At 39.4% G+C, this 229,860-nt stretch overlaps 2 protein-coding genes, 1 long non-coding RNA gene and 1 pseudogene across 6 annotated transcripts; 3 read left to right on the top strand and 1 right to left on the bottom strand.

The window, feature by feature from the left end:
- Positions 1–10,211: 10,211 nt before the first annotated feature.
- On the top strand, positions 10,212–12,367 carry LOC137596178 (uncharacterized; annotated as a pseudogene).
- A 20,808-nt stretch (positions 12,368–33,175) lies between these two features.
- cadm1b (cell adhesion molecule 1b) lies at positions 33,176–195,835 on the top strand. 3 transcript variants are annotated; one of them, XM_068318288.1, is made up of 12 exons: positions 33,176–33,301; positions 140,501–140,521; positions 149,150–149,296; positions 161,303–161,455; positions 162,229–162,366; positions 167,103–167,261; positions 168,591–168,687; positions 168,974–169,146; positions 180,432–180,482; positions 190,722–190,850; positions 190,936–191,077; positions 191,848–195,835. In XM_068318288.1, the coding sequence occupies exons 1-11, from the start codon at positions 33,226–33,228 to the stop codon at positions 191,052–191,054; spliced, it is 1,263 nt and encodes a 420-aa protein (XP_068174389.1). In that variant the 5' UTR covers positions 33,176–33,225; the 3' UTR covers positions 191,055–191,077; positions 191,848–195,835. The 3 variants fall into 3 exon arrangements, with proteins under 3 accessions (XP_068174389.1, XP_068174390.1, XP_068174391.1); XM_068318289.1 differs by lacking the exon at positions 180,432–180,482 and having other exon boundaries at positions 190,936–195,835; XM_068318290.1 differs by lacking the exons at positions 180,432–180,482; positions 190,722–190,850; positions 190,936–191,077; positions 191,848–195,835 and adding an exon at positions 174,912–175,260.
- Positions 195,836–206,812: 10,977 nt separating this feature from the next.
- Positions 206,813–228,830, bottom strand: arhgap32a (Rho GTPase activating protein 32a). 2 transcript variants are annotated; one of them, XM_068317115.1, is made up of 22 exons: positions 228,427–228,830; positions 222,137–222,250; positions 221,180–221,285; positions 220,212–220,294; positions 219,902–219,986; positions 217,144–217,230; positions 216,916–217,053; positions 216,645–216,737; positions 215,619–215,741; positions 215,443–215,520; positions 214,649–214,730; positions 214,376–214,525; positions 213,840–213,942; positions 213,204–213,348; positions 212,816–212,898; positions 212,465–212,572; positions 212,148–212,293; positions 211,852–212,065; positions 211,265–211,413; positions 211,026–211,100; positions 210,247–210,921; positions 206,813–210,076 (listed from the first exon to the last, which is right to left on the bottom strand). In XM_068317115.1, the coding sequence occupies exons 2-22, from the start codon at positions 222,223–222,225 to the stop codon at positions 207,852–207,854; spliced, it is 5,037 nt and encodes a 1,678-aa protein (XP_068173216.1). In that variant the 5' UTR covers positions 222,226–222,250; positions 228,427–228,830; the 3' UTR covers positions 206,813–207,851. The 2 variants fall into 2 exon arrangements, with proteins under 2 accessions (XP_068173216.1, XP_068173217.1); XM_068317116.1 differs by having other exon boundaries at positions 211,265–211,410.
- LOC137596510 (uncharacterized) lies at positions 209,934–216,608 on the top strand. The gene is made up of 3 exons (XR_011035547.1): positions 209,934–210,131; positions 210,641–210,808; positions 215,613–216,608. It is a non-coding gene; the product is annotated as an uncharacterized lncRNA (long non-coding RNA).
- Positions 228,831–229,860: the final 1,030 nt, after the last annotated feature.

Below are 229,860 nucleotides of genomic sequence, written 5' to 3'. Positions count from 1 at the left end.
ATATATGTGTGTGTGTGTGTGTGTATATATATATATATATATATATATATATATATATATATATATATATATATGTATATATACATGTGTAAAGAATTAGTAATGCTAAAACTCGTCTCTAGAAACAGAATCACATCTGACAGAAAGCAATAGGAAAACTAGGCAGCCAGAGACTACAACATCCCGCGACAATCCTGAATTCAAAATCTTACCCTGACCTACCTTCGTAGGCCATGGTCATTTAATAACAGACCCATAATCCACCATGTAACTGGTGCATCATATTTTACTTTCAGGATAGGAAATATCTCAGGCCATAGATCAAAGCTAGTGCTTTGATCTTTGGTCTTACTCACGCTGGCCTTCTCCCTCGTCTTTCTATCTTATCCAGTTCCTGAGTGTCAAAAAGTTGAAATTTGACTTTGACCTAGTTTTCTGAAGGTCAAGGTCATCATCTCATTTTCATCCCCTTTGCTGCCCAAATAATGTGCTTTTTGTTTCATCTTTCTATCTGCAACAGTCATGAAGATTGTTGGTGGACGTACGGACGGACTGACGGATGGACGAACACACAAAAACTGACAATTACAATACATCACCGCTTCGCGGCATGTAATATAATGGCTCTGTCGAGTTAAGGCTATTAAAAATGATAAAAATTATATTCTACCAGTCGTCTTTTATAGATCAACCAAAGAGAATGACAACCACAAATTTTCGTTTCGTGTCAAGCACTGTTGGAATTCATTTCAATGTCACTGTACAATGGAAAGTCATTAAAACATCACACCTCCCACATTTCCTGAAAACATTGGATGTGACCTTTAAATAATTAGTTAGATTTAATCATAAATGCTGAGGAGACGATTACAATTGTCATCTTCAAGAAGATAAAGGGAATAAATGATAAATGCTGTTCAGTACGGAAATTACCTTAAGGTAATCAGCACTCAGGTCTGTCGGATTTTTTTCAACGTAAATTAATTGTTTTAATTATTATTTCATGTATTGCTTATACAATACATGAACAAATTGCTCAATTCAGGTCACAGATCTGATTCAACAATATCAAGCAAAATGAGTTTAAATTTCACTGAAAGTTGTCCGAAATTGTATTTGAAATAAAGGCTGAAAATATCAAAACAAAGCCACTGTCATCTCCACAGCAAATCAAGTGAGTGGCTCTTCTCAGCAACACCAATGTCCAGAAAGAGCCATAACCAACTCTCTTCTTAATGAATGGTACCTTGGAGAACGGATTCAAGGGAAGAGAAATTGTTTACTTGTGCAGTATGGGGAAACTGTAACATTTGGCACTTCGAAGGGGGGTTTGCCTTTGATTTGCTCTTTTGGCCAAGAGTGAGCCAAAATCTCATGAACTCAATATCTGGACTGTCAGTACAGTATTGTGGTCAAGCCTTGCATATTAGCTGCAAGTAAATGCACGGTAGTTTCAAAGAAAGGTGTGTGGTTTAAAAACACGTCTTTCCTCCATTTCTCTTTTTCACCGCTTATCTAATAAGAAAAACCTCTGGAAAGTGGGAGACAAAGGGGGCAAAGAGATAAGCTGGGTGCGTTTAGGGTACAGCTGACGGTGGTTGGAGGGAAGACGATCTGGACTGACGTTTGGGCTTTGGCATCACAGATAGGAAAAGTATGACTCAGCTGATGACTCATGCATTTAAATGCCCCTATGTACTCTAATATTCAGTACATGCTGAGGTTGAAAAGCTGATGTAGCTTGTTGTTATTTTTATCTTGTTAGTGTGGCAACACTAGCATTTTAATCCCCAAGATCACTCCACATGATATCTTTTAAAGGATGAAAATGAAGATAAATGTTGAAATCCCTCTCAGGCAATTATGTATTGTTATTACATCTCACAGGTACCAGCAGCCAGATTCCCTGGTCTTGATTAATAACAGTCTTTGGTGGAGACATCAGTTTTAATTAGAAAACTGACAAAAACATTGCATCCAAAGGGAAAAAAAACTGGCTAGCAGTTTAACAGCTGTGTTTTAACAGGAGACTTGGTTCTGTTAATCTCATCTTTTGTGTGTCACTACTTGTTGAAATTACGTTGTGCTCATGTATCCCCTATGAGGAACTGACTGTAACTATGCTGTCCATTTGTGGTAGTACTCATGTTATACATACTTCAGATACTTGAATATCTTGGGTTTTGTTTATTGTCCAGACAGACAGAAATGAATAATCATTAAAAAGTGATCCACATCTCTGCTTTACTCTGTATCCTAGGTGTCTCTCTCTCTCTCTCTCTCTCTCTCTCTCTCTCTCTCTCTCTCTCTCTCTCTCTCTCTCTCTCTCTCTCTCTCTCTGATTGTAGAAGAGATGATTGTGGAGAACAGATTTTTTTTCTTAATTTTGTCCGTTTTCTTTAGTTTGACAAATGTTAAAAAGTCAGATCTTTCTTTGTTCAGAAAACGCACAGTACTATTGAAAATCCTCTTTACACTAATAATCTCTCATAGATTTTGTGTCAACGTGATTATTTTGCAATTTGACTTTTATGAATAAAGGTGATGTTAAAAATCAAAAATCTTAAGTTAAGTGTAGTTAAGTGTAGAGAGATTATCTAAGTGTAGGTAGATTATCTAAGGCATTAACCATGTGTGTAACCGTCTCTCTCTCTCTCTCTCTCTCTCTCTCCCTCTCTCTCTCTCTCTCTCTCTCTCCCCTCCCCCCCTATCTCTCTTTCCCTCTCTCTCTCCTGTATTTTTCATCCATCAGACTCATGATCACACATACATACTCTCTGGAGCACATGCCTACATGCACATAGGTACAAACAAATTACGCCCACTGCTCAGTATATTCTTTCTAATCATTATTAATTTGAACTGGATCTTTTTATTATTTGATGTGTCTATAGAAGCCATACTGTATATTTCCTAAAGAAGATGCATGAAACTCCTTCTGCTGCAGGAGGTTTTAAAATAGCTTCTTGTGCCTCCTCCACTACTGTAACAGAAAGTGACATACAGAGCTGCTTTGGGCAATAGTTTCTGGGTCATGGGAGAAAAGCAGGGGTCAACTGTTCAGAAAGGGCCATGCATACCACATGTTTAATGGAGAAATGTGTGATGAATGACATTCTTGCTGTCTAAATCACATAATCAATTTCAAGTCAGGTGCCAGAAAATAAAAGACTATGCTAGGGGTGACTCCAATTCAGTATCCCGCTGTACAGATGAAGGATTTGGTGAAAAGCTTGGAGAAAGCATGGAGCTTCTGCCAGTAAATGATCACCTTTAGTGAAGGGATCTTGGGTTTCCTATGTTCTCAGGACTAAAGGCTCCGTATCAGTTTGCTTCAGAGCGAGATGTTGTCAGACAGTACATCCATTGTCCTGAGAGTCTGTCCTGCAAGGGACACAGGCATCCTTTGTGAACTAGAGATATTAATCTGCGTAGGCAGTGATCTGGAGGAGTCTGACTAAGCTCACATACAACCACACACATCAGTGCACACAGAGGCACACAGACACACAGACCCAGCCATATGCATATTCATTATGTAACAGCAGAAAGAGAGGATGTAATGTCCAATCCCATACAGCCCCCCCCCCTCCCACTATCAATTCACTCTTTTAAGATGATTTACACTATTTTAAATAGTGAGCATGCTGCCACTGCTGTAGATGTAAGCTGTTACTGCCAGATGTTGTTGCATCTTCTCTAAGCACAAAGAAGGCTTAGTGCTACTGTTCTGTGTTCGACTTTACCAGGCCACTGATGACATTTCACCCCTGCCTCAGTGTAACCCAGAATATAAGAGGAACTTTCCCTGACAACATTGAAACAGATCTTTCTGAGTCATGCAAAGAATTTAATAAGTTCAGATGGAAAAAAGCAGATTCCTAAACAACAAACTCTTTAAACGTGTCAGCGCTTGAGTCAAACTGCAAAATTCAACACATGTGGGGATTTGCAATAATGTTTTTACCATTAATGCAAAACATCACAAAGAGCTGTGGCATAGAACGTCTGAATCTAAAAGCATGTTTCGCTGACTGCCTGAGCCAACAATAGCGTTTGCTTCATAAAACATATCATTTTAAGTGTAGTCCTCTGAATAATTTTATTGTCTACTCTATTATACTGTAGTTTTAAATCAAATGAAGGGATGCAAAGCTCTGAAGTGAAACCACACAAACCATGAGCTGTCTTGGATATGTGCTGCCACCATGAGGTAGAAAGGCATAATATCAAGTAAATGTCGCCCCTGCTGAGCCAAAATATCGTTACGCAACACTTTACATGTAATGTGGTCTTTCTGACAGGTGGGGGAAGCATTTCTCCATATTCCAGCCTCAGCTAATATACTTCATGCGTTTATAATTCATGATGGTTTGGACATGTCCAGAGGAGAGATAGTGACTATATTGGTAGAAGGAGGCTGAGTTTTGAACTGCCAGGCAGGAGGCCTAGAGGAAGACCAAAGAGGAGGTTTATGGATGTAGTGAAAGAGGAAATGAAGGTAGTTGGTGTGAGAGAAGAGGACGCAGAAGACAAGGTTAGATGGAGGCAACCGATTCGCTCTGGCGACCCCTGAAGGGAAAAGCTGAAAGAAAAGAAGAAGAAGACAGGGAACAAATTTAATTAAGAATTAATGAGAATTAATTCTGGTCTTTTTTTCTACCGTAAAAGTGATGTATTATAGAAGATTACTTATAATAGATTTCCTTCATGTGACAGTTGTGCTTGGTTTCACCCTGACTTTTGGATCTCGGTCCAAAACAAGTTGAGCACACAGGACAGTGCAACAAGTTGAGTAATTTTTGTTGCATTTAGTTGTAATGATGTTTTTTCCTGTGCAATTTTTGCAATTTTGTTTGAGGTATGTTCTCCTTGGTTATATTTAATCATCTCAAGGTTCACACATTTGCATCTATTTTTCTGCATTTTTTTCCGGGAAATCTTCCCACTATTTTTCACTCGTCACTTGACTTTTCTCAGTGCCAACATTTCTTTGCAGTAACTTAAAATGGCAGTAGTGGCACATGAGACTCTTTGTGTTTCCTGATCTGCTAAACTGAATTAAATAAATGTAGCGATCTCAGTCTTTAAATGGTTTTAAACAGCTGTTATTTTAATCTTTTTTTTCTTTTAACATCAGTCTAAATGGGAGAAAATATCAAAACAAACTTACTAGATGCCAGGATAAATTTGAAAACATCAATAAATGCACATCATTCTATTTTTAAGACTTTAACAGCAAAGTGTTATGGTCTCCAAACAATACTTACTGTCATTGACATCAAAATCCACAGACATCACAACTCATCAACACCCTGTAATAAAAAGAGAAGGACAAATTGTCCCTCTTTATTCAACCAAGCCTCAGCCAAAAATCAGATATACAACCCTCTAACCATTACTAGGAGGCCATGCTCTGCCCAAAAACATGTGGACTCACATTTTTATTTTTAAGAATTGAATTGAACTCACAGAAACCAATCTGCTAAAGGATTTTTTTTTATTCACTGACAAAGACATTAAACTATTGATAGGTACCATTTACACTTAATGTTCAAGAAACAAGAACAATCCTGAATCTAACCCTTTTTGTTGATCCTCCCCAGACTTAAAAGGATCTATCCTGGCCCAAGTTTCATGGAAATCTGTTTGGCAGTCTTTACAAAATCCCACTGACAAACCAAAAAATAAACAAACACACAAACAAAGGGTGAAAACACACTGTAACATCCTTGGCGGAGGTAATAAGAGTAACAGGCTGATTTTAAGACTTTCACTGCGTACTCATCAAACACGCTGTAAACCGAGCTTAGCCTGTACCAACCTCTGTAAAGTGCAGCGACAATTTGCATCAGATCCTCCGTTTTCAAGCGGCCTGTCACTTTGGATTTTGATCAAGATAGATGACAAGCCTCCAGCATACTCAAACCCCATTTAAAACCTTGGGTTATGTAGAACACTGCTCTCAGTCCAGCTGACTTCAAGATGTTTAGTGCAATACTGGAACACCAAAGAGAGATGTAAAATAGGGATGGTTAATTTTTTCCAAGTAAACCAAGATATAAACAAAATTAATTTTCCAACTGAGTGTATCTGGGTAGCTTGAGTTGTACTAATAACTGGTTGTTTGTACTATTCGCATCCTGCATATAAGTTAATAGCTGTGTGTCATTTCCTCCTTTTTCTCTTTTTAGAAATTCTTAGTTCATTAAATAATTTTATTTCAACAGTTTTACATCTGGTTTTTATGTTACAACTCTCTTGAACGAGCTGGATTTAGTTTCCCTTTGGAGTCTCATCTCTTGTGCGTGGAGCCTCATGGCTGATAATCCAGCAGGGCCGCTATCCTGCAAACCAACCAGGAAGTTAAGTCAGACACGGTTCATTGGCTGAAGCCACCACAACACCTTCAAGAGTGTTCTCAATGTGTTCTCACATTGATGCTGAAGAAAGGGAGGGTATAAAATGAAGGGAGTCAAAAGCACCCTGCAACTGAGGTTCCCTTGTGTTCAACATTGAAGGCAAAGCCGTGGCTCCACCAAATCTTAATCTCTTAAAACAAATTGGAAAAATCAAATCTATTAATCAAATTAAGAAAACAATCTCTTCATTTTCATTTCATTTTAGAGTTTCAGGACATGTATGAACTCATTTCTATTAGCTTAGTTTAGCATCAAGAAAGGATAAGATGGATGGTAGCTGCTTTAGATCCATCAAACTTGAAGCTGTATTTTGTTTAAGGTTGTATATACCAAGAAAGGGTACATTTGTGTACAACAGACCTGTTGCAACACCTTGAACAAATCATTTTTTTTACGGATCACCTGATCTCCATATTTTGTTTTTCAATAGCAAAAGGTATTTTATTTTATTTGTGGGATGGGAAGGTTGATGTCTTTTATATTTCAGAAGAGTGCTGGTAGTTGCATTGCTTTAACCTGGTCTACAACAAGCTTAAGGTAGGACGGTAGCTTGGGCTTTACTCCCATTTTGAGCAATACAGACTTCAAACAGAATAAAAAGGACTTTGAAGGTAGGGAATTCTGACTTTTTTCCTTCTTTTTACTTGTATTTATTGTGAGAAAAAGATAAGAACAAAGACATTTTGCCTATTGTTCATTTCCTTTGACCCCTCTCCTAATCCAGGGCCTTTCATTAATTTCTTTGCTTTGCTTTCATTTTAAAAGTAAGAGAACGCAAATGTTGCATTACTCTGATTCATACATTCCACATCCTAACAAGGGAACAGACCATAGCACTCTCATTGGCGTGCCTCTGAAATGCAGGTTCAATTCTTGTCTTTCACCTTAGTCTTCTTTGCTCTCCCTTATTTCCTTCAGAGTTAGCCAGTACACAATACACACAATAATTATAGTATAAAAAGTGAAGTCTTGTGAAGAAGAATTTTTGTCTGAATCTTCATTTGAAGTTCTTGTATCACATATTTGTTGGGGTTATTGGTGTCACGGGACCCAGATGCAGCACACTAGGGGAGAAGTCTACATTCATATTCTTTTCAGCAAAATCCCACAACAGGTTGCCAGAAGATCAGGCAAGGAACAAGGAAACATTACATGGAAGTCCAAGAAACCTGAAGAGTAGGGTAAGTCGACTATCTGGCAGCAGACTGAGGTCTGAACAGAGCTAAGTAGATGGAGTCCAACTGGTGATGGGAGGCAGGTGGCTGCAGCAGCAAAGGTAACAGGAATGAATGGATTGACTGGAAGTTAAATCAGGGAAAAGTGGAACTGGGACCATGACAATTGGCATCAGGATATAGCTAAACTCTTTCTGACCATAAATTATGCAAAAACATAAAAATATAATTTGATTAAGATGGACAATGCCTGTTTGCATATATCTCAAGCAGTCTGTATTTACTTCAATGAGTTGATTCCCTTTAATTTATAAAACGGCTAATGACATCCTGAATAGAAAGGCACAATGCAAGGAGAAAATAAGGTAGCATTATTATCCATTTCTATTCCAAGTGTAACCAGATTCGGAAAGTAATCATAGTGGTGAGAAAACGTTCTGATTCTACTCACAGTTCTAACACACAGTAATTCCGCATCTGACAGTTTTGTTTTTTTTAACTATTCAACAACTTGAAAATATACTGTAGTTAAACATAGAGAGCAAAACAGTAATACAAGTATACCTCGGCTTACATTGTTATTTGGTTCCAGGAGACGTGACATAAATCAATTGACGTAATTTTTTAAAAAAAAGAGACGAATTAACTTGCCAAAGAAAACCATTTCCAGTTCTGCAATGTACTTTATTTATGAAGACATTTTCAATAATGCCAAGGGCTAATATGATATTATATACTTTTATTCTTAATTATTGCACAGTAACATGGTATTATGTGCTTTTAACAGTTTACTAGTGATTTTAATATTTGTGGTGGACAGATGTAAAGTGGAGTAAAATGATGTCAACTTGATTTTTATTTTTCCGTGCAATTTTTTTTAAAAATCAACGTATAATCAAAAACGACGTAACTTGAAACAAAGTAAGCCAAGGTATACCTGTAATGTAAACAGCAAGCAATTATGGATTGGAGTCTTAATGGTGACATTACAGTGAATGTAAAAGCTCCAATCAGTCATTTTATTTCAAATCCTGCATTGTATCAACTGAGATGGAAAAAAACTGAAGCTGAAGCGAACCCTCAATCCAGTCCCTCTTTACTTTTTCAAGATGTGTCATCTACTCATGATGTTTCAATCATGTCACAAGACACATTTCAATACAGTGAGTGTACGAGATCATTCAAACTACAATCATGTCTTCATACTGAGCAGTGAAGTCAAAGTCAAAGTCAAAGTCGGGGGCGGCAGTGGCTCAGTGGTAAAGCGGGCGGTAGAGCGGGTCGTCCTATGATTTAAGATCGGCGTTTCGATTCCCGCTCCCGCCCCCGCAAAAATACCCGGAGGTGAGCTGACATTGGGAGGTGTCGGCTCATCTCCGGAGCACTGCCGAGGCACCCTTGAGCAAGGTGCCGTCCCCTTTACAAATTGCTCATTTGAGGCGCACCAAGAAGGAGCTGCCTGCCACTCTACCTCCCCTGCATGCCTACAGGCCCCTTTGTGTGTGTGTGTGATACAGGGGCCTGTACTCACAAATATATATGTATGCATGCGTTTGTAATCAGTAGCTAGAGTGTGCGTTCTTAATTTCCCTTCAGGGATCAAACCAGTATATAAAATAAAATTTAAAAAAAATTTTTTAAAAGCTGTCAATACCGTCAGCTGCTGGTAATAATGAAATGAAGAAGTGTTAACATTCAACCTGAAAACCTGTAAGTACATGAAGGGAGTAGAATTCTGTTATGGTACATAAATGTTTGACAGAAGAAAATTGTTAATGTTTTTAAAGGAATAGCCGCATACTGTACCTCCATCAACATTTGTAGAGGCTCTAATTAGCTTACTACTCGGACATATTCCACAGAATTAGACATCTTAAATTGCATTTGAAATAAGACAGGAGAATCCTCTCAGGTCATCATGTTACCTCTCTGTTTTAGAATGTGTTGGAAATAAATAGTTATCATCTACATTGCTTTTTTATGACAAGATGACAACAACAAAGAAATCATTGGTGAAGACAATCACTGCACTTATTTGCCTCCCCACGTTCCACACGTTGCTCTTTTCTATCTACCTTCATACCAATTTCACAGTCCTTGTGTTGTGGCTTTGCTCATCTTTGACAGAGAAGAAACAAGAATGCAAATGCTGTGTGATAATTAATTACACTGTCTGATGGCTCGGCTGTCGACCTGGCCCATTAACTTTTAATTCAGGGAGTGGATTCTACACACAATTTACACAATTAAAAATGTTGGGACATATACTTCTCATTTAATTCTGCTGACATTTCTAAAAACGGATTTTCCTCATTAAGACATTAAATTTCCTTTTTTAGAAAAACAGAAAAACTAAATGACCCTTGCAATAGTTGGTCAATAATCTACAGAGCTCCTCAATTTATGATGCTGTGGGTTGAATTTGACGCATTGCCATTAATTCAACGTTCGCCTCTGTGTCTGCGCTCAGGCAGCGTTTCTATACATGTCTCTTCAGACTAGTTCAGTTCATCACAAGAGGAAAAGACACGACTGTTGCAATTGGTGCTTCTGCACCATTACAATTTAGTTATGGTTAATACACAACACAGACATAAAATTCACATAGAGAAAAATGGCCTCAGTGAGGGAACTAAATTTAGCGTGCATTTAGCGTGTCATTTTAAGAACGACATCATTATTGTCACATCATCATTCCAAAAGTTGAACTGCTTTAAACTAGTTCTACAGTCAGCTATTTTAGTTCAGTAAACATGTATCAGAATGATTACGTGTTTTTTTTAATCAAGCTAAAAATGATGACCTGCATTATACATTTATATGTATGACAGCTAAGGTATAGCCTTGTTAGTATGACCGTTTATGATGTTATTAAAACCATGGGAGCTAATAGTCACCTGTTTTTAAATGAAAACAAATTATTATTATAATTATTTGTATGTGTGCTTGTAGTTGGGTGGGGTACACCCCAGACGAGATGCCATTGTAGGGCCGCACACACAGACAGACAAACATTCATGCTCATATCTTAGTAGGTTCTCAGTCATCCAGGTCATGGTTATCCAAAAGCTGTTTAAGTCAATCGACTGGACGTTAAGAAAGTTTGTGAAGACGTTTTGTGAAGACGTTTGTGGACTGCCTACAGGAGCTACAGAAGGAGGAAAGTTTAAACCACCTGCTCTACTTTCACCTGTACCCTGGGGAGGCTATACCATATATATGTGGCCTCCCCAAAATTCCTAAAGAAGGAACCCCACTCAGACCCATTGTCAGCAGCATCAACTCTGTCACTTACAACATTGCCAAGCATGTTGCAACTATCTTGGCCCCACTAGTGGTTAACAACCCCTATCATATAGAGAATTCCATGGACTTTGTGGAAAAGGTGAGAGGACTGAGATTGGATACAGATGAGACCACGGTATCCTACACCGTCACCTCCCTGTTCACATGTGTCCCCACAACGGAGGCTGTGGAAGGGGTGAGAGAACGGCTTTCACAGGACACCACCCTCAGCAACAGGACAAACCTCAACCCCCACCAGATCTGCAAACTTTTGGACCTCTGACTCAACACAACCTACTTCCAGTACAGAGGGAACTTCTATAGGCAGAAACACGGATGTGCCATGGGCTTGCCAGTATCTCCTATCGTGGCCAGTTTGTACATGGAAGAGGTGGAACACAAGGCCCTTACCTCGTTCAACGGAACACCACCAAGCCACTGGTTCCAGTATGTGGACGACACATGGGTTAAGATGAAAGTCCACGAGGTGCAACCTTTCACCGAACACATCAAGTCGGTGGACAGCAACATCAAGTTCACCAGAGAGGATGTAAAGGACAATAGCTTGCCCTTTTTGGATTGCGAGGTTGGCATAAAAGATGACAGAAGTCTGTATGTTGGGGTATATAGGAAATCAACACACACGGACCAATACCTGCTTTTTGACTCTCACCACCCACTGGAGCACAAGCTGGGCATCATCAGGACCCTGCAACACAGGGCTGATAAGCTACCAACCAGTGCACAAGACCAGGTGAAAGAACACCAACACCTGAAAGGGGCACTGAAAACGTGTAGATATCCTGACTGGACCTTCATGAAAGCCCACACAAGATCCAGAAAGGAGAACAACCCAGTGAGGACGGAAGAGAGCAATTGCAATGGTATAGTGATCCCGTATATGTCTGGAGTGTCTGAAAAGCTGAGGAGGATCTTTAACAAACACAAGGTCCCTGTGTATTTTAAGCCGGGCAACACCCTCCAACAAACACTGGTCCACCCAAAAGACCCCACCCCACACAGTCAGAAGAGCAATTTGGTGTATGCAGTTAAATGCAGCAAGGAATGCTCAGATGTCTTCATAGGGGAAACCAAACAACCACTACACAGGCGCATGGCTCAACACAGAAGAGCCAACACATCAGGACAGGACTCGGCAGTCTTCCTTCTCCTCAAGGAAGAGGGACACTCATTTCAGGACACTGATGTTCAGATCTTGGACAGGGAAGATAAATGGTTTGAGAGAGGAGTGAAAGAGGCCATCCATGTCAAAGTGGAGAAGCCATCTCTGAATAGAGTGGGTGGTCTGCGACATCACCTTTCTCCCATTTATAATCATGTCCTTTCGAAACTCCAAAAAGATTGTCTCAGCAGATTGACCCAGGTGATGGGTCTCATGCTAATGACCCTCATTAGCATACGAAGGTGTCAACGACCCCCTTTGACACCCCCACCAACATCGTTGAGGAGCCAGACGGGTTTTAACGATGGTTGTTGGAATGTGAAAAGCACTGACCACATCCCACAGGGTTATAAGCTGGGACATTATCAGCCACTCTCTGAACTGAAGAAGTTTCTTGGATGAGAGACGAAATGTCTTTACGAACTTTCTTAACGTCCAGTGGATTGACTTAAACAGCTTTTGGATATTCATGCTCACCCGTAGTGTCAATTTTGAGTATCCAATCTAATAATGTGTGTTTGTGGAGCTGGGGGGAAACCAGAGAACCTGGAGAGAACCTACAAATTAGACACAAAAAAGTCCCAAGTGGAATCAAACCCGCAACCGTCATGTTGTTAGGCAAAAGTGCTACCCACTGCAGAACCATGATGCCCACAATGCCAGAAAAAAATTATATGAGATATGCTTTATCATATTTAGATTTGTAGCATATTCCACCCTTTTTTCCTTTAGTTTTTTGGATATTAATCACTATAAACAAAATCTTCAACTTCTTTTTTTCATGTAAATATTTCAGCCTTGTGATTTGAAGTGGTGTGTGAGTCATGTGTTTGTATATAGTGCCTGGAATAAAAGACCTCCACATTCAAAAGGAAAAACATACACTTTGACCCTGAATTGTGTTTGTATGTATCTGCATGGAGTTTCCAGTGCCCAGAGCCAGACAACATAACTGAGGGCGCAGTGAAAGCACATTCGTCCTGTTCATAAATTTTGTGATAAATTCAGACTGAGCTGTTATCTGAGGAAGCATCCCAGCATGATGGATGCAGATTATGTATTTGCCATCTTAGAAACTAATTGAAACAGGCCATGATAGTGCTGTTATCACTCCTGTCCCCAGCTGAGTTATGGCCAGGCTGAAATATGAACGACGGAAAATGGTGACTTAATGAATACCATACAATTATTCAAAAGGTGCTGAGTTGCAGTCTTGCACATGTTTTAATAGAGATATTTGATACTATTCAGTATTCAGCCACTCAGATGAAGGGATAAACCCTGCAGTCTGTTGTAAGCACCTTTGTAATGGATGACTAGACAGGCAAAACCATTCTTTTGCTATGATTCATGAAATGTCCAGAAATATTTCTGATTCAGGTACACGAGAAACTCTGGGAATTACAGGTATACATTAGCTAATACCGTTGATTCTAATGTAGCCGCAAGAGGGCACAAGCCAGTGTGTTATTGTGCCGGTCCCAAGCCCGGATAAATACAGAGGGTTGCATCAGGAAGGGCCTTCCGGCATAAAACTTTTGCCAAATCAAAGATACGAATCAAACCTATGACTTCCATATCGGTCAAGGCCCAGATTAACAACAGAGGAAACCACAGATTAACAACAGGATTAACAACAGAGGAGGAAGGTAGACATACTGTGTGTCCAGGAGACCAGGTGGAAAGGTAGCAAGGCTAGAAGTTTAGGAGCAGGGTTCAAGTTGTTCTATCATGGTGTAGATGGGAAGATAAATGGAGTAGGAGTTATCTTGAAGGAGGAGTTTTTTAGGAATGTCCTGGAGGTAAAAAGAATGTCGGATAGAGCTGGAAATAGAAGGTGTGATGTTCAATGTTGTTAGTGGGTATGCTCCACAGGTAGGATGTGAGCTGGAAGAGAAGGAGAAATTCTGGTCGGACTTTGATGAATTGATGCAGAGCATGCCTAGAAGTGAGAGACTTGTCATTGGTGCAGACTTCAAAGGACATGTTGGTGCAGGTAACAGAGGTGATGAGGAAGTGATGGGCAGGTATGGTATCCAGGAGAGGAATGCAGAAGGACAGATGGTAGTTGACTTTGCAAAAAGGATGGAAATGGCTGTAGTGAATACTTTCTTCCAGAAGAGGCAGGAACATAGGGTGACCTATAAGAGTGGTGGTAGGAGCACACAGGTAGAATACATCTTGTGTAGACGGTGTAACCTGAAGGAGATCAGTGACTGCAAAGTAGTGGTAGGTGAGAGTGAAGCCAAACAGCATAGGATGGTGGTGTGTAGGATTACTCTGGTGGTGAGGAAGATGAAGAGGGCAAAGGCAGAGCAGAAGACGAAATGGTGGAAGCTGAAAAAGGAAGAGTGTTGCATGACTTTTAGGAAGGAGTTAAGACAGGCTCTTGGTGGCAAGGAGGTGCTTCCAGATGACTGGACAACTACAGCTAATGTGATCAGGGAGACAGGTAGGAGAGTACTTGGTGTGTCATCTGGAAGGAACGTAGATAAGGAGACTTGGTGGTGGAATGAGGAGGTACAGGAGTGTATACAGAGAAAGAGGTTAGCTAAGAGAAAGTGGGACACTTAAAGGACTGAGGAGAGTAGACAGAAGTACAGGGTGATGCAGCGTAAGGTGAAGGTAGAGGTAGCAAAGGCCAAACAAGAGGCTTATGATGACTTGTACGCTAGATTGGACAGTAAGGAGGGAGAGACTGATCTATACCGGTTGGCAAGACAGAGAGATAGAGATGGGAAGAATGTGCAGCAGGTTAGGATGATTAAGGATAGAGATGGAAGTCTATTGACAGGTGCCAGTAGTGTGATGGGAAGATGGAAAGAGTACTTTGAAGAGTTGATGAACGTGGAAAATGAGAGAGAACAAAGACTAGAAGAGGTGATTGTTGTGGACCAGGATGTAGCAAAGATTAGTCAGGATGAAGTGAGGAGGGCACTGAAGAGGATGAAGAGTGGAAAGGCAGTCGGGCCTGATGATATACCTGTAGAGGTTTGGAAGTGTCTAGGAGAGGTGGCAGTAGAGTTTCTGACTGGGTTGTTCAACAGGATCTTAGATAGTGAGAAGATGCCTGAGGAATGGAGGAAAAGTGTGCTGGTGCCCATTTTTAAGAACAAGGGAGATGTGCAGAGTTGTGGCAAATACAGAGGAATAAAGCTGATGAGCCATACAATGTAGTTATGGGGAAAAAGTAGTGTAAGCTAGACTAAGAGCAGAAGTGAACATTTGTGTGCAGCAGCATGGTTTCATGCCAAAAAAGAGTACTACAGATGCAGTATTTGCTTTGGGGATGTTAATAGAGAAGTACAGAGAATGCCAAACGGAGCTGCATTGTGTTTTTGTAGATCTGGAGAAAGCTTATGACAAGGTGCCCAGAGAGGAACTGTGGTATTGTATGAAGAAGTCTGGAGTGGCAGAGAAGTATGTTAGAGCAGTGCAGGACATGTATGAGGACTGTAAGACAGTGGTCAGGTGTGACAGAGGAGTTCAAGGTGGAGGTGGGACTGAATCAGGGATCAGCTCTGAGCCCCTTCTTGTTCGCTATGGTGACGGACAGGCTGACAGATGAGGTTAGACAAGAATCTCCATGGACTATGATGTTTGCAGATGACATTGTGATCTGCAGTGAGAGCAGGGAACAGGTGGAGGAGAAGCTAGAGAGGTGGAGGTTTGTCCTGGAAAGGAGAGGAATGAAGGTTAGCCGCAGTAAGACAGAGTACATGTGCGTGAATCAGAGGGACCCAAGTGGAAGAGTGAGGTTACAGGGAGAAGAGATCAAGAAGATGGAGGATTTTAAGTACTTAGGGTCAACAGTCCAGAGCAATGGAGAGTGTGGAAAAGAGGTGAAGAAGCGTGTCCAGGCAGGATGGAACGGGTGGAGGAAAGTGTCAGGTGTGATGTGTGATAGAAGAGTTTCAGCTAAAATGAAAGGAAAGGTGTACAAAACTGTGATGAGACCAGTGGTGTTGTTTGGTCTAGAGACAGTGACAGCTGAGGAAAAGACAGGAGGCAGAGCTGGAGGTAGCAGAGATGAAGATGCTGAGCTTCTCTTTGGGAGTGACCAGGAAGGATAGGATCAGGAATGAGTACATCAGAGGGACAGCACATGTCAGAGGTTTTGGAGATAAAGTCAGAGATTCCAGACTGAGATGGTTTGGACATGTCCAGAGGAGAGATAGTGAATATATTGGTAGAAGGAGGCTGAGTTTTGAACTGCCAGGCAGGAGGCCTAGAGGAAGACCAAAGAGTAGGTTTATGGATGTAATGAGGGAGGACATGAAGATAGTTGGTGTGAGAGAAGAGGATGCAGAAGACAGGGTTAGATGGAGGCAATTGATTCGCAGTGGTGACCTCTGAAGGGAAAAGCTGAAAGGAAAAGAAGAAGAAGATACCGTTGACTATGTAACTTTTAAAAATTCATACACGAAAAGAACAAGTTTTTCAAGTTCATTTAACTGCCACAAATATTGGACCATTAAATGCACATAATATCATGTTACTGTGCAATAATTAAGAATAAAATCTTATAATATTATATTATTAGTCCATTGTTAGCCCCATGACCTTCAGAAAAAGCAGCTGAAGATGAAATGGCAAGACTTTTTCTGGTCTTTATAAAAAATGAAATTTAATTGTTTTTAGTCTTAAAACACATTTGTATCAACCAAACATCTTTATAAACGCATTCATAAATAAAGTACAGCACAGAATTGGGAATGATTATTTTCAGTTTACCCTGGAGACAAGTAAATTCAACGTACGTTATTTTTTGTCTTATCTCATGTCTCCTGGAACCAATTAACAACATAAGCCAAGGTATACCAGTACACAGTATTTATTCCTGTAGATTAAAGTTGTAAATCAAAATATGGAAACATTGAATATATCAGTTTATCTTTAAAAAATGATATAAATCTATAAAACATTAATAATATGTTACAGCAGGTTTATTTATACATCAGCACATCACACATTAGATTTGGAGATGGACACAGCCAGATTCTGCATCTGCACTCACTGTCTATTATAAATATGATAGGAACTAAACCTGACATGAGGACCTGATTCCAAGTCTCTGCAGATATGATCACAAATGGGTTGACACATGCATCATGCACCCATCAGTTCAGATATAAGCTACACTTGGAGTTCTTCAGCATCAGCATCTAAAAATCAAGCAGTTTCCAGTCATGTTTGCTTTTGACCGCTTTAAGGCAGTCTGATATTTTGTGAAAAATTGATCTTCATTCGTCTTATTGTTATTAGAAAAGCAGACATCACCCTCTGATCTTCATTGTGAATATGAACCAATTGCCCGTTAGCATAGCATAGAACTTTTATTCTTCAGTCTTTGTGTGACTTAGACTGCTCTTAATCAAGAGCGGTATAAGTTGTTTTGTGGTGTTTTGGCAAGTAGAAGTAACATTTTAACAGTCAGCCAGATTGTGCATGCAGAAACATGCAGGTTAGTTGTTGCCTTTCCGTTGAGCAAAGCTAAACATCAGCATTAACTCCGTATCTACCGTGCATGACTGTTCAGGCAGTGAAAGTTAGGTCTGTATGTTTCTCAAAATCCCAAACCATTAAAAAGGAGAATATATTGAACTGACCCATGTAATAGCCTCAGAAAAGGAGCAGAAAGAAATGTATTTTTAGAAAGGATTTTTTAAGGCATGAGGTGAGAGTTCCTGGTATTTCTCAAAACAAGACACAAGTGCTCTTTTGATACAACTTTTTAAATTTTGTGAATTCCTTTTCTTTTTCTTCTTGTTACCCTTCAATTTATCTTGAATTCAACACAGGAATGATTCAACTTTCCTGGTCTGGTTGAATGAAGCTGAGTGTCCCATAATAACTGTGTAGTCGTTAAGTAATTTGGAATACTTATGAGCTTTTGAGCACAATATAGAAGTGAAGGATACCTTTGAGAGCTTTCAAAATGTTTCTAAAAGGAGTTATTAATCATTTCAGAGTAGTAATGTCAGATATGTGACAGCAGGGTCATTGCAATGTGTTATCTAAACACATAGTGAAACTGACCTGTAAACATAAAGCTACAACTCAATGCTGAGGTGAATTATATTTAAAGATGGTTGCAGTGCTCTATATCCAGTGGCATTTAAAGGCAAATCCTGTGGTAGACCTTAAGTAATTAGAATATCAATCATTCAGGAGCCAAGACAAATGAGTTGATGTTTCAGCAGAGAATGAAATGGGTATTTTGACTTCATCAATTGATTTTTGTAGTGGCTGTTAATAATCATGATAATGATTACTTTATTTTCTCGATGTTTCTTTCATTTCATCTCACAAAGAGGAAATATACTGTAAAATAGAATGCATCCGCAGCTGAACATTAACTAATGGTGTGTGAGTTATTGTGATGGTTTTTATTAAGTTCCAGTGAACAGGAAGAGCAAATTTAATTCAATTCCATTTTCTCACTCAGTATAGATTAAAACAGGTTAGCTCATTTTCTCTTCAGCGCTAGAGGCATAATCCTTATCAGACATTTGTGGTTCTCAGAGAAAACCTCAAATACAAGATGGATAGTGGTTTGCTTTGCTGCCGACATTCATGCCTCCCTTAGGATGAACTGTTGACTTTTTATTTGCCATTCTTTTATCTATTTGTTTCACTTGTAGGACAGGAGGCTGTAATTCCTAGTTTTAACATTAAACTGAGTTGAGCAAAGATTTTCATTGGAATTCACCACTATCAGCCAACGTTACAACTAATTCTTTTTTTTAAATCTAATTCACCTCCATGTCACTGAGAGTTTTGGCCTTGAATCCTAAGACACATTCAGTTGAGATAAGCCCACCACAGGCAGATCAGATCTGGAGAATGTCTAATGGCTGGCCTCTAGGTCAGAGGTCCAGTAAGGTAACCTGTTTCCACTGATGACATTCCTGTAGTCTGAAACCATCAGAAAAGTGCTTATACTTCTTTCCATTCCAAACCCCCCCCCCCCAAAAAAAACATTGAGTCATCAAATTATTAAACAACACAGTAATTAACAATAGAATAAACCTTTCATCCAATAGTGGGGCTTAGCTCCTAATGAGAATGTGACATGTATGTGAAGGCCCTAAATGTTTTCAAAGAAAATAAAAGTTATAAAGCAGATAAAAGGAGAAGATATTGAACCAAATGAAGACTGACCAACACAAACAAAAGAAAGAATACCAATGAGTTATTGATCCAGGAAATTCGGATGTGTGAATATGTACAAGTGGTTATCAATTTGATTTTATCCATTCTATCATTCACAAGTCAACAATCAGACTTTCAGATTTCTGATCTTTTAACTGTGTCAAGAAATTCCTTTCCTTTTCCTTACACAGGAGGTAATACTCAACCCTTGTTGAAGATATATATCACCATGAAACCAGTCTGTGTTATGATGACTTAATGTAGTTCAGACATGTTTTCGCATTTAATATGAATGCATTCATTTTATCATAACAGTATGATATCCAGATGTCTACCAGGGAAGGTCTACCAATTTTTCAGAAAATTGGTAGACAGACGCTAACCCTATTTTAGATTATTGTTATTGTAAATCATATTGTTTCTGAAGGCCTCCTATTGTGAGACAGACAGACAGACAGACAGACAGACAGACAGACAGACAGACAGACAGACAGACAGACAGACAGACAGACAGACAGACAGACAGACAGACAGACAGACAGACAGACAGACAGACAGACAGACAGACAGACAGACAGACAGACAGACAGACAGACAGACAGACAGACAGACAGACAGACAGACAGACAGACAGACAGACAACCAGGGCCACTGTGGAAACACATCTCAGTCAACCTATTATAATTATTCAGAGAGCAAATTATAAATTATAAAACCGACCTCACTAACTCATCAAACCCATTGTCTCGTTTTATTAGCGGAAAGTTGCTCATTGGCTTTTTGCACATTATGTTCATTGTGCTTTTTGTAATACAAACAACTAACTTTGTTTGACAAATATTGTCTGATATGAATTAGGATGAGTCCATTCACCTGTGGAAGCTACCCACTGTACACAGTACAGAATGGCAACACCTAAATTGCTTCACTGTCTCAGGTGCCTGACTCATTCACTACATTTTGCAGCTCTTACTTTGGGATGACTACTGATGTGGAACATCTTTGTGTCACCTGCCTCTGTTCAGTACGCTGCAGGCCTAATAATGCACACAGCTCCTGCACTTTCCCTGCAGAGAGACGACTGTAGAGTTATGAATATTCTTTCAAAAGACTTACAGCATCAGCTAACACAAGTGGACAGTGTGAAATATGGCGAATGAGAATGAACGGTGGTGCAGTGGGTAGCGCTGTCGCCTCACAACACGGCGGGTGCAGGTTCCAGTCCCGCTCTGTGCAGAGTTTGCATGCTCTCCCCGTGTCTGCGTGGGTTGTTTCCGGGTTCTCTGGCTTCCTCCCACCTCCCAAAGCATGCGCTTCAGGTTGATTGGCCGGTCCCAAATTGCTTGTGGGAGTGAGAGTGTGTGCATGGTTGTCTGTCTTTGTGTGTGGCTCCACGGTGCACTGCCCCGTGCCCGGAGTGTCCCCCGCCTCACGCCCTATGCCAGCTGAGATAGGCTCCAGCTTATTCATTTCAATGAGGCCATTGAAATGAAGGACCTTGATTCCTTCACAGCGCAACCGCTCAGATGTTATGGGCTGTATTGTGTTGATACCTGAAGGGTGCTGCTATACTGTTGCTGATTATGTTGATACTCAGGATAAAGAAAAAGGTTAAATAAATGAGAGGAATTTTTTTACATTGTCAAACATTTAATTGAGCTAAAAAGATCTTGAAAGATGATACCTTATTACAACAAAAGACAACAGCCTCTAAAAACTTTCACGCCAAGAGTTTAGAGCTTCATTTGTCTACATTCAAGTATATACATTGGATTTTCAATCGCACTAATACCCCATTTTGAATTTTTTCCAATTTAATTGTAAGTGTGAAAACAGAAAGTACATTGTGATCCATTTAAAAATTATTACAGTATTCAAATTAGCATACAACACAGCTCTAATTATGCTGATAATTGCTCTACTGAGAAGAAAGAAAAGCACAGACTTAGATTTAAGATGGTCAGCAGCTTTGATGAATTTGAAATTTTAAATCTGTTGAATTATAATTAACTAAGAGAAACCTGCTTCATGTAGCCTCTCCACCGACAGGATAAAGAGAGGGGAATAAAAATAGGAGACCCAATTAAGCTCAGCTAAAACATTGCTTTTCACACCTGATGAAATCCTGTCTCTTTTCATAAAGACCCTCATACTGCAGCTCCCACTGATTTATTAAACAGAGGAACTTTTTAAATACGGGAGGAAAAGTAATCTGTAGTGCTTGAAATGTTGCTAAATGAGCTGTATCTCGATTTAAAAAGTGTACAACAGTATCATTATAACACACCAAAATTGTTAAAAATACATGGAATGTTGCTATTAATTTGTTCATTTGCTTAGAACACACATAAACACAAATACACAACAGATATAATGCATAGCAAGGCTACCTGGAGTTAATTTGCCAGCCAGACTCGGGTTTAAAGTTGGGTGTAAATCAACAGAATATTTTGCAGGACGGGTTTTATAGATGAATTAATACTAAGATATATATGAAAAGAATAGCTGTATTGTAAAAACTCACTGTACTGTTAAAGCGTATCTCTGAACTAAAGTAAGGAACTAATTCCAACTACACAAGGTCTGCTCAGCATAATAGAGGGATCACAACACACTATCTTCTTCTTCTTCTTCTCCTTTCAGCTTTTCCTTTCAGGGGTCAACACGGCAAATCAGTTGCCTCCATCTAACCCTGTCTTCTGCATCCTCTTCTCTCACACCAACTACCTTCATGTCCTCTTTCACTACATCCATAAATGTCCTCTTTGGTTTTCCTCTAGGCCTCCTGCCTGGCAGTTCAAAACTCAGCATCCTTCTACCAGTATGTTCAATATCTCTCCTCTGGACATGTCCAAACCATCTCAGTCTGGCCTCTCTTGACTTTATCTCCAAAACATCTAACATATGCTGTCCTTCTGATGTACTCATTCCTGATCCTATCCTTCACTCCCAAAGAGAACTTCAGCATCTTCATCTCTAGTACCTCCAGCTCTGTCTCCTGTCTTTTCCTCAGTGACACTGTCTCTAGACCAGTGGTTCTTAACCTTGTTAGAGGTGCCAAATCCTGCCAGTTTCATGTGCTCAATTACTGAACCCTTCATTAGTGGGGAAAAAAAATAAATTATATGTATATATATATATATATATATATATATATTAGGGCTGTCACTTTAACGTGTTAATTAGATTGATTAATTAATTGCGCTGCAAATTAATGCGCTATAAAATAATGCAATTACTCGTGAGTGGCAAGTTAATACACAAGCATTTTAAGTTTGGCCCATTGAGGGACCCGTAGGCTGCAGTGACGATACTTCGTACCTGCGCTACTAGTCAAAAACAGTGACTGACAACAGAGATGGACGCGACGCAGGGGAGCGAGGCAAACCCACTCGGACCTTTGGATGGAAAGTTTATTTATAGAAAGAACAAAGACGGGACTATCAACAAAAACGCAGTGATTCTGCGCTGCCAATCTGCGCCTACGGGCCATCAGTCTGTGGCTACAGGTGGCTACACACGTAGTTTACCATCACCAAGTATGAATGAGGAGTGAATGAATAATGGATGCGTTCTAAAACGTCTTTGAGTGTCCAGAAAAGTGCTATATAAATCTAATCCATTATTATTATTATTATTATTATTATTATTATTATTATTATTATTATTATTATTATTATTATTTGAACCTTTTGTAAAAGATAATTTTCATATCACCGAAGCAGCTCCAGCCTAACGCATCATTTAAATGCAAAACATGTCAAGGACATAGAGTTGAACGTTAGCTTACCCTTTTAAAGGAAACGCCTGTTAGCATTTTGCTATTGATGTTGCCTTATTTAGAGGCATGTTATACTATTCATTTTTAATTGCTGTATTGAGTCAGCTTTAGTATTCATTTTGATTGAGAGTCTGCTTATGTGACTATTTGAGACTCAGCCTTATTTTATTTCTGAATTTTATTTATTTTAACTGTGTTTGTATTGCATTTTTGAGAAATGCACCTGGTCTAATTGGTTTGCTGATGTCTCTTGGCCTTTTTTCTTTTGAATTTCATTTATAAAGCACACGTATAAAGCACAAATCTTATCTTCTTGGTGCATTCTATTGATTAGTAATGCATTACAATTTTGTAATGTCCTAGAATTCAAATTCTTAGTTTGGGGGCCTTTAGCAGGTATGAGATTAAAATACGATTAATGAGATTAATTAATTCCAAATCCTACACAGGCCTTGAAATTGACTTTTTTTCTTGGTAGCACTGGTGCTCCCAAATTTAGAAGTTAGCAGCACCAGCAAAGACTTTTTAGGAGCACCTACCCAAAAGTAAGGCGCACAGACAATATATGTAACATGGCATACATTTTATTCACAGAATGGTCAACACCTTTGTAAATAAGTTTGTAACATTAGTTGGGTCTCATGGCTCTCAGTCCCTCTCTCATCCACCTTTTCACTGAAGGCCCAGCAACAAAGTTCTCCTCAGGAGAACACCAGGGGTATTCAATTAAAAGTCACGGAGGTCCGGTTAGAAAAATTTCCTCTTAGTAAAGGGTCCAAACCGAAGTCCAGTTTGTGTCTTATAACCGGCCACTATATCTACATTATCATTTATTATCAATTTTCAATGCAGGATATGTTTAAGTGACTGCACAGCTAGCTCTTTTACCTCAAAATAAATACAAGTAGACCCAGGAAAATAAATTTTAAGCCTTTATGTTAGATTGAAGAACACACAAACCTCAGAATTAAAAAATAAAGTGCAAAAAGAGCTGACTAATCCTTTTTCTCGTAAATTAAAGACATCCCAGCCTGAAGACCTGAAGGCCTACACTTCAAGTAAAAAAACATTAACATGTTCAGAAAGCATGAATAAAAACTGGCTCTTTCAGGGGAAAAATGCAAACAGAACTTTCTTCAGGAGAGAAAGGGGTATGTGGCCTGCTAGTAATTACTTGTACACAAGTAACCTTGTACAAAAGGTGTGCCTGTGCACACCTTGTGGTGGTCACCTTGTGGTGGTCTCTGTTATGTTGGTGAAAGAGACCACTGGACTTGATCAGCAACCTTTATTGCTGCATGTATGTCCTCCCCTCTTGTGTTTCATAGTGGTGCTACACTCAGCAAAGAGCTCCTTATCTTTGTGAAGGAACCTGACAAAAATGGCTATATCTACATATATATATATATCTACATACATATATATATATATATATATATATATATATATATATATATATATATATATATATATATATATATATATATATATATATACAGATAGATATATTAAATTAAATACATTATTACAGTATACTGGTATACTGTATGTTTTACACTGGATTTTACTGGTGCATCTAATGAACTATGCATTAATGTCGCCTTTTTCAAAGAACAAAAGCAAGACAGTGCATGAAATTCTCTTTAACTCAGCTGGTTTTATGGTTGTTTCACTAATGTTGTGTGGCTTTCCTTGCCTTGCGATAAGGTAAGCAACTTCGTAGGATGCTGTGACGATTGGTTTGTTGATGGGTACAAAGTCAAGAACAGGCAGAATCGCCTTTTTGTCATATCTGGCTCTCTTCACCTTGAATTCAGCAAGTGTAGTGTTGTTGTATTCCCCATCTGCATGCAGCTTAAGGAAGTGTTCCTTTAGGTTTGCATTTGCGAGACTAGAGTTGCTCAACTTGGCATTATGCAGATAGGACGCTGACTCCCATCACGTTTTGTTATAAATGTAAAACCATGTTGCACATATTCGTCCAACCACTTTGTTTTGTTGCTAAACAGTTAATATGGATTGAAATACGCAGAAAGAAATCAGACAACGTAACATCACGACAGGCATAAATCGACTCCTGCGCGCGTAGAATCCCCTGTAGCACAGGTAGGCCAATCGATGTAGCGTGATCACCAGCAGCTAGTGATGGCTAAGGAGGGTGTGTCATCATGAATTGGCACAATGTCTCATACGTACACAGTGATTCATGTATGTTTGGCGGGGGACAAGACAAAACACGATGTGTTGGTTGTTTTTTCTTGTACCCCGTCTCAAGCCGAACCTCTGAGACTGACTCACTGAGCCCCTAGGGTTCGATAGAACCCAGTTTAAGAACCACTGCTCTAGACCAAACAACATTGCGGGTTTCACCAGTTTTGTACCCTTTCTTTTCATTTTAGCGGTAGAAACCATATGGTTTCCGGTATAGATCAGTCTCTCCCTCTTTACTGTCCAACCTAGCATACAAGTCATCATAAGCCTCTTGTTTGGCCTTTGCTACCTCTACCTTTACCTTACGCTGCCTCTCCCTGTACTCCTGTCTACTCTCCTCAGTCCTCTCAGTGTCCCACTTCTTCTTAGCAAACCTCTTTCTCTGTATACACTTCTGTACCTCCTCATTCCACCACCAAGTCTCCTTATCTTCTTTCTTCCAGATGACACACCAAGTACTCTCCTACCTGTCTCCCTGATCACATTAGCTGTAGTTGTCCAGTCATCTGGAAGCACTTCCTGACCACCCAGAACCTGTCTTAACTCCTTCCCAAAAGTCACTGATCCCCTTCAGATTACACCGTCTACACAAGATGTAGTCTACCTGTGTGCTCCTACTTCCACTCTTATAGGTCAGGCTATGTTTCTGCCTCTTCTGGAAGAAAGTATTCAGTATATCCATTTCCATCCTTTTCACAAAGTCAACCATCATCTGACCTTCTCCATTTCTCCTCATTACTCTATCTGAAACTCTTTTTACGTCCAAGACATTCCTAACAAACTCCTCCTTCAAGATAACTCCTACTCCATTTCTCTTCCTATCGTCCTATGATAGAACAACTTGAACCCTGCTCCTAAACTTCTACCTTTCCACATTATCTCCTGGACACGTAGTATGTCTACCTTCCTCCTCTGCATCATGTCAACCAACTCTCTACCTTTTCCTGTCATAGTTCCAACATTCAATATCCCTACTCTCAGTCCTATACTCTTGGTGTTCCTGTTATATCTCTTCCTACGAACACACTTCCCTCCTCTCTTTCTTCGACCAAACAGTAGTCCAATTTCCACTGTCACGCTGTAAGTGAACAGCACCGATGGCAGTTGCTGTTAACCCGGGGCTCGACTGATCCGGTATGGAAGTCACAGATTTGATCCACATGTTAGATTTGGCAAAAGTTTTACGTTGGATGCCCTTCCTGACACAACCCTCTGTATTCATCCGCACCGGGGATCGGCACAATAAGACACTGGCTTGTGCCCTCTTGCAGCTACATTAGTGGTCACAATACATGTCATAACACATTATCATAACAAAGAAAATTTACATAAAAATTAGGACACTATATAGCCCACTTGACAGTTTACAGGCCATTAACTATCCAATTAAAGCATCAAATTAAAAATGAAATAATAACCACACTCCTGCTTCAATAAGGTCTACTCAGGAAATGTTAAATAAACAAATACGTAAATACAATTGTTTGATAAATGAAGTTAAATTGCCACTTGTCGGCATTAGGATCACTGAGGGCTCAATGTTATCTCTGATGTTCTCATTCTGGTTCTGTCTGCCTAAATGACATGTAATCCAGGTTCCATTACTAATTCCTTCAATACCAGTCAATAGAATTGACACAAAATAATTGTCCAGGACTATTTTTGATGAACTCACCAAAAGATCTGTTCTATAAGACACCTGTTTTTCAAGACAGGCCTTTGAGCATAAATCAAGAAGTGGAAGGATGTTCCTAGCCTATGTTATTTATGCTTTGATGGAGTAATTGAAATATGAAATTATTTTCATATGGGAATGCAAGAGCCTTAGAGACTAATTTGTGTATCCAATAGGATTACAGATGATTACTACATGCACTGTCAAGGTTAAAGTATTTTATAGGATTTTCTGAGGTTTTATTCTTGCTCAGTTGGTCTGTGGTATTTTGTGGCGTACTCTCTGACAGCATAGATCTTCATGAAAATATTGGCTTAGTTAGTTTTGAAAAGAGCAAAGCATATAATGAATTCAATTTTAATGTCGGAGTCTGTTGTGTGACACGGTGAACTAATGTCCACACAAGACCAAGAGACAGATTAAATCTCAGGGAGTTCTTAGGTCGCGAGCTGTACCTCTGCGGCATTGGGATTTACCTGCTGGAGATCATTGCTAACATGGGTTTGTAGCTACAGAGCTCCATGGATTCCAGATCTTCAGAATTAAATAGTGTAAGTCTCTTTAAAAAAGCAATTGTCCCACAAACAAATTCAGCATGTGTGTCAAATATGTGTCAGATAAAAGCATTTGAATTTCAGAAAAAGCTTGTTTATTGAATATTATGCAAATGTATTCCAACCCTCATGTGATTTGACGCTATCTTTATCAGACCAGTGCTGTAATGTCTTCAAACTGACTGAATCTGAGAAAAAGTTCACTTCTCTTTTACTGAAGCACAGTTCGGTCCATATATCCAGCATTGCACTCCAAGCTATTCTTAATGCATGAATATACTGTATATAGTGCCATGGCATTTATGTTACATGTGTGTACTACTATGATGTCATTACAATAATATCACTGATCTTGTCACTCTAATGCAGAAAACCACGATTTTATAGTGATTTCACTCAGTCTAATATAGAAACATTACAGGCATGGTGTTCATTAATAGCAGCATATGAATATATACTATGTGCCCTGACCTTGCATGATGCGGTTCAGTATAAGGCATGTAGATATTTTGGTCCAGCTCTTAAGCTGGTGATTATTCCACTAATGTGCTGCTTGGAACCACACTTTTCCCCATGTAGCTATACTGATCTGTTTCTTGTTTTTACTATTCAAAGGTTTTGGACTCATGTTAAGAGAGCATCATGCATATGATAGTTATATAAAAGCTGCTTACCTCTGGCGAGGTGGTTCTTTTTTGTTACCATGGGTGTTTTACCACTGTCTACTCCTGATAAGATCATCCATTATATTTTAGGTAGCTAAATTACTACAATCCAATTAGTTCACTATACAGAATCTGTATTCCTGATGGCCTGCGAGCCATTCGGTCTTATCTCAGGGTGTCTGTAGTTGCAAGGGGAAAACTAATAGATGAATTATTTTTCAACAATCACCTTGATTTTCTACGCTGTCATAAATAAAATGTAAGTCCACTGCAAATGAAATCCAGCAAGCACATAGAAATAGAGGTACAGTGGCCTTAAAGTGGGCAAGTAAAAAGCAAGGGAAATGCAAAAGATGACTGACTGAAACATATAAATCATGTAATGAAATATGACCAAATGGTACTTAATGGAAATAAATGGATAATTTAAAATAATATATGGATCTCTATATATGGATAAGTGGTAGAAACTTATGAAGCTGGCTAATATTAACGAGACAGATCAGATGAATAGATAAATGGTCTTAATGGCTAACGACAGTATTTTATATGCAACTCAGTAGCAGGTACTCCATGGACGATTCAAAAACTAAAAGCAAATGATACCAAATACTCAGTGCTTAAATGGTTAATGAGAGTAGTCGAATGCATAAACAGCTGAGCTGTACAGTTAAAAGAATGGATGATTAAACTGAGCGTTAATAAAAAGGTTATTAAATGAATATGAAATGTCCAGTTTCTGCTTCAAGCCAGTCTGGCTAGCTTGACCAAACCAACAGGAACATTGCTAGTTCAACTTCTGGGGGGGAAAAATTAATACTAAAGTTTAAATCTTAAATTTGAGGCAATTTCTATCCATCTGTCTGCCTGTCTCTCTGTCTGTCTGTTTGTAATCTATCTGTCTGTCTGTCATTGTGGACCAACTCAAACTTGAAGCCCCCGGCAAATTCCAAAGCTGAGTTGCCAAGTACCTTCAGAAGATCTGCTAGCGGATGTGAATGCTGCTCTCAGAACTACACCTACGAGAACCATCACTGACACCAAATAAGCTGATACACAGTACAGTACTGTAATCTTTGAGGTACTTAGCTGCAAGAAAACAAGCAGGACCTGCCATGGAAGAGATGTTTAGAGAATAGAGCAACACCGGCAGCAGTTAGCTAGCAGCCTGACAGCTTTGACCACCTGGTTGAAGAGATACATCATGGAGGTATGAGCTAGGACAGGGGTGTCAAACTCATTTTCACCGAGAGCCACATCTGCATAATGGCTGTCCTCAGATGTAATTAAATGTAATTAAATGTAACTCAATGTGATGTAAAATAAATGTAACTACTCCTTAATATTAAATAACCAAATTTATTACTTATTCAAGTTACAAACATTACAGTTACACAGAAAAAATATGTTTTCTTGTTGCTCTTTTGTAACATAAATCGTTCCAACTTATCAGTTTATGAAACCCACAGAGCTCCGTCAATGAAGGATCAAACTATCCAAGTGAATAAAGAAAAACAACATCAAGCACAGGTTTGGACATTAACTTTATTCAAAACCTTTTTGTCAAAGTTAAAAAGGGCTGACCTTTTATGCTCTCGTGGGCCAAATTAAATGATGTGGCGGGCCACTTTTAGCCCCCGGGCCTTGGGTTGGCTGAAAAACGTAACTACTGTCAGGGAAGCTCTTCCTGGTAAATTATGAGAGTTGCTAATGTTCTGAAAATGATGAATTATGGACACGGTGTTAAACATCATTTCTCTTTAATACATACCGTTATGGAGAAGAGCACATCTAGAGTGGTACTCTGACAATTGTAACAGCATTTGGGGTTTTTTTTTAATATCTGTTCAAACCCATCCCAACAACAGATTAGCATTGTAAGATGCAAATTTGTCAGATGTTTACCCCCTGGCTTTGTGGAGATGTTATCAAACTTTATTACCTCTTGTGGAATGACTGTTTTAGGGTCAGTGGCTTGTCCCTTACTGTATAAACAATGCTTCTGCTCAAGCCATTGTAAATGCATTGTCAACCCCCACAAGACATATTGTATCCCAAAACTTTACTGCAAATGTTTTCTCACACTGCACTCCACGAACACAGTGGTTGACTCTGGGTGGGTCCCAAATCCTAAAGGACCCTCAGAAAGGACAAATAACCTGTCTCTACACAACATGGGAATCCCTGTCAGGCATCATTGCGACTAAGATGAGTAGGCACATGGTTGATGAGCAAAGCTCAGAAAGGAATTAGTAGTGACACTACAGGGGCCAAACACCAGCTACTAGTCGACAGAGCAATCTCCCAAAACTGTAAGAACAGACAGACCAACCTAAGCACAGCCCGGATTCACAACAAGAAAGCTTGGGTACTGAGCCACCTACTCTTCACTCTGCTGACCCACGACCAACTTCCAGCTCCAACCTCCTCATAAAGTTTGCTTTCTTTTGCACACAAACACAAAGTACCATCTTACAATTATTTATTAGTATAAAATTTGATTATAAAAAGAAAAAACCACGGTACAATACTTGTCAACACTTGTCGAGCAGATACGGGATTTCCTGTACAGGATTTAAAAGCCACTCCTACATGTATGTTCGCATGACAAGGAAAGAGGCAAGAAACCAATTGAGAGCCCGAATTTCATCCTTCAAAGCCATAAAGAATTGATGACTAGTGGTGATATATTTGGAATATAATTTCCTGTAGTAATATAGTATGAGAAGACCAGAGGCGTTAATGTGGACTTGTACAACTGAATTTTATAAATGCTGTTGTGCTGAAATATGTTTAAAGTTAGTTTACATATTCGGTGGACTGAAACGCAGGTTTGCACATATTTTCACACGTATATTAATACGGCAAATTTCTCTGCCCTCAGTTCGATCCTGCTTCTCTGTGTTAAATCTCTCTCACACACACACACACACACGTAGCTCTATGCACTGATTATGTGTGGCAAATTGAATTTACGTTTCCCTTCTTGGTTGCTTATGTGGTCTAAGCATAAGACACCTACATTTCTTTTCAATATGCCTTGTTCTCTCCCAGCCATTGGGGGTCACTTATAAGGGTCTGATCTAATTATTGTTCAGTTCACAACAGGAGGAAAACATTTTCATGGCAAATGGTTTGCTTAAACAGATTACCATCTCAAATAATTCAATTTCTGTTAATTTGATTGATTTCATTGCAAAGGGGGAAAGAAATCTTAATTTGAGACTATTGCATTTCTAATGAAACATTTACTGAGAAAAAGGCCTGGACAATATATTTTATTACTAGTTTCTGTCTGTATGTAAATATAAAATACTGATTGCTACCCCATTAAACAGCACAACCAGCATTCATGATGTGATTAGTTCATGCATCACATGAAAAAAAAAAAACTACTTCACCACATGCAAGCTGCCTGACCATTTCTCACAGAAAGCACAGATGGAGAACATAATCACACAGTACCATACAGACATACAGAGAGTCTATGACTGGTATTACTAAAGAAGATCCAGATGAAGCAGTTCAGTCATCTGATCCATTGCCATCCATTATTTATCCCTCGTGGGGAGACAGAGATGCTAGGCTTCTCTTCTCGGAGAGAATCAAGGACCTCATCTATTCTCATGAGCAGAGGAAATGCCGTGGAGTCGAGTAGAGTGAATCACTAGGGAGCAAAAATAAAAGTTGAGAGTGTGAATGCGCAAGGAATGAAATGAACGAGGAGGCATACTGTAAATCAAATTATTACAAATCGAAAATAATTGTTACAAATAGGAAAAACAGCAAAACAGAATTTTGAACTTTTAGCCCATCTCCACCAGATTTTGAATGATGGAAGAAAATAAAGAAGCCTGGTCTGTGCTGTGAGAAGAAAACACCTTGTGGAGACATTATGTGAGTGGCAGGCAGAACTGGCAAGCTGCCACAGATAATAACATCTGAAATAAATTTGATGTGTGGAATTCAATCTGTAGTGATAGGGACGGCTGCAGCATTACTGTGAAGCTCTAAATGCTATCTACTCATCCATGGAATGAGGACTGACACGCCGTCTCAGAGAATAGATTGTGCAATTAGCAGCCTTTGTGGTGTTTTGACACAATGAAAAAGGGAAATGAGATTCAATGTTGTCATGCATCGTTCTCTGTAGCCCTGAGATTCCCATAACATAATCTGCATGTACTTCAGGTGGGAATAAATTTGGAAAGACATAATAAAACACAGTCAGAGAAGAGGAGAGAGTCCATTTGGCCATAATTATTAGGAATCTTTGGAATCCTATTTAATTTCCGTTCAAACAGTGTGACTTTAAAATGTAAGGATTTGATATTTTTCATGTGAGCATGCCTCGTTTCTGATAGTCAGAACCCATTATAACCTGTAACACATCATCAAAATACAGGGGGCGCTCTTTGAGAAGGCAAAGCGTAAAACAACTTGAGAGTAACAGATTATTCCTTTAAATAGATTTTTGTACGGTTTTACTTGAAACTTGAGTTTTACCCACAGGTTTGGCAATTTACTGTTGATTAGGAAAATAAAATGCAGCTTAAAAAGTCTTTTTCTGCATCCTAGAGAATCCACAGTCCTGTTTATCAATCAGCGGCTCACATCACTGATTATTACACAATAAACGTAAAATAAGTGCAGTTGTAGTGCAGTATTTGTGCTTCAATACAGCCAGCAGAGCGTAGTTTGGTCTCACAAACGTGAACAGGCTATAACCATAAAAGAAAATTACCATAATATTCATATTGTATCTGTGGTGCTCTGTTGCGAGTTTATGATTGGAGTACCTCACCGCGCTCCCTTTTATTCACCCTTTACATGGTATCAGTTCTTTAAATACTTATTCACATTTACTGTGTCCTTTTTGTTCAGTAAGTTCTTGTGCACGGACGCACTGGATTTGTATATATTTTAAAGTAGCATAATGTAACGTTCCTGAAGCTCATTATTTATTTTATGGGCCTAGATGTCATTGTAATATAATGAAGCCACAAACGATAGCTGGCTCCCTGCTTGAGCCCTCCCTCCGCCTCTCATGTGTCTACATTCTCATCCCATGGCCGTCTCTAGGTGATTTAGCGCCGCCAGTCTCAAGCAGGTGTCCAACATGGCGATCACGGGGAGCGGATCTCTCGCTATTTCTCTTTCTGTTTTCGTGATTTCAGCAGCGTTTCTTCAGAAAGGTAAGTTTTTACTGTCTTCTGTGCACGAGTGTGTGTGTGTGTGTGTGTGTGTGTGTGTGTGTGGCAAAACTACACCATCGACGGATCAGCCAGAGGAGTACCGGGGAGAAGTTGTGCGTTTGCGCGCTAGATGCGCACAAGCGTCCCCATAAATTTCATCCTGACTTTCTCTTGCTCTTGATCCTGATGCCGACACTGGGAGTCAGTGCTGTTCCTGGGGACTATTTTTCTGTTGATTTTAGCGCTGATTGACAAGCTGAGTTGTCATGTTGCAAGAATCCATAGATGACGGCTATAAAAAAGTAGTGGTCCGACTGCACAATTGCGTTTAGGCGGAGAGAAAGTATCCCCAGCGGCAACGGAGCCCAGTATTTAGCACCACAGGACAAGTTTAAGGCAACGCTTATTGAAACGTACATCTTTATTCTCAAAGAGAGCGATGCTCCGGCCACGAGAGAACACGGCGTGTGCGCGCTAGTTCCCCGTGGTCATACCGCATAAAACCTCCGTAGTTACAACTCCATCCCGCTGTCTTCAGATCTCTTTAGTCTGCGCTTCAGGTGCGCTTTGAAGAAAAACACGCATTGCAGCTCCGCTGACCGCAGCCTAACTGCAGCCTCCGATGGCACCATTTGTGTGCTCTTGTGTGCAGTCGTCACTTCTCCTATCATTGAGGCTGGAGAGGTAAATCTACCATGTCGCTGTCGTGCTTTACATCGTGCAACTACATGATCCAAGTGCGCCATAAATGTGCACAACTATTGCAGTCCAGAGTCTTATGCTTTTATTCCTCAGCGCTTGCATAAGAGTTGTATGGGTTTTTTTTTTTCCTCTGGAAAATGTAGTCTTCCCGCTGATGATACTGACGCATGTAAAGCGGTTAAAATGTCACTTTGCAGCCGCTTTAAATCCCTCCCAGCTGGTAGGATGGATGTGTTGTTGTGGTGTAAGTCCTCGGGTTGTGAAAATGGCAAGCACCAGTTTGCGATGACAGATTTACACTTGCATACTCTTTAAGTAACTTCCCAAGGGTTTAATTCCTTGTTCAGATATTGCCATCAGTGGCTACTTACTGTAAAATAATAGCATCTGCATCAGCCATCAACAGGTCTGCAGAGACCCATCAAAGCATGTTGTGTGTGTTTGGTGACATTGATAACTGACAGAATGAAGTTGATGGTGACTGAATTTGAACTCAATGCTTAGAAGGCATTCATTGCACAGCTGCTGAAATTGTTATGGTTCATGTTAAATAGCGGTTGAAAGGCATTTACAGATTGTCTAGTGCCGTCATGTGACAGTAAGTTAATTTACCCACAGTCAAATAAAATAATGCACTACGAATGTGCAATAACCTCAAACTCAGCACACCGACGGCTGCGGCATTGTGAAGCCGCTGCAGTCTCTTGGTTCACATAGAATCCCCAAGCCAGAGATGGTTTGTTCTGACCTCAGGTTTTTCATTTTGTTTGTTTGTGTCTGTGCCAGCTGCTTGGAGCACAACAAGGCCTGAGCTTTTTACTTTGTGAAGTACTGACATTCTGTTTTTTGACAGCTTTCAATTTTTCTTTGTTAATAATCCAGAATCAGTACATTTACACTGGTATCCGGTATTTGGAAAGAAGAAAAAATCCCTCTCGCTGGATAGGAACCTGACATAAAAGGTGCTTGGGTTATTATAATGATAAGGAATGATGAGTAAATGAAGAAAAACAGACGTAAAGACAGACAGATGATCCTGGATATCACAGAAGAAACTTATTCTTACAGTATAGAGAGTGACTCATAAAGCTTAAGTGGTGCCTCGACTGAGCATCCTGTTATGAAGAACTGAGACTTTGCATTTTCACTAGAATCTGATCAACAGTGTTTCTCTATGTGAATCCTGGGACTTAGTTTGTTGTAATACATCAAATAGGCAGATTTCAGAAGGTTGCATAATCCCACTTATTTTCATTTTAAAGGCATTCGTCAGGGCTGAGTGATGGTGAAGTGGATCAATATGTCATGAAGTCTCAAGGCACCACTGAATGACAGGGATGTAGAGAAACAAAAGGAAACATGCAGTTGTTACGGCACTCTTGGTTTCCAGTTGGCACATGACACAATGAGTAATTGAAGATGTCCATCTCTTGGTGCTTATGGCCACGCTTGGCGTTGAAACAGATGCCACTGAAATCTGTTAACAATCTGCTCCTCTGTTCCCAGTTTGTATTTTCTTATAGTCAATGGACTGGAGGTTGGTAGTGTTATATTTCCCCTGTTATCACCCAAATTTAGACCTCAAGAGCATACTGCGACTGTGATGCAGATTCACCCTTGTATATTCATATTTCTGTACCATGCTAAAGACAAAGATGGTAGAAGAACGAGGGCCATTGGTATTTAAGTATTCTGATACTTCACGTAAAGTGGATTCACCCAATCCCTCTCCTTCCTCCATTCAATGAATTCACTATCAAATGTATCCTATGGGAAAGCATTTATTTGGTCTACGCTGACAACATGAAAATAGATGGAAATGCTGCGAGCCTGTTGCTGGTTCCCCATTCAGCCCTCTTTTTCTGGGAGATTTTGTACTTGGTGGCTGACAGAACACAGAGAAAACAAGGATTATGCACCCCCCAAAAAATTTATGAAGAATCAAAACTAATAAAAGGATCGAATAAAACGGTAAAATACACAGAGAATCAAATGTCAACCTGCTATTCATATCAATAAAGTCACCTGTCACTGTTATTTTATTCAAGAATGAATGAATGATATTTTATTTACCCTATAATATTCTACTGAATTATTTTTATTGATGCACTTTTTTATTGATGTATGTGTTAGCAGATTCATTGTTATTCTTGATGGAGACAGAGGTATACTTAACATCTCTGTATTCTATTAGGTAAATAAATCAATAAAAGACAGGACAATTTTTTGTCACTGTTTTTTGTGAAAAAAACTTTTGTTCTTAAAGTAACCAGTAACTCCTTTTGTGTTATAGTTTCTTCACATAGTTTTGTGTCATAGTTTCTTATGCCCCATTTGCCTAAAGTATACAGTGGTGGAGGCTGCTCAGTCTCCTGAAACAGACTAAAAACGCTGATGAAATGATGAGGTTGCTGAGTCTGTGAACACTGGCAGTCATGAGGAGGTGAAACACATACATAAAAGTAGAATAAATTTGTTATAAGAGCAGAAATTGCGTTATTTATTATTATTATTATTATTATTATTATTATTATTATTATTATTATTATTATTATTATTATTATTATGTATAATTTTTTAAATTTTGATTTTAGTAACAATAAGATACAAGCTAACAACGATCAGGTGTTTCTTTCCTATTGGATTGACGTGAGCAGCTGAGGAGAACAGCTAATATCTCAGGTGACAGATCTAGAGACATCAAATGAATAAGGTGTAAGTGACAGGATCGAATGAGAAATAAACTAGCTCTATTTGAAACGAAATAAAATAGTACATAATATATTTTCCTACCTGAATCTTTACAAGAGCTTCATTTATATGTAAAATAAAATAAAATGTGAACAAAAAATCTTCAGAAAGAAGAAAATAAAACATAGAAGATTTGCTTGAAGAAGGACTGAAACTCTTGATCATTTGTATAAGCTCTAATACACACAGTAAGTCAGTGTCGTCTCTGTAGAAAACTGAAGTGGCCATCCTTCTGCAGTCAGTGTAAAAGTACACATTCAATACTGTACATAACAGCCCATTTATATGTTGATATATTTGTGTGAAGTGTTTCATCGCCCGTACATGGACATCACCATGATGCATAATTCGTAAGAACAATAAACTGTTCTATATAAAGGAATTAGACTTATTACCCATTAAATTGACATTAAATTCTCTTTAATAAGCTTCACGTTAATTGGTAGTTAATGCATGACACTACTTTATGCACTGTCAGAAAATGATATGTTAAAAAGGGAAAGGCTGGCAGATAATTGATGTGGAAGGAATGGATTTAGCCACTGCTATCAGAGGTGGGCTTTGTTACCATTTCTCTGAAGACATCACACCTAAAGCCTGCGTTTTCTGGGTTTGTGCTCTTGGGTTTTGCTGCTATGTTCCTGTGTAAAAGCAGAGGGTCTCACCTGTAAATTGAATGTATTTGAGCCATTATTATCTTGTCTGAAGATGGCAGTGTGCTAATGTGAGTTAGAGATCAAACTTCTCACTGTCTTCGAAACATTATATGGATCCTAATCCTGAGGGTTTGTACGGTTCAGAGTGAGTAGACAGATTTTACTTGAGCCTGTCCTTCCTTGTCAGATGTAGTAGCAAGTCGGGTGTGTGTGTGTGTGTGTGTGTGTGTGTGTGTGTGTGTGTGTATGTGTGTGTGTGTGTGTAGTTTTTCAGTCTCAGGAAGTCAAATGTCTTGTAAGAATATCACCTTAATGCTACATAGAAGGATTTCTGTGTACACACTTTATTGTGAGACCTTCAAGTAAAAAACCGTGTCTGTTTGTTTTGCAAAGGTCACAGGAGTGCAGCTGTAGATATCAGTTCACTTTGTATCATCCAAGCTCTCCCTAGAGTTTGAGACAAAGGTGGCAAAGTCTGGGAAGGGAAATTTTGCGGTTTGTGCACTAAAACACAAAAATATAAATGTTCTTGTCTTTTTTATCATTGATGTATGTGTAGGTTTATCATTGACTTGAATACATAATGGAATAAAAAGGACACACTGATACTATACCAGAGAGAAAATTTGAAGACAATAATTTGCAGCTTTCCAAGGAGATAGATGAACAGACAGAACAAGTGGATCAGATGATATGAAAAGTACAGTAATAATAAAAAACCTTGAATTATGAAAAAATAAAATAAAATAAAAAGCAAAATGAAAATGAAATTGTTGAATGAAAGAATCACCAAAATTTCAAAGAGTGTTTCTCTTTGTATGATGTTCAAATCATTGTAGTCATTGTATCACGTGACAAGAAAGCAGTGAACAAACATTCTTCCTATTTCCACCATACTCAAGTATGTTGTGTTTCTTATAAAATACGTGATAGCTAGCAGAAAGTTTTTTCTTTTTGTTGGAGTTTTGAACAAAAGTGCAGCCAATGATACAAATACAGAGAGCACTGTGGTCATGTTGTCAATATATAAAGACAAATTCCTGGTACATGCGTGGCATTTTTGTCTGTTGCAGTGTCAAACTGAAGGACAAATTGATGACCATCAAAAATGTGTCTGTCTATGTTGAAATATAGTAAAGAGTCAATTAGGAGAAACAGACTGATGACAGTTCCTTTCATGATTGTGGGGACAGAAGTTCCCATCCATGGCTGTGCTGTGGTAATGAGGAAGAGAACTGATGTCTCCGTTTATGAATATGACATTGTTCTCCCTGTTCCCTGGATCTGAGAGACTTCACTCTATTGGCTGTGATGCTGAGAGGGTGACAATCGAGCCCTGAATGGAAGAAAGGAAATGCAATGTTTTTGTTTTGAAAAGAGCATGGAGTGCACATTAGTATGGGTGATGGAGCAATTACAAGCCACCATTAAGGCTGTGCAGCCGTCAAAGCACAGTACTCCCTAAATGAAGAACCCCGTGGGGGAGATGTTCCCCATACCTGCACTGTACCATAACTTCAAACAAACAAATACAAAAAATAATTTCTTTCATTATAAATGGCTAAAAGCAATCCTCTCCTTCCTTCCTAATGTTTTTCCTGTTGGAGTAGATCATGCAGATCATCCTCCGTCTGACCATTCGTCTGTCTCTCATACACAACAAGGCAGATGCCAGTCATTGTGTTTTTACTACACTAAATGTGATACCCTTAAAACGTCCCTAGATTTTATAGCAGTGTGCAGTACTGTATTGCCAAATTAATCTGAAATGAAGTTTTGGAGGAACTAGATGTAGAATCAATCTGCTGCGTGCTGTCACTGCTGCATTGTCTCCTGCCACATTATGATTTCACCGAGCCTTTTCATAAATGTGCAATAAGCCTAGAGGAGAAACCCTAATGACTTGAATGATTCTTCCATTTTTCCACCCTTGAGTTTGACATTTCTAGCTTTAGTGAAATATGTCAAAAAGTATTAGGTCCATTGCAAAATTCATATTCCCCTCAGGATTTATCCAAAACTTCAGTTAATGAACAACTAATAGAACATCACCAGGTTGCGAACATAGTAGATGTGACACCAGTTATATATGAACGATTGTTTTTGGCTTTCCAGACACAGAGAGCTGTTAAGCTGTAATGTCCTTGTTTTCTCGTCACCTTAGTTTCCACAGCGCCCACCTAGTACTTACAGCTTGAACAATATGCATTTCAAGTATGTCCATCTTCACTATATCATTTAGGTGTTGCTACGGTGACATTATTATATTTATGTGATGCAGTTGAGTCCTTCGGTAGGCAGGTAGCAATGCCAAACAAGGCCCGGATGCCTTTCTTCTGTGCATCGAGGCAGCGTTTCGATGATCTGTCTTAACATCTGAACTGACAGAAATTCACACTACTGCCTATGTCTCATGTTTTTGTGGCGTGTGTCAATCATTTTGTTCCGGGATCAAGTCTTCAGTTCCATCCAATAGTAAAATAAAACACATACAGTAATAAACGGTACTTCAAGCCATTAACAGAAAAGATCTTTCCTTGATGACAATAGAGATCTTTCAATTACATTTGAAATAAATCAGTTATGATATCAGGAAAGCTTGTTGATGACTCACTAATTTAATAAATCAATCCATAATGAAATCAATATTGATACAGTTAATTCAACCATTAAAAATCATACTTCTTCATATAGAGTAGTATTTTATGAAGATACAGTTAAGGTTTGTTGAGCCTCTGTAGGAAGTTTGGTCACATATTCAGACCGTTGTCTGAATACCTTCTTGACCTTCGTACTCAACTGTTTTGCTTGGTTATAATTGGTCAATGTTGGCTTCTGCCTTCCACCCTAAGATAGAACGTGGATGACGTCACTTCCATAAACACATACTGATTCCGTTCAAGATCCCAATTGGAAATAGAAACTCTGACCCAGTACTGAGATTAAGAAAAAGTAAAACAGCAAGGAAATTTGCACCTCTCAGTTCTTTGACATACAGTTTATAACAGACATCGATTCAACAATGAGACAGTGTTCAATCATTCCCTCTGTGTAACTCTTCTTTTTGCTTTAGCAGGGGCACTGGTTTTTCTGTCACCACCAACATGGTTGCCAGGGAAAAGAAACCCTTCACCACTTTTTGTCGTTGCAGCTGATGTTTAGTGTTTAGTTTTCTGGGAAAAGCCTCCCAATGGCAGACAGAATACCACAATGAAAGTGAATCTTCTGAGACGTATAGAAATGTGGATGTGGTCATTTTCTATGGTCATTGCATTTCGTTTATAATATGTGTACAATTTGCAGTACGGTGGCGCAGTGGGTAGTGCTGTCGCTACACAACAAGGCGGGTCCAGGTTCTTCGTCTCATGTTCTCCCCGTGTCTGCATTGGTTGTCTCCAAGTTCTCCGGCTTCCTCCCTCCTCCAAAAACATGCGATTCAGGTTAATTGGACAGTCCCAATTTGCCCGTAGGTGTGAGTGTACGTGTGCGTGTTTGTCTGCATCTCTGTGTGGCTCCGCGGTGCACTGGCGTCACAACTGGAGTTTCCCCTGCCTCACACCCCTAGTTAGCTTGGATAGGCTCCAGCTCCCCAGGACAGCGGATGAAGCGGTAAAGATGAATGAATGACTGATATGTGGAAGCAAACACATATCATAATAGTGTCCTTCCTTCTTTCTATCTAGACATGTTTCAGTGTTGTCTCTTATCAGACTGTACTCTAATCTAACTCATTGCTTTCGTGCATAAATCCCCAGTTTTTTTCAGGGCCATGTGGAGAGACAAACACCCATTCATGCACACATTCACACCTATGGTTGCTTTACAGTGGCCAATTCATTTCAAGCTGCATGTTTTTTGGGAAGGAGCCAGAAACCCTGGAGAGGACCCACGCAGACATGGGAAGAACATACCAACTCCTCACAAAAAGGCTTCAGTTGGAATTGAACCAAGGACCTTTTTGCTGTGAGGCAACAGTTCTATCCACTGCACCGCTGTGCTGCCCTCATTGCTTTCATTATTTTTGAAATTTGAATAATTGGGCTAAGTGGGGCTCTTCAACATTTGTTAACTTGTTGAATTTTATCTGAATTTGGGAGTGCAACTCATATTATCGAAAATTACACTCATCAGCCCAAAGGGGCGCTCTACATAATTTGTTCAGTCATCCGTGTGTCATATGCAATATCTGAGGACCCAACAATCTCATCTTCAGCAATATTAGATAATGCGTTTCATCGCAGCATCAGTTTTCAAAATTACAAGATTTGTGCCTCAGGGGTCTTACAGTTACACCTTGGCAAATACAGTCATTGGATCTTTGACTTATGGTTACATTGTTTGTTTAGCATATGTCAGACCATCCAAGGACAATCTGTAACGCATTATTTATAGAATATACATATTTAAATGTTTTGACATGTTTTCAGTTTCACAGTGAAAGAGCACTTTCACAAAACTCCTAATTCTGAGAGTCTCAGACAGAACTCACAACATTAAAACAAAATAAACGTTGATGAATGTGGAGGAGATGTGAGTCTCTTTGAGAGAGAAGACTTAATCTCCAATCAATTAATTCAGTTATTGAGCATTCACTAATCCACTGCTTAGAATGAAAAAGTTTCTTGTGCTCCAAAGACCATGAATGTTTGGCTTTGAGTTGAACCAATGAAAAATTATTACATAGTGTTTTGCTTTGTCCACCTTTATAACTACTGTATTGAAAGCCTGTTTGACCAAATATGCCCCTTTGAACCGGTTCTATTTATTTCCACTGAGGTTTAATTGGGAAACTTCACTTCCATTTTAATCTGAAGCTTTTCTCTGTCTGACAGCTACTTTGCTGCACACTGAATCTCAGACAACAGTGGGGAACAGAAGCATTTATGTCACCTCTTCGGGTTTGTTTGCACAGATGTGAGCTTGATAAAATACCCATTGTGTACCTTGAGTCCCCTGCAAGTAGCTGCACACAAACTAATGCCACCCTGCTTGAGAGAATCAAAAATATATACACTGCACACAAGTAAGTGCTTACAGCATTCAAATGCTACACTAATCAATAAATGTTGCATTGTTAATATGTAATGAACATTAAATTTATAAATTATAAAATGTTAGGAGAGGCCATTTTTAACAGCGTCCCTTAGAATCGGCTTCCTTAGTTTCTTTTTTTAGTTGGGATCCTGTTTGCAAATTCATTTATGCAGACTAAATGAAATATTATTCCCTTACGCAGCAGGATAGAGGCAGACTTAGGGACAACATTAGAATAGTTCAGTCCTTCCAAGTTTCTCTGTTTCTTTTCAGCAGTGCCTCCATTACACCCTAATGTTTATCTAATTTTGTTTGAGCAATACAGTCTGGGATGCCAACTGGAAATAACAAACAAGTCTTACAGAAACAAGATTAAATACACTTAAGGAGCAGGAGAATATAACCTCCCATATAATGCATTCAGAAGATAGCCTTGAAGTCAAGACTACCTTACACAAAAAGCTACTTTTTCAAGTAAGTTATTAATGATGTAGAAGACTAAATGTCACACAAATGCTCCAAGATCGGTCCAAAACTCAAAGATATTCAATGTATGGTGATGGGAAAAAGAAAAGCAAGTTTGAATGTAAGAATGTTTGGTTAAAAAATGTACAGGTTAAAATTGGTCATTTGTAATATAAAGTATGACAGAAGCACTTGAGAATAAATGTGAGCCAAAGGGAAACCTAAATGGACAAGACTAACATGTTCCTTGTATTTGTAAATTTGTTACTGCCGTGTTTTATGTCTGCTGAGTAGAACTAGTAAGAAATACTGTAGTTAGTCTGATTCTGTCTAAAGGGAAATAAAATCCCCACTCTAAGGCTCACAAATTAACACATTATGATTTAGTCCACAAAAAACTCAATATGGCTCGGACCAGTTGCCCAGCAACCATAAAAAAAGAAACAAAAAAAAAAAGTCCAGAAAAGTTACCAGCCTCTTCAATGAAATACGATGATACATAAGAGGCCAAAGTGTCAATTTGTCGTTGTCATGTTGTTGTTTTTTCGTATTAAAAATGTATTTAACATAAATATGAAATAGTGAACAACAGGGACTCTTGAGTCACGCTAGTCAGTCTTTGTGTTAAATTAATTAGCCAACTGCTCATCGTAGCTTTATATTTACTGTGAAGACGCAGAGAGATCATTTTTCTCACGAACACCGTGTATACTGTAAAGAGGGTGTGATGGCAGGAAGCATGAATGAGAATTGTGTGAGATGATTGAATGATAGTTCAATTAGACCAAGAAAAGAAAAAAATGAGAATAAAATGGATTGCTTCGGTTCACAGAAACACCTGACTCTAGGTGCTGTCATGTGATTGAGCATCTGTGATCCAGAAATCACATTTATTAGAAAGCTTCTGAGGGACACATAATTATACCTAAATTTAATCTAATAGACAAACACCCACTCATGTACAAAATCAAACCAATAGCCATTTTTTCAAAAAATAGTGAAACGTTTACCTAAGTTGCATGTTGGTGATGGGAAGAAGAAGCTGGAGAACCCGGACAGAACCCATGCAGATCGCTCCTCAAATGGAATCAAACCCAGGACCTTATTTTTGTAAGGCAACAGTGCTACCTAATGTTCCACTATGGTGCCCCAGAAATATAAAATGAATGATGGTACTTTAATGACTATCATTATTCTCTGACATAAATTCTGATGTTATTTGTATATTATGACTTTTTGAAACAAGGCAGTAATTGCAGTCTTATGGCTTAATTTGGAAAGGTTTAATCTTGAGTATCTTATAATAAAGTCATGATGTTATACTCTGGATGGTTCTGTACTAGGCTGTCAAAGACATGATGCTTATAACAGTTGTCATTAATCAACTGCTGTCACTACTTTTGGTGTGTGGTAGGTCACAATCAGTTCATGTATGTGATTTTATATTACAATTCACAAATGACCAAGTTTACCCTTCAATGTTGGGCCATTTTAAAAGAAAAAGTTTGTTCGACATTGTGTGTATTTGATCAGTCTACCTGCAAATTCCCAGCAGCTGCTCCACAATCCACCCTGGCACTGGTGACACACCAGCACAACTGCTTAATCTCATGGTAAATCTCAAGAGGGGTGTCCTATAGGGGTCTAGGAAACTGCAGCTCGGCCTTGCTCTGTATCACTTGCTGCTGAGTGACCTCTGTATGGTGATGTACCAGGGCCAACGTTAAGTGGGCTGTTGTGACAGGCCCACTGGAGAGAGACAGGAGACAGGGCAACCTTTAATAAGCAAGTACACTTTAGAAACAAGCCCAAATGAATTGCAACCCACTGTATTTCTTTGGTCTTTGATTGTTTTCTCTCACCAACTTACTTCTTGTTCAGGAGCAAAGATTGGAGGCATTTGATTTGAAAGTGTCTCCATTGTTTGATGCTTCCTCTATTGTTTACTCATACCTTGGCCTGTCCTGCCAAAAACATTCATTACACATGACCATGATAGTACAGCAATTCCTCGCGCATTCGTGCATCAAAACGCGCTGCTTCACTTCATTGCGGATTTTTAGTAGGTAGTCACGTGATACTGTAAGCGCATTCCATTGGTTGACGGCATACGGAAGTGCGCTTCCGTGAGACACAAAAGTGCTTTAAACAGTCTATAAGAGTGTGGGAAAACGTAATACAGATAGAAGGTGGTTTAATGTCATTATGGGGAGGGTTCATAAACTTTTAAATTACCATAAATGATAAAATAAATAGTTTGTCGCTATATTGCGGTTTTTCCGTTTTTGCGGGTGGTTCCTGGAAAGCATTAACCGCGAGTAACGAGGGATTACTGTAGTTTGCTTCTGAAGGAAAGATTGTGCAGCTATGTGAATTGTAGTTTGCATAAAAAGAGGTCATATAAGTAGTGTAATCGTATATTATGTTGAAGTGAAACAAAGATTATCATCAGCGAAATATCCTCTCAAGGTGAATCATAGGAACCTTTCAATGGTGTTCCTGAGTTGTCTGACTGTCTGCTTGCACTGTGGGCATCATGCTCTCCATTTATCTGTGTGACAATAGACCCATCTTAATTACTCTTAAGATGCAGCACTTTCATCTGTCATTGTCAGGCTGATCAAGAGTGTGCAAACCAAGCACTAAGACTCATTCACCCAAACCAGCCTATTGATTACGTCTTATTCTTAAGTCATTGCACTGCAGAGAGACATGGGAGGTAATAGAGCTAATGGAAGGCAGAAACTCAGTCACATTGTTTACATCTAAAATGACAGTTAAATGTATTTGTGATGAAATATACCCATGATCCTTTGGCTCCCAAATTACAGCGTCTCCAGCTAACAAGCAAAGTTAACCCAGCTGGCAAATGATCGACTGCCCTGCAGTTCAGATGTGGAGCAGCTCTTTTATTTCTAAATCAAAACATGTCAAAACTAAACATTTTGATTTCCTGTAACATGTATCTGTTGACAAAAAATGTTGTATATTATTGCTGTATTCCACTTTTATTTTACAAAGCAAGCATATACTGTACAGCATTATTTGGTATTTTTGTAGCACAGTTGGTGTTAGTGCATGTGTAAGACATGAATATTCTATTTGTCAGGAAATTATACAGGGATATTTGTGCAGTAAAATGCCACTGCCAGTCTGAATTCATGGGATGGGACAGTTTTTATGTAATAATTATTTATTCTTTCTATGGTACTTCTCTAACAGATTCATACAGCTTTCATTTTCCTTTGAAAATTGCATTTTTGGAGAAAAAGGTCCAACAACAAAATCTAAATCAAATTATCTGCATTTTACCATATTCTTACACTATATGTAAGAATTAATGTATACCTTTCTCGCAGCATTGTATGTCACAGTATACAGCATCAACAGATGTCATGAGTTTAAGAATGAAATCATTGATTATGCTTCAGAAGACAAACAAACTGCAACAAAAAAAACCCCGCTAGTTAGAATTTCATGAAATTCAACTTCAAGCTTTGTCTAGTTCATCCAGTCAATAATTTGTATTAAGCCTATTTTTGTTCCCATTATGTTGGAATTGATATTTTATTTTTGTATTTTTCCATTTCCCAAATGGGGTCTAAGGTCATTGAAGTTTGCTGAGTCTTCCTTAATGAGCTGGGCGCCTTAATGAAAACAAAACATATTTTTTCCTTTATCATTTCGTGCTGATGTATACTTTGTTTTGCTCCTTCCTTACAGCACTTTATAATTTCCCTATTAAAAGTCTTGTTGAATTTTTATTGTGCAAAAATAGTCCTACTGCTTACTTTGGATAGATCTCAGCAACAGACCATTAATGCTTTTCACTTGTCAAGATAAGCCGATTTCACTTGTCAGATTTACGCTCAGAATTAATTCTTTCATCTATTCTTTCTTTTGTTCCACCAGTGTACCCATTCTGCAGTGAAAATAGAAGAGCATTGCTTTTTGCATACAGAATTATACTCAAAAGGGAACTATTTTTGATTTTGTTTTGCTCTTAAGTTATATGGAGTTTTGTGGGAGGCTGCATGTATTGACAGGGATACTACTACTACTACTACTGCTGCTGCTACTACTACTACAGATTGCCATTCATTCATGATTAATAAATTGCTTTTACCTTTATGTTATTTTTCTCACAGATACCATCTTGCAAAGAAATAAATGCCATAAATGACCACCCACTTTTATACATTCAAGTAAAAGTTGTCAGAAATAGTGGAACATTTTCAAAGCTTATTGCAGAAAGCTTCGTGGCAGGAGTTTATTTTAGTGTGCACAGACTGAGACAACGTTTCCCACATTTTTCTCATGAAAATTAATTCTTGGTGCTATTTCTGAAAATGGTTGATTTGACAGTCCATAATACTCATATAAATCTACTTAGCCATTGTAAAGTCTCTGGCCTCTATAAAACTTGTTTATCTTGCAACTTGATGTTAAAACACAGGAATGATGGGATATATTTCATGCTTGACACATAATATAAGGGCTATGTATAATGCTACGTAACAATCATATAGACATTATTTTCATCTGTAAGCTTATTGGATTTGTTGTCTTTAGAGGAGCTCACAGTCTCCTGAGAGTCATCAATTCATTTGATAGAACCTTTGTAGTTGTGTGTAACAGCTTTCACTTGTTTTCTTGAAGAGACATGACAGAGGCTCATAAGCGGATAGTTATTTCTGAGATCTTACAGGACTTTTACTAGAACTATTGTTTTATTCACCAAAAATCTTTTTTCAAACATTCCCAGTCACACCTTCACTTTTTTTGTCACTGTAAAGAATAGTAAGTCTTGTTTAAACTCGTCTCCATAAACAGAATGGTGGAATATGTTTTGAGCAACAATTTGAGTGGGAATGACCAAAATTCACATGGAACTACCAGCACAAAGAAGAACAAGTAGAAGGATTTTCTCTACATACAATTTTGGTCTTAACTATTTTTTAATAAAGGAATTTATTTGTGACATTAGATTGACACGTTTCCATTTTGGCAAAGAAACACCATTGAAGCACAACTGTATTCAATATTATATTTAATTACAAATTAAATTGACATCTGACATTCTTCTACTCGCTGCATTTAATCCACCTCATGTGCTGTATTATTATTATTAGTTTCAGGAATTTTAAAAATGAGTCGAAAGCGTTCACAGAAATATATTCACCGAACATTGTTACTGTGGTCTAAAGTCACTCAATGAAAAGTTTTGTTTTGCTAGTATTAGTGAAATTCAGCTCGAGATAGTAAATCTCTGACAGAGCCAGTCTCATCTGAAAATAGATATCAATAAATGTAAACAGCCCTGGCCTAGGGATGTCATTAAAAAAATAGCATGTCTAGACCTCATAAAACCAAAACATATTGTTATTTCGAAGCAGCAGGAGTTATTGCCTGTGAGCGCTAAGATGACGTCCATCAATTTAGGGTTTTATTGGAAAATGTAGATAGGCTGCTTGGGAGATGTAAATGATTTACTTAGCATAAAGTTTTGCTTGAACAGACAGGGAGATAGGGTAGTTAGCGGGGGCAGGGAAGTATGAGGGTGACAAAGGCGGTGTTGAAACAAAAGCTGATTTCCCAAGCCCGAGAGAATCTCAATCTGTGCATGAATAAATAGGCTGGACCTGGGTAATGTGGATTATTCTGGTTCAAATATCAGTAGATGTAAGGTTGTCAGAAGACATACATATGTAACAGGGCTGTTGTACATGATTTCATTTTGTCACTTGTACCCAAATGTCAAATCTTTTAAGGTTTGTGCTGACTGTTTTTTGCTGTGTGTGTGTGTGTGTGTGTGTGTGTGTGCGTGTGTGTGTGTGTGTGTGTGTGTGTGTGTGTGCATATGTGTGTGTGCGCATATGTGTGTGTGTGCGTGCGTGCGTGTGTGTGTGCACGTGTGTGCGTGTGTGTTTTTATATTAAATAGGTGGATTTATAGTGAACGTCTTACTTCTAAAAGTCCTTTTTTTTATTTTAATGAAATGATGCCAAATAAAAATCATAATATAGGGTACTAAGACAACAAATCTCAAAGGAGACAAATCACAGTTGATTTTATTACTGCCAGTCATTGCAATATGACAATATGCAATGTGTGGTGCAACAGAACCTCAGTGAACAAAATTAGCAAGCAAAACTATTCAGATTTAAAGCAAGGACGTTAGTGAAATTCCACACCACATTTCTGAAATGCTACAACTTCAAATTACAGCGCATTTGCATGCAGTTGTGTATCACTCTGACATGTTGGCCTCATCTTTCAGTAAATCTCAAATCTACATTTATTCAAATGAGTTCAGTGCAGCGAAGGTTGACACTGCATAATCCATCAAAATGTTCCATTTGAAGAGAGGGGCTTGAGTTATTTGAATCATCAGAAAGCAGCCTAGATTGTGGAAATGTTGCAGAGGTTTGAGTGGAAGCCATTGAAAGTTTTCAACCAGGAAACCAAAATAAGTCTAAAAACAACAATTGACATGTATATGCCATGAAATCACTGCTCAAGTAAACAGAAGTCATTTCTCTCTGTTTGACTTTATGAGATGGTTGCAGATGAAACGGTGAATAATGTATTTTTTCAACAATTGTTTGTGAAATAAAAAGAAGGCTTCAGGTTTTAAAAAAAGTTTTAATGTATTTTGATTTTAGTGAAACTTTTCTGTGAAAGACATCTGAAGCTAAAAACATCCTAATATTTCATGTTCATAGCTTATTACAATAGCCAGTGTTGCACAAGATACACGTCTGTTGGAGAGAGCCCGGACTTTCACCTACAGTATTCAGCATTTCGCTCCCGGTTTTGTTAAGGATCCAGTTGTGTACACAGTGACATGAGTTCAAATGCGTACAAATATTATAACACACAATGCAAGTTATGTGAATCTCCCCACCTAGACTGTACATATTTGGATGAGCTCACTTGAAAACCTGTCCCGCTTTTTAACTCCACCCACTACCTGTCAATCACGTCGCCCAACCAATCACGAAGAATCTACCAGAAGGCATCACGTGAACAATATGGTGTAAGGCATTGGTCATATGTGTATATACTGTATGTGTGTGTGTGTGTGTGTGTATGTATATATATATATATATACTGTATATATATACTGTATATACATATACTATATGTATGTATGTAGTAGTCTTACTTCTTTATTAGTCTTCTTCTTTATTAATTTAATTTTATTGTTTAATTACACACATACGGTGTGAGAAAAGAAGCAACAGCATACAGTTACCGTAAAATGGCTTGCATTCTCATCTGTTATTTTTATTGACCATTTAGCTTTAGTTTCACATAATGTTTCAATTAATAATGCAGTGACACATGTGGTTTAAATCTGGTCTGCTGTACTTGTGTGAAAACTTGTACTTGTGTGCTCTTTTCATGTATTGTTGTTAAACCGTGTACTTGATCAGAGTTGAAGAGTACCAAGATGTATTTTTTCAATAGCTGCTTTTTTGGTGATTTCTGTCAAGGTTGCATCCATTATGTAATGCCTCGATTTACACAGATCCTCACTTCAACTCTTAATGTGTGAATAATGGAGCTAGGACATTGGTTTTTCTGCTTAATCCATTTTCAGAGTTTGAATGTTCGTAGAGAATTAATGAAACAGAATTTCCTTTAGCTGAGGTCAAAACTGTCCACCTGATCTCAGTTTGGTACTATCATACCAAGTACATTGAATTAAACAGATAAAAAATATTATAAACTTTCATCTTTGACATCTAATTTTCTGTCAAGTTATGTTTGAAGCCGATCATTTGGTCAAGACAAACAGATGTTTGATATTTTTTTACAAGGTTTCTTCAGGTGGCGCAGTGGGTAGTGCTGTTGCCTCACATAAAGAACATCCTGGGTTTGCTTCCTTTCTGTGCAAAGTTTTTATGTTCTCCATGTATCTGCGTGGGTTCTCTCCGGGTTCTCCGGCTTCCTCTCACCCTCCAAAAACATGCAAATGAGGTGAATTGATCTCCCCAACCTGTCGGTGGGTTTGAATTTGAGGGTGAGTGGTTGTTAGTCTTGCGTGTGGCTCCATGATGAGTTGGCGGCATGTCCAGGGTGCTCCCCGGCTTTTGGGTGTAGCCAGCTGGGATAAGCTCCAGCAACACCTGTGATCCACAGAAGGAAAAGGAGCTGAAGACAAGATGATTGTGGTTGTTTCATCTTCGAGGAAATGGATGGATGGTTTCATTATTACTCATGAATGGAAAACTGTGTTTGATATGATGCTACATCCTTGACATGGTTGTTTCTAGTCAAATAAATCAAGACGTCTAGTATTTATACCACACAGAGAAGAAATTTGTGCTACAAAGGTGCTCATGGGTGATTTTAGGTGGAGTTTCTCTTGTCCTACACTGATGTCGGCAAGGTTTTTCCTTTTCTTTTTACTCAAAGCTAAATACAGGAATGAAATGTATTAAAATAGTTTTCTCATTTTATTCTCACAAAAATATGAACAATTATGCCAACTTTTCTTTTGACAGGAATATTATAACCTTAGGAAAAGCAACAGAGAAGGGATCTTTCTACCAGAATAGACATTTATTAAACTGAATCAATGCAAGTTATAGAGTACGTAGATATAACGGTCATAAGATTGCAAGAAATAAAAATGTAATGACATAACTTATTCTGACTATGGAATAAATATATAAAGTAATATGTAAGCAGGACAACATGCGCATCAGGTGAATTAGTTGGTTCCAAATTGTGCATAGGTGTGAGTGTGTTTGCCAGTGGTTGTTAGTCCTGGTGTCACACTCAGAGTGTCCCTTGCCTCTCACCCTTACGTATGCTGGGATAGACTCCAGCAACCACCGGAACATGCGAAACTGGAAGAAGTGGCTGAGAAGATGAACGAATGAATGAGTGAATGAACAAATTAATGAATGCATGAATGAACGAACAAACGAGTGAATGAATGAATGTGCAGACAATGATGCTGTATCCTAATTTTAAGCATTTTTTTTCTTGCCTCAGCCAATAAGGGTTGGTAAAGGCTGTAAACATGATGACTTTTTTCTTGTTGATTAGAAGCTCAGGTGGATGGAAAGGGCAGATGGATAATTAATGGTTCTTTGGTGACTCACTGATCCCATGGATGACCAACTGTTGAGCTGTTGGCAGGCTCTTGGGGAAACACCTGCCTGTCTACTCATTATTGACATCACTAGATATAATTATTTGAATTTCATGTCTAATTATTAGAAATAGTATATTTTGCCATGGACAAATGATTGGTCCATGATAATGCTTAATTCTTTCGACAAACAGGCAGACAAACCAAATGCGTGTTTGTTTGTCTGCAGCCATCGCTCTGTGTTGAGTAGGTCACCTCCGAATATTCATCACCCACTTGTGTCATCAACACAGACAAATTTGCGGCAAAACATCCCTCTCTTCAGTCCTCTGCTGCGTATCATCGACCCGGACCAGCGCGACCATCAGACATCTATGATTGCATAATTATGGAGGATTAAACTGTCACAATGACATATCAGTCAGAGAAGATATGCAAAGTGACAGCGAGAACTACTTGGTTTACTCTCACTTTTGTCAGAATGGCGTGAAAGTGGAGGTTTGTTTTTGGCTGGATCGTAATTGCGATTGATATTTATGAGACCCGTCAAGCCTTCAGTTTAAAAGATGCTACATTTGAAGGTGACTTCAGGAGGCATCATAGCAAACTATGCACGCAGCGAAACTTTCAGACAAGCTGTCTCCTTTCACCAGGCCTTTTAAATCATCATCACTCTAGCCATCTGTATGATCGTTTGCATGAAATATCACCTGTTAGGGTTGCAGCGTACACAGCACCAGCAGCAGACAGCGAAAATGAGCCTAGGAGCTAACTGTACCATTTGATGCCTCTGTTTCTAGTTATCATGCCCATTGCCTGCATGCTGTTATGTTAAGTGTCACTTAACCCTCTAGGGTCTCGGGTCACACCAGCATGAACCCCAAGCCCAGCTTTAACCTGACATGTTTTTGGGGTCAGTGTTAATATAATTTGTTAGAGTGAAGAAAGAAGCATGTGATCAACTGACAATGTTGCACAGGAAGGCCTGGTTAGTGCTTGACCTCAGGTTAAGAATGGGAGGCATAACTACAAGAAGGAAACTCTCCCTTCAACTTAAATGTGACCCAAAGCCGGTTTACTCAGCCTGTACAAATGTAGACAGCTGAGCTTTAGTTGGACAACGTTCGGACAGACAGCAGAATCAAAGCAAGTCAGAATCCTCCATCTAACAAGCTCCTTCAAACTGATTGAATCCATGAAAAATTCAACTTGCCACATCACTGAAACAACAAGTAGAACAAAAAAATGGCCTGAAGAAAAATCCCCCAAACAGACCCTAACTTACACCGGCGTGAGTTCTAAACCTTATCCGACAACGTTAAATGATGTCTATCATGATCGTGTTTGGTGTCATCTTTTCCTGGTTAGGGCTGATGCACTAACTAATGTTGATGCTTCCCTCACAAGTTCTGTTCTTGACATCCAGTATATAATGAAATTCATAGGGAAATTACAACAACAATCAGACACTGGTCTTGCATTTCTTTTGGTGTGCTATCTGACTTCCATAATCAATATTTTAGACTAGAATACAAAGCCTTTATTGTCCCTATACATAGTATAATGAGATTTTGGCAACTCCTTGCAGTGCAATAATTTAACCGTAGAAAAGGAGTAAAGAATAAAATACAAATACAAGTATATACAATCGTTACGCTTCCGATTATTTACAAAGTGTATACAGTACATCGAATAACAAGAAGCGCCATGCCCAGCACGGCGTATTGCATGTCCCCCACACTGTGATTTGAACAATAAAACCTCATCTAAAGCTGAATATACTCTGAATAATTAGACACTGACTTAATGTCCTCCTTGGTAAGATTTGTTTCCAACTTCACTGTCATCTGTATTATTCATTCTGAACTTGTATACAGTATATTTGTTTGACCTGTTTGAAAAAATTGGTCCAGCAATACACAGCAGTTTATGGCTTTGCAGCGTTCTGCATCTGCTGTCTATTATAGGTACTTGTCATATCACAATAACCTTTTTTTTATCTGCTTTGAAATGTTTCTTTTGGTATTGGGATTACATATTTTTCATATTCTCTGTCATTTTCATTTCTATAAAGGAAACTCTTAAATACTTGTAAATACGTCTACATTGTAGTAGCGCTCATCCCTAGTTAAAATGTAGGTTTTCCATGTAGTTAAGTGTAGAGAGGGTAGATGATCTAAGGCATTAACCATGTATGTAAACGTGTCTCTCCCCCCCCCTCTCTCCCTCTCCCTCTCCCTCTCCCTCTCTCTCTCTCTCTTGCTCTCTTCTCTCTCTCTCTCTCTCTCTCTCTCTCTCTCTCTCTCTCTCTCTCTCTCTCTCTCTCTATATATATATATATATATATATATATATATATATATATATATATATATATATATATACACACACACACATTAAACTTATTGTTCCAGTAAATGTTTACTACAATAAACATTAACCATCATTTTTATGCAAAGTCTTTTGTAATTACATTAAATTTATATCATTTCTCTTAATGTCTGCAGTAGCATCGGTTTGCTTGAGGTCGAGAGATGGTGGGGAGTCTTCACTGACTGAATAGCATATGGGTGATGAAGCATAGGGAATATTTGAAAGCCTTTGAGCTGATATCCAGATTACTGTTTTTAAATGATCCTCTGTCATCCTGATCCCGAGTTTAACAGTAAAATCAAATAACATATGTGTAATTTATTTTATGGGGCCTTATTAAAGAAATCATATTCTCACAGTTTTAAAATAAATCCAGCAAAAGCTACAAAATATATCATTGACAGCTTTTAACAATGGGAACAGAAATTACTGTATTCCCTCTGTGAGGGATCTGACTGTACCTTGAAAGGTCTTTCTAAATGACATTTTATTCAAACATCACCTTGTAATATGACATTAACATGATCGGCTGTCAACAAGAAAGCAGGGGGAATTGTGTTTTTTCCTCCACCCCTTTCTTTTGATTTTCTCCACACTCCATCATGTGCCACAGCCACTTATTAAAGTCAGAGGGCAGGTGTGTGTTTGGGCTCAGCTGGGCATTATCCTGGTCTAGATTGTCCTTGGACCCCATGTCTGCCTTCTAACCTTGGCTTCAGCCGTCTCTAACATCAACGGCTCTACATAGAGTGTCCCTTACTTTTGATTAATCCCTTTTAGTCTGATTCAGATATGATTAAAAGCGAAGCATCAAAACATTTAATGGTTGTAATTAGTCACTCATTAGCCATATGTTTGACAAGTATGCCCCTCCTGACATTGGAAGCCACTCAATTAATCACAACCAGAGATCTGACAAAAGGAGGCTATGAAATTATGAAACATATATCCAGACTGAGAATCACTAAGATTATATTATTGATGGATTACAGAATAGGATGTCATAAAATAGCACAGGCTTTACTTGATGTATGACTGCCGAGAATATATTTTGCTACCGTTGTAGTTTTTCACAGACCATTATCAGTCTGACCTGCTCTGGGTGTTTTTCTCCCCATTCAAACACCCAGATGTCAACACATACTGCTTGTTATAACTGAAACAATCTAAACAAATGATCTCCCCGGCCACCTGAACATGTTTTCCTCCACTATAATATGAAGATGATACCCCCCCCTCTATGTCCACCATCTCCCCTCCAAATCAGCCACCCACTCCCTGTCTCCTGTCTTCCTGGGCGAGCTCCCCAGGCTGTGAGGACAGGACAGGACAGGGGAGGATAAATTACAGCCACAGCGCCTCGGCTTTCTCCCATGCTTTCATTTGCACCAGCAATTAATCAGCCATCACTGGAGAGCTCTTGCATGTCAGGCGGAGGATTTTATTAGGGATGTCCTTTATGGGCCTTAATGAGACTTATGTCTTCCTTGAGTATTTCATTTGCTGCACACAGCCTGGTTGCTTGTAACCTTGAGGTGAGGAGCTTTCTTCCTCAGCAGTAAAGCTTGGCAGGCTTTGTTACTCTCCTCTGAATGATCTTGCGTTGATTTGCTGTTTCATCCTCTGCCTTCCTTACTGTTACCAATCCTCCTGTCTTGAAGTTATCTAATTTTAGACACAATTAGGCCTGATATGTTTTGTTTATTCTGACATTCTTCGTCTCTACAGTTTTGAGACACAGCACTAAGTGAGTTATTGAATCAGGTAAATCACCTTGCATTTGGCGAAATACAGAAGCAGACAGTCGTGCATCTCGATGACTGCGTCGCCCTCATTAAAGTAAAATATGTGGGACATGATCAGTCAAATTCAACACATGAGCTGACTGGTGGTTTGTAATTTATTATCACCATTTCATTCACAGTGTTAAAACCTGCAGCAAAATTCTTCCCATGTGGCTTTTTTCAAGGGATCATGAATTCCTACGTGAAAACACTGGATTTATTTCTTTTTTTTATTATGTCAAACCACAGAGATTATGTTTTTTCATGAGTTTAAAGCAGGTAGGAATGAATGGGTATGTATTTGTGCATCCCCTTCATTGTTTGATTAATTCAACCACGGATCTGATGACACCATACCTGCTTAGTTCATGAGGGCAGATATTGGTTTAACCACTAAACTGTTGTTATAATATAACATAAAGACATTATTTTAATATCACTACCTTTATTTATTATAGATATTGTTGTTTCATTTTGTAGCATGACAAAAAGCCAATGATTTTTCTGACTGTTGAACAGTCTTCTGCTTTGCAGTATCATTTCCCTATTCTGAGGTTTTTTTGATCTTTTATCCTACAGAGGAGCCCTAAGAAGTGATTTATGAGGGATCACAACTGCATGATCCTATCAGACATACAGCTACCAAAATAGGCAGCCGTATCTACCACCATTTTGCTTGATGATAAGTCAGGAAACTAGTTATATACGGCTACCGTCTTTTTGAATTATTCTGAAATGCACACATTACAGTTTTAACTAGTGAAAAGACAGTCAGAGACAGAGGCATCCCAATGTCATTTATAATTACATTGGGATGCCTCTGTCTCGTCTTTTCACTAGTTAAAACTGTAATGTGTGCATTTCAGAATAATTCAAAAAGATGGTAGCCGTATATAACTTGTTTCCTGACTTATCATCAAGCCAAATGGTCATCTATTAAAGTGAATAAAACTTGAACTAATAACTCTGTTTTCACCAGTTGATGTTTGAGATACTTTACATCAGGAATACAAGAGAATGTTTTTCTAAGCTTTTTACAAAATTGATTTACAGCTCAGCGGCACGGTGGCGCAGTGGTTAGCGCTGCCGCCTCACAACATGGCGGACTCGGGTTCGAGTCCAGCTCTGTGCAGAGTTCGCATGCTCTCCCCGTGTCTGCGTGGGTTTTCTCCGGGTTCTCCGGCTTCCTCCCACCTCCAAAAGCATGCGCTTCAGGTTGATTGGCCAGTCCCAAATTGACCGTAGGAGTGAGTGTGTGAGTGAATGATTTGTTTGTTTCTATGTGGCTCTGAGGTGCACTGGCGTCGTGCCCGGAGTGTCCCCCGCCTCACGCCCTGAGACTGCCGGGATAGGCGCCGGCTCCCCCGCGACCTGCGTTTGCGGATTAAGCGGTTTAGAAGATGAATGAATGAATGAATGATTTACAGCTCTAAATAAAGAAAACGCAACTGAAACTTTTGTGAAACTGTTAAAGAAATCTTTATAAGAAAGACAGAAAGAACTCTTGTTGATACTCGTATCAATTTGTCTCCCATTTGGTTGGTTTTAGAATTATGAAAATACTTCTGAAAGGGATTTCCATGAAGCTTAGTTGAAAGATTTGGTAATGGTCAGGAAAAAATCTGCTAAATGTTGTCATGCATCTTGAATGAAGGGACAGAACCATGAATGTTTTTCCCAGTTTTTACAAAAAGGTGGAATGAGTTTACAGAAAACTTTCATCGAAGGAAGGCTAATTTGAGTTTGTGATGATTATTGCTGTTATACTTTTTATTAACACAACAATACCCTCAGAGCAGAGCAGAAAAGTTCCTTTTTTCCCCAGATCTTCAGGTATTAATCTTCTGACAAGTGAAACAATTTTGATAACTGTATCTGTGAGTTTAATATAATAATATATGACAGAAGGACTGGACGACATCTATTTCAGTGGAGCAGACCACAGGCGATTGGTTGGTCTGTGGAACAATTGTATTTTGGAAAAATCACTCTATAATTATAAACTGGTGCCAGTATGCCGAATGCTATATTTTGTGCTGAAGAGAAAGATAAACAAATGAAAAAGGTTCTCCTCTTGACTGTTGTCTCCTTTTAACTAAGCTGACTGCAGCTTTCTGTCAGCTCAAACAAGCGTCAGCTACAATCCCATTGAAAACACTTTGGAGTGGGCGTCACCCACTTAACCCCAAACCACAGCGCGAGTCAGTAAGAGGATATGGAGGCCATCTGGTAGCATTTTTACAGTATGGCGTGGCAGGTTGCCCGTGCGTGAAACAGGGAGGGTCGGATGACGGTCATGAAAGAGAAAGTCTCTAATTCTCAAGGAAGGCAGACATGAATATCCTCAGTCCAATTTTCTGGGTCAGACTTTCAACTCAACCAAAGGACACAACCTGATCACATCTGTCCATGGGTCGCTCAGCATGAACGATCAAACCAAACGATATTTAAAAACCTATCTAAGCAGGTATTTCAACTACGTTTTCAATATATGGTGGGACAATTGAGGGAGGGGTTTTAAAATGCAAAAACACATTATGTTAATAAGTGGAGAATTATAGAACTTCTAGAAAGTTTGGACTGAAACAGGAACCGGATGTCATTAGATTACAAAATACATACATAATTACAAAATAAGTTCCCCAAATTGCACTATTGCACTTATAAGAAATCGTTCCATGGAAATTCGACTTTCATAAAATAATTGACTGACCATGAAAACCAACCTCTGGAATGTGACATCATTGTTAATTTGATAGGTATTCAAGAAAAACACTTACCAGAATGTTGATGGTTTGATCCCAGCAACCTGTAGTCAACTTCCATGTGTCCTTGAGCAAGATACTGAACTCACGTTTGTTCCTAGTTGCTGTTCCTTTGGTGTGTGAGTGATGATGTGAATGGTTATTGCCCTTAATGAGCAGGTAGTGGCTTGAATAGTCAGAGTCCAACCACGGTATGAATGGTTGTGTCAATGGGTGAATGCTGACTAAGTGTTTTGGCCAGTCAGACTAGAAAAAGGTGTGAATATCTACAATCCTTGTAATGGTGATTTTCTTCTGCAAGTTGAATTATTTCAATAATTACGTGGTATTTCCCAGCAGTTCTGGAATATGACCTGGTTTCAATCATGTGCTTGATGTCATTGAATGTCATCATGGAATTTTGGTTCAAGCATTGTCATTATTCTTGTACTTAGAAGATGATGGAATCTTGTTGTTTCCCCTGTGCAAATGTAAATAATCCTGTAATCCAGCAAATATCACAATCCAGATGGCAATCCTGACCACCACCCCCTGATGGATTGTTCTTTGGCATATGTCCTCTCTGAAAAGTGTTCATCAAGTCTGGTCATAGCTTTACCAAGACAGACTGACAGGCAGACAGACGGACAAATGGACACCAGTAAATGTAAAAACACTCAACACCTATTGAAAACTCTATCGCTCACAGTATGTCTCACGTGAGATTTTTACTATTAAGTATCCTTAAGTTCCTAAGAACGTTTTCCAATTATTATGTCATCAGTGTCCCGTCTTTCAATGAACAGTTATGTTCATTTATGTTGCAGCTGTATGTGTGGGTAACCACATGCTTTAAGATTCAATCTGTAAATTTTACTGCATCACGCATCTCTGAAAAATTTTGTGTTGTAGACTAACCTGCCTAACAGTATAATTTCTGTTTGAACCAGGTACAGCATTAAAGTGCTTATATGTTAATGTAACAGTCCATTTCTCGCTGACCACACATCGACAGCCAGCTGCGCTCCCTGCTTGACAGCCAGCTGGTTAAGACTTTGGAAAGGAGCAGCCTCAGTTAATTAATGTTACCGATCTGCATCTTGTCAATGGCCAATTTGCAGATGGAAAGAAAGGGAGAGAAAAGGGATGACCTTACTCCAGTTGCTTAAGCATTGTTTTTCTTTCTTTTTTGCTCTCTCAAATAATGGCTTGGATCTGTCTGTTAGAACAAAATATACGACTCAGTTCTTAGATGCATACATAGAAATACCACTATACTGCAGTATTCCAGTTTGGAGTTTTCTGATAAAAGTATAATGTTGATGTAAACAGATGTTGGGTTATTTTTAAGTATTATCATTTAATATGTTGATGGTATAGTGATATATTACTACATACAGTGGTACATCTACTTACGAATGTCTCTACATATGAAATTTCCTCTTATGAAACACCTCAACAGGAAAATATTGCCTCTAGTTGCAAAACAAATTTTGACTTACGAAAAGTAAAAATACAGTATGGGCTGTTACTCGCAGCTCCCAAAGGTTTCTGAAAGCAACATTCTTATAGCTGCTCTGCCATTGGCTATTACCTCGCATCCTGGCATTCCATTCATTAAGAGGGATCTCTGTGTCTAGCCAGGTAGGTGTCTATGCAGCGTCCTCGTCATTCAGCCTTCGACCCATGACGTGGTCTGATAGTTTTAAGGAGTTAAAGGCATCGCGTGGGTGGTTGGAGAAGTTCAAAAGGAGGACTGGAATTCTCTGTTCTTCGGCATGGTGAAATAGGAGCGCATGAACCAAAGAGGGCAAAAAACAATGAGGACAGTAGTTAAAAGGTAAATGACCATCATTTTTATGCTTTACTCTATTTTTGTTTTTTACATTATGCACAACTTTCATTTAATGTGTAATAATGTAATTGGAACATATATTTTTTACATGTTTTGATGCATTTTTATGCTTTATAAAACATTTATGTCTGAATTTTGGGGGGCTTGGAACAGATTAGGGCATTTGCATGGAAAACGCATCTCTATTTATGAAATTTTCTACTTACAAAATTTCTTCCAGAACCAATTAATTTCGTAAGTAGAGGTACCACTGTAGTTTTAAAATGAATATTATTCCAATATATAATTAATTTATAAATAAAATGTCTAAATATGTGGCTCCAATTGAATTATGTTATAAATAATTCAATGTCTGCATACTCCCTATTAAAGCTTAATAAGGATTGAAGTAGTTAAAGGGTTGCCATGTTTGCCATGAATTTAAAATTAATGAATGGGATTGTCTTATTCAGTCTTATATCTTTGTACTTGTTGTAAAAATATGCAGCTTCTGTGAGACATGGAAAATTCCATTGGTCTGAAAGCACAGAATATAATCTCATTATTAAATCTTTAATATTAAATCTGGAGCTAGACTAAGAAAATGACTCTGTGGACCGTTGGAAGAATTTATATCCTGACACAATCCTTCTATTCTGTGATATTTATTATTACGAACCAGTTAAAAAAAACCCTTAGCCCCACAGATGCATCATAGATACCCTCAAACTCTGTGGGCGTGCCATATATATGCTGCCTGCTTTATATGCATGTAGTATTAGGCCTGGGTCTGGTCGAAGTCTGTGAGAGAAGCTAAAGTGAGCTGAAAATCAATTGATGATTTTAAATTATCAGAACTGTAAGGTTTTTGCTTCTGCAAAGTCTGGCAGAAAATTAGGATGTTTGTTTTTTTTTGTTGATTTTCTTTTTACCCAATTAATCCATACTTTGAGGTGTGACAATGGCGAAAAGCACAAGTAGAGGAGCAGAATCATCAAATTAATCTCTTCCTGGGATGTAATAAACCAGAAAGTGCCAATTTCACCTTTGATTGCATGCGGTATTTAATGCCTGAAGAAGGCATGCTTGACTTCCTGACGTGTCCCACTGTCCCACAATATTTTAACATATTTATTTTAAGGTAAAAGTTCCACTTAATTTGTATAATCAAACATTTTTCAACACCTCGTTTTTGGGGGAAAGGAATCACAAACCAAAACAGTGAAAGTGTATGTATAAAGTCAGTTCTTCACTGTTACTGTTAGCATGTTGTTGGTAGGAGCAAAAACACAGTGCATGACATTCAATTTCCTGATCATCTTTTCATTGTTAGAGGAAAAGCTGGTTCTCCATCTGTCAGATTTACAAGTACTTTTTTACAAAAGTTTCTCATGTTTTCTTCCCTCGCCTTCGTGCACACAGCTGGTTAAATCTGCTGCTTATTTTCTTGACTCGTCTCCAAGTCATTAGGTCTTCTTCAGACTCAGGTGTCATCTGCAGATTGCTTGTTTGGTCAGTTTAATGACTGAATCTGTTCAATTTGTAATCTATCAGCAAATGCTCACATTTAAGAAATTGGAACATGCAAACACTTAGCTTCTTAGCTTTAAGAAAAACATCTAATTTTCGACTATAGACTAATCTATTAAGTATTTGTTAATTGCTGCTCTTTAAACATCCTTCCTATAAAGTCGCAGTCAGTAGCCAGGTTCCTTACTGCTACTGAACATTAAACACATGGAGCTGCAGCAAAGAGCGAGTCTGCATGAAGTCATTTACAGGATGAGGATCTTTTCATTGACAGCTCCAAAGAATATATGAGCTATCACTCAACTTGCAAGGTAATTTACATCTCAACTAACATCAAGAGTTCTTATAAAACTGAACCTCACAGGCCTTACAAGATTCAGGGGTCTATAATATGGGAGACAGACTGACTTTTCAGCACAGCCACCCACCAGCTGCCAGAACATAAATAGTAATATATCATTATGGCTGCATGGAGGGAAAACACCCTGCGTTTTAGTTCTTTGCGGAGGTCATGTGGCAATCAGTGGGTGTGTTCATCCATCTCTTGCGTAGAAAACAGGCTAAATTAGACCTTTATGATGAGTCCACATGGCCCCTCAGAATCTTACGCACTTATGGAGATTTTTGTTTTTACTTCTTTTCTTTTTACTTTTATAAAGCAGTGTCTTCATTCCATTGATTGCACTGACATTGGAAGTTGATGGAATTGACCCTGGAATAAATTGCATTTATCTACTTCTTACTTATTTATTTATGGCCCATAAATATCATGAAGAAGATTTTTTTTTTTATTTATAGCTAAGAAGAAAAGATACATTTCCCTTTCTCTTGTTGCTGCATATAATCCAGTGCAGGTTTGTTTTGAATGAACTCCACAGCAGATGAGTGGTGTGCCCTCACATGATGGAATGCACTGCAAGTCCGTGTTTCTTTGAACCTGGGCTTTTCATGGTACTCAACTAAATATTTCTCTTGTGTGTGTGTGTGTGTGTGTGTGTGTGTGTGTGTGTGTGTGTGTGTGTGTGTGTGTGTGTGTGTGTGTGTGTGTGTGTGTGTCTGTGTGTCTGTGTGTCTGTGTGCGTGTGTCTGTGTGTGTGAACATATCCAGCCTTTGTCTCTCACAAGACTGGGAATGAGTGATAATTTCACCTCTTGATTTCTGCCTGAATATCTGGTTGGCTGTAAAGAAAGGCTGATGCTGTTTGTTTATGACCGGTGTGGACACACGTAGCTGTGTTCGCTATGACGATGTGGATACGCCTTTAACAGACACACACACCTGACTGGAGTGGGGCTAACTAGCTAGCCAAATGCTAGCTGACTTCAACAGTTTGTGAGGAACTTTCAGTGTGTAGCTCCTGAGCTAGGACATTACCACACAATCATACTGCAGCATGAACAAACTCCCCCTCAGGGATGGCCACACCCTTGGGCATGTCAGCCAATCAATATTGTCAATCACTCTGTCCAATCACAGAGCGCCCTTTGTGACTTCACAAATACCACTCCGGGTCATGAATTCCTAAAACTCCAAATACTAACTGATGCAGGAAGCGTTTGTTTACCAGATTCTAGGAATTGGTCGGGTTAGGGAGGACCACTATGTTAATGTAGAGACCTGATAAAATTTGATTCTCATAATAGTACCTCTTGAAAAAAGGATGAATTAAGGGGATTATGGGTTATTTGTTTCTGCCTTGAATCTCAAACTTTTGGATTTGCAATCAGCACAACATCTGAATTTTTACATAATAATAGCTCTATTTTCTAAGAATTGTTCTTTTTATAGTTTGTGTCTCAAGCACAGCTGATCATCATGTCCTATTTTTTAACAGCTTTAATTTTTCTTACGTTAAAATAGTTGGCTTCTTTGTTGAGTGCTGATGAATTCTTGGAATGAGTTCCATGATGTGGTCTGTTTTCCCCAAGTGAGAGTCACTGTTAAATATGCATGGCTGAAAAATAAATGAAGCAGGCTTCTGAGGGAATGTTGATGTTTGTGAGAGAGTTAAACATGATTTACTAGTCTGTTTTATTTGGTGGTTTTAATTTTGATGAAGCAGCCATTGAGAGTCCACAAAGTGGAATCTGCTTTATCTGTTTGTTCAGTTTTATCTTAATTGACATGTGTTAATGTATAGAATTAGTTATTGATGATAGTTTTCTGGGTGGTCAGAGGTGATAGATGCAGGTAGTGTTTCCTCATTGGCTTCATGCCAGTGCGAGTTAAGGACTTGATTTTCTCTTGGTCCTCTTAAAGCAAGTTAGTTTTAATGAATTGTCTGTCTTGTTCTGAGTCAGCCCCTAAATCTGACTGTTGTTGTCCACCAAAGCTTTGCTCCCATGCTTGAAAAGGTCTACCCACAGCTCAACATTACTGACGTTGAGTTTTATTAGCAAGCTGTTTCTTGCAGGTTTTCATTCATGGTAGCTTTCGTGTTCATGGTCCTGGTAAGCCACTGGTTAAAAAACACTTCTGTTGGGAATCAGGTCCAGTTTAAGATTTTTTGCCTGGTCAGTTACACAGTTGTCACTGGTGCAATGTCAAGATTCAGAGTCAAGTGCATCTGAACAGGAGTGTGAATGGAACAACTACCTAGGTTTGACATGCATTAATTAATTATGAAAACCAAAAAAACTGCACATAGAAAAAAATAGAAAATCTAGACTTCACATCTACAGCCTGATGTGCTAGTTTTGTACACTATATTCAAACACTCAGGCACAAGGCATTATTCAGGATTTTGAAGACCAAGAATAAATGTCCAATGTGTTTTCTGCATGCAATAGAGGTTGTACGATTGAGATATAGTGTGACAAATATTCGTGCAGCCCCAGAAAGAACTTTTGATTTGTCATGTGGTTTACTTTGGAGATGCGGCCCAGTTCTGCCTTTAACAGTAGACTGATAATTACAACATTCCCATCAGCCTCATTTGTATTTTCTTTGTTTTCAAGTTGCAAATATTAGTTTGTTAACAATAAATAACAAATATTCTGAACATCATCTAAAATTAATATATTAGCATGTAAATGTTACTGTTTTAATTTTCCAAATCAGTGTGTTTGTCATCTTCTCTTTTTACACCAGTGGATTCCGCTGTCTATGCAAAATTAGTTAAAACCGACACAAAGAAAGCTCTATAAGCACAGCAGCTTGACAAAGTTGTAAAAGTAACACAAATAAGTTTGTGTCACACATTTGGCTGCACTTCACAGCTGTACACACATACAGTAGCTGTGACAGCTTTAGCTTTATTCACTATTAAACAAAATAAGAAAGCTTCGAAGATCAATTTACACCAACCTCACACCTCTTTCTGTTTTTTTAGTCCTCAAATGATAAAGAAGAATTTCAGTAGGAAACGTATTCAATTGTTCCATAAAGGAATTTATAAAAAATCTGATTTGTGCACTAGTAGGATATAAACATCTGCAATCATAACCACGTTAGTTGTCATCCTGATTACAGGTATAAAATAGACAACGGCTGTGACGTGTTTTGGGCTTCTATTGCATTTCCAAACACTTTTAAACATATTTTTAAGGAGGACATATTTTAAGGGGGACATTTGTGTCCAGCAGAATACCTGTAATAACAGAAAGATCTTTATAAGGTCTTTATAAGGCATGTGTTACATTTCATTGGATTCTGCTGCTGTGACCATGGTTGACAGACTGGCATCATCATCATCATCATCATCATCATCATCATCATCATCATCATCATCATCATCATCGTTGTAGATGTAGTTGTTGTCGCCATCTTCATTTTCATTGTCATCATCATTATTACTATCATTATCATCATTATTATTATCAGTGTTGTAATAATAGTTATTATAAATTCTACAAATTGTGATCTCTGTTTTAATAGCTCTTATTGTGTCTGTGCCCCTTTTCCTCACCTCTCCCCCTCCCTATCTACTGTATCTGCTCTATCTCCTGCTCTCCTCCCAATATACAGTATATCTCCATCTCTTCTGTCTCACCAAACATGGTCAGTTTTAGACCCGCTCAATGTTTCTGCCTGTTTAAGAGCAGCTTTTCATCCCCAATGTCAGAAGCTTTTTATTCATGGAGAATTGCTGGGGTTTTGTAGAATAGGATTGGTCTAGACCTAAACTAGGAAGTGCTTTGCCATTAGTGATCTGTGCTGCATATATAAGTGGCTTAACTTGACTAGTGACTATTGATTTATGGACAGGCGGACAAGAGTATTTGCCTTTGGTGACAGTTAATAAAATTCAAGCAGACATCATGTATGGGAATAAAACATGCTTGTGTCACCATGGCAACAGATAATGTCTTTGTCAGTCTAAATGACCATTGAGTTCTTCAGTTTGGGAAGAGGTGCCAGCCTGAGGGTGCCAAGTCAGATGAATAAGGTGGGTGTTAAACATATTCAACTCTACATTATTGTGATGGTAACATCACCACAGTGTACTCCAGGCTGAACCTTGCCCTGATGGAAGGGCACTCATTTGTCTGTTCTCTGAATTGAATCCTCATTTTCTTGCCTTGCTTTTTCGTCCTGTTGGATCCTTTCACTTACAGTCCATCACTGGTGCACCTCACCAGTGTCGTTCTCTTTTGACACTCGCGTGATGAAAAAAACTTTCCTCCAGAATTATGAATGACAGAACATTTCTGCTTCAACAATGAAAAGACTGCCCTAAACTGTGCCAAACCTATTGTGCCATTGGCCGCAAAGAGCCTAGGCCATTTAGAGTTTTGGGGGACACATTCCTGGGACATTCGAGCAGTCGATCCAGTCAGAGGTCTCCTTTGCGGTGACGGTGACCACATGAGTGCCATTTTTGAGAAAAAGTAGATTTTTGTCTTTTTAAGAGCAGAGTTTCAAAGCAAAGTGTCTTTTAATGTGGCAGAGTCATCCCATTGGACACAAGAATATAGCATACAGTGAATACAACATTGGTTTTTTGAGTTTACGGGTTCCCATAGTGGCTGTGTCTTCATATTAGGGAGGGAGAAGTGAGTTATCCCTCAATGAGGGAGTGATTTCGACATTAGTCTATGACTGTTTGCAAGATTATAATTCACTAAATACTAATGTAAGACATTTGTTTCTAAATTTATGATGTTTCCCAAATGCGACCTGTGTTTTTGAGTAGATTCAGGATTTCTTATCAACGTATTGACATTTTCATCTGTTAAAAAAACAAAGTCAATCATTTTATAAACAGAAAAAATCTAGCTTAGCCTTTAAAGGACATTTTCACTGACAACATTTTTAATGTGTTACAGAAAAAAAAACACTGGTGCAAATAGTAATAAAAATATTTCTTGTATTTAACTTAGTTGCCTCAGTTTAGTAATTTCAGGCTACTGCTATTGTACATGCTGACTCGTTATCACACTGCTCTCGGATGACTTTGACACATGAATGAAATACAGCCCTTTTTCATTGACACACTGTGTATTTTTAAATGTTTTTAAAAGTAACCTTATGGAAAAAAAGTTAATAAAGTGAACAATTATGTCAGAGATCAATATGAGGCTAAGGAAACCATTTGTGTTTCTTATCTATCCTTTTTTAAGAATTTGTACGGCTTTTATTTGAAAAGTAGTGTAGCAACCAGAATATAAGACAAAATTAAATAAACATAAACCTGAGCTGTGCTTTCATGAGTCTTCTTGGCAATACAGGTTCAAAGTAAGTGGCTTCACTAGTGCAAAACATAGAGTGGCAATATGATAGCAGGTGTTTGAGAACTCAAGCTGTGACAGATTTTACAAAAAATGTGTTATACTTCATTTACACATGAAAACTGTGAAACACAATTTTTTTCATGTTATTGTGATACAGAAAGACAATATAATGTGTCATTTTGAAACACTGCTCATGCCGACTGCTCTCATTTTGTCTTATTGATTTTTTGGACTCTGTTTTGTGTTTATTTCCGGTCACAACAATCTAGTTGATGTGAAGAGCTCCTGTGGCTTAAAGCCTGGCTCACCTTGAATCATCTCATCTGATATTCTCCCTATTCCTCCTCCCCTGAGTAAAATAATCATTGTTCAATGAAGTTTGCACCTCACTTCTCTCTATTGATGATTATCTTGTTTAAAGTATATCAGCTACAAAAATATCCTCAATTTTGGATGCAAAAAATTCCAATAAATAGATTTTCTTGGGAAATATGATACTGTGAGATGTTATTGTTTTTATTTCATCTTCTTTATTGCTGGATGATAGTTTCCTTGTCTGATTGTTTTCAGGTAAACTAGAATTACTTATTTATATTCCCTTATTCTTGTGAAGCTTCAATCAGTTAAGTTCCTGTTCATATCCATGTGATTCCAGACCCAAACACTGGATTGTGAGCTCTCTTTGACCTTTGACCATCTTCTAATAGGATATTTGCGCCAAATGAGATGTTCCCTCAGGGCTCTCCCCAGAAGTCACACTCATGAGAGTTGGACAGATGGACGTGAAACCTGAAAATGCCTCTGTCTTGTGTGTGAGTGTGTGAGTGTGTGAGTGTGTGTGTGTGTGTGTGTGTGTGTGTGTGTGTGTGTGTGTGTGTGTGTGTGTGTGTGTGTGTGTGTGTGTCTGTGTGTGTGTCTGTGTGTATCACATGTGTGGGAGATAGTTGGTTAGCCTCGCTCCACTCCAGCTTTGGCCTATGGCTCTCTATGCTCTTCCAGAGGCTTTAGTGAAGATGACCAAGTGAAGGTTAGCCACCCCTCTCTTAAGAGCTCACAAAAGCTTTTACAAGCCATTATGCTCCTTGAGGTCTCTGTTTTCTAAGCACTTTTATTATGTCTATGTGTGTGTGTGCGCCTGTAGAGATTTGTGCGTAGGGAGGAATTTTGTTGCTGGTGGGTGAATGGGGTCAGTGGATGTGTGAATTCAATGACTGTCAGGTTTCAGACTCCAGCCTCTACTGCTAATGCCCAGCCATCTGGCCATGAAGAAGGAGTGAGGTGTTGGACTCTTTTCAATCTGCTTCCTAGAGTTTTCCAGACAGGGAGTGAGAGAGAAACACACACACCGTCATCTGTGAATTCTCTCAAATGTAAGTGCCCCTGTTTGCCTCCTTGGTGCTCCCCATCCATTAACGACAAGCCATTAAAATGCTCCAGCAAGTTTACTATTCCCATCAGCAATGTTTAGACTGATATCTCCCCCTGAAGGATCGTTAAGTAATATTAATATTCAATTGTGATTACTTTAGAGCTATCTAACGTCATGTCAGTTCCGCAGAGATATGCGTCATAAGAACAATACTGCACCCAGTTTACTGCAAGCAGCAAAATAAATATTCTATTTCTGCTTCAGCTGGCTCCAATTTCTGGTACGAGTTGAACAGATGGTTATAGCTTGGATTTCAAAGTGATGGAGTAAAACTAACGCTGCCTGCCTTTGCCAACTCTGCTTCTTTCATCCCAGTGAGTTGCACTTATCGAAAGCAGTCCCTCGTTGCCTAAATGAAGTGCACAACAAAGCAAATGTGCTGACTGTCACTGCTCAGCACATCAGCTTGGGTGCTACGTCGCACCGAGCCTGAGCAAAGTGAAGCAGCTTTCTGCACTCGACTGCTTCTTCCTTCAGGCTGATGGAGCCCAGAGCACTGAGAGGTAAATGGATGAATGGAGGCTTTATGGAGATGAGGAAGTGTAATGGTACTCTCTTCTCAATCCCGGCGGCTGGAACAGTAGCTCTCTGTGTCTTTTATCAGAGACATGAAAGGAGGACAATAAGCCTCTCTGCTATCGACAATATGGTGTCATTTGAAGCAGATTATCCCTCTTTTGAGGTAAAGGGAAATAAAAGACACAGACAATTGACAGAGTTAGGAGCCAAGGTTTATCCTCCCATGAGAAAATCCTCCACTCTGCTTTGTTTTATTTCAAAAAATCTAATCTGCCAAAGTGCCCACTCACTGTCACGTGTGGATACAATCAGCAATTATTGTCCTTATAGAAATGCCAAAATTCAAGTTTTTCAGGGTCATGAGAGAACAAAGAGAGGCATTTGTCCTCAATCTGAATAAGTCATTAATGGCTTTTTCCTTTCCAAACAATGTTATCCCTGTGCCCACTGATACTACTGTTGTTTGTTTCATATATCATTAGACTGTGAGACCTTTACAGCGGGAAAACGCTAATGCATGGCAGATAATGAATTAACAGCAACAAACATTAAAATTGGAGCAACTGAAGTAGAAACATTGACACCCAAGAAGTCTTAAACAGATTTGTTTCACAGTTCTTTATCACGTTGCACAGTAACTATTAAGACAAAAATATTTATGTTAACAACATATTTTGTGCCAAGACTGTAGCTGCATGAGTTAATGGTTCTGTTTGAGAATTTCCCATTTCGGGATAAATAAAATATGATTCTTCCTCTTCTTCTTAAAACCTTCATAATTAAAGGAGAGCTGCAACTTCTCGTCATTAAAAGAAACTAAAACCTGAATGCAGGAAAACAATGACCTCAAGCACAAATTAAAAAGATAAACTGTTACTCAAAAGAAATAGGAGAGGAATGTCCTGCTATGTTTGTCTGACATGCATAACTTTTTGGCCCACACAGGAGTACGTGGATTACTCCTGAACAGCAGGAAGATGAAGTGAAATATGGTCACCATAATAAAAGCATTTTCTCCAGACTACTGTATTATAATAATGATTGTAATCTACCATTTAGCGGTGAGCTTTTTATAACACCAGAAAAATGTAACAAACATAAAATGATTTAATGTGCTTCCTGGCAGCCACTGAAATATGATTTCCCCACATGACTCCATGTACTCCAGATGAAGCAGCACAAAGAAGCCAGACTGCCCAATCAATGCTTTGCTTGTCAGTCCGTTGGACTCCAATCTTCGCAATTGTTAATTTGTTTGGAAAAGGTCAATATGAGCGAAAACATTGGCTTTATTTCCTCTTCACAGACCAAATGACCTGAGCTGCAGATGTGATTAAGGTGCGGATCCGTTTTGGTCGATTTTGTCATTACAGTTCATTTTATTTGTTGATTTTACCTCTTTTAGAATATTTTTTTAAATTAGTTTTAAATAGCTAGAATTACTAATAATATGCAATAAAAAAGTACATGATGTAACTTCAGAATTGTTGAAAATCATGACAGCATTATTGCACTTAATTCAAACATCTCACAAATAAATCAGTGGATGAACGCCTGTATCTAACTCTCTGCACTTGTGGACTGACAGACTGATGATACTGATGACCGACAGTTTGATGATAATATGATACTAATAAATATTATTCCTGATTCAAAACATTTAAATAATGCTTTAGATGCCCGTTGCCAGCTTAGTTAGGCTCCAGCTCCCCGTAAACCGCTACGGCGGATGAAGCGGCAGAAGATAAATGAATGAATGAATGTCCAGCAGACTCACCCACAAAACCCACGGCTTCTTTTACACAACCAGCATCTAACTGTCCTGTGTATAAGATAAATACATGGAGGTTAATTGTTTTGCTTCTGTGCAGGTGGTGGGGGTAGTACTGTCGCAGCACAGTCGTCTTCATTAAAGGAGTCAGCCAATGAGGTGGGAGGACAAGATAGGAGTGACCTACATTTGTGAGATTTGGCAGATTTAGCAGGGGTTGAGATCAACCACCGTGTCATGTAACAGAGAAGGTAAATGACTGCCTGTCATTTACCTTCTCTGTTACATGGGGGTCATGAGAGGGGATGGGGGTCAGGAGAGGAACTGTGATTTTATAAAGTCTATGTTACATATATTACAACAGAATAAGTTTCATCTAAAATAACACAATTAAAAAAAACTTATGTGTTTGGATAAGCCTATCAGTACACAAGCTTAGTATTTTCATTCTCCAGCCACCTTTGTGGAGTGTGTGTGTGTGTGTGTGTGTGTGTGTGTGTGTGTGTGTGTGTGTGTGTGTGTGTGTGTGTGTGTGTGTGTGTGTGTGTGTGTGTGTGTGTGTGTGTGTGTGTGCGGGGGGGAGGGGGGTCATGTTGCTATTCATTTGTTTAGTAAAATATAGTCTATCCAGCAAGAGTGATAAAACACAGACATCTAGATTCAGTCAGTACCCCAAAATATCAAATGAAAGTAAACTCCAAAGCTGAATGTGGACCTTCAAGATGAAGATTTAACTTTATCAAATAAAGTTAAGTGTAAAGTTCACCTATCTTTAATCCCCAGCGTCTTCCTCTACCTCATATCAGCTGTAGAGCGGCTGTTAGCACCTCGTCCATCACTGCTTCGGAGAAGCCTAGGGCTTTAGAAGGTGCTGCTCCCTCACTGTCTAAATTGAGACTGATACTGTAGAGTGGAACAGTTTAATACTTCACACCATTAGTTATCCTGCTGTACGCACCACACTCCCTAGCTTCAAATATCGGTACCTGTAAACTACAAGATTAAAAAAGAATGTAGACAAGGTTTTGTGTGTATTTATGAATTATTTTTATTTTTCATTCTGCTCAATTTGGCTGATGTCGTCTTGTTTATTTATTGTTTTTGTTTGATGGCAGATTTTAGAACTAGAGAAATAAAACAATGGTTAATGTAGGCATTTAACTGCTCTTAAAAAATAAATGGGATGAATTACTACATACATTTTAATATTAAGATTGATTAAGTCTTTAAAAGTCTTTAAAAATTCCCAGTGGGGAAGTTCTTTTTACTTTCTACATGTATTACACACACATGCAGACAAAAGAACACCACACACGCACGCACACACACACACACACACACACACACACACACACACACACACACACACACACACACACACAGCAGCACCCCTACAGCAGATTTTTTTGGGGTTGTTGCCTTGCTCAAGGGCACCTCATCAATGCTCAGGAGTTGAACTGGCACCTGTCCAGCTACCGAAAAGATCTGTGTGGATTCATCCATATCCAATCATCTTGTAGACATCATCTCTCTGGGCCTGCTGGAACTTCTCTCTGCTGGCTTTGGGTGAGAGGTGGACTGCACCCCGGCTGAGACGCCAGTTCAGTGTGGGGTCAGGTGAAAGACAAACAACCATGCATACTCACATTTACATGTATACGTGAGTGTGAGCCTCCCATGTCTATGTGGAGGCTTTTATTTTGAAAGGATATTTGAATGTGCTTCAGGGAAGCACATTCAAATATCATGAAAAGGGCATGATTGAGTCAAATGTTATTTTATTTATATTAAGTAATATTGAACTTCAGGAGTTTCAATCAATAACATCAACTTTTGGTCTCGTCTGTTTGTTGGAAGTTCGGATTTGTGCTTAATTGTTTTTCTGCAGGATACAAAGGATATGTTTACCACCTAAATCTAGCCAATCTGTGGACCTAAGCAGCAAAATGTCCAGAAACATGACAGCATTTATTCGAGCTAACAACAAAACCCGTCATAACACAAATCATTATCTATATTTTTTAGAGTACACTGGACTCAACAAATAACCAGTGGCATCAACACGAAGGCAAACACTCTGATTTATTCTTTAAAATTGTTTTTGTATTCTTATAACACCTCCACTCCACATATGTTTTGTGTTGACAGATGTAACAATTTATTAATTGTCTTTTCTTCAGTCCATATAACGTAATGACAGACGCTGTGCATGTGATGTCATCTGAAGGAAGAATTTAAAGCACAAACAGAGTGGAAACACATCCATGAGATACTAGCTGGGGCTGTGATTCAGTGACAATATGACTTTCTGTCAGCAATCCACAATCACAACTGAAATCACTGCTCAAAACATGTCATCGTGCATCAACATTATTTATTTTAAATTATAAAGAGGATTCTAAACAAAGCATTAGGGTACCAGAAAACAAACAAACAAACAAACAAACAAGAAGCTGGGACTAGAAATTCTTTGATGATCTCAGTTGATGATTTCATTTGATGGAAAGCTGGAATGTTTAAGGATGGCCATGCTTATTCAGTAATTCACTTTCTCAAAGATTTGAGAATTGCGGATTTTCTTTTTTAATTGATTGTGGGTGGAGGCTGGGTAAACCCCGGGTAAATAACCAGTTTATTGCAGGGTCAATTTTAATCATGCTTAAAGATTGTGGGTTGTTCAGGGGAAACGTATATAAAAAATATGGGGGTTTTGTTTGTAAGTTTGATGGAGCAAAAGGAGAGAGGGGGCAGGAAAAGAGATGAGGAGGCAAAGAACAAATTATTGTGATCAAGCCAGATGCTCCAGGTCTCCATAGAAACCCCCTGCATTTCACACTCTTCTCTATTTCCCCCCATTTCTTTATTTATTTGTTGTCTGCACTTCCAGAATAACTTAATTAAAGGCAAGGAAGGCTAGCATGCTGTGTGAGATGACAGCAACCGGAGATGATTTGTGATGGATTACTGCATTTTATCTTCTCTTTATTTACTCCGTTGAAATGCAATGGAGTCTGCTATAATGCCAAATGAATTTGTGATAAACAGTATTTTTGTGTTTGCTTAGAATGACTTAACAAACAAGTCTTTGCAAATAAGGATGAGACGTTTTCCCCTTCCTTACTTTAAACATAATCCATGTTTTTGTTTTGAACTGGTGTCCTGCTGTCTGTGCAGATAAAAGTAGTGGCAGCAGCAGTTGGTACCTGTAAGAAGCTTGACTGCAGAGCGCCGGTGATAAACACAACTTTTAATTGGACATCCTAGGGGGAGTAAAAGTACATCATCTTTACTGGAGCTGATTAACAAGCAAAGTTTGCTTTCTGTTTATGTAACGGCATGCCGGTAATGCCATCAGTGCAAGGTCACTGAGATTTTCAGAAACACAAATTCGCATTGGTGATAAAAGTGAAAGTTGGCTATAACTTCATGCTTGAGGGATTTTTTTTCAACACTCAGAATGACTGTACACACCGAAACCTCCAAGGTTAGGTCTTTCATGAAAAACAGATTTTTTTCCCCCCAACTAATTTCTGTGAAAAAAATACATCCTGTCATAAAAAATACCCTTAGACGTAGAATAATATCAAACATTGACTGAGCTGTCACATACTGTCAATCAATCTGTTGAATCTGGAGCTCTGTTGGCCAGAGTTGAGAACTTTTTATTTATTTCAGGTTTGAACTATGGAGCATGTGTTCAATTTTTGCATGATTGAAGCTTTGAACTTCATTTTGGAACGTATTCACCATCATCACCTCTTCGGCTGTATGTTGCCCCGAGTCAGAATAATACTCCCACTGTTGGGTCAAGAGTTGGTTTTGTTTAATAGCCGTTGAACTCCATGCTAGTTGAGGTGAAATGCTGCATCCCTTGAGTTTGATTGTTTGACCTGCTGAGATAGTTAACTGAAATGGACATTTGTTCCATAACATTTCTATTTTTTTTTTCCATTGCTAATGTAGTATACAGAGCTGCCCCCACTTCTCAATTGTATTTAACACAGTGTAACTGGGCCTTAGCTTTGTGCTTTTCTCTTCCTTCTAATGGACTGTCCTCAGCCAGGGGGTGTTATCCATCACATGCACTACCTGAAGTCTGGAGCCTCTAAAAAGATTAGGACCGTTATGAGAAGATGGATGGCCCTTGTCTCCGCAAGCATCATCTCCAAATGCTTAAATTAAATCTAGAAATTCTCATGGGGAGTTTAGATTAGCCTAGTAATAGCAGACGTGAGGCAGGGCTAGCCTCAGTCCGGCTATTATTACACTGTTACATATTTAAATATTTATGAAAATTGTGGACATTGTCTTAAAGAGCCAATTTAACAGTAGTTTGAGGGAACTCAGGTGGGAGAAAACCTTACCTCAGTTAACTACCTAGTGGGATCTACCAGTCAGGAAGAGAGAAGCGCAGATTGGACCAGCTGTCTCCCCCCCCCCCCTTCTTTCTTCTGTGTTTCTTTTTTGCCTGTGGGAATTAGTCAAAGAGCCAAACAATCGTTAGAGAAGTCCATATTAGATTGACCTTTGTTTCTCAGCTTACACCTCTTTTGGTCTTTTAAAAGGTTTGTTGTCCTGTGGCCTTTTAAAGCTAGTAGTTATGGATTTGTTTCCTTTCATTGAGATGGTTGACTGAGGTGGCAGATTTTTAATTCACTGTTGGAAGCCCTTCAAAAAGTGTGCACACCCAGTTTTATAGAAAACAACACTCCCTCCACTTTGTCAAAGTATTTCAGTCTCATGCATTGGTATGCCTTTTCTCCATTGGCTGGAGTAGTGAAAGCTCGTGTATGTAACCTGCATGCAACGCTATGTGCTGACAGTCATACATGAGATAGACAGACTGTTAAATAGCCCTGGAGCCACAACTAGTGTTCTTAATGTATTTTGTAAGAGTCTACTGCACCTGAATCTATCTGAATCTAAGCCAGAAGGAGTGTCTGACAGAGTGCCAATCACTCTTGTGTGCAAGCTGAGGGCAGCACCCTTCTTCCCCTGTGTGCTCTCAGCCGCCTCCTCTGCATGAAGGGTTTTTGGAACCATGGCTGGTGGCCAGCATGGAGAGATGGGGAGGGGCTGTTCTCAGCTTTACCAACTGTAGCTGTAACACACGACTGTCAGCAACTTATGGTTTTAAAGCCACGTCAAGTCTTGTTTTACAAATCTGAGTCGTTTCAATGTGGCATGCTTAAACTACTAATTATTGAAAATGTGTTGTCTGCACAAGGTCTTACTCGTATTGCCTCGTTCATTAGGGATCCAAGCAGTAAAGCTGTTGGCACACAACCTGCTAAAAGTGTTAGTGCAGCACAAAAATGAGACCGTGATTTTTATAAAAAGACATTCATTAACTTCAAGGCACCGGAACAATCAAGCAGTTACGTGGGGACCAGCTCGCGTTACAGTCAAAATTCATTTTAATTTCCCTATTTATCTGGAATGTTGCTCTAGTGGTCTGCAACTTATTGTCAATTCAGAAGTGTGTGACTTTATTGTAAATACACCAAATAAATGAATATCTATATAATTCCTCAATCATCTTTGCTTCCGCATTGATTCATACATTGATGATGAGATGCAGTGTTGCTGAATATCTTGTTATATTATTATAGTGTACAAAACATTCTCTTGCATTTTTTAAAGATTTGACAGTTTAGCCCAAACATGATGTTGGCCCCAGTGACATTTGATTTTAATATTTCAGTGTGTGGGAGAATGTTTGGGGATCCATCGTCTTGCAGTAGTCTTTAAGTCACTGATTCAGGGGCTGCAGCCCTGGAAAAAATAGTTCTTGGTATGACTGTATTTTGATGAGGCTGAATTTCTATCCCGATGTAAAGGAAGAAACAGACTGTATTCAGGGTAGGTTGGATCTTTGCTGATGCCAGTAGCTTTCTTGTGAATGCTGCTAGCACACACAGGGGCAAATCAAATCTAGGCCTAAAGTCTGTTGCCCTGAATGCTGCAGTATCAGTTATTACAAAAGTCCCAAATAATAGCTGACACAAACGGCTGGGAATACCATAAAGGCTTACATGGTGAATTTAAGCACTATTTCCATCAACACAACTAAAGTTAAATCCTCCTCAACACTATGCAGCTCCAAGTTTCTGTAAAATACAACGGAAGAAAGAAGTGGGCCTATAACTACAGATTTTGTTGTTATTATTATTATTATTATTATTATTATTATTATTATTATTATTACAGCACTAATTCTATCAATCGATAAGTGCTCCAAATTGCATTTCACCCTCAACCTAATGTTAAGTATTTTGACATTTTAACTGAGCTGTTAAAATTTGTTAATTTTATTTTAAATTATGTGCAGTATATTAAGTCGAATAAAATTAAAGATCAATCCTGACGAAATAATCAAATGTCGTGAAATGAGAGGGCTTAGAATCAGACCTGCATTAGAGGTTTATAAAAGTCCTAGTGTTGAATCAATATTTATAATGTTACTCCGGTTTTGCACAGTCACAGTGCTGGATTTTGTGAAAACTACCAGTGCATAGATTTACCTCTCATTTTTACAAATTTGCATTCACGCAAACTCAAACAGAGCAATGAATTTGCATACTGCAGTTAAATCAATAGCTTACAGTGAAAATTGCAGGCTTTGTGTTTGGGTCTGTTTTCAGTAAAACGTGTTACTTAAACCTTAAAAAGAACAAACAGAACTGCCAGAATTTTCAATCGTGTGAGTTCTTTAACATGCTATATTCCAGCTTTTGTTCCAAACTCAGCTCAGGGAAGAATAATCCAGTCACTACCAGTTTAAAATGCACTGAATTGCCTCCAATCTTTGTTCTGCAGTTTCTACTCTAAAATTTAAATCTAGCATTAAGAATCTCATGGTGCTGCTACTGTAGGCTTTACAGTAAGTGTTCTCATCCTCCCCTTATGCCAATGTATCATGAAAGGTTTTTGTCACCCACCCCAGTCCACCCCCATCCCTCCTGCTAACCCAATGTGCATCACGTTCAAGTGCTACAAGGGTGGCAAAGAGTAGCTTTTCTCATTTCCTGACTGTTTTAGAAGTGAATCACATTAGCACAGTGACAGGGAGTATTCCTAGGCCATTAAACATCCAGCTTTGCCTCTGTCCAAATGAGAGATGTGTCTGCTCAACACTGCAGGTGCTGGCAGGAGCTGAATGATGCAATGACAATATTAAAAAATTACTCTCTCTGGCTTTTTCTTTTTCAGCGACTCCTAAACGCCACCCTCTTTGCTTCATCTCACTCACGGCTTATCAGATTTAAACCTATAATTGCTTCACTGGGCACTTTGTTTACCAGTGTTCCGACTATCAGGGCTGCCGTTCATCAACCCTTCCGGATAGGAGACATTGCTGAGCGGTGCGAGCAGACTTGGGCACTGCCAGTTGTGAATAACAGGCCAAGATGTGTCAGGGGAGCAGACTGTTATTATCCGAGATGAAAATCCATGCAATCCTGACGGCTACAATTAGTGTCAGCTGGGGTATTGAGTCTTTAAAAAGGACTACTGGCCTTTTGGCTCCCAGCCTGTCTGGCTATAGATGTCTCTAATGAGTCATTAGCCGCATGGCCTCTTCTCTCATGAGTCCACCCCATAATGGCACACCTTTCATCTATTTTACAGAGAGGATGTCGTTGGTCATTAGTACGGCTCTGAAGTCCTATTACCTTTACGTCAATGATGAATGAATAGAATATGGCTGCCAAGAACAATATCTCTTCGTATCCTGTGGTCAGCCATGACTCTTTTTTAATGTAATTCTCCTCCACCATTAAGTATTATTGATAATTGATGTGGCCTAACTTCAGCGTCAGTAGACGTTGAATTTTTTTTTGAAACTCATGCCACAGAACACCCATTGCCGTGTGTTTACCCGAGATGTTTCACTGTCCCCTGTTTGCTTCCACAGATGATGACTTGACACTGATGGAATCCACAGGGAGCAGCATGTCCCGGGAAGACACTCTCTAAAATAATGACTCTGCTTCAGGGTTTAAAATGCTCTGCAATGCCCCACAGTGCCATGTTGCCGGTGCCACTCAACATCGCCTCCATGCCCTTGTCTCTTGGTGAAAATTATTCATCTTTTGGTTGTTATTTTTCTCTTCATGACTTTGTTTCTGACAGACGAGCAAATTGTAAGTTATGTGCCGTTGATTGGCGACCCTGGGCGAGCTCAAAGTCTGTCATTCAGAACTGAGGGCAGTGTAGATAGAGTTCAGAGACTTGTTTTGCATAACAACGCTCGAGGAAAAACTCCAAACAAGCACATCTTTAACTTCCGTTTTTTTTCCAGCAGCTCATCAGAGTATCAGTTTATCCACACTCACGCATATCTGGTTTCTCTCACACATTCGCTCATTGTTTTAATTAAATGGAACAAATGCATTTTTAAATGCAACATAAGCATAGCGCACAAGAGCTACAGGTGCCACCTCGAGTGAGAGAGTAATTGCTGCAGGCTTTCAGTGAATTATTTTATCATTTGATTAATTATTAATAATTGGGCTTCACTGACAGATGCAGATGTTTTATTTTGTATGACTTAGTTGGAGTTTTTGATCCTGCAGCTATTATCTTTATAATCTTTGGAAATCGGTGCATTAAGTGCATATAAACATCAACACACTGATTTGTTGTAACTATTGCTATTCATTATAAGCAACAACTACATGTAAGTTCAGTGAGTGTCCATGTCATCATTTAAAGGATAATTTAAAATACTTTTTTCCTAGTAAATACAGTATTTCAAGATGGGTGAATGTGGGATATATATTTTCATAGAGAAGTTTATGCGTGATAAAAATGAAATAAATACAAACTCGATAATTTGACTTACACAGTCCTCATCCTCTCATGATTAATTATCCTTTGTAATTCTCCCTTATAATTCTATAATTTTGATCACCACAAAGAGTTTTATTTTCATAATGCTAAGCTTTTCATTTGTGTTCAACCTGATTTTAAAAATCAAAAGACAACTCACTGTACTAAATATGAGTCTTTTTACTATAATTTTGATATTAGCATGTTAGCTGACCACCTTTCCGTGGCATATTTTCCAAAGTACCCTGCATGAAGTTTTCGGTGAGAGGATTACCCATCCAACTTTGTTGATGTTGTGATGCTGGTCGGCTTTTTGTTACAAATGAATGGCTCAGAGCTTTACGAAGCTGTAAACAATTTTTGCTCTTAATTTTCTCAAGGTTAGAAGGTCAGTCTGTATTTCTTTTTTGGTTGTTTCATAAAGGCTAAAACAAAATATAACGTTGGAACCCCTATTACAAAAACTACAGTGAAGATAAGTTACAGCGAAATGTCCGGTAAAGTTATCCAGAGTAAGTCACATGATTATTATTTCTGGCTAAACTGAAAGTGTAAAACTGACTGGCTCTGGAGATTGCCTTTGTTTTTTCAGAGCTCACAGAAAGCCAATACTAATTCTGTTAAACGGTCAGCACCCAGCTCCACTGCAGGAGACCCACTCTGCAGGACAACTTTGAAATCCTCCTAACCATTGACCCAGAGTACATTTTGACTGGTTATCTCTAGCAGTCTAGACAATGTGTTTTGGCCTCAGGTCTCCCAGGCTTTGAGCAGGCTTGTCTGTCTGTGAGTCGATCTCTGTCCTGGGCTACTGCTTATCACCTCTCAACCATTTAGAAAAGACACAGAAAAGACATCTCTGAAGTAGCCAGGGTCTGCAGCCCAACAGAAAGACTGTTTTAGTGGTGAACTCAGGTCAACCAGCCTTCGTATCAGACCATGCTCTGCTCATAGTTTAAAGTATTACATTTGGTCTGGTTTTCAAAATACACTCTTCTTTCATCTAGTAATTTCTATTTTTTTGGCTGATTGTTATTGACCAATGAGCCTTCTAGCTTTGAAATTATGTCATTTGTCAAAAAAAATAAATTTGGAGCATGGGCTCTGATTAGCTGATAAGTCAATCAATAAGAACACTGACTGATTAATCAAAATACTCCAAAGCATTATAGTATTGATTGTTATTCCTTTTTAACATCGACATTAACCCTTTTCAACACTTTAACATTGAATAATGGATAAATAATCATTGATTAAATTTAGCACTTGATTTTTAATTCAAGTCCCCAAAAAGACACAGCCGCTCAAAATCAGATCATTGGAAAGGAGAATGAAATGGTGTAATGATGATTGGGCAACAAACGTTAACAGCTTTTTACTGCCATCAGAGCTGCCTCTCATGTCATCTCAATAGTTTTCAGCTCAGCTCATTTTAGATTAGAATTATTTAGTTTTTACAAGGTTTTTAATCAAATTATTTGCAAAAGTGTTCCCATCTTGAAAACAAAAGGACTATTAATCAGACTAGTTCTTAACAAAGCAGTTGCAGTTTAAAAGATGTTCCTCCAACTAAACGGACTGCTCTAGGCTGTGCTTTTACTTTTAGAACAGTGTGTTTCTTTGAGTGCTTGAGATCCCCATGTCCAATGACCAATGTCCTTTATCCAATTGGAAGATACATATGTCACATAAAATAACCAAAAAAAAAAAAAAAAGTTACACTGACTAATCAGATTGTTAAACCTTTATGATGCTTTTAATCCCCAAGGCATGTGAATGATATATCAACAGAGGTTTTCGTTGACTCTACCTGCTAGTCTCACTAGTAATGAAAGCCAGAGGTTTCTCAGGAGGTTGGGGGTTGTAAAGGTTGCTGACAGGGCAATAGTGGGAGAAGGTAATGACTACAATGGCAACTTGATGATGATTCTCCTCACTGGCCTCAGAAGGTTTTGCTAATCTACTGTAGGGCAGGGGCAGCACAACTTTAAGGTCAGTATGACTGCCATATCAATGTGGACATCGTCATGTGCAAATTCAGTAGAGTATGTCCCAGATAAGTGTGTGTGTGTGTGTGTGTGTGTGTGTGTGTCTGTGTGTGTGCGTGCTTGCCTGCGTGCGTGCGAGCGTGTGTGTGTGTGCGTGCGTGCATTGGTAAAGGAAAATGTTTCTCCCAGGAGCCGTGTCTCAGATAACTTACAGCTTCAGATCTGGTTTCACATCTGCTGTTGACTCTTAAGAATAATGACCACTTCAGCTTTTTCGTTTTTTTCAGTCATTTTACAGAACAGAAGGTACTTGATTGATCAAGATCCCATTGACTGAAGCTTTCCTCACACAACATGCATCTCCATTTATTTTCTCTCAGTAGTCGTGCACCATCCTTCCTGCTATTGTTCATTAGCCTTGTTTTTGTGCCCGCTTGGCAAAGACGTTGTGAGGTCCTTTGACTTAAATGAGTACAAATAAGCAGAGAAATGGATAAGAGGGTGTGAAGAATCAAACTGCATGATACAATATCCGGCACTCGGAGATTTTTGATTGAGCTTAGTGAACAAACACTTCATACAGGGCTGTAGACTGAATGCAGAACTCAGTGCCTCTCAGGCTGAAGCCCAAAATCCTCGGAATACGCTTTTAAATGTGTTCCTTGTCATGACATAGTTTCTGCTCCACTGAGAAAAATAAGATATAATAATCACAGTTGTTCTTTACTATATTCATCATTATATTTCTTGTGATCTCAGATGCACACGTGTATTGACCTCATTCACTGCACTGTATTTAAACACATTAGAAAACACTGGACATATGAATATATGTGGGATAATCTCCCCTCTCTCCATTTCAATTGAAGCTTGAACATTTCTCTGTGGCAGCACACTGTGCAGAGGAGAGATTGGCTAATCTGTGACAACGAGTCTGCTTCTCGCTGGAATATTATGCTCACTGATTTAATGTCCTCTCTGTCTTTTTCTCCTAGGTAAGCACTTTCTCCTTCCGGAGTCGCTAGTTGCGACAGTTGCCTTCGAGGGCTGGGATGACTGATTGAGGTGATGTACTGCAGTGTGTCTGTTCACAACAGAATAGCTGGTAGCATTGATTTCTCAGTATATCAACAGGCAAGGACTCAGGGTACTGGAAATAAAATAGAATACATAACATATGGAAGTTAGACATTTATATGCAGTTATATGTAAGTTATACATTTATATACGGGAACTCGAGTCCCCACATCCAGCAAAGTAATATTCATTTAGGATTCATAAAGAAAAATGTCCATTTTATTATAACAACTTTTTAATATTGGCAGCTGTTGTCCAACAAGGCAAAGGTCAGGACCTGTAGGTAATTAGACTGCTGCAAATTAAAACCAAAATACAGCCAGAATGATTTGGAGGACAGAATGGAAGGTGGTGAAGTTATTAACCAAACCATCCACTGTACACAATCAACTACCTTGTCCTGTGAGTCAAGGATAGATGTCACACGGCACCTTGACGTGGCTGTGGTCACTATAACATTATTAAATAAGGGTCATTTCATTACATGCAGTAATGCCGTCATCCGCATCACTTTCACTGTAGACGCTCCAACTAGACAGCTGTGTGTAACTTGTTCTAGTACAACCACACTAGGTTTTATGTTATCTGGTGACCATAATGGAGCGTTTGGTATTTTTCAACTCACTATTTTGGTTGTACGACCAACAACTTCACCATTCTGATTCACTGCTGTCATCTGCATCATATTCACTGAAGAAACTCAAAAAGAGTGCGTTCAACACCAAACAAATGCGCGTCATATTTGGAGGTTATCTGGTGAACACACGCTGAAGTTTTTACCAGCTTTGGTAGAGACCGGGAAGTCAGAAAAAATAGCGATAATTGGAAATTTGACCTCAAATGAGTGTTAAAATCACTCTATCTGCTAGAAGATTAGAGGTGAAAATTGTTGCTAACACATTTTTTGTCACAACTTGAAAGCTGATAATGTGTCTTCTTGGAATGGTTCCATGCATGTACTGTATGTCTGCACATTTAGAGACAGGCAGTTGGGGTGTGCTCACTTTCAGGTTCACCTCAAAGTGTTTCAGATAGAGTAGATAAACTTCTCTTCAACCAGCCTGTCTTACTGCTGATGTTTGGCAGCCCATTGTCCTTCATTGTAGCATCGCAGCAATGTTTCAGACCTAAAATAAACATCACATCAAACAAAGAGTTTTATTTTAACACACATGTCACCGATTTCAATGAAATGCTGTTTGGCATGAATATAGAGATAACATTTGACATAAGAATGTTTATAATAGGACTTAGTCCTTAAACATCACTTAACATTCCAGTAACATTGCAGTATTGACGAGATGGAACCACTTTCATGTCAGTGCACCAGTCAGGTTATGTGTGGGCCGCTGGGTCTCCATTATGCATGAGGACTGACCAACCTTCACCAGCTGTCACTGAGATGACCACTGAATCCCATCTGGACCCTGGGGTATGGCACCATGATCCATCAGGGAGGTTGTAAGATGAGTCCACTGACATGGAAACTTCCAGCCCAGATCCCACTTACCTCTCCCCTCAGTCAGTAGCTCAGTTGCGGGTTCAAAGGTTGGACCGCTGTCTGATCTAATAGCAGGGAACCCATTTCTCTCTCTTCAGGCAGTGGTTTTTTCTAGGCCGTGCTGATAGGAGGTGGAAGCAATTCCTGAGTTTATTTGAATACTTCATTGCATAACTATGGAATACAAGTTTTGGCTTTAATCTCGCTACATCTGTGAACATAAAAATATTTTGCATCTAAATCTCAGCAGAATAACAATTAGGGTATTGACATACAGCATCCAAGAATACACACACACACACACACACACACACACACACACACACACACACACACACACACACACACACACACACACATTATGAAGAATATACATATTGTCAAGAATACCAATGTTTCACTTTTACTTTACCTTAGCTGCATATTTAATAATACAATGTTTGTGTGAACTTATCAGTGTCTCACAGCTATAAATATACTATAATTGTGTAATAACCTGTAATCTCCCCACCTACTGTATATATTTGAATACGGTCACTTGAAAACCTCACGGTGTCAGGTTTTAATACCACCCACTACCTGTCAATCAAGTGCCTAACCAATCACTACGCCCAACCAATCACAGCGTATCTGCCAGACGGAATCACGTGAACAATATGGCATATGGCATCGTACAGCGAGGCTTTTTGTTGCGGTTCGCATTTCGTCCACACGACAACACAGGTATCTGGGACGAAAACGCCGGCCAAAGTGAAGTGGACGCTGTAAACGAAACTTTTGTATCCAGAGGGGCGTCTCCCCGCGACTAAAACAGCTGTGATGTTTGTGTGTGTGGTCTTTACATGTACACACAGAATGGACGGAGTTAAAACTGGCTATTTTCTGACAGCTCCACATCGAAGACGCGTTGATAAACATGCTTGACAATTGGATATTTGTTTGTCTGTTTCTTTCTTTGTTAGTCATAAAATTTATATATTTATTTACTTATTTATTTATTCATTCATTCATTCACATTCCGACGCCAGTTCTGTGTCAGACCGGGATGCGCTGCCTGCTGGTGGGAGAACTCTGTGATGGGTGCGCTTGGTTTATAATACCAACACATCTGTTTTCATATGTTTGATATGAAGTCTGATATTATTGTTTTATCGTGGAATTTCCACAGGTTCCCGCAAGTCTTTTGTGTAATTTAACTACCTTTGAAAATTTCTATTAAGACACCACACATCTTTAGATTTAGATTAATTTATCATCATCAGTTACAACGTCTTTTAAATGGATTAAAGTAAAACGATTTTTAGTTGAATAAATGTTGATTTAATCACAAAATTGTCATGTAGTCTATTTAAAAGAAGTGTTACAATATAACTTAATACAGTAGATGTAGTAGTAGAGCATATTTACAAGCTTAATATTATTTTTCACACCAGTATGTCAGTTTGAGAATGTTTTGTTTTAGAGTTTAGGTGATTTTTTTTTTTTCTCTCTCATTTTTCAATAAGAAACAAAAACTATGTGACGATGTGAGTTTTGTCTTCATTAAATATCAGTTAATTGTTTTGCTATGAAACTTTAAGCCATCTGTTCAATTAATCAAAATCCTTGCGGATCATTGACATTAGATGTTTAGAATAAAAAAATAAATAAAAAAATTAAAAAAAAAAAGCAGCACAGTGATATTAAAAAAATTGTCTGAATTCTGTTGAAATTAAAAAAGTAAATTTAGTACATAGTGAAACATCACAGGTCGTATAATGAGAGACATGTTCACTAATAATTCAAACACACTACAATTAAATAGTTAAACTAATTAAATATATAATATACAGGGTGTTATTTGTTGTTTTTTACATATCTACCTCTACTGAATGAATTTTATCCTCAGGGGTTGTAGAGCTAGGCCAAGCTCTAAGCCAATGAGGTATTCCACCGTATTTATGTAAATGACGTGCTGATGAACCTCCTGGTAAGTTCGACACGAAACTTTATGCTTATCAGTTAACTCCACCAGTAGTTAGCATCAAATAGCAAAACATTCATAGATCAGTGGTCTAAGGTCATAAAACTGTTCTGGACAGAAACCTAACCCAGGCAACATCAGTTCCTACTTATACCTGAGCACCAATTATACCCAGGAGACCAAATGCAATGTTTGTCTCCTACAGGAGGACAACCCTGTCAATAACTTTTAAAAAAATGATATAACAGGCAGGTTGTGACAGAGTTTCTTACAGGGAAAGTCTACATTGTTACATTGCTGGTACTAACTTTCAGCCTGTCTGCAGTCTCGATGTTCATGAACGTCCCTATGTACATAAATTCATTGTGTGTTTGTTTCCTGATCTGAAGTTCACAGAGATATTGATAAAAGAAGGATGAAACTCTGCAGATGATGCACCAACAGGAAATCCCAAAAGGCCACATGAGGTCTGACATCAGAGCAAACTGTTCACTTTGTGTTATTTTGACATAGCATGTAAAATCTTCATCTAAGAGGGTTAATGTTATGGTTTACAGACTGTTAGCATTAGGCTAAATTCTTTTGCCCTGTACTGTACATTTTATCGGCCCTTCCCTATGGTCCTGAAATGTAATTGTAATCTTCATCATCTTCATTTTTCACATCATGGCCGACACAGAAAATTAAATGTTTCATAGTTTTTATTAAATATCAATGTTCAGTAATATGGAATTTACGGTCAAAGGGCGTGCCTTTAACCTAAAAAAGAATTAAGCCATTGATTTCTTAATTTTCAAAATGTGTGTGTGTGTGTGTGTGTGTGTGTGTGTGTGTGTGTGTGTGTGTGTGTGTGTGTGTGTGTGTGTGTGTGTGTGTGTGTGTCTGTTTTCAATGCAGAGGGAGTGACAGTAACAACATTCATCTGAGGTCTTTAAAGAGGGTTTTAAAGCCTTCTGTTCTGTGAGCAGTGATATTTATCACACATGTCAGACTTTTACTTAACATTATGGCTTTTTGCTGAAAACTGAAAGGTTTCTAAACAATAACCGTTTTTCATTTTTATTAATCGGATTATACTCCACTCACCTGGTTTTTAAGCTTGCTCTGGGACCGCTGTCTTATACAGCAATCAGCCCCTGTGCGCTGTCTGAATTGATGATGTCATGGCTCAGACTATTACCCTGTATTTGTGATACAGTATGACCTATTCAACCAGTCTAAAAGTGGCCCTTTGGAGCAGATGGTGCTGGAGGCAGGAGATCAACCCTTCTCTCACCTCAACCTGGATTTCCAGGCTCATCGCTCCCAGCCTGGATAAGGAAACACTTTTTGCCCAACAGAGATGGCAACCTTATGAGACAAACAATATTCACTATTGTTAAATTTTGGATATGTGAAACTGAAAAGGTTATCCCTGTAGATAAATATAACCTTTGGGTCAGGATCATTGTTACTTGATGAATGTTGAGTAAATCATTTCCCCCTTGAATATGCCATATGCCAAATTAGACAGCTATCTCATGTCCTCAGGAAGTCTATAGATTAGTGTTAATAAGCACATTCCATAGTGCAAATATGCATTACACACAGCCTGTCATCATCGAAACATCCTAGGAATAATCCTTATCAGGCAGCTTTTCTCTTCTAACATCTGATTAAGGAAAATTGAGGGGACGCCTTTATCCCTGCTGCACTGCAGCTGTGCAGATAATTAGAAATGTGACCATTTCCTCCTGAAAAATATCTCAATTACATTTTGAATATTTAGCACCACATGCAATGCCTTGTTGAGCATTGCATGTGTGTCAGTGTGTGTTCAACATGAGTAAACTAAATGTTAAAAAAAACCATTATTATTATTATTATTATTATTATTATTATTATTATTATTATTATTATTATACCTAATGATACTTGAACATCTATATTTAATTCATGATATTTCACCTCACTGCATTTCAGATGTATGGCAGACAATACTCTTTAATCCGAGGGCTTTATTTTCTTACGTGCAGAACATTTGATGAGCTCATAAAATTTAATACATTAGACTTGAAAAGTAGCCAGCAGTATATAAAGTGGTGATGCTGTTTATGACTGAACTTTACCCCTGTTTTGGATGCAGTTAGTGCTCATCATGTGGAGACAGTGTGGCAGCATACATTACAATATTTTGTGTAATTTAGAAGCAAACGTTGAGAGCCAATCCATATCTTTAAGTCACACAAGAATATATCTAATGAAACAAGGTGATTTGCTTCAAACAAGTGAGTGAAACTTGGAATTTGAATGTTTTTCATGTTGAAAATTGTAAATTTTATTTATAGCATTACTTAGAAAACTAATTGATTAAATAGGAAATTAATAATTTAATAGTAAAGAGGTGACATGTCTTAAAGAAACTTCCTTAAAGACCAGTGGATTGATTTCAAACAGTTTGGGATAATTTAGTAATAGTAAAACATACCATTTTTTTCTTGCTTGCTTCTAAAGATACAATGTTTATACTCTAGTATAAACGTTAAAAAAATAAGTACTATTATAGTATGAATAGCTGAATTAAGTTCAACAGCAGTTGAGCAGGCTACCTACAATAAGTGGATGCTCTTGTGACACCTCCTGGCCCACAGCCTGACTGAACTAAACTCACCCTACTGACAATAAAAACACTGCTGTCTCTGTGTGATGTGAATGCAGCAGAATACTGTCTGGTTTTCCCTCCATTTTTTCAGTGAACCTTTATGTTTTTAAGGTATAAAGAAAAAAATGTATTCTTGCCCAAATGAAAAGGGAACATTTCTTCTTGAGTCAACACTCTTCTAAGCCACCATGGTGTAGATAATCAACCCACTGCATGTCCAACATGATCTTAATAATTACATGTTTGCATGCAACAGTGAGCTATTAAATCTGTGGTGTGTGCCACACATGCTCCTTTGGTTTTGTGCAGTTGCTGCTGTTATTACCCTAAATTAAAGGTTCTGACACTGATCATACAGCAAACGGACAGTCTGAATGACTTCTATTACATTATGTACACATTCCAGAATGCAGATGTGTTTCCCCCTCTCACAAGCCCTATCATTGTTGAATGCCTTTTGAGTTTTGAACAGATCAAACCTCAGCCTGTCATTATGTTTGATGCATAAGCTAGTGAATAGTGAATAATTCAGAGTGTTTATATCCAGTTTGCTAGAGCAAATAACCCAAAATGAAATCTGTACTTTGCAGGACTGTAGGTCTGCCACAGTAAATCTAAAGATGACCAGTCTGAGCATGAACTATTGTCACATATCATCCACATCTGTCTTCATCTGTTAAATCACCGACACTCATGTACATTTACCCAACATAATTTAATTAACAAACAACTGTCACAGAGCTATAGGTTCCCATCTAGTGAGAGAGGTTTCACATCTGCCCACTGCTGAATATGAATGTCGTTCATAATTTTGTTTCTCATGTTAAAGGTTACATTAGCATTTCTGTTGACAGGCAGTTGGTATGCAGGCCCTATAGCAACCTGCGGCTCTGCTGTTGTTGCTGGGGAGATCAAAAAAAGGATCAGTTGAGGAGCTTGGATGAAAAATGCAGATCATCTTACAACAAAGCCAAAAATCTCTGTATGTCCGTCAGTCTGTCTTTTCCCCAGAGACAGAAATAAGATATAGATGGACTGGGTAGAGAAATAAGTCACTCAAAGTCTGTCAAACTGGTAAAGAAATGAGTGAGTTAAAGTCTGTCATTCTCTAGTCTTTTTTTTTTTTTTTGGGGGAGCATCAGCAGGGCTACAGATGCGAGAAGCTTAACAACAACAACAACAGCAATAACAACAACAGCAACAAAAGATACTGCTATAGATCAAGACAGCTGTAAAAAAGAATTTTAGATACCTGATCGAAGGCCGACAACAAAAAACAGACATAATTTCAGACAATTATTTTAAAAGCATACAGTATATACAATGTTTAACTGTATGAAGACGTTCTTCAGCACTCAAAGGTAAATCTGTTATTTGACCTTTTTTTCTCTTTAAATGGTCATTTGGATAAAATTGCCAAATATAACTGGCTGAAACCTTACATTAAAATATTTTACTGGCTCCACAGGGATGCAATATCAAGTACAGTATTGATTATATTAGCTGCCTTTCACTGTCTCTATAAATCTTTGCTATAATCCTTTATAAGTTAAGTACCAACGTAAGAATTTCTAAGTTCTTATAAACAGGTATGTAATAAAAACAGTCTAAAAATATTATTCATCTCATCTATGTTAAATTAGATTGGTGATCATATAATTTTAGAATCATTATTATTAAACTATAATAATTAAATTTACCAAAACTGTTTAGAAACTATTTTGCTGTATATAGTTTACGTTGTGCAGCTACGATATAAGTGATGAACTTTCATACCCTTTGCTAACATTCCTGAGTTATGCTTGGAAGTCTTGTGCTTTTGAGAAGAGTGCATACGCTTTCGCAAAATCCGGCTGTGAGTGTTTTCTTTTTGTGTCTTTCTTGTGCAAGGCTGCAGTAACCCAGAGTGAACCGCTGCCTGCATTTTGTGAAAGGCAATACATAACACATAAGTCTAAGATATTTGACATAGGTAGTTGCAGTATATTTTATTTTATGTTAATACTTAATACTCTTAGTTAATAATCTTGTGTGTATACTATTGAAGCTACTTCTTTCAATTTTATGTACTTTTCAGCAATCAATTAATTACTTCTGTTGGCAAATTTTTATAAGCAGTCTGTCAGAGATCAGAGTTAAAACATGCTGCTAACTAAACATTGATGATTTGAATCATCAGCCAACAAGACCTGACTTACTGAGGTGTCTTCATATTAAAGATCATGAACTGAGTATCCAAATTTCAATAAAAGTTGTGACAAAGCTGCTAATCAAAGCCCAGTCCTAGAATTTGGGGACAGACATTGACATATGTATATATGTCAATCATATTATGAGAAATGTACTGTATGTTTTTGATCTGTCCCCAAATTCTAGGACTGGGCTTTGATTAGCAGCTTTATCACAACTTTTATTGAAATTTGGATACTCAGTACTTCCTTAAAGACCAGTGGATTGATTTCAAACAGTTTGGGATAATTTAGTGATAGTAAAACATACCATTTTTTTCTTGCTTCTAAAGATACAATGTTTATACTCTAGTATAAACGTTAAAAAAATAAGTACTATTATAGTATGCTGTACTTATCCATCAGAAGTTCGTTTAGGTTTAGGAAACCAGTTCAGTTGCCTTTCCATAATATAAATCAAACTGGAATCCTGATTTTATCAAGACCTGTATAAAATTATATATGTTCTTTTTTCACCTTTGATGCATCTTTCCACAGAAAACAAATACATGTAATAGCTTTAGAGTTAAGGTCTGACATTAAGCCACTTTTTCTTCACTTTCCAACCCATTTATGTTTACTGAAAAGTCATGTCGTTGAAAAACAATGTTTTAAAAAAAATTAACTTTTCACAAAATTCTTTCAAATAATAGAATAAAATAGTTTTGGAATCCCAGCAGTAGTTCTCCTAACAAAGAAACAAAACCTGCCAGGAGATGGTAAGGACATGCATGAGCCATTTACAGTCTTCAAGTCATAATACTTGCATATGTCTGCTCATTTACACAGAACATTTGCACCATCCACAAAAAAATAATACAAAAAAATTATCAAGACATTAACTCAAAAACAAAATCATTTGGTGGCTAGAAGTGCTCTTTTTCCGCGTTTTTTTTGTTCAGATCTAGTTTCAACCTGACACTCTTCCCATGCCTTTTATTGCAAATGAGCATTTGCGCTCAATAATTATGTGCCTGTAGTGTATGTAGGTGTGTCTATGTATGTGTAAGCTCTCCCACTACTTTGTGCCAATGCACAAAGTGTCTATGTTCCTTTCATAAATCCATTTTTGTTGGTTGTCAGCACTAACACTACTGTCAGCAGCAGTTGATGGAGCTCCACTCTGCTGTAAGACTCTCTGATCTATCAGCTGTGACGTAATGCTCTCCTCAATCACCAGCCCTGGGACCATTAAATCAGAGTGCTGTTGCTCTGCATGGTGCTAATGTTGCTTCCCTGCTCTCTGCTCAACTACTGAGCTCTTCTAGTGCAAACAGCAGGAGAACACTGGAATGATTACTGAAAGTTTTAATCACTGCTAATAGCTTCACTTATCAAGATCATATTAAATATATTTATGATCAAAAACTGATCAGCAGGATCAGCATTTTAGACAAAAGGCCCTCCTTGTGATTAAGTTACTACTTCGTGTAGGCTAACATAAAATCTGCTCTCATGGTTGAAAGGACAATATATTGATGTCTTTTTGAAAACTGGTGATGGTGAAGAACGGCAGTTTCAAAATTTCACTGTCCAACCTAACTGACCTCCATTTTCATTCATAAATTTACTCTTTGTGCTTGGGAGACAAGAATCACATGTAAATGTGTTTCAAGATCATTGTTTTTGGCCAAAGTACTGTCTTTGAGTGGTTTAGCAAAATGTGCGATCAATCCTAAAGCAATCGTCGTTTGAATTAAGGATGAAGAGGTCAGACCAAGAAGTTGTTTTTAAGATGTTATTTATATAAATTCTTTATTGATTCTGTTGGGATGTTCCCTCAGAGAAATTCTGATTCTATGCATGTCCGTTGAGTAAGGGGAATGAGGCTCGAACTACGGTACCTATTTTCTAACAACTGGACAACATTGTTACATAGCTGCCCAATTTTGTTTACCTTCCTGTTCTATATATAAAAAGATAGAGTCTGACAACCAAAGACATCCGCAGATCCACATGTTACACTTCCTTTCGTCCATTGGTTCAAAGATATCGGTTAAGAATTGATCATAACACAGAAATACTCATAGATATTGCCCTACTTTCATGAGTGGATAGATGAGTAACAGTTCCGAAGGAAATGCGTGAGAATAGATTAAATTTGGAGAGTTTTGGCCCTGGAAAATGTGTAACCATGAACAAAGAATGGTCATCTAGCCCAGAGGATCAGAATTTTGTCTCTTCCACAAAAGTTATTTCGGAGGTAGAAGGAATGACGTGAGAGAATAACCTTGGGTTTCTGATCATGAAGCTGACAAGATGTTTTTATTCTGATTAAAGAATTTCATGTCAGAGAAAAATGTCTATTAAGAATTTAATTCAGCATTCTTGAGACTGTATCTTCTTATAATCTTTTTAGATGTGTAATGTTTAACCATTGTTTTTCTGGGGTGGAATATGGGAAATTTTAGGCTGGGGTTTCTCATGCTCATATTCCTTAGTGCTGAGCCCTAACTGTAACAACCAGATGTCTCAGGAGAGGCCATATCCCCCAGTGTGTCTTTTACTGACTGTGTCTGAAAATATATTAATTAGCTCATCTTTATCAGTTGTGTCTCCAGGAGGAAACCATAGGTCATGATGTTGAAATGACCTTAACGTGTGACTCCCAAGAACTTGCTGAGCAATTCCATTTTTAATCAGCCTGGATTAAGTCAAGAATGTCAATTTGGCACTGATTTACACCTAGAACGCGTTTAATTTTATAAAACACACATCATGAGCTCAGTCGCTTTGCACAGCAAGTCAAGAAAATATGCGGGATCTAAATGTTTTTCCTTTCCTCCATTTTATTTATAACACAGGTTTTTCCGTCTGTTTTGTGAATGCAACACAAACGCCAAAAAGACTTTCAAAAGTGTACACTTCAATCACTATTTGATAAAAGCTCAACCCCACATTTGTATATGGTTCAGAATCATTTTGTACAAACTAGTTATTTTCAAACATAACTTTGGCCAGAGCTGTTGGAAAAATAGGGATGAGAGGAGCACAGGTATGGAAATACATGCAGTGACTGGAGAGTTGGGTAAGCTTCGAGGTAAAAGCTAATGAGTAGCAATGAATGTATGTGTACATGGGGCGAAATCATATGCTTTGAGTCCTTAGTTACACACAACTGCTTGAAAATAGGAGAAAAAATATAGAAAAAAGTACTTCAACATTTGTTAGATCTGCCCTTTTATGTTGTAGGGTGCAGAATGTGACCAACATGTACTTCTTGGTGTCTGTAATCATTCTGTCATCAGGATAACAAACCTCTACAGTGCTACTGTTTTTGTCTTTACACCAGGATAAAATTTAAAACAGCTCTGCATTACAGTGTTGACATGACAACCTCATCAACCAGGAAACCCACAACTATTTTATATAGCCAATCAACTACTTGTAACACCAAAGGACCAAAGTTGATCTGTGACATTGATGATCGACAGTAAAGTTAATGCTATCAACTCCTTTTTTTTTTTCTTCTTTTTTTTTTTGAGGTACAAGGATTTATCATCATTTCCTCAGGGCAGCATGGCAGATCCATCTTTACAATCCAAAAGATAAATGGATCAGGTTTCCACACCACATGTAATTTAGGGCCCAGTTTGCCAGCAGCCACATAAACATAGGCTTTTGGGCTTAAACACAAGGTACGCTGTCTAGTGAGGCTTGTAAAAACACAAAACGTCCCCAAGCTAAAGGAGTGGTTTGACGTGATCGATGGACACTGAAGGGGACGTTAGTGTGGATCCACTGGAATAACCTGTGGATTTTGTTTATCCTGGCTTTGTAGGGTAAATGTAACGTGTTTGCGTAGATGTGATGCTGTGATAGTTCTGGATGTTAATGAGGCACTAGTTCACCACAGGTGTTCACAGATTGAGGAAGACTCTGCAGACACTCTGATGTTACACAAATTTTCACATCAAAGTGTGATTTTAAATAGGATATACAGTACAGTATATCATATTTGGTGTATCTTCATTTTCCTGCCCTGGATCTAAAAGAGTATTGGCAAGTGAATACTCATCATGTGTCTGTATCCATTTGACTTGTTGTTATTCCAACAGGTGTTACCCACAGATAAAATGTGGAGAGAGAAGTTTGATTTTTGGTTGAAGGATAGACATTTCTTATCTCAGATAACCACTTTACTCACCTGTTTATCCCTCTGAGTTCAGGTGTGTGCGTGCTTGTGTGTGTGCGTGTGTGTGTGTGTGTGTGCGTGCGTGTGTGCGTGCGTGCATGTGCGTGTGCGTGCGTGTGTGTGTGTACGAGCTTACTTGACATGCATTTATTGATACTCACATTTGTGTTTTTGTATGCTGTTGTACACTACACTCATACTGCAAGGAAAATGATCTGGCATTGGAGGCTTGTTTTATATGTCCATTTTTCAAACAGGATAAAACGGTTTTAGGACATATTTTGTTTTATTTACAGTATTTCTACATTTACAAATATTACAATGGATTCATTTAATAGTTTTAGCCTTTACAACAGGAGTCATTATCTGTTTTATTTAAATCACACTATTTAAGTCACAATTTAAGTCCCCTGAGCCATCAAACTGCTCAACTCCTCACTTGGAGAGAAGAGGAACCACGCAAGAACTGAGGGATAACTTACTGACACGCAAAATACAATTGTGCCACTGTAAACACGTTATACTATTTTGCATAGCATATCTATTCATGCTTATTCATGCCTTTTTAATTTCATATTTATGGTATGTTTATTTTTAATCTTAAAAGGTGTTGGGTACTTCTTTTTATGTGCTTACTGTGTTGTGTGTAGTGTAATGATTTATAAAGTTACCTGCCTATCTACCCACCTACATTTTATTTGTATGCAAATTATTTTTTGGCAGACCGTCTAATAAATAAAATATGTTAGGGCCTAACTGTTGCTTAACATGTCTTACAGAAAAATCTTAATTTCATTAACTTATATTTGTAGAGACAGATTCTTAAAAAAGTCAAAGCTAAAATGAATTACCAATCCAGGAAATGTTTCTAAATCTCCAATAACCCCAACTTCAGAATCTTAAAGCTTACAAACTGAAATATTTTCAAAGCCATTGCTGCAGGCCAAATTAGACCTGAGTAATGCCGCTGTCAGATCAATGGAACGGCCATCGCTAGGTTTAATATTTGGTCTTTAGAGTGGACAAAATGGAGTTGGAGAACTAATAGTTTGATGGTGGGTTCACAGAGTAGAAATACATTTAAATCCATTAGGATTCTGTGGTCCAGATGAGACCATTTTTATGCTGGCTGTGGCCCGTAGACTACCAGTCAACACATCGTGTGTGGACCCATGTGAACTGTGGTGCTCGGTTTGCATTCAACTTTGAAACTTTGACACTGACATGCTAGGCTAATTAGCTACCTGTTAGATTGTAAAACTAAGAATTAAATGTATTTTATACATTTTGTGAAAGATTCCAAGTGGGACTAAATTTTTAAAATCTTATTTACAATGTTGGACAGTCGCACCATTTACACAAGTGTACTGTAACTGGTGCCATACTTTATCAGTATACTTCCTTCAGTTATCCAGCAGGCAACATAACTCCTTTATCAAAGCAGAACAAGAAAAATGTAATAAGCCATTCAGATTTTTTTCAGTGTGTGTGTGTGTGAGTGTGTGTGTGTGTGTGTGTGTGTGTGTGTGTGTGTGTGTGTGTGTGTGTGTGTGTGTGTGTATGGTATTTATTTTTATGAATTAAAATAACTTAAGCTGCCATTGCTTGAATACACTTAGATGGGATTTTTAAAAATCTTTAATTTTCTTTTATTCTGATTAATTTGTGTGTTTTTGTGATCTGTTTTTTTAACACCAGCCGTTCCCACCAGATTTCTTGGACTCACAGCTTTTATGTGAACAGGTCAGCATCTGAATCTTTCAGTGCATAAATCTCAAAAAGGAGCAAAAAGAACACAATGGCAAACAAACCTCTCAGCAACATATTTGAAGAGGCGTGATCCTAAAGGCTGGTCTTTTGGCGGTGCTTTTAGAAATATCGGAAGCAGTTTTGCTCTCATTATGAATCTGGCGGGCCCAGAGCATTAGTGGAGACTATGGAGATCTCTGATGTTTGGCAAACAATGGTGGTAACAGGAGAATACTTCATCATAGTCACAGTCACTGTCAGGTACCTGAGACCTTGCCAGATTTTTCAATTTCTCCTGGCCTCATAGCAATTTGCCTGGCAGAGTAATTCCAGTTGAAATGCAATCTGTTTGTAATTTTATTTGTATAACAAGTGGAAAGAATGACCTAAATAGGGCTGAAGGACACCTACTGAGATATAACCAACAATGCAGCCTGAGGTGCTACTTTGCTTGGCTGCCACGAGAGAAATCTTAGTTGCTCTGACGAGGTCACCAGATGGCATGAAAGTCACCAGCTTTTACCCATGACAAAGGGGAAGTATATGTAATTGGGGGGGTTATTGAGTTTCTGGTAGAAATGTTTTGGCAAGTTTTAGAGTACCGCAGTTAACTCAAAAAGTCCCAAACTGTATACAAGTATACGTTTACTGATGCTTTAATATGTCCCGAAATTTTGTTGACAACTCAGAAGGACAGTGAAAAGCTAAATTCCTTCACGTCGGCAGTGTCAGTGTCTCGGGGTGGGCATTTTGCTCTGAGTATGTCAAACGCAGCATTGGACTAATGGATTTGCTGTGTGTCCCTGTGGGTTGTATTACTATCGACAGGAGAGTGGCTCGAGTTGTACAATTCACAAAGCTTGGAGCCGATAACATGGGGAAGAAAAGCAGAAAAGCACCTGTCAGTCTGGCTCTTGTTCCAAATGGCTGCTGTTGATTGAACTGATTGGACATAGGCCACTTAAACAAAATAGAGTGCGGCTGTCCCGCTGAGAATGTTACAGAGACCAAACTGTTGGTGTAACCAGTCTCTTGTTTACCCTAACATGCCAGACATGACCTTTCGTGAGCATTTGAAATAACCAGAGGGACCTCACGGTGAGTAAGTTGGGCTTAGGAGAGGAAGTTCCTTCTTGTGATGACATTACTGGCCATCTGCTTTAAATGCTCGGCTGGGAGCCTAGCACATAGCAGGTGCTTGAAACCATACAAGAAGTGTTTTGTCATGTTGGCTTCACTATAAGCTTACTAAATTATTGTTCTTACCCCTGCTGGACTTTTTTTTAATCTTAATTTTACTAAAGCATCATGTGGATCTCTTCCACATACAACTGTAAATAAACCCAAAGCTATTCAGCCAGTTGTTGCAGCTGTATCCCCAGGCAACTTTCTTCTGCTTTATTTACATTTATCTGATTTATAGCCCATTATTAAACCTGATATGTAGCATTTCTATATTTGAAAAATATTTACTCTATCTCTGTTGTAGTGTGATTAAATATGAAAAACGTCTAATAGTGTTTACGGTAGTATTTATAACAGTGTAACTACGCAATGTATACATTCATCACTATCACCTCTAAAATATATTCCTGTAAAATTCAAATGCTGCTGCTCTGTAAATATTATATGTAATCTTTGGTTTAAATGTGAGGAAACCAACAGATTGGAGCTTTAATGCTTGCTTTTATGACTTCCTGGAAACTTAATTGCACATATTTCCAAAGCTCTGTTAAGGATTTTTTTTTATAGGAGGACACAGCTAACTCTCTGTTTTTTTACTTCATGTGTAATGTGTAATGTGCTTTGTGTAATCAGACTGTTGTCCTTCTTTGGATTAATAATAGCAGTGATTTCACAAGGTGCTACTGTATCAGCGGGGCTATGTTCCAAGATGTCATTTGGCCAGAGAGCATGAACCAGCAGCAGAATGAATGACTGCATATCCCATTACCCTCAGTGCTGGGTTTGCATTTTGTCCTCTCTCTTGGAGCTAAACTGAAGGCTATTTCTAAAAAAATAATATCTTTAGAGCACAAGGAAATAGTGATTTCCTTCCCTCAACAGCCAGCTGATTTACACCTCACTTTATCCCCAAATGAGAATGAAATCTTATGAAATATTGGTTATTCCTGGTTGCATAGCCAGCAGCGGAGATAATGTAATGACATTTTAAGATTCAGAGATTCGGACCAGCAAGACGACAGAGTGACCTCTGTTCAGTTAAGTGATGTTCTCAGTGTGGCTCCATCTGCCCATTGTATTTGTCCTTGGCACTCCAACATAGTCCGTGGTATTGGTGAGTTAATGAGGATTGTAGAAAGGTTAAGTAAACAGGAGGGGCCAGCCTAACAGGAAAATTACTACTGCCATCATCACCAACCTTAGCTGAGCAGTGCTCAGGCTGCTCTCATCATTATGTCATTCATCAACTCTGATTTTAATGATCTTCTTCTTCTTCTTCTAATTCTTCTTCTTATCTGATTTTAATGATGCGTGGGGAATATTGCACTGTAGATTAGAGCTGCATGCCACTTGTACATATTTGAGTCTCCGGTTACTATAATGCTTCCAATTCTAATTCAGTTCCACCTAAGAAGGAGTGGCTGCAGAGTGCAACCCCACCATTTTGGTCTCTTTTGAAGAATATATACTGCCATCCCTTGTGGTTGTGAACTGCTCCTTGTAGCTGCTCCTCAGGACGAACACAGCCTGCCGACTCCCTACATAGCATGATGGATGATGGGATTGTTATTCAGCATTCCTAGGCTCCGCTCTGCTGCCAAGCTGCTGTCTTCTCCGATGGCCATTGTTCTCTGGTTGGCTGGAAGAGTCACCTTTGTCCGATTGAAATAAATGAGATATACTCAAACTGAGACATTAATTACAAAGTTTATCTCCCGGCTAGAGTACACTAATAAAGGACTCTAATAAGGCATCCATCATAGCTAGACTCTGTGGATGAGGCTAAGGGCACCAGCCAGAGGTCACAGAGTTTGATTGAATGGCCATCACATATGATTCAACAAAAGATATTACGGATTTCTTCTTTCCTGATACTAACATTGCACAAAGATGCAAAAGCGTTACTTTGATGTCAATTTTCAGAAACCTTCAATAATTTGTTTCCAAATCCCTTCTATCAGTCTCGAAAGGAGATTATTATTGTTCACAGAGAAAGTCTGCTTTGCCCAGCATTCATGATTCAGAGACCATCACCATCACTTCATGATGCCGCCAAACTTGCTTGCAGCCAATCGAGGAGCTGGGTGTGTTCATCCATACTATCTTTACTTGTCAAAACAGAAAATCTGCACAGCAATTGTAAGTACTATTTCTGTGTGTTTGCCTGCAGACAATTATGATGAATGTGCAGTCTGCTCTGCGGGGACTCGTTGCTGCAGGCCAGGCGAGAAATTAGTCCTGCTGGCTGAAATAAACTCAAAGGAATAGCAGAAACATGAAAGATGCTTGCAATTGATTAAGCTCTTCTGTATCCTAACCCAGTGGCATGAGATGACCCTTAATGAGCAAGTTCTGGGTCGACCTTAACACCTGACTGCAAGAAAAACATAAACATCAGTTTTGCTCATGTGATTCATTACTAATATGAAGTGAACTGAATCTGAACTGAAGACTCCCATTGTTCTTGTTGTTTCTGTGTTTTTTGTTGTTGTTGTTGTTGTTTTTTATTTTTCAAAGTGAACGACTGAGCATGACCTGGGTTAGGGTTAGGGTTAGGGTTAGGGTTAGGGTTGTAGCACTGTCCTTGCACCATACAAAAGAATGATTTTGGATTATCCTCAAATTATTAAAAGTCTTTCTTTCAAATGCTTTCTTTTTGTTTGAGAAAGACTGATTTGTTCATGAGCCTGGCATCACTAATTAATTGTTCTAACTCTGAAGGTGTGACCATTGGAGAACGTCACACAGAGCCCCTTTAAACATTTGCTAATGGATGCCATTCAGAGAAGAAGGGGTGCGCATACTGCAGTGTTCCTTTTTAATAATAATAATAATAATAACAATAACAATAATAATAATAATAATCCACACTTTATTGATCCCTCTTGGGGAAATTGTCTTTACACTTCACTAAAGTACATACATGTGGTACACATTGGTTTCAGACAAATATAAAGGTACAGGGGAGGCAGAGTGACGGGTCGCGTGAAGAAATTGCACCCCAATGAGCATCTTGTGGGGGGGATGGCGCCTTGCTCAAGGGCACGTCGGCAGTAGCCTGGAGGTGAGCTGACACCTCCCACCATCAGCTCACACTCTGGAGATGTTCTGGCAGGAGTGGGATTTGAACCCTTGATGGCTGGGTGATCTGTCTTCAAGACATCTGCTCTACTGCTGAGCCACTGCTGCCCCAAGGTTGGTAGAGGAGGACCTCTACCACCTTGAACTTCCTGGTTGAAGTTCAAGATGATCACGAGCCCATTTCATTCTACAATAAATCAATAAATTAGTAAATAAATAAAGGAAAAGGGGAAAAAATTCAAGAGGGGTGGTCCAATTTACATTGAAAAAAGCAGGGAATTATCTTTGTTTGTAAAATGATTTCAGTGCGCTTCATGAAGTACAGCTAAGGTAAAGCAATTTTTTAAGAACACAAGAGCTTGTCTTTTGGGTTTTTTCTTAGGAGATTATCCATGCAGTGCAATTTGAATGACCATATTGTGGCTTTTGGCAGTGGCTTAAAATGAATGTCTGACATATCCACTGCTGCACTACTCTGCTAAGATTGCACCAGCTGTCTCCTGTTTTGCTTTGTAATGTCTTCTTTGTTAACGTTTTATCAGCTGTCTGATAATAGCATAACTGGAGGGCAGGCTCCCTTCAGCGCCAGGCTTCAATGGCCCAGAGTGTGCTCTGGAAGGGCTCCTGTATGCAGGAGTCAAAGGGAAACAGCTTGGAGACAAAGAAATGCTTAAATAAGCAGAAGTGTGGCAAAAAATAGTTTTAGCTAATTAGCTCTAAAAGGTCATAGCTTTATTTTTAAAAGTCCTGTCAGGAGGAGAACATAAGTCTATGTGTATTAACAATAAATTGACACCACTTCTGCTGACACAGTCAAAGACAGATGGGGCAGGAGTCCTTAATGAGAAACATAAGGGGATCTTTCTAATAGGGATTAAAATAAAATGTTTGTGAGTCAAACTTTAATCATTAACAGGTGTCCTCATGCATGTCATGCATCATACAAGCACAAAGGCTTATTCATCGGTGAGAGAAAATGACCGACATACTCAAGAGCATGAGTTACAATATGCAAAACAGCAGCTTCCCCTCATATGCAAAACAGCCCTTTCACTTCCTAAGATCTATTATTCACTTTCTTGCTTGCATATCCAATTACTAAATGAGCTTTGCCTCATTCCAACAGCTCTTATAAAAAAGTACTGTAATAGAAAAAAAAACTCAATGGTAGCAATTAGTAACACCAGAGGGTAACATCGCTTTTCTTCTTTTTGCTCTCATATTGTCTCCCTTTGGTGAGATTAATCACTGAATCTACTTCAGCCTGAATTTACTATGATCTGTGCTTATCATCTACTTAATTTTCCTTCGCATCTCGAACAATTGGACCACAGTATTTGCAAATGTCATGTACAGGTTACTAAATTTTGTATGGGCAAAACACTTGCCAGATAAGATTTACAATATAGCCTAGTCAGAGAACCAGACAGTGATAAACTGCCATAATGCTTCCGTGCTGTTTAGTTACAAATAATTCATGCTGTGGTCGGTGTTCGAGCTTGAAAGGACAGTGCCACATGGTAGAGTAAAAAATAATGGTGCAGGAGCTTGTTCCTTTCCCTCGCTGCAGTAGAACTTCACCCCTGCAGGCTGACCAAAGCTCTGTGGTTTTCCCAGGGCAAGCTGTCTTGCTCTTGCCTCCGTGAGTCATCTGTCATTGGGCTAGACTTAAAGCTGCTGGATCTTTGCCTGAAGAGTTTTAAAACTCTCTGCTGAGAGGTCATACATTGAATTAGAAAGCCAGTGGGGGAAAATTTCTTGGTGCTGGAGCAAAAGGAAGTATTAAGCTGCCTTTCTGTGGCAGCAGAGCCTCAAGCATGGCTCGTCCTGTCAGTCTATCGATCTTCATCGTCCACCGCTTATCCGTAATCGGGTCGCGGGGGCAGCAGCTTTAACAGGGAGCCCCAAACTTATCTTTCCCCAGTCACATCCACCAGCAGCTCTGACTGGAGGATCCCAATGCATTCCCTGGCCAGTGTTGAGATAGAATCCCTCCACCTGGTCCTGGGTCTGCCCTGAGGTCTCCTCCCAGCTGGACATGCCAGGAACACCTCCCTAGGGGGGTGCCCTGGAGGCATCCGCACCAGATACCCAAACCACCTCAGCTGACTCCTTTCCACACGAAGGAGCAATGACTCTGCTCTGAGCCCCTCGCGAATAGCAATGTTTCTCACCCTATCTCCAAGGGAGACACCAGCTATCCCCCTGAGAAAGCCCATTTCCGCCACTTGTATCCGCAATCTCGTTCTTTCTGTCATGACCTATCACTCATGACCATAGGTGAGGGTAGGAACGAAGATTGAACGGTAGATGGAGAGCTTTGCCTCTCAGCTTAGCTCCGTCTTTGTGGCAACAGTGCGGCAAAGAGACTGCAATACCGCTCCTGCTGTCCCAATTCTCCGTCCAATCTCATGCTCCATTGTTCCCTCACTCGTGAACAACACCCAAAGATTCTTAAACTCCTTCACCTGTGGAAGGACCTCATTCCCCACCTGGAGAAAGCAATCCACTGGCTAAGTACCATGGTCACTTGGAACAAGTCTGACTTACTACAGAGAACCTGAACGCAGCTCTCACTTTGGGTGTACAGGGATTGGATGGCCCTGAAGAGGGGCCCCCTCACCCCATAGTTCCGCAATACCTCACACAGTATATCCCTAGGGACCCGATCATACACCTTCTCCAAGTCAACGAAACACATTTAGACAGGAAGAGCATACTCCCAAGCCCCCTCTAGGATCCCTGCAAGTTTGAAGAGCTGCTCCGTTGTTCCACGACCAGGACGGAACCCACATTGTTCATCCTCAATCTGAGGTTCGACAATCTGCCAGACCCTCCTTTCCAGCACCTTGGAGTAAACTTTCCCAAGGAGGCTGAGGAGTGTGATGTCCCCCTTTTTAAAGAGAGGAACCATCTCCCCCAGTCTGCCAATCTTTCAGCACTGTCCCAGACTTCCATACAATGTTTAAGAGGCGGGTCATCCATGACAGCCCCTCAACACCCAGAGCCTTCAGGATTTCTCGGCGAATCTCATCAATACCTGAGGCTTTGCCACCGTGAAGTTGTTAGGGTTAGGGTTAGAAAGTCCTCCTTTGCCTCAACAAACTCCTCCCACACCCTCTGTTTTGCATCCATCACAGCCGAGGCTGCAGTCCTTTTGGCCTGTTGGTACCCTGCAACTGCTTCAGGAGTCCCCAGGGACAACATGCCCCTGAAAGCCTCCTTCTTCAGTTGGATGGCTCCCCTGTCCACCAGGGTCCACCATGGTGTTCGAAGGTTACTGCCCCTTGAGGCACCCAAGAACTTGAGACCACAGCTCTCAGCTGCAGCTTCAGCAATGGAAGCTTTGAATATCAACCATTCAGATTTGATGTCCCCAGCCTCCACAGGGATACACGAGAAGATCCTTTGGAAGTGTGAATTGAAGGCCTCGCGGACAGAGTCCTCCTCCAGGCCTTCCCAGTTCACCTGCACTACTCATTTTGGGCTTACTAGGTCTATCCAAAGGTTTCCCCCGCCAACTTGATACTTCACCCAAGTATCCAAAACACGATCGAAGGTTAGACGATACAGTACAATCACAAGAACGATCATTGACCTCCCACCCAGGGTGGTCTGGTACCAGGTACACTTATGAGCATCCTTGTGTTCGAACATATGTTAGTTATAGACAATCCATGACTAGCACAGAAGTCCATCAACATAACACTGCTCGGGTTTTGATAAGGGAGGCCATTCCTCGCAATCACATCCTTCCAGGTGTCTCCATCATTGCCGACGTGTGCATTGGAGTCCCCCAGGAGAACAATGGAGTCCTCTACAGTGATCCCGTGAAGGACCCCATTTAGGAATCCCAAGTAGGCCAAATACTCTGAGCTGCTATTTGGTGCATACGCAGAAACAACAGTCAGAGTTTTCCCTCCCACAGCCTCAAGGCGTAGGGAGGCGACCGTTTCATCCACCGGGGTAAACGCCAACACAGTGATGCTCAGCCGTGGACTTGTGAGGTGACATTCCACGTCCCCAAAGCCAGCTTCTGCTGGTTTGTTGTGACCTCCTGTCGTCACTGCCACCCATATGACAGTGCAACTGACGCCACTGATCTGCTCTGCGGGTGGTGGGTCCACAGGGGTGAGATAAATCTATGTTGCCTTTTTGGGCTGAGCCCGGCCGGGCTCCGTCGCAGACCCGGCCCCCAGGCCCTTCAAACGGGCCTTCCGTCCTGGCCTGGCTCCAGACATGGACCCCGGGCTTCCTCCAGGTAGGGTCACTTGTTTCGCTTTCATTCTTTCATGAGGTCTTCTGAACTATTTATTGTCTGGTCCTTCACCTGAGACCTGTTTGCCTTGGATGGTTCCTTGGAGAGGATGTCGACTCTAGACTAGACAAAATATTTTTATGATCATGATTTTCTTTCTTAAAAATAAGACTCAAACACCCAGACATTGGTCGGTCAAAACATGGAACAAATTTCAAAAATACAGGAAAAAATTTAAAATGTTTTCTGCACTATAAGGTGCACTGGATTATAAAGTGCACCTTTAATGAATTGTTTATTTTATAATTTATTTCATATATAAGGCGCACCGCAGTTTAACTGGCACGACAACTCGAAAAAAAGCCATCATCATCATCAATGATTCAACGGTTCACCATGACGACGGACGAGACGTGCACCGCAACACTTTAAGGCAGTCGGAGTACAGATTTTAATTTATGCAAATGAGGCCTTTGAGGACATTTTCAGACGAAAGAGAACAGAGTTGCAGCTGCAAAGAAGAGCGATATGATACAAAAACTAACTTTGTATTTGTCAGAAATAAAGATGACCACAGGAAATGTGTATTGTATGTTTTTATTGCCCGCTGTGATGGTGGTGATGGTGACTCTGAAATGATTCTGGCAGATGTTGTCTGTCACTGCTCTGCCGTCCTGGATAGCAGGAATCATCCTGAGGTGTCGTAGGCTCTCTCCTGTAATGTTTAGTGGATTCATTAGACTGGATTACACAATGAAGACAAGTGAATTATTGTGCAAATCTTTTGGTTACTGACCACATTAGTCTGCTGCTCAGGTAAGACCATATATCCAAGAGTCAGGAACAGACCCAGACCTCCACATCAGAAATGTGGTCTGCAGCATCACATGATCTGGACATATGTTTGTTTGTCTATAATGCATTCTTTAACATGTTGAAACAGTGGTCAGTCTACATGTAGCTTGATGGGAATGTGGGTACCATCTGTGCAGCCAATTACATTGGGAAACCCTAAAAGAAATTAAAGTTAATAATCCAATTCTGAGATTGTAGCACACTGTCATTAAGAGAATATCATTTGACATTCATTTATCGGATTTCTACATCATTCACCTGCAATCCTGTGGAACTCCTCCTTGATGATTCTGACGGGTTTATCGCCAGGGAAATAGAAAAACTGGGGTAAAAGTTTCAAAAGTCTCTCACATTGTATAGACAAACTACCGTTTGCAAATAAAAAATAAAAAGCTGACCGGAGCACTACACACAGCACTGCTGCAGATGTGAGGATGGATCAGGTTGTGGGTGTGTGTGATGGATCGGGACGTGAATCAGTACCGATCATAAAGAGAACTGTCTGGATATGACGTGACATCTGAATGTGATACAGAAAAATTGAAATCTCTATGAATTAATGCGGCAACTCCATCAAGGGGCTCCACGTCCAACGGACATTCCATGTTCGCCTCTAAAATACCTCTAAAATACGTAGTTATTTATAAAACCTTACTTCAGTAAAACTTTCCGTCTGACAGAACCAGGAAATGAAGCCGCACGAGCGGCGGTGAAAGGGGGCGGAGTCAAAAGAAACCCTGTTTTTGTGGAACAAAACCTGCTCCCGACCAGGTTATGTTCAGAGTCTGTTACCACGGTAACAAACCCAGAGGTTCAGTTCACTTCATGAAACAGGTCGGGGTTACTGCTCTAACTCTGGGTTAAGTTACCTCCCTTTGTGAAACCGAAAGCTCTTGTTTTCCCTGATTTCAGGGCTAATTTACCCTGGTTTTCCACTAAACCTGCTTTGTGAAATGGGCCTAGTGAGTACCTTTAGTCAGCTGTGAATGGTCCTATTGTTATCTCAATGAAGCCATTCTGAGCCTCATCAAGGAAATGAGTCACTCGATCACTTTGCCGTCTAAGAAAGAAGCCAACACGCATATTAAAAAACCTGACATTAAAAACTGGTTAAATTCATTACGAGTGGACCACTCAGTTCGAACAGGGTGGATTATTTCCTGATCTGAAGTTCGAAGCAGATATTTAAACTCCGACGTTCGTCTTCATTTAGCAATTAAATATTGTTTCAATCGATCAGTAGTCCAGTCGGAGGTGAGGTGCACCTATTTGCTGCTTAAACAATTTTTTAAACAGTTTTTAATGTCAGGCTGCTAATTTACTGGCAAATGCGATGCTGTTTTACTCCTAGAACTGACTTTAACGTTGGTGTCTCACCGCCGTGAATCTCACAGCACGTCGCTGCAGACAGAATACACAAGCCGGAATGCGCCCCACCCCCACCCCCACCCCACTCCGTAACGTGTTGTTTCAGGTATCAACTACATTTGCAAATCAACTGCAGCACACCAGACACATTTGTCTAGCAGTGACTGCTCTTGAAATTTCAGAAAAGGCTGGAAGTTCAGCTTTGAGGGTCTTTCATTCGCCTTTATGCCAGTTTCTCCGTGTGTTTCCGCAGACTAATAAAATGGACCATCACTAGATACCAGATTACAGGACAATGGCATTTTTTAGACAAATTAAGTTTGAAGTGGGTTATTTCCGGTGCCACAGTAGTTGGGAAATACTGAGGTCAGTCAGTCAGTCAAACTTTATTGATAGAGTTGTTGAAAATTCTGTTTTGCTACGTTATCGTAGCCGGTCACCGGTGTTCTCAGTAAGCAGGCTGCTCTTCTGTCAAACAGCAGGTCAGTGAAAGCGGCAATTCAGCGACGCCCCTTGACTATCGTTGTTAGGGGGCGTAGTATGGCCTGAATACTGTCTGAGGGTGCCCCTGGTGGCGTAGTGCAGCATGACTGCCGGCTTTTTTTCAGCTATCTTGTTTTTAACCAATATTAATATTAATCCATATACAAGGCACATCGGATTATAAAGTTCACTATGGGATTATGAGAAAATTATAGGCTTTAAGGTGCGCCTTATAGTGCGGAAAATACTGTATATGAACGCAGCACAACATAGGAATAAGAGTACAGTAAGTGTATGAGTATTTAAGTAAATAGACCAGTAATCACATTCCACCCACAGCCAGACTGGAGACAGTTCAACAGCCTGTAAAATCGATGATGTTAAAAAATGTCACAACTGAATAATAAAGCACTCTGGAAAACTAACAAGCCACTGAAATGTGGGAAAACACATACCTCCTCCCCAGCAGCAACTCTTCATTTCAAGTGTTGAAGTGTTTTTCACTGAGCTTAATAAGGTGGAATCAACGGGGAAAACCACACCGACATCCTCAACATGGAGAGCTTGGCTTGAGGTTGTGGAGGGTTTATGACTTCACTTTGCACATTAACAGTAAATGGATTTGCATAGGACTGTACATGAGTGGAGTTGTGGGAATCAATTTTGCTATAAAAGCTCTCTGCAGAGGTGACATGCATTTCCTGTCTAAAAGTAGTCTTGTGCACGTCCTTCATAAATGAACAGCAATGGTTAAAAATAATTAAAATCCTAGTCAACAAGAAAGCAATGCATGGTAAATAAAGTAGAAATATACGTACTGCACAGTGCACTGGGGTCGTGCTCAGAGTGTCTCCCACCTCTCTCCCGCAAGTCAGCTGGGTTAGGCTCCAGAAACCTGCCAAGGGCTAGAAAATGAATGAATGAATAAATAAATGAATGAATGTACTTATTTCAAATGAAAAACTATCAAAACTGTTGGTGAATGAATTGAAATACATTTGCAAAATTTTGATTTGTCAAGTCAAAAGAGTAAGCAGAAACTTTAATAAACCCCTTGAGGAAATCACTTTTTCCACTCTATATGTTTCACACACACACACAAGCATCCTGAAAGCAAAGGAGAGGATGATACCTCTCCAAATACCAGTTCACACTGCAAATGTTTGGCCCATGAGCGGGTCTTGAACCGTTCACCCTCCGGTCCACAGCCCAAGACCTAGTGGACTGAGCTACTGCTGTCCCAATACCATATTAAGTTCAAATTGTCACAATTAACATACAAAATAACACTTAATATTTCAATATATTTACACATGATTAAACATTTTCAATTATTTTCACTATTTGTCTTCCTGCTCTTGGTAGTAATTTACTTATATAGAAACAGCAGCCATTAATTATAAAAAATAACAAGTATAAAACTATAAATGAAAGTAAGACACAGTTCATTAGGTGAGGAAACAGACTACATATTTATTCATTACCTTAAATATTCATTCATTCATCTTCTTCCGCTTTGTCCGCCATAGCAGGTTGAGGGAGCTGGAGCCTCTCCCAGCTGGCTTAGGGCCTGAGGCGGGGTAAAGTCCGGGCACGATGCCAGTGCACCGAGGAACCACAGAGACACAGACAACCACGCACACACACACACTCACTCCTACGGGCAATTTGGAACGGCCAATTAACCTGAAGTGCATGTTTTTGGAAGTGGGAGGAAGCCGGAGAACCCGGACAAAACCCACGCAGACACGGGGGGAACATTTAAATTCCACACAGATTACCACTTTCAAACCTGGAACCGCCTTGCTGTGCGGCAATACCGCTATCCACTGCGCCAACGTGCTGTTACCTTAAATATAACTTTGTTAAATATTCATTCAAAAGTGGAAATGATCAAATATGTAATATAATGGTGGCAGACAATAAATAAAAGTACGGCAAGACAACTCATTATCTAATGACACCCTGCCTCTTATTGTGGCACTGAAGATGGGGTCGGTAGAATTCACAGTTCAAATCCTCAGCTCTCTTGACTGAATCTGAAGTTCATTCTCTGTGTTGAGTCGCTTGCAGGAAAACTGAAACTTTTGAAATTAATTAATTTCACTGAGTTCAAAGACTGCCAGGGCTGAAAAAGATTAATCCTTTGGGACTCATTGTTTTGCATAAGTCGTTAGATTCCAGGCTGTGACTCTGTTCTCTCATCACTATGTGTTTTTGTGATATGATTTTGAATTTTGAATTTTGTGAAAGAGTCATTAAAAGAATTTTATTTTGATTAACTAAGGAAGATTGGGGATGTTAGTAGGAACTACAGTTTAATGAACTATGCACGACATTTTGGAGGTGTGTGAGTGTTGCACATCTCATGACCACAACAACCATTAGTGAGACACATGAAGATGTACCAAAACCGCTGCTGAGACATGGTTTGCTCTCATGAACTGGCTCGAAAATATGCAGAGCTTTGTTCATCCACTTTCATTCAAAAATAATGTAGGAGGTTTCAGGGAAGCGGTGGTGATTCACATCCAATTTGTTTAGGGGTCACTTCAGTGACTAACTGATGTTAGTTACAGATGTGTTTGTGCGAGCGTGCATGTGTGTGTGTGTGTGTGTGTGTGTGTGTGTGTGTGTGTGTGTGTGTGTGTGTGTGTGTGTGTGGGAAACCATCATGATTGCCTGTTTTTGCTGCTGACACCTGAGTTTGTACCTACATTCTTCATCCTTGTCAGATCATGGTACCTACATAATAAACAATGCAACAGCAACTGCACTGAGTACTAGTAATTTGACTATGTTGAGCTAGTAACCACAAATTACTTCAGCAGAGAAAAAATTTACATCTTTACTGTGATGTTTGTTTTTATATTATCTGTGTCCTAATGTGATCCATATGCTTTATATCATGATGCGGAATGCATGCAAATGCAAATGAATGAAGCAACATTGATCTGAAAAACAAGGTGCTTGTGCATTTTATCACATAATGATAAAATAATCTATACATAAACTGATGTCATCAGATTATTTTAGTTTATTTTAAATAATTCCATTTCCTCTCTGTGAACAGCTTCTGAGGCCGCTGCAGTTGACATCTCTCTTATGTAGTCCCCAGTTTTTTGTTATTATTGCAGAATTACCTAAAGGTCACAGCTCATCCACTTGTTTACTTTTCTGTCCATAAGTCTAATAATAATCATCTTAAAATGTAATCAAGCTGAGTCAGTGACATCTTCCTTCTTCCTCTTTTATGTCAATATTCTTCAATGTATTGAGTTTGTATCAAGTGTTCAGCTTTAGTTTGTTGTGTATTTGTTTTTTGTTGTTTTTGTTGGCCAGAGTTTGGCTAGTTGGTGGGCTGCTCATACGCTGGCTTCTGGTGGCCTCATCTTACTGTCAAAAATGCATGGCATCAAGGTGGGTGTCGTCTCTCCTAGCAGTGTGGAGGAGGTGGCACTAGCGATGGGGATCATCGGGCACAGTGCTCGAGTCTGCTGCTCAAATGAACAGGATGATGGCTTTGTTTGTGGAAAAGGTGGAGTAGGTAAAATTACTGACAGAAAGGGGGGTATCTCTGAAATGTATCCCCTTTCATCAGTGATGAATTCCTGATAAAAGATTTGTATTTGCATGGAAAAGTTGTGTCATTGTTGTTGTTTTTTTGGTTTTTAACAAGAAACACACAGATTTGGACTAGATAACAAAGAGGGAGGGGCTGGTGGTCCTGAGTCATCACAACACAGAGTGGTGGAGTGGGCTTCCTGTTCTTCAGAACATTTATACCATCATCTATGGAGGTTGAGCAGGTTGTAAAGGGAAAGGGTTGTAAAGCAAAATATGAACACCACACCCTGGTTTTTATGAATATTTATAGTTCAACAAACGGCACAGAGAAAAGGAGTTTTCCAGTAAATGTCAAACCTAGAGTTAAGTGGATGATTTTATATTATTGGGCAGGGATTTTAACCCCATCTTGGGATGGGGTTTTAAACCGTAATCATGCAGCGTCTAACCCAGCTTCTCAACACACTCTGAAACAGCTGGTCTGCTCTCATGGCCTGGTGGATGTGTGGAGGATGATACGTCTGGACTGCAGGCAGTATACTTCGTCCCATTTGACAGAGGACAGTGGTGTATTTAGCCAGGCTGGATCTTTTTTGTTTTGTTTTAAGCACCATTTAAATGTTTCCAAGTGTTATTAAATCATGCCATCTGGTTTCACCTATCATGTTTTGATTTTATATTGGATTTATGCGACACAAAAAAATAACAAAAAGTGTATACTGACATTTCCAAATCTAAACATTTGTAAAAAGATTTTTCTAGAAGCTTTAAGATATTTCTAGAACATTTTTAAACTTTTAAGTTATTTTTAGAATATTTTAAATTTTGCATGTCTTAGGCAGTGGTGGGACCATTGCAAAAACATCGACCTTCAGATCTATGAAAGACCTGGTTGATATATTTTAGTTAAAGCAGATGCTTTCACACAAAAGCAGGGATTGATTGTAGTTAAAAAAAAGGCTTTAGACCACAACATACAGGGTGCACTCGTCCATTCCAAGGACAAAATCACAGAGATGTATGCTCCTTCTAGCTTCTTCCTCAGCCTGGACAAGAATCATTGACAGAACATTGTAATCCACTCTGCTCTCTGACACAGGGCTGGAACTCACTGAGTCTGGCCAGAGAAGTAGGTGAGTTGTGGACATCTACTCATCCCTCTACACCAGTATGAGTGGAGTGATCCACTGTTTTAGAGGTTCTGTGTGACCAACCTCAGGGCTCTGCAGAGACTAATTTATGGCTCGACTGACCGTTGCACGTAGATGGAGGAGCTCCACACTTCTCTGCAGAGCCTGCAGGGACAGCTTGCTCCTGGCATTGATAGCCTGACGATTGAGTTATATAAAAGCTTCTGGAATAGTTTAGAGATTTTTAATGAAGGTCTGGCATCAGGCTCTTTGCCACTGTCCTGCCACAGAACTGTTGCTGCCTTTCTGCCAAAAAAAGGGCAATCTACAGGACATTAAAAAAAACTGGTGGCCTGTGTAACTCTACTGATTACAAAAAGTTTTAGCTACTAGGCTGAGAAAAGTGAAGGAATAGGTCATCCACCAAGATCAGACCTACTGTGTGCCTGGCAAGTCAGTGCTAGATAGTGTTCACATAATTTGGAATGTTTTGGATTTGTTGAGTCTTGAATCTTCTGGTGAAGCTAAAGTAGCTTTTTTTATAAGATAATGAATGAACTGGAAGAGAGTACAGGTCAAGAGGCAGCCTCAGTTTTTTGTAGTAATATCAGATGTTGAATAGAATTTGAGTTTTCATAAACATGAAAAGAGTAGGATATGTAAAACTGTAAATTTGTGAATGTTATTAATGTGTTTGTAAAATAAAAAAAAAAAATCTTCTTCTTCTACTTCTTCTATTACTGTTATTATTTTTATTACCATCATTATTATTAATTACAGTGTTCTCATTTGCGTGCATCCCTGCATCTTTGACTCACATTTTTTGACAGGGACATGATCATCACACAACGTGCGTCCTTGGGACGCAAACTTTAAGTACTTACAAAAAAAAATCCACCTTTGTCCGCGATATATTCAACAAAAATATTCACAATTTATCCATTTCTCCACTTAAATTTCAAACCCTGATATCGCCATTGTGTTTTGATCTCATGCGAGTCTCTCGTCACGAGACTCATCTGCTTGATTCAGCATTATTAAAATTGACCAGGGGCGGTACAATGGCGCAGTTGGTAGCGCTGTCGCCGCATAGCAGTTGTAGTTTCAGCATTGTAGATCAATGCACCGAATGCTAGTTATATTTGACCAGGGAAATTACATTAAAATGATTTCTTTTTCTGGTAGTCTGGGGGAGGTGGATGATTGCAGGACAAATGCAGAAATTTAAAAAAAAAAGTCATGCAAGAGTAGCTCTCAGCCTTCATGAACCACAGAGGTTTTGGTGAATGCCTGAGGCTGGCAGGATGAGCAGAGTGTCTCATGCTAGAGGAAAGCTAAATGTGAGAGGAACTTTTAGGTGTGAACAGTAGCATGCACTAAAATTCTAATAGCATCATCATCACAAGGAAGCAGTTCATAACGTGATGTTGACAAGACGGGTGTTTGATCAGATGTTTTGGAGTGCAGATAGATTATAAAAATTGCCCGAGGACTGTGATCAAACATTGGATTCGCATCATCTCGAACAACCAGTATTTGAACTTTTTGCAAACAGCATTTTTTCTGAAATTGCTGCACTTTTTCTGGTATAGTGAAAAAAGGAAAATACTTAATTTTACCTTACCTTTCTTTCAAGTCACGGCCGATATTTAGGGTGGAGATCAGTCAGTGCTGTTTTATTCAAATACTGTTGATATTAGAAATAAGACCTTCTGGGGAGGAAGTAGTTCCTCAAATAGCTGTGAAGATGGGCAGTGATTCCCCAGAGCAAAGGTGTGTCCTACTTACGAGAATCAGAGGCAATTGAAAAGCTCTGATGTGCCATGCTTCTATAAATTTAAAATCAAACACAACAGTTATGTTGAAAATATTTTTGGCTTTTCCAAACAATATATTAAAAAGACTGTGTTCAAATACTGTTTTTATTTGGCATTTTAAATGATTGTCCTGGAATTTACCGATTTAAAGTTTAAATACATACATACATATACACATACATACATACACATGTACATACATACATACATACAGTACATACATACATACATACATACATACAAACATACATACATACATACATACATACATACATACATACATACATACATACATACATACATACATACATACATACATACATACATACATACATACATACATACGTACGTACATACGCATTTATAGTAAATAAATTCAGTTCACATTGATGTAGCTTCTCAGTGTACTTGATTCATATACTCTACTGCAGTGGGTCAAACTTATGACTGATGATGGTGTCCAGAATTGTAATGATTTTTTCTCTATTTAACTTAGATATACTAAGAAATTTATCATTTAGCAAAATTAATATTTCCATTTTCAATCTATGTGTTATGTGGTGCTGAAAAAAAATCTTAACATTCATTCATTTTCACTGACTGCTTCATCTGCTTACGAGGGTTGCGGGGAGTTGTAGCCTAACCCAGCTGTGTTGGGGTGTGAGGCGGGGGAAATTCTATGTGCGATGCCAGTGCACTGCGGAGCCACACAGAGACAGACAAACGCTCACACTCACTCCTACGGACAATTTGGAACAGCTAATTAACCTAAAGCGCATGTTTTTTGGAGGTGGGAGGAAGCTGGAGAACCCAGAAAGAAACCCCCATGTCAGTGTGTTTTGATTTATCAAAACACGCTGACATGGGGAGAACATGCAAACTCCGCACAGAGAGGGACTTGAACTCGGACCCGCCTTGTTTGCGGCAACAGCGCTACCCACTGCGTCACCATGCCGCCAAATCTTAACATATAAATCCCAAAAGTATAGCAGTGTCTGTTTAGTTTGCTGCCTTTCAACACATTTGCTATCACATTGAACAGAAATTTCTATTTTTGTATAAATATGGACATTCCTTTAAATGGTATTCCTTTGAATGGCAGTCAAATTACTTTGTATCTTATATCATTTGTGTGTGTATGTGTGCGTGCGTGTGTGAGTGCAGACACTTAAGAGTGGCTAAGATGGGGGAAAACACTAATAAGCAGCAAAGTAGTAGAACACATTCATTTCTGCAGAAGTGATTTGGTCAAGGTTACTGAACAAAGAGTTCTGTGTGCACACGAATGCTTTCCTGAATTATGTGCTTATATAAAATAGTAATTTAATTTCAACAAGTTTCTCTTCAACTTCAATTAAGTTTTAGCCTTCCAGGAAAATAGTGAGACTCTATCCTCCTGATAATTGAGGTGTTGCAGAATTTGCACAGTAGCATTTAATTCATTGTAATGGTTCATGAGTGTGCTTTAAAAAATAATTCTGGCAGCCAAAGTGGCATCGGTCTTATATGCTTTAAAGTCAGTATGTTTGTTGCAAAGACCTATTTCAACAGTGATTACAAATAAATTCTAATTTATTGAAAGTGGAACTGATTTTTGTGAAAGACAGAACAGAAAACACTAATGCTAACATTTCTCTTGTTTTTAGATAATAAATCATGTCTCTCATAAAATAATAATTTGTTTTTATCTTTAGTACAAACAAGTTGCATGTTGTACTTTCAATCTGTCATCTTTCTTGCTGTTATTCTGTTCACTTCAGCCAAGACTGAAATATCACGACTGGATTTTGTGACATTTTGAAAAGTTTTAAATTTTTTTTAATCATGATATATTTGCTTCTTGTTTGGCCTTTGCTACCTCTACCTTCACCTTACGCTGCATCTCCCTGTACTCCTGTCTACTCTCCTCAGTCCTCTCAGTGTCCCACTTCCTCTTGGCTAACCTCTTTCTCTGTATACACTCTGTTGCCACCATGAGGTTGATATATGTGATATGTGACTATGAATCATGGCTTGGTCGACAGATTACTTTTGCATTATATTTACTGTATATTTTTTGTAGTGCCACCATATATTCAAAATTTAGCTGGCTTTATTTTAAGACCAAATAAGTACCGGTAATTATTTATATATATATATATATATATACATATACATATATATATATATATATATATATATATATATATATATATATATATATATATATATATATATATATATATCTTTCATATCATGCTTTCATATCTTCTTCTTTCTTCTTTTCCTTTCGGCTTTTCCCTTCAGGGGTCGCCACAGCGAATCAATTTCCTCCATCTAGCCCTGTCCTTTGAATCCTCTTCTCTCACACCAACTACCTTCATGTCTTCCCTCATTACATCCATAAACCTCCTCTTTGGTCTTCCTCTAGGCCTCCTACCTGGCAGTTCAAAACTCAGCATCCTTCTACCAATATATTCACTATCTCTCCTCTGGACATGTCCAAACCATCTCAGTCTGGCCTCTCTGACTTTATCTCCAAGACCTCTAACATGTGCTGTCCCTCTGATGTACTCATTCCTGATCCTATCCTTCCTGGTCACTCCCAGAGAGAACCTCAGCATCTTCATCTCTGCTACCTCCAGCTCTGTCTCCTGTCTTTTCTTCAGTGACACTGTCTCTAGACCAAACACCATCGCTGGTCTCACCACAGTTTTGTACACCTTTCCCTTCATTTTAGCTGAAACTCTTCTATCACACATCACACCTGACACTTTCCTCCACCCGTTCCATCCTGCCTGGACACGCTTCTTCACCTCTTTTCCACACTCTCCATAGCTCTGGACTGTTGAGCCTAAGTACTTAAAATCCTCCACCTTCTTGATCTCTTCTCCCTCTAACCTCACTATTCCACTTGGGTCCCTCTCATTCACACACATGTACTCTGTCTTACTGCGGCTAACCTTCATTCCTGTCCTTTCCAGGACAAACCTCCACCTCTCTAGCTTCTCCTCCACCTGTTCCCTGCTCTCACTACAGATCACAATGTCATCTGCAAACATCATAGTCCATGGAGATTCCTGTCTAACCTCGTCTGTCAGCCTGTCCATCACCATGGCAAACAAGAAGGGGCTCAGAGCTGATCCCTGATGCAGTCCCACCTCCACCTTGAACTCCTCTGTCACACCTACAGCACACCTCACCACTGTCTTACAGTCCTCATACATGTCCTGCACTGCTCTAACATACTTCTCTGCCACTCCAGACTTCCTCATACAATACCACAGTTCTTCTCTGGGCACCCTGTCATAAGCTTTCTCCAGATCTACAAAAACACAATGCAGCTCCCTCTGGCCTTCTCTGTACTTCTCTATCAACATCCTCAAAGCAAATACTGCATCTGTAGTACTCTTTTTTGGCATGAAACCATACTGCTGCTCACAAACGTTCACTTCTGCCCTTAGTCTAGCTTCCACTACTCTCTCCCATAACTTCATTGTATGGCTCATCAGCTTTATTCCTCTGTAGTTGCCACAACTCTGCACATCTCCCTTGTTCTTAAAAATGGGCACCAGCACACTTCTCCTCCATTCCTCAGGCATCTTCTCACTATCTAAGATCCTGTTGAACAACCCAGTCAGAAACTCTACCGCCACCTCTCATAGACACTTCCATACCTCTACAGGTATATCATCAGGACCGACTGCCTTTCCACTCTTCATCCTCTTCAATGCCCTCCTTACTTCATCCTGACTAATCTTTGCTACATCCTGGTCCACAACAGTCACCTCTTCTAGTCTTTGTTCCCTCTCATTTTCCACGTTCTTTTTCCATCTTCCCATCACACTACTGGCACCTGTCAATAGACTTCCATCCCTATCCTTAATCACCCTAACCTGCTGCACGTCCTTCCCATCTCTATCTCTCTGTCTTGCCAACCGGTATAGATCAGTCTCTCCCTCCTTACTGTCCAACCTAGCATACAAGTCATCATAAGCTTCTTGTTTGGCCTTTGCTACCTCTACCTTCACCTTACGCTGCATCTCCCTGTACTCCTGTCTACTCTCCTCAGTCCTCTCAGTGTCCCACTTCCTCTTGGCTAACCTCTTTCTCTGTATACACTCCTGTACCTCCTCATTCCACCACCAAGTCTCCTTATCTACTTTCCTTCCAGATGACACACCAAGTACTCTCCTACCTGTCTCCCTGATCACATTAGCTGTAGTTGTCCAGTCATCTGGAAGCACCTCCTGACCACCCAGAGCCTGTCTTAACTCCTTCCTAAAAGTCATGCAACACTCTTCCTTTTTCAGCTTCCACCATTTCGTCTTCTGCTCTGCCTTTGCCCTCTTCATCTTCCTCACCACCAGAGTCATCCTACACACCACCATCCTATGCTGTTTGGCTACACTCTCACCTACCACTACTTTGCAGTCACTGATCTCTTTCAGGTTACACCGTCTACACAAGATGTAGTCTACCTGTGTGCTCCTACCGCCACTCTTATAAGTCACTCTATGTTCCTGCCTCTTCTGGAAGAAAGTATTCACTACAGCCATTTCCATCCTTTTTGCAAAGTCAACTACCATCTGTCCTTCTGCGTTCCTCTCCTGGATACCAAACCTGCCCATCACCTCCTCATCACCTCTGTTTCCTGCACCAACATGTCCATTGAAGTCTGCTCCAATGACAACTCTCTCACTTCTAGGCATGCTCTGCATCACTTCATCAAGGTCCGACCAGAGTTTCTCCTTCTCCTCCAGCTCACATCCTACCTGTGGAGCATACCTGCTAACAACATTGAACATCACACCTTCTTTTTCTAGCTTCAGACTCATCACTCTATCTGACACTCTTTTTACCTCCAGGACATTCCTAACAAACTCCTCCTTCAAGATAACTCCTACTCCATTTCTCTTCCCATTTACACCATGATAGAACAACTTGAACCCTGCTCCTAAACTTCTAGCCTTGCTACCTTTCCACCTGGTCTCCTGGACACACAGTATGTCTACCTTCCTCCTCTGCATCATGTCAACCAACTCTCTACCTTTTCCTGTCATAGTTCCAACATTCAACGTTCCTACTCTCAGTCCTATACTCTTGGTGTTCCTCTTCTCTTTCTTCGTGCGAACGCACTTTCCTCCTCTCCTTCTTCGACCAACAGTAGTCCAATTTCCACGGGTGCCCTGTAGGTCAACAGCGCCGATGGCGGTCGTTGTTAACCCGGGCCTCGACCGATCCGGTATGGAAGTCATAGGTTTGATTCGCATATTTGATTTGGCAAAAGTTTTACGCCGGATGCCCTTCCTGACGCAACCCTCTGTATTTATCCGGGCTTGGGACCGGCACAATAAGACACTGGCTTGTGTCCTCTTGCGGCTACATTATATATATATATATATATATATATATATATATATATATATATATATATATATATATATATATATATATATATATATATATATATATATATATATATATATATATATATATATATATATATATATATCGTGCCTTGCGAAAGTATTGGCCCCCCCACAAGAACATTTTGATATTTTGCCACATTTCATGCTTCAAGCTTAAAGATAACAAACTGAAAATAATTTTCAAGAATCAACAACATGTGAGACACTACCGTGAAGTGGAACCAAATTTATTCAACATTTTATATTGTGTAAATAAAAAACTGAAAAGTAGGATGTGCAAAAATATTGGCCGCCTGTTCTCTCAGCTCAGCTAAACGACTCCAGAAGTTTTCTGATAACTTCTGAATGATCCAGTGTTGACATAAATGACAGCAATGACAAACAGAGTGCACCTGTGTGTCATTTGGTCTCACATTTGCACATCCTACTTTTCAGTTTTTTATTTGTCAACACAATATAAAATGTTGAATAAATTTGGTTCCACTTCACGATTGTGTCTCACATGTTTTTGATTCTTAAAAAATATTTTCAGTTTGTTATCTTTAAGTTTGAAGCCTGAAATGTGGCAAAATGTCAATGAGGTTTTGGGGGGCCAATACTTTCGCAAGGCATTGTGTATATACTGTGTGTGTGTGTGTGTGTGTGTGTGTGTGTGTTTGTGTGTGTGTGTGTGTGTGTGTGTGTGTGTGTGTGTGTGTGTGTGTGTGTGTGTGTGTGTGTGTGTGTGTATATATATATATATATATATATATATATATATATATATATACACACATCCACACATATTGTATATTTCTTATTTTTACAATTCGCTCACAAATCATTATTGTAATCATTATATCAGTCTTTGAGTCAGTGATTACGTTAACTTTTAAAACAAGTAAATATTGAACACTATAGTTAGTGGTTCAAGCGCATGCATACATACGTATATTAGTGAGTACAGGCCCATGTAGCACACACACACATACACAGGGGGGCCTGTGGGCATGCAAGGGAGGTAGAGTGGCAGGCAGCTCCTTCTCGTTGTGCCTCTGCTACCTCCAGCTCGGCCTCCTGTCTTTTCCTCAGTGACACTGTCTCTAGACCAAACAACATCGCTGGTCTCACCAAGGTGTACAAAACTGTGGTGAGACCAGCGATGTTGTTTGGTCTAGAGACAGTGTCACTGAGGAAAAGACAGGAGGCAGAGCTGGAGGCAGCAGAGATGAAGATGCTGAGGTTCTCTTTGGGAGTGACCAAGAAGGATAGGATCAGGAATGAGTACATCAGAGGGACAGAACATGTTAGAGGTTTTGGAGATAAAGTCAGAGAGGCCAGACTGAGATGGTTTGGACATGCCAAACCATCAAACCAACTGCCAGGCAGGAGGCCTAGAGGAAAACCAAAGAGGAGGTTTATGGATGTAATGAGGGAGGACATGAAGGTAGTTGGTGTGAGAGAAGAGGATCCAAAGGACAGGGCTAGATGGAGGCAACTGATTCGCTGTGGCGACCCCTGAAGGGAAAAGCAGAAAGGAAAAGAAGAAGAAGATTGAAGTGAGAACTGGCCTGCTGTACTGAAGTGATGAAAGTTAAATTTAGCAGCAACCCATTCTTAAAAATAGATGCATAATGAAAGCAAGCATTTCAGTTAAAAGCAGAAGACTTGAACTTTACCTCATGTCATTTATTTATACTGCAATGAGAATGTGTTTGCCTGGATACAATTTCTAGTGAGTGCATTGCACTATTTTTTTTTTTTTAATATATACTGGTTTGATCCCCGAAGTGAAATTAAGAAAGCACACTATAGTTAGTGGTTCAGGCGCATGCATATATATATTAGTGAGTACAGGCCCATGTAGCACACACACACACATACACAGGGGGGCCTGTAGGCATGCAAGGAAGGTAGAGTGGCAGACAGCTCCTTCTCGGTGCGCCTCAAATGAGCAATTTGTAAAGGGGACAGCACCTTGCTCAAGGGCGCCTCGGCATTGCTCTGGAGGTGAGCTGACACCTCACACTGTCAGCTCACATCCGGGTATTTTTTTTTTGGGCGGGAGTGGGAATTGAACCGCCGATCTTGAATCATAGGACGACCCGCTCTACCGCCCGCTCTACTGCTGAGCCACTGCCGACTAATGAACTATCACATTGAATAAATAAATCTACAAGAACCATAATGTATTATAATAAGCAATACTAAAGGCCTCTCAGATGAATAATTACCTCTCAAAAGGCTTAGCCTATAGAATAAATTTGACTTTCCTGTTTCGTTCCTGACACGTAGAGACCATACAAAGTAGATTTTAATAATTGATCACCAGAAGGTCCTGGAAGAGAGCTTCACTGATAAGCAGAAGAATAGGTTTTTGTGCTTGAATCACAGTATCCTATCGATCCCTTATGAATAACACTTAGAGGAAGAGTCACCGACTTAGGGATTATTTATGGATTCTCTTTGACCTTAACAATTGTCTGGGAAATTGTTTTTAGGCCTATGGAATTGAATGCCAAATCTGCACATGTAGAATAGATAAATGTAAAGCAATAATAAGACTGGCAAGATTATCAGATTTCAGCTTTTATCTTTTCACCTTACAAGGAGAATAGAAGCAACCTCACCCTCAGGGGGATTTGCTTTTAGTTTGTGTTTTCAAAAACAATCACTTTTTTTTACTTTGAACAGCAAAGTTTTCTTTTTCATTCTATTCGTCATTAAAAATATTGCTGATTGTTCCACATCGATTGAATACTATCCTATGTTCACAGGTTGAAAAAAAAAACACCATTGTATTTGGGTGTCAACAGCTACTTTAGTTTGTTTGGAGCCTGAAAACCATATTACAGTCCTCCTCTTTAGTGTCCATACAAGGGATCCTGAATATTCATGTTCTTAAGATGCAGGTTGTACTTTTCAATTTTTACTTTTTCTTTGGTGACACATTTTGCTGTTGTTACAGTCGGCAGGTTGTCAAGTTGAGCAAAATGGTTCAAAGATTTGTTTCATCAAGTGGACTGTATCTGCCCACTATGCCAAGCTAATACGCAGCAGTTTGAAAAGGCAATCAAATGAAAATGGAAATCTGAGCAGCTTAAAAATGAAGCTCATTTTCTCCTTAAGATCCTATGATTGTGTTGCCAATATGTGTAATTTTTCTCTTTTCTCTGCTTCACCAGGGCTACTGGCTCATGTTCACAGCCTCCGTCTGTTATATATTGTTTCCACATCTACTGAGGCTGACGCCTGAGATTACTTTTAAGAACAATAGCACTCATGCGTCTTTGGTGTCTGTTTTTTTTTTCCAAATCACACAAACATTAATTAAGTGATTAAGTGAATTTTAACTTAGACAACTTTTTTGAACCACCCAATTTCTTCTTCTTCTTCTTCATTTGTTCCCTAATTAGCAGGATGGTACCTTCCTAATGCAGCTGTTTTCACAGGCGGTATTTTAGTTAACACTCCGCTACCTACCATAGTCTGACATATTGCCTCTGTTTCATTCTCTCTTTTGTATTTGTATTTCTTTTGTATTTGTATCATCCATATTTGTGTAAGCACTTGTTCGTTATGTTGATAGAAGCAATGATCGAATCACTTGTGTGTCCCAACAAGGCCCAGTCTAATTTAATCAAATGATTTCTCGATTTCTCCTGCTAATCACAGTTAATAGTTTATGTATACTTTATCTTGCTTTGAAGAAGTGAAATAAAAAAAATCTGTCTCTGCCCGAAAATCTTACTTTCTTCCTTGACACATGTTCATGACTTCTACACAGTTCCATGGTAATCTGTGGAGTTCATGAGTTATCAACTGGGTTGGCATGCCAAACCCTTCAACCACATTTAATCAAAAACTGTGGTAGTGATTAGCATAAAGATTGGACATAATGAAAATTATTAATCTTTGTAATTTGTAATATTTATGAACCCACAGCAAGCACTAAATGTACCTAAACCAATCAATACTTTGACTGGAGGTTACATACTTATTAAAGTTAAGCCAACCACAGATGAGAATTGAGAATGACAATGTAATTTCACACCTAGGCAAGGCAGATGTGTTGGTCCTGGTATTTGGTTGTTACAAGTGGTCAGCCCGGGTATATGTGGTATTCCATCGTTACCCTAGCTACATCTAGCATGCCAATGCAACATTCCCAGTCATGTTGCCCCAGCTGCGGCTTTCTCACATCTGTCATTTTACACCACAAATGGTGCATTTTTATGTGATTGGGATAGTTTAACAAGAACTGGACATTTTCTCCTTGGTGATTCTAAAATTTGTATTTTTATATGCTTTGACTGCTCACAAGTAACTGAGTCACATATTGAAAATGATTTTTGAACCTGTCTTAAATTTAGATAGACCAGCCGTTTTTATGACAGAAAAGCTCCAAAATATAATTGATGCATGTTAAAATCCCTTGACTGTGTAACCTAATGTTAAATTTCTATGACTGGTTGAATACACGTTTTCTTTTTCCATTTCTTCTAAATAAAAAGCTTGTATATGTGTTCAATATCCACCTGATGGTTAAACATATTTGGTTATTGAAAGTTACAGATCGATGAAACATGAGGAGATAACTTATTAACATGAATAAAAGGCAGTAGCTTACTTTATATACACTTGTAAGATGGTGGTGATGAAGACTAACATTTCTGTTTGTGGTGCATCAAAGATGAATTGCTGTTTTCCTCTGGAAAACTTTTGAAAAACTTATCTTGCCTCTGAAAAAAGACGCCTTTGAAGGTACAGTTCGTTCCTGGCTTTATTTAGAAGTAGAGGTGGTTTCTCTTTTTAAAGCTGAGTCTTTCAACGCAACTGAAGCAACAAATTCAAAGAATGTGGGGGCAGAGACTGAAGCGATGAAAGAAGAGGGAACGAAAAACAGCAGGAAAGAGAAGGTAGACAGACGCCAGATAACAAGATAGTTGTCACCATAAAACAGCTGCTGATTTGTAATGACACCGATAAATTCACAAGATAATCCTTGTATATGTTTCACTGCTTCTTCCTGACACACCGAATCAATACAGACTAAGCAGCTGCAACTATAAAATATCTACGTGAAATTTTTGCCGCTGTTCATCATGTCTGTGCTCAGTTGAATATAAACGAATCACCAAATGCCAGCGAGTCTGTGTGTTCAAACAAGACATGAGAATGGTGTGCCTGTTAATATGTATTTGTTGGGACCACGCATTAGCAGTGGATTACAGGTGACTACCAGGCGTTTGTATCTCTTCCCTGTGATATCCTTTGAATGTGTTGACACCCCTTGAAGTGATGTCAGTTTTAAAATATCCCCACCCTTTTATGTTTAACCATTGGTGTTTGCATTCATGGATTTTTTTAAATTATTTGAGAAGGAGGAGATGACAGTATCACATCAAACAGCATCCATTAAATTCTAAAAAAAAAAGTCTGGGAAAAGTCCTGCACATGGCAAAGCATGACTTGTTTAAAAAAAAAACAACAACAAAAAAAACCAACGATGTGAGGCTGTTGTTGTGTCTGGGTGATTAGGGTGCAGCAGTGGATTAAAGAGTTGAATGACAGGCGGATCCTGACAGAGCTGGCTCGCTGCTCTGCCACTGAATTTGATCGACTGATTATGTGTTTTGCAGCAGTAATGAGGTTTATAGAGTGTGTGTGTAATGTGCCAAGAGCTGATTCATATGCTGCATGAGATGGCTAATTGTTCACAGTGATATTCCCCCAGTCCCATGACTCCTCTGATTTGGGTTCATGTAGCCTTTACCTCATTATACAGGCCCATGTTATTGCCAGGTTTCATGTGAAGTATTTTGCTTTGTTGAAATCGACTGCTAATTCAATTCTTTTTTAAAAATCAACTGAAGTACCTAGGGCAGTATGGTGGAGTAGTGGGTAACAGTGTTCAAATTGTTCTGTGAGGATGATGTGAGCATGTTCTCTCCGGGTCTGAGTGGATTCCCTGTGGGCATGTTCCTCCACCAGTCCAAACACATGTAATAAAGGTAAACTGGAATTGGATGTGAATGAGAACAGTTATTTGTGTCTCAATTGTTGGCCCTGTGATGAACTCATGAGTGGTCCAGGGGGGTGCATCTTTCCCAATACCATCTGGGATAGGGTCTCTAGCTCCTACACAACTCTGTACAGGGTGAGCAGTTACAGGGCATAGATGGATGGAATTGAAGCATCCTCTGCCTAACCTAAGCCCTAAACATAATATCAAACAGAAAGGGAAGGTGCAAATTTAAAATCACCAGTTTTGATATCTGAGTGTTCTTAGTCCAAAATGTAGTAAGTTGTCTACAGAAAAAAATCCTTTTGCCATTTAATTGTAACACACGGCTAAAGATGCTCGGGTTAGATCATTGCCACAAAAAAAAAGCAAAAAACCCAATCCAAACTTGCCAATGAACTGTGCCTCCTTCAACCTTGTACATAAATAAAAATAAGGAGTAGTTGTGGGGTTATTTCTTAGAGGAAAGCTGGCTCACAGCTAAGAGCAGTAAGGCTAGGAAGAGGATGTAGAGCTGCAGTTCAGTAGGTCTGCAAGCCAAGGGATGAAAATATTCTCTGATGCTGATCCTGCGGTTGCTGAGGATACCAAACAGTAGCACAGAGAACTGACAAAACGCGGTATTTACTTTAGCTTTCCAGTGGCAGTCTCTAGTCTGCCCAAAACAAACAATGCTCTATGCAAAGCCCTGATCGTCCTGGAAAACACTCTCACCACTGTGTTTTCAGTTGGGCAAAAATTCCCTCAAAGGCCATTTTTTTGTGAACATCAAGTCCTGCTGAATTACCAGTCTGGTTGAAACTCAAGACAAAAAAGTCTGCATATATTTCAAACGAAGAAGGCAGCCTTATTATAATACTTTGGGACCACTGGATAGTTAAGACCAATGTGACAGTGCAAGCGCTATTTGCTTTCTGTGATATTTTTTCCTTAACCATTAGAGATAAAAGTAAAAATGCAAAGAATCAATAAATTTAGGTTAGTATATGGCATAAACATCCTCAATGTGACTGAAGTGTGTGTAGGCCTAAAAATATGCCTTTGTAAATGACAGTCATTGATCCAAGTCCTTAGATTATTGAAAATGTTAGTCTTTTGTGTTACACAATATAAATCAATTTTAAAAAAACTTTCAGGGTAAAATAATTTCAATAATTTCATAGGTTCCGTCAACATTTTGTAATGCTGTAAAAGTAAAAACCAATAACCCCCGTTAAATTCAAATAAGGATTTGTATCTGTAGCATGCTGTTACCTAACTGATGTTTAATGCTACTACAGTTTGGTATTCAAATATTTTCATACTTTATTTTGAAACCTCAATCCTGATTCCTGTGTCACACTGAAACATACTAGATTGCTGGATGCACTCAGCAGTGCACCAGCTGTGACACACTTAATTATTCTGCAGAGTTACTGGAGTGTATATGCTTCAAAAGTGGATACTGACAATGTGGATTTTTAAAAAATGCTTTATTTATTTGTAGTAATAATTTGAATTTCCATTGTATGCATTAAATAATGTACACAGTTGGCACAGTGGCAGTAATATATGTGTTTGAGGTGAGGTGATCACGCAGATACAAATGAAAATCGTGCGATGCGATTATGTAGTGTTTGCACATGCCATATGCTCTGGTGACAGTGAGCCTGTCAGTCTGTTGGATTGGTTGTTCTTGGCATGTTCTTGATCATGGAGGAGTCTTTGATGTTGTGCTACAAGATTTGACACTCTGCAGCTTGAACAGAGGTGATATTATGGGATGCAGCATCAGAAGATCTGGCACATACAGTGTAGTGGCTCTATTGGAATCCATGCAACACCATGTTTCCCTTTGTCCTCATATCCTCAACCTGCTGTAAGAAAAATCGACTCATTCTTTTCAAAGAAAGAAATTAGTAAATGTAACACAGTGCAGACATTAACCTTAAATTTACAGTGCAAAGTATTCTCATCATGTCGGAGACGTGACAGACCGGTGTATTCCCAAAGTAGTTACGAAGGTGTCATAGCTGTTTCTGAGAAATACCTGGAAAGGCCATTTCAACTAAAATTGTGTAAATTGCTGCAACCAAATGTGAAACCCTAATTCATGTGGGTGGTACACCAGCAACAAAGTCACACTCGCCTGAAATAGAAACACAGCCAAACACGACTCTGCATGCAAATTTGTGTGCACTTGCTGCTTCGTTAAATTCATTTGTTTACGTTTGGTGCCAGTGGGAGCACGTGGAGATAAAAAGGTATAGCTTTACTTATGGAAGCTAGAACCAGTGGTGGCAGAACATTTCAAAAGAGCAACAAGGACAATGCTTAAAAGACAGAGGCAGCAGGGGGAATGAGGATGCAGAAACTACCTGATTGATCATGAAGGTTCAGATATTCCTCTAACAAGCTTTGTAACACTCAGCCACAAAAGGATTCCTTTTGAAAATGGTGACCAAAGGCAAGACAGCAAACAGAGACGGTTTTCTGGTCTTAGTTAAAGCCAGCAGGTCTCTGCACAGGAGGGAGGATGAAGTCAGTTTGCTGCTGCAACCAGTTTTTGCAATAGTAGGATAACTTTCAGAGATTTCATTTACAAAACAAGCATATTTATTAAATGCATTCCCAGTGTGTGTAGTTTAAAGACTTTTAGGTGCAGTGTTATTTACTCATGTCTTTATTTACGTTTGCTTACAGCCATCAGCAGATGTTATATTTAACACTTAAACTAGTAGAAGCAAACCATTTAATAAAAACTGTACCTTATCTAATAGATGGTTTTTCTCGAAGTTACTTTTTTAAGCATCATCCTATGAATGTCATGACCTCCCTTTCACTGCCTCTGATTGGCCTGGTGTAATGAATTTCTTTCAGTTAGGGTCTATTTGAGAAACATACCTGATCACACAAGAAGTATGGTCTGTTTGTCAAAATTATAATCTTTTGCCTTTGCCACCAAACTCGCAGAATAATCAGGATTTTAACAAATGTTACAACTGAATGGGATTCCCAGCTTTGCCAATTCAGATTCAATTAAGTTGAAGTTTCTATCCATGAAATTCCCTTTTTTGTGGATATTTTAGAGAAAACACTAACTATACTTCAAAACTTGAACTTGAATGGATTGAACTGGCCAATTAATGCAATTTCAGCTTCTGTCTTTTTTTTTTTACCTTACACATTTAGCATTCATTCTGATTTGTGGATGTGACAAAATTTTCAGTCCAATATGGCAAGTAACCCTGAGCTGGCATGCCTAAATAAACGCCAACTTTTAGTCATCTCAAACTGTATCATTAGTAAGTTTTTAGGATACAGGGCAGATATGTTAACGTTCTTCTGATGGAGATCAGGTCTTCAAGTTTGTCAGATTCTCTGAGAAGGTCTACTCCATGCAGGAAGCCAAATGAACTTTGAAAAAGCTGGTTTGTTTCTGAATCATAGCCTCTGCATATGTTTTCTCCTTTTGATCATATGGGTTTCTGCCTGTTTTCTCAGCATACAATCACAGGGAGGGGAGACTAAATTGCCCATGGGTACAAACAGGGATGTGCAAGTCTCATAGTCACTGAGGCTAATTGGAATCCAAATATAGAAGAGTAAACCTGCTCTGAGCCCACACTGCTGGTCATCACGGCTTTACCTCCACAGGGACGTGTTTGAATGTGGGTGCCACTGAGACTCATAGCTGTGCTGGGTTTTTTTCCCAATTTCTTTGAGTTTGAATGTGTTTCTGGCCTGTCAGTACGGTACATCAGCAGTCGTAAGATGCAGTCCCTGTGGAGGGTAGGCTGACAGGTAGGTAATGATCAAAGATGCTGTTTCCTGTGTTTCATGTTGGGCTCAGAGAGAGATACATCTGGTTTCTGTTCTCCTTCACGAAAGCTACAGCTAGAGCACACTCATCTCTAACACACACAAACTTTCAGTAATTTTCACACTCCGCACATTACTGACTGCATATTGCTCCAATTCAGCCATGCTGCGTGATTGTGGTGCACTCCCTCCCTTCTAATAAATCGTTGTACTCTTGCTGTCTGCATGCAAATGTTCAATCATCTCAAACTGTCATCTGAGCTTTATGGGAGGTCCAGAAAATGTTCAGTTGAAGGGGACATAAAAGAGAAGCCACCTAGTCTGTCTCCAAATGTGACCTCTTTTCCCGTGTACGCAGGACTATCTCTCCGACTCAGGTGTCTGGCCCCACACAGATATCTTACCCTCCATCTTGTGTCCACAGTTGCCAGTAGCTGTGTGGACAAGTTTGCACTTCGCTGCTACCTCGTCCAGCCTGTCAGTTTCTGTTTAATCAATTGAAGCGAGTCACATTGTGTTTGAGAGAGGTCAAATCTCATCTCAGGTTGAATGTTGTTGGAAATTAAATGCATCCTTGAAGATGAGGGCAAAAGCAACTCCACTTTATCTGGAAGATTAGAGCTTCAGGGTCACAGAACTCTGTCTTAATGAAACTGTCAGGCGATCTGAGAATTTGTTAATTCTGTGGGCATTTGGACACTTTCTTCTATGTATACTTTAACAGATGGATTTTAACTGGCAGACTGGCAGACTTGAGGGTTGTTTGATTGAGAGACAAATTAACCAGCAATTAAACAGTGTTATGATAATTACATAGCCAAGCAAAAACTGGAGCAGGTAGAGGAAGCTGATTTAATTGTCTTAAGATTTGCACTATTTGATCTCTCAGCCTTCTTTAGGTTACATGAAGATTTAAAAAGAAAATCTTTTTTTTTTGTGCTGGTGACTCTATTTATTTGCAAAATTACACCTTTGTACCACTGTCCTTGGGAGTTGTTTGCCTAGACTCAATACGCTTTTTCTTGATATAGATTTCATTTGAACTAAAACATCAACCTCAACCCTTTTTACAAAAATTGAATAGAGATGTATTGATTCTGTAAAACATAGTGGCTGAAAGGCCTTGGAAAATAGGTCATATGGATGCAGAATAACATTTAATTGTCCGTGAAAAAGATGTACTAAGGTTGAATGAAAAGACTGCATCCAACAAGTGAGAATATTCCATCCATCAGGTGCATCTTTCAGTCTAACATATTTAATATCTTTTGAATCTCGTGTTTTTATTTTATACCACATTGTAAGAACGATCACAGTCTGTGAAACACTGAACCACGACTGTAGATTTAATTAGTCTCTAAGCCCACACACATAAAGACCAAGCACGTCCAGATAATGTTTGTGCACAGCGCAGTAACCACTGATGGAAAGTAATCCTTAAGGTGCATTTATGAAAGCACATACAGTTAGCACAACACTCCCTACTAACTGCATTTAGGCGTTGAAACATCAGGAAAATAGTGGGCCAATTCAAAGCCATCTGTAATCATCATTGTCTCACACTGCTGGCAGAAGTCGGCCTTTGTTTCCTACATTTTGGACTGACTGAGTGTGTTGAATGGCGATCCTGCTAGGGAGAGAAAACGCTCTAATCAAGAATCGGTGCATGAGAAGAGACAAAGCAGAGCAAAAACAACCAAAGTCAAGAGATCACACCCAAAGGGTCTCCTTTTTTACAGCATTACACAAACATGTTTCACGTTCATAACCTTGCAACTGGAGATCGCATGAAACTGAACACTTCCAAGTAACCGGCAACAGTGGAGTGAAAAGCGTTTTTTTTTTTATTTGCAGCTTTAAATCTTCTGGATTCCCCATCTGACAGCTGAACATAAGCTACTGCACCCTGCTGGTTTGGAGACTAATTCCTCTCAGGCAGGAGCAGAACATAGACATTAGTTACTGATAGTTACTACATAGTATTTGCAGTGTCATAGTCATAGTTAACGTTATTGTCAAATGTACCATATATGCACAACATACAGTACAGATGAAATTATAGTCCTCTCAGACCCACAGGAAGTAAAAACACAAAAGAACCACTCTGTGTTCAATTTGAAATTTTTTTGAGCCTTTTCAAGGCCAACATCAGTGTTTGCCCTCTACTTCTTCTTTTGTAAGCATTGTTTTGAGCTCACAGCACACTTTCTCATTTCTAAAGGCATTCATAATGGTTTATTTTCACAAGAATTACAGTTAATGTTTATACTGAAAATTTCAGTCCAGGTTATTTTTTAAAAATAATTTTACATGTCCTACAGGTGCAGTAACTGTGTTGTCTGCCATAACGCACTCCTGAACCCTCCAGTTTGTCCACAAACACGGGTGAACTTAAGGCTGACCCTGTTTTACACACCCAAGGCTGGCAAGCAATCTCACAGAAAACCAACAGAAACTCTGTAAAGGAGGGAGAAGACATGCATTGCTGTCAAGTGTGAAAAGCTTCTCATGTTTTATAGCCATTTGTTTGGCCTGCTTAATACAACATAAACTCTCCTGCAATTCATCACCAGAGTAAGGGTTTTCCACGTTGCCTTTGAAAAGCCCACTAAAAATTATTCATTTTCTGCGAGTTACTAGCCAGGCTCTCATGTTAAATATTCATGTGCGTCCAGTCTAAATGATGTGGTCATTGGCACACAGTTAGTTCACACTCTGTGGCAGGGAGGAAATGTCAAGCTGTGAATAAATGAAAGCAGTGAAGCCGTATATTACCCTGCCATTGTGAATTTACTATAGTTGCCATTTTTTACAACCAGTTCAGATAGATCTCTTTCATAATCAATGCACACACTAATAGGTGGAGTACATTGCCATATTGGCAATGATCTGGTCTCGTTGTGTTTGCTCATCCTCTGTACACTGCTTGTATTTGTTGCCTAATTTGTGCTTCGTGAATTTTAACTATTATAACTATTTCTGTTATGGAAGTCTGAGTGTTCAGAGAGTGTCACAGTGAGTTCAAAAGCTGGATTAATATGTGCCTATGCAGTTGTCAAGGTTTGATTATTTTTGATCAAATTGTGTTCATTCACACAACGTTTTTAGAGCTTGCTTGTCTGATATGGAAGAAATGTTGTCACAAATGTGCAGAAATTCATTTGAGACATTTCAGGTCATCTTCTGCCATGATATCAGTAAGCACCGTGGTGGAAAAGGGCAAAATATAATAAAACATACTGAGCTGAGTATCCATTTAGGGGAACTCAAATAGAGAGTGTAATGTCTGCTGTGTATCATTCGGGTGGAATGGGGAATTTTAAATAGCCCCATATTGACAGACACACTCTACTAGTATTCATTTACACACACACACACACACACACACACACACACACACACACACAAACACACACACACACACACACACACATCTCCTCGCGGTCTCAGACTAATGAGGCCTACGGCTGGAGATGGTTCCATCACAGAACTACCCCCTTTTTTTTCACTCTCTCTATTGCCAAAATACATACACACGCACGCACACACACACGCACACACGCACACACGCACACACACACACACACACACACACACACACACACACACAGAAACTCTCTTTCCACTCTCTAAAACATGAACCTGATTGATAGCAGTGATTTGAGTGAGAAAAAGGAAATGGGAAATTGAAAAAATGGCGGAAGAAGATTGGAAACAACGTGCTGATTATAAACTCTGTGAGGAAACAAAAGGCCTTCCCTCTGCCTTTTCTGTTAGCACAGAAGCAGCAGGTGTGTGTCTGACAGGTGCCTGAATGAGGCGCACAAAAGACATTACAACAGCAAACAAATGGGCGTGTTTAACATCCCCGGTTGCAGTTAACGTTTTGGGCTGATAGATGTGATTATGAGTGTATGAGCAGAGGCAGCCCAGAGAGGGCACAGGTGTTATGGAGAGTGGACTAGAAAAAGGAGTCATGTTATTGTAGTGATGATAATAATCCATCCATACAATTAATGGTATGTCATCGCCAAGGTCATCATCCTTGGGGGATGTGTTTAATATGTCTCATGCTGTAATAGAGCCTCTCTCTGCTGGGGCCACATGCACAGGAGGTGTCAGACGGCACAGATTTATCTTTATTAAAGAGGAAAGTGTGAACAGAAAAGAAGACAGCAACAATTTCTTTGTTTTAAATCCATGTATTTACAAAATAACCTCAATTACCTCAAAGGCACCTTATTTCTGCCTTTATTATGGTCATGTTGTCATATTCCAAGATTAAACAAAACCAATAGAAGTTTTATAAGAGGAGAACAGATTACTCTGTGCCTCTGACAGCGTTGTATTTCCTATAAATGACGGAGCATCTTGGCCGAGGCCCCAATGGTTTAATATTCTCTCGGAGCATCCAGACAGTGAGTGGTGGCGCACCAGCTGTCTGTTGACCCTGTTAGACCCCCTCTTACTCCTCTGACCACCTCCTTTCCACCGGGCAGGCTGTGGTGATGACAAGTTTGTCATAAGCTTCTCCTTAATGTCCTAATTACCCCTCACACATACATACATTCATAGTGAGTAAGCAGACATACTGGCTGACAGCACACAGTAATGCTTGTGTTGGTTTTCCTAGTGCAAGTGAGGCATTAAACGGCTCTAGAATAACAAAAATTCCTCCCTCAAGACTCCTTGCGAGACTTTGATGCGTATCTTTGTGCCTGTGTTTTGTTTCGGGCAGGCCTGCATGTTGAATCAGATCTTCACTTTCTCTCCTGTGGTAACGAATGCATGCATTCCTGTCACAGCTTTCGCTTAAAAAGAGAGAAAAAAATGAGAACAAGGCTCTGCAAAGAGGCTTCATTGTGCCTGACGCCTCTGAAAGGGGGGGGGTGCAAAAACATGCAGCGTCACCGGAAATAGACAATCCGAACGAGATGGGATGTGTCACTTTTCCAGACATTAAGCTTTGCACCGGCGTTAAGCAGGAATGTCTCCCTGCTGCATGGCTTCGGGGTTCAGAGCACATACACCGCTGATGCACTTAAGTCCGTGCTTAGTCAACTACTTTTGTTAACATAACAGTGAATCATTGTGCCTGTTAGGAAAGAGGAAATCACTGTACCTCACAGCAAAGGCAGTTGCTCTGTGATTTATAGACCTCTGAAGTTACTGCATTTGTCACAATCAGCATTGCTTTATAGTGTACTATTGTACTATGCTTATTATGTTGAGATTATGCCTGAGCCACCCTGCCGACTAGAATAGCTCTGCTTTATTATGTCAAATTACCGTTTGATAGATGCGTGACCGTGACAGGAAGCCAGTGCTGCCTCTTTTAATTCCACTTTTATTTTTGCATTTTGAAGCGGTGTAACAGGGAGAGCTTTTGTGTCTGTCATGCGAGCCTGTGTGGAGCAGCAGTCTGGTGTCTAAAGTAGTCAGAAATGAGCTGGCGCTCCTTTTTTCTTGACATGACTGTAAGGACTGAACACTACCTGAGCTGTCATTAAAGCGGCTGGTTGCTGTTTTCGCAGCAGCTTCTTTTTTTGGCAGCTGCTGAGACATTCTCATTTGCGATGTGAGTAATAAGACCCAGCCTTGTACGCTAATGAGACTACACACCTTTTTTGTTTTGAAAGACATTACTGATGGCTTAATTTAGACTTTTATTCATGAGAACATCTGCCTATTGTTATTTATTTGCAGTAGTAGGTGCCCATAGCAAAAGGAGGAAGCAGGGCAACAAATTCAATATATCTGCTTTTATCTGCCAGGATTATCCCGTAATCTGTCTGAGTAAGTCAGCTACATGTGTCCTCCTGGCATTTTGTGAGTACAGCAAAAACATTCAGGTCATAGATTAGACATTTACAAAGCAATCCCATTAACAGCCAGCAATTAACCTCCTCTGTGTGGATATTTACAAAATCTCCTATCCATTAAAATTTATCGAGCAGAAGCATGCTCTGCATCTCCTGTTAGCTTACCAGATTGATGTATTTTAGTCCGTTTATGGGAAAAGTAATCTGAGTATTCCCTGTATTGTTCACAGGTAAGCATTTTCTGAAATATCACTGACATGTTTGATTTTATTTTACTATTAGCCATGACTGAAAATTGATAATAAGAGAAGCAGGTCAAGGTTGTAAATAAAATGCAGCTCCATTATTAAATACTGCATAAAGGTAAAACCTTTTTTTGAAAACCATCATAGTGATGCCAAACTTCTTATTACTGCTATTTACTACTTTTTTCCAGGGCTTTCAGTCATATCATGCAGTTTTCACTGGTGCGGGGAATTGTGCATAAAAAGAATGTGTGAGGTCAGTTAGGATTTCATCCGTATCGCTTTCAGCACGTTTCTTTCTTCCTATTGTAACCTCACGCAATCTCAGCCGGAGTTTCACCTTCTGGCTTTTTCCAGAGCTTTGAATGATATCTTCAGTTTAACGGTTCCGCAAGCAAATTGGAACAATTAGTATGTTAAAGGTCAGAAAACAATGGAAATTGACAATTTTAATTATAGTAAGTCTATAAACAGACAATACAATCAACCCAAATATTCATTTTGCTAAAGCAGAATGCTAGATAGAACATAGTGGTTAAATTTGAGTCATTTGGGAAGCTGCTTTCAGTCTAACAATAGCAAGAAATTAATCAGTGATCAGTCTATTGATTATAATAAGACGAATACAATGATTTGCTTGCATATACTTTTTTTTATATTCTGCATTTTATGTTGATTTGAAAATCAATCCCCTTGACAACAAAGTCAGGTGTGGGGTGTTGGACTGGTTTTTTTGTTTTTTGTTTTTTTTATGGATTGACGGAACTTTTTTTTTTTTAATCATAGCCTTAATAATCTGCTGTATCTTCTGGGTCCACTCTGCAGGAGCTCGCTTGTCCACCGATTTCCTTGAAGAACAAAAGTTTGAAACCCACCTCTGATCCTTCTAATTAAATGAAAACACAGTGGGCCACATGTAGCGAGACAGAATCGCTCCACACACACAATTACATGGAGCTCTGTCATCCGACTCTGTTATGTCCTCTTATGTGGCATGATCACACACTAGGTTGACATGCAACAAGCTGCAGATCATGAGCATAAATAAGCAAGGGAATGTTTTACCTGAAAGGGAGGACATTAATTCAAAGGCATTGCGCTAGTATTGAGACGAAATGTTGCCTCATTAGTGTTACCCCACTGCTTTTACTGAGCAATGGAGAGACTCAGAGAGAGGGAGAGAGAAAGAAAGATGCTGTGTACCAAATTTGCCTCACAGACAGCCACTCTGTAAGGACATTAAATATCTACAAAATGCTGGTTATTATTATTATTATTATTATTATTATTATTATTATTATTATTATTATTATTATTATTATTATTATTATTATTATTATTATTATTATTATAACATCCCGCTTCAAAGCGGTGATGTATTTTAATTGTCAGCGTTCGTCTGTTCGTCCGTTCATTCGTATGTCCACCAAATATCTTCGCAACCGTTGCAGCTGGAAAGATAAAACAGATTACAGGTGGCAAAGGGGATGAAAATGGGGATGAAAATGAGATGATGACCTAGAGAAAACTAGGTTAGGGTCAAATTTCAACTGTTGTAGACTCAGGAACTGTTTAAGATAGAAATATGAGGGAGAAGGCCAGCGTACAGCGTAAGACCATAGATCAAAGCTAGTGCTTTGATCTATCTATGCACTAGCTTTGATCTATAGTCAAAGCTAGCGCATAGCTTTGACCTACCCTGAAAGGTCAAAGCACTTGTCAGGTACTACTTTCAGGGTCCCCTGACCTACCCTTCGCGGGATGTTAGTCTCTGACTGCCTTGGTACTTGTTATATTATTATTATTAGTGTTATTAGTATTAATATTATTATTATAGCAATCAGAGTTTGACTTCTTATGGAAATCATATTGTATGAGGAAATGCAGCATCTCTGTAAGAAGAAAAGAGAGCAATGTTCCTCCTTCCTCTTTCTGAACATGATGCTCCCCTTTGTGCAGAACACGGGGGTGAGGTTTGGATAAATAGTAGACAAGTTGAGGAGACAAGGACAGACATCCTTTGGAGGACAGTTGGACTGTTCAATGTCATATGACTTGACTGACAGGTTGGTGCAATGGCTGCTCTCGCGTGAATGCCATCACACGCATTCCCTCAGAAATCTGTCTGTCAGCACTGTCTAAGCAGAGCGACAGCCATGACATCTAATCACAGTCGAGCTGGCACCTCATAACTTCTCCCTAATGTGCTGCAGGTACAGGGGAGGGAACAGGAGCATGGAAGACACGCCACAAAGCTATTTATAGCCCCTTCAGAGGCCACCAGCAGAAAGTGGCTCATACTGCAGGGTTAGAGAAGGTGTCACCACACTATATCACAAGTCTCCCTATTTAGATATAGGTCTCGGCTGATTAAACACTGAGATGTCCCAGTGTTATAGCGCTGTATTTTTCTCGGTCACACTCCTGACAAAGCAACATAAAACCAGGATAAATATGTACAACATGTACAAGATCATAATTAGTCATTTACATAATGTTGCAATAACATCATAATTACCTGGCAATTACGCAGCTCAAAGGCCTCATAATAGGTGGTCCTGAGAGCTGGGTGGACTAGGACACATATGGTGAGCCCATTCAAGCACAAGTTTGGCTGTAAACCTCCATCTTCCAGGCAAATATTTTAAACCACTTGTATCTGAGGCTGAATCACCTCAGAAGCCTTATTATGCTGAATTATTGGGCCATAAAATTTTTGACTGACATTTGAAGGTTTGAAAGATGCAGGGCCTTGAGATTTTGGACGATGTTCAAAATTTGTTTCCCAACATGTGTAATTTGTCCCACACGTCGTTGTCCTGAGGGAACTGCTGACACATTGAAAATACACAAAGGAGTATAACAAGGACATGTGTCATACCTTACACCCTTATTAAGCCAGCAATGACAAGTTAGAAAAGCAGTCACTGCAACATACTTTACAATCAGCTCACATTGCTCACAACTGGAGTGAATAAGTTTCAAGACGTCAATATAATAAAAGACGGTGTGTGAAATATAAAAATATAGGTGTGGATATGCAGCAAGAGTCAAGGGAGGAGCAGTGAGTGAAGGAGGAGGGAGAGAGGAAGAAAACTGGCTTGTTTATGAATAGTAGACAATGAATGATGGAAGTTCTCCCAGGGGTGCAGGGCCCTGAGAACTGCTGCAGGGACTTGGGAGCATGCCAGTCTCCCATGCCCTGTGAGATGCCAGTCTGGTTCCAAATGGGTGCTCTCCTCTCCAAGATACATCACAGGTCCTGGGGGAGGCTGTGGCTGCTCCACAGTGGGGATTGACTGGAATCTCAATCAGGGACATAGTCCCTCTGTACTTCTGTATTAATTTTAGAAATGGTTGAAGAGAGGAAATGTTTCATTGTGTCAGCATTGCATACTCCAGTGTTTTGTTTTGTTTTTGTTTTGTTTTAAATGATGATAAATGATGATACCATTTTGTATTCTTATTCTTGGTTAAAATGAACACAAACAGCACATCATTACAGCTTGATTTAACAAATTCCATTACATTTTTTAGGAATTAAGAAATACTCAAAGGTTTTTGTTTTGTTTTGTTTTGTTTTGTTTTTTTGTTACAAGTGGAATATTGGCCTCTTCTTGCTGTCTGCTCATGATATGTCTGTTTTCTTCTCTTCTCTCCATGTCCATGCCTGCGCTGCAACAGGAGCTGCTGAAATTGTGACAGGTACTTCTTCTTTTTGTTTCCTGCTGTTCATTTGGAAGTGCTTGCTTCTGTCTGTGTCTGTTGATTGGCTGTCCATAGCAGTCTGTTTATCTGTGCACATTTACATCACTAGCTGGTTGTATATGTATGTGGATCCTATTTTCAGGATAGAAGAGAAAGCTGTGCAGTTGCAATATCTCACTTTTCTTTTTTATATTTTCAAATCAAATCTTGCCATATGTAGCAGCAAATAAATATCAATTTCTGTCTAGCCCTTTTGGCCATCTTGTTATGAATTAATTTTTATTCTGATGGTGCTAGGATGTGTACTTATTATACCAACAGCAAAATCAAACAAATTGTTTGAGAGTATTTATCAAAATTAAAACAACACATTCGCCTAACATGAACCCGAACCTTTTCTTTATTGTATCAACATTTAACCTTTTATTTTTTTAACTCAAAGAGCAGGTGAGTTTCAAGAGAATATATTTGAAAATATCTACCAACCAATACATTGGACAAATTGATCTTCAGGAATGATGACTAGTGCAAAATCTTTTAATTAACTTAGTTGTTGCTTTTACGCTCAACATGGCTAAAAAGAAAGGGTTTTTTAAGTCACATATTTATGTCTGTGCGTGCGTGTGTGTGCGTGTGTGTGTGTGTGTGTGTGTGTGTGTTTCTATAGTGCAGTTGTACTTTATTGAGAGGAATGTATCTTTTAGCTGGTTATCTTTCATCCTCTTTCCATCCAGAAGACATTCAGTCTTTATTTCAAAGCTAATAATCTATAGATTGAAAGGTTTATTTACAGGTTTTGATAATTCTCCTTCTGAGGCTAAATAAGGGGCGGCAGTAGCTCAGTCTTACACTGCGGACCAGAAGTCGCCGGTTCAAGACCTGTGTCTGGCAAAACATTTCAGAGTGTGAACTGATAGTGGGAAGTGTCAGTTCACCTGCCAAGGCGCCCCAGAGCAAGGCGCTGCCCCCTTTATAAGTTGTTCACTGGGGGCGCACCACGAAGGAGCTGCATGTCACTCTACCTCCCTATCACCTGCATGTGTGTGTGTGTGTGTGGGGGGGTGTGTGTAAGGGCCAGTGCCCACCATATATATACTGTATATATATATATATGCTTACAACTAATAACCAGTGTATTAGAGTGGACTAATAATGTCCCTATGGGGATTAATACAGTTAATCAAAAAATAATTGAAATTAAATAAAACAATAAAGACCACATTGGATCGTCAGTGAAACACGTTGTGCTGTTTCCTGTGAAAAAAAAAAGATTAGCCAAACCCTAATCCTAATCCTAAACCCAACTCTAACCCGACTGAAACAGAAATATGTAAATATTTTGTTACTGTAAGTACATTTTTCTGATGCTCTCATACTTTCACATTGTTTTAATCACCATTTTTAGTGAAGTACATATTCTGTGACATAAATTGGTGATAATGCTCTAAAATTTGATGGTAAACTAATTTCACTGGTTTCTATCCATCTGATTGGTAGTAATGTAGTTGTGAATGTTGATAATTGTCTGTTAAATGTCTCTTTTGATCTTTGGTAAGTGATTCAAACAGCTACTTTTTTTTTTATTTTAGTCATTCAGGGTTTGTTTGTTTTTAATTTAGTAATATGTGATTTATATTATTTGTTTTTACTCCACATTTAGCATTATTTGTATATTTTTATGTTATTATCAAGTTACGTTGTGGCATTTTTATAAAAAACAGTCAGACTGAGTTTCAAAGAGTGCCTGACTTTGGTTTAAATAAGAAAAAAGAAAAAAATGATCAAATTAGTGGTAAGAAACGTTTGAACCCTTTCATGGGATGGGGGAAAAAGGGTCTGCATTCATTCTACCCTGACAGAAACCTTCTTACTTGGGAACATCCTTACAACTCTATTTCATCTTGAGTATCAGGGTTTAATGACCGGGCTGGATAAAGAGACATAGCAGTAAATGACGGCATCAGAGGAAGAGAGGGAGAAACTTATTGTTAATGACTGTCTGTAGTCCTGCTTGTGTCTTGAAAGGACATGATGGCTGCAGACAGCGGCGACTCAAGGGAGAGGGATTGAGGGGCTGGCTGTCCTGCTTTTTGCTTCCCCTTTCATGTCTTTTGATGTAAAAACAAGAGGAAAGTTCAAAGTGAGAGACAACTTGATTCAAAGGTTTCTGAACTTGTGCTGCAGGAGCCGGTTTGCTAAAATTTCTTGATTTCGTCAAGTTTTGTCCAAATTGGTCAGGGTAGGTGCTGTTTACCATTTTGAGTACGGCTGATGAACCGAGCCAGACACTTGATACCAGATTGTACATCCCCTTGGAGAGCGCACAGACTTCTGAAGGTCTGTGTTTCTCTCCGACTGTTTCATTCAGTATGTTGTGATGCAGGAACAGGAGGGCAGCCATGTGTAGAGATACAGGCACTTTACTCTTCCAGACAGCTGCTGGAATGAGTATGAATTTATCAGCCAGTCATCTGTGCCATGCCTCTGCCCACTCCCCCACTGTCCCCACCCACCGTCCAGAATTAATGACTGGCTCTCCTCATTTGCACCCAATCATGACCAGGATGCTGAGGCAATTGAAAATGTTTACTCCAATTGCAAAAACCCTCCATGTTCCACAAAGTGGCCTGTTTTCACTTTGATGGGATTGCTAATCACAGCAACGTTATTTATGTGTGTTTTGAATTGGAGATGAGCCTAGGCTGTGATATTGGAGGGGAACCAACCTTGCTTGGGGCTGCAAAACCTTATGGAGAATTTATCCATTGCTTTCCCTTTCTCTCAGTCCAACAGATTGGGAGTGGAATAACCTTGCTTTGAGGCGTCTCGGCTGTTTTGACTGCCAAATATATTACTTTTAGAGCGGTAAAATTAAATAAACATCAAAACCCTTCACACTGCTTTCTCTTTGTGTTCTTCAACACTTAGTGCACGCATGGAAGCACTCCAGAATACTAGATGCTATTGCAGATTTTCATATTTTGGGTCTACACGTAAAGATTATGTGGATTTTAACCAGTCCATACCGACTTAACAGTAGCATTAATTTCTACTGGGCTGATCAGAAATAATACGAATATAAATTTGTTTTGGTAAGAGTTTGCTTTTTGCAAGTTTAGCATACAAGAATCTTTTTAGCTGTATGGTCACGACTCAGGGTGAAAACTATGTCCGACTTCAGTCATCTCAACCCCAGGTCATCATATAAAATCAAAAACACTCTGTAGCTAGGTGCTACAGCTTTTTGTTGCTGTTAGTATACCAGCTTCTATTATTTACTCAATGTCATAAATGTGCTATTTACCATATGAGTGAATGAGCAGTTCATATAGCTCAATTCAACAAATGTAACACAAATTTTAATCCATAGACATTGAACCTCGTCCACACTTCACTGTAGATAAGGCTTTCTTCTCAGCAGACAGTGTAATTCATTCTGTCTCCTCCAGATGTGCCACTGATGCATGAGCCCCATAGATCACAATTTGATTCCATGTTTCTGCAGAACAATGCAGTAAACCCTAACCTTAACCCCAAATTTTCTGGGTCTGATCTAGATGGTTCTGAGCCATGGAGCCATTTGAGTCAGCTGTGGTGAGAGAATCATAGAGTTAGGGCATGACGCCTGAGCAGAAAAGACTTTCAGACTCCACTGCTCAAGTTAGTCAAAGGACGTTGGCTCAGCGTTCATAACCTTTTATTTACAGACATTAAGTGAAATTTTATGTCAGTTGTGTTGTTGAGATGTTTAGTTACTGACTCTTTCAATATATATTCAGATAAATACTGTGGAGAAGTGGGTGCCACCTTAAAGCAGTGGGTAGTGGTGTCACCTCACAGCAAGATGGTTCCAGGTTTGAATCCTGCTGTGTGCGGAGTTTGTACGTGCTCCCTGTGTCTGCAGAGGTTCTTTACTCCATGGTGCACCATCGTCGCACCTAGAGTGTACCCCACATCCTGCCCACAAGTCCACTGGGATAGACTCCGGCACCCTGTGACCCACAAAAGTGGAAACAATGGTTAAGAAGGTGAATGAATGGATGTGAAGAGGTCCCCTTTCACAAACAGTTCTCACTAACTCAAATGATTTACATCTAATCTGCGAATCACAAAAGAGCAACAACTTGTCACCATCAACACTGCACAGAAGACTAGCTGAGTGCTGAATACATGTGGGAGAAGGAAAAGACGAGCAACAACAAAAAGCAGGATAGCTAAAGATTGACTTCACTAAAAAGGAGATGAATGTATATAATAATAACTAAATTACCTTTTGTCTTATTTCTGAGTTGGTAATTATAATCCACTATTAATAACCTGCTAAACCCTCATCAATACACCACAGAGGGTCAAGAAGAAACACGTCACTTTCTGGTTTGAAATTTTTACTCATATTATAAAAAGAGAATAGTGAAAGGAGAGTTAATGAGTTAGTTTTGAGCCTATTTTACTTGACAAGTGGTTGGAATGAGGGTCTGACACTAATTTGAAGAGATCTGACACTTCTGAAGCCTCTATGAGAAACTTACTGTAGATTTGGTAGATAAATTGCCTCATTTTAGTGTAAAACTTTTCAAAAATATATTATTCCATTTATGAAGCACTGTCCACTGCACCATCATGTCGCCACTTGTAACTGTAATGTATCTTTAATGCTGAAAAGCAAGGAAGCTAACTTAACGCACAAGCATTACAAAGGAACAGTTTTGTGGTTGAATGCTTGTTTAGTCCTTTAGACCCAGATTAGGAACGTGTTCTCAAATCTTCAAACGGACTAGATACCTGAAATGTGCAACCACGTCTTTGGCCTGACTTTTCTGGCGTTGCCAAGTCTTCATGCTTGGATCCTGCTCCTTCTTCATCAGGATCTCTTTCAGAAGTTCTTTGTCCTAACGAAGTGACTTATTCTCTTGCCACTGCAGCTGATGGCTCTCCAGCTGTTGCTCATCCTTCTTCTTCAAAGCAGCTGTAAGGAGGTTTAGCTTTTCTGTTCCCCAAACTGTGCCACATGGTTGCCTCTGGGTTTCTCCATCTCATCCAGTTGAGAGATCAATCTTACCATCTTTTTCTCCTGCTTCTTCCTTCGCTTTTTTATGGTAGTGCTCAGATTGATGTTCTAATAAGGAGAAACCACCCATTCTGTTCAAATTCTGCTTGTCGCTGTTTCTTAGCAATGGGCTCCAGCTTCACTTCTTTTTGTATCCTTCCTGCTTTTCATCATCTTTTTTCCTGTATGAGATGTGCCTATTCTTTAGGTGTGTCACTGGGGGTCTTCTTGATTATCTTGGTTGGCACAGTGTAGCTGTAATTTGAGAGAGATCTCCATTTCTGTCTGGTCTGTCTCTTTTTGGTGTTCCTGTCTCCCAGGCTGTTGATCTGTCTCCTTCAGAGCAGCTTGTAAGGGTGTTCATCTCCCTTTTCTGCTCCTCAAGATGATCTACAATTTTTCATCTCGTCCAGTCGGGAGGTAGCATCTTAGCATCTTTTCCAACTCCTCCTTCCTCAGCTGGCTCATGGTCATTTCCTCTGTAGATAAACAACATTGTGTCTCTAATTATTTCTGCTTGACAATACCGATCTGAAGCTTCAATGCATTCACTTACTTTTGAAAGTTGTCCGTCCTGCTTCCCATCAATTTTTTCATGTATGATGAGTACCTGTTCTCCAGGTGTGGCACAATGCAGCTATGATTTGAGAGAGCAAATCTTGATTTACATCAATTCTTTCTCTTTTTGGAGTTCCTGTTGTGCATTCAAGAGATCTTTGAGTGTGTCCTACCCCGAGCCTCAACAATGACTCTCCCCAGATAGTGTCGTTGAGAGTCAGTGTTTCATCCGCAAATATCCTTCTCAGTTTTTGTCTCTACAATAAGTTACTGAGCCACAGGAAGGTGGCTCAATTCTTTTTGGTCATAAGCATACCCGTTAGCTCCTTCTGCGTGGTTCCTCAGTCGTGGAAGGTTCTTCTTGGATGCACCTAACTAATCTATGGTTGTCACGGTTCGGTGTTAGTGCTCTGCTGTGTTCGCAGGATAGGCCGAACTTGTGGGCTTCTGTGCAGGTTCTGTCTTATCCAGGTCACGGTATATCAAGAATGGTAAAAAAGAATCAACTAGGACTTCTTCAGTTCAGAACTGAAGAAGCCTCTTAGATGAGGGTTGAAAGGTCTTCAACCAGCCTGGAGTCTGTTTTTTTTTTGCTTGCGTTTTAATCAATGTAGATTTAAAAAAACAAAAAAAAACAAACTCATCACAGTCCTGCATTTCGTTTCTGTGCCGATAAACTTTAACAAGCAATTTGGAATTCAGGGGCTGTGATTGGGTGTCTAGTGAGTCTGACCTGAATGCATGTGGCTAGACCTAAAATTAATGTTTGTGTTTTTATTAACCGACCGCAATCTTTCTGTCCTGAACCCTGTCCTCTGGAAATTACACTGTTATACAGGTGATTTATAACAGCAAATACATTTATAAGAGAAAGGTAATTGCTACCTGGATAACGTTCAGGGACAACATTTATTTGACTGAATGAATCACTACATTTATGAGCCACGCTCAGCTCTCAGGGCGATGGTGGTGGGAGTGACCGTGGGTACAGTACTGACATCATCAGCTTCTGCTTTTATTGATTCTTTATTTGCTGATATGTTCTGTTTCAGCATTTTGATTATGCTATAAAGTAGTCTGTCGGCATTTCATTCCCATGTTTCATTTTAATTTACCATTTCCACTCTTTATTTTGCATTCTCACATTTGATGGAAAAACCATCCAATTATGATTTCATTTCCTTTTTTTAGGGTGACTTTGTAACAGCTGCCCAGGACCAAAGAGGAAAAATAGTTTCATGGCTAAGTTTGGCACATTTTTAGCAATATGTTTTATTATGTATTCATTCATCTTTTTGAAGACAAAACAATCAGTAATCTTATCTTCAACCGCTTATCTGAATCTGAGTCACCTGTTTACGCTGGAGCCTCTCCCAGCTTTCATTAGGCTGGAAGCAGGTTACACCCTGGACAAGTTGCCGTTTTATTGTAGGGCCACACAAAAACAGTCAAACATCTATTTACTCAAAGTGAAAAAAACTGGTACAACTAACCATTCCCCTTAACTTTTTACAAACATCATAGAATCCAGAGACCATTGGGTATGATGTGTACTGAGGTTCTGCAGATTCATCCATAGCATTTTTTTTTTTTAATCTTGAAAATGCTTCCTCAGGACAATATTCACCACAGCCCAGCCCTCTGTCTGCTGGCCTGTAACAATGCTGTCAGTATGAAAAATGTGCAGAAAAACATTTAGAAGGCCTGCACGTAGTTACATACTTTGTCAACCACAGAACCCTCCCCTGCTGGAACTCTTCCCCTGGTGGCCATTGGAAAGGTTTGACCTGGTAAACCCTGAACCTGAATGTGCAGCTACATTTATTTTTTGAATTAAATTATATCAAAGCGCTTTAACACATAGTTAATACAAACTCCAAATAATTCATGGACTCCTGTACATAATTCATATGTTTTTACCTTCTTGTCTTGAACTTTTCCTGGCACCATAGCAGAATGAAATAGCTAGCTCATTACATCAGACAGGTCTGAGGAGCTTTTTCTCTACAGGAGGTGAATTTCTTATTACTTGACGGATTCCCAGAGTTAATTTAGAATCATGTTAGTTTGTCTGTCTGTTCCTATTATCACTATCTCAAAATGCAGGTGTTTTGTTCTTCTCTTCCTCCACCTTATAAAAATGCCAGAAAGCAATAGAGGTGTCTGACAACTGTAAATGTTAGTGTGCTTCTGATGTTTTCCTGTGGCTACACTTAAGAGCTTGATCTTTACTGGTGTGAATCAGAGGCATTCTCCATTCTCTATACGTACTCCATTTGTTTGTTCATATGTTTGGCTCTGAACAAATAAATGTTCTTAAAGTAAGGGGTAACTTTTGATTCTCGTCCTCTTTTTTTCTTGAAAGATGGAAGGGAACCAAAGCAAGGCATTACTGTATATCCAAAGGCTTTGATATGAAGTGTAAGTTACGATGACAAGGTCCAGGGTTTGTCTGTGGTAACAACATCAGTGTGAGGAGAGCAACTCAGATGCTTACAGCACTTTTATTCCAAGAGATACAGAACAGAACAGCTGAGCACACGGAGCACACAGTGGTCACATGGAACGTCAGATGGAGAGCTCTGATAAAGCTCAGCCATAAACAGCATCCAGCCAGGCTCATCTCTGTCTTCCTCTCTATTTAACTCCCCCTCTTTCTCTTCTCCTCATCCTCCACCCTGCCCATATCTACGACTTCGCACTTTCCTGCACTCTTTCTTTGTCTATTTTTCTCTCTATCCTCTCCTCTCTCCCTACCTTCGTGGGCAGCAGAGCTTACAGCCCATCTGGCACTGACTCACAGATCCCACTCTGAGCTGGGGGAGATCAATAGTGACAAACAGTGCACATGGCTCTTATATTAAAAGGATTAGACATGGCTGCAAACATCTTTACACTGTGCATGTGTTTACATGCAGTCCCTGTTGCAAGAAAAACAAATATTTGATAGGCTGTAAATATCCAGTCTGCAGTTGAAAAAGAAGTCATTTACATCTGCATTTGTTTTCTGTTTTGTGAAGTTGAAGGACAGAACTTGGCAACTGACAACATATCGGTGATCGAGGGGGAGATGGCCACCATCAGCTGCAGAGTGAAGAACAACGACGACTCAGTCATCCAGCTGCTCAACCCCAACAGGCAGACCATCTACTTTAAAGATGTTAGACGTGAGTCCTGGTGCCTGAGACTCAATTTAAAATATGTCTCCTGCAAACCCGTTGGCTATTGTGCAAACATTGGTTTTACAGCCACTAAACTAAAATTGTTTGAAAGCAAAGAATAGTATTTTTTTTTAATTTAGTAGTCAACATTCTTACACTTGAAAACACATTTCTAATTAACAGAATCATTTCTGACTCATTTGAAAAGAGTTCAAACATATACCTATAAATATACTTATATCGCCAAAAGTCTTCTTCTTTTCCTTTCGGCTTTTCCCTTCAGGGGTCGCCACAGCGAATCAATTTCCTCCATCTAGCCCTGTCCTTTGAATCCTCTTCACTCACACCAACTATCTTCATGTCTTCCCTCATTACATCCATAAACCTCCTCTTTGGTCTTGCTCTAGGTCTCCTGCCTGGCGGTTCAAAACTCAGCATCCTTCTACCAATATATTCACTATCTCTCCTCTGGACATGTCCAAACCATTTCAGTCTGGCCTCTCTGACTTTATCTCCAAAACCTCTAACATGTGCTGTCCCTCTGATGTACTCATTCCTGATCCTATCCTTCCTGGTCACTCCCAGAGAGAACCTCAGCATCTTCATCTCTGCTACCTCCAGCTCTGTCTCCTGTCTTTTCTTCAGTGACACTGTCTCTAGACCAAACAACATCGCTGGTCTCACCACAGTTTTGTACACCTTTCCTTTCATTTTAGCTGATACTCTTCTATCACACATCACACCTGACACTTTCCTCCACCCGTACCATCCTGCCTGTACACGCTTCTTCACCTCTTTTCCGCACTCTCCATTGCTCTGGACTGTTGACCCTAAGTACTTAAAATCCTCCACCTTCTTGATCTCTTCTCCCTGTAACCTCACTCTTCCACTTGGGTCCCTCTCATTCACACACATGTACTCTGTCTTACTGCGGCTAACCTTCATTCCTCTCCTTTCCAGGACAAACCTCCACCTCTCTAGCTTCTCCTCCACCTGTTCCCTGCTCTCACCGCAGATCACAATGTCATCTGCAAACATCATAGTCCATGGTGATTCCTGTCTAACCTCGTCTGTCAGCCTGTCCATCACCATAGCGAACAAGAAGGGGCTCAGAGCTGATCCCTGATGCAGTCCCACCTCCACCTTGAACTCCTCTGTCACACCTACAGCACACCTCACCACTGTCCTACAGTCCTCATACATGTCCTGCACTGCTCTAACATACTTCTCTGCCACTCCAGACTTCCTCATACAATACCACAGTTCCTCTCTGGGCACCCTGTCATAAGCTTTCTCTAGATCTACAAAAACACAATGCAGCTCCCTCTGGCCTTCTCTGTACTTCTCTATCAACATCCTCAGAGCAAATACTGCATCTGTGGTACTCTTTTTTGGCATGAAACCATACTGCTGCTCACAAATGCTCACTTCTGCCCTTAGTCTAGCTTCCACTACTCTCTCCCATAACTTCATTGTATGGCTCATCAGCTTTATTCCTCTGTAGTTGCCACAACTCTGCACATCTCCCTTGTTCTTAAAAATGGGCACCAGCACACTACTCCTCCATTCCTCAGGCATCTTCTCACTATCTAAGATCCTGTTGAACAACCCAGTCAGAAACTCTACTGCCACCTCTCCTAGACACTTCCATACCTCTACAGGTATATCATCAGGACCAACTGCCTTTCCACTCTTCATCCTCTTCAATGCCCTCCTCACTTCATCCTGACTAATCTTTGCTACATCCTGGTCCACAACAGTCACCTCTTCTAGTCTTTGTTCTCTCTCATTTTCCACGTTCATCAACTCTTCAAAGTACTCTTTCCATCTTCCCATCACACTACTGGCACCTGTCAATAGACTTCCATCCCTATCCTTAATCACCCTAACCTGCTGCACGTCCTTCCCATCTCTGTCTCTCTGTCTTGCCAACCGGTATAGATCAGTCTCTCCCTCCTTACTGTCCAACCTAGCATACAAGTCATCATAAGCTTCTTGTTTGGCCTTTGCTACCTCTACCTTCACCTTACGCTGCATCTCCCTGTACTCCTGTCTACTCTCCTCGGTCCTCTCAGTGTCCCACTTCTTCTTAGCTAACCTCTTTCTCTGTATGCACTCCTGTACCTCCTCATTCCACCACCAAGTCTCCTTATCTACTTTCCTTCCAGATGACACACCAAGTACTCTCCTACCTGTCTCCCTGATCACATTAGCTGTAGTTGTCCAGTCATCTGGAAGCACCTCCTGACCACCCAGAGCCTGTCTTAACTCCCTCCTAAAAGTCATGCAACACTCTTCCTTTTTCAGCTTCCACCATTTCGTCTTCTGCTCTGCCTTTGCCCTCTTGATCTTCCTCACCACCAGAGTCATCCTACACACCACCATCCTATGCTGTTTGGCTACACTCTCACCTACCACTACTTTACAGTCACTGATCTCCTTCAGGTTAGACCGTCTACACAAGATGTAGTCTACCTGTGTGCTCCTACCGCCACTCTTATAGGTCACTCTATGTTCCTGCCTCTTCTGGAAGAAAGTATTCACAACAGCCATTTCCATCCTTTTTGCAAAGTCAACTACCATCTGTCCTTCTGCGTTCCTCTCCTGGATACCAAACCTGCCCATCACATCCTCATCCCCTCTGTTTCCTGCACCAACATGTCCATTGAAGTCTGCTCCAATGACAACTCTCTCACTTCTAGGCAAGCTCTGCATCACTTCATCAAAGTCCGACCAGAATTTCTCCTTCTCCTCCAGCTCACATCCTACCTGTGGAGCATACCCACTAACAACATTGAACATCACACCTTCTATTTCTAGCTTCAGACTCATCACTCTATCCGACACTCTTTTTACCTCCAGGACATTCCTAACAAACTCCTCCTTCAAGATAACTCCTACTCCATTTCTCTTCCCATCTATACCATGATAGAACAACTTGAACCCTGCTCCTAAACTTCTAGCCTTGCTACCTTTCCACCTGGTCTCCTGGACACACAGTATGTCTACCTTCCTCCTCTGCATCATGTCAACCAACTCTCTACCTTTTCCTGTCATAGTTCCAACATTCAACGTCCCTACTCTCAGTCCTATACTCTTGGTGTTCCTCTTCTCTTTCTTCGAGCGAACGCACTTTCCTCCTCTCCTTCTTCGACCAACAGTAATCCAATTTCCACCGGCGCCCTGTAGGTCAACAGCGCCGATGGCGGTCGTTGTTAACCCGGGCCTCGACCGATCCGGTATGGAAGTCATAGGTTTGATTCGCATCTTTGATTTGGCAAAAGTTTTACGCCGGATGCCCTTCCTGACGCAACCCTCTGTATTTATAAATCTGTATTTATTTGTTATATCGCCAAAAGTAATTTTTCAAATATACACAAATCTGATATTGATTCCCATAACAAATTTTTGATAAAAAGCCATGTAAATTTATTTTTATTTTTTCTAGTGCTGTCAGGCGATTAAAAAAAAAGTAATTAATTACAGGATTTGTAATTAATTAATCTAATAAATCACATTTTAATCTCATACCTGCTAAAGGCCCCTAAATAAAGAATTTTAATTCTAGGACATTACAAAATTGTAGTGTATGACTAATCAATAGAATACACCAAGAAGAGAAGATTTGAAATCCACATTTTTATTGGTTAAGTGTGCTTTATAAATGAAATTCAAAAGAAAAAAGGCCAAGCACATCAGCAAACCAATTAGACCAGGTGCATTTCTCAAAAATGCGATACAAATACAGTTAATTTAAAAAATAAAATTCAGAAATAAAATAAGGCTGAGTCTCAAATAGGCACATAAGCAGACTCTCAATCAAAATGAATACTAAACCTGACTCAATACAGCAATTCAAATTTAAGACATAAGTACTGGTGTATTTAATGAATTGTGCATTAATGTCACCTTTTTTAAAGAACAAAACCGAGACAGTGCATGAACTGACATGAAATGACATACCTGCAAATCAGTGTGACTTCTGCTGTGGCTTCACCTCGGCAAGTGCTACTCTGATGTCATTTTCACAGCAAAGTCTGTTTCTTTTGTTTTCCATGCAGCTTAAGGAAGTATTTCTTTATTTTTGCCAGTGCGAGACTAGAGTTGCTCAACTTGACATGCAGAACGCTGACTCCCATCACGTTCCATTATACAGTACATGTAAATTCACTTTGCACATATTCGTCCGACCACGTTCTTTTGTTGCTCAACTTAGTTACTATGAATTAAAATATTAATAAAGAAATCAGATGACGTACCATCATGACAGGCGTAAATCGACTACTGAGTGCGCAAAATCCCCTGTAGCACAGGTAGGCTAATCGATGTAGCGTCACATGATCACCTGTAGCCAGTGATGGCTAAGGGGGGCGTGTCACCACGAATTGACACGATGTGTCAAACGTACACTGATTCCTGTATGTTCGGCAAAAATACCTGACATGATGTGTCGGGTGTTTTGTCTTGATCCCCATCTCTGCCGAACCCCTGAGACCGACTCACCGAACCCTAGGGTTCGATCGAACCCAGGTTAAGAACCACTGCAACAGGCATTTCCTTTAAAAGGGTACGCTAACGTTACAGGAACTGATAAGACAACTCTGTGTCCATGACATGTTTTGCATTTAAATGATACGTTAGGCTGGAGCTGCTTCGGTGATATGAAAAGTCTCTTTTACAAAAGGTACAAACCATTGCATTTTTATTGATAGTCACGTCTTTGTTCTTTTTATAAATAAACTTTCCGCCCAAGGGTCCGAATGGGCTTGCTTCGCTCGCTTGTGTCTTGTCCGTCTCTTGTCAGTCACCCTGCTTTTGACTAGTGGTGCAGGTACGAAGTGATGTCACTGCAGCCTACGGGTCCCTCAATGGGCCAAATTTAAAATGATTGCGCATTAACTTACTCACGATTAATTGTGTTAATTTTTATAGCGCGTTAATGTGCAGTGTAATTAATTAATCTAATTAACGCGTTAAACTGAAGGCCCAAATTTTTTCATAGTTATTTTTGTTAGTTACATCAAGGAACATGTCAAAAAAAGCAGTTCTATAGAGTGTCTTCATTCTACAGCAATGCCAAAATAATTCATGAGTAAGAGCATGGAGACAAGAAGAAATGTTCAGACCATCCAAGACTCAATGTCAGTGGTCCTCTGACCGATCAACCATGGAAGGACAGAAAGACAGACAGACAGACAGAGAGGTAGGTGGTTGGGTGGAGGGAGGGAGGGGGCAAGAGAGAGAGAGACAGAGACACAGATATGTGCATCCACAATAACAATAACAGTTAATAACTACAGTATTTGTTATTGGAACTATTTATTATTATTGATATTATTATTATTATTATTATTATTATTGTTGTTGTTGTTGTTGTTGTTGTTGTTGTTGTTGTTGTTATTATATGAGAAAGGCATGAAATGTTCAACCACATCTGATTGGACCATTTCACTGACAAAACAGTTGGACTGATAGTAGAAATAGTCAGCATTGGGACTAGAATAATGAAAACGTCATCAGGCTCGGTCATTCAGGAGAAAGGCTGAGACTCACTACTTTGTTAAACACATGGTGGCATGAATAATATTAAGTAGATGGTATTGGGAACACTGCTGGTGAACACACTTTGTTTGCAATGACTACATTCTGTGTCTGGCAGCTTCCCAACTTTTTTTGTTACCGGAGTTGCACCATATAATTCACTTGGTTTATTCTGAATCAATGCATTGGAAGCATATTAAGAAATCAGAAGACAAATCTTGTTGTGGATCACCTGCACCCATTACACACACTTTTTTTTTCATGTCCCACCTGCTTTTTGCCTCATTGTGTGAATAAATTTTACAAAGATGATTGAAACTTGACTGGCTTATTTGCCTTATCAATGCAAGTTAATTACTCATTTAATGTTGGAAGAAATTTTTACAAAGTCAGTGAACACTGCATCATTTAGAATTTGAGGATACTTATACTTTATATTTTAAATATTAATTTCATTACCAACATTAATTTTTATTTAAGTGCATACTTCAGGACTGCTTGATTTTGCTTTATGTTTTGAAGTGTTTTTGTGATGGTCTCATATTTTCAGGCATCCTGTGCTTAAGAAAACACATTTTTTGATATACAGTGATCCCTCGTTACTCGCGGTTAATGTGTTCCAGAAACGGCCCACGAAAACAAAATTCGATATAGCAACAAACTATTTATTATATTATTTTACAGTAATTTAAATAATTTACAGTAATGTTTATGAGCCCTCCGATACTGATGTTGAACCAGCTTATATCTGTATCACCTTTTCCCACGCTCTTATAGACTGTCTAAAGCGCTTTTGTGTCTCACGGACGTGCGCTGCGTTCCGAGACTTACGAAACGCAGCGCACTTACAGATGTCGTCAACCAATAGAACCTACTAAAAATCTGCGATGAGGTTAAACAGCGCATGTTGATGAGCAAATGCACGAGGGATTACTGTAGCAGCAAGCAAGGCAATCAAGGTCTTTAGGTGAATGTCTCATTCTATCCTTGACTTTTTGACTCTTACAGAAGTCATTAAATTCAGAATACAGCAAGATTAAAATGAGATAATACAGAGTGCTACCATAATGTAAACGCTTCTGTGTCCTTGCCACTACTTGATTTTACGATAATCTTGTAGATTAGGATATTGAATTTTATGATTATGCATGAGCATATGGAAGACTTCTACTTGGAGGTGAGGTTTTGTCTCTGCTTTTCTACTTGTTTGGATCTGGGATCAAAGCCAAGATTCAAGGTGAATGAGGAACAACCTTCATTTCAGTCTATATTACATCCCAGCTGTTTTTTCACTAGTCTAGCTGGTGAGACGTGTGTTCCATTTCCTCACTTTCCAAGAGCGTCAAGGGAGTTTGAACACACATCTTTGTCATATTGCTATAAAAACACCTAAAACTGTCAGAGGGAATGGCTGAGAGGAATGGATTCATACACAGCTTAGGTCATGATGTGCTCAACAATTTGAACAAATTTATTATGACACCATGAAGTAGAAAATACTATTTAGATAGTTGTAGATACTGGGATTTTTCCCTCTTAAATCTCAACGGGATCTAGGAGTGGAGCCTGTAGAATTCATTCACTTATAATGCTTATCCCGTTTTGTAATATTTTCGTAAAGAGAGGAGCCTGAAGAGCCCAGTAAGAACCCACGCACAGAACACCTGTGCTCCACATAACAAAATCCCAGTCAGATTTGAACCGGGAGCTTCTGACTGTGAGATGACAGTATGAACCACTGCATCACTGTGCTTATTCTCTCTTTTAGTCAATGTAGTTCCAATGTAAAATACAAGACACAAAAAGTTTTTGAAATTACTGAGTTTTGAGCTGCCAGGCAGGAGGCCTAGAGGAAGACCAAACAGGAGGTTTATGGATGTAGTGAAAGAGGACATGAAGGTAGTTGGTGTGAGAGAAGAGGATGCAGAAGACAGGGTTGGATGGAGGCAACTGATTCACTGTGGCGACCCCTGAAGGGGAAAAGCCTAAAGGAGAAGAAGGCTGCTCAAAATCATTAAGGGAAATTCCACATCGGATCTTGATGAATGACTTTTTTCATGATTGGTGCTGCATAATTTGTTGAGAAGAAGGATACGCAACAAGGTTCAATGGAAAACAAAGTCATCAACCCATGTAGGGTTGGATTCAAAATCACACTGAATGTTAAAGTAAAAATCTGACATCATAGGCTCATCAAACTTGAAATAATTATGTGATTACATTCTGTCTATGGCCTTTGCATGCCTGTATGCACTCCAGACATCAGTGTAGGTTTCCAATGATTTGACAAATGGTTTTCCCGGGGATCTCCTGCCAGACTTGTATCAGGGTATCACTGAGCTTCTGTAGTGGTACTTGGCTGCATGACATGCCTGGATACATAACGTCTCATAGGTGCTTAATTGGATTTAGGTCAAAGGAACATAAGGACCATTCAGTGACATCAATGATTTTTTCATTCAGAAACTGCCTACACATGCCAAATGAGGCAAGGCATTGTTCTGCACCAGAAGGAACCTGATGCCCTTTGCACTAAAGTAAGGTCGCAACAAGGTTCAATGGAAAACAAAGTCATCAACCCATGTAGGGTTGGATTCAAAATCACACTGAATGTTAAAGTAAAAATCTGACATCATAGGCTCATCAAACTTGAAATAATTATGTGATTACATTCTGTCTATGGCCTTTGCATGCCTGTATGCACTCCAGACATCAGTGTAGGTTTCCAATGATTTGACAAATGGTTTTCCCGGGGATCTCCTGCCAGACTTGTATCAGGGTATCACTGAGCTTCTGTAGTGGTACTTGGCTGCATGACATGCCTGGATACATAACGTCTCATAGGTGCTTAATTGGATTTAGGTCAAAGGAACATAAGGACCATTCAGTGACATCAATGATTTTTTCATTCAGAAACTGCCTACACATGCCAAATGAGGCAAGGCATTGTTCTGCACCAGAAGGAACCTGATGCCCTTTGCACTAAAGTAAGGTTTAACAATCTGAAGAGTTCCTCCTGGTAGACCCCTGACTAACAGAATTTAGAGGTCCCAAATGGATGTCTTCCCGGAGATACTGAACTACCTGTGGACCTGGAGTTGTACCACTTTACATTTACAACTTCATACCACAAGGAGAGTATAAAAACACACACCTGAAAAAGAACCAGTCATAAATGATGAGGAGAAAGCTACTGCCTATGATCACCATTTACTTTTTGGGGGTTGTCTTCTTCATTGCACCGGTCCTCATTTTCATTCACCCAGGTGAAATTGATTCATGATCACATGTGCTTCCTACATGCCAGATTGATAGCTCCAAAGGTTCATTGACTTGGTGTTAAACTACGATGATGAACTGTTCCCTAATTTTTTTGAATGTAATTCCAAATTTGAATCTGATTTCTGACGGGTGTCATTTGGATATGTTCCCTGTGAGGGGGTCTCGTGAGCCCTATGGCGCTATTTATTCTAGGCTCTGCTCCTCAGGAATTACTGTTTCTGTCAGGACCCCTTCAACCAGAGACATTGTTACCTGTCAACAGGGCTGCTCAATACTGTGACAGATTTTTGTACATAAACGAGCAAACAGCAGCGACACAGAGACACAACAGGAGTTACAACAACAGCTACTGCAAGCGAAGTGGAAGCCATATAAAACAAACCACTCCAGCAGTGAGAGAATAACAGACCAGTGAAGGTCAACTGAATATTTCTATTGTAGCATTATCCATCATTAGTCCTCTGGATACATACAGTATACAGTATAATACAGTCCATATACTGTATACAATTGTAATCTGGCATGCATTTATACATACAGTACATAATGTTTTCTTTTGCACCTTTAGAAAAAGAAAATTGATGCAATTGACTTCATCTTCACCTTTGTTTATTGTGCTTTTCCCAATGACGGTGAAGGTGCAGCATGCACGTGATCATAAGATAGATAAAGATATAGATATGTACTTTAATAATCCCGAGGAGCTTTCTATATTAATTGTACAAAGACAAGAGAAGAGCATTTCCAATCTATAAAAATTGAAAAGGCAACCAGTTCATGAGATGAATACAAGATCCCATAAATTGTAAAATAAATAGTTTGTCGCAATATCCCTGAATTTTGTTATTTGTGGCTGGTCCGGGAACGCATTAACTTTGAGTAATGAGGGATCAGTGTATTTATATTTATTACAATATAAATAATATATATATATAAACAATAATGAAATAATAATAAAACAATAATGCCACCAATTTTATGACATACAATTCACAAGTACAGTAATCCCTTGTTACTTATGGTTAATACGTTCCAGAACCACCCGCAGACAACAGAATTTCGCCATATAGGGACAAAATATTTATTTTTTTATTTACGGTAATTTAAACATTTTTGAACCCTCTCAATCCCAATATTAAACCACCTTATATCTATATTGCCTTTTCTTTTATAGACTTTTTAAAGAACTTTTTTATTAAAGAAAAATTTCAGGAGGAACTATGAGTCTCGTAATGCTGTTTACACACGGATTCTGTCAGCCAATAGCAATAGCATGAGTGTACAGTATCACGTGACTACCCACTTAAAATCACAATGTAGTGAAGCCGCACATCTTGAATCGCGAATAAGCAAAGGAATGACTGTAATTGTGGTGCTTAGAGGCACATAAACTGTTTGATTTGGCTTGGTTTGATTTGGTTTGGTAGTTTCAAACCATTGAAAAAAAACCATGTAGACAATTTAATATAAGATTTAAAAATAACCTAAATTTATCAAAGCAGTTTTCCAAAAATTTTGTTCCAAAATTGCGTTCTTACAGTATAATTATATCTCTCTGTAACCTTTGGATTGATAGATCTCATCTGCTTCCTAAAATGTTGTACTGTGGGCCTAAAACACAGCACTAACGTAATAAGAGGAGCTATATAAAGCACCATATTAAGTTATATAGAAAATACTGAAGGCACCCGTACAAAATGTTAAAATATGTCATGACATATTTTTTTCATGTGATCTTCAGATCTTTGAGGAGAGCATTAGAACAAAACAAGTTGAAATAATTAGTTGATTAAGGAACTATTTGGCTTAGAGAAAAAAAAACAAGAACATGTTTTGGTAATCATTTAATTTTATTTTTTTTGGGGGGGGGGGTCCTCAAAAAACTTTTGGGATTCACTGGCTTCAGCTTCAATATGAACGATTTTCTGTTTTGTTGGTCTGAACTAAATAACTGTGGGTTTTGGACTGTTGGTCTGACAAACAAGCTGTCAACTTCGGAATTAAGCAACTGTGAGATGTTATTTTCAGATATTTTACAGATTAAATGATTAACTGAGAAAATAATCAGCAGATTAATCTTAATGAAAGTAATCAGTGATTGGTTTCCTCATTGGTTTTCTTTTTGGTGAAATTGCATGAAAACAGAGGAATAAAAACTAGACATTAATAAAGAAAGTAATACATTTTAATAGATAACCCTATGTGCTGTTGTGTAAACAGCCAGCCAGTTATGAAACAGCCTCTTGAAAAAAATAATGCAGCCTTCCGTAGGTGAAGGGTTTCCCTTCTTTTTAGATGCTTCAGCTCTCAAAGTACATCAGTGTCATTGTTTCCCTTTCAAAGGGCTCTCAGGTACATCAGGGGATGAGGTTTCATGTTGATACTGCCCAGAGACCTTGGGTAATGATCGTGATGCTAAGTGTAAATCCTGAAGGGAATAAAAAACTCCCTTTACCTTAAACAGAGAATGAATGTAGTTCATTAGCTTGACAGATGCAGAGAGACGACCAGATAAACGAGACCGGTCAAAACATCAAAAGGGCTTCCAATCAAATCAAGCCAACCTGTTTATGTAAAAGAGTGCTCCAGGATGAGGGCTGACCCAAATGAAAGGCAAAGCAAAAACTTGCTAACCTAGTTTGACAACATTAAAAGGAAATTCAGCCAAGATACCTGCATTTGTATACAGATTCCAGACCCCTTCTGATTTTCAAGGTTCAAGCATCCAATCTCCTGCACTTCTGTGCTGTGATTTAATTCATTATGTATGTTTGAATGCCTCTCCTTTTTCTGGAATACGAGGGTTCAATGCATCCACCCATGACCAGCCAGTCCATTTCAAGAGTTCCCAGCTTGTTAGGAGTCCTCATGAACACCCTTCACACTTTCTGTCTGTGTGAGTGCTCTGTGAACTGGAAAGCTACTTTATTAATCAACTTATAGGAATCATTTTGAAACTCACTTTTCTTTCACTCAATTAAGAAGAAAGCTCACACAAGGGCACAACTCTGTGCCCTCTGCTCCCTATCTCCGTCTCATTTTCTCCTTTCGTCTCCTTTGTCTTCTCCTATCCCATCTCTCATTCTCACCCCTCTCTACATGCCTTTGTCCCCCCTCCGCCTCGTGTCTCCTGTTCGTGTCCCTGCACTCGGTATCCTCACCGTCTCTGTCTCACATGTATTCCCACAGCTCTGAAGGACAGTCGGTTCCAGCTGGTGAATTTCTCTGACAACGAACTGCGGGTGTCTCTGTCCAATGTGTCACTCTCCGATGAGGGACGCTATGTGTGCCAGCTCTACACAGATCCTCCTCAGGAAGCCTATGCAGACATCACTGTCCTGGGTAGGTGTGAGGGTACATTTGTGAACCTCCCACACACATCACACCCTTCCTTGAACACATTTTTGTTGTATCCTGCTCTATTTGAGATGGGGAATATGAACAATAGTCATCTTTGAACCTGCTTTTTGTAACAACTGAAACAAAATGTCAGCCAATTAGGATCTTGCCGTGCTCGCAGCACAACGAAAAGGAGCAGATGCTGAAACTGATGGCTCAGACTACGTTGATTTTGGCAGCTGTGTTGACACTGCAAATCCCGGTGAATGTTGACTTGGCTTCTCCAAACGATTCCCCATTGAGAGTCAGCTGTGCCACACTTTGATGCTTTGGAGTGAAATTACTCTAGTTAAGCTTTATAATACATGCAGACATCCTGGGGGATTGAAAGGAATTAAAAGCACTTTAAAGTAATTACTCTAGTTGTACAATTGAAAACTAGATGCAGTATTTCTGAATCAAGGACTGTATTGAAGAGTCTTTAAAATAAGCACCCCAGTGACTTTTTGCTTTCAAGTAACTGGAGTTCAGTAAGTTTTCTGCTCTGACTGGTGCAAGTTACTGAAGACAACAGTACCTCATTTAATTGAATCTGTTTATAGTAATGTGACCATCATATCTAATTATAAACAGTTATAAAACTGTGACAAACAATTTCAAAGACACATAAGACGTTGGTTATTTCATTTATGAAGCCACTATATCTGCCTGCACTTAAAGTGTGATGAAAATGTAAGATAAATGTCTTTCTGATCACCATTATTGCTGTGGGTCAGTCCCGCCAGGCAGCCCAATCATCGAGAGCCGTGAGGACGTGGTCAGCGAAGGGAACGAGACGGAGCTCACCTGCACAGCCATGGGCAGCAAGCCAGCTGCCTCCATCAGATGGATGAAAGGGGAGGAAGAACTGACAGGTCTGTAGAATAACAGCCTCTCCCAGTTTGCTTCATGTGCTGCAGGCCTCATCTCTGGAAACCGCTGTGTTGCAAAATGGGGTCCTGTAAAACATTAATAAGCAGTAAAGTATGTAGTGTTTGTATGTAGTGCTGACATGTAAAACAACGACATTGACATATAATTGTATATGACACATACAGCTGGAGGAAAAAAGGATCGTTCCATCATTTACTCCTTGTCTGCAAGAGATGCACATTGTTTCACATATGTGCAAAAAAACATTTGATTTAGATGCACTCTTCATTGGTGACGCTAACTTCATAGATTAAAAAGTGGTGTAAATAGTACATGTGATATTTACTAAATGATGAGGAATTTCAAATTTTGAAGACAAGACAAGACAAGCATCAATTCAAAACAGCCATGCATAGTTAATAAGGTTAACTATGTATAGTTAACCATATTAACCTCAGATTTGCACACTTGCTTTCAGCGCCTTTGGCTAGCTATAGGCATTTGCAAAGAAGGGTATATAATAAGGGGTGGTGAAAAATCCTTATTACCTCTCAGTTGTGATTAGGGCTCATCAATTATTCATTACATATGTATTGTACAGCAAGGGTGGGATATTCATTTTAGTCACATCATATTTACACAAAGAGGATATTGCTGGGCTTTTGTCATATTACTTATATATATGAATGGAGAGGATTCATTTGGCTTGTTGAGAGATGAAATATTTCAGCAAGTGCAAATGTGAAACTAAATGCCATCTGTGCCTCCAATATTCCCTACAGGAGTCAAAGTCAATTTGTGTTTATGAGTTGTGGAGTGTTGTGGAGGTGAGGGAAAGACAACGGGATGGTCGGATCAGCAAAATGCCACTCACACGCTGAGCGGGGCTAATCCATAGTGGCAGTGGATACATAAAAAGAGCTAGAGAGTCACGTCCTGCTGTAGCCCAGGAAACATAAATCACTGCCTGTTATGGATGTGCTAAACAATTCATTAGCTCTTGCACTTATTGAAATTAAACAACACATTATAGTGAGTTTTAGCAAATGTTGTCTTAATGTCTGTCCAAGACAGCTCTAATTATGAGAAATAATACCACTGGCTAATATTAATAAAGTCAAACTGGCCAAATTGGTTTTGCAAATGTTCAGCGTGGCGGCTTGGGAGAGATTCTACATACAAGAGTGGTTGTTTACATGAGTGACAGCTACGGAGCATTATTAAGTTTGGATCCTGGTGAATGTTTTCCACTTCTACGTTTTAATAAAAATCATATAGATGGATCAATGCAAAATGCATGAAGACTTAATCAGAAAGGACATTTAAAATGTTTGAAAATATTAAATTAGGTATTTTTTATATTATTATTAGTTGTAGTATTATTAGTATTAGTAGTAGTACTAGTAGTACTAGTAGTAGCAGCAGTAGTAGTAGTAGTAATGGAATAGTAATGTCCCTGTTGTTTTTATTGTTGTATTAAATACAATGTAAATGTTGTTCTTATGAATGATTTATACATGATAGGTGTTTAAATATTAAAAATTGATAAGGGATTACCGGTGGTGTGGAAACCCTCCAGAAAGGGTGGCTGTTAAACATAATCCAACAGCAGTACAGTTGTCATTTTGTTCTGATGTAACATGTGGAAGGAGTTCAGGAGAGTTTTCACTATCATCCCAATTGGAGTTTTTTTCCTGATGGTAATACTAGTGGTTCTTTTATGTCACAGCCAATCAAACAGTTTGTTGAGCATGTTGGCAGGCAGAGGTCTCGGGTTAGAAACTGTCTGAAAGGAGATGTCGCCATGAGAAGATGTTATGCTTGATTGCTCTGGCCTTGATCAGTGGTGGTTGATGCTCACAAGTGTTTGATTTGACATCTCTGCTGCAATACTCGTCTTCTTTCCATTCAAATTTAATCCTTCCATGGCCTGATCCACAGCAGTTTGTCGTCATATTTTGCAAGATTCTATTAATGAAGAAGTTCATTTTTATACATATAATATATTTATATATTTAGATTATTTTAGTAATCATGATCTAAATTAATGAAAAAAGTGAAGTTGAATATTTTTTTATAATTCATGACACTGCATGAAGCAGTACTTTTATCTTAACCTTGAACTCTGCCTGTCTGTTTCGTATTTTGCATCAATCAGAGGTCAAATGTTTGAACTTTCAGGGACATCCATCCTGAAAAGGTAGTGTAAGAAATTATTTTTTGCAGTTTTTGAAAAACAAGTCTCTAGGCAAATCATCAATGATGGCAAAATATATGTAGTTATGTATTAAAATCTGACGATATTAGCATTGCGTTTTTAACATTCTATCCGACTGTCATGTTTTTGCTATACCATGTTTTGCCAGGAGACTTGTACTGCTGTGATTAGTCTTAGACAATTATTATGATTGGCTGAGAGGATGATTGCTTTCCATCAGAACCCTCCACTTCACTCAACCTTTGGGAACACCCTCAGTGACTTCACAAGGTGACCTGGCGTGGTGCTTTAGGTTTGAGTGATTTGGTGGAGGCAGCAGAGGTACTAAAGTGGAAAAACTTGCTATTATTTGCATTAAAACAAGGTGATTATGTTCCATTATGCTAAGAAGACAGTGTTTTTTTCTGACTGGTGTTCTACAAGTGCAACAGAACGAGTTTTACTGAAGATGATTGTAGAGTTGGGCAGTATCTCAGTCCTCCTGGAGTGAGGCCTCAGATGGTGCTTCTGGAATCCATTGGGGCTACTCTTCCATTTTGGGGGTTACTGCCTCCTGTGCACCTACTATCTTTGACTTTGAATGTCCACATCTGCTCCAGCTCTTTTAAACCATGGTACTACTTTACTTTTTTTTGTGTTCCTTATTCTTGATGTTGCTGTCAGCTGATTTTGCGACCAATATCTCCAATTGGTTTTCTGGAAACTGTTGGTAAGTCTGGAAGCTGAAGTCAGACAACATCTTGGCCCTGGTTTATCGACCACCTTTGGTGGCATATCCCATTGAGATATTGGTACTTCTAGTCCATATCAGGCACATGTCTCTGAACACTATCTCAGGCCCACTAGTCATTCCGCATCAGTCTAGTGCTTCTCTTTGCCATATCCCCTTCCAGTATTTCTCCATCTAAGCTCTTGATGGATCTGATCAGCTGTTGACGTGTTCCTGCCACTGAGGGACCTTGGATGGTTCAGTAGAGAACATCTTGTTTATTTTCTTTGTGTATATCTTCAAACTGGTGGCCAGGGCTCTCACTCTCTGTTTGGCAGTTTCAAGTGACTCTGGTATGAAGAGTTTGTATTTCATTGGCACCCTCTAATTCACCATGTTTCCTTTCCTAGCACATCTTTGATTACAGTTCCTGTACTGTGGATCAACTAATTGGTCTCTAAGATGGACACTGTAGAGGCTTACCTTAGTGTAAAATTCACATTCTCTTGCAGATCTTTTGAGGGTATTCGGCTTTGGTATTTGTTGGAGGCTCCCGGCTCCCAGTTGATGCAGAGCTTTCCTGCTCAGATTAGCCGTTCTTGTGCTGAGGCTGTTCCTGTCTATAGGAGCTTGATACCAAATTTCAACTTGACCTTGGGCTGTTAATGACTGATCCTGTTCGCCTATTGTCCCGGCCTCCTTTGGCTGTCGCCTTGTTGTGGGATTCCATTAATCTGAATCTGACATTGTGAAAGTAGTTTTTGGTTCAAGATGTTGGAAAAGTGATCTAATAGCTGTTTATTTGTTTGCCTTGATTTTGGGTTTTTAAAGCATCCACATGCCCCACATTATTTGCATATATCTTCTCTTTGTAGGGCTACTTGTTTTGTAGCATTTCAACTGTTCATTTTTCCCAGGCTTGTCATTTTATGTTGTGGTCCAGTAGACAAATTAAAAAGGATTAACATTTATTTACATATGTATGCATCACACTGTAATACTTTATAATACTGCTATCATTGTAAAAATGATAACTCACTATACTACTGTCTGGTTTAATATACTTTTGAAACCATTTTTGTGGTGTCCTGTTCTGTCACCTCTGCAGAGAAGTCAGATGTGATGCCCTAAAGTGCAATGACCACTTACCAAACCATGTACTTACAATTTTATGTTGGTGTGCGGTGCGGGTTTATGTTACATGGGGTTAATATCCATCAAGAGGCCACATATGTGTGTATTGGTGATCATCAGCAATGGAACAACAGTGATTTGCTCTCCTTGAGTCCAGCCAGGCTCCCCTGTGACAAGGCTGAAATGGAAGTGTGCTGCAGGTCAGGGTCGGTTGTAATTATTTCTTCACTTCATTAAGTGCGAGTAAACCATCACACTCAGCACTGCAGCTAATGCGGTGCCCCTGTGGCATTGTAATGCTCTCTAAATGAATGCCCCTCTGACAGCCTAGGGCCTTGTGGGTAGCAGATTACTGCAGGGTTAGCACCAATAATGCTTAACCCTCAAGTTGCAGAAGCTTCATTAACAGGTTTATATGACACATTCGCTCGTTGCTGCTCTTGTCAGAACTGAAGGCCCGGGGCCCATATGAATCCACCAAGTTTTTTTATTAGACATAACCAAGCATTTAATCAAACACTAATGTTGTTTAAAAGTACTTCACTTCTTTATTTTCTATGTGCTTAATAGATAATTATTGCTTATTATTGTCACTATAGGTTGGAGCAGCTGCAGATTATATTTTTAATCACTTTAACCATTATCTTTTGTCTCCTCTTGTACTCCTATTTTCGTAGGTGAGGCAACAGTGGATGAGACATATGACAGGATGTTTACTGTCACTAGCCGGGTGAGATTTTCTGTCACCAAAGACGATGATGGAATGCCGGTGGACTGCATCATTGACCACCCAGCTGCAAAAGACCTCCTGGCTCAAAGACACTTGGAAGTACTATGTGAGTGACCCAAAGCGTAGTTACTCATGCTATAAAATGGAAATTTTTGTTTGGACTAGCGGGGTTTTCATTAATTCACATCATTCTTAATTATTTTTGATGTATTCATACCTTAAGAGCAAATGATTGGATTACATTGGGTTACACCACCTCCTGTAACCTCTGCGTTACATCACATCCTGTTTCAAAAAGCAGTAGAACTTTTTTCTTAAACTATTGGATGATTTGCCAGTACTGAGTTTCCCAAAGTTTTGAACTCTTTTCACATATTTTCTTGTGGGTGAATGAGTCTTTTGAGAGGATAATCAAACATGATACTTTCACTTGTTACCAATGACCCTCTCTACCTGTGGAGTAATTCAATTAAGGTACATATTTTAGCATTTCACAAATGTCATTGTCTTTTGTTGCCCTGTCCTGACTGCACAGGGCCAAGCTTTGTGGCAGGCAATCACACTCACATATTTTCTATTGCGCTTCCATTTCTTAAATGTTACTCATAGGTAAAGTTAAAAGTGCCCTTGCTTCCCATTTTGAAAAAGATTAGATGAAAAGCAACTGTGATTTATGAGAACCCTTGTTAACGCTCCTCTGAGTTCAACCGAAACTGAAAAATAAAGTGTATATTAATTTGCTCAACTAGCTAGAGAGTGCAACAATTGAATAGTCTTGGTGTTCACATTTATGGAAAATGCATCAAGACAAAGTGAACTAGAATCATCTTTTGAAAAGTAATTCTGAAAGATTTTGAAAGGTAGATAGCATCACTGTTGACTGAGCTGAAAAGTGTCTCTTGAACGCAGGAGAATAGCGTCCAGCCATGCACAGGGCTAGTCTGTCATTTTTGTGATTCCAACCTTCTGAAATGTAAAGTAGACTACTGGTGTTTTGGCCAAGGAGGTAGAGTCATGACAGATGATGTTTATGTTCTTTAAACTAAGCGATCGATTGAAGAAATGCAGGCTGCCTTACTCTGTTAAACTTCTACAAAAGGTTAAGGTACCCTTTTGTAGTCTGTGTCGAATATTTAATTTCTATCATGTAGACAACTGTTTTGTGTGACCTTTGAATGAAAAGAGAAAGCTTGACTGGAACTGCTTGACATTTTGGTAATCTTTGGCTAGCATTGATAAGACAAAAAAACATTTTAATATAGCCTGTCTGTCTGTCAGAGCTCATAGCGTAGTCATTCCATCCTCCTTAATAGTTCATTTTGGCTGCTTTTTATTAAGGAGCTTGTTTTATTCAGTGTCTCACTTTAGAGGACAGTAATCAATTGCTTTTTGCTCGAAAAAAGGTGCTGGTCATTGATAGTTCTTTCATTCTCAGATAAACCAGAAGTGAAGATTGTGGTGACGTATCCTGAAGGCTTAACTAGAGAGGGTGACAATCTAGATTTGACATGTATTGCAGAAGGAAAACCACAGTGAGTACTCACACAGATGGACACACATATCTCAATACCACAAAACACACTGAAATATCAGTTTAGTTTCATACTCTCCACTATATAACCATTTTTGTAGCCAGAGCACCCGCTTAACCTTTACAATTCATTGTACTATTTAAATGTTACTGGTTGTTAGCATGCTGAATAAAAACATCATTAGACAGGGTCTAATGATGGCTCTCTTCAGATTTGACCTTTACTTACGATTTCTAGCTTGAATAGACAGCAGGTGAGTGATGTGTGTGGTATTTATTCTCTCCAGTCCCCATCAGATCAACTGGCTGAGAGTAGAAGAGGAAGTGCCACCCCATGCTGTCGTCACTGGGTCTGACCTCTACATTGAGAATCTAAACAAGTCCTATAACGGCACCTACCGTTGCGTGGCATCCAATGCCGTGGGAGAGGCCTATGACGACTACATACTCTATGTATATGGTAGGTACGGTGCTTCTTTGGAGGTGATGTTTAAATGGAGTGAGGAGTCAGGAGATTTGGCTAGTTAGATCTACTAATACAGGATTTACTGCAGCATTCATGCAAAAATATAATCACAATTCATACATACCTCATACAATTTCAAACCATTATTAATATCTGCATATCTGCATCAACCATTCAGATATGCATTTTAATTTCCTAGCCAGGTCTGGCGTCCTTTTTCATTGCTCTCTGAGGCAGTTTACCCTTCATTAACAAGCTGAGAGCATTCATTCCCCCTTTTAATTCCACTTACCCAAAGGTGTACACAAAAAGTATTATCTGAATAAACATATTTGATACAAAGAGCTAGTATTTGTAATTCCACATACTTTCCTTTGTTATCAAAACCAGGTGCTTAAATTATTATCCATGCTACTTAAATGAATTAAGGATCCAGATTGTAGACTCAGCTGATATTTATTCAGGTAACAAACAAAAATATTTATGTAATTTTAGCTCTCCAAGTTCTGTAAAGAGTTAATATTTCTGTTGTAATGACCTTTTTTCTTTTTTGGAGTCCACTAATTGATGTTGATTTTGTTGTGTTGAGGTTAAACTTGGATCAGAATATTTATACTACATATGAAACTACAGTTTGTTTAGACTAGAAAGTGAGGGAAATAACTTTCTAGTCTAACTGTCAAACGGAAAAAAAAGCCCAGTACCTCCCTAATTAACACGTTACTTCATTTATTTGATTGGTGCAAAAATACATTAAACAAACAAGGTTTAACATTGCAATTAAAGGTGCTTGAAGGCTGGGTTATTTCTAGGCAACCACTTTCCAGGTTGTATGCTGAACTAAGCTGCTTGCAGGTTTTCCGCTAAGCTTTGAAGGGACTAACTTTAAATGAAGACAAGTTTTGTCCCCTTGTGCATAAGAAATTAAACAAAAAAGATAAATAATAACAGAAAGGAATGAATTGCCAGTGGATTCACTTCACTTGAATCACACATAATCTGTAAACCTTTTTTGCACACTACTCGACTGTTTAAAGGAACACCAGGCATCTTTGTGTCTAAACCCTCAAGATGGAGCAGTGGGTGGTGACTGTTGAAGGTCTGAATAATGAAGGACTTCATCATTTAGAAGTCATGTAACATGACTTCATTGTACATATATGCACTCCTCAGACCTTAATTTCCTATTTTTGGTGGCTGGCAGGAGTGAGCAGAATGGGGTGGAAAATAAATTTGCAGCAGGTGCAGCCATTGCTGGTGAGTTTAGTTTTCTCTCCTTGGAGTACTTGCTCCCTGCTGTTTAGAGGAGGATTTTGTATTTCTCTCCCAAGTTTCAGTTTGTTTCGGCCTGTGTGCCAAAAAACATTGACTGCCAGTGTCCATATCCCAAATCAGGAATAAAGCCGGATCTAGTGTACAGACTTTCAAGCAATATGTAACTTTACAAATACAATATCATATAATTTGTTGGAATTTGAATGTGTTATTGAATGTGTTGAAAATTATTGGTTTTCTGATATAAATAGTTTTGCAAGTTAAGTCGTTGTTACTTATTATTCTTTATACTGATAACAGGAATAGTACTTTTCCTTTTTTCAGGTAAGATTAGTGGTTTCTTGTCCTTGATGCATTAGCTGGAACTCAAAAGATCCCACTCCACCCAAAATGTGCTATGTTTGTTGTTCCCTTCACACTTAAAATGATTTATGTGTCAAGCATCACACTAGAAGGCTGTTTTCACATTCACCTGCTGGAAAGGGGACATTTCTCTGTGTCCACCTTCGCTCCAAGTTCAGTTGTGCAAACTTGTGAAAGTATTTTGTTCATTACATTCCGCGTCAAAGCGGTGATGCATTGTAATTGCCAGCGTTTGTGTAATTGTCCATTAGTCCGTTAGTCCATTCCTCCGTCCGTCTGTTAGTCCACCAAATATCTTCGCAACTATTGCAGATGAAACAAAAAGCACATTACTCGGGCAGCAAAGGGGATGAAAATGAGATGATGACCTTGACCTTGAGAAAACTAGGTCATGGTCAAATTTTAACTTTTGTACACTCAAGAACTGGATAAGATAGAATGACGAGGGAGAAGGGCAGTGTAAGATGGGTGACACTTTGGGTGACACGTAGCTTTAATCTTTGACCTATGCAAGTAGGTCAGGGTAAAATTTTGAATTCAGGGGTGCCGCGGGATGTTGCAGTCTCTGAATGCATTGGTTCTTGTTTTATTCTTGTTTGGAAGTTAATCATGATTCAGTATAAATTTGAAAAGGTGGATTATTTTCAAACTTACAGTAGAAGTATTTTTGATGTATTTTAAATCGTGTGACTGTTGTGGAAAAAAAAAGTCTGTCTTTAGGATGTGATATGTTGTTACTATTACCTATTCTTAAAGGGCAGTAGGAATGTACAATGAAATAATTTGCAACAACACACTTAACACTTTAACATTATAACTTCCATTGCAATTACTACAGTCCTAATATTTGTAATTATTTTAGGGTCATATTTGTGTTTTGCATGTTATCCAATATGTTGAGATTAAGTCAGCTAAAAAAATGGTTTTATTTTTATAGTTCCAAATTAAAACAAAAGTTAACTCGAGGCACTTAACAAACAAGAGAGCAGAAGGATTTTAAATTCTGGAATTTACAGGGAGCCAGTGCAGAGAAGCTAATAAGAGAGATATGATCTCTTATACTAGTTCTGGTTAGTACATGTGCAGCAGCATTTTGAATCAGCTGAACAGACTTTAGAGACTTACTGGGACAGCCTGATAGTAGAGAATAGCACTAATCCATCTTGGATGCAACAGATGCATGGCCTAATATTTCTGCAACTTCTTCAAAAAGACTGTGCCTGAGTTTTTAAATACTAAGCCTGTGAAAGAAGGCAAGCCTAAATCATGCTGCACAGTGGAATTAAAGGACGCTTCTTCATCTAACAAAACGAGAGACAAGCTCAACTTAAGGTGTCTTTCAGAGCACTGTGGATTATTAAAATACTTTGTTCATTTTCAGTTTCAGCTGTGAAGATTGTTTTCAGAGATCAGTGGCAGCGACTGGATGTTATTTACATGAAATGGTCAGATTTGTCACGAGACCTTTGAAACAGTGCTACTAAGTGTGATTTACCATGCCATTGTATAAAGCACATCATTCCACCCAGTTCAGCACAAAGTGATGCACATCATTGGATGTGGCCATTGAAAAGAACTGTCTTGTTATTATTAGGCTAACAAGCGCACCAAGCAGAAATAATTGAAAGGAAGAGCATCCAAGATGCAGGGTGCTGTTCTCTTTCTTCTTGTTTAAGATGTGATGACAGAAATAATCTGCGGAAAAAGAAAAAAAAAACAGCGTGGCTACGAAATCTTAAAGAAATTTACCTAAATGCATGTTTTTGTGCTAACAAATCAATGCCATTTCAGCAATGGTAGGAAAAGGATTGTAATGGACAAAACAAGGTCTTGGGTAGAGGCATCAGGAGAAAATCCACTTTGGTTGTTTTCACTGCAGGAATAATGATATTTTTTGACTAGATTTCTACAGCAGGGAACTTTTAAAACTTGTGAAATCCCTGCTAGCTTATTGGTTTGCTGGATGTTGATGTTTTGAGGGTGTGGGTGGAATAACCGTGTGGGGTTTTAGGAATGTCTCATGAACTGATTTTTAGACACAGTGGGATCTCACTAATCCAAACCTGTCAGGTGCTCAGAGAAGCACAACCATCCTAGTTTTTAGTTGCTGAAATATTTTCAAGAATTTGGAGAAAAAATGAGTCCCAGCATGCAATTTATACAGATTTTAACATATAGTGTGTCTGAATATCAGCCACTGATTGATGTTCACAGATGTCTTGTTTGCATCAGGTGACTTGTGTGACTTTGTCCCTGTGACATAGGTTCCCTGTGACTCTCATAACTCTGCTACCCCATGGTTATTCATCATTGTGCTCTGCCAGGCAGATGATGACATCTGCTTGTTCCCAATAGATCCATAATGATCACTCCCAAACAAAAAGACAGCATATGCCAGCAAATAGCTCACTCAGTGCAGAACAAGCTATTGAGACTAACTTCCCTAATTGTTGTGCAAAGATTCTGATGAACAGAGAAGTGCTGTGTATCCTTTTAGAATGGGTGTTAATGAACAAGTTGGTTGTTGCTCTCAAACACAGATCTTTATCTATGTTATCATGTTTTAATGGTCTATTAATGGATGATAATAGTGTCTGCTACTGTTAAATTCATGCAGCATCTGCTTTACACCTATACGGATGTATGGACATGTGAGAAGCAACATTACAGATCCACGTCTTTGCTACTGACACTAAATTCAGTCATTGTTGTGCCTTTGACCATGATTTCAATTAGTAACATCCGTTCGAAATGCTTTAACATTTTCATTAATCACTCTATCTCTGGTGTACCAGTGTTGGACATTCTTTGACTTCAGCTGGCTTTAATGGCACACAGGAGATTGGTTAAAGGTGCTAATAACCATGTATAATTATGTCCACAGCTCCCACTCCTCTTTTCTAGAGGATTTAGTGCCAGTGAAAATCATCTTTGTGATCCATGTGAGACTTTGCTGTCCCAGACTAATCATGCCTGCTGCCATGGATTAATTTGTGTGTGCTTTTCCAATGTAGATCAGTCTTAGCATGATCATCATGTGCTATTTTTATGTTGCTTTCTAACAGCAACTTGCTCGAAGAAATGTGCCACTCGCATTCCACCCAGTTATGTCCGGCTTCCATTTTCCCATTGATCTGTTTTTTTCACTGTTTTTTATATCATTAAGGAGCTCTGGCTACTGTTCAAGTCTCCCACATCTGTTAAAAAAAATTAAAAAATGAGCAAAATGCATGTTACAAATAGCTCTATTGTCATTTCGTTTTATTCCTTAAATGTATTTGCTGCACATTATCAATAGAACCTAGCTTGACTGTCCATTACTTCTTTTCTTCTGCTGCCACCCTTGATTGTACTTGTCCTTGAGGTTTTTCCTATTTCAAAAAGACTAATGACCTTTTATTGTGTGACAGCTCAGACGGGTGTGGGACCGATGTAAATCCATGTCAAATCAAGTTCTTTTGTGTTGAGTGTGTTGTATGTGGTCATTCAAATAGACTGAAAAAGGGGCTTGTAATGCTGTTCTTCATGCAGGTGTATCTGTAGAGGGCTTGAATTGTACCCCCTGGGTGGTGTGTGGCGTTGGAGGGAGCTGGCCGAAGGTTTTTTCTCCCTCAGAGTTTGCCTGGTGCTATGACTCACACATAATGCCTGTTGGCAGGAGGACAATGCTGCCTATTACTGACAGATTAGCCCACACTTGACTTTTTGACCTATAAATCTTCCATGGATGAGAGGTCAAAGATTCACAAACCCCTGAAATTTGGGGTTTATGAGGGTTTAGAAATAACATAACCAGACGGGAGACACTGACCTTTTGAAGGCTGTTGTAATGTGGTCCCTGTGAATCACACTGTATTTTTAAAAATACAGGTAGTCCTCAACATACGAATCAACTTACGAGATGCAAACATACGCACGCCGCCGTGTCCGACTTTACTATATCCTGTTGCTGTTTCTCTGAGCATCTCAGAGTGTCAGGCTTCGTACCTCGGATCCTTCACTGTTTATCATGGATGATAAAGCAAAGGCTAGTGAAGATAGTTGTAGTGGTGACCATCTCTCTGATGACAACTCTGCTTCTCACCAACAATATCTCCCCTCTTCCTCCTTTTCATTTAAAGGTAAGTCACATTCTACATGCTACATACTACAAGCTACAATACTGCGCAGTGGATCGTCAACATTAACAGCTGACTCTGACCAGCCAGAGGCTGCGCCTCCCAACATGCAGGACAAACAGACTTAAGAACTCCTTCATCCCCCGAGCCATTAAACTACTCAACTCCTCTCTGGGGGAGTTGCATAAGAAGAAAGTCCACACGAGAGTTGAGGGATGACACAGACAACACAGCAAAAACAATACAAACACTATAGACATTTCACTATACCCATACTTAACCAGGCCTGTTTATTTTTTATTTCTATGCCTATTTATGATTTTCTATTTATATATTCTTGATGGGTTATTTATTACTCTTTCTATTTGGTGTTGTACTACTTTCTATGTTCTGGTGCTTTCTGTGTGCTTTTTCTTTGTTTTGTGTACTTACTGTGCTGTGTGCGACTGAGAGATTAATTTCCCTGACTGAACCTCCTTAAGGGATAAATAAAGTTATACTCTACACTATACTCTATTGACTTTTGTTGGATGCATTTAAAACACTGGCCGAGAGTTCCTTGAAGTGTTTTCTTCTTCTTCTCCTCAGGGGTTAAATTGTAAGGAGCAAACTTTACCGTAAAGTATCAGATTTCAGAACAAATCACAAGTGATGCTTAATTATAGGTATTAGAACATATGGATTTAATATATTATTTGTTCTCATTGTTATTGTACAGTAACACGATATTATGTGCTTTTAATGTGTAGGGAATTTCCATTAAACAATGGAAATGACCACAAAACGCATCTGCTTACACAAACATTTATAGCACAACACTTAGTTCTTGTCTATCACATGATTTTCAAAAGAACAGCACATAGATAATTTTAACTGATACATGTGAGGCTGAGTCAGGCAGCTGCTGAGCTCATTCTTCAAGGACAGTCTAACCCAAACACTATTAAGATCACGGTAAATGAATATTCGTAGCTCTTCTCCAGAGGTTTGTTGATGCGTCTGCTGAAGACCCCAGTGCTGTATCCTCACCAAGTTATAAACTGCTGAACTTCTTCACTAAACCTTTTTTGGAATTCAATTTTCCTCATCATTGAAGATACACCTCTCAACCAAGCTAAAGAGCTGAAGAGGGTTTCGTCAGAGCAAACCCTAACAAATGGTTCTGCAGTGATTTTAAGAGTCCAAATTTAGTGGTGAACAGACGTAAAGTCTTGTGCATCGCCATCTCATCTTCAGCCCTACTTGGCTTTGTGTGTAATAGGAGTTGCTATAGATTGATGATATGATTATATATTTTTATTCTGATTTCTTGTAGAGTCACATGATATTATGCGCTTTTAACGGTTTTCTGGTGAATTTCAATATTTGAGTGAAATGACTTAAACCAGATTTTTATCTTTCCATGTCCTTTCTTAACACCGAGGTATTATTGAGAACAACTTCACTTCCAAATGACCTGTACCGGTATTTTATTTTATTATGTGATGATTTTGCATCCTGTAATTTTTTTCTGGTAAGTCTTAGGATATAGGTCTTCCATATTCAGAGCAGTAATGGAATTTAAATGACCTCAATTGGCGATTATAGACTGAAATTTAATAAATAACAACTTATGAACAATTCAGCTTGCAAACAGCCTCTCAGAACCAACTCTGTTTGCATGTTGAGGACTACTTGTATATTACAAAAAGGGAATAGCAACGAACACACATCATTTCGTATACTATTTTTTTCACCAAATAAAAGACAAATGCACCAAGCCTTTAAAATTTGTGTCCATGGAGGCAGATGCTCCTGTGACTGCAAAAACTCAATTTGTGCTGATGTGGATGGACCGTAACCTCTATCATAGCAGAATAATAGCAGAATGATATAAAAACCAACTGTGCTCAAATGTGCCTAAAAATGTAAAAGTAAGCAAAATGAAGAAACCAATTATGGGATATACACCTTTGGGGCTCCTGCAAAACATGTGTGAAATTTCAATGAAGTCTGTCCATCATTTGTTGAGGTGCTGTGGATAGACCATATCCCTTATTTATCCTGTTATTGTTGTACAGATGTAGATAGACAGACAAACAAGGGTTACCTGATATGCCCCTTCTGGTGGGGGCCAAGAGATTGTTGTTGTGTTGACAAGCAGATTTAAACAATTTCTCCTACATGGTGTTACTTTATGGTTACATTTTCTCATATCAAATTCCTCATGGATACAAATAGTGCCTGAAAAAATGGCCTCTACAAAATGCACTTGTATTGCTGTGCCCAGATTCATCCAGGCTGGAAATTGCTCGTGGAGAATTCTTGTTTGCCTGGATATTATATGTGCCCACATGCTATCTCGGCCTTTGTAAAGACCCTTTTCCCTGAATGGCCAATTCCCTCCCTACAGACTCTGACATTTCAGCTATGATACTGCCTTCGGTCACAAGGAGAAAAAAAGTCCAGCCCACCCCTTTTCTTCAAATACTGTCAGAGGAGAATCTTTTCCTGATACCCTGATACCCTCCTACCAGCATCAACACCTCTACCTCCAACAAATGTACACTTCATCCCCGGCAGCAACATTATGCTGTCCTTGATGTTTTATCATTAGTTTGGGAGTGTGTGGTCCCCCACTGCTGTCTTTTGATGGAGTGCAGACAGTAAAGAAATGGAGACAGCCAGTCAATTTCCCCTACTGTGACTCTCCCACAGCAAGGGGTCATGCTATCTTTCCCATGCACCAGAGCCAAGCATATTTTCCCCTGATGAGGATGCTTTCAGTGCTCCTTAGCACCATGGCATACCTCCATTTTGTTTTTCTGATTATTTTGTTTGGAAGTAGTGACACGTCTAATCAGTACAGTGCGGGGTGGAGGATACTGCTCTGGGCACTGCTGTGCTGCAGCAGGAGACCACCAAAGTGGTTTAATTTGCAGTTTGACTTAATTATTGAGAGAGACAGAGGAAAATAACAAACCTTTCCATGATTGCCAAACATTAATATTCACAGTTAATTAGGTCATTTATCAAAAAAGTGAAATGCAATACACTCATCCATGCATCCATCCATTTTCTTATACAGGAGATGATTGCAATACACTCCTGTAATATAAATCAATCTCTGCAGTGAAATTCTTTTACTGTCACTTTCTTTCTTTTCTAAACTCATTGAGGGATGTGGCTTTAGGTCACCCCTCTCAATCCATTTGCAGGTCAAAGTTTTTATCTTCACATTTACATAATGCATCAGCACTCATGCTCTGTACAAACATTCAATGTTCGCAGAGTATGCATCTTAATACTCCAACTTCAGTGAACCTTTGATTTCCTGTCAAGCCACCAGGTTATTGAGTTTGAGATCTCGTCAACTCCTTGGTGAAATTTGTTACACATTTGTAATTTGTTACTTTTTTTTCTTTTATTATTTTTTGCTTGCACTCATTGTGATCAAATAAATATTGATTGCGTCGTGTGAAAGCCATATAAGATTTACACCATCTCCATTTATACCAATAGGTTTCCTTTAGGCTTTTCGTGGACCGTTCCATCCTGTCAGGGTTTTTCCATGAAAAACTAAAGCTTGATTTGCTGCACAAAAGAAGCACATCTGCCATTGCACAACTGAAAAAAGGAACAAGATTTGTTTTCCCCAGAAGCTGCTCCCAGATGACAGTGAAAGTACCAGACTATTAACTCTACCCTGCAACAGACAAAGAATGCCATTCACAAGAGGAGGCAAAGAGGGAAAGTTATAGAGAGTTATAGGACAGATAATCACTCTACGGAGAGACCACATTCCACTGTTAACGTATGTTTCCCCTCACCACTGGGCCTGGAGAGGGCGTAAAATGTCATGACGACAAAATTATTTCACTTGGAATAGTAAGTAACAGAAACTGAGTTTTTAACAGTTCTCTTTGCTTTGGACAGTAAACAGGCAACTAATGATGAGTGTGTTAACAATGCTGGTATGATCTATCTGGCTACCTTTTCATCAACACCAGAAATATACTGTGCAAGCTGCAAGAAGATGTTTTCTGTAATCATAATAAAAAATAAGAAATACAGAGATTATAAAGATCATCCAATGCTTCAGTTTCCAAACAAATATTTGCTAAATCAACAACTTTACATAAGATAATTACTTTTAATTAGAAAATGTTATCATAGGACAGTTGCATTATCATTTCATCTTGCGTTCTGCATAAATCACAGGAGACTAGCAGCATAGGAGCGGAGCAGATTAAATGTAAAAACAAATTGTGAGGCACGACAATGTGCTACACATGCTGGTTTGTTACACGTCTCTTCTGTTCCTGGAACACCGAACATCTATGTGAAGTCCCACGCTGAGGCATTGTTTGATTCAGTGTAAAAAGAACTATTTAAAAATCCAGCTTATTGATGGATAGTCTCTGCTGCAGTTTTGTGGTATCTCTGTTTTAAAAAAACACCAGTGTGAACATGGTGGAAATGGTTGATCATATGATGAATTTCATTGTTCAGCATTTTTAGTATGCTGGTATTAACACAGCTTAACACAATATCTTGAAAAGTTAATTCAAGAGAGACGCTGATACGATCAGAAATCGGTTCAATACTGGGCTCGCAGGATTGTTCTCACGTTCTTGAAATTACTCTTGTAGAAGTGCAGCATGTGACAATTAATAACAGTCTAACATTAAGTTCTGTCAGCAGTGTGAAAATGTTTATATTCAGGCGATGATGATGATAAAAGTAAAAGAGAGTTTAACGCTCTGTTAAGCTGTGAAGAGGAGGTGGAAAAAAGCTCCATTATTACAAGCAGTTTATCCAAACATCTGAAGGGCCAGCACACTGGGTATTTCAAGGAGTTTGCTAAAATTAATTTCATTGCAGCACATTAGAGCCAAAAATATTAGATTCCCAGCTGCCACTGCGTCACCAACTCTGTATTACCAATGATGCATGAGTGCGAGAAAAAAAAAAACACACCAACTTCTGGATGCATTCTATTTCATTTTTCTGTTTCACCACTGGTAGTTACTATCAGGACTAGCAGTTTCTAATGAGTAACTTAACTGAGAAGTGGACTGATGATGATTTTACCCAACAGAGTCGTTCTTCATGCATGTTTACTAGGAGCACACCAGAAGCCAACAGAAAGTCCATGAGCGATGTTAGACTCATAATTGGCATGCCATGCGTGGCTCATGGCTTCCAGCTAGCTGTTAATGAGAGGCTTTGGGCGCTGACGTTAAATGCGACGGCTTCTGCATTTGTTCAGAAAAGCACAGCTGCATTGTAAAACGTGACATGATGTAACAGCATCGTGTGAACGTGATTTTGTCACAGGCGCCAAATCATTAGCGTCAGATGAATTGAAACATGTTTTGAAGGTAAACTGCTATGAAGTTGTCATGTTGGTACTTGGTATGGGAACATACTGCGGATTCTTATAGCACAGCTTCTCATCTTCAGTGACTTGTCTATATCTTTACTCTTGTCTCTCTTTTTTTCTTATACATGTTCTTTATTTTTTTTACTCTTTTCATCTAGATGCTCCCACTACTAGCCCCACACCCACCATCAACCCAGTCAACACGCAAGGTACTGTATGCCCCCCACTACTGTCCCTCTCAACAATCATGTGTGTGTGTGTGTGTTGGTGTGTGAGCCTGCATGCTCGTGCGATCAGGAGATAAGACAGAGAGAGAACGAGGGCTTGTACCTAAGGCTAGTTTGAGAGCGTGGCTGGCCAGTTTTAATCAGATAGTGCTGCTGATAGGTGACATTGAGGACAGGCAGTGCTCGGCTGTCAGAGACACCTGTCATAGCACTTTCCAGTGACATGTTTGATCTGAGAAAACGTAGAGACTCTGCTGTTCTGCTATCTTATCACCATCTGCAACGATATCTCAAGCGGCCCATCCATCATATTATAATGCCCTTTACATCTTCCCTACAAATGCCAGTCACATTTCATCTTTGCGAGGCTGAAAACATCAATAACTACTTTCTCAGAGATAATCTTTGCTCGAAAATGAAATGAATGAAAGGTAGTTCATTTTATAAGTGTTTATAGTGGAGAAACCTTTTGGCATCCAAGCACACTGTTTATGTTTTGATTTATTTATGTTGCGAAAATTTATTATAATACAGTATAATAACAGTGGTCTTTTCTTAAAAACACTATTATTTTAAAAGCACCGTTGTAGATTGACTGATCGGGAGGCGACCTCGGGAGCTGACATTTGGATATGCCAGAATGTGGCATTTAAGTACAAAAAACCCCTTAAAGAATGGATCGGTTTATCAATAGCTGTTTTAGAGATAAAGTCATTTTGTCCCTTTTATCATGATTTCTTTTGCTATTTATAGCCATGAAATGTGAAGTGGCATTATTCACAGAATACGTTTGAAATGCAGTGCAGGCTTTCAGACACTGCTTGAACTGTGCTTAACTCTAACTTTAGGTGATGCTTGGATATTTGTTAGTTATCATTCATATGGGAAATTTTCCAAATAGTAATAAAATGCGTAGATACATTTTTTAACCATTTTATTCTCATCACATTCAGTCTTTGTGCATCACAAAACATGATTTAAAAAGTTAGAACTGTAATGTAATGAAATATAAAACGTCGATGCAATCAGAATGCAGTGAACTGCATATCCGTCTTCATCTAAACACAGTTGAAACGGAATAAAAAGAAGATATGTAATGATCAAATATATTATTTAATGTTTGCTTTAATACATAGACCTGCATTCTGAATTTGATGCTTACATCATGTTACAAAATATTGGGTCAGTTTCACGTTTATCATTGTGTTATATCACCTTTTACTAGGAAGACAGGATTTATAATTAAGACTTATTCATCGCTAATATAGGACTTCAGCTGTCCAATCCAAGATTTTCTTGCCATGTGTGGTTAAGAATGTACGACACGGATCTGTACGACAGATCTGAACTTTAGCTTGTCCAGTCCGACAGCCAGGCTCTTCTACTTTAACACAGCTTGTTGCTGTCTTGCTGGAAACAGAGAGGAATGGATGGAAGGATACGCAGCTGTAAATTGCGTTCACTAAAAACTGTTTCCGTAACTGTATTCTGTGCTTGTGTGGTAATATCGTTCATAAAAATTTGTCAGTTTTTTTAGGCGCTGACACCTGAGGGATCCACGGTCACAGGCATTCATTATTATTTCATCTTTCCCCTCACATGCAGATATTTCACCAGCTTCTCTCAATCCTTTGATGATATTAGGGACTGCAGATGGTGAAATCCTTGAGGGTTTTTTTTTCATCCTGTGGCTTTTTAACAATTACTTGCCTGCAGAATTACATATTTACATATGGCACAAAAATTCTGACAAGCATATAACCCATTGACAAACATCAATGAAATTAACAATGGATAGCTTTTGTACTGTTTTCGGTTGAATTCATTTTTTTATCCGTCTTCAGTTGCTTATCCTCTTTGCGTGTCACGGGTTTCGCTGGAGCCTATCCCAACTGGTGACAGGCGAGAGGCGTTGCCAGTGCATCACAGGGCTGAAATGAACTTTTCAGTGTTTAGATAGATAGAAAGATGAAACAAAAAAAAAAGATTACTCAGGCGGGAAAAGGGATGAAAATGAGATGATGACCTCAAACTTGAGAAAACTAGGTCGAGGTCAAATTTCAACTTTTTTACACTCAGGACCCAAATAAGATAGAAAGACAAAGGAGAAGGCCAGTGTAAGTAAGACCATAAATCAAAGCTAGCGCTTTTATCTACCTATGCACTAGCCTTGATCTATGGTCAAAGCTATTGCATAGGTTTGACCTACCCTGAAAGGTCAAAGCTACACACTTGTCAGGTACTACTGTCAGGGTACCGTGACCCTGACGCGAGATGTTGCAGTCTCTGACTGCTTTGGTCCTTGTTTAAACGTTTGTTTGATCAAAATTATTTGTCCATTATATTTTGATTTAATTATTTATTAAAATAGGGCCAACAGTTACATGAATAGGATTACGTATTGGGTGAGGTCTGCTGAGTTTTTTAAAATCTCTTTGCCTTGCCACAACCCTCTTCTCAATTGCATGTTTTTGAATATACTCTCTCTGGCCGTGACTCGGTCCAAACAGGAAGCTGCTTTTGCATCTCTTTGAATTACTCTGCATTTTTCCTTTTAAGCTCTCCTCCTCTGAGTTACACTGATGCAGCCGTCTCCATGTTTTCTGCTGAAACATTCCAGTAATTTCCGAAAGACAGGCTTGAAAGAGGATTTACCGTGATTTATACAGCACATGCTGGAAGGATGTAATTGAGCTTTCTCGCAGTTCACTACTCTTCTAAATACCCTGTCACAGGGGCAATGGTAAGCTGTCTTGTGGTAGATTGTTTTGCACTGCTATAATCAGCATAACAGCCTACTATAGCATTTTCCACTGCAATGAGGACGTGTACAGTCTTTCTCATTCATTCATTCAGTGTGAGTGTGAGCTGGAATGACTGGTGGATAGAATCAGGGTCACTGAACTACATTCTGTCTGTCTGTCTGCCTGTCTATCTGTGTATCCATCTGTCTGTCTGTCTAAAGCAATTTAGACAGCGGTTTCACAGCGGTTTTCCTTCTGCCTCTTTCATTTTCTGAAAGTTAGCTTCATCGAAGAGTCAAGTTACACATCTATAAACATGTTTTCAGATCATCTCAGATGTTTCCGTGTTTGTGCTTTTATTTCATATGTCCACAAATACAAAAAACATTTATTTGATGTCTCAGCTGAAGGAAAAGTTGACAGACATGTGTCACGATCCGACATATCTATCCCCATCCTTCATTTAGACACAATACCAAAAACAGTTTAAACAATTCTATATGAGCGGTTGTATTGGATTTTTGGTCGTGGGCAGAATTTACCCAGAGTCCCCTGCTCTGAAGAAAAAGAGGGAGTCTGTGGCAATAATAATCCAGCTCATCAAACGCGCAGAGATGATCCAAGGCAGGGACATCAGATCCTGGCTAAGCCTTCAGTAACTCCCCCTCTCCCTCAGCTTTTCGAGAGGAGCCAAAGGAACGACAAGGAACAAGGAATTATGTTGTAGACTTGATTAAAAAGGTCTTACGTTTGGTAGATTTGAAAAAAGAAACCCTCAGGAACTAAACGTTAAAGAGACTTGGGGGTGTGATGAGTTAAATGTAGGTTTCTGAGGCCAACAGCCATCTTCTTTATGAATAGTAAAAACGGTATTAACATCCAACAATAGCCTTACAGGAAAATACTGTATTATACTATAGGTGAGCCTGAGTCTGGCCTCTGTATTCTTCCCTTTGACTTGATAATACCATTAACCATAAAATTGTTTTTACCACTTGCATGGTCAAGACGTCGGGGATTTTTCATTGTTCCACTTTAACATTCACACAAAACAGACATGATTTTAGTGTTATTCCCTTGTGTTTGTTCTGACAAACAGGTTTGTTTGTTTTTTATCCAAGTGACTCATGTTATTCACTGCCTGATGGTATTTTAAGAATTCATGTCTAGAAAGGTTTTTTTTATAGGTGTTTTGTTTTGCTATTTCTTCCCTCAGTGCTGCTACATGTTGGCAGTTTTCCACTGCTGCAGTCTTGGGATTAAATCCTTTACTCCATGCACACTATGGACTTACATAGAACGTAACGAGTAGAGTTAGTATTCAACATAATTAGCCATTAAACATTTACCATTTGTTGTTTTACCTCTCACGTGTATCATTCCTCTTTGAAGTATTTCTTTGGAAAAAAATTAAAAAATCATTTAGAAATACTAATTAGACTTTTCCCACAGTTGTTTACTCTAATTCTCACTTGACATTGTATTTTTTTCTGACCAGCAGTTTTTGTGTGTGTGTTTTTTTATGAAACAGTTATTAAAGAAAGAAAATATTATAATGGCCCATTTTAATTGGTCTCCAGGGAACAGGTTAGTAATGCCAGCCCACCCTAAAGTTAAAAGAGTGTTTTTTTGTTTTGTAATGGAGCAGTTGCAAATAATTATGATATTTCTACTTTGCACATTAGGGTTTGACAGTAATGTGTGATGTGCCAATGATTTCATGGTGTGTGTCCTCATTTTTGGCTCATAAAATACTTTTATGTCATGTTACACTTGACCCATTTAGTGGGTTAGCGGTCCTTTTTTTTTTTTTTTTTAAATTATTAGTCCTTTTTTTATCTTACCCTGATCACCACTTACAACAAAAGCTGTACGGGAAGCCGGTTACGGTTGGCTACTGTGCAGAGAATTTTGGCAAATTTGAAAAACAGAATACAGCGTCAATATGTAGATCAAGTTCACCATTGTGATTTCCATTGCATTAGCGTTAGCCAGGCCTTCGGTTATATTTCAGCATGTCTGTTAAGTGTCACAGCTGTATTTGTACATTTTAAATTGTTTGGGTTATTGCAAATGACTCAGTGAATCTATTTAGCAGTTGGGCACTGACAATAGAATTCAAATGAGGCCTATATTGTGCTCCACTGGACTGCTGCAAGCAAACAGCAATCCAAAAAAAAATGATGCAGTAGAGATTGCCCTTGTGTGCTCATCTCATTTCCTTTCCAAACAGTAACAAACACAAAAGCCACGGATGTTGGCGTTTTAGTGCTCTAAAATGGCAAGCAGTTGATGCTCCTTAAGTTGATTTTGCTGCAATGCTTCTTTGTCCCGCTGCTGCCTCGGAAAGGGTTACTGTGAGAGAATGTTTAGAATGAAGAGTCATTGTTTCAATTATATTCATGTAATTACATCTCTAAATTGGAATCTGTGTGTGTGTGTGTGTGTGTGTGTGTGTGTGTGTGCGTGCGTGCGTGCGTGCGTATGTGCGCGTGTGCGTGTGCTTGAATGTGTGTATGTGTGTGTGTCTGGGAGTTGGTGGTTGGTTAGTGTCAGAGGAAACTTGAACTGGAATCACACTATTCTTTTTTTAGTATTTTCACACTGACATTATGGGTATGTCCAACGTGTTTTAGCTAAAGGTCATTCCCTTCTTTATTATCATGACATGCTCATATCAGACCAAAGTGAGATCACCTGCCACAACGATTGGTGCAAGGCAGTTCAAACACAACAAATGAAAGCATCACCAGATTTATCTTCTGCAAAAGAAGTCTATTTTACAGATATGGTGAGGTCTGACGATGTACTGCACGGATGGGTCTTTTTGTAAAATGGTTAATGATAGCAACTGTGAATGCTTCGTAAATATGTTTAAACATCAGTTATCTATCTTTGGCTTACTACTAACATTTTAGTTACAGATAAGATTGACGTTGTTAACCAGTACTGATTCATAAGTGGCGAGTGATGAGAATACAGACATTCTTTGAATTCCTCAGAAATAAATGTGTATTGTCTTACGCAGACTAGCTGTCTTGCAGCTGATTACAACCATGATAACTTGAGACTGTATCTTTATTTAGTGTGAAGTGTAATATGCCTACAATTAAAAGAAAAAGAATACAAATAATGCAACCATATATTTGACAAGTTTGCAACTCCGTCCTCCACGCAGATAAATGCCCTGCTTCTGACCGGAGTAACGAGCATTCTTTCCAGCACAGACACGGAGAGGTACAACTATAAAGCATGTGGTACTGTGGAGTTCAGCGGAGCCGATTTTGCTGTGCAGACACAGGCATTGGCTGCAAATCCTCTTTATTTCCCAATAAATCCCCACGGCTGTGCACACCTTGTCAGGACGCCGGTTTAGGCATGTCAGCACTCCCTTATGGAGCCGCGAGCAGAGCTGTGCTGGCAGTATGGACAGTAGCCTCATTACAGACATAATCAGATTGTACTTATTTGAAGTGTCAGGCCCCAGAGGTTGGCTTTCATTGAGTATTTTTTTTTCTAAGCACCTTGGACTACAATTGCATATGTACGAAGTGTGGATGGCCTTTGGGGATCACATTTCTGATCCTAGGTATACTGGATCACTGAATGACAACCTAATCTAAGAGAGGAATGATAGTAATGACAATATGACACTTTATCAAGAAAATGTGTTCTTGTTGAGGTCAGAGATAAGGGCAAGATACAGATCAGCACTTCAGCAGCTTATACCTACTTTCTCACTCTGTTATCACAATGTAGTAAGTGGACAAAATACCATGAACACCTGTTACCAGAATGCAACAGTCCATGTTATGCTGTTTCTGTTAGAGCAACATAATGTTGCTGGAAAACAGGAATGCATCCTGAAAATTTATGGTCCATAAAATTGGGAGACTCGTAGGTGACAGCTTCAGGGTAGCACTATCCATGAGACTGGACATCAACTGGTCCCAGTTGTTTCTGTGTTTGAATGGGTGACTGGGTGAGAAATCCTACAAATTCATCCAATCTTCAAAAAACACAAAATCCATTGAGTGAGCTGAAACTGGACACAATTTACAAAAATATTCTAATTGAAGCATCAGGGATTAGGGCATTCTAATATACAGTATAGTCCCCACAGGTCACAAATTTAAAAAAGGATTATCCCATAACAAAGTATTTATCACCCTTTTAGACCCTTCAAGTATAAATCTTGCAGATGGCACAGCAATGCAGATAGTAACAAAGGTCGATGACGTTAATGACATCATCAGAGGCTGTTTTAAATCTGGCTTTTTCCTGAACAGTCCACATTATATTGTGGTTAGATTATTTTACTGTAGCCTTAAAACCTCTGTATTGCATCACATTACATTGAATAATATTTCTCATTGTTTCTGCCATTGGCTAAAGCAGCACAACAAAATAAATGAAGATGAACACAACAGCAAAGTTTACTGAACGCAAAACCATGTTACTGCTAGCTTGCATTAAATGGTGAGCTCTAACAGAAAAAAAACTTGTTTGGTCATGAAATTAATGTAAACAACATTTTATTCAACCAACCATAACTGTGGGTCCTGCAGGTGATTTTGTGGACATTTTTGTGATATTCTCAATGCTCGCTCTGCACAAATTTTCCACCTGTTAATAATAAAATAAAAGTGTCCCTTGCTGTGAAGAGGCGGTCGAGACCCTGCATGTTTCCTTGTGGATGTGTCAAACAGAAGACAGCGGGGTGCAAGGTGAAGGCAGGAAGGTGTGGGAGGTGCGGGAGAGGGGAGGTGACAGGGCCATGCACAGGCCATTTACTGGGGGAGTCTTCATCAGCATGTAGCATGAGCTTCTCCACATCCAAGGGGAATTAGCTGTGCAATGTGACATCCCTGATACAGTAAACAAACTACACCTTGCTGCACACACAGACGCACAAGACCAGCTGGCATTTTTATTAGCTGATTTAATTGCATTTCTTTCTTCAAGATGTCCTCAGCAAACCAGCTTAAGTCCAGCAAGAATGTTTTTAGTTGGAGGCCCCTCATCTTGACTTATTAAACCCTCACTGTGTTGATAAATGCTGCACCCTCCACTTGTCTTTCATCAAAATCCTTCAAGTTCAGAGCATGACTAGTGAGATTGATGGAAAATTGAGCTGCTCTCTCATGCAGCAAAGAACAGTGTGGCCATTCCTCCGCCTGCCACTCCTCTATCAGTCCAAATGTTCCCAGATATAGCCTATTTATAAACGCATCTGAACTATTCTGAGACTGGAAATTTAAAGGCTTCAAATCTTGCCTTGTTCTTCTGTGCTGCTTGGATAAATCTGGCTAAATGCTAGACAGTGATCACTGACACCTGAGGCAGTCACATATTTCTCTGCATGGGGACACAGCTGCCAATTTATCTCCAGACTTGTGTCTATTTCTGATGATTGAGCTCTGTAACATCCAGAAATGGCCTCTTAAATCACAATGTCTTTTACAGTGTGTGAAGTCTCAATGAAATTTTGGATTGTTCCATGGTGAAATAACTATTCTAAAAAATGTTTCAGCATCACTCGGTCAAGAGACTCGGGCAGCCTTTCAGTCATATGAAACACTGAAAATGTTCATATAATGAGTCGGGTTCAACAGGGTAACGCCACAAAAGAATGGCTCGTAACATAGAGAGATATCACATTTTATTTTGAAAATGTTCAGGGGTTTTTTTGTTGTTTATTTTTTTACTATTACCCAACGTGTGTTTCAATATTTTTGGCAGATTCTCTGTCTGTAACAAGACTTGGATGGAAGGGTCGATAAGACTACCATCAAGACTAAAGACGAGGGAGTCAGTTTCTCAATACTAATCATAGACATAATCCCTATAAAAATCATAATATGTCATTTCTGCAAATTGCGTCTGTATAGCTTACTCAAACAAAATAAAATGTGATAATCTGGGCTCTTGGGAGGATTCTTGCTACTTTATGACAGCCAGATTAGTTGTTTTATTCTGTTTCCAGATTATGAAAAGATAGTAATGTAGATGGACATGGTATCTTTTCATTCATTTGTTGGGAAGGAAGTCAGTAAGTACACATCCCCAAATGTTTAAGTGAAATATCTTCAAATGGATATTGAATTACTATTTGTTGCTTGGTATTTGTTATGGAGAAGGCGTAAGACAGTTTACCCAGAGAGGAACTTTGGTCTGAAGTGGCAGAGAGGCACATTTGATTATTACAGGAACTGTACGGGGGCAGCAAAACAGTAGTGAGGTGCTGCAGGTGAGATAGAGGAGTTCAAGGTGGGACTGATCAGGGATCAGCTCTGAACCCCTTCCTGTTTGCAGTGGTGATGGATTGGCTTACAGATTAAGTTGGACTGGAATCTCCATGGACCATGATGTTCGCCATTGGGTTTTGCAGTAATAGCAGGGTGCAGGTGGAGGAACATTTAAAAAGGTAGCAGCTTTAGAGAGGAGAGGAATTATGATTAGCTGAGGAAAAACAATATTTGTGCATAAATGACAGTAGTGGAAAAGGAGGAGTGAGGCTACAGGGAGAAGAAATAGTGATGTTGAAGGGCTTTAAATACTTGGGGTCAACAGTCCAAAGCAATGTGAGTGTGGTAAAGAGGTGAATAAACTGATCCAACGAGCTGGAATGGGTGGAGGACAGTCAGGTTTCTGATGTGACAAGAGAGTCTCTACTATAAAGAATGACAAAGTTTATAAGACAGCGATGAGACCATGATGGATGGATTAGAGGAAGTACCGCTGAAAAGAAAACAGGAAGCCAATGTGTTAGGTGGTGTAAATGAAGATGTTGAGGTTCTCTCTAGGAGTGACCAGGTTGGATAGGATCAGAAATTACTTCATCAGAGGAACAGCCAAGATGAGATTTTATGGAGACAGCGTTACAGAGAGCAGACCTCATTGGTTTGGACATGTCCAGAGAAGAGATTGTGAGTATGTTGGTGAAAGGGTGTTGAGGATAGACCTACCAGGCAAGAGGAAGACCAGAGAGAAGATGGACGGACGTGGGGAGGGAAGACATGGGACAGCTGGTGTTAGAAAGGAGGATGCAGAACATAGGCTGGAAAAGAATAATATACTGTGGTGACCCCCAACTGGACAAGCTGAAAGGAGATGGAGGCTTGGTATTTTGGCATCATTTGGAATGGAGACACCTTCCATGAAGCTGGACAGGAAATAACTGCAGAATAACTGAATAAATAATAGATTTTAGCTGCTGAATTAACAAACACATTGACATTGTAAGAAATAACTACATGTGATGTGATGTCAGATTCCAAACTGAGAACCATTCACATCTTCCATGCACGTTTGCATCACCACATATTGAGAGCAAACAAAGCAGTTTGGTTTACATTTTCCACTTTTTTTATGGCCATAGTTTACAGTGTGTCTTAAATTTGTCTGAAGACATACACATTTTGACTTAGTGAGTTTGCAGATCATGAATTATTTAAGAACATTTTCCTGTTTTCAGACTCCAGAGCTGGTGAAGGAACGCCACAGAAAATTGATCATGCCGTCATCGGAGGAGTTGTCGCCGTGGTCATGTTCGCCATCCTCTGCGCACTCATCGTTCTTGGTCGATACTTTGCCAGACACAAAGGTAAAACCCAGTTTGGTGCAATCTGACTAAAATGCACAAGAGGATGAGATATTTGGTTAATGTTTTAAAAAAAAACTTTTTTTAGGAACTTACTTTACACATGAAGCCAAAGGAGCAGATGATGCGGCGGATGCGGACACGGCCATCATCAATGCAGAAGGGGGACACAACAACACAGACGAGAAGAAGGAGTACTACATCTGAAGCGGATGGGCCAGGAGTGATGGGTGGGGATGCTGATGGTGGTTGTGCTGTGGGAGCATTATGTCCAACTCCAATGGTTACGAGAAGGTGTGGGGCTAGGAGGGCAACATTTAAAAAGAAATGGAAGAAATTGAGATTAGGACTGGCATGGTCAAGTCATAAGAGGAGGTGTTGCCGAATCTCCTGTCCGACCCTTCCTGCACTGCTGGGGCCTATTCTGTACAGTTTATTTTACAGACTATTTTGTGCCTTGTCCTTTATTTTTGTTTGTTTTTTGTTGTTTTTTTCCCCCTTTTACATTTATTGGATTGAAGTTTTTAAACGTACCCCACCAAATACTCTGTTGCTTTTGGCTTTCTGAGGAGATTAAATGAGTCTGGTGTTTGTCTGTGTTCACAGCAAGCTTTTTAGCTCACAATCTATGGAGCCCGGTCAGCCAATTTTTTTTTAGTAATCTATAGTGTTTAGTAACTGGAAAATGGTGTCAACACATTTCTGCCCGCTGGGTCCAGCAGTCCCCAGAAAATTCATCACAAATCCGACAAGCGCAGAGGTTTGATTGGTTTTGACATTTTTAAGTGCAGATCGAGGTCAGGTTCACTGTGTTGATTACTAATGTAACAGTTGTGAGTAATCATGCTTATCATAGAGTGTTCTTGTTCTTGAAGTGAAGTGGCAGGTAACAATAATTTCAAAACAAACTGTAAAGTAGAACTGGTCCTTTGTTAGTGTCAAGAAAACAAATGATGATTAGTAAATGTGATCTTCTTCTCCTTTTGGCTTTTCCCTTCAGGGGTCGCCACAGCGAATCAGTTGCCTCCATCAAACCCTGTCTTCTGCATCCTCTTCTCTCACACCAACTACCTTCATGTCCTCTTTCACTATCGGTTTGGGATTTGATTAGGGTGCTGTCTCGTTCAAGACATCCTGAAAGCTGTATTATGCCATTAAATAGAATCAAACGTTACTCAGATAAAATCAGAACCTGTTATTCTCTTTTTAAAAAGTGTCACTTCCAGCCCGCTGCTGGCTAAAGCCTGATGCTCATTCTGCTGAAGTCTCACTCAGACAGTAAGTAAGTGTTTCCTAAAAATATCAAACAATAATTTTAGTAACTATTTTTGTAACAACCTTTTATTTAGCATCCATGAGATGGATGGAAAAAAGTATGGCAGAAACAGTCTGATAATTATGAAGAAAAAAAGGCTTTCTATATGACGGTATTTGGGTCAGACTTGACTTTGACTGCCCTGTATCTCCTAGATGTCTGCTCCTGCTCTGGACCAGACAAACAAATATTTTCCTCTTGGATACACAAGTACAAGCTCTTCTATTTAAAATATAATTACTGTTACACATGTCTGTTTGATCAGACTTTTTTGATTTCCTGTTTTGTTTCCAGATAATGAAGCATCAGACGTAGAAAATTTCAGCGCTCTCCGTTTCACACAGGATTCCAGCTCTCCGTTTGTTTTTTGTGTTCTGTCATAATTTGACATGTACAGGTATATCTCACCCTACGTTGTTAATTGGGTCCAGGAGACACGACTGAAAATGAAAAACGGTGTAAGTCGAATTAACTTAACAGAAATCATTTTAACCGAAAATAACCATTCCCAGATTTGTACTGTACTTTATTAATGGATGCATTTTCAATAATATTTGGGTTAATTCAAATCTATTTTAAGCATACAAACAAATTTACTTTTTTAACATAGTACATAAAAAATCTAAATTTACTTGCAATTTACCATACAACTTGGCTTGTGACCGAATAATAAAATGAAAGCCTTTTTTTATAAAAGACATACAGGAATCATTGTTATTTTTAAGTTGAGTAAAATTACGTAAACATGATTTTTGTTTTTCGACGGATTTTTTTTTCAACCAACGATAATGTAGAACAACCTAACTCAAAACAGCATAAGCTGAGTTATACCTGTACTAGTTTTTTGTTGGTATTGTTTTTTTTGGAGCTGCATTCATCTAAAAAAAAAATCATACAAAAACAAAAACCAAAATGTATTTTAGAAAACAGATTCCAGCGCAGGTCATCTGGGTGAGAGTCGACAGCCGTGACCTTTACCACAGAGTACATGATAGTGTTCATTGACTGAAGGAAGGATTTATATTGTCTTCAACATTTCATGGACGCTGCAGTCATGCCAGGCCCTTTAATGATAGAGGTTAATAACAGGCCCATTTTTCCACATTAAGCTTTTGCTTTATTGACCTCTGCAGTAGCTCTCATTTCTACTGGTTTATATCTACTCATATATCTGGAACAGTAACACATAGCTTGCTGTGTTCCTGCCCCAAACCTTCACATTTCTTGTAAATCAATGGTAAAGAAGGGTTAAAAAAAAATCCAAACAAATTTATCAGAGTTAATGGTTTCCATGGGATCTATTTGGAATAGTGAACACCATGGCAGTAAGTGTTTAAATATATTTAGAGAAAAAAAAAGTTATGCTTATGCATTATTTGAGGACAGGAATTAGAGATGCAATAAAGGTTTCTGATATGATATAAACATTCAACCCGTCTGTAAAGTACCTAAAGATAGAATTTTTCATGCTCTCCTACCTCCCATGTGGTTAACAATAGACCAAATATAATCATATTTTATTATTATACTGTAGTGATATAATAAAATGACTTTCCATAAATGCAGTAAATACTCCTCACATATAGCAAAGTAAAAATGCTCTTCTCCAAATGACAGACTTGTTTTTGATCTCATATTAAAAAAAAAAAATATCTACCATTTAATTAAAATGTTATGAAGATTTCTCTTATTTAATTTCCTAAGTTTTTTAAGTTTCTTAATTATTTGTTGTATTTTTACATTAAAGGAGCAAATGTCATGGTTTCAAAGGCAGAGTTTGAATCAGATACTTTTTAAAAATACAAAACACCAGTAGCAAACATTAATATGAAAATCCCTACTATTTCATTTAGGAGTAAAGGGACATTCACTCACTGCAAAACATGAATCAGTTATATTTCCACACGTTTTTTAAGACATTTTACCTTTGTGCTGTCTTTGATAAACTTGCAAAGGCTCTTGGCCCTAGAAGTTATTAAAGATCTGCTTTAGACTTGGTTTGGTAATTATCATTTTCTTCCCATCATACTGCAGCCTCAAACCTTCTGAAGGAGTTGTGTCTACTTTTATATAATTTTTTTTTTCACCAACATTAATCAGAAAATGCTACACTCAGACGGAAGCTGCAGATAGCGGCTTGTGCATGCTTCATGCCTGTCACTCTGTCATGGCAAAAGAGTGAAACCTGTTTGCTAATTAGTGAGGGATTTCATTGTATTGCCTGAATGAGAAAAAAAAATCTCTAAATGTATTATGATAGAGTTAACCACTGCCTTAAACCCACGTCTTGACACTTATCATTATGAAGGAAAAGACTGAAGGACATAATTTAGTGCCTTCTTTGATTTTGAGGCATATGGTTAGTATCATACAATATCCTCATGTACACTCTGATCGTATATCTTGTATATATCTGTCCTTTCTGACTTGCAGGGCCAATACTGATACACATTGTCTGTATTCACAAACCATAGACTTGCATCACAGTTACAACCTGGATCATAAAAAAAAAAACAGCCTGGAGTGAGGTTGATGTTAAAAAAGAATGTTCTTCTTTGTTATTCAGGGGGCTGTGGTAGCGTCCACTGACTACAATGTCATTTGCCAGGATGTAGTATTTATTGTCCTGTTTACTGATCTCAAAACAAATTCAATTTGCTTTGCTTCTTTTGTTATTTATTCGGATATCTTCACGGACAAGGCTTGAAATAAAGAAGAATGACTAATGAAGCTATAATTAGAACACTAATGAGTGTTTGTTTCTGGATTTGATAGTTTTACAGTCATGAAAATCATCACATGCATGACAGTTTCTAGATTAAGGATCAACATTTGTCTTAAATGGTTATGAGTTAGCCGCTGCTTTTAAATCAAGGAAAACAAAATAATTATTTGATCCAATTTCAGATTTGTTTTAAATATATGATTTTTAGTATGTGTTCACTCTCTCAGGTTCACGAGTGTCAGTAGTTATGTTTTTTTTTTTGCATCTCAGGTAGAATGCAAATTTAAGGCCCCTATTATATACTGCAGTACAACAGTCATTCCAGAAGTGAAGAAATCACAAGATGTACATGTTTCTTCTTATTTGTACATGTTTATGTGTTCTTAATATGATGCGCTGTTACAGTAAATGTTCACTATTATTTTGCATAGACTTAGTTGACAAAGAACAAAAAACTAGATTTGTTAAGCAGACAAAAATGTTGTATAGTCAGTATCAACAAGACCACAACTACGTATATTCATGAAACTTCTCCTTCTTCCACTGCAACACTTTGCTTAAACAGTATTGGTTATTTAGTAATTATAGGATGTGAACACACCCCATCAGTCAGGCAAATGATCATCCAGACCATTCATGTATACATTTTCATAAATTAAATGATGGTGTATTTACTGTGACATTTTATGAATGGTGTGTAACATGTCTTTGATATTTGGATGAAGCCCATGTTTAAAGCCTGGGGAGGGAAGAGGGAGGGAGGGAGGTGGGTTTGTTTGTTTTATTTGCCTGAAGTGGTTGTTTTTTTGTTGTTGTTGAGTTTTAAATTTCTCTCTGTACCCAGGTGACATTCTTTCTTTTGTGTAGTGAAGAGGATGTTTCTCATATGACCATGCATATTTTGTATTGGTTCATCAACATTTTTACAAAAGAAAAAAAAATCAGAAGAGTACTTGTCTTAATAAAAAGAAATGAATGTTTGAAGTGTTGTGATTTGATGGTAAACATATTTTTCTCTTGCTCGAAGATGCAGACAGCAGGATTTTTAACTGATATTTGTTGTCGTGTTCACTCCGACTGTTCAACATGCTGAATACATTAGCCGGATTGAACGCGCTCGCTTCATCCTGAGCTGTTGATACTTGTCAAATACCTAAAGAAGAAGCATCCACCAAATATCTTGGTGGGGAGGAAAAAAAAAATACTGTACCAGCATCTACTTAATGTGGAGGAACCGCAGCAGCAGCAGCAGCATCAATCTGAGCTCCCATCAGTGACTGACACGTGTGCTGAGGTACGGATAGAGGGGGAAGCACTTTAAATGACAACATGACTGACATCCACAGGCGCCATGGCTCCTGGTGAAGCATTTGGAGAGCAAGACCTAGTTCATAACCATAAAGGAACGCTGTCATCAATTAATTAAATAAATTTGTCAGTGCCACCATTTCCCATTCTTTATCCCAGGTAAAGGTCAATGACATTATTCAAACTTTAATAGGAATAATGTAACCTTAGAAACCAGCCACATTTCTCCCTTACTTATACCATAATTAAACTATAATGTCTCCATCCAGAAACATAAACCTGCCTGTAGACTTTTTGTTGCTGTTTTTTTTTTCAACTTAAAATTATGTGCAAGCATTTCCATACCAGCTGTCAGGGCGTTGTGTGAGCATGAAAGTAAGGAGGTGATGTTTCAGTTAGTGCTACTAATCCTATTTAAATGTTCAATTTTAATTTGGAATGACATGGTTAAGTGTAATTAACACAATGGGAAAGCTGAGAGTGAATGAATGTCTGAGCATGGCTTGTTTAGTTGGCTAATTTATTGATTGAGATTGATGGCATGCAGCACTTGGCTTGGCTGAGGTATAATTAAATGATGTGGGAATAAATAGTGGGTGAACAAAGGCAAACGCAACAGGGTTCATCTGCACACTTGTCTGCACTATGTGACTCTTGTAAAGCACAAAAACATAAAAGGACTGGTTTTATTTTATTTTCACTGCTAACACAAATAAATCACTCTAATAGGGTGCTTTGTGCAATTTATATCTGCAATTTTACTCCTTGTAGCTGAGCAGTGTTTTGTTATACAGCATGATTCACCTCATGATTTCGATAATTTAACATAAAAGCTTAATTTGCCTCTACCTGAAGTTGAAAATGTACAATAACATCTGATGAAGGAGTTTATATAACAGCTCTAAGGCTAAATCTCTAAGTTTCTCTCTTTCAACAAATGGAAAATGGTGATGAAAACATGAAAACGTGCTCTGCAAAATTAATTGGTCACTATATATATATATACCATGGTATACTGTACTGACTTTACTCTTATCATCATATTCAGAGTGCTATGAAACATGTTAAAGTGTAGCCATAGCAGAGTGACGGATTATATGGATCCAGGTCGATGGAACATCATGGAAATAATTCTTACTTTTCCTGCTTCTTTGAATGAAAAGACGACCTTGTCTTTTAGGAGTAATGCTTGTATTCTCTACCAAAATATTAGATTTCACATTATATGAACATTTTATTACTCTGTATCGAAGCTTTTCACTGGTTTGTGTAAAAGGCTTTCAAAATGCTGCAATTCAACATGCAATACAACCGTGTGGAAGCTTTTCAATCATTTTCAGGGGAACTTTTCAGTGAAGCACAAAAACCTTTTTTCCTGCTGAGGATGTGACGCTCTCAATACGTGTCCTGCATGTTCTGCAAGAAGAAAGTATGTGAAAATAAAAAAAAACATATTGGATTTATCAGCACATGTTTTTATTATTTGTTTATTCCTTTGTTACGTATTGTCATTGTATACATTTCATTTCATGTAACTTAACTTGAACTCACCACAATCTGTATAAAGCATTTGAAAAGCTTAATATTTCAACTATTAGTCTGCTGTTTAATGCTATTTCCCATTTGTGTGTTACATTTAGCAAATAATCAAAATCACTGATACTGTTTGGATTACATTTGCCCCCTGGCAACTGCAGAAATAAATACTCCACTAAATACCCCACAAGGTAGATAAAAGCTTCCACTTCATATGTGTTAGAAGTCTTGTCTTCACATTAAACATGTTCTATCTATCACTGCTGTACGAAGTCAAAGTCAGCTTTATTGTCAAGTGTACCATATATGCACGACATACAGCACAGATGAAATTGCAGTTCTCTCTGACCCACGGTAAACAGGCAGTACAACAGGTAGTACAACCGGTTGTACAACAGGCAGTACAATAGGCAGTACAACACAGGCAGTACAGCAGGCAGTACAACATGCAGTACAACACAGGCGGTACAACAGGCAGTACAACATGCAGTACAACACAGGCGGTACAACAGGCAGTACAACACGAAGTATTAGACGAAACACAAGGGATGGTTAACATCTCTGTACACTCCTTAATCCTGCAGGGGAAGTGACGTGTGCGTAGTCCCTGAGTTGATGGGGGGAGAGAGAGAGATAAGTAGTCAGGTGCTGGGGGGAGGGCAGGCAGTGTGAGGGTAGAGTTCAAGGCTATGGCAGGGGGCAGAGGAGGGAGGGAGTTGAGCCTCCTGACCACCTGGTGAAAGAAACTGTCCTTGAGCCTGCTGGTTCTGGCCCGCAGACTCTGCAGTCTCCTACCTGATGGCAGCAGGCTGAAAAGGCTGTGAGAGGGGCGGGTGGGATCACCTGCAATGCTGATGGCTTTGCGGGTGAGGCGGGTGTTATAAATGTCTGTAAGGGAAGGGAGAGAGACACCAGTGATCTTTTCAGCTGCTCTCACAATGCGCTGCAGGGTCTTACGGCAGGAAACGGTGCAGGCGCCGTACCACCCTGTGATGCAGCTGGTTAAGATACTATGATTATGTTGCAATGATGATCGATCTGGTAACATACTGTATGTTAAAAAAACACAGATTCTATGTCCATTTGGCAATAACATTAAAATGTGCTAAAATGAGGGGAATGATGCACAGGAGTTTGTGTGTGTGTACGTGCATGCGTAAGTGCGGGAGTGCGTGCGTGCATGCGTTCGTGTGTGTGTGTGTGTGTGTGTGTGTGTGTGTGTGTGTGTGTGTGTGTGTGTGTGTGTGTGTGTGTGCGTGGAGACAGCAGATTGTGTTTAAAGGTGAGTAAAGCATGTGAAAACACGCATCAAAACTTATTCAGACAAGGGAGGAACAAAAAAGCTCAAAACACATTTCCATTTCAATAAATTCAAGCCGCGCATAGTTAGAGAAAACATCACATGACTTCTATCGCATGTTCATACTCTCTTCCATATAACTATTCACGTTGCAAGGAAAATGCCAAGTGATAATCCATGAAAAATAAGAGCTAATTGTCTCAAACAATGATGAAGGACAACAACAAGAAGCCTCTGATAACCACAACACAGTTGTCTCAGACTGCTACAGTATGACCTAGAGAAATCTACATTAATTAAATCACACACAACCAGTGTGTTAATCCTGTGTGAAAGTGTCAGGGAGAGGAGATATGTGTTTCTGGGATGAGTGACTCCAATATGCACTATAGGCTGATCAGAGTTTGATATTTACCAGATGGAGGAAATGTTCATGTTAGACCCTTTAAGTGTGATGAATTCATAAATTCAGTGAAAATATGTGTTTGTCTTACATTTTCCCACCCAACAACAAAAAAAGTCTTGCACACAAGAAATCCACAACTATCTTAAGCAGCATCCTCTGAAGTTCCCTCAACCACATCTCAAGGTGACTCCATTCTGCAGGAGTGAACAACAGGTTCTGCAAAATTCGCATGAATGTTCCACTTCATAGCCACCACCCAGATACAAAACTGCAATCTTTTCCTATTACCTTCTGTTCCCCTCTTATCTTTTATTCTGCCATATTGGTATCTAATCTCCCTATCATATTTAGCATTGTTGATACATGATTAATATTCATTTAAAGTAGATTTTTAATTTGAAACAATTTGCGATTATCTTCTTTGAGATAACTACAAAAATGCTATTGTTGCTTTACAGGTCTATTTAGTCATCCATCTTAGTTCTGATGCACTAGGAAGCCTTGATGGATGTTCCCTTCCACATGTTCTATCTCTGTGTTTCTGTTTTATGCAAATGAAAGTGGTCTATTTTTGTGGGAAGATTTCATAACAAAAAAAAAATCTGTACACAACCTGGAAGTCACAGGGAGCATAATGGAGTCCGTGAGTTGCTGCAGGAACATTGCCACCTCAATAATTTATCACAGTGAGTCTATTTTCACTCATTAAATTAATCAGTTAGGTAATTAAAAGTTACATGTTTTAATTAAATTGGCACTGAATTCAAACACTGGGAAAGAAGGCATCATGGGATGAAGTTCGTCAGCTTGAATGAGCTTGAACTTAATTTCAATTAAATTTAGGAAGATGTGCATGAGTTAGAAACATTATCTTTTTCATGCTCTCTAACCGTTACTGTCGCTCTCTTTTGAAATAAGAGCTGGAGATAGAAACACAATGCATTCCCTTACAAAGAAAGTAATGACTAATGAAACACACAGGTGATTAAAGAAAATAATCTAAGGCCCAAACCAAGTCAAATAACAGGTATCTCCGTTGTGCAACTGCGTGAAGATTAGAAACTATTGTGCTCTTAAACAAGTTTGTCAGGACTATTGTCAACGTCAGCTGATCGCGCAATCAGTTGTTCGTCTAACTTTGTGAAAAGTGTTGTCATGTTGAAATGAGCTAAAAAAAACCCGATGAGGAATATTCCTTCTGAGGAATAAGGATTTAACAGGAAGATACAAGTATCATTAGAATATATACAGTAAACAAAATGATAAATGATGCATACAATACCCAATCAAATGGAATTTCTGTACCTGCTCTGTGGCACTAAAGCAGGATGATGCAGCGACACAACAAGAGGTTTTTCAGGTCAGACGGTGAATATCATGAACAAATATGAGGTGTGTGGCTGATGGTTGAGTTTTATTTTATTATATTTGAAGTTCTATAGTAAACACAGTGGTACAATATAAAAATTTATTCATAATTCATGGAACAGTTTAAGCATCCTTGTTCTTGAATGAAAAAATTGCAAATATGTCAATATGTATTCAAATATGTTTTTTTGAAGGAGTCTAAGTCATATATAAGTGTATAGGGCAATAACAACGCAATAAGTCACTTCTTGTCATTGATGGAATATTTATTGCCCACCATTAATGTTATTTAATGTGCCACTAGTGTGTATCTACTGTATAACTTACATAAATCTCCCTCTGTTCAAACAGTGGAGTGCTCTCCTCGCATGATCAACATGTTCTTGTCTGTTCAGTGGTACTTTTTGCCCGGTTAATGTTCCACCCCTTTTCTATCTGGCACAAAGCATAATGGACACACTCTCTGGCTCAAGGGTGGTCCACAAGATTTTCAGCTGGTCCATTGGACATGTAATTTAGAGGTAACTTAAATAAGATCAAATAAAGTGATCAAACCAGTTAATCTACTCTGCAAAGATAGACTATGAACTTTAAGTTTCAGCACTTTTTATCATTATTAACATAATTTAGGATGCAGTGTAATCAATGTTTTATGATTCAGAGTTTGTATGTTCTCCTCGTGTCTGTGCGGGCTCTTTTCAGGTTCAAAAACATGCAGTTTAGGTAAATTGGTCACACCAAATTTTCCAAGTGTGAGTGTGTGCATGTTTCTTTGTCTTTCATGTGGCTGGCGCCTTGTCTGAGGTGTACCCCAACTTTAACCCTTAGCCAGCTGGGCTAGGCTTCAGCAGCCCGTGACCAGCAAGGTGGATAAGTGACAGAAAGCAAAACGGATGAATGGATTCAGAGCATTAGACGTGTTATTTTTAAAGTTATGAGACAAAATAATATGTAATTATGGCTAAATAAAGTGAATTAAGTTAACGCCTGTCTTAACCAAGCATTGGTGCAGACTATTGTTATTTATCCAAGACCCAGTCACTGTATTTCAGCTTTACATGCCAGCACAGATGAAGAACTATTGAGTATAGAGGGCTGCAGACAAATATGGAGAACTACTTGGTATTAAATTCATTTGTTCAGCTGTGCAAAGGATTAAGTTTTTTCTTGGTAAAACAATGCTGAGCAGAGCTATTAGTTTGTCAGTTAGTATGTGTGAACACCTCTCCACATCCACACTGAGTTTTACACGTTCAACACATTCACACGGCTCAGATTGTACAAGAAGCCACAACGTGATGAGAAAAGTTGTCATCTAAAAATTACTGTTGTGCTATCACTGGTTATTAATTTTAATACATTAGAGCTTGTGCCTGAGATGTAGTAAGTACCCAGTATGAGTGAACTCTTACCATGTCATTGTGATGCGAACAAAAGAAAGCTGAGCAACTGAGACAAGAAAAAAGTGTACAAAAATGAACAAAAGAGACAAGTTAATGGAAATGAGATGGAACTTACTTACCCTACAATGTTTAATTAATGTTGAGGAGCAGATGTAGCACCAAGAATATTATGTTTCTCATAGAATATTATTTTTGGATTTGAGTGCATACAACAAATGTGAACAACATCCTCCAAAATTACTTCCAAACACATCATTATCCCCTTTGAGTCCGACGCTTCCTGCTTTCTGTAAGGATTTGAATGAACTCCTAATAAAGCATTATGAAAAAAGTTAAGTGAACTCACCACCAACTTCATTTTTGTCATTGAAACTATAAAGGACTGTTAACCTTCAAGCAAAAAAGTTTAACAGTTGATGACAGACCAAAAAATGTTTTTCAAGAAAATTCCCACCTTTACCTGGTGGCTTGATTGATTTTTTTTTTTTTTTTCAATTTATAAAGGGCATTTCAGAAAGATAAATGATATCTGATTGAGTTTTGTTTCTTAAAGCAGAAATTAAATTGGAGTCTTAGATATATAAATTAAAAACTTGAAATTACAGAAATTGGAGCCTCGAGCAAGTGAGGCTTTCTGTTGTGGCCAGTTAAATGACTGCATGGGATAATTGCTTTTCTGCTCAGTTAGAACTGTCTCCTCTAACATATAATTTTCATACCTGGAGAGTCTTGCGTCTGCTTTTTAACCAGTCTGGCCAGCTGTTTATTTGTACATGTGGTCCACCTGTAGCGGTGGTGTGGCATAATCAACCTTTGAGAACCAGGTGTGGTTCAGACCTAAATGCAGTACACCAGAGCAGAAGTTCACATTCATAGTTGAATAAGCAAAATTCCTACAACAGGTTGTTAGATGATCAGTAAGGAACAGACAAACAGGCAAAAACTAGCAAAATTACAAAGAAGTCCAAGAAAAGGTCCGAGCTGAGCTGAATTTAAGTTGGGTGGGGCCTGATCGGAGATGGGTGGCTGCAGCAACACGAATGACAGGAATGAATGGATTGAGTGGGAGTGAAAATAGGAAAAAGGACAGGAGGCAACACTGGAACTGGGACCATGACAGCTTGGTGAGATTATTCAACTGGTGGCTACCTTTTGAACCAACATGATGCTTTGTATGATTACATTCTTGTTCTCAGGCTATTATTCATCACTTGAAGGTCAACAGAATTATTTACAGTAAAAATTGGATCTTGCATTACATGGGCCAGCAGGATGCGGTTATCTAATTCCTCTGTCACTTTGATATGCATGTGAATGTTACATTTAAAAATTCTCCATGAGGAGCTTTTGTCTAAAGCTACAGCCTAATCAACTATTCAATCACTAAGCAGCGTGTTCCAGCTCTCCTCCACTGCTTCCTCTGGCAGCTGTTGTTGTTTTTTTTAATTGCAAAAGACACGGATGCACTCGTAGAGAATATATTTATGCCAATGACCAGGGCCTAATTATTTGTCTGAAATACTAACAAGGTTCTCTTGGAAGTTGTAATTAAATAAGAAGCTATTGTCATGCTAACTAGGTAATTAGGTGAGCCACAGATGATCTCTCTGTCTCTTAGTATCTTACAAATGTGTATTGGAAAAATACAAAGTCTGCAACATACTGGTGACTGTGCCACTGAAGACAGCAGAATCTGATAAAAAGATAACGGGCAGTAGAAGCTGTCATCGCCTTGTGTAGGTCTTGTGAAATTCACTGACCATCAGTGTGGCAGCATCACCTCAGAATGTGGACCAAACTTTTCCTTTGTGACCTGGACCCAAAAAAAAGATGCAGTAGTTTGTGATCAACTGCTTTATGTAATGCATTTCAATGTCCAGTTTCAGGGTATCTCACAATGCTGTAAAATTCACAACAGAATAATCAGAAAGGAAAGAGTAATAAAACTATTACCTCATACTAGACCCTTATCCTTCACTGGGAGTTTGTTGAAGTGGAAGCATCTGCTGCAACATTCTACTATTTAAATGTTCCCCATACTTCACAGTTCCAATAATGTGTTTTAATGGAGGATTTTGCTATTATGAACAACCAGAAGGGAAACACAAGTCCAAATATGCCATAAGGTCTGCTGACAGTGAAAACAATATCAACCATTTCTAAACTCCGTAAGTGTGCAGGACAGCTATTATCCAGCAGATCACCCGTCCCTGGAGGGCTGACAGCACTTTCACCCTGCAGCTGCTTGGGGTTGGCAACCTACATCTCACATATCTCATCTGTGCATCTGCACAGAACCAGATGTTCTTCGATAATTTCTCAGACAGGTGAAAGTTACCTGCGTGTCTAAACCTCGAACGGAGCTACATTTACCAGTTCAGAGACTTCAATCAATTCCAGCTTACTCACCTCATTTTTTTTACGTATTTGCCACAGCGAGGCAGTAAACCCAAGGGAGCCATACATGTGAGATATTTTTCCATTCATTTCATTTGCCCAACACTGAAAAATAAGAATTTACCCTGGTCTTGAAAGGCAACATGTCTGAAATGCATCACAATGTCTTAAAAGCAGATGGCTGTCTAGCAGGGCAACAATTCTTTCTCTGAAATGCTGAATAATACATGCACATCTTGCTCTGATCCAGCAAATTTAATAGCCTATAGAAAAAGATTGCTCTCAATGTAAACCATTTGGCTGGAGGCCGTTCTCTTTCCTCAGGTCCAGTCTTCTATAAATAATTTGACTTCAACCTTCACATGCATAAAATTGCAACTTGTTGTTTATGAAAGAGAACAGTGAGGATGCGATTTGAATGCCAATGTGGTGATGAATAAACAATAGCTTGCAGCTCCAGGAGCAACGCAGAGCTGCCAGGAGACATTGCTCTGAGTTCACAGGCTCTCTTAATGGATTTTGCCACGGACCAAGTCTTTCAGTCAGCTGTGAATGGGAGGTTGATTTTCTCTGAGCTCTAACAAAAATCATTTCTTAAAAGGTAACAATTACCAAGGCACTTTGGATAACATTGGTTTCCCTCTGATTATCATCCAGCTCCCTAACTTACTTTAAACTATGATCAGATGGGCTTCCTGTAAAATGAGCCTTCAATATGAGGTAACTGACCTCAAATTCAAAGCATCTGCAGAATCACCTGGTCAGCTTGGGGTATTTAAATCATTTCTCAAGTTAGTTGTTTTAATAACTTCTGCTAAAAACAATACAAATGGAGTCAGGATATTCTATATTGTTATTAACAGATATGTGGTATTTGAGAAGCATGTCACAGTCTGTGGTCTCCACTGAGCCTTTGCGGTTCTTCAGTGCTACAGCGCCACCTGATGGTGGATGATGGCCTCCCCTGAGCTGCAGGAAGCTGGCAGCTGATGGGAGAGCTCAGAGGGAGTCGAGCTGGAAAACAGAAGGAAAAAGATTCTCATCTGGATTTGGGGTCAAAGAAAACTAAGGGAAAAGTTCTACCCTCAGTTTACCAAAGACAAACATGACGTATGATCCATACTTTAATGTGTGACTATGCCTGATTCTTCTTTCACATTGTTTCATTTTTTAATTGTCATAATGCTTTTTTAAAATTTCTCTGAATGTTTATATTCTTTATATTTTTTTCTTTTTAAAAATAACTCCATACGTGCTATTTCCTAGATGTCATTTTCACATTCATATAGAAAATAATGATTCTTCTGCTGTACCTTTAAATGTTTTTCAGCGAAAACAGATCTTGAACCAGGCATTCACTAGTTTGACAGTTTTGCATTGTTATAAATAGGTGTAACTCTTAGTGTTAGTCACTCACTTAAAATTCCAAAACCTAACCAAGAGGGGCAGAATGAAGATTTGTGTTTAATTATGTTCAGTTGTTTTTTAAGACTTAAGTAAGCTAAAATTGCTGAAACTCTCTTTAATATGGAAGAGGTATTTGCAATAATTTGTTATTATTATTTTATCACTGCCCTGGAACTACCAGAGAGACCATGTAGTGGTTAGCTCTCTATATTGTTGTTTGGCTCAGAAGGGAAACCGGTTACGCTGAAAAGAAAACGTATCAGTGGTTCTGACAGTCGAATGTGGTTCTTTGAAGAAGGTGCTTCTCTCCCCCTTCAAATGCATGTTTGCTCTGGTGCCTTCTGGTGTTGTAGCACAAGTTGCAGCTGCTCTCAAGTTCTCAGGACCCGCCTCTGCATTAGAGATAACTGGCTGCACAGATAATATTAGACGTTGCATTTAAGCTTCCAAGAAAAAGTGAGTACTGAGAAAACACTGAAAAAAGGATGCAAATGACCTCCAAGTCATACACCAACATTATGACAGAAAAACACTTATTATGATTACAGGGCTGGAGAGTGTTACAAGAGTTATAAAGTTAGTTTCTGCTCATATTTCCACTGACTCATATCTTCTAATGGCTGATATTTTATGCAAATATCACAAAAGGGTAAACCCCTCATCAATTCTGCTCATCTGTGTTTGCAGGGCTAACAGAAACATGAGTGGGGTCTGTGGGGGCTACAACTTGACATGAAAACTCCAATTATGTGTTGTTAAAAAAAAAAAAACACACCGAGCACAAAATTATTCAACCCACTTCCATTATTGATATATCTTTATTTTTTAAAACGCTCATTAAAATAACTTGTTTAACATGTCTTAACAGAATAGTCTGACCTACATCTTTGTATTTGAAATATCATTAATGCATAAAACATCATAAATTATGTAAAACACAACAGTGTTAAAAGTTCCCTAAAAGAGGAAATCATTTCATTTTTGTGACAAAACCACAATGCAATACAAAATACACTGTTTCACCTAACTCAATGAGCTCATTTGCATCAACTGTATGTCTAGCATATTTTTTGCCACGGTAGCGTTGACCTTAACAGAAATAATTATTTCTTGATTTATTATACAATGTGCGATAAAAAAAATCAAAGTTAGAGAAGAAAAAAACAATAGAAAGCATGAGGTTATCTTTCATTTTTACCCCTTTGAAAGTGCCGATATAGTATTTACTGTAGCAATGACTCAAAGCAAGCAGCTTCTCACACAAAAAAATCGATGTGTATCGTCAATCATGAGGTTTCATTTACATCATGTTAAGACAATGGGCTTCAGACAAAGTTATTCTCAAAAGTGCTTGTTGACACCTGAACAGACCAGAATAGAAAACAAATGTATGGTACATTTGCCACATTTTAGTTGTGTGTTATTTAAACAGACAGAAAACATTAACATCGATGTTATTTTATATACATTCCTAAACTTCATATTCATAAATCAACTTACAATAGCTATTAATCTCTTGTTGTTTAAGCATTAAATAAAATATAGAAGCAACATTGTTATCAAACAGTTTTCATTCCGTTACCTTTAAACTTTGCATTTAAAACATCTGCAATCAACTCATTTGATCCCTTTGAACTCCCTCAAAATCCAACGGAAAATATGAACTAAGCAGTGATGGTGGGAGTACGGCACCCGGGAGCAGCCTCACTTCTCTCTTTTTAGCAGCTTCTCAAGGTTAAAATAAACTCTTTCAATACAACAGTCAGTCGGTCTGGCAGAGGATAAAGTGCTGTTTTACTTTGGCCCCGATGTGGAATTAGATAAAACCAGTCGCTAGAATCACTCATAGACCCCAGCCTCAGATCTCAGTGAAGTGTGATAAAAAGACTCCTGACCCAGAGCTTTGGACAGCAGTTTGTGTCCGTGGGGAGACATACAGCCCTGGCTAGGCAAATATCCGCCCACGGATTTGCTGGATCTTGTGGATTTAGGTTTTGGAGTTGCATAATGCCCCTCCATGTGATCATATTGTGTGGGCTTGACTTTAGTGCTCTGAGTCCTTCTGGTGGGCTGAATGGAAAAGGATCCCAGATGTTGTGGATCTAGAGAGGATTTGATGTGTTGATAATGATGGTGACGGTCTTCTCTGGTGCTCTGTGACCTCGCCGGTCTCCTAAGGATGCTAGGTTTGACAGCACCAGAGTAGCTGCTGCCAGTTTTGGCCATCATTAATCCTTCTTGGTTATGACCTCGTGTATGGCTTCTGTTGTTGTGCTCGATGTTCTTGAAGTTACGACAGCCTCTTTCAGGAAGCGAGGGAACTTTACGCAGTGGTGGTTGAGGCCTGATCTGAGTCTGCCTGGATGGTCCTGGTTCTGCACTCGACCGGTGGTCGTACTTTTGACCGGCGACCTCCAGGTCAGCCTGCTGAGACCTCAGGGAAGTTGGTGATGTAGCTAATAAAAAATCAGGATTTTCTGTCCTGCTGGTGGAAAGGAGGCAGGCATTTCCAGGATCCGACTTGCTTCTTGTGTGCATTATGTCCCTGCCTCTTGAGTCAACCGGTGAGCTTGGGCTCTCAGGTGGTGACACAGGTAGACATATATTTTTATTTCTAGATTTACCCTCATGCTTGACCGGTTGATAAACTACTCTTTCAAAAATTTCTGCATCTCTAGCCTCGTAAACAAAAGTGTCCTTGCTTTCTACATAAAACTCCCTGTTCACAGGAGGGACACGGTGTGGAGAGTAGTTATAGTAATCAGATTGCCTATTTTCCCTTTCGCAGCGTATTGTGTGAGGCTGAGCATGTCGGTTATCACGTTGCTGGCTGGGCTCTGCGTAATAGCAGGAGCTATCTGCTGGGTTAATATCAAAATAGGGGCTGTAACGATAGTCTGCTCGGCTGCTGTCAAACTGGGGCCGAGCCGAGTGGATGCCAGTCTGAATCAGCCTCTGATAGGGCACCTCCTGGCTGGACATTTGCTCGGTATAAAACAGTGAATCAGGGGGCACAATTGTCCTCTCTGCCAGCTCATAGTGACTAATTTGTGGAGCATGGAAAGAGCGAGCCCTCCGGATGGCCGGCTGCCCAACTATCCTATCTTCTGATCTTTGCCATGGGACTTGCTGTCTGTGGTGACCACTGATAAGGTGCTCTTCTCTGTGGTGATGTCTGTACTGAGGTGACAGCGGATATCTGAACCCTAACGTACTGCAGCGACTCTCAGACGCCTGCCTGTAAATACCCCTCGGCCCAAACTGGTGACACGGCAGAGCGGCGGGCCGAGGCCAGTGACGTGCAGACGGTCGTCCTGTTTGAATCGGTCGATGATGCTGATGAATGCCGTACACATCCCCAGCCAGGTCGAGAGGTTCATCCTCTGGGTTGTACAGATGTGTTGAGGGCTGCAGCGAGCGTGGGAGGACCTCTTCGATTGAGGCAGGCATGGAGGTTTCTGCCAGAACCGCGCGGAAATTAAAAATATTGATAGAGTCGGTGTTCACATACACGGGTGAAGTCGACTGGCTCTGAGTGGAGCATACAGGCTGAGTGGGTGTCGAAACGCCAACACTCTGACAGGTGGGTTCTGCCTGTGTGACATCTCTAAGCTCTTTTTCCTCTCTGGGGTCGCTCCTCTCTGCGCTGCAATCATCCAAACTCCCTGACCCGAGCGGACTGACATTAGGTGTTAAATTACTTATACTTTCCTGTCCATCAGTGACCTGCAACGGCCCGGAGCCAAGGTGTGCAGGAAGGAAATGAACAGGATGACGGTAGCAGTGGCTTTCCATGGGGTTGTGCACTGATGTTTGCCATTGGGAGGAGACATGAGGACAAGAGTGCTCTTTAAGATTGAGGACAGAGGGCCGGGGCGGTTTGTCCTGGATGTGAGGTGCTTCCAGTCTCCGAAAAAGGTGGGATGAGATGTTGTTTGTTCTCTGGGCGCCGCTGCTGGCCATCTGGGCAGACTCAGCCAAAGCCAAAGCCAACTTGCGCGCAGCACTCGTCAAGGGAGGGTGAGGAGGGAGAACAGACACTGAACTCATAAGTCTATCTGTTCCTGGGGAGGGATAAGACAAACAACGCTGCAGTATGACAGGACAAACAAAGCTATGGTAAGACATGATGGGACAAGACACAAAAGCTTTCATAAGAACCTATAGAATAAACTATTATACTAACTATACAGAGTATATAACATGTGTTACGTTAAAGAGGAGTTGTACTGACCTGAATCGGGCAGGTTCTGTGCAGACTGACTGAGGTCAGTCAGGGCCGATGCTTGGCTCGCTGTGCTGAGTGGGCTGCACTGATGGTAGGACGTTCTCCCCACCTTTCCTTCTGCCAACTGGCCTTCACCCCTCTCCACTGGGGGTGACATCGACGGAAGAAGTGGAGAAGAATCGGACGCTCTCTGAACATCTGCTTGTGTCTTAAAAGATTTCTTCCTGAGTTTAGGAGAGAGCGACTTCAGGTTAATCTCCTTTCCTCCGTTACTGAGAATCGGGCTAATATCTGGAGACTGAGAGCCACTAATGTTGTTGTTCGGAGAGGAGATGGGCTCTGATTCGCTGGAGCACCCCGCGCTCTTCCGCCATTTATGTCCATCTTTGTTCTGTTGCAGCCCAGGAATAGCTGAGGGTGGGCTGCACTGAAAAGACATGGGGTCAAAGTCCAAACTAGAGATGCCTGCAACTGGCGGACAAAGATCAAGATCGTCTTCCTGGTGTGGAGGTGAAATACGTGTTACGCTGTGACCGCGATCAGAAACAGCACTCCTTTCATGCAGTAGGTGTGTTCTGTGGTCGTCTTTATTCCTGGTGTGAGCCTGGTCGTCTCTACAGACGACAGAAATGGCCTCACTAGTTGAACGAGGTCTGCGAGGGCGGTACTTCCGAGGATCCCCTGAAACAGGAAAAAAAACAAAACCCATACAGTCTTTAAAACACATTTCCACCAAGAGGAGGGGATTTCTGTGTAGGACAGGAATGATGCTGATGAACCCTTACCTTCTACATTATGCAAAGAGGTTAGAGATTCCTCACTCTTGGTTGAGCGCAATGTGCCGCTATCTCCTCTTCCACCTGAACGTTATTTGTCACAATTAAATGCATTCTCCCGAGTTAAGAAACAGAAAGTATCTACAGTTGTTCAAACCAAACTTCTATTAAAAAAGTGCAAAACAAAAGCTTTGAAAGTTGGAAAAAATGTGGGTTTTTAGGGTGAGTAACGGTGGAAGTTGTCTGACCTGGCAGTGCAATGCTCTTTATTTCGTTAGGCTCGCTGGGGTGTCGCTTCAGTTTACGTTTAGACACAGACTGGGATTTTCCCAGATGGAAAAAGGACAGCCAGTTCCCCACAGGAGACTTTTTAGCTTTACTAGGAGGTCGCTTGCTGCTGTGACAGAACAAAAGAAACAAATCAACCTCTGGATCCCTGTTTCACACGTTTCCAAAGGTCCCAGGGATCTCATACAAGCATAAAAAAATCACAAAGGACAGAAACAGAATATCTTGGTTTCAAGGTTACATCTTCAAATGCGGTGAAATCTTTTGTACATCCAAAACAAATCTAATAAATCTTTGATTCAAGAAAAGCTGAGAATCTGCACACAAAATCCAACCTAACCAGAAAATGTTTGATGTTATTTGTCAATATTTGCATAGCAAATAAATTAAATTAAACTGTTTAACAGCCCTTCAAATTATTGACCAACTCTACTTTATAGCACTACCAACTATGACCAAACACATTCCAAAGAATCGGAACGGCACAACTCAAATCACAAATGTCGATGCAGGACAAACATTCATGTCAGGCGGTCAATAAATCTACCTCTCCACTGGAAGCTCGATGACTGTGTGGAACTTGCCCAGCAGAGCTCCGGGTCCCGCCCCGACCTCGATGTAGTCACTGTGGCTGATGCAGGGGGTGGTGGCTGGGGAGCCCACCTGGGCCTGGGTGCGAGCCTGGGCCTCTTCCAGAGACAGTAGCTTTGTGGATGGGGAGCAGACCAGCAGGGACTTGGGTCTGGCTAAGGTGTTGTTACCTGTGAGTGGATGTTTGGACTGTTAGAGACATGGAACCTCAGGTTGGACGTCACACTTTGTTCAGTTTCCATTTTCACCCACCTGTGCTTTCCCGTATGATGGCGCTGAGTTTAGAGCTGAAGAGAGCCTCGGTGTTGTTGAGGATGAACTCCACCACCACCGACTGAATACGCACTTCCATGAACGCAGCTGTTCCACTAAAACAGGCCGACTCGATCTGTCTGGACCTGAAACACAGTTAGGGGACACCGCAGCCTATTTCAGAGCTCTGGACCGTTGAGACATGTCCCACTTCACTGTCACTGAAACATCAGAAGGAATCAGCAACGTTGGCCTTCCAGTGTCAGCTTGGCTGTTTGCATGGAGCCGTACATGTAGAATGATCATTTCAGAGTCACCTGAGGAGGTTAGGCGCCCAGACAATAGCCAGGTTTTTAGTGTGCATGTTAGTGATGGAGCTGAAGGTGGCCAGGTGGGAGAGGTGTCGCATGAGGTACTCCAGACTCCTGTGCATAAAGAAGGGCAAATGTTTAATACATATTTCAAGTGAAAATTTAAAAAACAAAAAATCTTTCAGACAGTAAAATGGTATATATTGAATCAGAGAGTCTGTCTGTCCCCTCATTATCATCAGGTGACTTCACAAAGATAAGCCCCTACTTACAGCAGAAACACAATAATGTACTTGTACATGCGGCAGAGGGTACAATACCACTTCAGGCCACCAGGGCGCGACATTGAGCTCTAACCTGTAGTGAGGAGGGGGCAGCTGCTGGATGACATTGTGGATTTTGACCAGCTTCTCCTCATCTGTGGCAGCAGACACAGCCTCCTGTGGACACACAGAATAAAGCATTACATCACTGAGTGGGCTGAGACTCTCAGTGGAGGGAGTTGCCTTAACTTTCCTGCTCTATTTATCTGGGGGTTTTTTTTCTTTGTTTCTCACAGCAGCCAGACTCACTTAATCTCCTATTCGGTTTTAGTATCCCCCTGCTGTGCCTAGAAAGCCCTGCAATGACCCCATTTTTAGTACTTAGAGATGAGCTGAACAAAAAATTTCCTGATTTAAATACCACACTAATTTCCATTCTCCGCCATGACTCCCCTCCCCACAACCACTGCCCTGGTCCTTACTGAGAATCTGTCATAGAGCTGGTAGGTGAGCAGAGGGTTGGGTAGCTCCCTGAAGTACAGCTTGCACAGGGAACCCACAGAGTGTATATCCTGTCTGAAGACGTCTCTGGTCAGGTCTGGGATTTGCTCAGAGTCAAACTCATGTCTGGATGACAGAAATGAAGAAGAAATTATAGACCAGAATGGTAGTCGTCCCACTGCCCATTTGTCATGATGAAAACACAAAAACTAGGAGGACACTATAACACTATACTCTGCTTCTGATTAGTGTGCTTGGTGAACAATTCATTTCTTTTGAAATTGCCTGCTGAAAAACATTAACAGCTTCAACTTTAAAATATACAAGAAAGACGAACAGAGGAGGACGGATGTCATCAAAAATTACATGTTTACCAGTGAAGTGGGGCAGGCAAAGAAAACGGCCTTCAATAATTTAAATTATATAATTTTCAAGGCCTATAAACCAAATATTTAACAATCCAGAAAACTGGGATGTGTCCACAGTCAAGTGAACAAGAAACATGTTACCCAGGTACCCACAGGGTAATTTGCCTTTAAAGTAAAGTACAGCCAGTTAACAACAAACCATTTCAGGTTAAAGTTTTAATCTACTTCATTAATAATACGGGTTCAAACCTCAGTTTCTGGATATTGGAGGAAATCCCAGACAGTCTGTAAATTCCGTCCACAACCCCGTGTTTCTCTATGAACTCAGCACAGCTCTTCACAACCTGGGGGACTAGAAAACACAGGTGACAGCGAGAGTTTCAGTTCTGTTGGATGAAACGCAGGACAAGATTCTTAACAAAGTTTGACTTCAAGGCATGTCACTGTTCCCATCTACTCAATTGAAATTTCTATCTATTCAACTTATTTCTATTCTCAATAGAAAAAAAACAGCTTCCTGTCGTGCAATCTATTACGATGTTTGTGTAGCTCATCCTGCTGATAAACATGAAGTAGTCATTCACACCATCAACTCAATTCACATCAAGCACCACAGGAATGCATCACAAATCCTCCGCACAGGCCTTAGATTCACGGTGTAATTCCTTCTTGGGGTGTTTTTGGTTTGAATATTTGAAACATTTCATTGTAACTTGCCGGCAGGTAAGAATTACATAACAGGAAATAAAAGAGGAGATGGAACAGACGGCGTAGGAATGATTTACCCTCGTGTCCAGAGTTGTGAAGATGCTCCCCCAAGTCGCAGCCAAACACTCGTTCTCTGAGGATCCCGCGCTGCCTCAGCTTCTGAGGCGGTGGTCGTGACTTCATGAAAGTCCTCAGGAACGTTACCAGCTTTCCATGCTTCTTACACACTGATTAAAATGACGCACACACCCAGAGACACATGTCATGCACACTTTTAATCAATCCGTCTCACATCGTTGCAACAAGGATTAAATAAATCATAAAGAAGCAGCACAAACAGTGAAAAATACCTGGCTTCGGCACGGAGCTTTGAACGCTGGGAGGGATCTTGTCGTTTATCAGCTCGACACAGTCGCAGGGAAAGAAACCAACCTGCAAGATGAGAGACGTGTTAACACATCGAACGGTGTCACAGAAGCGCTGCGAGTGATTTGAAAAGAATATAAAAATCACAGGATGAGCAAATATTAAGTCAAACAGCATGTCTTTATACATTTGATGAAACACTTTAGTTTTAGACTTTAAAATAAAGTAAACTTCTTTTTTGTAAGTCACTTCCTGTATCCCCTTTTTTTTCTGGTCAATTGGAATTTGTCATAGAACAGTAACTAACCTCAAATCACCTATGACTGTTACCTTGTAATTAGCTCTCAGTTAGTTGACTTGTCAGTGTTTGGATTTCAGGCAACAAAAACTGTGTTCAGGTCCCTTTGATCCATTTAAATAATTTTAAGGTTCATAGATTTGCAACAGCCAAGCTTATCAATCTCGTCAATCAGGATTTTAATTTGAAGATGATCCAATTTGTGCATGCTCATAGATGCCAATCCTCTAAAAACACTGGACTGTTTTCATCATGATCCACACATTCTACCCTGAGAGATGAGATCAAATGTTCTAGCAGTGTTGAAGAATGTGAAACAAAAATTATGCATTCAATCAAGATCTATTCGGGCCTTTGTCTTCAAGGCCCGTCGTTCAGCCACGTTTTATGGAAATCCATTCAGTAGTTTAAATATAATCTTGTTGACAAGCCAACCAACAGATGGATGACAACATTATTGAAGCGGAGCAGGTGATTCACCTGAAAGCCGTGTTTCCCTCTCCACCATCCCGTGTCTTCTTTCGGAGGCATGTCTATGACCGACACGATGTCTCCCACCTGGATCACAGAGGAAGAGACACTGACGATTGAGTCTGATGCTGTCGAGCACATTCAAAGGCATTTGTCTCCTTTATCTCTTTTAACTTCAGGGTCACCTCAAAGGTCAGTTCGTCTGTGGCCTGGGCCGTGTAACGTTTGGTGACGTGAGCAGCCGCGATCGCAGGAACGTTGATGGAGGCCTCCTCAGACACCAGCAGATGGTTCCCCTTGTTGTCAATCTGGATAGGCAATCATGGAATGATCAAATAATTACCTTACTTTGGATTTTGAATCACTTATATAGTAAAAAAAAAATTACTCAGAAGGATATTTAATGCTCCGCTCTCTTTAAATACATGTACATTTACAAAGATAGAAGGGAAAGTGCTGCCAAACCCACACAAAACACACCTCTGCTGACGTGTGGCCCACAGAGGGCTAGGCTTCATTAGCATTGCTCAGAAACCTGGTCCCACTATGATGCAGATCAGTGGTCAGATTTTAACAAACTATACTCACTCCACATGTTTGAAACAGAAATGTGCTTATTAGTGACCCTGTCAGAAAAATTCATTGTTTCTGTAACAACTTAAATGAGCGACTGAAAAATAGATTTCAACTTGGATACCAAAGGTGGAATATTATGTATTCAATAAATCATTAATAACACAGAATTAGACTGTAGTGTGCGTGCGTGCGTGTGCGTGCATGTGTGTGTTGGGACTTCTCTGAAACTATTCTATGAAGCATAACATAACTTCTGGCTCTAGAACACCTCACTAAACATTCAATCTATAAATTGATAAATGCAAAAAATTTCATAAATTTTTTTTGGATGTCATGGATGTCATGTCCTCCAGGCTAAAAAGAACTGACAACATCCAGATTGTGACCATTTCAAAGTTCAAAAGCATAAATGATTTGACATTCCACATTGATAACCCTCACACCTGTGAAGGCATTAACGCTGGAAGGTTTACACACACTGCCGCCATTCCAGAAACCTCTCTGTTTATCACAAGAAAACGACAAGCCAGTCTCTTCCAGCAGTGGGGCTTCAGAATAAAAGAGTGTGATAAATATCATTGTGTTATTAAATATCTTCGCAGTTGTATTAATTGCATTTGTGATTAAAAAGTCACCTCCATCCAAGTCAGCACTGGACCACAGTTGATCTTGTTGTCAGCGATGGCCGAGAAGCGCGACAGGTAGTTGGCCAACATCTTTGTTACTGACTGAATGGAGACAGATCAGAGTGTAAATGTCCTCACGTCTGATATTTTCCACACAGCACATGACTAAACAGACTAAATTCATCATCGGCTAAACCCAAAGTGTTAATGAAGCTTCATTTCCAATCTGTGACTCATTTATAGCACAGACTGATGACATGACGCTGCTTCTCTGTGGTACCTCAACAGTGTCCTTTAATGTGTTGTTTCTTGGCAGCTCAATCAGCTCTGAGTAACGGCGGTCATAAATACACAGGTGCAGGTGTTTGTCGAGAACACGGAAGTCTTCGTAGGATCTCTTCACCAGCCAGTTTCGACCCTGACGTGGAGAAGTGAGAGAAAAATATTACAAAGTCATTTAAGATATAATATTTTATACTTCCTGAAAGGGATGAATGAGTGATGTTACCTGGCAACCGATCTGGACCAGAAAGACCAGCTCTTTGGAGTCTAGACCAGCCTTTGGTCCTTCGCTCTGGCCCTCTGGAAATGCCAACTAGGAAAGAAAAAGAGTAACAGAAGACAAATATTGAGAGGACACATGTGGTAAACAATGGATCATACAAAAATCTCTGTATTTGATCCACAGTGGAAGAAGAACATCACGTCTGACTTAGTTCTTGCATTAAATGGTAAAATCTCCTTTACACTTAGTGGTGGATTAGTCGAGACCTGAAAAAAAAAGTATGTCAACGTTTTAGAACAGTTTTCAATGCAATAAAAGCACTTCTTTTAAAAAAATCTGTGATTTAGCTTTCTCTGAAATAAAAGACCATTATAGAAAAGATTCTCGCTGCACTATAAATCCTGCAGCATTGCTTGAATAATACATAAGTTGATACGATATCAGTGCTTGAAGGCGATGTAAGTTAAGCTCAGAATCAAGTTCATTCTTTCCCCAAAATAGAGAAAATCACAGTTAGACTTTGGGAATACAACAAAGGCCCGGAAGGGAATTTCTGATTATTTATAACTGTAAGCAACTCATCCACATGTACTGTTAAACAACACAGCGACCTAGTTTCTGAAATCACAATGAGAAATTGTTCTTCAATAAGTCATGGAAGAGGATCTGTCTGAAATACACTCCGATACTAAGTGTATGAATCCATTACAGTCATGGTGGACGCTGGAATTAGAAACACATTCATTCAGATAATTAAGGATAAACAAATGTATTTTTTAAATTTAAAGAAAAGTATCTCGTCACACAAATGAAGCAAAGGAAACAGACGAATGACATCTAAAAGTTTCCTTTCATGCTGAAGCATCACTTCCTGTTTGATGCTCACATTTCTAAGGCTGCATGATAAAACGAGCTCATACTTCAAACTTTCATCCGGCATCATTGATGCCCAGTCTGCATTGATGCACAATCGCCCATATATTGAGTTTACCTGCCTCTAAGGCATCTCAGACATCCATGTGCAAGTGGTGGAGGAGGAGGAGGGTCTCTCTTTGTGTGCAGATGCGGTCCTGGACCTGAGTCAGATCCTCCAATGAGCCGATCCCTGTTTCAAAGCTGCTCTCGACTCGACTGCTGCCTGACGTAAAATACGTTGGTATCACGTCTGATACTGATGTATTCAAAGCATAAAATTTCAAATAAGGATGCTCCCCACCGTGCGTCTCACCCCTTTCCTGCTAGCCTCTTTCCATCTCCTCCCCCTCCCCCCGCTCCTGTACTTGGCAAACGTCGCCCTCCCCTTCCCCCCTCCTTCCCTTCCCCTTGCTCTCTCAATTGCTCTCCTTTCTTTGGTGACAATGGGGGGTTTGGCAGTAACTGGCCCAGCACAGATTCACCCGCTCATCCATCATACGTTGGGAAGATGCGCAATGTAGATGGGCGACCCCTCCAAAACAATTCTCATTCATTCCGCTCTCCAGGCGAGACTAGGGCTAATCTGCAGACGAATCAGTGAGACTGACTGCAGGCAGAGGCGGTCTGCTGTCCTTGAGCTGCTCTGCAATTAGGATACATGATACCTGACCAGAGGCTTCCCTTCCTGCTTCCAGCATCTGAATATAGAACCTTGGAAATTTGTGGATAAACAAAAAGAAAAGCTGATCTTTCAGACGATGCAGGAATAAAAACTACAGAATGCGAAGTCGCTTGTCCGCTGAATGTGAACGTGTCTGTGTGCAGAATTTCTTTCTTGTTTTGATCATGTGAAGCTTATCAAGGTCACTGAGTCCATGGTGATTTTTAATTGTGCCGATGAAGCCATCATGGAAACCACAGATGGACGTTTACCTGACAGCATCCTAACACTGACTTATCCAGTCAGCCTCAGATGAGATTCAGTTGCAGCGCACCAAGGGCTTCAGACTGACTACATGCACAGACCGGTAATGCACTCTTTTGTTTCAAGCTGCATTGGCAGCTTCTTGATGTAGATAGAAGACTGCACTGCCCTCTGCTGGTCAGTAACCTAAACTGCACTGAGGTTCACCAGACAGTTCAGTGACTGATAGTCCTCCATCGATTTAATACTTCTGCAAATATGTTCACTATTAACATGTGAATATTTACATACATTCAAATCCATGCTAAATATATGCATCATGATCGCAGGATATTTAAAGATCGACAGTGTGCAGTCATGCTGCTGGCATTAAACTAATACAGTGCTCTCCTCTGAACACAGTGAGCTCAATGCTAACGTGCTCACAATGAGAGTGCAGACAGAAATAATGTCTTCTACTCTCACATCCTTAAAATCACTTGTTGGCTTGTTTGTAATGCTAAGCAGCACAAAATATCATCTATGGTTGACAATAATGGGAATTAAAGCAGGTGATCTTTGCAGGGACACAAACATCTGCACTAAACTTCATGCCGATCGTCAGATATACGGTATATATTTACATATTTTGGTATTTTACCTTGAACTCCACACATCAACACGATGATAGTCAAATAAATATTCAATGGCTCCTCAGGGTACAACAACACGCTTGTAGATCCAATGTGATATTCCAAGAAAAAGCAGGACAGGGCAGTCCAGAAAAACAAGGAATTGATTTTTCTGCCATACTGCATTTCATGACGGATGCATTTCTGGCACATTTAAAAAACAACAACATTTGAGCCAAAAAAGCAATTATGAAACGTGCTGCATGACCCCTGCCGAAGGTACATATTTTCAGGTATTTTTAGGACTCACCTGAACGTTACCAAAGTCAACGGTCTCATAATGGAAATGGGCACACTCTGCCAACCTGGGGAAATGACCTCTGGGGAATGTAAGCCTAAAAAAAAAAAAAGAACGGCATTCAAAACAATGAAAAAATGAAAGATGAGGAGAGGAAGAAATATAAATTTGGTCTATGTGTGGAGGAAGAGGATACAAGATGGAGACTGCTCCTTCTGTTTGTGCCATCTCTTTCATTTCATAGGTCCTTAATTCACTTGCCTGATAACAACCCTGTTTTATAGCCTATAACACCCACAACACAGACTCAGAGAGTACCTACTTCTTCATGTTCTTGACCTTCATGCTAGCCGTGCTAACGCAGGAGCGCAGGAGGGGCTCGGCTATGATGTCATCACTCCTGACCTGCAAAACGCAGAAAGCCGACATGAAAAGATGGCCAGTAATGCACAGGAACACAGTGAAGGCTATGCAAAAGTTGTTGTTTTTTCATACTAAAATTATATTATAATGGGTTAGTTTATCACTTTATTTGAGCAGTAACCTTGTTCTAAAAACATGCCTTTTTAGAACTCAAATATATAAATATAACTAACATTGGTAATGCTTGTGTCCTGTACTTTTTTTTTTTCATTTGAGAACTGGGTTTGGTCTGCTTATGAGTAAGTGTGCAGGATGGTGCAAGTAAATATCTGTTCAGCATAAGAGCAAAGTTTATTATAGCTTAAATGCAAGTTATGACATCATTGTTCAGAAGCCCTAAAGCACACGCAACATTCCAGCTCGCAAATCTGGAAGCGAGAAATCCTCAAATGCACTTTGGCACCTTTTTCACCGTCACCATCAAATGACTTTATGTGACCACTGTAACAAAACTATGTGATAATACTGTATTACAAACTGCTCAAAAACATGGAAGAAAGTTTAGATGTCTAGTTGAGGCCATTTAAACAACACATTGCACCCCAAAGGGTTTGATTAGATGAACAAAGAACACACAAAACAAAGACTGAAGACTGCAAAGTTTTTTAGCTCTTGAGCATTTATATTCGCTACAATTCTACTATAATGTCAGTCTTCAATGTTGATTCCTGCCAACCACTGCTCTGACATGCATGTCAGATTTTCTGGTTTTATTTGTGTACAGGGATCAATTAGAAAACACCCGGCGAATGCAAAAAAATAACGTTTTCAGCAAAAGCCTAGCTGTGGAAACATGGCCTAGTATGTGTTTTCTTTTTCCTTTTTTTTTTTCATAGATGAGTCAGTGTTTTGTGTGTGGGAGTGAACCATAGCAGTGGATGTCTGCTGTTGCTGTTTCTCTTCTGGAAGATTGTAGATGCTGCCTTGAAGTAAGACATCATTTTCGCCCAGGTCAGTATATGGTGGCAAGCTGCTGCGGAAACAAACAGGAAATTAAATGCAAACGTAAAACAACAGAAAGGCAGTTTCATGTTGACATACAATCCATGTAGGGTTGGGTTCTAAATATGGGTTGTAGTTTTTTCAAAAGTACACTAGAGGGCGCAAGTGAGTCATACATTTACAATTTGGCCTTAGCTGAAATCCTGACAGCGCCAGCATGGCCCAAAAAACATATTGTACCAGGCCTGTGGGTTTTGAATCCCAAAATTCAGTAGGGAATGAAACCTGAGAAAACTATTATCTCATTTGAACTGATTTTAATGAGAACAAATACTCAAAGCAGATGAAAAACTTCAGCATCTCACACTACGGGCAGTGTCAACAAAAAGCCATAGTGTCTTTTGAATGTGTTAAGGAAAGCAAAGCTCACCTATTCAGAGGACCACAAAGGCAATCCTCCCAGAAGGGAGTTCTTAAAAAAAAAAAATCCCTCTGCTTGAAATGTGACTCAATGTATTTGGGAAAGGAGGGCGAGGTTAATTCAGCTCAAGTATTATGAGCAACAAAGAGAGACAGGCAGGCCTCAGATCTGTCACAGTGATTCAGCCTGATGAGATCAGGTCATGAGGCACAGAACAATGACACAGTGTAATTCATGTGCTCCACAATGACAGCACTAATTACATACACACAATGTAAAATTATTGGGAATATGACAAGTTGTGGAGCTGATGGACCTTTAGGCAGTATCTGTTTTTCCTTCTGGACGCAGGGTCACATTTAAGCCTGACGACATTTATTCATACATGTCTTTACTTCTCCTGGTGAACATCTACGTGGCTTTACATCACTGTCATCAGCTGACAAAAGAGAGTCACTCACCGCTGAAGGACGTCACTACTTCCTGGTTCAACCTGGGGTCCTGAAGCAGCATTCTCAATCACCGCGGCAACGACACAGCCAGCCTCCATGATTCCTCCCGACCTCAACACTCAGCTGTAGAGAAACACAAGTGGGAGGGAAAGGAAGGGAGTGAGGGTGGGCGGATGGACAGTCAAGGAGAAGATGGCAGGAAGAGTCCGATGAAATAAAGCCGCTGCCAGACGTCAACCCGCTGGAGAGAGCAGCTCGCGCGACTCTCAAGGCTGCCATCCACACAACCCAGACTGTTATCTACGATGACATCATGCAGCGGAGTCGACAACTGCTTGAATGATAACACATGTGAGGCTGAAAATTCATGGTATGTTTATCACTGAAACATCAGTTTCCTTAAAGCGTGGCGCTGACACAAAAACACTCCCTGAAGGAAATGTGATGACTGTCAGAGCAGCTTTAGAGCATTTCGTTGGATCCCAGGAGGAGGGTTAAGGCCACTGTTTGTGCTGTGAAAATTAAAGAATATGTTGCATCTTCTTTTTCTTAATAACTTCAACACATAAAATTATTATTTTTTGTATTTACATATAAATTAAGTATTTTAAGCATATTCCACTCAGAAATAACATGTCTGCCTCCATAGACTCACCACATAACCTGGTGAAAATTAGTGACCTACTGCCTTATGGCCAGTTCAAACTGGCTTCCATATTTGCTGCCATACTTAAACACCTTCATATTTTTCAACACAAATAATCTAAAAAATATTACAATTAAATAAATGTAAGTTCTGTTTTATTTTGTTCACTATGCCTAAAAATATGCAGGATCATTGTTCTTGTGTTTGTATCAACTGGTTAGTGATTAATAACAATAACAACAAAGGTGAACCCTGCACGATTAAGACTTTGACCTGGTTGCACATTGGACCGGTTGTCGGTTTGTCACTAAGGTAACACACATAGACACACAAATATTCACACTCAGATTCATCAACCTGTCATATAAACTAATCTGTATGTCTGTAGACTTTGTACACAGGAATGCGGTGCAAGCAGAGTATTAGCACACCACCGACAGTCAAGTGTGTGAGTCAACACAGCTAACCATTTCATCTTCGTGTTAAGACTACATTCACACTACAGACAGATGTTGTTTTTCTCAAATCTAATCTTTATGTCTTGACTTGTCACATTCACCTTTACATATTTGTCCCTGTAATCCGATATCAGAGTGAAAATATCTACACACAACCCTTATTGCAAACAGTTATATATATACAGTATATACATATACTGCATGTAAGCTATATATATATATATATATATATATATATATATATATATATATATATATATATATACACATATATATATATATGTATATATATACATCAGTCAGTCATTTTCATGTTACCACCGCTGTATCCGCCGCAGCGGGTCATGGGGAGCTGGAGCCTATCCCAGTGACATAGGGCGTGAGGCGGGGGACACTCCGGGCACGACGCCAGTGCACCGCGGTATATATATATATATGTTGTATATATATATATATATATATATATATATATATATATATATATATATATATATATATATATCAGCTATATATATATATATATATATATCAGCTATATATATATACATATATAACTGAGATATATATATATATACTGTATACATATATAACTGATATATATACATACATATATAACTGATATATATATATATATACATGCATACATATACATATATATGTATATACTGTATGTATACATATATACATATACATACATAAATGTGTGCGTGTGGTCAGATTTCACATGGTATCTGACGACACTGTATCAGATGTCAGATTTCATGTGGTTTGTGTTGTTCCCACGGTCATAAAAAAAACTGCCTACGTCACATATCAGGAAGATAAAACAAAGAAATAGGTCTGACTTGTAGTTTGACAAAAGGGTGCAATGAAAAGATCATAATTTGAAAAACAAGTAATATGGATAAATAATACAAATTTGGTTTTGGTTATTTTTGTTAATTTATTTAAATGTCCATATGTAGAGGTTATTATCCTAAAAAAAAAAAAAAGGCCATAGTATTATAAATAGTTCTGATACTGGCCTTCTTCACTTTCAGGAACATGTTTCATCATGTGCCTTTTTTCAATCCCTCACTGATACTGACTTCACACTCCAATACTCCTTCTACTCACTTTATGTAGTGTAAACAAATGAAAGGAACATAAAAATGTCTTGATGAAGTGAAACTTGATCATTCCAGATTTTTCACAACACTATTCCCTTTTTATATACACGTAAAGAAAACAATCCTCTAATGAAAATGAGTCGATCTTACTACTTCTTGGAGCAGGTCTGCCAACCAGCCCTGGTCCTACCCACTGTGGTAGCAGTTTCCCACCAGCCTCTCTGGCCTGCAGCCCACTGAATTGCTGTTGACTGACTTCCACAAAACCTCATGACTCAGCAGAATGTGAGCGGGCAGACAGGAATACAGACTAGATCGAGCTCCGCTCTATTCCTGTCTCACCCCACTGATAGGCACCGCAACCTTGCCAGAGCAGAACAAATGCATTACACATGCAGCCAATTAATTTACTGTTAAGAGGAGCCACACTAAATTTCATACGAGTCACAAGGGAAGAGTTGAGAAAGTCATATTAACTAGTTAGTTTAAGTAGAACAACAGAAAAACAAAACTGTATTGCAGTAACCAAGATACAGCGAACGTCTTATGTTTAGGCTACAGAGCGCTAAGGGAAGGCAGAGATTCTTTGCAGCTACATGCATTCCATGATTAAAAAATGTTGCATGGCACGCAGTGTAACGCCTGACCTTGCTGATTGTGTAACGTCAGACTGTGATTCTATTCAAGAGTAGGAAGATGCTGCACTTCACATAGCAGGAGGGATAGATTGGCTAGTAGGAGACTTCAACACTGATCCTCGCTGCAAGATGTGGGCGAAGACAACTGAGAACAACACAAAAAAGCAGTGTTACAGCAAGCACCACGATACATCAAAGGAGACTATTTTGGAAATCGCTAAAAGAGCTTGAGCTATAAAAGGAAAAAAAAAAAGAACATCATGATTTTAAGAAGGTATATTGCTCCATATAATAAATGTTATAGTCCACAGCTGAGAAAAATGGATGGATATCAACTGATATCAACTTTCTTTGGCATCACATGAGAAAAAATAGAACAATGTCAAACCAGGTGCTGCAAACTGTCTGACACTGGGTTGATGTTAGAAGCACTGGGACCAACACCAACACAACAGTCTCTAAACAAGGAAAAAAAATCACATGTTGGTCAAGCAGACAACTCGGGATGCAACGATGTAGACGCCGCCTCCACACCAGCCTCAGAGGGAGAGACGCTCTGACATCAGGAGGCTGGAGCAGCACAGGAGGACGAGGCCCTGGTGTCCAATGGCCTGCGTGCTGTTTTCAAGAAAATAGGGCAGTCTACAGAATCTCACACACTGTTTATGAAACTGGAATCCAACATGAGCAAGTGTGGTGAAGAATGACCGCCTACATACAGTATCTGAGGCTATGAAATGCACAGCAGACGCATCTGTGACTCACAGCTACTGTTTGACATAATGGATGGATGGATGGATGGATGGATGGATGGATGGATGGATGGATGGATGGATGGATGGATGGAAAGGAGGGAGGGAGGGAGGGAGAAAGGGAGGGAGGGAGGGAGGGAGGGAGGGAGGGAGGGAGGGAGGGAGAAAGGGAGGAAGGAAGGAAGGAAGGAAGGAAGGAAGGAAGGAAGGAAGGAAGGAAGGAAGGAAGGAAGGAAGGAAGGAAGGAAGGAAGGAAGGAAGGAAGGAAGGAAGACTGCTGAAGAAGCAAAAGAATTATAAATACTACAATTTCACCTGTTTCTGCATCTGGTGTGACAGAATGCTTGGGCGTGCGCGGGCGCACACACACACACACACACACACACACACACACACACACACTCAGCTGCTACTAGAGGTCATATGTCTCATATATGAATATTCAGCGGGCTATAAAGTAAACCAAGTCACATTTTTATAATAGAAAGCTAAATTAGCTAAATGTTAGCTACCGCAGATCTTAGTAAAGTCTGATAGAGAGATGTATGTCAATAAGACTGCTTTGCTACGCGTTGCGATGAGCTGATGACTTGTCCAGGGTGTACCCCACCCTTGAACCAGATTTAGATAAGCATCTGATGACAAGATCATTTACAATATACTTGTCTTAAAGCAGAAGAATGAATGAATGAATGAATGAACTAATGAATGAATGACTTATTGAATATGTTATTATCTTAGAATTTTTCTTTTATAAAACAGTTGAAAATGCCGAAATGTGGAGAGACTCTTAATATTTCCCACCGAACAATCAATTTCCATTACACCAGTACAGCTAATCTATCACCAGAAATAAAATACAAATAGTGGTTTGATTGCATTTTTAATGAGTCATATTTCAACAAAGATAAAAAATATTTAATCTCTGAGTGGGACTCTTCTGGACTGAATGTGTGCAACAACAACCGCTCCACTAGACAGAAGAAGAGCTAGCATTTTGACCAGAAGCTTCATCACCATCATCTCAGTGTGACTGAGGCAATGACGTTGCTGCCCCACCAGCTCGTAGGATTTTAAAAAAACCCAAATGGTGCTCTGCTCTTGATAATATTAACCATCTTAACTGGGGCTTTGTTACTCATTTCAGTTCCTGGAGGAGGAGGAGGTTGTTGGGGTCATAAATCACATAATCTTGAAATCTATACGAGTTAGATTAACTTAATTTTTTTTTTTACACTGAGCCATGCCACAGCTCAATCTTTGTCCTGCAAACTGGGGTTACTGTGATCCCCGATGAAGGGCAAAGATTGGGATGAACGGCAGGCGACTACGTTGTAGACAACAAACACCCAAATTTCCAGAAGCCGATCTGTCACCTAAACCTTCCAGTAGACAGACCTTTCTATTTCAGCACTGATGGGCTTCAGCTGAAAGGATAGGTGACAGTAAAACATACGAGTAAGAGGAGTCAGGAATATGTATCTGAAAGATGTAATCATGTTGTCGGCTAACTACTGGAATATTACTTCACTATGCAGATGATGTTGTTCAGAATCAGTACTTCCATATCTGAGGCGATGGCTCTCTGCCAGAAAATGGTGGATTGCAAAGACATTTAAATATCTAGGAGTCTTGTGTCAGGATGTCATTATGTTGTAATAATACTGCATTACATCAATAAATGTCCTGTGTTTTTAGATGAGATTAGATTTAGTGTTTTTAGAAGATCGCGTGCTGTAGGGGACAGGTTTCACTGTCAGCGTATGAATCTCATATTTAAACTGTCAGGCAGCAATCATGTCAGTGCTGTTGGAGAAACAATCCAACATTCATACCACATTACTTAGAATGTCATGATTATAGGAATTACACCATAATGTAAGGCTCTCCTGAATGATAGTTTTCTTTATTGTGCCAACAGTATTATTTGTTGCATTCATTGTAAAATATTTGGATGATAAAATGGCAGAAACCAAGTGATACACTTTGTGTTACACAAATATTTGATCACTACTGAAAAAACCTGGTCGTTACATTACATACATAAAATTGAGAAGCAACATACAGATTCAAAGATTACCATGGAGCGTAATTAAAAACTCCCATAAATACGAAGAAATAGCTCAGAAACGTATTCATCAAAATGTATGAAAATATAAAATACCAAAGCCTTATTGAGGTATTACTGTTTATAAGGCTGTTGTGCTGCGCTGACTGATGACACATTTGGTACCCAACCTCTGCATTACAGACATTCCCAGAAAAAGAGCACCAAAGTCCTCCAGACAGACAGACAGACAGACAAACTCACATTTATTTTCTTAAACTCTGATGCAATCACAAACACACAACCAGTCCTCTGAGTGGAAACTCAACTGGGCACCAGTGGGAAAAGTTCCCCACCAGTGTACTCTGACCTGTTGTGCCAGTCAGCTTCACACACGCGCAAACATGAACACCGCAAACACGCACGCACCTACATGCGTGCGTGCACACACACACACACACACACACACGCACACCTACACAATACACACAAACACACGCAACAGTGTAATTTTTCAACGTCAGTGTTGATTGGTGTCTAGTTTAGATTTTTTTTTTTTTAAAGCCCCCAGGTGTTCAGATGATACGTTCAAGGACGGTCGGTTAAACATCGTGTCCCTCCGCCTACATGTAGTTTGTGACAGCCCTACCTGTAACTGTTCGGTGCTTCACTCCGATGCCTCCTCCTATGATGCTTCTCGACGAGGAAACATGATGCCGGCGTCGCACTGCAAAACCTTCATGTCCGACATCCACACGCTCTGCAGCGGACTGCCTGGGGTATTTGATTCTCGCAGGCGAACTGTGCCGGGGTGAAACATCTCCCCAGCGGGGTTAACGACTCATCCCAGAGAGCTGCGGACCGTCCGTCCGCCCGTCTGCCGTCAATCTGCACTCGCCACCTGGAGCGCGCTCCAGCGGCCTCGTGCCCGCGCGTTCGGTAGGCTATGTTTCAGCTCGTGGGATTTCCAGACCCCTTCAAAATCCAATGTAAAGTAGGCGTGGGATCATGCATGGTACCCCCGTGTGTTAAGACGCACCAGCCCGAGGAGCCCCCATCTGGCAGACTGTGCCGTGTTAGATAATGCCTGGTACAGAATTACATAACCATCTAGTGTAGGTGGGGTGACAGTGAGAGGAGTAAAACCTGGTGTGCAAATCACTTCATCCTCTGGACCATCTCATTCTGTTCGTCCACTTAATAGATCATCAGGAATTCAGGTATAATTTTCATCAAGAAATTTAATGTCGGTCCCTACAATAATAATTGTACTTATTAACAAAGTCACCCCGTCAGCGTGGAGTCCAACAGGAATCCTCCTCCTCATGGACTAACGCAACCTCCAGATTACGTCATGGTGTGGGATGGAAGCCCGTTCCTCATGGAGATTTTCCAGAATCTGTGCCCGCACATTTTACCTTTATTTAAGCACAAAATGTAATAAAAATATTTTTTTAAAATTATAATTGTCCAGGTTAGTCGCCCCCCCCCCCCCTAATGCTAAACTAATAAGACTAGCTGGCAACTGGCTGCAACTTCTTTAAAAAAGAACAATATATTTTCTTGACATGGAAGCCAAGATATCAAGATATCAAATCATTTACTTATTTAATTTGCAGCTATTTATTGTGCATAAATTTGGTCATGTTTTCATTTTTCTACCTGTTTTATGACATCATGAACACCAAACACCAAACAAATGGCTTGCAAACCGGCCAACCATGAGAATAAGGGGGAATTACCATTTAGATCGTGTGCCACGAAATAACATTTATAACAATAAAAAAAAAAATTAAATCAGCTGATCAAGAAGCTCAGCCTCTATGCAGTGTCGGATGATCTCATTGGCTCCAGGTCACACTTCTCAACAATAAACTAAAGCTGCTCTTTTTTTTTTTTTTTTTCTCAACTCACCAGAAGGAATTTAAAAAAAACATCTCAAGTCATTTATTATCCTAATTCCAGCTCAGCCTACACACAATTCATTCTTTTTGCATTTAGTTCGGAGACAGCATAGCCAATGTCAAAATATGAATCCTGTAAATACATGCATGCATTTACATTCAGGTTTTGATCTTGATTC

This window comes from Antennarius striatus, chromosome 6, assembly GCF_040054535.1.
Source record: "Antennarius striatus isolate MH-2024 chromosome 6, ASM4005453v1, whole genome shotgun sequence".
Lineage (NCBI taxonomy): Eukaryota > Metazoa > Chordata > Actinopteri > Lophiiformes > Antennariidae > Antennarius > Antennarius striatus.
Note: the sequence above shows the minus strand (reverse complement) of the source record. Positions and strands in the feature narration are given on the sequence as shown.

What these genes read in the sequence shown, in the direction of transcription:
- cadm1b (XM_068318288.1), top strand. Translation starts at nt 33,226, where the DNA reads ATGGCGATCACGGGGAGCGGATCTCTCGCTATTTCTCTTTCTGTTTTC. An exon ending in TGCAGACATCACTGTCCTGG is followed by an intron (nt 161,456 to 162,228) that starts GTAGGTGTGAGG and finishes GCTGTGGGTCAG; the next exon opens with TCCCGCCAGGCAGCCCAATC. An exon ending in ATACTTTGCCAGACACAAAG is followed by an intron (nt 190,851 to 190,935) that starts GTAAAACCCAGT and finishes AACTTTTTTTAG; the next exon opens with GAACTTACTTTACACATGAA.
- arhgap32a (XM_068317115.1), bottom strand. Translation starts at nt 222,225, where the DNA reads ATGGAGGCTGGCTGTGTCGTTGCCGCGGTGATTGAGAATGCTGCTTCA. An exon ending in AGCAGACATCCACTGCTATG is followed by an intron (nt 220,295 to 221,179) that starts GTTCACTCCCAC and finishes TGCGTTTTGCAG; the next exon opens with GTCAGGAGTGATGACATCAT. An exon ending in AGCTCTATGACAGATTCTCA is followed by an intron (nt 212,899 to 213,203) that starts GTAAGGACCAGG and finishes GTGTGTCCACAG; the next exon opens with GAGGCTGTGTCTGCTGCCAC.